We start from the raw sequence: 288,358 nt of genomic DNA on the forward strand, positions 1-288,358 counted from the left end.
TCCCCTCAGTGATGACCCCATCTGAAGATCGCTGGTTATGTGAAGGTGGCTACGTCTCAGTGTTGCCACCATTGACGTACACTGACAAGGTGAGGTAGAACTATGGACATTTGCTATGGTCAGCTTATGTGCTTTATGGTGCTTTGAAAGTTGATGCCCAATGAATTGTGTGCCGCTGGACTCAATTTACCACAGTGCAAGAGGTCATTGCTTTTTTTTATAAACTGGGCCCAGGTCTTACGCGGGACCATGGCTGGCAACCTCCGTAGCCACCTCCATCCACGTTCTCTTGGTGTCGTTGGGCAGAGTTCTTCCTGAGACAGGTGATTGCTGAGGAAATGACACTTAATATGACTGTGGATGACACCATCCATCAGTTTGTTGATGATCGAATGGAGACTGATGGAGCGGTACTTATCCAGATTTTATTTGTCCTGCTCTTTGTGGACAGGACATACTTGTGAACTTTAGAGAGAAGAAAAAAACGCCAATGTTGTAGCTGCAGTGGAACAACTTGCAAGGAGCGCAGCTAGTTCTGGAGCACGAGTCTTCATTACTACTGCCAGGATGTTATCAGGGCCCATAGCATTTTTTGTATCCAATACCTTCAGCTGTTTCTTGATAACAAGTGGAGTGAATCGAATTGGATGAAGACTATCACTTGTGATGCTGAGAACTTCAGGAAAAGGCCAAGATAGATCATCCACTCGACACATCTGGCTGATAGTGGTTGAAAACGCTTTAGCTTTCTCTTTTGCATTGATGTGCTGGATTCCTCATTTTTTGGATGGGGATTTGTGTGGTGCCTCCTCCTCTAGTTAGTTGTTTGTTCACTACTCAATGTAGCAGGACTACATAGATTTGATCTAATCGTATAGTTGTGGGCTCGTTTCGCTCTGTCTATTACATTCTGCTTCTGCTGTTCAGCATGCATGTGGTCCTGCGTTGTAGCTTCATCAGGTTGGCACCTCATTTTCAAGTATTCCCGGTGCTGTTGCTGACATGTTCCCTCACACCCCTCGGCTTTTATAGTAATTTTACACTGTCGGGTATGCTGCGCGATGAGGTTACAGTTTGTGATTGAATGCAAATCTGCTGCTGATGATGATACACAACACCTCATGGATATTCAGTTAGGAGCTCCTACATCCGTTCCAAATATGCCCATTTGGCACAGTGGTTGTACTAGGCAGCTTGATGGATGGTGTCCTCAGTAGGAAAATGGGACTTTGTCTCCACAAGGACCGTGTGGTGACCACTCCTGCTCATACCCTTATGGGCATCCGCAACAGATAGATTTGCCCTGATGTCTTGAGAGTTCAGAGGGTCCGGATTCAATGTTGAGGAATCCCAGGGCAACTCCCTCCCACCTGAAAACCACTGCGTCATCAATGCTGATGGGTCTGTCCGGGCAGTGGAACAGAACATACTTAGCGATGCTGCTGGAGGAGTCTGGGACATTGGCTGTATTGATTCAGTGTGTATAACTATACCAGGCTGTGGGTCTGTCGGATAGCACTTTCAATTTTGGCACAAGTCCCCAGATTTTAGTAATGAGTGTCGACTGGGTACAGTATGTTTTTGTCATTTTCTCTACCTAAGTTGATGTTAGGTGTCCACCCATTATTTATGTCTTTATTTATCTAGATGGGTTTATTATTTCTCACTCTTTTCACACCTTTTCTCTATCTGCCCCCACACCCTCTGCTTTCTTCTGTCTATATGGAGCTGAATGAACTCAGACAGTCTTAAAAGAGCATCTATTACATTTATCCAAATTGGAGACACACTGTTGACTCTTTCATTGCCACCTCAGACTGTCATGGAGAGATATAGCACTGAAGCAGGCCCTTTGGCCCACTGAGTCTGTGCTGACCAACAATCACCCATTTATACCAATCCTACATTAATCCCATACCACATCCCTACCATTCTCCTACCACCTACAGTAGGAGCAATTTACAATGGCCAATTTATCTATCAACCTACAAGTCTTTGGTTGTGAGAGGAAATCGGAGCATCCGGCGGAAACCCGCACTGTCACAGGGGGAACTTGCAAACTCCACACAGGCAGTACCCAGAACTAAACTCTGGTCGCTGGAGCTGTGAGGCTGCGATGCTAACCACTGCGCCACGCAGTGTATGAATTCATAGCATGTATGTGTTGTTTTATCATTCATAGCCACAGACAAGTTAATATTCCTGATGAAAAGGACTGCCAGTCTTGTTCGAAAGCAGTAATTGTATGGCCTGTCAGATTCAGCCTTGGAAAGTGAAACATTCCCAAACACTGATACATTAAAGACCCGACAGCTCTTTGTGTTTCCATCCTTTGATGAGAATTACTTCATGCCAAATGTTGTTTGGTGCTACCAAAACCATGCAGGTGCTAACCTCAGAATCCATAATAGTACATTGAGGAAAAAAATGGAAATTGTAAGACAGAGCTCAGGCTTAATTCAGGACTACACAATTTATATCCTAATACAGCATTCTGATCCTTGCACTGGCAATATTTGTAGAGGGTGTGCAATGCCGCAAATAAATAGAAGTAATAATAATTATTATTTTAACTATTGAAATGAGAAAGCAGCTAACCTGAACATCCATTATTATGCCAATTACATCTATAGTAGAATGCAAATAGATGATCTGGATACAAGTGGGTGTGTATGGTAGAAATGATTGTAATATGGTTGCAACATAGGGAAGATTTGGGAGCTAAATATTTCGGTGTTTTTGCAACATTTTAGCTTGAAGACACAGTTTATTAGTGAATTACATCACTCTTTTCACAAGAATTGCGCATCATTTTCAGAATTCAGAATGTTTATATAACACTTCTCTGTATATATACATTTCTATATTAATGTGATTTAATTGGTCAGTATGGAGTTCTCTTGTTTGCTGGGATATTGTGATCGTAAACAACACTTTAGAATCTGTACAAACATATTTGTTAAATAACCTTACCAATTTCAAGTATTCCTAATTATTAAAGATTCATTTCATGTTAAGTGAAATGACATGGACGAATTCATGGAGTCGCCATATATACATTATTTTTTTCCTATTTCCAGAATTGAGCAAATGTCAAGAAACAGGTGAAGAAACCATCCATATTGAGTTATTGCTCTTTGCAGAAGGCGAAGTGGGAGAATGTGTCTTTTTTTTTCTAATGCCAGACGTTGTAAGGTATTGCCAGTAACACATACTTTGAAAATATGGATCTCTGCAGGTCACGATTTAGCTATATTGTTTGTGACTGTGACTAGATAGTAAGCGGAATGGAATCATGCACCAAACAAACAATAACATAGCGTGGAGTTTTTAAAAAAGTAATCTTTGGCAGTAGTACAAAGCGAACAGTATCAAATCATCCACTCATACGTCCAGCGTGATGGTTAGCACCGCAGCCTCATAGCTCCAGCGACACGGGTTCAGTTCTGGGTACTGCTTGTGTGCAGTTTGCAATTTCTCCCTGTGAGCACGTGGGTTTTCGCCGGGTGCTCCGGTTTCCTCCCACAGCCGAAGACGCGCAGGTTGATAGGTTAAATTGGCCATTATAAATTGCCCCTAGCATAGCTAGGTGTGAGGGAAATATAGGGAAGGTGGGGATGTGGTAGGAATATGGAATTAGTGTAGGATTAGTGTAAATGGGTGGTTGATGGTCGGCACAGACTCAGTGGGCCGCAGGGCCTGTTTCAGTGCTGTATCTCTGAATAAAAAAAATGAAATAAATTCCATTGTCTGCAACAAAGGTTCCGCATCTGGCGACAAAACATGTGAATATGTGGGAGGAATGGGTGTCGTGGAGGGTGCTGGTGACAGAAAACTGGCATCTTTCACCATTAATACTGCTCTGAAGCTACATGCACCGTAAGGACTTTGCACAAGGGCAGCGTGATGTGAATATCCTGAAGATGTCATCGGTCATACACTTCTCTCTCCACCACCCCACACCAGAACTGACAATCAGATAAATCAGTACATGTGATGCAAAATGCCAATTATTCGCTGTCAAATTGCTGTTTGAAACCTCATACTATGTTGCACCGCATTCAGTTATGTGTACCTATGTTATTTTAACAACAATATGGGCAATAACTATTGCTGAACGACAGAGAAGTATCTAAACGGTTTGTTAAATCGCCACATTGTGATTAATTGCCAGATTTAAAGAAAACAAATCACAATTATCTTATTGGAAAATTTTCCGTGATATTCCAGTTTCTAGCTTCAACCCATATGTAGGTCGCGATCTTTATATTGCTCCATATATTTTTTGTTTTAAAAGAGATTTTATTTCAGTTCTTTTCCTTTCCTGCTTGACTGTCTGTGCGAATTACTTCATGCGGTTGGAGGGCTGGATAATATCACTGCAGCTCCATAGTTGAAAACCCCTTCATGAATGTTACAGTCCACTGCTCGGCAACAGGAAGTAAATTATCGCCACAGAGATTGCCAAATATATCAATGAGGCTTTCTTCTAGATCAGCAATGATCGTCCTTGCTTGTTACTGTCTACAAAATCTTGGCTATTCCTAAACGATTGGAAAAGGCAAAACAGGCTCAATTTGTAATCGAATTGCTAATTCATACTGATCTTGTGTAACCCAGAAATGACAATTCTGGTTAGTGCACGGTCTTCCGGATTGTGTTGAAATGGCTTAAATGGTACCTTGTTCCTGCAATGACCAACAGCTACGTTGCTGAAAACCATTAGTGAATTGACTGATGAAGAGGGTTTTAGGCATAAAGTAAAAACTGCTCTACGAATTTATCTGAAAGTTGAATATAGCAACACGTCTGGAAATACTCAGTACTGCAGTTTAATTTTTATAATTATAAACTCTCACGATGTGGACAGCCGAGCATTGCTACTTCATAGGAGGATTGGTAGACAAAAATGTTGATGTGAGGCTGGAGACATATATAGGCTGGGAATATCCGACTTTTTCCCGAAAGGGCACCACGTGAACCGTTTGGATTGAACAACAGACAACATGTTCTTTATCATTTATACTGATGCAATATTTTAATGCTTTTAAAAATCCATCTTTGTTGCCAGGCTGTTATGTGGGATTTAAACCCACGTTGTCCACATTATGTATTCCTGGCTCTTTATTTCTATTAAAATAGCATAATCACTGCTATGAGAATGGTAAAGGCAAATTATTTGCTCGTGGGTTGTGGGCCTCACTGGCTCGGCCAGCATTTTTTCCTCATCCTCATTTGCCTTTGAACTGAGTGGCTTATTCGACCATCCAATGGTCAACTAGACTGCTGTAGGGCTGGAGTTGCATGCAGATCAGAACAGGAAAGGACGGTTTATTAATATAAAAAACAAAATACTGAGGATGCTGAAAATCTGAAACACAAACACGAAATGCTGGAAATGCTCAGCAGGTCTAGCAGCATCTATGGAGAGAGAAGCAGAGTGAACGTTTCAGTTCAGTGACCCTTCATCAGAACTGGCAGATATTAGAAATATAAAAGGTTTTCTGCAAGTAAAACGAGGGTGGGGCAAGAAATAACAAAAGGGAAGGTGTTGATAGGACAAGATTACAGAGAATAACTGAGCTGAAGTTCATGGAGCAAAGGCAAACGGTGTGTTAATGGCGTGATGAAAGACAAAGCATTAGTGCAGGGATTGTGTAAATGGACAGAAAACTGAGCACCCTGGCCCCAAGCATGAGCATGTAATAAACAGTGGGTTGGTACAGTGGAAACAAACTAAAATAAAATAAACGCAAAAAAGGGGAAAAAAAGAATAAATAACTAAAATAAAAATAAATAAATAAATAAAAAGGAGGTCCTGTCATACTGTGAAATTATTGAACTCAATGTTCAGGCCGGCTGGCTGCAGCATGCCTAATCTGTAAATGAGGTGCTGTTCCTCGAGCTCGCGTTGAGGTTCACTGAAACACTACAGCAATCCCAGGACAGAAAATTGAGCATAAGAGCAGGAGGGAGTGTTGAAAGGCCAGCAAACGGAAGCTCAGGGTCATGCTTTCGGACTGAGAGCGGAAGTGGTCCGCAAAGTGCTCTACCAGACTTCGTTTGGTCTCCTCAATGTAGAGGAGACCACATTGTGAGCAGCGAATGCAGCGTACTAAATTGAAGGAAGTACAAGTAAATCGCTGCTTCACCTGAAAGGAATGTTTATGGTCTTGGATAGTGAGGATAGTGGAGGTAAATTGGAAAATATAACACCTCCTGCGATTGCAGGGGAAGGTGACGTGGGAAGCGAACACGATGGTGGGGCAATGGAGGAGTGGACGAGCGTGTCGCAGAGTGAACGATCTCGTCGGAATACTGACAGTGGTAGGAAGGGGAAGTAACGTTTGGTAATGGCATCATGCTGTAAGTGGCTAAAATGACAGAGGATGATCCTTTGGATGTGAAGGCTGATGGGGCAGCAGGTGAAGACAAGTGGAACCCTGTCGCTCTTGTGAGAAGGAGGGGAAGGGGTGAGGGTAGAGGTGCGGGAAATGGGCCGGACACAGTTGAGGGCCCTGTCAACCACAAAGGCGGCAATCCTCGGTTGAGGAAAAGGGAAGTCATATCATATGTGCTGTCATGGAAGGTAGCATCATCAGAGCAAATGTGTTGGAGATGGAGAAACTGGGAGAATGGAATGGAGGCATTACAGGAGGAAGGGTGTGAAGAAGTGTAGTCGAGATGTGGGAGTCGGTGGGCTCATAATGAATATTGATAGACAGCCTATGTCCAGAGATGGAGACAGAGGAGTCGAGGAAAGGCATGGAAGTGTCAGAGATGGACCATCTAATGGTTAGAGAAGGGTGTAAATTACAACCAAATTTGACAACGTTTTTTAGTTCCGGGTGGGAGCAGAAAATGGCACTGATACAGTCATCAATTTACCAGAAAAAGAGTTGGGTGAGGGAGACTGAGTAGGACTGGAGCAAGGAATGTTTGACATATCCCACAAAAGAGAGGCATAACTAGGACCCATGCGAGTACCCATAGCAACACCTTTTACTTCAAGAAAGTGAGTGGAGTTGAAGGAGAAATTGTTCAATGTGAGAACAAGTTCAGCCAGGTGGAGGAGGGTTGAGGTGGATGGGGACTGGTAGGGACGCTGTTGAAGAAAGAAGCGTAGAGCCCTCAAAGCGTCCTGGTGGGGGGTGGAGGTGTAGAGAGATTGGATGTCCATAGTGAAGTGGAGGTGGTTGGAGCCAGGAAACTGGAAATTGTCAAAAATGACGTAGGGCATCAGGAGAGTTCTGAAGAAGGGTCACTGACCCGAAACGTTAACTCTGCTTCTCTTTCCACAGATGCTGCCAGAACTGCTGAGTGAATCCGGCATTTCTTGTTTTTGTTTCAGATTTCCAGCATCCGCAGTATTTTGCTTTTATTATAGGAGAGTCATGGATGTGGTTGGAAGAGACTGGACCAGTGGACAAAGGAAGAGTCAAGATAGAAGAAATACGCTCAGTGGGGGGAGGACCAGGCTGAAACAATGGGTCTGCCAGGACCATCCTGTACAGCATATTTCCTAACCTAAATGACATTGGTGAACTAGATAGGTTTTTACAACAGTAAGACTACATTTTTAATTCTAGATATATAAATTGAACTCACATGTCACCATCAGCTGTGATAAAGATATGAACATGAACCTGAGCATTAGTTTTAGTTTACAGGATTATGAAGCTAGCAACAGTGCCTCGACGCCACCACCTCCACATATGCTGCAAAACGTTAAAAAAATCAATGTGGTCTTTCCATTCATCAGTAGTTCCTGGCATTTGACTCTTTTGCGTCAATGGTGCAGATTTGCAAGTTATCACCAGACTTCAAAATTGGCATTCCAGATCATCTGGAGCAAGGGTGATTCTTGATATATGATTCACAGAGACAGACGTGAGAAAATGGTATGCTAGATCTCGGTGAAATCCATGCTTTGCATTCTTTGCTACTCTTATTTCTTTTTCTTTTGAACACATTGCGTTTCTTGATTGCAGAGAACCAAATGTTGGAAAAACAGACAGGTATGCACATAACAAATATCTTTGCAATAGAACCTGGTCCTTCTAATGCGTTCTGCAATTATCCACTCAAGCATTTTGATCTGAAAGAAAATGTCATAAAGCTATTAATTAAACCCAAATCCCATTCTAATCCACATCTGTTGTTTGCATTGTTTATGTTACTCAGGTGAAGATAATGTTGATTAAATATGTTTAATTGTTTCCGTAAATTCTAACGATTGCATGCCTCTCTCATTTTGTGAACGAGATATTCAAAAAATCTCAATTCTTCCATCCCAGTTTAAGTAAAACGAGACAATTTGCAATATCACTTGAACGCAGCTTACTTGCAGTAAAAATTCTACAAAAAACATTCTTGACCAAATTAATAAGCAACTAGAGGACTTTCATTGAAATGTATCTAATCATCTTTCCGAGGGTTGACGTTTATGCACCGAACTAGAGCAGTAGAAGCTCTGGGAATTAATTGAGAGCAGCCATTAGGCTCTATTGAGCATTAGTCAAGAGTATATTAGATCACACAACAGTATCTAAATCTTCAGCAAATATGACTACTGGCCAGCAGTAGACCCCACCAGACGCATGATACAATTACTCCAGAAGATTTGAATCCTGAAACCTGTAAATATGATTGCTTTCCTTGTCTTGCTGAAGGCAGCGGAGCACCTGAAGCTAGAATGTTTCCGCTCGTCTCACGGTTCCCTGCCAGTGAATTTCTAATACTTATGGAAGCAGAGAATTCACGTTTTCTTAAATAGATCGTACAAAAGTAACAGTGACACACCTCATAATAGGATTCATGAAGAATGTCTCAGTTTGGGTTCGCATCTGGGAAGGGAATACACGAAATTGTATTGAAGAGAAATATGCTTTCAAATTTGGAGCTAATGGTTTACAAGACGTGTTAACATGTTCTTCATCCAGTAGACCAAAGAACAACTAGGCATAGGATATGAATGCTGATCCTACCAGCGCTGCGCAGATTCTCTGACATTTTAGAGGAAAACTGTATTTAAACTTAATTCTGTACCTCTTTGTTCTTAAACATCATGCCAGTGGGAAAAAAAGATAGGCAAATGCTTGGAGAGTGTGGGATGAAGTCACAAGTTTGTTTCCTAAACATTTTAATGTACTTTCATTGGCACGGATCTTGAGGTCAGCTGTCACACCAGACCTCAAAGAAAGCTGCCCACGGAGATCTCGCAACATTTTTGGCGTGGGTTTTCCCCTTTTCAGCGACAGTTCAAATCCAGTACAAAGTCATGAGGAAGTCTCAGCGTGCATCTGAAATTACATCAGCAAGCAAGGTACATTTAGAAAAAAATATTTAATAACGCTGATTTTGTTTTATTATGTGGAATCTGATGTCCCTCAAGTATAAAATTAACATTTTTCAGTGTCAGTGTGTACTTGGCCATTAGGGCTGCACAGCCTCACAGCTCCAGTGACCTGGCTTCGGTTCGGGGTACTGCCTGTGCGGAGCTTGGAAGTTCTTCTTGTGACCGTGTGGGTTTCCGCCGGGTGCTATGGTTTCCTCGCACAGGGGAAGTAAGCCTATATAATCGGGCAGTGGCTAAACCCGAAACACGAGACGTGTAGTGTCTCCCGCCCATCCTCCTCCTCCAACCAAAAATAAAAGGACTCCTGTGTGGAGGGTTTGGGAAGGTAAGGCTTTCCTTTTCCTTTTCCTTTTTTCTTTTTTTTTCCTTTTAAAAAAAATCTCTGTTGTCAATTTAGTGCGGAGGGGATGGAATCCAGGACAGTTGCATGCTCCTCTTGCGGGATGTGGGAGGTGAGGGTCACCACTTGTGTCCCTGCTGACTTAACCTGTGAGAAGTGCACCCAACTCCAGCTCCTCGCAGACCCCGTTAGGGAACTGGAGCTGGAGCTGGATGAACCTCGGATCATTCAGGATGCTGAGAGGGGAATAGCGAGCAGTTATAGGGAAGTAGTGACACCTACGTTACAGGATAAAGGTACCTGGGTGATCGTCAGAGGAGGGAAAGGGAATAGGCGCACAGTGCAGGGATCCCAAGTGGCCATTTCCCTCAATAATACGTATACCGTTTTGGATACGGTTGGGGGGGACGACCTACGAGAGGAAAGCGACAGTGGCCAGGTCTCTGGCACTGAGCCTGGCTCAGTGACTCAGAAGTGAAGGGGGGAGAATAGGAGAGCGATAGTGATAGGAGATTCAATGGTTAGAGGAACAGACAGGAGATTCTGTGGTCGCGTACGAGACTCCTGGATGGTATGTTGCCTCCCGGGTGCCAGGTTCAGGGATGTCTCGGATCGAGTCCACAGGATTCTTAAGGGGGAGGGGGAACAGCCTGAGCTCGTGGTACATATCGGTACCAATGACATAGCTAGCAAAAGGGATGAGGACCTGAAAAGCGAATATAGGGAGTTAGGTTGGAAGCTGAAAAGCAGGACGAGCAGAGTAGCAATCTCAGGATTGTTACCAGTGGAACGTGACAGTGAGGCTAGAAACAGGGAGCGAGTGCAGCTGAACACGTGGCCACAGAACTGGTGTGGGAGGGAGGGATTCAGATATGTGGATCATTGGGATACCTTCTGGGGAAGGTGGGACCTGTACAAGAAGGACGGGTTGCATCTGAACTGGAGGGGCACCAATATCGTGGGCGGGATGTTTGCTAGAGCTCTTCGGGAGGGTTTGAACTAGTTTGGCAGGGGGCTGGGAACCAGAGCCACGGATCAGTGGTTGGGGTAGCTGTTGAACAGGCAGATATCGAGTGCAGAGAGACTGTGAGGAAGGTTAGACAGTTGACAGGGCAAAGTTGCAGCCAGTATGATGGGTTGAGGTGTGTCTATCTTAACGCAAGAAGTGTCAGGAATAAGGGTGATGAACTTAGAGCGTGGATCAGTACTTGGAGCGACGATGTTATGGCCATTATGGAGACGTGGATATCACAGGGGCAGGGATGGATGTTGGGTGTTCCGGGGTTTAGATGTTTCAAAAGGATGAGGGAGGGAGGTAAAAGATGTGGGGGAGTGGCATTGTTAATCAGGGATAGTATCACAGCTGCAGAAAGGGACGTAGTCGAGGAGGGTTTGTCGACTGACTCATTATGGGTGGAAGTCAGAAACAGGAAAGGAGCAGTCACTTTGTGGGGAGTTTTCTATAGACCCCCCAATAGCAACAGAGACATGGAGGAACAGATTGGGAGGCAGAGTTTGGAAAGGTGCAGAAGTAACAGGGTTGTTGTCTGGGTGACTTCAACTTCCCTAATATTGATTGGAACCTCCTTAGTGCAAATAGTTTGGATGGAGCAGTTTTTGTCAGGTGTGTCCAGGAAGGTTTTTGACTCAATCTGTAGATAGGCCGACTAGAGGGGAGACTATGTTGGACTTGATGCTTGGCAACGAACCAGGCCAGGTGGCAGATCTCTCGGTGGGACAGTATTTCGGTGATAGTGATCACAACTCCCTGACCTTCACTATAGTCATGGAGAGGGACAGGAGCAGACGGGATGGGAAAATATTTAATTGGGGTAGGGGGAATTACAATGCTATTAGGCAGGAACTGGGGAGCAGAAATTGGGAACAGATGTTCTCAGGGAAATGCACGACAGAAATGTGGAGGTTGTTTAGGGAGCACTTGCTGCGACTGCTGGATAGGTTTGTCCCGATGAGGCAGGGAAGGGATGGTAGGGTGAAGGAAAATTGGATGACAAGAGATTGGAACAGCTCGTCAAGAGGAAGAAGGAGGCTTACTTAAGGTTGAGGAAGCAAGGATCAGACAGGGCTCTAGAGGGTTACAAGGTAGCCAGGAAGGAACTGAAGAATGGACTTAGGAGCGCTAGAAGGGGACATGAAAAAGTCTTGGCGGGTAGGATTAAGGAAAATTCCAAGGTGTTCTGCATTTATGTGAGGAACAAGAGGATGGCCAGAGTGAGGGTAGGGCGGATCAGGGATAGTGGAGGGAACATGTGACTGGAGTCGGAGGAGGTAGGGGAGGTCCTAAATGAATACTTTGCTGCAGTATTCATCAGTGAGAGGAACATAGTCGTTTGTGAGGACAGCGTGACACAGGCTGATATGCTCGAACAGGTTGAGGTTAAGACGGAGGATGTGCTGGACATTTTGAATGATATGAGAACAGATAAGTCCCCGGGGCCAGACGGGATATACCCAAGGATATTACGGGAAGCGAGGGAAGAGATTGCTGCGCCTTTGGCGATGATCTTTGCATCTTCACTGTCCACTGGAGTAGGACCAGATGATTGGAGGGTGGCAAATGTTGTTCCCTTGTTCAAGAAAGGGAATAGGGATAACCCTGGGAATTATAGACCAGTCAGTCTTACGGCGGTAGTGGGCAAATTATTGGAGAGGATTCTGGGAGACAGGATTTATGATTATTTGTAAAAGCATGGTTTGATTCGAGACAGTCAGCATGGCTTTGTGAGGGGCATGTCATGCCTCACAAGCCTTATTGAATTCTTTGAAGATGTGACAAAACACATTGATGAAGGAAGAGCAGTGGATGTGGTGTATATGGATTTTAGCAAGGCGTTTGATAAGGTTCCCCATGGTAGGCTCATTCAGAAGGTAAGGAGGTGTGGGATACAGGGAAGGTTGGCTGTCTGGATACAAAATTGGCTGGCCCATAGAAGTCAGAGGGTGATAGTGGATGGAAAGTATTCAGCATGGAGCTCGGTGACCAGGGGTGTTCCACAAGGATCTGTTCTGATGACACGTAGGTTGCTGGAGTTGTGGACAGTGTGGAAGGCTGTTGTAGGTTGCAACGGGACATTGACAGGATGCAGAGCTGGGCTGAGAAGTGGCTGATGGAGTTTAACAATGGAAAACTGTGAAGTGATTCATTTTAGAAGGTCGAATTTGAATGCGGAATACCGGTTTAAAGACAGAATTCTTGGTAGTGTGCAGGTACAGAGGGATCTTGGGTTCCATGTCCGTAGATCACTCAAAGTTGCCACCCAAGTTGATAGGGTTGTTAAGAAGGCGTATGGTGTGTTGGCTTTCATTAACAGGGGGATTGAGTTTAAGAGCCGCGAGGTTATGCTGCAGCTCTATAAGGCTCTGGTTCGACTACACTTGGAATATTGTGTCCAATTCTGGTCGCCTCATTATAGAAAGAATGTGGAAGCTTTAGAGAGGGTGCAGAGGAGATTTTCCAGGATGCTGCCTGGACTGGAGGGCATGTCCTACGAAGAAAGATTGAGGGAACTAGGGCTTTTCTCATTGAAGCGAAGAAGGATGAGAGGTGACTTGATAGAGGGGTACAAGATGATGAGAGGCATTGATCGAGTGGATAGTCAGAGACTTTTTCCCAGGGTGGAAAGGGCTATCACCAGGTTGCATAATGTTAAGGTGATTGGAGGAAGGTTTCGGGGAGATGTCAGAGGCAGCTTCTTTACACAGAGAGTGGTGGGTGCGTGGAATGCGCTGCCAGCGGTGGTAGTAGAAGCAGATACATTAGGGGCATTTAAGCGACTCTTGGATAGGTACATGGATGATAGTAGAATGAAGGGCAGGTAGTTAATTTGATCTTCGAGTAGGTTAAAGGTTCGGCACAACATCGTGGGCAAAGGGCCTGTCCTGTGCTGTGCTGTTCTATGTTCTATGTTCTCAGACTTGCAGGTTGATAAATAAATTGCCCCTTGTGTAGGTAGGTGGTAGGAGAAGCGTGGGGATGTGGTATGGGACATGGGATTAATGTAGGGTTAGTATGAATGCATGGTTGATGGTCAGCATAGACTCGGTGGGTTGAAGGATCTGTTTCAGTGATGTGTCTCTCAAAAAGAAATAGTATGGCATTACTTAGTCTGTTACATGCCATTCAAAAAATGTAACCTTTTCGATGATGTTTACAGGGAGACTCAAAGCATGATAGTGGGTGCTCTAAACAATTCTCTTAATTTCCATGATTATAGACTTTGGGTGGTTTGGCTTTTAGTGAAGGGGGCGCAACAGTGTTGCCTCCAGAAGAACGTTGGAAGACTGACAGCAAATTTTGGACTTCTGAATTATTCTGCATATGTGCAGACTCCAGATGTTGTGGTCATTTTCAAAGAAGTAATGAAGACTAATGCTGAGGGTATCGTCATCGTTCATACCGCACATTCTGAAGCAACATATTAATTAGAAATAGATTCTTGCTGATTTACGCTGCACTCTCAAAATTGGACTTTAAGATATCCCCTCGCTCTATAAACATAGAAACATAGAAAATAGGAGCAGGAGTAGGCCATTGGGCCCTTCGGGACTGCTCTGCCATTCAAAACAGATTATGGCTGATCGTCTCATTCAGTACCCCGTTCCGACTTTCTCCCAATATCCTTGGATTCCTTTGGCATTAAGAAATATATCTATCGACTTCTTGAATATATTTAATCACTTGTCCTCCACTGAATTCTGCGGTAGAGAATTCCACAGGATCCCCACCCTCTGAGTAAAGTGATGTCTCCTCATTTCGGCTCTAAATGGTATACGCCGTATCCTGACACTGTGACCGCTGGTTTTGGGCTCCCAGCCATCGGGAACAGTCTCCCTGCATCTAGCCTGTCAAGTCCTGCTATAATTTTGCAGGTTTCTATGAGATGCCCTGGCATTTTTCTAAGCTTTAGTGAATATAGGCCTAGTCGATCCAATCTCTCCTCATACGTCAATCCCGCCATCCAGGAATCAGGCTCGCAAATCATCTTTGCACTCCCACCATGGCAATGAAATCTTTCCTCAGATAAGGAGACAAAAACTTCACACAATACTCCAAATGTGGTCTCACCAAGGCCGTGTATAACTGCAGTCAGACATCCTTGCTCCTGCACTCAAGTCCTCTTGCAATGAAGGCCAACATATTATTCGCCTTCCTAAATGCGTGCTGCACCTGAATGCTAGTTTTCAGCGATTGGTGTGCAAGGACACCCAGCTCTCGTTGCATCTCCCTCTTTCCCAATCTATCACCATTCAGATAATAATCTGCCTTTCTGTTTTTATAACCAAAGTGGATAACCTCACATGTATCCGTGCGATACTGCATCAGCCATGAATTTTCCCACCCACCCAACTTGTCCAGATCACATTGGAGCCACTTTGCATTCTCCTCCCAGTTCACTTCCCTCCCCAGCGTTGTGTCGTTGCCAAACTTTGAAATGTTACATTTAGTTCCCTCACCCAAGTCATTAACATATATTGTAAGTAGCTGGGTCACAAGCACTGATCCCTGCGGTACCCCATTAGCCGCTGCCTGACAGCTGTTTATTTCTACTCTCTGTTTCCTGTCTGTCAACCAATTTTCAGTCCATGCTAGTCTATTACCCCCAATCCCATGTGCTCTAATTTTGCACACTAACCTCCTATGTGGGGCCTTATCAAAATCCTACAGAAAATCCAAGTGCATCACATCCACTGGTTCTCCCTTATCTATTCTATTAGTTATCTCCTCAAAAATGTCCAGTAGATTTGTTAAGCATGATTTCCCTTTTGTGAATCTATGCTGACTTTGCCCAATCCTGTTTAGGCTTTCCAGGTGTTGGGTAGCACATCCTTTATAATAGACTCTAGCATTTTCCCCACGACTGATGTAATGCCAGCTTGTCTGTACTTCCCTGCTTTTTCTCTTCCTCCTTTTTTTTTTAAATAGTGGGGTTACGTTTGCCACCATCCAATATTTAGGAACTGCTCCAGAGTCTATAGAATTTTAGGAAGATGACCACCAATGCACCGACTGATTCCAGGGAGACTTCCTTTAGTACTCTGGGATGTAGATTATCAGGCCCTGGGGATCTGTCAGCCTTTTAACCCATTAATTTCCCTGGAAATGTTTTTTTACTAAAACTGATTTCCTTCAGTTCCTCCCTCTCATTAGACCTGTGGTTCCCTAACATACCTGGGAGGTTTTTTGCGTCCTCGTTTGTGAAGACAGAACCATAGGATGTGTTTAGTTGTTCTGCCATTTCTTTGTTCCCCAGTATACTTTCCACCGTTTCTGACTGTAAGGGCCTATATTTGTCTTCACTAATCTTTGTTTCTCTTCATATATTAATAGAAGCTTTTACAGTCAGTTTTCATGTTCCCTGCAAGTTTCCTCTCATACTCTATTTCCCCCCGTTTAATCATCCCATTCGCTGAATTCTAAACTGCTTCCAATCCTTAGAAATGCTGCTTTTTCTGGAAATTTTATATTCTTCCTCTTTGGATCAATACCATCTTTAATTTCTTTTGTAAGCTACGGTCGAGCCACCTTTAGGTTTCACTTTTTTCGCCAGAGAGGAATGAATAATTGTTGTAATTCATGCACATGTTCTTTAAATATTATCCAATATTATCCATTGCCTATCCACCATTAACCTTTTTAGTAACGTTCGCCAATCTACCATAGCCAACTCGTGCATCATACCTTCATAGTTTCCTTCATTTAGATTCATTATCCTAGTTTCGGAAACACATCTCTCGCTCTTCATCTTCGTGAAAAATTCTATCATGTTATGGTCGCTTCTTCCCAAGGGACCCCACGCAACAAGATTGTTAATTAATCCTTTCTCATTGCACAATAGCGAGTCGAGGATAGCCTGTTCTCTAATTCATTCCTTTACGAATTGGTCTAAAAACCGTCGTGGACTATTTCCAGGAAAACCTCCTCCACAGTATTATTGCTAATTTGCTTTGACCAATCTATCTGCAGATGAAAGTGACTCATAATTACAGTCGTACCCTTATTGTTTGCGCCTCTAATTTCCTGTTTAATGCCATCTCTTACATTTCCACTACTGTTTGGGGGCCTATAGACAGCCCCCACGAACGTTTTCTGCCCCTTGGTTTTTCTTAGCACCACCCATACAGATTCCACATCATGATTTTCCGAGCCAATATTCTTCTGCACGATTGCATTGATTTCCTGCTTTACTAACAACGCTACCCCACCTTCTTTCCCTTTTTGCCTGTCCTTGCTAAATATTGATTACCCCTGGAGGTTCAGTTCCCACCCTTGGTCACCCTGCAGCCATGTCTCCGTAATCACATCTAAATCATAACCGTTTATATCTACTTGCACCGTTAATTCATCTACCTTATTGTGCATGCTCCGTGCATTAAGACAAAATGCCTTTAGACTTGTCTTTTTAACTTTGTCAATCATCTGAGCTTTAATTTTCACTATTGCCCCATTTGTTTCTCGCTCTTGTTTTATCTGCCTTCCACTTTTTGTTCTTACCTTTCTGTCTTTCATTTCTATCCTTGTTCCCCCCTCCTCCTCTCCCTGCTCAGATTCCCTTCCCCCCGCCATTCCACTTTAAACCCTCCCCGATAGTACCAGCAATGACAACCACCAGCGCCCCTCCCTTCACCAATGCAACTCCCCTCCCCCTGCCCACCCATAGGAAATTGGTCCTGGTCCTGCCCAGATGCAATCCATCCAGCTTGTACAGGTCCCACATTCCGCAGAACCGGTCCCAATGTCCCAGGATTCTGAATCTCACCCCCAGCCCCCTCCCGCCATTTCTCCAGCCACGTATTTATCCGATATATTCTGCTATTTCTGCTCTCACTAGCACGTTGCACTGAGATTACTACCTTTGAGGGCCTACTTTTCAATTTACATCCTAACTCCCTATATTCAGCTTATCAGACCTCATCTTTTTTTTACCCATGTCGTTGCTACCCCAACAACTGGCTCCTCGCCCTGCCCCTCACAATGCCATGCTGCCACTCACAGACCCTAGCACCTGATAGGCAACATACGATCCTGGAGTCACTTTTACGGCCACAGAAACGCCTGTCTGTTCCCTTTATGATTGAATCCCCTATTATTATAGCCATGCCACTCTTCTTCCTCCCGTCCTGTGCAGCAGAGCCTTCCATTGTGCCATGAACTTAGCTCTTGCTGCTTTCCCCTGAGCCATCTCCCCCAGTAATATCCAAAGCGGCATATCTGTTAGAGAGGTGTGTGTCCACAGGCGACTCCTGCACTCGCTGCCTTCTTCTACTCTGCCTTGTGATCACCTATTTCCTTTGCGGCTTTGCAGATTTGCCTGCGGTGTGACCACCTCGCTAAATGGGCTATTCACGACGATCTCCACATCGCGGATGCTCCACAGTGAATCCAGCCACAGTTGCAGCTCCATAATGCGGGTAGCCAGTAGCTGCAGATGGATACACATCCTGCATATATAGTCGTCAGGGACACTGGAAGCACACCAGGAGCATATCACGAGTGTGAACTCTCCTGCTATGAGTTATCTTTAGATTACTTAGTTACTCCCTTTAATTAATCTACCCACTACAACCCAAAGTCCTTACCTTTACTTTTGAAGCTAATGCTGTTGTATAGAAAAGATAAAGAAACTAACCTGAACCTACTTACAAATCACCCACTTCCCTGCAGCTGCATCACCTTTTGAATCCAGACAACACTTGGAATTCCAACCTCTGGGTACTCATCTCCCCCGCTGTTTTATGGCCACTGCCTCTGGTCTCTGGGTCTTCCTCTCTCCTGCTCTGACTATTGCCAGAGAAGAAATAATCCTGAACTGATTCGGGAACAATGTGTGAAAAACTTTTCAGACAGTAACATTTCCAAAGATCGTATTGTGAGCATGAATTTCGTTATTGTTATTTTTTTTTTCAACAGAACTGGAAAACATTATTAAAATGTCAGGTTCGTAGTAACGCTCAAAAACAGGCCAGAAATATATCTGGCAATTTGTCCAATGTTGTTCCTTTTTCACAAAAAAGAGTTTGAAATATTATAGGGAGAAATGCAGAATCTGAAAATGTTTCAGGTATGTCAGCATCTATGAAGGGGAAATACTTTTTGATGCTTATGATCCAGCGAAAAAGAAACTGAAGAATGAGCAAGCAATTCCTTTGCCTTATATGAACATGGCATCATTGGCAAATCTCTCGGCAAAGTGGCCACAGCAGTCATTTGATGGAATAACCACGAACCGGCTAGTAATGAATGGACCTTAAACAACGACTTATTTTCAAAATATAATTTGCAAACGGGTAATAATAAAATAAATCTTATAATATTGAATAATATAATGGCATTATACTTCGAAACCTGATCATGAAAGAAAATATGTTACATAATCATTCATACTCATGAATCTTCTTATTGTCTCTTGGTGAAAAAGGACATGATTAAAACACATAAATAAGTCTAACAATCAAATATTCCCTTCATTACATTGTGTCATATATCATGGTTAGCTGTGGCATTATTTTTGCAACTTACCATGGAGTCTTTATAAGATATTACAGTGGATGTTTTTGTCACCCAAATATACACAAATGAACTCCACAGAGTTCTGGGACCGGTGTGAACAAGGCAAACAACTGAGTATCTCCTGAATCAAATTGAGGAAGTTGTTGCTGAACGGCACAAATATCGAGTAGTGAATACAATGGCAAATCAGATACAGAAAGCAGAATAGCTGGAAGGGAAGAAAAATTGGATAAAGAGATTGTGAAAAGAGATGAAAATTATTAGTCAAGCTAGACATGTATTTTTATTCTCTAATAATTGCAATCTGAAGGAATGAGACTCCAAACTTAAGACGCTTAAGACTTTTCACACTGTTAAATGTATACCTAGAGTGACATGGACAGCCCTAGGTTTTGCTGCTGAGTTTAGTCCGTACACGTCAACGTAAGTACAACAACTTCTACCCGTTAAATTTGAATGCTAAATAAATCGGCGAGATATTGTTATCATGAAGCTTTTGCAGAAGCAGTGTATCTTGGGCAGCAGCTTTAGAATTTAAGCATTCAACTGCGCATTGGCGATCACTGGAAGCTGTTAGATTTCCAGGTAAATATCTTTGAGCGTTATTAGCGCCGCTGTTATTTCTACCCAAACCCCACCCTGTATGTCTTAGGTACCAGGGCAGAATGTCAGAACATTGCAGCATCACAGGTTTTCCCGTAACTGGTCAGCTTCCAGGCAGTGGGAAGTGCTACACACTAATAATATGGATGGAAGAATTCAGTACACCAAAAGACATTCGAAAAAAATGTACAATATTGCATGCACCACGATGAGTACAGCAGGTAACATATATTTCAGTCTATTTTTTTGTCAGATTGTTTAGGCAATACTGTTGGATGTTTATTAATGTTTATTTTTTTTGGTTCTCTGCAGACAAACAGAATGAATTAAAAGAAAAAGGTAATATGGCTTTTAATAAAACATGTTTTAAATGTTATTCTCTGTTCTGCAAATAATTTCAAAAACAAGCTAATTTGAACGGGTAATTTCCTGTTAGCATACGTGACACAATATTCACAACACATATTGTAAAATTAAGTAACAAGCCCCAGTGATGTGCCGAACTTTGATGTTACTGGCAGTAAGAATCGTTTGCAGAGTGAGCAGGAGGTCCTTATTTCCACGTATTTACAGAATAGAATCAATACATCCAGCCCAATGGTCCATGCCGGTGATTGTGCTCCACACAAGCCTCCTCTCACTAATTTTCATCTAACCCGATCAACACATCCTTCTATGCTTTTCTCCGTCATGTGATTGCCTTGTTTCTCCTTTAATTCATCTGTGATATTAAGCTCTGTTATTCATTGTGATGGTGAATTCCGCATTCCAATCACCCTCCCTGTTGAGAGATGACTCCTGATTTCTTCATTAGATTTATTGGTGACTATCTGATATTTATAGTTCCTCGTTCTTGTTTCGCTTTAAGTGCAAAAATCGTATCCACGCCCAGCTTGTCAATACCGTTCAAAATCATAAGGAACTATCTAAGATCACTTCAGTCTTTTTTTTTCTGGAGAGAAGTGCCCCAGCCTGCACTTGGTGTCTTAGAATGCGGGAGGCCCCGATGATATAATTTGGTTTTCTGCACTTTCTTTAAGGTGCTTCATTGAATTTGCGATCTGCATACCAAAGTGTGCATATTGCAGCAATTTGTAGTTGGTAACCATACATTTAATTGCAATTTTAGGCTAAATGGTCCATTACTATGTGCTGACGTAGCTGATAAATTGCCAGTTAGTAAAACTGCACTTGTCAGATTTTCTGCAGGCCATAACATTAAGTGAGGCTTCAGCTTGTATATGATGTGTTTATGTATTCACAGTGTGACAATTTACTATGCATCACCTCAGAATGTTTGCCGTCAGGAACTGACTGGTAGTTGCAGGAATTTATTCTATGGTGATAGTTATCTAGGTTGCATCAACACTCGGAACTCTGGGACAGTCATTGAAACTAGCCAATAGGATTCTTCTTGCCAGAACATTTTAGATGAATTACGCATTCGAAGGAACCTGCTTACCTTTCTATCCTCGCAACTTGGGAGAGAGGGAAAAAAGCATGAATGTTTGCAAAGAGCCTGCCGTTGAGTCTAAGTATCACAGAACTGCATCTGATTACATGATTCCTAGCCCTCATTGTGAAAATGTTCTGCAAATGGAATGGGAATGTTCTGTCAGAAGTTATGTTGACTATCGCCCTGGTTATATGTACGTCCCCACCCTTTCAATACTTGTTTCTACGACACCAACATTATGCCTTCACCAATTAAGCGAATCAATTGGAAAACTTTATGATGTAAAGGCTGTAATGTACTGGTGATAGCAACAATATCAACAGTAAAAGTTAATTTACAAGCATGGGTAGGCTGAGTGGAGATATCAAACTGTAAACATCCACAAAGACTACAGAAAACAATTAGACTTTGGGTACCAATTCCATTTCAATTAGCGGCTCACAGCTCTATCTTTACTTTTACCATGAGAAAGTACTTTCTGATGGTAACAATGCTGAAGCTTACAGTCCATAATCTCTTATTAATAACTATTTCATCTTTAACAAGCGATAATAACAAATTGCCAGACTGTTGCCGTACAGGTGAAACAATTTTACCACATGAATCGCATAACATTTTCAAAACGCGTTTTCAGAACTGGTAACCTTGCAATTCTGTTGGAAAGCAAAGATAGATATATATCAAAAATTCAGAAAACATTATTATTGTTGTTCTTCTTATTATTGTTATTACTATTATTATGGCATCATTGAGTATGCAAGATTTTGGATATCGCCAAATTCTTTGTGAACCTCCTTTATTTTCCTTGTAATTTGCAACATAGCAGTTATTTTAAGTTCCAAAATCGATGAAGGATTTACATTATCTTCATAGTTGACTGAGTAAAGCCCGGCAAAGGGAACCTCCAGCTGATTGGTCAAAATGGACCCCACTTTGAATTCAACTTTACTTTGGACTATCTGTAAAGGTTATCAAACTTAAGTAGAATCTAATCCCTCAACAGATCACAAATGTGCAGACTAGCTTGAAAATCATCAAGAGTGACTATGATTACTTTGCATATGTCATCACGACTTTAAGATTAGGAAGTCCACCAAGGAAGGTTTACTCTGTTATAAAATCCCACTGACAGACGGACAATTTGAATAAACTCGGAACATGTCCCAATTTTCTTTATTTTTCCTTTCAAGGAGGATAGAATTAGACGCAATTAAGCAGTTTGTTCCACAGATTTATTGTTGTTATCTGAAGTTGGGGATCTGAAATAGTGATTGGTCAAAATAACGGAAGTTCATGTGTTTCTAATAGCGTTCTGTCAGATACATCAAAAAATAATCTGCCACACAATTTGTAAATCTAATAAATATTCTCTTCTCTCGGATTTTTTCGATAGCTTCATGCGGTAGAAATGAAATTTGAACGTAGCACCAAACTGGCGCTATCATATCATCCGCATGATAAATTATCCATCCGCTGTTCATTTCCATTAGCATGAATTGATCTGTGGATCAGATCAACAAATAATAGGAGGTTGATACCATGCTACTCCTTTTCCCTAGCACCCGATATGAACTTCTATCCCATTGCGTCAGGGCAGAATCGTCTACCCATTATACTGCAACTTTAATAGTTAGCTCCACCTGTGTATATATTCCCAGCAGGTGTTACCTCTAAATCCGTAATTGCCCACCGCATTGCGGTATTACATATTTTATTAAATAGAAAATCGAGTTGGCTGAAGGCAAGTATGTCACTTAATATGTAATATCCGTTTTCAATTATCTCTGTTGTAAAATTATTCTCTTACATATAATTATCGTACTCAGATGTAGGAGCACAGTATCGAGCGGTATTCGCATTAAATGTGCAAGAACCTTGAGGCATGGAGCTTTCGATGAAGAGACTCTAAAAAAAAAACAAAGCAACTTGGTCAAGCTTTTCAGTTTCAGTGGTAGATAAATGATTCGTGTCAGTGGCACAAATGGATGTTATCAAAATCACTGGAACTGAATATCAGGCAGTGCGCATAATGGGTGACAATCCGATATCACTCGTTTTGCATTGTTGCCAGAGATGAATTTCTATGCCTCAGTATTCATGGGTTAGGTCTTGAATGTATGTCTTGAAACACATGGCGCCTTGTGTTTTCCTATTGGACTAGATGCCCAAAACTCGAATGTCGAATCTATAATTCACAGTTTTTTTTTACTGATGCTGTTAACTCAACATTTTTATTGTATGTATTTCAGAAAGAACAAATTTGACTAAAATGCTACAAATGTCAGGTATATGAAATAAAATGGAGTGAAATTTCGGTTCGACCAATAACAATTGACCGGCTGTATTCTATGTGCCGCCCCATATATGCCTCAGCCAACACTGAGGTTCATTGTCTTGAACTAAACAGTATCAGGCTAGATAAATTGAAGCAAGCCATGCGATTGTGCCTGTTTCGCCCGATGACACAAGTCTATTTACTGACAACTGCAGATTGGAAACAAAACAATACTGGCTGCATGCTAGTTAATGATATTTCGCTATTTATGTTATAATATTGCATTCTGACTCGATGCTATGACGAGTGTCCACACACTGAAAAATGACAATGTAACAGATGGAAGTACTGTGTAGATTCTTTATATGAAAGGCACTTAGCTGTAAACGCGATCATCTGAGGCCAGTGTAAACAACACGTTCAACATGTTTTGAGTTTCTTGAATGTGATTGTCAGTGTTTATTAACAGAAGGAAAACTTATCGAGATTGAGAAAGGTAACTACCTGTAAAATGAAAATTAACACTCTACATTTTATGATCTCTTTCAATTTTTTTTTGAATTTTCCAAATAAACTACAATTTAACTTTCTATATTGTTATTATTACTGCTAATGTTATTATTATTATCATCAACATTATCACTATTCATAGTTCAAGATATGAAAGTCGCAACAAGTGGTGAGTCATACAAATAGTAATAGTGAAATGCAGCCGAATCAATCAAATGATCATTAAACCTAATCCTCGGAAATTGAATGGTATATCGACCTGCAACTACAAACCCCTGCTCATTATTATCCGTCGTTCCCGTGTTCAAGTGCTGTTATTCATAAAAGTTGACCGTGAAATCTTTTCTTCCACCACTCCCACATCCCCCACCAACATTCTTTGCTGATTGCATGCACCGTCCTGGGGGTTGGCATTGGCAAAAAAACTGAATTGGAAAAGCCATACAAAAGCTGTGGCGACAACAGCAGATCAGAGCCTCAGAATTCTGCTGTGACGAGGTTGCTTATTGACTTCCCACGCCTCTCCACAATCCACAAGGCACAAGTCAGGAATTCAATGGAGTAGTCTTCACTTGCCTGGATGAATGCAGCGCTAAGAATATTCCAGGACAAAGCAAGTCGCTTGAGTTGCACACCACTAGATTAAATAACTGGAACTCCCTTCCTAACAGCGCTGTGGGTGCACCTGCACCAGATGGATATAGCGGTTCAAGAAGGCAGCTTACCTCTATCTTCTCAAGGGCAATTCGAGATGGGCAACTAATGTTTTCCTACCCAGCAACTCTCATACCCCATGAGAAAAGAATCTACCGTTTCTGTTAGAAATTGGTATCTATACTGTTTCACTCCATCGCATTTTGCCCAGCATGCAATCTCTTTTTATGCTTTGGAATGGCCACTATAAATTGATTTTGTTTTAATAGAAATTTCCATGACACTTCATTATTCAACATTATTGATATTTTGTTATTATTCCCCTATGTTTAAGAGACTGCATTTATATAGCACTTTATATGACCGCCAGATGACCCACAGTGCTGAACAACCAATTAAGTACTTCCAATCTCTAAATTATTCTAAGATCACAGAAATCAATAGTCGGCAGCTGTTTCAGTATATTCGTACAACCTAGATCACGAATTGTTTCTAGTAATTTGTGCTACATTGCCACTGAACGCAGCGGCAATTTGAGAATCTAATAGTTTTTCCAGGTCATAATGGAGTCTCAATCAGTTTCGATGACAATCTCTCTCCGAGGAACTTCGATGTTTGTTTGTTACCAGTCCATATATCTATAAAGTTATTTATATTAATGGATAGATGTTAATTTTGGTGGCAGTCCAAACGGACTCTCGAATCTGCCCACATGGAAGTGCATAAAAGACTGTCTATGGAATGGAAAATCAATCCTACACTGTTCGATTATCGTTACCGCCTAAAATAAATTTCTTTGATGTACACCACGTTTTGGGGATCATATATTTCTTTATAAATGCTCTTGAGGAGTTAACTGTCACGTTGGGGACGAACACCTTCGATTAGCTTACGGCCTGTTGATGAGTATTTGGAGCTTCAAATGATAAGGAAAACACAATACAACGATATTTAATAAAATTTGACTTATGGACAACAGTAATATGTGTCATTTAATATCTTATACTTCGACACAAAAATATGTATTCCATGGTAAACATTAATCTTCGAGCACGTTGGTCCTTAGTTCCGACATGATGATGAAAGTTGCAGCATCGTGTTCCTTCTTTGCTGCACAATGATGTTTCGACCAGGTCAAACATTACATTTGCGGGGTGATTCGTTTCATTATTCAGCCAAAGGCAGTAGAATTCCTTTGTCAGCTATTATGCCAGTAACATTTTAATTGAAGACAATCTAACAAGTGCAGCAATCTTTGTGCATTGCATTCTCATCGTCGTGTTACAATTCATGACATGAATTGCGGCATGATCTGCACCTTTTCAAAGATAATTACAGCACAGGAACAGGCCCTTCGGCCCTCCAAGCCTGCGCCGATCCAGATCCTCTCTCTAAACATGTCGCCTATTTTCTAAGCTTCTGTATCTCTTTTCTTCCTGCCCATTCATGTATCTGTCCAGATACATCTTAAAAGACTCCATCGTGCCCGCATCTACCACCTCCGCTGGCAATGCGTTCCAGGTGCCCACCACCCTCTGCGTAAAGAACTTTCCACGCATATCCCCCTAAACTTTTCCCCTTTCACTTTGAACTCGTGTCCTCTAGTAATTGAAACCCCCACTCTGGGAAAAAGCTTCTTGCTATCCACCCTGTCTATACCTCTCATGATTTTGTACACCTCAATCAGGTCCCCCCTCAACCTCCGTCTTTCTAATGAAAATAATCCTAATCTACTCAACCTCTCTTCATAGCTAGCGCCCTCCATACCAGGCAACATCCTGGTGAACCTCCTCTGCACCCTCTCCAAAGCATCCACATCCTTTTGATAATGTGGCGACCAGAACTGTACGCAGTATTCCAAATGTGGCCGAACCAAAGTCCTATACAACTGTAACATGACCTGCCAACTCTTGTACTCAATGCCCCGTCCGATGAAGGAAAGCATGCCGTATGCCTTCTTGACCACTCTATTTACCTGCGTTGCCACCTTCAGGGAACAGTGGACCTGAACACCCAAATCTCTCTGGACATCAATTTTCCCCAGGACTTTTCCATTTACTGTATAGTTCACTCTTGAATTGGATCTTCCAAAATGCATCACCTCGCATTTGCCCTGATTGAACTCCATCTGCCATTTCTCTGCCCAACTCTCCAATCTATCTATATTCAGCTGTATTCTCTGACAGTCCCCTTCACTATCTGCTACTCCACCAATCTTAGTGTCGTCTGCAAATTTGCTAATCAGTCCACCTATACTTTCCTCCAAATCATTAATGTATATCACAAACAACAGTGGTCCCAGCACGGATCCCTGTGGAACACCACTGGTCACACGTCTCCATTTTGAGAAACTCCCTTCTACTGCTACTCTCTGTCTCCTGTTGCCCAGCCAGTTCTTTATCCATCTAGCTAGTACACCTTGGACCCCAAGCGCCTTCACTTTCTCCATCAGCCTGCCATGGGGAACCTTATCAAACGCCTTACTGAAGTCCATGTATATGACATCGACAGCCCTTCCCTCATCAATCAACTTTGTCACTTCCTCAAAGAATTCTATTAAGTTGGTAAGACATGACCTTCCCTTTCAGAAGGACATTAGCTAATCCAGGGACAAATTCATTTCCTGGCATCAAGCGTAATGTTATATGGGCAGTGCAGGCTGTGCACGCAGCACATGATCTCTCTCCATGCAATTCTTACGCAAATGCCCTCCGGCTAGCACAAAGTGCACTATCAACTGTTCTGTGATAAAGTCAAATACCGATGCAAATCCCATTGGTGTCCTGACACATTTATCCACAACTCCATACTCCTCAGTAATTCTATGAATTAGCCGGATTATTAGCTGTTATATGATTGGAACTTTGTATAATTTATATAATAATGCAGCATGAGCGATGAAATTCTAGCAACATGTTTAATTTTTCAGATGAACGGTTAATCAAAATAAGGACAGGTAGCATGATTAAGCTTTGATTCCTATCTATCAAACTGCTTCCATATAAAGCATTTCAAAGTTGTGTAATATTTCGACCTCCGTTTTGCTGATGTCGAAGGAAAACTGTAATAATCATTTCATTTCTTTATCAGAACTGCATCAACTTCGTGAGACAACAAGTTAGTATTTAAGTCCTATTATGTCATTGAACTTGCCTATTACTGAAGACGTACCGACAGGACACTTGGAAAATCCCAATACCATCAGAGAGATTTAATGCAGTTATTTTATACATTCATGGAATGCGACTGCATTGGAAAGGCCAGGTTTTATTCCCTAAGTGCCTTTGGGAAGCTCGTGATAAACCAACTGCTTGGACCACTGCATCTCGTATGATGTGGATAGATGCAGAGTGCTGTTAGGTAGGGAATTTCGATATGTTGACCAAGCAATGAAAAAGGCACAGCGATATATTTCAAAGCCAAGATAGCACGTGACTTTGATAGGAATCAGAAGATGTTAGTGGTGTTCCCAGATGTCTGCTGCCCTTGATTTTTTCTAAATGGAAAAGTTCTTGAGTTTAGAAGATGATGCCTAAGAAGCCTTGGCAAACTGTTGCAGTGCATCTTAATGTAGATGATACACAGTGCATCCACATTGTGTCAGTGGTGGAGGGAATAACATTTTGAAAGGGAAATCATGCTTAGCAAGTTCATTCAAGTGTTTTATGAGGGCAACTAGCAGTGTAGGTAAGGAGAACACAATGAGTACTGTATACTTAGCTTGTTGCTCAGGATTGGGGCTTGTGAGATTGGAAGCATTGTCCCGGATATTACTGTGAGTGATGAAGGAATTACTTTCATCATTCAACTCGCAAACAGCTGCACATATAGGGCGGAAGTTAGTCTGACCAGCAGTAGCGGGAATGGAGGCTTGGGGCCCGGAGAACAGCAACGGACATAATTGCTCGGAAATCCAATGTCGTGACGTCTGTTCCTCATTTTCTCAATGGTGGAAAAGCTCCAAGGTTGTGTCACCACCCCAACATGACTGGACTTCAATTTATATTGTTGAATAGATCCTTATAATGAACTTGCATGCAAATTGTTACAGGTCAATGGACGGTATGGAATTATGTCAATGACTGGCAGGATCTGGTTCTTTCAGATCCTAAGCCACTGAAAGATGGTAGCACAGAGGGTGGACATCAGCGCCACGATGGGAAGGCAGTCATGGGAAGCAGTGAATAAGGGAAAGTGGCCAAAAAACGGAGGCCATTGTTGGCGTGCAGTTCTGGACTCTCTGCTCCAGTGGTCTCATTCTTGTGCGATAGCGTCGGGTGGGATTGACTTGGGTACCGGGGCTGGGTGGGCTTGTTCTTGGCTGACGGTGGCTGGTTGTCACAGTATTGCGTAACGTAGTTCAGAAGGCCGGAGCATTAGGTGACATGGTCCCGTGACCATAGCATTTGGTGCTAGCTCCAGTGAGCTAAATGTTGCATTGTGCGGCAGGATCTGGCGGGTCAGATCTTAGTATTGAGTGGTAGTGACTGATGGCCATAGTATTGTTTGGCAGGGAATGGTAGCCATCATATCAGGTGCACGGAGCTCTGCAAGTATGGGCGCTGCAGACCATTGGTGCATATCCTGTGGGAAGCAGCAAATGGACCGGAGCCAGGGCACGTTCGTCTCTGCAAGGACACGTGTCCGCAAGGCTACTGAATAGCCAGTATGCGTCTCATTCACAATGTATTTGTGGGCCCCTGAGGCACAATATCCGCAGCTCTGACGCAGGGAGGGCCTCGAGGCAGCTGCAACCGCCCGTGAAGCTGCAATAGATGAGCAACAGCAGTCAGACACGCAAAGAAAGGCCTACTTGTGCCAGAGAGTATACCGTCTCGCCTCAGACACCACCAAATGTATGAGCGGCAGTGGCAGCAAAGACTGTGGTATTCCATCAGCAGCAATTATCACTTACGATGCCATTAAAAATGCTCAGCTACTCCTGATAGAACACGCTGTCACTTTCTCACCTCTTTTTTACAGCTGGCATAATGCGAAATTATCCTAAGTTCAGACCATGACAATGATCTCTGTGCAGATTCCTTTGGCGAAGCCTACAACATTACAGCACGTGGAAGAATGGTCTGTCACTAACAGCACCTTCTGGAGTTCTATCTTGAACTGTCCTTGTATGGATATCAGGTGTTGCCATCGTGTTTATCGATGAAAATGACAAGCGGCAACAGTCTCGCCACTCGCACTGCAGCAAAAGCAATGACAAAATATTAACATGGATATGAGGATTCGTTTCTGTTTTGAAAAAAGAGAGTAAGAATGAAAGGAGCATTTTGGGATGGTAGTGTGTAGCTCATTGAGTACTACAAGGATCAATGCATGGAGCACGGCTTTTACAATCTATGTCAATGACTTACCTTAGTGGACCGAGTGTAAAATATACGAGTTGCCGATGACACATCTTTTCGGGAAAGCAAGCTGAGAGAAGCACGCTAAAAGTCTAAACTTGATGTAGACTGGTTAAGACAAAGAGTTATGGGCAGAAATGCTGGCCTTGCCAGCGATGTCCACATTCAAATGTTCGACTTTTTTTCATTCATTCATGGGATGTGGGTGTCGCTGGCAAGGCCAACATTTATTGCCCATCCCTAATTGCCGTTGAGAAGGTGGTGATGAGCTGCCTTCTTGAACCGCTACAGTCCATTTGGGGTAGGTATAACTACAGCGCTGTTAGAAAGGGAGTTCCAGTATATTGACCCAGCGACAGTGAAGGAACGGCGGTCAAGTTCCAAGTCAGGATGGTGTGTGACTTGGAGGCGAACTTGCACGTGGTGATGTTCCCATGTATTTGCTGCCCTTGTCCTTCGAGTTGGTAGAGGTCGCAGATTTGGAAGGTACTGTTTAAGGAGCCTTGGTGCATTGCTGCCGTTCATCTTGGAGATGGTACACACTGCTGCCACTGTGCGTCGGTGGTGGAGGGAGTGAATGTTTGTAGATGGGGTGCCAATCAAGTGGGCGGCTTTGTCCAGGATGGTGTCGAGCTTCATGAGTGTTGTTGGAGATGCACCATTCCAGGCAAGTGGAGAGTATTCCATCATATTCCTGACTTGTGCCTTGTAGATGGTGGACATGTTTGGGGAGTCAGGAGGTGAGTTACTCGCCTCAGGATTCCTAGCCTGTGACCTGCTCTTGTAGCCACGGTATTTTTCTGGCTGCTCCAGTTCTGTTTCTGGTCAATGGTATCCCATAGGATGTTGATAATGGGGGATTCAGCGATGGTAATGCCGTTGAATAACAAAGGGAGTGGTTAGATTCTCTCTTGTTGGAGATGGTCATTGCCCGGCACTTGTGTGGAGTGAATGGTATTGGCCACTTATCAGCCCAAGCCTGGATATTGTCCAGGTCTTGCTCCATTTCTACACGGACTGCTTCAGTATCTGAGGAGTCACGAATGGTGCTGAACATTGTGCCAATTTACCTATCAACCTGCAAGTCTTTGGCATATGGGAGGAAACCGGAGCACCCGGAGGAAACCCACGCAAACACATGGAGAACTTGCAAACTCCACACAGGCAGCACCCAGAATTGAACCCGGGTCACTGGAGCTGTGAGGCTGTGGTGTTAACCACTGCGCCACTGTGACAGCCAAATATTTACCGTATGCTATTCAATAATCTCTAAGATTGTGCCTAATGGCGGCAGTGATTAGCACCGCAGCCGCACAGCCCCGGGTTTGATTCTGGGTACTGCCTGTGCGGAGCTTGGAAGTTCTCCCTGTGTCTCGGTGCTTTTTCGCCGGGTGCTCCAGTTTCCTCCCACATCCAAAGACTTCCAAGTGATAGGTAAATTGGTCGTTGTAAATTGCCCGTAGTGTAGGTACGTGATAGGGAATATGGGATTACTGTCGGGTGAGTATAAATGGGTAGTTGTTGGTCAGCACAGACTCGGTGGGCCGAATGGCCTGTTTCATTGCTGTATCTCTAAATAAATAAATAAACTAAATGAATTGTAACGAGCTGTATGTTTGCTTTTCAGTGAAACAATTGATCGACAAGGACAAGGGTATATTACTGATCATTTCGAAAACTAGTTTTATGATAAGACGAGGTAGTTTTGAACTAAGTTCACGTTAAAATGAATGCTAAATATCACTGTTGTCATTTACTTTTTACATGCAGATTACTCTGTATATTATTGTTTCCTTTGGCCACTGTCGACTAAATTCAGTTTTGAATATAATTATGATCGTTCATATCACAGAATCACAGAATCACAGAATAACACAATGCAGAAGAGCCCCTTCGGCCCATTGAGTCTGCACCGATGCATTAAAGACATCTGACCTGTCTACCTAATCCCATTTTCCATCATTTGGCCCATAGACCTGAACGTTATGACGTGCTAAGTGCTCATCCAGTTACTTTTTAAAGGATGTGAGGCAACCCGCCTCTACCACCGTCCCAGGCAGGGCAATCCAGACCGTCACCACCCTCTGGGTAAACAAGTTCTTCCTCAAATCCCCCTGAAACCTCCCGCCCCTCAGCTTAAACTTGTGACCCATCGTAACTGACCCTTCAACTAAGGGGAAAAGCTTTTCCCTATCCACCCTGTCCATGTCCCTGATAATCATGCACACATCGACCAGGTCACCGCTCAGTCTCCTCTGCCCCATCGAAAACAACCCAAGATTATCCAACCTCTCTTCACAGCTTAAATGTTCCAACCCAGGCACCATCCTGGTGAATCGTCTCTGCACCCCATCCAATGTAATCACATCCTTCCTGTAATGTGGCGATCAGAATTGCACACAGTACTCCAGCTGTGGCCTTCACAAAGTTCTGTACAACTCCAACATGACCTCACTGCTTTTGGAATCTATGTCTCGATTGATAAAGGCAAGTGTCCCATATGCCTTTTTCACCACCCTATTAACCTGCCCTTCTGCTGTCAGAGACCTATGGACAAACACACGAAGGTCGCTTTGTTCCTTGGTACATCCCAGTGTCAGGCCATTCATTGAATACTTCGTGTCACATTACTCCTTCCAAAGTGTATCCCCTCACTTTTCAGCATTAAATTCCATCTGCCTCTTTTCTGCCCATTTGACCATTCCGTCTATATCTTCCTGTAACCTGAGACACTCCACCTCACTGTGAACAACTCGGCCAATCTTTGTGTCATCCGCGAACTTACTGATCTTAACCCCCACATAGTCATCTATGTCGTTTATATAAATTACAAACAATAGGGGACCCAGCACAGATCTCTGTTGTACGCCATTGGACACTGGCATCCAGTCACTGAACCAGCCATCTGTCATCACTCTCTGTCTCCTACAGCTAAGCCAATTTTGAATCGACCTTATCAAGTTACCTTGTATCCCATGTGCATTTGCGTTCTCGATATGTCTCCCATCTGGGACCTTGTCAAAGGCTTTGCTGAAATCCATGTAAACTACATTAACCGCACTACCCTCATCTACACACCTGGTCACATGCTCAAAACTTTCAATCACATTTGTTAGGCATGACCCCCCTCTGACAAAGCCGTGATGACTATTCCTAATCATATTTTGCCTCTCCAAGTGGAGATACATTCTCTTCTTCAGAATTTTCTCCAATAGTTTCCCTACCACTGACGTGAGACTCACTTATCTGTAGTTCCCTGGCTTATCTCGAAAACCTTTCATAATCCAATTGTTTGATAAAAAATAAATTCCTGAGCTGTGTTGCCTTTATTTTTGCTTATTATTTGTAAACATTTGTTCTCCAATTCTGTTCCAGTCAATTCCTAAATATTTAGTAGCACTTTCCTATATCGTGATATAGTTAAATTATTGTGTACCATTCTTTACTTTTCTCATTTTTATGTGCGTACGTGGGAGGTGACCGTCGCTGACTGGAGCAGCACTCGAAATGCCCTTGAGAAGGTGGCGGAGAGCTGTTTTCTTGAACCCCTGCAGTCTATGCGGTGCAGGTATACCAACAGTAATGTTTGTAAGGGAATTCCAGGATTTGGACCCAGCGACGGTGAAGCAATGTCGATATAGTTTCAGGTTAGTATAATGTGTGGCTTAGAGGGGATATTGCACGTCTGGTGCTCCCATGCATTTTCTTCCCTTTTCCTTCTAGGTGGTAGAGGTCATGGGTTTGGAAAGTGCTGTCGATGGAGCGTTCCTGAGTTGCTGCAATGCATCTTGTGGGCACTGCTGCCACTGCGAAGGAAATGACTGATGAAGCTAGTGGTTGGGGACAAATCCTGTGGGCTGCGTGGTCCTGGATGGTGTTGAACTTGTTGAGTGCTGCTGCAGCTGCACTCATCCAGGCAAGTGGAGTGTATTCCACCAAATTCTTTACTTGTGCCTGGTATATAGTATACAGGCATTGGGGGAACAGGAGGTGAGTTATGTCCTGCATACTTCCCAGCCTGTGACGTGCTCTTGTAACCACAGTACTGATATGGCTGGTCCAATTCAGTTTCTGGTCAATGGTAACTTCAGAATGTGATGGATTCAGCAATGGTTGGGCCTAGGACACTGTCCTAAGGAACTCGTGCAGTGATGTATTGGGATTGATATACTTGTCCTCCAATAATCACAACCATCTTCCTTCAAGCGGAGTATGACTCCAACCAGCGGAGCCACCCCCACTCCTACACCCAAAAGCCCCCTCCCCCGCCCCACCTGATTCCCATTGACTCATTTTTTCTAGGGCTCCTTGATGCCAATCAAACGCTGCCCTGGTGCCAATGGCGGTCACTCTCATCTCATGTCTGGAGTTCAGCTCTGTTGCCCATGTTTGGGCCAAGGCTGTAATGAGTTCAGGAGCTGAATGGCCCTGTCGAAACCTAAACTGTGCTTTATCGTGCAGGTTATCTATGAGCAGGTGCCTCTTGATAGTTGTGTCCAAGACCCCTTCCATCACTTTGCTGTAATTGGCCAGGTTCGATTTGTCCTGCTTTTTGTGCACAGGACATTCCTGGGCAATTTTATACACTGACAGATAGATCCCAATGCTGTAGCTGCACTGGAACAGCTTGACTAGGGTTGTGGCCAGTTTTGCAGTACAATCTTCACTACTATTGCCAGAATATTGTCAAGGCCCATAGCCTTTGAAGTGTCTTCATCCGTTTCTTGATATCACGTGGATTGAATTGGATTGGCTGAAGACTGGCATCTGTGATGATAGGCACATCAGGAAGAATTCGAACTGAATGATCCACACGTCCCTTCTCGTTGAAGATGGATGCAAATATTTCAGTCTTCTCTGTTGCACTACTGTGCTGGGCTCACCTATTGTTGAGGATGGGGATATTTGTGGAGCTTCCCCTCCTGGTAGTTGCATAATTTTCCACCACCATTCACGGCTGGATGTAGCCAGACTGCAGAGCTTCGGTCTGATATATTGATTGTGGGATCGTTTAGCTCTTTTGATCACGTTACTTCTGCTGTGTGGCATGGAAGTCGTCCTGTGCCGTAGCCTCACCAGGCTAATATATAAGTTTTACATTTGCCTGATGCTGCTCCTGGCCTGCCCTCCTGTAATTGCCATTGAAACAGAGTTGGCCCCCTGGATTGAAGGTTATGATAGAGTCAGGTATATGCCGGCCATGAGGTTACAGAATGTGGTTCTGCTACTGCTGATGTCCCACAGCGCCTCATCGATGGCCAGTTTGAGTTGCAACATCTGTTCAAAATCCATGCCATCTAGATCTGTGGTAATGCCACCCTCAACGCTGGAGGCTCTCCTCAGGTGAAGACGGGACTTTGTCTCCACAAGGACTGTGCACTGGTCAATTCCAACAATACTGTCGTGTACATATGTATCTGCGACAGGTAGATTGGTGAGGACAAGGTCAGGTAGATTTTCACTTTTGGCGGTTCCCTCACAACCTGCCACAGACTCAGTCGAGCAACTATGTCCTTTAGGACTTGGCGAACTTGGCCAGTTGTGGTGCCACCAAACTACTGTTGGTTATGGGGCTTGAAGTGCCACGTCCAGAGTACATTCTGTGCTTTTTCTTCCTGCAGTGCTTCTTCCAAGTGCTGTTCAACATGAAGAAGCATTGATTAATTAGCCGAGGGTAGGCAGTAGGTAATAATCAGCAGGAGGCTTCCTTGCCCATGTTTGATCTGCTGCCATGAGACTTCTTGTGGTCCGGATTCAATGTTGATCAATCGCAGGGTAACTCCCTCACGACGGTATACCACTGTTCCGCTACATCTGGTGAGTCTGTGTTGCCGGTGTGACATGACACAGCCATGGATTGTGATGGTGATGTCAGTTATTTTTGTCTGTAAGGTATGATTCCATGGGTATGACTCTGTCAGGCTGTTGCTTGACTAGTCTGTGGGACAGCTCTCCCAATTTTGGCGCAAGCCTCAAGATATTAATGAGGATGCTTTTGCAGGTCGACAGGGCTGGGTTTGCCATTATTGAATTAGGTCAATGCTGGGTGCCCCCCCACCCTGTTTTCACCCCTTTCCTTAGCCTTTGTAGCAGTTTGATACAATAGATTGGCTTGCTAGACCATTTCGGAGGTCATTTAAGAGCCAATCAGATAGCCTGGATCTGGAGGCACATGAAGGCCAGACTAGGTAAAGATGGAAGATTTCCTTCTCGAAAGGACTTTCGTGAACCAGATGGGTCTTTACACCGATCGACAATCGTTTCATGGTCACCATTAGACTAGAATGTAATTCCAGATGCTTGTTAATTGAATTGAAATTTCACTTTCTGCGTGATGGAATTCGACCCATGCCCCAAAACATTGGCATGGGCCTCCGGGTTACTAGCCCAGTGACATTATCACTTCTGTACCCCTTACCTCAATATGAATCTGAAAGATCATTTTAAATTACTGGCTATTATTGAAAGAAGGAGCATAAAGCTGATTATCTGTCCTCAGTAGACTTATCCAATGTTTTGTTTCACGTTAGAATTAAATTCTGCGCTCATAAAACAACAAGAAGCAGGTAAGAAAATACACCAAAGGTTGAATTACATTCTTCTAAAACCCGACGTTAGTCGATGAAAGGTTGACCTTTGGCACAGCCACATTTCACTGCTGATGAAGGCTTTAATTTAGCAATGCATGCATCAGTTCATGCACCAAAATGCATTCGTGTAAATTGCCTTTCACAGTAATTACGTTTTACTTGATGTTTGATGCAGACAACGTCCTATTTATTGTGAATTCTACACCAAAAGTGCTTAACGTTTTTAAAGAAAAGTTGTGCGTTGTTCAATGTAACATCGGCGTCCAATTCTTGACATTGAAGATTAAAAACAATTGATTATCAGATTAAAAATGGCATTGTGCACGTTGATACTTCTGACTTCTCCTGTTATTGTTATTCTGTTATTTTGTTTATTAGAAAACAAACTATCAAGTAAAATTGCAGGTACCGATAAACATATCTTAAATATTAAAAGGTTTATTCGTCAACAACTTTTGTAATTGAATTACAAATTGGGAGTGTAGTATCTTACTTCTCTGTGATGGTATTTCGAATCATTCCCAAAGATCTTAAATTCTGGTGGCTGAACCTCAACGCAAATACTTTCAAAATAAATGGCTTACTGGTTCCATTGGAAATCTATCTTTTTCAAATATATGTCCAATCAAATTGGCATCTAAACTTAAATATTATTTAGCAGAATAATGCATCAAATGTTATATTCTAATTGTTATGATTATTTTAATAGAGACATTAAGCAGGTTAAAATAAACTGACTAAGGAGTGTACCAGAATGAAACTCACAGTAATGTTGAAGGAAAATTTCAACGTGTTTCAATAATACCGATCTATAACCTTGCTGCTCAATAATCTCTTAATGTTGTGGTGAGTTGTCAGACAGCAGTCTCACAGGCTTCTAAATCTCACAACTAACAGAACAAAAGTTAATACAGTCAAAGAGAACTCATGTTGTTAGGATACCAGTAGATGGTTCAGCAGGCATATTTGTTAGCAAGGATAAATGTTCACCTTGAGTATCAGGAATTTACTGGCTTTAATGCCAGGCTGCATTAGCCAAGTTTGTCCTAATTATGTTACCGCTCATGTGTCAGTGAATCCAATAGCACTCTTTATGTTAATAGTTATCTTATGGATTAAAGTGGAACAATCTCGATCATGAATGTTTATGCACGAACAATAGCATCATCTGATAGACTGATTATGTTAACAGAAAGCTCCAAAAGTTAGAAGAAGACGCTAGCCAAGACAGTTGCTGATAATAGCAAAACTCAGTGCTGACATACTTGGATATTGTCGTTCCCATAATTTATTAGAAATTATTTTGTAGGTGTTCACACTAACGTTATATACACGTTAGCTGCAATATCTCTGCAATGCTGCTTTGCAGCTGCTACGATAATTGTGCTAACGGAATGCTTTATATAACGCGAAAGTAAGTCATGCCTACCTAATTCAACAATATAGGAAATGTTGTGCCTAGTGTGAGGTCACCTACATCTATTCAGGATGATTATTGACTGTCTCATTCAAGAGAGCGACCATACACATCTGTGAGATTATTTGCTAATGTCCCTTTCTCTTTCTTGTAAGTGCCAACTTATCTTCTGAAAGTAAATGATCCATATGCGGAAAAATAATGTTGTTCTCCGAGATTCATGTTAGCAAATCAGTGTGCTGAGTATCAGAGTGATTTTTGCTGATCTATTTAAATCACATCATCACTTACTTTACATGGAACTTAACAAGTATGCTATCTTTGAAGACATCATACTTTTAAAACAATCACAATAGCATCCAAAGAGCAATAGAAACTCATGTGAAAGTTATGTAGGGTTAAGTTTATTTTAAGGTGCCGAAAGTCATGCAAGTAGTCTCTGCTATGCTATTTTGCAGTGCCCTGTATTTGCTCTGCATTGAATTTTTCCATTTGGATTTTCATCCCACGCTTCAAGAGATGATGGAAGCAATCAAATTGAAATGTCCCTCTCGTTTCCTGCTATTCTATTTCAAGATTTGTGGATAATTGACGGGAGAGGATGCAGTTTCACTTCGCCCAGTACTCGGCTCGATTTATGTAAAGCGAGCATGGCACATGATCCAGTCATTTTTCTCAATGTTACAGCTGCCAGCTTGTTTTAGCTGCAAGCAAAATAACGACTTTTAATATACTTCAAATCCCAAGTTGCTGTTCGATATGGCTTCAGGTAATGGCGGAGAAGTGGGTTCCATGAACTTTTCCCGAATTCAGTTGGAAAAAATGTCAAATGAACGTCGAAAGCGTATTCATGCAGATTCGGTAGAGAAAACTTGTGGCAAATTGAATTTCTGGTAGAAGTGATAATAGCATATGCTTCAGACGTTAATTTCTGTTAATAACACCTGTTTTCACAATCGCCAAAATTTAACATTAACTCCATTGGTGAACCTTCAATTAGGCGAGGGCTTAAAAGGAGCGATAACAGATTTGAAAGTACTGGAAAGATAAAAAATCGAGTATACCATCGTTGACACCAGAATTATTACTGCTCTCCATTGTTCATTGTTCAACTTTTGTCAGTATCTAATTTTTTAATAAGTTCTTTAGCACAATTGTGCCACAGAATGTCAAATGATTGCCTCAGGCAAGGTTGAACGGGGAAAAAAAGTGTTTTTTGTGTTGATCAGAACTAGAAAAACTGAAAGACATTCTGCAAACTACAGGTCAGTAAGAGGACTGACAATGATGTGAATTTCTTTCTGTGTGTATTTCAAACGATTACTATGTTTGAGCACATTAATTAATTTCATAATGCTGCACAGATGGGCTAGACCTTAAGTTAGTGTGATGGCGTATGAGCCACCCGTTTTACATCTTTCCCAATTTTGATTTCGTTGGACGTCCATGGCTGTCAAGTTACAATTGCATCCCTTCAAAATAATACTGTTCTGCAGGTAATTGTTGATTTTCACGTTTCTAGCCAAGTGTACAAACATTACTTTTTACACCGGCATTCCCTTTTATGGACTCCACCAAATTTCAGCGGAAAAGAAAATACGCAGGTTCTATGATCAGCGGAGAAGCGTTAAATGTCAGTTTTATGTATGGGTTGTAATTTGAAAATCTAGCCAAGAACAGATTTCCATTCCGCCCTCAAAAACAATGTATTTCTGTCTGTACAGTTATTGCTTGTATTGCGTTCTTATCTACATTTTTCTCATACAGAAAACCAACTGAAAGAAAGAGTTAAAGGTAAAAATCTGGAATTTCGAAGGTTCCAATTTCTATTGGCAAGCTGTTATAGAATCCAGATTGCATTGACATTTAAATATCAACGGCTTTGGAACATTTAACAAGGACAGTAGGTCAAACGTAACTCGACTATAAGAATTGGGAATGTTGAATTCGATCTTTATCACCTGAGTATTAAACTAACCGACCAGGGTGGCTGAAAGCAAAACATAGACGGATGTCTTCATACATTTTACATTTTGATGGAAGACAGTCCAGCTGGGTCGCTTGTAAATGCAAAGATATGGTCAGATTGCATTTCCGTACTCGGTCTAGGAGAAGCTTTGCGGCCACGACTTCAAGGTGAAAGATAGCCAGCTAGTCCGAAAGGCAAAATTTCTATTGTGAAATTGACATTTAAAAGCTGTTTTCTTTTCTTTTACTCCTCAGAACTCGAAAACTGTCTGAAATTGCGGGAAAAAAATGGTAAGATAAACTTCCAAATATTATGGAATAAACATTTACACCGAAAACAATTTTTTTAAAGAACAACATGTTACACAGGGAATACAGTGATTTTATCCTGGTAAGCCCCCAACCACCCCACCCCCACCCCTTGAAGATCCTGCAATCATTGAAATCAGTGAGGACTTGGACTTGCCTGCTCTCATGTTTCTGCAAGAATTTTTTTTTTAAATGCACCTAAATCAAATATAACTGGGGTTTTCACAGTGATGTGATTGATAAAATTTGATGAACAGTGGAACTGATCGTGAAAAAATAATGTTATATTCGCAAAGGGTTTGCAAACTGTTAATTAATAGATCTTCTAAACTTAAAAATAAAATAAAAAATCATCAGAATATTTCAGCTTTTACTTCCCCCCGAGCCGATGCATGTGTCGCAGATATTAACTTGTTCTTTGTAAAATCATTTAAAAGTTTTGCTCAAAATAAAGACATGCTCTCGTAGCTTTCCATTCCTATTTTCAGCAACCCTCAAGGTCTGTTCGACCAGACGACTAGTGACACGATTTTTAAAAAATGTTTCAACTCCTTGTTAGTTATATGTGAAAATATTTTAATGTGTTTAGCTGCTTGGATAGCTTGTTGCCCTCACTCCAGCTCTGTGCGAGGAAGGCCCAGTAAATAATGCCACAATCAACTGCAGCACCAGAACATGGCGATAGAGATGTAACTCTTGACAGAGAGATCACTGTCTCTCGGTCAGCTGTGAGCACGCTTGCTCAATTGCTGACTGTAAACTCCAAGGAATGAGCTGTGAGGTTGGAAGCAGAAAACAGTGGGGCGGGGTTGTAATAGAAACTGAGGGATGTAGCCCAACTCAGCAGAGGCGGACTTACAGTGTTGGCAAGAAACCTTCAGGAATTGTATCGATATATAGAGCTCGGTGTTCCCCAGTTGACATCATTAACTATTTCAGCTGTTTACATAGGAAACTCTAGAAGCTACCAGGAAATCTCTCCCCTTGCGTTTGCCACCGACCCCATACTGAAGCAAACCGTCTGCGATTTTACAGTGATTAAGTCCATCCATCCATCGCAAAATTGCAGTCAATAAAACTTATGAGTCACGCTCTTCCATGAAATGTTTGCAGAATGCAAGTATGACGGCATGACGCGAGATTGCAATCACTGAGCTCACGGAACTTGGACCTGTCTGGATTTCTAAAGGTTTACCTTATCCCAACAGTCCACCTCTGGTGAAAACATCTCCGAGTTGGAGGCAAGACGAACAACCTCCTACGTGGATCCCAATAAAATTTGAAGATTCCAGTATCACCCTAAACTCTCGCCAACCTTGCATCAGATCGACAATTTCCTAGTCTAAGAATATAGAGTGAGCCAATTTTGATGAATTTTGAGAAACTTGTAGTGTGCGCTGAGAGTGCTGGCATGAACAAATCGCTGTCTCCAAATATTTGAAGGCATTGGGGATGCACTTGACATCTCAGACGCCACACACGAAATCAGGGTTGAGGGACAATTACTTTCCTCCAGTCGAATAAGGACTGCATGTACGATGAGCTTTGCTACTCTCCCATAAAATTCCTGTACCACGTCATGCTGGAAAGGAAGAGGGCACTAAGTACTCGCAAACATATTTGATACTGGAAATGGAATGGGAGCAAAACGTATTTTTTTTTGCCATATTGCCATACTAAACGTGTCAGAGGAGATTCCCTTGCTTGCAAAATAGTTAAACATTTCAAACCCATTTAGTCTCATTCTGTCTCTATTTTCTCTGTTATTTTCGTCTGAATCTCTTTATCCATCCTAAATCAAATGCAATTGAACAGTGGTGCAAACATATAGCTAATATAAATATTAGCATCATGATACAATTCAAATAATTCAAGTTACTGCTCGATATTGATAATTTATTTTTATTGTGACTATATACATTTGATGTTTGAATCAACTATAAGCTATAACTATTTTGCTTGTAGATGTGCAGGGGTGTTCCTCAGGTACGTTAAGCAGGGGAGAGAGAACTTTAGAATATTACATATAAGATTCATGTTGGGGAAAGCAGGATTACAGTTAATTAAATTAGAATTGCAACAGCTGTCTTCTCATCTTGCATGCAATTCCTAACCAATGATGTTATGATGCAAAATTGGAAAAAATCTCGACACCATGGAAATCAAAATAAGAAATACGGGAGGACATGGCTAACATTTTCCAATAGTATAGGCGTAGTTCCAGAGGACTGAAGTACACATAACTTTGTACCATGGATTAAAAGGAGGGAATGGGGTAGGCCGAGTAATTACAGGCCAGTCAGCCCAACATCGGTGGAAAGTTACGGGAAAAAATTGAGGAATAGGTTGGAACTTCATTTGCACATGCAATCGATGAATCAAATGCATGAGTATGGATTTGTGAAGGAATAGTCATGTCTGACTAACACGATTGAATTATTATGTGGAGGTAACAAGGAGGGTCGATGTGGTAGTGCGTTTATTGCAGTCTATACGGATGTTAGCAAGGCATTTGTTAGGGTCCAATATGGCAAACGGGTCACGAAAGTGCAGGCCAGTGGAAATTAAAGGCAAAGTACAAAGTTGGTTCCAAATGTGGCTCAGAGGCAGGAAGCAAAGGTTAATACAAAGAACAAAGAACAGTACGGCACAGGAACAGGCCATTCGGCCCTCCAAGCCTGCGCCGATCTTGATGCCTGCCTGAACTAACACCTTCTGCACTTCCGGGACCCATATCCCTCTATTCTCTTCCTATTCATGTATTTGTCCAGATGTCTCTTAAACATCGCTATCGTATCTGCTTCCTCCACCTCCCCTGGCAGCAAGTTCCAGGCACTCACCACCCTCTGGGTAAAAAACTTGCCTCGCACATCCCCTCTAAACTTTGCCCCTCGCACCTTAAACTTATGTCCCCTCGTAACTGACTCTTCCACCCTGGGAAAAAGCTTCTGACTATCCACTCTGTCCATGCCGCTCATAATTTTGTAAACCTCTATCATGTCGCCCCTCCACCTCCGTCGTTCCAGTGTAAACAATCCGAGTTTTTCCAACCTCTCCTCATAGCTAATGCCCTCCAGACCAGGCAACATCCTGGTAAACCTCGCCTGTACCCTCTCCAAAGCCTGCACGTCCTTCTGGTAGTGTGGCGACCAGAATTGCATGCAATATTCTAAGTGTGGCCTAACTAGAGTTCTGTACAGCTGCAGCATGACTTGCCAATGTTTATACTCTATGCCCCGACCGATGAAGGCAAGCATGCCATATGCCTTCTTAACTACCTTATCCACCTGCGTTGCCACTTTCAGTGACCTGTGGACCTGTACGCCCAGATCTCTCTGCCAGTCAATACTCCTAAGGGTTCTGCCATTTACTGTATACCTCCCACCTGCAATAGAGCTTCCAAAATGTATTACCTCACATTTATCCGGATTAAACTCCATCTGCCATTTCTCCACTCAAGTCTCCAACCGATCTATATCCTGCTGTATCCTCTGACAATCTTCATCATTATCCACTCCTCCACCAACCTTTGTGTCATCCGCAAACTTACTAATCAGACCAGCTATTTTTTCCTGACTGGAATGATGCTTCCGGTGAGGTTCTGCAGGGCTCAATACTCGGCCCCTTGCTTTTCGTGATATATATAAATTATTTTAACTTGAGTGTAGGGGCATGGTTAAAAAGATTGCAGATAATACAAAAATAGCCATGTGGTTTATAATGAAGAGCAACGCTCTAGCCTGCAGGAAGATATCAACAGATTGGTCAGGTGGACATAACAGTGGCAAATGGTGTTCTATCCAATGAAGTGTGAGGTTCATTTCTGGAACTATAAAGAGGTAAAGAACTGAGCAACAAATGTTAGGATATTATGAAGTGCCGAGAAACAGAGGAAGCATGGAGTGCATATCCAAATATCCGTGAAACCGGCTCATTGAGTCGATAAGTTAGTCAAAAAATCAAAAAAGTATGCTTGCCTTAATTAACAGATGGATAGAATATAAGAGATGGGAAGTTAACCTTGAACTGTACACCATAATAGTTAGGCCACAGCTGGAATACTGTGTGCAGTTGCGGATATTCCATTGACGGAAAGATGTGATTAAACTAATAAGGGCATATTGGAGACTTACGAGGATGTTGCCTGGACTGACAAAGATTTAACTCTAAGGAAATCTTGGATAGACCAGGGTTGTTTTCTTTGGAACAGGGGAGAGTGAGGGGAAGCCTAGTGAACTTTTTACAATTATGAGCGTTCTAGAGAGAGTAGATCGAAGGCCGTATTACTCTTGGTTGTGCAGTCCATAGCCAGGGGGCATCGATTTAGAGGGGACTCTCGGGGAAATTATTTTGACACAGAGATTGGTGAGGATTTGGAAATCATTGCCTGAAAGTGTGCTACAGGCAGAACCCCTCTTTTTTTCTAAGTACTTAGTTAGACACTTGATTTCCGCTGCATTACAAGGCTATGAAACAAGAGCTCGAAACCGGAATGAGGTTGCATGGCTACTTATCAGCTGAGGTGGATATGGTAAACGTTGGATATACAATCCTGGTGCAGTAATGAAAAGACTAAATTTTGTTATATGGCAGCACCCGAAGTGGTTTTATGTAAGAAAAAACACGTGATGACATCCACCGGTCAACTATCACCTGGAACTACAATCTCATGTTCTGCAATTTCTTCACCACAGCACTATACTTTTCCAAGTGCCAGCACAAAAACAGTGGAGGCAATTGTCCTGAGCCGGTGGAGTGAGTTGGGGGTGGGGGTGGTGATTGGGCACAAACATTGGGGCCGTATCCAGACATGTCCCCGACTCTTATTGTTTTTCCCAGGGTGGGTTGTGGTGAGGTCGGGTATCCCCGCAGCTGAGGCAGCAAGAAGATTAAAGTTAGTTCGAAGGCAATTATGCGCACTTTTGCGCATAGAGAACTTTTCCCAACAGGGAAGGAGTCTACGATGTGTCTGCAACCCGGTAGGCTGGCGAGGGTGAGCGCAGAGCGGGAGGGAATCCCTCACTGAAACTGATAAGTTGTAAATACTTTTATCAGTTATTAAGAGATCTGGACAGAACCAGATGAGGGACCATTGTGCAAAGCATTCCCTGTGAAAGAAAATGAGATCATTGATTGATAGATGATTATCAAATGCTTAGAAGGTGCTTGACTTGACAAGCATTTCACCCGTTTTCAGCTGCAGTTGCCTGCTAACAGCCTTCAGAACAGGATGGGACACCTTCTGCAGGTCCACGATCCACCTCTGCTGACGGTCAAGAACTGGGAGCTTAGCAGTGCTAAATGTTGTAGTAGAAACACCATCAGAAGCACCAGCCAAATTCACAGCAGAGGAGCTAGCGACCGTGAGCCAGCCAGAAGTAAGTGAAATCTCAACTCAAGCACAGGGCCAGTTCTGTCGACATGCGTGAGCACCAGTGCAAGTGGGGGCTCTGGTTATGATGGCAGGCTGCTGCTGATATCAGCAAGACCACTTTGCCAGTGGATCGGGTGGCGTTGCACTTCCATTGGCTGTCAAAGTGCTGGAAATACACAGCAGGTCCGGCAGCATCTGTGGAAGGAGAAGCAGAGTTAACGTCCCATGTCTATGATCTTTACAATGTGCCTGTCCCCTGGATGTCACTCCCATCCCACAAATCTGCCTCTCGCTTAGTTCTGTGTTACATTATGCTGTAAGAAGCGATACCTAGGTCGTGTGAGTGGTAAGAATGACTTTCGTGCTGTGAAGTGAAGGACATAATTTGTGGACCATTACTGTGAAGCATTACTGTAAGAAGGCAATAGGCTGAGGGCGCGTGTGTCTTACCAGTCTTATCAGATGGGGATGTGAGCTGCGGGTAGGGCGAATAATGGGTGGAGCTGCAAAGTAGGTTGAACTGTGGCTTTCTACAAAGGAGAATTATTTTCTCGCTGTAGCCCCTCACATCTCACAGCTGGACATCCATGTAAGAGTGGCATGATAGAGGTTTACAAAGTTATGAGTGGCATGGACAGAGTGGATAGTCAGAAGCTTTTTCCCAAGGTGGAAGTGTCAATTACTAGGGAACATAGTTTTATGGTGCGAGGGGTGAAGTTTAGAGGGGATGTGCGCTGCAAGCTTTTAACACAGAGGGTGGTGAGGGCCTGCAACTTGCTGCCAGGGGAGGTGGTGGAAGCATGATAGCGACGTTTAAGAGGCATCTTGACAAATCGATGAATATGATGGGAAGAGAGGGATACGGACTCCGGATGTGCAGAAGGTTTTAGTTTAGAGGGACATCAAGATCGGCGCAGGTTTGGAGGGCCGAACGGCCTGTTCCTGTGCTGCACTGTTCTTTGGGTTGGAAACCAGGTGGCCAGCCTTCCCCGGTCTTCCGTCTATTATGGCGGAACCTGCAACCTAAAATTGCAAATGGCGGTCAACATTCTTGACACATGCTATGGTCCATTACAATAGACATGCTTCCTCTACGGGGAGACTGTGTTATCCTTTCCACCCTCCCCACTTTATTGAAGAACACAGAGGCAAGCTCTTCATGGTTTGTTCTAGCGATTGAGATCGGGGCCAAAATAAATCTCATTGCCTTAACAAACACTTAGGCTCTAAGATTCTGTCCAGTGGATGAAGGTTTCACCGGCGACTGGAGGCAGGATCGGGGGCTAATGGCCTGGGAAAATGCGAGAGGAAGTCATCTGGCTGGTGTGCTGGCGTCTTCCTCCGTCCTCACAACTTATCCAGGGGCAGGTTAGAGATGAATTCTGAAGCGACCTGGCTACGGCCAGCAGCTAACTGAGGCCAGTAACACGTCAATCCAGATCACATTCAAGCTTGCATTGTCTTCTTCCCAGTGGCGCACATGTCACAAGCTGTGTTAGCAAATTAGCAGTTTAGAGAAGGCGAGTGCAGTGTGGAGAAATCATTGGTTGTTGAAACCGACAGAAAAGCATAAGTATGAAAAGGGAAGGAGGCAAGACTTAGGCCTGCAGCAGTCAAAGGCTTGTGCTGACAGCAGCAGCACCTTGAGACAGATATATTAAGTTAGTGCTGGTTTTTACCAGCCCTCTGCAGATGGGCTCGTAAAATGGCGGCCAACGGTGTGGAAATTGGACAACGTCTTCCCATTGTCATGGGATGTTATTAAAAATAGAAATATCAAGGACATAACTGGACACTGGCCGGAGACCGGCAGCCACTTAACCAAATTAAGTGTTCAATTAAGGACCACTTTCTGCCTCGCTGGCATTTTCCCAGCATTGAGAGAGTCCACCACTGTGTGGGAAGCCATTCACAGCCATTTGGATGCCGCAGAGGGGATAGCCAAAATGCAACACTTAATATGGCGTCAGATCCACATAGGATCTATTGGCCAAGGACTAGTTCCCTCGCCTTTTCGAGCAGCAGTGGATCCAAAGCCTGCGGCTCCCACAACAGGTCATTGCAGACCACTTGGCTGTCTTGAACGAAAACCTAAGCACAGTAGCAACAATTAGACACTCATTATCATTAGCAGTCATTGTGACCCGAGCTCTCAATTATTTTCCCGTCCGGTTCATTCCAGGTCTCAGCTCTTGAGATCTGCAGGGTCTCACAAACCACGGCTCCATTGGTTTGCTGTAAATGAGGTGCCAGTGCCTTGTCTAATCTAGGGCTAGCAAAATTCTGTTGGATAGTGGCCGTGCGTTGCGCTCTGCACTACCTGGCGCATCAAAGAGGAGTGAACCGGATGCCAAAGGAATTCTGGACGTGGCCAGCGAGGATGAGGCTGTAAAGGGCATGGCGCAGTGGAGAATGACCATCCTGAGGTGCCTTCACTGCTCACTGACATAGATTGGCTCTTGGTCAAGCAGCCCCACGATTTTAAAGTTATTATTTTTTTGATATCGCTCTATGTAAATCCTGGCTCCGACCAGGCTCGACCAGACAGTAGGTAACCTGAAACCGACCAGGGCCCGAGTCCATTCTTTTTATCTCATACCCGAGCAGTAAATATCAAACATATTACTGAAACATAAAAAGGTAGATTAAAAAGAAAACAATACAAAACAAATCAACACAGTCCAGCCCGACCCTCCCACGCCTGAATACTGGACAGTGCATGTAGATCCGATCCAACCCGAATCCGATACACGTAATCGGATTTGTTCTGGTTGGGTAGCCAGGCTTTAACTCCATGGTGGAGAGAGAAGTAAAGTTAACGTTTCAGGTCAGTGAACTTTCATCAAAGCTTCGAGCACTTTTTGGTTTTATTCCATATTTACAGCAGCTGCAGCATTTTGCTTTTATTTACCTCCATGATCTTGCCCCTCCCTATCTCAGTCATGTCGTCAAAACCCATAAGCTTCTGAGATATCTGTGTTCCTGTTCATTTGTTTCTTGAGAATTTCCAGTTTTAGTGACTCCACCATTGAGCCCTACTCTCTGGACTTCCCTCTCTAAAGGTTTCTGCCAACTTATTTTAATTTTCTATAAAATGCTCCATACAACCTATCTCTTCGGGGAATATGTGCTGATGTCTCCTTGTGTGGTTCAGCGTAATATTTTGTTTTTTAATGGCCCTGTAAAGTGCCTTGTTTCATTTTATCATGTTAAACATGCAATATGAAAACTGAAGTTGCGGCCAAAGGGAATTTGTTGGCTCAGAAGCAGACTAAATTTTAATTCAACTTCTTACAGGGCAAACGAACCCTTGGTCATATTCAGATTCAGAATTGGAATGAGGTAGTGATGTGGACATTGCTGAGCTTCCTCCCAGAAAGAAACCGCAAAGTGTGCCAGGTAGTGCTTTTGAATTCATACATTGTGGAATGACCTGAAATCCCCTGCCAACGATGGTGCTGGAAAGAAAATCATTGACTTCAAATGAAAACTGCATGGCCACTTGAAGGAGATAGACTTGCAGGCCTATGTGGATCGAGTGGAGCTGTGGGTCTGATTGAATCGATTATTGAAGAGTCGGGCGAGATTTGATGAGTCGAATGTCATCCCTCTGTGAGATAAATAACCTGGTATTTTTTGTACATAGTATTCAAGACGTCATGGTAAACATCAATGAATTAGATGGGAACAACATCGTGGACCACACAAATCAAAAGTCCCTAGGTCTGTAAATTCTAGATCACACGAGAGGCAGGGATGCTAGCAAGGGTGGAATTGAGCATAGTTCTTGCCATAGATTGCTACTATGTAATCCTTGCTCTAATATGCATCAGTTGGAAACAAGACAGATTAGAGATTGGCTGCGAAATCATCAGTAGTTAAAATCAGCCTGCCATAAATTCTGGACAGAGTAGAAAGTGGGAAATGATCCTTTTGCCAAAAGGATTGAGAACTGAAGGACACCAACTTTAGTGATTTGCAAAACAAGCAATGACGTCATGAGTAAAAACCTTTTCATGCAACCACTCATTAGGGTGTGGAATGCATTCTCTGAAAGTCTGTTGGAGGCATATTCAATTTAGGCCTCCAGACCAGAAAAGCAAAATTGCAGGGCTACAGGAAAACGCGGTGCAGTGGGACTCTGAGTTGTTCTTGCAAAGAGTGTGCATGGACAGGATGGCCTAATGGCATAATTTTGCGCTGCAACCATTCTATGCTGGGAATTTTACAATGGGCAGAGGGAAGTTGCCCACTGACCGAAAAGCCGATGATGATCCTGCCTCTGACAGGACTGGGGAATCCGACTGGACTTTATGGTCCCCAGACACTTTATTGATCTTAGACGGCACTTTCACCCTATTCAGGCAGAACGTCCCTAGTAATGGAACTGCCAGACAATCAGCAGGCGGCATCTTAGTCCCAGCAGCGCAACCAGGAACGTGGCCACTGCTGGGACTGCAACCCAACTGTCGAAGGAACATGTCGGGAGCAATGGAAAGCAGATAGGTTTTTGAGGCCTCCCCGGGGCGATTATTTGGGTCCCAGTGAGGCATAGGGTGTCGTTTGGGGAGGGGGAGGCGGGGAGCATATTGGGTTTTGGAGGTGACGGGGCATCGGGAATGGTGCTCCTTCAGACACAGCGTGCGAGATCAGGATGATGCCTACTTTTATCAGCCGGCTTTATGGAGGCGTTGGCCGGCCTAACAAACCCAAAATCCAACTGCCGCCCGGTGGAGGCCCTTAACTGGTCATTAATTGGCCAGTTAAGGGTCTTGATTGCCCTGCGGAGGTCGGGCCATTTCTCAAGACCACTGACCCGTGTAAATTGGCGGCCGAGGTGGTAGTGGATCAGGACGGCCCCCGAGCCTCCCACTCCATATTCTGCCACCCCTTTAGCCCAGCATTATCCCGCTCTTTCTGGGGGCATATAATTCCAGCCTATGATTATATGATTCTATGATGCTGATGCTGCCATATAACTGCATGCCAGAGAAGCTGGTGATTTCTGCATGCAGTCACTCTTTGTCTGGATACAATTTATATACCATTGCATTCGTGCCAACCATAGGCCTGTCACATACAGTGTAGCTGCACCTTTTAATCCTCTTCCAATCAACAAATCAACTTGTTACACTCATGACATCTTCTGCCTTTCAATATAATCCAATAATCTCATGACCCTCTCCTATTTCAGCTAGCCATGTTAAATGTAGAATGGAAAATAAAAGGCAACAATACACCTATCTAGGGACAATAGCATATGCTTATTTGTGATAAACTTTTACCACGTGACACAAACTTTGGAATATGCAACCAAGTTATTCGCTTTGCACAACTAAGACAGTTTCCGATTCTTTTTTCGATTATTTTAACCCGGTGCTCGTGCATTACTGCAGCAGAGATGGAGGCAACCTGCTGGTTTCGAAGTTCTGTACGTCCTCTTGTTCGGGGATCCCGTGAAGGAGCCGCTAAAGAGGACTCCGCTTGCGTTTGTGCATGACTATCCTCCGTCATGGGGGCAACTCACAGCAGTAGGGGCTCTGTCAGAGCGGCCGATAGTATGTACCGTGACCTGAGGATGGCATGATTAAAATGCCCAGTGACATTATCCTTGACTTGGTCTTCTTTCTTAGGGCCCTCTACACTTCCCTGATAACCAAGTTTGAAAGAGTACATAGCTGCATTTGACTGCATTATTGAGCCAGAAAGGAGCTTACCTGATCATTGTTTCTCAAGATTACCGCCAAGGTATGTTGTGTGCCTGCTTTATGTGCCTCGACTGAGATTGGCCACCCTTTCAACAGGGATGGCTATTCATTCAAATATCTGAAACATTATGAAACTCATAACAGAAATGGACTCCTCGAAATTCAGTCCAATGTGTACACATCCTCTGGAAATTCCAATAGATGGCCACCACATTTCAATTTACTGCTCCTGACGTACCCACGTAGTGTATGACCCCGAGGCTCAGCGTTTGTTTTGAGTTGAGCATAGTTGGAGGTGTCCTCAACCCTCCAATGGAAACTTTCATCTCTGCCTCCAGCACCTGCTCCTGCTCACATGAGAGTTCTCTCCATTCTTTCTATCTGTGAAACAACACGCAGGATCTGCTAGTTCAGGGTGTGTATGAATCATGTGATCGTGTGTCCTCAATGTGATGTCCCTCCTCTGAGGACTGCACTGCACCCTACCTCCTTTCGTGGCAGCCCCAGCAATTCTCCTGCTGAAGCTGATATACATTCATTGATGCTGCACTGAGGTGACCGACAGATCATTCCTTGCATTTTGCATTCTTTTATCTTTGGTATATTGGTGACAACGGCTCTATATGAGTGACAAGGCAGAGCCAAATGGTAGTGTTATATTTAGTGCTTTCACCCAGCCTCTGAGACACCCCAACTCTCAATTGGCAACAGCCTGAACTGCTGCCATCATGTTGATTTCCAGGGAATTTTCCTCCACTGCTATCAGGATGATCAAAGTTGCAATTCAACAACTGCATCTCCACCTCACCAGGAGTTATACAGCCTCTGCTTCTGTCGTGGGGCAAGACGGAGATTTAGAACTATTAGGAGTGCAATCTTTGCTCAGCAAATAGGAACCAAATTTGGAGGATGGGAATTCCTGATCAGCATACTAATCATGAGTATCAATTATATCTATAGTCATTGAGAGTAAAGTAGAACGCGGCAGGATATTTTTTTGTGTTGCAAAAATTGAGTCCCTAAAATGAACCCTGTGCTGGAGATTGCTAAGGAGCTGAGAGAGAGGTGGATGCCTGCTCAAAGTTGCAAGGGTCTCCCCTTGCTGAACCATAAGATTCATTGAAGCTTTTCTTGCACTGAATCACCACCTTCGTGCTCCGGCTGCTGGCCTACTCAGCAACATCCAGCCTAGCCTGTTTAGTGACGTTTTCTGGCCCCTACTGCCATTATCGAGAATGATCACTATCTACGGGACCTAATTGTTTCCAACATCACCTGCAAAATGCATCGCTGAAGTAGGACAGCCCTCCCTATCGCGTAAACATTCTCCTCCTCTTTCATGCCTCGAGAAGGGCAATCCACTCTGCATAGTAATCATAATGTGAGCACTAATATTGCCCGTTTAAATACTAATATGTCATCATGCTTGTGATGCTTCATCCCCCCATTCTTCGTAATTCAATGTCAGACCCGGAGGTGAGCTCGTAATTGGTTGCAATCCTATCCCCCTCGCCCTTAAAGTACAAGTGGAAAGTCCACGACTCAAAGGGTTGTGTTGCCAACTTAGAACTGGTCACACCATTAGGGCAGGGTCTAAGCCCATAAGATTTCACCTTTTGACTATGTGTGATGTCTAAAGGTTTGCGCGCATTCGTCCAGTTGGGTCCTCGTCGCTGTTTTCAAAAAACGTTTCAACATTTCTTCCTTGCTTTTGTATTCCATTGGCTGTGTTTTATCTACCCCATCAAGATGAAGTTGTGGGCAGTGTATGGCTGGGAAAATAGGGAGAGCAGCGTTGGGAGACCATCCCTATGCATTCCCACCTCCAGACACTTTCCCAGGAATAGACTTGCAACAGGGTCAGCTGCCTGCTCCGCAGAGCTGGACAGCTAATTAGGGCAATTAAGGTAACATTTCGGAGCCATACTGCAATGGCGTCAGTACTGTTCATCTAGCCAAGCAGCCCCACGCCAAATTTGATTTTAGCCGCCCTCCAGCGACATGCTGAGAGGCTGGAGTACCCAAACAATTAAGATGGTAGATGGTAGTCGAGTGCCTTCTCGCCACGTTGGTATTTCATCAAGTGCTCTGGAAGGTAGAGGACGGCCTTCCTGCTCAGTGGCCATTTGTGTTCCTAAGAGGCAATTTAGGGCCTTTTTCTGCCGCCTGTTGCATTTCGGCGATGGCAAGTGTGCCCTCCGGCATCTGGGGAGCCCACCAGTAAAACCTGGCTGCTTTGTTGCGGGCTTGGTGGGTCCCTAATAATCAGGCACTCAGGGGCCCATGCAGGGGTCTACTTCTGGCAGTGCATTCCCCTTTTCTCATAAAGCCCCATTCCCTTTCCCCTCACTGCGGCCTGCCTGACAGGCAAGGATACCCCAATCACATTGTTGTGATGGCAACGTCCATTGCTGTGTGGTCAGATCTCGTTGCAATCCAAGCAGTGACAACCGTATTCTGTGGCATTGATGAGACTGAAGTGCAGCCGGCCCTCCAATAGGGCAGCAGATCTTGCAGGCCATCTCTAATCCTGTAAAGGGACTGAGCCCTGATAAATACCAGTTAATTGCTGGTTGAGCCCAAAATCCGGCAGGGAGCCCTGAAAATGTCCAAGGCAGCATTGGATATGGATATCAGGACCATTGTCAGCAGCACCACCCACCATCCCCCCGCCCTACACCTCCCTCTAGCCTTCACAAAACTCAGATCACTGTGTGTGAAGCGCATCAGCTCAATCAAAGTAACCTCACGACAGCAGTGTTAGCGGTCAATATCCCCAAAGTATGAATGCCCCAGTGACGGGGCAGAGATGATGAAAGGCTGCAATCTCGGAAGTGTTTCTCCTCCATCAATATGGCACTACCGTTTTGGATGCCTTTATTTAATGCCTTCGCTACAGGAAATGGAACATCTGTCCAGTGCTGCGGCGCCATCGTGCACACCGACATGCCTCAACTATGCCCAACTCTCACAGTGGGACTGCCGGCCTGGCATTACTGCAAGGCCATTAAATGCCCCCCAGCTCCCGCTCGCGAATGCAGCCACCATGCTTAATAGGATGGCGAGTGATCAGGCAGGTCGTATTCAGGAAGGTGACAGTGGTGGGCCCACTGAACACTTACGTAGGCTCAGCACACGCATATGGGCAGATGTCAGATTAATCATGCCCGCAGCAAATCCAGTGTGGTGCCGCTAAGCCTCACACTTCAGTGCAGCAACTGCCCAGGGCTATAGTGTTCAAGCATCCATGAATACCTAAACGTTTCACAGATCTTGGCAGTGAGAAGTAAACTACTTATTGCCATTCTCCAGAAAGACAGTGATATTCCCACTTGATCAGTCCAGTGCGCTGGTCTTACACATAATAACAGCAGATTTACCATTCGATGCTTTTCTTAAGTCCATACTTCCTGCCACAACGTTTCACGCTTCAGCTTCAAAGCTTCCATACTAACAATGGTTGGAATTCTGTGCAGGTGGCAGAAGTGCTACAAAGAGGGCTGAAAGTGGGCGGTGGCCCTGCTTCAGTGCGTAGTTGGGTGAAGAGCCATATTTTGCCGGTGTCAGTTAAGAAAGTGGCTGCCGACGGGTCTGTCATCCTAGCAAGGAAGATGGCCCATCGCCAAGAGCTCTCGACTCAATCAGAGCACCGGCCACAGCAGCACCACTGTTATCAGCTCGGGCTGTACCTGTAAAAGGATAACGCATCGATAACCATGTGACTTTAAATTTAAGTAAATGGGGTCGGGGTGCGCTGCGACCAGTCAGGCAGGCTCCAGGTAGGGGGATGGGGGTAGGTGTCGCTGAGCACAGTCAGCGCTGTTGTCCATGGAGTAGACTGTGCACAAGGGACTACTCCATGGGCAAAATCGGGCCCAAAAATGGGTACCCTCTCCTGGAGTCCACTGGAAGTCCGGGAGTTATCTAGCAGGCTCCCCATGTGGCAGCACGTGCAGCATGGGTGGAATACGGCGGTAAATGGCCTTTTATTTCCATGCCATAAATGGAAACCGGGCCAGTGGGCCATCTGCCACCTTTCCCACCACTGGTAAAATGACAGGACGGGAAGATGTCATACACGCCGCCCGACACCTCCCATGCCATTTAGCCAGCTTCCAGCCTCCATTCATAAAGGGTTGCTAAAATTCACCCAACACGTGAAGCCACCAATGGGCAAGAGTTTCTGGCCTCTTGACAGATGGCATTGGAGGCGATATATTGCTTGAGATGATCTCTGAATATTATGCCAGGTGCTGATTATACATGTTGCAGACGGCATGTCAAGTCGAAAGGGCGTGCGAATCTGAAAATAAGACATGATTAAGGCAATTTAAGTGCCACTTGCCAGGGATTTTACGGGCCCTTCTAAATTGTGCATAATATGTACAGGACATCAGTGCCCAGGGAGGTATACCAGGGAGGCAGGTCAATTCAGTGCTAAAATAGGCAGCCATCCGGTGAGGCAGCATGACTTCACAGGAAGGCTAGAGCAGCGGCATCACGGCATATTGTTGTGAGGAGGGGAGGACAAGTGCCAAGGATTTGGAGTCATGCCTCCATAGTCCCAAAAGGCTGCTAACGATTGATTGTATTGAAGGGGATGTGATATGTGATGAGGTGATTGGAACATAATCTGGTAGAATGGACCTTGAGACCTGGGAGTGCCCAGGTGGGATCATCCATTTAGGAGGCAGGTCCTTCAATGATGAGGAACACCTGAAAGAAAGAAGTGCAGTCACAATGATCTAAACAGCAGCAACCTCATGCCCATTTGCAGAAGTAGTCGAAGGGTGGGGAAGCGAGAGACAGTGGCATACCGGAGCATGAACAGGATCCAGGGCAAAGAAGAATGTACCCTGTGGCGAGGGTATAGAGGCAACTGATGAGCAACCTCCAATTACCAAGTGTTAGCAAAGACTGTGCATCTTCTGAGAGGCCGTCACAAATCTTTGTGTCATGATGACGGACGAGCTGAGCCCCACTGGTCGTGGTGTTCGCCCAATGCTAGGGGCAGCAAATGTCACCATGTCTTTAACAGGTCTGCCTCTGGTTAACTCGCAGGAAGAAAGGGAGTACCTGTGGCTTCTCCCAAAAAGCAGGACATCATTGCATCAAGGTTGTGACTGGTGCCCTCTTCAGGAGGGCTACCCTATATATCCAATTTCACACTGATCTGGACAGTCAGTCTGAAAGAGCCATTGGCTTACGGTTCATTGCTGGATTCCCTCAGGTGCAAAGTGTGATAAAATGCTTGCATTTGGGTATCAAGGCTCCCACAAACCAGCCCAGAGGCGTTCATTAATTAAAAAAAGGGGCCCCAATCCATCAACGTTCAACTGGTCTGCGCCCAACAACAACTGATCCTGTAGGTGTCATTTATGTACTCTGGCATCAGCCACGACATCGACATACTCAGGAACGGCAACATGCCCAGGTTTCAATCCTTCCCATCTGCATGCTTTCAAAGTTTGATTCTGGGCAACAAAGACTACCAATTAAAGATATACTGAATGGCTCCAATACGGAACTCTGGGACGGAGGCACAGGGGAAATGTAGCATCTGCCATGTGACCACTCGAGCCACCATCAACAGGCTGTAGTTCTCCGAAAGATGAGATTCAGGCGCCTGAATTGGTCCAGTGCCGCCCGTCATTATGTGGCAGCAAGGGTCTCATGGATCGTGATGGTGTGCCACAGTGTGTATTACTTATTATTGGAACATGGGGAGACCTTGCTCAAAGACTATATAGTGGACTGCGAGGCATCATCGGCTGAGCACGATGATGAGGTTGCTGATATGAAGCTGCATCATACTTAAAAAACATGTGAGTCTGCAAGTAAAGTGCAATGACAAAGGTGCAACGGAAACACTCGGGAGATATATATATATATATATATATATATATATATATATATTTCACATTGCTCTTCCTCCCTCAGCCTTCGTATTAAATAAAGGTCCAGCTTCAACCTCCACTGTTAACGTTTACCTCAGTTAAAGGTCCAGGTTGTCGAGCCCAGTGACAACTTATGCTTCTTCACGGGCAATTCGTCAACCTCCAAAACAGCGAGCTCGGACATTCTTGCACAACCAGTAGAAATCTATTACAAATCTATTACAGAACAAATCTATTACAAACATAACAAGACAAAAGTAGACTTCAGCAATCCTTTCACCTGTGCAGCCCAAGTGCCTCTAGCGGGTTCTCTTAATTCTAGAGCAAGTGCGACTACGTGGTGCTGTCACTTCACTGTCAGCTGCGGTGGACGCAGGCTGCTGACCTTATGGCACCATGGCTTGAGATGGCTATTGTTATGAACTGCCAGCTAGCTGGAACCTTGGAGGGCGTCCCATTACCGAAGGGCTCCGGCACAGATGCTTTACACTTTTCTGTCGTCATGGCAAATTGAACCACCGGTGTTAATGGCAAGAGGCTGAGGAGCCAGTGTCAACGCCAGGAACGCCCTGAGAGGAGCCCCAGGTGCAGAAGGCAGCTGCTCCGCTTTCCACGCAAAGCACAGTTGTGCCTCCCTGCTAATCTGAACTAGACAAGGACCTGATGGATATACCAGTCGCCTCATCCACCCCTTGCCTTGTCACTGCTGCATTGAGCTCATGGAAGAAAAAACAATGGCACGCAAGTCTGCGGACACCTCAAGCATCCACTGACTGACATAATAGATGTTACTCTCCAGGAAACTTGCCAATGTCTCACTGGAGGAGACCACGATAGTGAGATGGCAGCACTCGTGTCCTGGATGGACTCCTCCATTGCCCAAGTCAGGCTGTGCATACAATCCGAATCTCTGCTAGATCTTTATGCACACCATGTTAGCCAGCATCTACCACCTTACTAACAACTCCAGAGCTTCATGACCAGCTTGTGGCTCTGCATTGGCCTGGACTATCACACTCCTCCGAGTTTCAGTAGCCTCTGCTGTCACAACCTCCATCGGGTGTTCAGGTGCACATGTGGTGCAATCATCAGGTTATGGCCACGAATCTAAGTGTGAACACATACCCAACGATGTAAGAATATCTATGTTAGTGGCGAGTGTGGGGGAATGTTTTGCCGCTGCACCCTCTGAGGTCCACTCCTCTTCCTCAGAGGTTAAGTACTGTCCTCTGCTGTTGGAAGCTTTCTATTCTTGTTCCTGTTCTGGGTGAGAAAACAGATACATCATCGGGTTTTGCCAAACGACAAGTCCATTATACACAGATATATATATATATATATATATATATATGCTCTGGATATCAGGCCCTGATCTTTTTAAATCTCTATTCTGGCTCTCAGATCCCGCTCTTCTTAAATAACCACTTTGGTTCAAAGATCCTGATCCTTTTAAATCACTGTTATGACAGTCATCCCTTATTAGAAAACTCCATTTTGAATCTCCACTCCCGTTGTAACTAAGTCGAAAGCTTTCCCTTCCTCCCAAATGCCATATTCAACAGATAATACTCCACCAATTCCCCAGCACTTCAGCATGATGTCACCACCAAACATATTTTCCTTCCCTCCCCTTTCAGCATTCCCAATGGGCCATTTCCTCCACGACACCTTCACCAACTCTTCAATCATCCCCAACACCATCCACGCCCCTTTTCGACAGCAACTTTCCATAGAAGTGTATCCGATGTGAAACCTGCCCTTTCACTTTTTCTCTCCTCACAGACCAGGGCCCCCAAAGCTCCTTCCAGCGTAAACAACGATTTACTTGTATTCCGTTCAACTTCGCATCACTGCTTACAAAGCGTCTGCCTACGATGGGGAGACCGATTGCAGATTGGATAAACACTTTGTGGAAAACCTCTGTTCAGACTGTAAGCATGACACCGGGCTTGCTTGGCTTGTATTTTTAATTGCTATCAAGCTGACCACTCTGTTCTCAGCGTCCTGCAGTTTTCTGCTGAAGCTCAACGAAAGCTGAAGGAACACCACATTGTCTTTCATCAGACTCTTTTCATCATTCCAGATTCAAAATTCGATCAGATAATCATAGAATGGTAACAGCACAGAAGGCACCCATTCAGCTCGTCGTGCTCCTGCCTGGTCAACTCACATAGTTCAGTTCCTTGACCTTCTTCCTGTAGCTCTGAAATTCTGTCCTCTAGATAATTATTCAATTATCTTTGGAAAACCATAATTGAAGAGACCACGTCTGCTGACAAGGTCAAAGGCTATGGTGAAATCAATGAAAGCAATGTAGAGGGGCATCTGTTGTTCACGGCATTTCTCCTGCATCTGACAAAGGGAGAACAGCATGTCCATGGTCGATCTCTTGTGCCTCAGGGTAGACACGTTCGGCCAGCTTCTGGAGCCTGTTTAAAGCGACCAGAGTAAAAACTTTCCCCACTATGCTGAGCAGGGAGATTCCACTGTAGTTGTTGCAGTCACTGTGGTCACCTATGTTTTTATAAAGGGTGATGATATTGGCATCGTGCATGTCCTGAGGTACTGCTCCCCCGTCCCAGCACAGGAAAAGCAGTTCATGTAGTGCTGAGAGTATAGCAGGCTTGGCACTCTTGATTATTTCAGGGGTACTGCTGTCCTTCCCAGGGGCTTTTCTGCTAGCCAGGGAATCAATGGCATCACTGAGTTCCGATTTTGTTGGCTGTACGTCCAGCTCATCCATGACTGGTAGAGGTTGGGCTGCATTGAGGGCAGTCTCAGTGACAACATTCTCCCTGGAGTACAGTTCTAGGTAGTGCTCAACCCGGCAGTCCATTTGCTTGCGTTGGTCAGTGATTTTGTCCCCTGATTTAGATTTGAGGGGGGCGATCTTCTTGATGGTTGGCCCAAAAGCTCTCTTAATGCCATCATACATTCCTCTGATGTTTCCAGTGTCTGCGGCCCGCTGCATATGACCGCATAGGTTTTGCCAGCAGTCATGTGCGCAGCGCCTGGCTGTTCTTTGTGCAGTGCGTCTGGCTGCTTTAAGTGCTATGGATGTTAACTCGCTGGGGGCTTTCTTGTAGTTCAACAGTGCAATGCGCTTAGCGGCTATGACAGGTTCCAGCTCTTCAATATGAGATTGAAACCAGTCTGCATTCCTCTTCACACGTTTGCCATTGGTGGTCATAGCTGACTCAGAGATGGCGTCTCTGATGTGGGGCCACTTGGTCTCAGCATCCCTTGTGGGAGTGTTTTGAAGGGCCTTTACAAGTGAATTTAGAAATTTTTGTAAAGCTGAGGATGGGAAATTCTGCTCGTGTATCAACACAAGAGAGACGCCCACAGCGCGGGTGGCCCTTCTGCTTGGAGTGATGCAACTTCTTTGGTCTGAATCTAACCTTGCTGCACACCAGGGAGTGGTCGGTGTCGCAGTCTGCACTGTGGAAGCTGCGTGTGATTTGAACACTTTTTAAGGACGCTAGCCTTGTGACGATGACGTCTAGCTGGTGTCAATGACGCGATCCTGGGTGCCTCCAGGAAACCTGGTGACAGGGTTTAGTGTGAAAGAACGAGTTGGTGATGCTGAGGTTATGATAGGTACACAACTCAAGCAGTCTCTGTCTATTCAAATTCATTCTTCCAACGCCATAGCGCCCAAGGCAGGAGGGCCATGAGTCATGGTCGGCCCCAACCCTGGCATTAATGTCCCCAAGCAGGAACAGGTGTTCGGTATTGGGGATGCTACTAATGATATTATGGAGTTCTTCGTAGAACTGGTCTTTAGCTTCAGGTGGGGCGCAGAGTGTTGGAGCATAGATGCGGAGTAGGTGTACTGGACCAGAGGCGGTGAGCAGTCGGATGAACAGTATGCATTCTGAGCCATTTGAGGAAGTCTCTATCATGCTGAGCAAGGGGTTTCTGATGGCGAAACCCACTCCATGCAGTCTTATTTCTTCAGGATCCCTACCCTGCCAGAAAAATGTGTAGTCTTGCTCTGTTTGAGATCCATTCGCGGGGAGGCGTGTCTCCTGAAGTGCTGCAATGTGTACATTGAGTCTACTGAGCTCGTTATTAATGATGGCGTTCTTCTGAGAATTGTTGATTTGTGTAAGGTCTTCCGACAGGCCTGCACACATAGTCTGACGTTCCAACTTGCTAAGCGAAGGGCTGACACTGTCTTTCCTTTTTTCATGTTGTTTGGCGCGGTGTTGAAGTCCACTTTTCGGGCAATGACCCTGAGCTCCAAGCACCCATTGAAGCAGGTGGACTGTGGCGGGACCTGCCCGGTTTGAGGCGGGCGGTAGCTGTCCAGTGAGGTGCGATGACCTCTCCCACCGACAAAGGCAAACCGTGGTGCCCAATCTCTACGCCAACTCAGCTGGGCTTATAACCCGTAACTGCTGCCTTCCATGTTGTTTCAGTCGCTGTGAGGTGACTATGGAGTGACCTCGCCATGGCGCATGCCTGGGCGAAAGTATGGAGGTTGAGAGTTGCCCAAGCATCAAAACCCCCCTCTCGGCCTTTCTGGTGGGGTCCAACGGAGTGCAGAGCACGACGTTTGGCACCGGTATGGCTGCAGGAACTGCCAGAAACATGCCAAAGGTGACACATGACTGCCTACGGGGTTCCGCTCCGGATTTTCTGTTAGGGTTTACTCCCTGAGCCTTGGTCTCTCCTGAGACGCCCACAAGGCAGTGGGGTTGTTAGGGACCCGACACAGGGGTAGGAGGATGCCGGTGGGAGGAGGATGTGCGAAGGGGAGGGGTGGAGGGAAGGGGTTGCGAGGGGGAGCTGGGAAGGGGCTGTAAGGTGGTCGGGGGTGGTGCAGGGGAAGGGGGCGCAGGGGGAATATGGCGAGGGGGGAGCTGGGAAGGGGTTGCGATGGGGAGGGGTTGGGGAGGGGGTGCGGGAGGTTGAGCTGTGAGAGTGGAGCTGGGAAGGGGAAGGGGAAGGGGGGAGGAGATGGGGAAGGGGAAGGGGGGAAAGGAGGGTGCAGGTAATAAGCCATTTCATCAGTTCTTCCACTATCGATGCCGGGAAAGCTCATCCGCATCCTCTGGGAGTTGTGCGACATCCTCGGGTGCCGGAACCAGCAGGGAAAAGCTTACATTGCGCTGCAGATGCTCTCCGAGCCAACTTCCACGGGTGCTTAGAGTTTGTGGCCGAGGAGCCATTCGTGGCTTTTTGCGTGTTTGGGGCACCTTTTCCCAAGGCTTCCCCTCTGTGATGGTCTTATTGCCCGAGGGTCCAGCTGCTCCTCCTTCTCGACAATGGACTTACCACACGCCGTGTCCGTGGACACACTGGACGGTGTAGACATTAAATATTACCAGCCTATCTAGTATTTCCTCTTCATCAAATGTTAGCCCATACTGTGTACCAACTACCTCGCCGTTCCCTCTGACCTGGGCAATATCTTCTTCCTTGGTAAAGACAGATCACAGAATCACAGAGTCACAGAATAATACAATGCAGAAGAGGACCTTTGTCACATCTAGACTGCACTGATGCATTAAAGATACCCGACCTGTCTACCTAATCACATTTGCCAGCATTTGGCCCATAGCCTTGAATGTCATGAAGTGCTCAGCCAGGTACTTTTGAAAGAGGCAAACCTCCTCTACCACCATCCCAGGCAGTGCATTCCAGACCGTCACCACCCTCTGGGTAAAAAAGTTCTTCCTCAAAACGGACTTAAACCTCCCGCCCCTCACCTTAAACTAGTGACCCCTCGTAACTGACCCTTCAATTAAGGGGAACAGCTGCTCCTTATCGACACTGTCCATGCCCCTCATAATCTTGTACACGTCGATGAGGTCAACCCTTAGTCTTCTCTTCAACCCTCAGCAAAAACAACCCAAGCCTATCCAACCTCTCTTCATAGCTTAAATATTCCATCCCAGGCAACATCCTGGTGAATCACCTCTGCACCCCCTCCAATGCAATCACATCCTTCCGATAATGTGGCGACCAGAATTGCACACAGTACTCCAGCTGTGGCCTTACTGAAGTTCTGTACAACTCCAACATAACCACCCTGCTTTTGGAATCTATGCCTCGATCGACAAAGGCAAGTGTCACATATGCGTCTTTCACCACCCTTTTAAACTGCCCTTCTACCTTCAGAGATCTTTGGAGAAACACGCCAAACAAGGAGCAAGGAACAGTACAGCACTGGAACAGAGCATTCGGCCCTCGAAGTCTGCTCCAATCTTGATGCCTGCATAAACTAAAACCTTCTGCACTTCTGGGGACCGTATCCCTCTATTCCCATCCTATTCATGCATTTGTGAAGATGCCTCTCAAAGGTTGCAATCGTCCCTGCTTCCACCACCTACCCCGGCAGCACGTTCCAGGCACTCACCACCCTCTGTGTAAAGAACATGTCTCGCACATCCCCTCTAAACATTTCCCCTCTCACCTTAAACCTATGTCCACTAGTAACTGACGATTCCACCCTGGGAAAAATCTTCTGACTATCCATTCTGTCCATGCCGCTCATAACTTTGTGAACCTCTATCATGTCGCCCCACCACCTCCGTCGTTCCAGTGAAAACAATACGACTTTATCCAACCTCTCCATTTAGCTAATGCCCTCCAGACCAGGCAATAACCTGGTAAACCGCTTCTGTACCCTTTCCAAAGCCTCCACGTCCTTATGGCAGTGCGGCAGCCAGAATTGCATGCAATATTCTAAGTGTGGTCAAACTAAAGTTCTGTACAGCTGCAGCATGACTTGCCAATTTTTATACCCTTTATATGAAGGTCCCTTTGTTCATCGGAACCTCCCACTGTCAGGCTATTCATTGAATACTTCCGTGTCACAATATTCCTCCCAAAGTGTATCACCTCACACTTTTCAGTGTTAAATTCCATCTGCCACTTTTCTGCCCATTTGACCATCCCGTCTATATCTTTCTGTAACCTAAGACAGTCCACCTCACTGTTAACCACTCGGCCAATCTTTGTGTCATCCGCGATCTAACTGATCCTACCCCCCACATAGTCATCTATGTCGTTTATATAAATGACAAACAATAGGGGACCCAGCACAGATCCCTGTGGTATGCCACTGGACACTGGCTTCCAGTCACTAAAACAGCCATCTGTCATCACTATCTGTCTCCGACAGCTAAGCCAATTTTGAATCCACCTTATCAAGTTACCTTGTATCCCAGGTGCATTTGCTTTCTTGATAGGTCTCCCATGTGGGATCTTGTCAAAGGCTTTACTGAAATCCATGTAAACTGCATCAACAGCACTACCCTCATCTATACACCTGGTCACATGCTCAAAAATTCAATCAAATTTGTTTGGCATGACCACCCTCTGACAAAGCCATGCTGACTATTCCATATCAAATGTTGCCTCTCCAAGTGGAGATAAATTATCTTCTTCAGAATTTTCTCCAATAGTTTTCCTACCACTGACGTGAGACTCACTGGTCTGTAGTTCCCTGGCTTATCTTTACACCTTTCTTAAATAGTGGGACCACATTAGCTGTTCTCCAGTCCTTTGGCACCATCCCCATGGCCAGAGAGGAATTAAAAATATGGTTCAGAGCCCCTGCAATTTCCACCCTCGCCTCCCACAGTATCCTGGGACACAAATCTTCTGGACCTGGAGATTTGTCCAATTTTAAGCCTTCCAAAACCTCCAATACCTTGTCACTCCCTATGACAATTTGCTCAAGAACCTCACAGTCTCTCTCTCTAAGTTCCATATCTACATCCTCATTCTCTTGGGTGACAGATGTGAAGTATTCGTTCAACACCCTACTAATGTCCTCTGGCTCCACCCACAGATTTCCCCCTGGGTCCCAAATGGGTCCTACTCTTTCCCTGGTTATCCTCTTCCCATTGATATACTTAGAGATTATCTTGTGATTTTCCCTACTTTTACCAGCCAGAGCTTTCTCATATCCACTCTTTGCTTTCCTAATTGCTTTCTTAAGCTCCATCTTACAATTTCTGTACTCCACTAATGCTTCCATTGATTTGCTCTCCTTGTATTTGCTAAAAGCCTCTCTTTTCCATCTTATCGTGCCCTGAATGTTTCAGGTCATGCATGGTTCTCTGGGCTTGATGCTCCTACCTATTACCCGAGAGGAAACATGTTTGACCTTTACCCTCCCCATTTCCTTTTTGAATGCCCCCCACTGCTCTTCTGTGGATTTCCCGACAAGTAACTCTTTCCAGTCTACCTTAGCCAGATCCTGCCTTATTTTACGAAAACACGCCCTCCCCCAATCCAAAACCTTCGTTTTTTTGCAACTTGTCTATTTCTTTCTCAATAAGAAGCTTCAATTGTACCCTGTTGTGGTCGCTATCACCAAAATGCACCCCAACCAACACATCAACAACCTGTCCGCTTCATTCCCCAGAATTCGGTCCAGCACTGCACCCTCCCTTGTTGGATCCTCTACATATTGAGCTAAAGGGTTCTCTTGCATATATTTTAAGAACTCCACTCCATATAAGCACTTAACACGATGACTATCCCAGTTAATGTTGGAAAGTTGAAATCACCTAATATTATTACATTCTTTTTACACACCTCTGCAAATTGCGCACATATTTGCTCCTCACTTTCCCGCTGACTATCTGGGGATCTATAATAAACACCTAGCAATGTGGCTGTCCCTTTTTTTATAACTAAACTCTACACATAAAGCTTCATTTGATGCCCCCTCCAAGATATCATCTCTCCTTACTGCACTAACTGACTCCGTAACTAATATTGCAAAGCCCCCTCCTCTTTTACCCCCTCCTGTGTCTCGCCTGAAGATTCTATATTCCGGGATATTGAGCTGAAAATTCTGCCCCTCCCTCATTCATGTCTCCGTGATGGCTAATATATCACAATTCCACGTGTCAATCCTTGCCCTTAACTCATCCGTTTAACCTCCAATACTCCTGGCATTAAAGTAGAAGCCTTCCATCCTGATCTTACTTCCTTGAAACTTACTTCCACTGCATTCCCTCTGACTTTCGCTTTCCTGTGTTTAGCTGTGTCCCTATTTTTCTAGGAGTCTGCATCCCCTCCCCCTGCCGAACTACTTTCAACTCTTCCCAACAGCACGAGCAAAACCGCCAGCAAGGATGTTAGTGCCCCTCTGGTTCAGATGTAGACCGTCCCGCTTGCACAGATCCCACCTTCCCAAGAAACGGTCCCAGTGGTCCAGGAATCAAAAACCCTCCCTGCTGCACCAACTCCTAAGCCACGCATTCATCTGTGCTATTCTCCTATTTCTTTACTCGCTAGCACGTGGCACTGGGAGTAATCCAGAGTAATTGGAGGGCGCTAGCTATGAAGAGAGGTTGAGTAGATTAGGATTATTTTCATTAGAAAGACGGAGGTTGAAGGGGGAACTGATTGAGGTGTACAAAATCATGAGAGGTATAGACAGGGTGGATAGCAAGAAGCTTTTTCCCAGAGTGGGGGATTCAATTACTAGGGGTCAGGAGTTCAAAGTGAAAGGGGAAATGTTTAGGGGGGATATGCTTGGCAAGTTCTTTATGCAGAGGGTGGTGGGTGCCTGGAACGCGTTACCAGCGGAGGTGGTACAGGCGGGCACGATAGCATCTTTTAAGATGTATCTAGACAGATACATGAATGGGCAGGAAGTAAAGAGATACAGACCCTTAGAAAATAGGCGTCATGTTTAGATAGAGGATCTGGATCAGCGCAAGCTTGGAGGGCCGAAGGGCCTGTTCCTGTGCTGTAATTTTCTTTGCTCTTTGTTCTTTGTACAACCCGAGAGGTGCTGCTTTTTAGTCTACTGCCTAACTCAGTGAATTCTTGATGCAAGACCTCATCCCTCTTTTTACCTATGTCATTGGTACCAACATGTACCATGACCTCTGCCTTATCACTCTCTCCCTTCAGGATGCCCTGCAGCCGTTCAGTGACATCCCAAACCCTGGCACCAGGCAGGCAACACACCATCCTGGAGTCATGTTGACGGCCACAGTGGCGCCTGACTGTAGAGTCCCCTACTACTATTGCTCTTCATCTCTTTCCCCTTCCTATGTGGACAGGCTGCTTGTGGTGACATAAACTTGGCTGTGTCTGCACTCCTGGGAGGAAGCAGCCTCATCAGTCCCCATCAGATGCAAAATGCTCATTCACGACGTCATCTATGTCCCCTGCCTACTCACATAAATCCACTGTTCGGTCCCTAATCGGCTCCACTCGTTCTATGACCACCCCTTTACTACTGATATGCCATTAGGGAAATAGTATATTTCCTGTTATGTTAGCTGCCAGTCTCTTCTCATAATCCCTTTCTCTTTCCTCTCTTATTTGTTGTTTCACTTCCCCTCGAAAACTCTATATCTACGCTACTCGGGCAGGAGACAGATAAAAAGTGAAGCAGTGGCAGACTTTTAAGGAAAAGTATATTCCTCGAAACAAAAATTCTAAGGGGAGGACCCATCATCCGTGGTTAACTGAGGAAATTAAGGGAAGCATCAAACTTGAGGAAAAATAATATAATTGCGCAAAGATGAATGGCACTTCATATGATTGGGCAGAATATAAAGAAGTGGAGAAAATGACTAAAAGGTTAATCAGGTAAAACGAATCAAAGTATGAGAGGAAGGTAGCTAGAAATTTTAACAGGATAACAAGAGCTTCTATAGATACCTAAAAAAGAAAAGTGTAGGTAAAGTGAGTGTTTGTCCTCCAGAGAATAAGAATGTGGAGTTGATAATAAGTAAATAAGGAAATGGCAGATGGAATGAACGAATATTTTGCTTCAGTCTTCACCATAGATGATAGAAAAAACATTGCAGTAATAGCGATCAATCAGGAGGTAGAAGGAAAAGGGAAACTTGGGGAAATTACAATCACCAGGAAAGCGGTAATGAGAAAACTAATGGAGCTGTATGCTGGTAAGCCCTCGGGTCCTGAAGAGCTTCATTCAAGGGTCTTAAAAGAGTTGGCTCTAATGAGGCAGTAGATGCGTTGGTGTTCATTGCTCAAAAATTGGTAGATTCTGGAAAGGATCCATCAGACTGGAAAGTACCCCTCAATAAAAAGAAGGGTGGGGTGTGGGAGGGGAGGCAGAAAACAGGTAACTATAGGCCAGTTCGCTTGACGTATGTCGTGGGAAATGTGCTAGAATCGATCAGTAAGAAGGCTACATGGAAAACACATTGTAATCGTGTGTATGTCAGTATGGTTTTGAGAAAGGGAAATAATGTTTAATCTATGTATTGAAGCTCTTTGTAGGAGTAACATGCGCTGTGGAGAAAGAGGAGCCCGTTGATGCACTGGACTTGGATTTTCAGAAGTCATTTGACACGGTGCCACATAAAAGGTGATAGGAGATCATGGGACAAACATATTAGTAAGGTGAGAAGATTGACTGACTGACAGAAAACAGAGAGTATGCATAAATGTGTCATTTTTCTGATTGGCAGGCTGTGGTGAGTGGAATCCAGCAGGGGCCTATGCTTGGGCCTCAACATTTTACAATTTATATCAATGACTTAGATGAGGCGAGCGATAGCATGGTAGCTAAATTTGTATATGCCACATCGATAGGTAGGAAAGTATGTTGTGAAGATGACATAGGGAAGTTGCAGACAGATATAGATAGGTTGTGTGAATGGGCAAAACTGTGGCAGGATGGAGTATCATGCGGCAAAATGTGAGCTTGTTCACTTCGGCAGGAAGAATAAACAGCAGAGTCTTACTTAAATGGAGAACGACTGCAGAATTCCGAGGTGCAAAGGGATTTATGTATTCTAGTGCATGAGCTGCAAAAACTTAGTATGCTTTTACAGTAAGTGATAAAGAAGACTAATGGAATGCTGTACTTTATTATGATTGGGAAATTTGCTGATGAGAAAAAAATTGGCCGTGCATTTGATAGTTAAAATGATAGCTGTAGGCTCCAGAGGGAGATGAATGGTTTGGTTGAGTGGGCGGAAAAGTGGCAAATGGAATTCAATCCAGACAAGTGTGAAGTAATGCTTTTGGGGAAGGAAAATAAAGTGAGGGAATACACATTAACTAGAGGATATCGAGTGGTGCAGAAGAAGCGAGAGACCTTGGAGTGTATGTACACAGGTCACTGAAGGAGTCAGGGTTGGTAGATAGAGCGGTGAAGAAGGCACATGGAATTTTTTTTTTATTTTTGTATTTAGAGATACAGCACTGAAACAGGCCCTTTGGCCCACCGAGTCTGTGCCGACCATCAACCACCCATTTTTATACTAACACTACACTAATCCCATATTCCTACCACATCCCCACTTGTCCCTATATTTCCCTACCACCTACCTATACTAGGGGCAATTTATAATGGCCAATCTACCTACCAACCTGCAAGTCTTTTGACTGTGGGAGGAAACCGGAGCACCCGGAGAAAACCCACGCCGACACAGGGAGAACTTGCAAACTCCAAGTTTTCGTTTATGGGTCGAGGTATAGAATTTACAAGCAGGGATGAAATGCTGGAACTGTATGAAACATTGGTTCGGCCACATTTGGAGTATTAAGTACTGTTCTGGTCACCACATTACAGAAAGGACATAATTGCTCTGGAGAGAGTACAGAGGAGATTTACAAGAATGTTGTCAAGGCTCGAAAGTTGCAGCTATGAGGAAAGATTGGATAACCTAGGGTTGTTTTCCTTAGAACAGAGAAGGCTGAGGGGTGACTTAATTGAGATGTGCACAATGATGAGGGGCCTAGATAACGGAAACAGGAAGGACCTGTTTCCCCGAGCGGAGAGGTCAATTACCAGAGGGACAGATTTAAAGTGTTTTGTTGAAAGGTTAGAGGGGACAGGAAGCAAAACGTGTTTTCACCCAGAGGGTGGTGGGTGTCTGGAATTCACTGTCAGGAACGTTGGTGGATGCAGAAAACCTCAATTCTTTCAAAAAGTAACTGGGCATACACCTGAGGTGTTGTAACCTGCGAGGCTATGCTTCAGGTGCTGGAAGGTGGGAATAGATTGGGCGACTATGTTTGTTTGGCTGGCACGGACATGAAGGATGGAATGGCCTGCTTCTGTGCAATAATTTTTCTGTGGTTCTGGGAAAGGTTGGACAGAGTGAGCTTGTTTACACTGGCGTTCAGAAGAGTGAGGGGAGATTTGATTGAATTTTATAAGATCCTGAATGGTCTTGGCAGGGTGGATGTGGAGAGGATGTTTTCTCCTGTGGGTGAGTCCAGACTAAGGGACACTGTTTTAAAATTAGAGGTCACACTTTTAGGATAGAAATGAAGAAATCTTATTCTCTCAGAGGGGTGTGCAACTTTGGAACTCTCTGCCTCAGAGGTGGTGGAGCGCGGTCATCGATTTTTTTTGAAGAAGAGTTAGATAGATTCTTATCAGGCAAGGGAATCAAAGGTTTTCGGGTGTAGATAGGAGTGGGGCCTACTTCTGCTCCACATTCATATTTTAGTATGTTTGTATGTATATCGTGCTGGTTCTCAATTGTGTTATGCAACAGAGGCCTGTTGTATGGCTCTTTTTTTCAGCTTCATCTTTCTCTCTATGTTTTCCATCATCCAGGGACTCAGCATTTGTTTGTCCTACTTTTCCTCATCGGGGGAATGTACCTTGACTGTTGCTGAAGTATCTCCTCTTGAAAGGAAAACAATTGATCTGTTACAGTTTTGCCTGCTAACCTTTGATTCCAATTTTTCAGGGCCAGAGTCGTTCTTTCCATTGAACTTCACTCTCCCCCAATTATTTAGTCTTACTCCGGATTGTTCCTTCTGTTTTTGCATAGCCAAACTAAACCTTATGAAACTCTGTTCAGCTCTCCTCCTGACACTTCATCCACTTGTCTCACATCATTTCACAGAACAAAGTAGAACCACGCCTCCTTCCTCGTGAATTAGAATCATACTGATGTAGAAAATTCTCTCGAACACACACTAGAAACCTGACCCCTCTCTGCCTTTACGCTATTATTACTCCGGTTCAACAAATACAACCAAAATCTGTGCCGCCATTTTGGTCCCTTTCCTTTTCACTTCGCTTGTACTTTTAATTTTTTTTCTATTCGGTTTTGCTTTCAGACAGTATGTGTTCATCATTCTGCTATTCACGCCTCCTCTGTGCGCACTCTTTCTTTGCTTACTCGTCCCATTGTTACTTTTTGTGGCCTTGCACCTCATACCTTTTATCCTTTATTCTCTCCTGTCTTCCACATTACCACAGGTCTTTCCTTATTTTCTTTTCCATCTTTCCTCCTTGCTTCACACTTATTCCATTTCTAACTTTTGCCAATGCTGCAGGAAGTCTATGAATCTGAAACGCTAACTTGTTCTTTCTCTACAGATGTTGCCAGACAAGCGGAGTATTTCCATAATTTATTTTCATTTTGTTTTATTTACAGTCGAGCCTAATCAGCTGCAAACCAGTGAAATTGACCCTCCCGCAATTAATTAAATTTATACTAGATTTTTCCTTGCCCATGTTTATCAGTAGTCTAAACATGATGATTTTCAGATCACTGATCCTAAATGTTACTTACTTGACCCACCTCCTTCCAGAGAACCAGATCCAGCAATGCCTCCTTTCTCATCTGGCCAGAAAAAAGAGGACTGAGCAAAATAACTCTCTTTAATGGAACTCTGACTATTCAATATATCTTGCACCTCCATGTAATCTTTCTGTACGTTTGCTTCTCTTGATCCATCCCACTAATTACTATCTTATAGAATACATCCTGTAGTGTAACCTCATTTTAATTGGTTCATAACTTCAACTAAATAGATTCAGTCCTTGAAAACTCATTCACGTGTTTGCTCTCCAGCATTCAATTATTCTCCTTAAAAGGTACTTCCTCCCCACCAGTCTCTCTTTCCTTCCTTCTCTGTCTTGAACACATTGTATCCATAAATATACAATACCCAATCCTGACCTGTTTAGAACCTGATTTCTGTTATCAACACTTCATCGTAACCCTATATATTTGAACTTCTTGTATTCTTTCTTCGGCTGGTCCCACCAAATATTATTCTATTTTTTGTTACTCTTGTGCCATCTGTCCCACACAATTCTTTTCTCCTTGTTTGTCATTCCTACAAATGCGTCCTGGTACCTGTCCTACTGCAAAAGCATCTTAAACCATCCCACACCACACTCATTAACTTCCCACAAGGACTAGCTATAAAGCTTCAAATCCCCCAAAACTTCTCCAAGTGCCCAAGGAATCTTCAGCCCTACATTCTCTTTTCTCTCTCCAGCCACTTATTTGTCTGCTGTACACTTCTGTTTGCGTACCTACCAGTGTAGGTTATCTGCATCAATCCAAAGATTCCTACTTTGGTATCCTACTTATTAATCCCTTTCCTAGTTCCTCACTCCTGTTTCTATCCATGCACTTTGCAGTAGTACTGATGGGAACTTTTGCCTGTTCACTGCCCTCTCTCAGAATATTCAGCAGCCGCTCAGAGGAATACTGGACTAATGCATCAGGGAGATAGTGTATCATCCTAGAATAACGTCTGCAGCTACAGACACGTCTGCCTTTCCACGAGAAATTGAATTTGCTATCAGTATTGAATTCCCAATCTTCCTTCCCACTAACAGCAACCCCACCGCCCTTGGTGCAATAGATGGGCTTTTCTTGTACTACATAGATGAACCATCACACCATCTAGGAATCGGAACTGAATACTGGTTAGAGAGCAAGATGCACTCAAGGCACTGATGAACAATCTGCCTGGACCTCAGTGTAATAAAATCAAAATATTGCAGATGCTGGAAATCTGAAATAAGAACAAAAAATGTTGGCAATATTCAGCAGGCCTGGCAGCATCTGTGGAGGGAGAAGTAGAGTTCATGTATCAGCTCAGTGACCCTTCATCAGAACTGGCAGAGCCAGAAATATAATAGGTTTTAAGCCAGATAGCGGAGATGGGACAAGAGATAACAAAGGAGAAGATGCTAATAGGACAAGGTCACAGAGAATAACCGACCTGAAGGTCCTGGAGCAAAGGCAAACGGTATGTTAATGGTGTGCTGAAAGGCAATGGTGTGCCTGGACCTCATCTTCTGTCTGCCTGTCACTCATGCCCTCTCCACCTGCATAAATCTGCTGTGGCATGGCAAACTATGTCAGCATTCTCTCCACATAGTTCTCAATCTCAGCATGCCGCACAATGATGCTTGCTGCTGCTAAGTCTCTGAAACCCCGAGTTTGAGCTCCTATAACTGATGCGACCTCCTGCGCATATGGTTTTCCAGGACAGGTAACACATACTTGATTGCCCACACAGGACAGCATGTGCATTTGACATAAAGGGGAGATTTCATAGGACGGTATCAGAGTCGTGGAATTTCATAGTGATATTTCAGCAGTTGGACTTGCTTTCACCTGAGCAGAGATGATTAAGGAGCAATTTTACAAAGGGGTTAAGAATCAACATGAATTTTGAGAGTGTGAATAATGGAAAACTGTTTCAATGACAAAGGGTCGATAACCATGTAACACAGATTTCAGGTCCCGCATGGGAAATTGGTTAAGAAGGTCCATGGGATCCAGGGCAATTTGGAAAATTGGATCCAAAATTGGCTTAGTGGCAGGAAACAGAGAGTAATGATCAAGGGTTGTTTTTGCGAGTGGAAGCCTGTGACCAGTGCTGTACCACAGGGATCGGTGCTGATACCCTTGTTGTTTGCAGTGTACATTAGTGACCTGGACATGAATATAGGAGGTATGATAAGTAAGTTCTCAGATGACACGACAACTGGTGGTGTCGTAAATAGTGAGGATGAAACCCTTAGATTACAGGACCAGATAGATGGGCTGGTAAGATGGGCGGAGCTGTGGCAAATGGAATTTAATCCTGAGAAGTGTCAGGTGATTAATTTTGGGAGGACCAATAATTAAGGGAATATGGATGGTAGGACAATAGGAAGTACGGAAGGTAAGAAAGACCTTGGTGTACTTGTCCATAGATCACGGAAGGCAGCAGCACAGGTAGATACGGTGGTTAGGAAGGCATATGGGGTACTTGCCTGCATTAGCTGTGGCATAGAATATTGAGCAGGGAGGTTATGATGGAGCTGTATAAAACGCTAGTTAGGCAACAGCTGGAGTACTGTCTACAGTTCTGGGCACCACACTATAGGAAGGATTTGATTGCACTGGAGCGGGTGCAGAGGAGATTCACCAGGATGTTGCCTGGGCTGAAGCATTTCAGCTATGAAGAGAGACTGAAAAGGCTCCGGTTGTTTTCCTTAGAACAGAGAAGGATGAAGGGGGACCTGATTGATGAGTATTAATAGCGTGTTATCAGTTGAGTTGATTGATGTCACGTGACCATTGGATAATTAGTCACATATGCCATTCCTTTAAGGTGAATGACAAAGCTTTTATTTTGTAGTCCTTTCATGGGATATGGCCGTCGCAGGCAAGCTCAGCAGTTGCTGCTCATCCCTAATTGTCGTTGCAAAGCTGTCGGTGAACTGAATTTTAAAACCACTGCAGTCCATCTGGTGCCACTACAACCAGAGTGTTGTTTGAGAGGGAGTTGCAGGATCTTGATCCAGCGAGAGTGACACAACAGTGATGTGTTACCAAGTTAGGATGTCGTGTGGCTTGGAGGGGAACATGCCGGTTCTTGTGTTCCTACTCGTCTGCTACCATTGAACATCAAGTCAGAAGAGGTTGAGGGTATGGAAGGTGCTGCAACAGGAGGTGTGTTGATTTGCTGCAGTACATCTTGTAGGTGGTACACACTGATGCCACTGTACATCAGAGTTGGAGGGAGTGAATGTTTAACATTGCGTGTGGACTGCAAATCAAGTGGGCGTCTTTTACCTGGATGGTGTTGAGCTACCCGAGTGTTATTGGAACAACATTCATCCACTAAGTGAGGAGGATGCCATCAGGTGCGTTGTAGATAGTGGACAGGATTTCGCGTATCAAAAGGTGAGTTACTCGCTGCAGAATTACCATCTTCGGGCCTGCTCTTGTAGTCACAGTATTTATATGGCTTGTCTAGTTAACTTTCTGATCAATGGTAATCCCAGGCGATTAATGGTGGGTAATTCAGCAATGGTAAGGTTATTGAATGTCAAGGGGAAATGCTTAGATTCCCTCTTGTTGGAGGTAGTCATTGCCTGGCACTTGTGTGACACATATCGTATTTTATATTCTTGAGCCTAAGCCTGAATGTTGTCCAGGTCTTCCTGCATGTGGGAACGGACTGTTTCAGTATTTGAAAAGATCAGTTGAAAGTCGAAGAATGGCTGTATTAGATGTCACACGTGACATGGTATTGGGATACTGGTGTGAGTGTGGAGATGTGATTTGTTCAACTTATATGCAGAAATACATGGTGAAACTGCACTAAAGAGCAGAATGTTCGGCTACGTGACAACAGCACAGCATGCAAAGGTAATGCGGCTTGTAAATTGAGATATTTAAAATCATCAAGTAATTGGCATGTGTTTAGTAGCCAAATCAACTTTGAAACCATCAGGATAAATTTAACCACACCGGTATCTGTCAAAACTAAAGAGGCATGGACTTCTGTGAGATAGATTCTTGGCACTGTAAAGCACAATAATCTTTTTTCAGCTAGGTATGTCAGCAAGCAATGGAAACCTTCCCCACTACTCCCATTGGTTTCAAATTGGCTGGGACTCCTTGATGCCACACTCGGTCAAATGCTTTCTTGATGTAAACTCACATATTTATGAGGGAAAGCATAATTTATCATTATCCTTCTCCCCTATTCTTCCAATTATGTGTTATTGAAGGTAATTCACTTGCTTTGATTTTCATCTAAATGTAGGAAACACCGACGGAATCAGCTTGCATGACTGGTTAAATGTAAACATAACTTGAACTTAAATTACTTGTATAAGCACATCTACATTAATTCCGGTTTGAACTGACAATTACAGTTTCATTTCGTTTTTATAGTTGTGTTACGTGAATCTCTGTTCTGTTGCAGGAAATGAGCCACTTATTTTACAACTAGGTAAAGTATCAGAACTATTGTCAGTTTACATGTTGTCAAGGTTCGTATAGCTTTTTTCACACGTTGCATTGTTGAGAATTGGGTGGAATTCTCAAACCCGTCAAATGTCTGGAATGTTAATTATTGGACATAAACTGCAATTTTGCTTTCCTCTTTGAAGTATTGGCTGACCAGTGCTACCTGCTAACCTACAGTGATGTTCATGCTGAACAATAAGATTCAGATCGCCCATGACAGGCAATCGTTTAGATGCCTAGCACTTCAGAATTTTCTTAACAGTTTTCCAGCAGGATGGAAAATATTGTGTTCACGAGTAGAATTTTCATTGATTACACCGAATGGAATAAATGAAGTAGTAATTTTACTATTATGAAGCTGAATGCGCACTGTGCACTTTTTAACCGCGCTTTTACAAGCACACAGGTTTTCAGAGACCACAATTAGAAAGGGTTGCACAATGCAAATAATGCAATCAACGTTCGTCAGCTGCAATCTTGCTGTAGAATTACTAGTTCTTCAAACAAAAAGTGATAGAAAGTTTCTCGTGGCCAATCAGCCATTCATTGGTGTATACAAGCATAAAGTTCATGGAAAAAGCAATGAGATGACGAAATGACTGGTTTAGAGAAAAGTTATTTATTTATTTATTTATGAAAGCCATGAAAGAATCCTAGTACCCTCCAAAGGATTGAAAACGAATCTCGAAAATAGATTGCAGCAATAATGAAACACCAACGGCTGTTGATCAATGCAGCCTCAATTTGAAGTTGAAAATGAAATCCAAATTATGCCATCGCAATTGCTGCCAATGATGCTTCAGACTAACGTGTAGTTTCGGCTTGCAATTTCTTTGCCCTTCCTTTAAGGAGATTGCTATCAATAATTTTCCATTGCCTAACTTATCGCACCATGGAGGCTCCGATATTAGTGATATTAACTCAATAGTTTGACTAATAACAGCACAAAAGTGAATTTTGCACATAGGTCAGTGATGCAGAATGATTTCCAACATCTGTGACAGGCAGGAGAAGTCGTAAGGGCAGTAAGATTTCAGCATAGTAGATGGGTGGGCATCCAAGAGAATAGGAGGGTAGGAAGTATAGCAGTCTTCAGGTTGTCTGTCATTCGTAAGCTGATACCCATCATTGGAGACTGCTGGGATTGATGACAACCTGAAGGAGTGTAGTCCAGACCATGGCCCCAATGGGCAAGCGTCTGCACAACAGGGAAAAGCAAAAGTAAAAACGCAGTCATTATAGGTGATTCCTTAATCAGGCGTTCAGTCAGGCATATCTGAAAATCTCATCATGAGTTCTGCACTGTGTGTTGCCTCTCTCGTGCCAGCGGAAAGGAAGTCATGAAGAGGGTGAATAATATTCTGCAGGGGAAAGGTAGTAGGCAGAACTTGTGGTAAACGTCAGTGCCAATGACATCGCAAGGGCAGGTATTGAAGTCCGATGATCAACAATTCATGAACGAGAGAGCAAGTTAAAAAGTAGGACCACGAGTATAGTAATCATCGGATTGCTACCAGTGTCACACGACAGTGAGAGTAGAAATAGGAAGTTAGGGGTGATCAATGCATTGCTTGAGGAATGGTGTATGAGACAAGGCTTATGAATCGTGTGGCATGGTGTCCAGTTCTGGGGCAGGAGGTACCTATTCAAAATGGATGGGTTGCATGTCAACAGGACTGGGACCAATATCCTCGTGGATAGATTCACTGGTGTGGTTGTGGAGAGCTTGAACTAAATTTGCAGTCCGTAGGCACCAGCACATAGCAGTAGAAAAAGGAGTGAGTTGCATTCAGTGAAGGTATTACATAATATGAGAAAAAAATAAGTACTATATTAGGTAGGATCAGACTGAGACAGACTTCGAGGAATATAATAAATTCCAATGTATCTATGTAAACGCACAATGTGTGGTGAATAAGGTTGGTGGGCTACAAGCACAAATAGCCATGTGGCAATTTGATAAAGTGGAAATAATCGAAATATGGCTAAAATGGTGAGGATTGGGTGGTTCATATTGCAGTATATAAAGTGTGCAGAAAGGATAGAGAATGGAAACAGTGGTGGGTGGCAGCAGGGATTATCGAAGACATTGAAGTGTTGGAAAGAGGAGATATCTTTGAGGGGGGCAGCAGGGATTATCGAAGACATTGAAGTGTTGGAAAGAGGCGATGTCTTTGAGGGGGCAACGGCAGAATCCATTTAGTTAGAGTCGAGAAATATGTAAAGAATGCCTGCATTCTGATTGCGAGACAGAAAACAAGAAACTACAGGCCAGTTAACTTAACTTCTGCCATTGGGAAATTGTTAGAAGCTATTACAAAAGATGTTACAGCAGAGCATTTAGAAAAAAAGTCAAGGTAATCAGGCAGAGTCAACATGGTTTTGTGAAAGGGGTGTTCACCCAATTTATTGGAATTATTTGTAAAGGTAACATGTGCAGTGGATGAAGAGGAACCGGTGAATGTACTGTATTTAGATTTCCAGAAGGCATTTGACAAGATACCGCATCAAAGTTTATTGCAGAAAATAAAAGCTCATAGTGTAGGGCTTAACATTTTTGGCATGGATTCAGTTTCGGCTAGCTAAAAGGAAACAGAGTGGGCATAAATGTGTCATTTTCTGGTTGGCAAGATGTAACGAGTGGTGTGCCACAGGGACCAGTGCTGGGGCCTCAACTTTTTACAATTTCTAAAAATGACGTGCAAAAAGAGAAGGAAGGTATGCTTGTTAAAGTTGTTGATGATGCAAAGATAGGTCGGAAAGTAAGTTATGAAGAGGACATAAGGAGGATGCAAAGGAATATCGAAAATGTAAGTGAATGGGCAAAATCTCGCAAATGGAGCACAATGTGGGAATATGTGAAATTCTTAATTTTGGCAAGTCGAATAAAAAGTAAGCATATTATTTAAATGGTGAGAAATTGCAGAGATCTGAGATACAAGGGGATCGGGGTGCCCTCGTGCATAAATCGGAAAAGGTTAGTATTGAGTTACAACAAATAATTAGGAAAGCTAATTTGATAATTTATTGAAAGGGGAATTGAATACGAAAGTGAGGAGGTTATGTTTCAGCTATACAGGGCATTGCTGAGACCACACCTGGAGTACTGTATACAGAATTGGTCACGTTATTTAAGGAAGGATGCAAGTGTGTTGGAAGTAGTTCAGAGAAGGTTTACTGAACTAATACCTGGGATGGTCTTATGAGGAAAGTTTGGACAGGTTAGTCTTGTATCCGCTAAAGGTTAGAAGGGTAAGAGGTGACTTGATTGAATCATGCAAAATCGTTGGCATGGTGGATGTGAAAAGGATGTTTCCTCTCGTGAGGGAATCTAGAACTAGGGGTAACTGTTTAAGGGATCTCCCATTTAAGACAGAGATAAGGAGATGTTTTCTCTTTCAGAGGGTCGTGAGTCTTAGTTTAGTTTAGAGCTTAGAGATACAGCACTGAAACAGGCCCTTCGGCCCACCGAGTCTGTGCTGACCATCAACCACCCATTTATACTAATCCTACACTAATTCTATATTCCTACCACATCCCCACCTGTCCTTATATTTCCCTACCACCTACCTATACTAGGGGCAATTTCTAATGGCCAATTTACCTATCAACCTGCAAGTCTTTGGCATGTGGGAGGAAACCAGAGGACCCGGAGAAAACCCACGCAGACACAGGGAGAACTTGCAAACTCCACACAGGCAGTACCTAGAATTGAACCCGGGTCGCTGAAACTGTGAGGCTGCGGTGCTAACCACTGCGCCATCTGTGCCGCCCTAGAGTTCTTTGGAACTCCTTTCCTCAAAAGGTGGTGGAAGCAGAGTGTTTGAACATTTTAAGGCAGAGGTAGATAGATTCTTGATAAGCAAGGAGTTGAAAGGTTATTGGGGCTAGTTAGGAATGTGATGAAGTGGCTATAATCCGATAAGAACATTCTTATTGAATGACGGAACAGGCTTGAAGAGCTGAGTGGCCTACTCCTGCTCCTAGTTCATATGTTTGCATGCTTGTATGTACTTGTGGTATTCTATAGACTTCTAAATAGTGTGAGAGGGATTGCGGAATAAATCTTCAAGGAAATCACAGTGATGTGCGTGAAACATATAGTCGTGATATTCGGTGACTTAAGTATCCCAATATTGATTTGGACAGTATTAAAGTAAAGGGTAAGGGTGGAGATACATTTCTGAAATGTGTTCAGGACAGCTTCCTTGACCAATGTTTCTGGATCTGGTGCTGGGGCATGAGGTGGGCAGAGTGATCCAAATGTCTGATCCCGAACGGTTGAGCAAGATTGTTCAACGTATCATAAGGTTTAGGCTGGTAATGGAGACGAACAAGGAGCTATCTAAAGTAGGACGTCTAAATTGGAAGAGTGCTACTTTCGAAAGGATGAAAGGGATTCTAGCCAGCATAAAATAGACTCACAGATCGACAGAAAAACTGCAATGGAATGATTAATGATCTTTAAGGAGGAGATGCTTCAGGTTCGGGCTTGGTACGTTGTAACAAGAGTGAAAGGTAAGCAAACCAAAACCAGGAATTCGTGGATAACGAGGGAGATAGAGAATATGAGGAAACACGAAAACACGGGAGTGTGATGCATGTCAGCTGAATTCTTCAAGCAAATATTGGGTCAAATGCAGTAAGATAACGGGGGAAATGAAGAGGAAAATAAAACTGTCAGGAAGAGAATATGAGAAAAGAATGAAAGCCAACAATAAAGAGAGTACAAAAATCTTCCACCATGAAACCAATAGTAAACGGGTGGTACGTGGTAGGCTGTTCTGTATTAAGGTGAAAGAGGGTGATGAATTGTAGAGGTGCAGGGCAACGCCAGAGTACAACAAAATAACTTTGTACGAGTGCTTACTGAGGAAGAGGGTACTGACAATATAACAGTAGAAGCATAGATGGTAGAGGTAATGGTTGAGGTCAAACTTGAGAGAAAATAGATATTGAAAAGGCTGACTCTGCTTCGAGTGGATAAAACTTCTGGCCCAGTTAGTTTCCATCACAGAATATTGCAGGGGATGGGTTTAAGAAAGCAGAATTGTTGGTCATAATCCTATAATATTCGTGAGATAGTGGGCAGGTGCCAGATGAATGGAGAGTGTATCCAAGAATGAGTGTATGGACTGTCCTAGGAAAATCAGTGCTGGATGAGGTTTGAGTAACAATGATCGGAGAAAGCAATCACCAGACACTTAGAGGTTTGAGTTAAATAGTGACAACCAGCATGCATAGGTATAAGAAAGATCGTGCTTGATTAATCTAATTAAATTTCTTGATGATGTAACAAAGAGGTTAATGAAGAAAATGCAATAGTGGCTGTGTAAATGTGAAAAAAAGAACATTTGGCAAAGTATCAGCTAAAACCCTCGTTAAAAATTTGAGGCTCATGCAATATTGTCAGTTTGAATTAGAAATTGGCATTAGGACAGAAATCAGTGAGTCGTGGTAATTGGCTTTTTTTTGAGACTGCAGGAATGACAAACAATGAGGATCGAATGCAACAGGAAAGAGATAGACTGGGAGAATGGTCAGGCAAGTTGCAAAAGGAGCATAATACACAGAAATGTAAGGTGATGCATTTAGGTAGAAGGGCTCGGTGGAGACAATGTTCAATTAATGGCACATTTGTAAGGAGTGTGATGGGACTGAGGGGTATGGGGTATTTGTATAAGTCTCTGAAGGTGGAAGGACACATGAAGAGAGTTTTTAGCAAAGTGTTTGGGATCTTGTGTTTCATAAATAGAGACATTGAGCAGTAAAACAGGGGAGCTGCACATTTATAGAGCTCTGATTAGGCCATATATAGGTAATTGCATCCTGTTCTGGTCACTACACTTTAGGAAGGACGTAAGTATTCTTGGGAAGGTGCAGAAGAAGTTGGCCAGAATAGTTCCAGGTTTGAGGGATTTTATATATAAGCTTAGCCTGAAGAAGCTGGTTTGAGGGGAGATTTGATGGAGGTATACAAGATTATATCAGGTTTATAGAAGGTAGTCAAGGAAGAACTGTTACCATAAACAGATGGTACAAGGACCAGGGGTCACAGATTTACGCTTTTGGGCAAGAAATGGAAGGGAGTATGAGGAAGAACGTTGTTGGATAGCAAGTGACAAAGACCTGGAACTCGCTTTCTGCGAGGGTTGTGGAAGCAGTGGGAAGCAATTATTTCAAAAGGATAGTGGATGGGCACTTTCAGGAAATACATTTGATGGGCTACGGAGCACAGCTAGGGAATGGGACGGATTGGCCTGTTCTAAAATCAAGCACGATATTTGCGTACTAACCTCTCACCCGTTGCTCTCGCCCCGCCCACTATTGCCTGGACTCTTTGAGTGGATCAACAATTGCCACATCTGCAAGTATTACCCACCGAGATCGACATTGACTCCAGAGAGATTGTTGTATTCATAAGCTTACTGTGAATGGATGCATTAAAATTCTGATTTTGGTCAACACGGCTAATAGATGGAGATACATTACGCCACTAAAGCTTCCACTCTTACCCATGCCTTCTGCCAGAATGCTATAGTGAAAGGCAGCCATTATCTCCAGGGAAAACTTTGGACTTGCATTTAAATTAAAAGATACCTTCTTCATCTTGAAGCAACTGTTGAACAACTCTATCTCGTCTTTATACATTGCCTAACCCACCGCTACGGTTACCAACTGATGTACACAGATTTCTTTTTCCTCCAACCTCTGCCCTGAGAAAGTCTTCATCCTTGGTGATTTCAGCATGAAAATGTTCTCTCCCTGCACTCTGTACTTCGAGTTCTCTACTCGTTCATCTTATGTAAGTAATGTAAAGATACACACCAATATGCAAGGTAACTCCATATAATCCACTTGCAACTTTGGGCCATCTGCCTCCAATTCCCATGCAATGGAAGGAATATCGCTGTGAAATTCCTACAGTCTCATAAATTATGTTGTCTGACCACTGATTTAATGCCCATCGCTGGACACTGCAATGGGATAATCCAGATTTTTTGTGACTTCCCTGTTCTTACTGATACTGAGCTTGTTTCCCCTAATAATTAGCAAAGGCTGCCGATTCGCAACACAAAAACATGCCCCAGCATCACCTCAGCTCACATACTCCTGAAGCCCTTCTGAAATTCCAAACATAGTGTCCCACCTAGATGAGTGCCACTTCTACCGTGCTCAATGGAATAGATTTCACACAGACCTAGCGACTCAAAACTGGCATCCATGAGGTACGGTGGGCCATCGGCAGCAGTAGAATTGTATTCAACCACAATCTGCAACCTCATGACTCAGCATCTCTCTCACTTTACCACGGTCATAGAGCCGAAGACCAACCCTAGTTCAATAAAGAGTGCAGGAGGGCATGCCAGGAGAAGCACCAGACAATTAAACAATTATCAGGAAGAGGAGACTCCACAAATATCCCGATCCTCAACGATGGGGGAGCACAGCACATCGATACAAACGACAAGTCTGAATCATTTGTATCCATCTTCAGCCTGAAGTCCCAAATGGATGATTCATCTCAACCTCCTCCTGAGGTCCCCAACATCACAGATGCAAGCCTTCAGCCATTCGGATTCCCTCCATTTGATACCAAGAACCGGCTGAAAGCACTTGGATACTGCAAAGGCTATGGGTCCCGACGGCATTCCAGCTATTGCACTGGGAACGTCTTCTCCAGAACTTGCCACGACCTTAGTCAAGCTCTTATAGTATGGATACAAGACTGGCATACACCTGAGAATGTGGAACATTGTCCAGTTATCTCCTATCCACATAAAGAGGACAAATCCAACCTACGCAATTACTGCCCTATTAGTTTACTCCCTATCATTAGCAAAGTGATGGAAGGGGTCGTTGACAGTGTTATCAGGAGCATTTGATCAACAATAATTTGCTCACTGGAGCTCAGTTTGAGTTCTGCCAGGGCCACTCAGACCCTGACCTCATTGCAGCCTGGGTCCAAACATGGACAAAAGAGATAAACTCCAGAGTTGAGGTGTGAGCGACTGATCATGATATCCAGACAACATTTGACCAAGTTTGGCTTAAAGGAGCCCAAACTAAGTTGGAGACAATTGGAGTCTGGGCAAAACTCTTCGCTGGTTATAGTACGATCTAGCACGAAGGAAGATGCTTGTGGTAGTTGGAGGTCAATAATTTCACTCACAGGACAACACTTCAGGAGTTCCTCAGGGTAGTGTCATATGCCGAACTATCTTCAGCTACTTCAGCAATGAACTTCCTCCTTCTTACTTTCAGAAGTGGGGATGTTTGCTAATGATTGCAAAATGTTCAGCACTAGTCGTTACTCCTCCGATAGTGAAGTAGCCCGTGCCCAGATTGAACAAAACTTGGAAAACGTTCAGGCTGGGGCTGATTTGTGGTAAATAAACTTCGTGCCACACAATTGCCAGGCAATGAAGCTCTCAAACAGGAGAGAACCTCACCATTTACCCTGATGTTTAATGGCATTAATATTGCTGAATCTCCCACTAGAACATTCTGGCTGTTACCTTTGACCAGAAACTGAAGAGGACCAGCCACATAAATGCTGTGGCTACAAAGGCAAGTCAGGGTCTGGGAATTCTGCGGCGACTGATTCATCTCCTGTCTCCCCAATGCCTGTCCACCAACTACAAGGCACGAGTCAGGAGTATGATATTATAGACTCCACTTGCCTGGATGAGTGCTGTTCCAACAACATTCAAGAAACTTCTATTCAAGAAAAAGCAGCAAGCTTGATTGGCAGCCCATCCACCACCTTGTGTAGGGGTTATGTTACTGGACTAATAATCCAGGGTAGAGTAGTGTAGGGGTTATGTTACTGGGCTAACGATTCAGGGTAGAATAGTGTAGAGATTATGTTACTGGACGAATAATCCAGGGTGGAGTAGTGTAGGGGTTATGTTGCTGGCCTAATAATCCAGGTTAAATTCAGTCCCTTCACCACCTTCGCACAGTAGCACCATTTTGTACCATCTGCAAGATGTGCTGCAATAACTCACTAAGGCGCCTTCGACAGCACCTTCCAAACTTGTGGCGTCTACCACCAAGAAGGACAAGGGAAGTAGATACATTGGAATGCCAGCATCTGCAAGTTTCCCTCCAAGTCCCACACCATCTTGATGGAACTATATCTCTGTTATTTCGCTGTCACTGAGTCGATATCTTGTAACTCCCTTCCAACTGCACCATGGATGTACCTACACCCGAAGGACTGCAGTGGTTTTAGAACGCAGATCAACACCACGTTCTGAAGGGCAATTAGGGATGGGCAATGTCTGTTGGCCGGGCCAGTGACGCTCACATGTCAGAATTGATTAAAAAGTTGTTTCTGACTCTCCCTCATTTCTTCAGTCTCAGTAAACTTCACCTTACCAAAACCCGATGCATTTCTTTTTGTAAAATCTGGCACTGAACTCCAATCCTCATTGCCCAATTCATTCTGATGTGCATTGACTGCTCCGTCCCTAGTGCTTCAAATCTAAAATTATTGTTCCCTTTGAAATCCTTCATCTTCTAATCCTTTGTTATCTGCAACCTTTCGAAGTGACACAACCTCTCACTGGAAATATTTGATTCTCCTGAAGCTGCAAACTGTCAGTTTAGCATTGGTGTCCGTCATTTTAGGATCCATTCTATGATATATTCCTAAACACCACCATTTTCTTCCTTCCTCTCCTACTTTAATATGTATCCTATTACCCATGACCTTGACAAAGCGTCAGATCTCCTTGTCCAGCCTTTAATTCGCCTTCTGTCGTCGTTTTTTCTCAAATCTTTTGTGATGAACTTTAGGAAATTATTTATATGTTAAAGCTAGCATATTAAAACAGGGCACACAAGGCTAAACTCTGTGAAAATGAGTGTGTTCCTGGTTTCAGTAGATTAAAAAAGTCACAAATATTCAATGTGACATTGATCATGACTTTCATTCTGTTGGAAGCACTCCGGTCAGGTAAACCATGTGTTATTGCTATAAATCAGATCATCTATGTGCAGGAATGCTGGAAATCCGTTGGTTAGAGCCTTCGCCCCTAAGCAAGCAAATAATTGATAGAAAGACTCATTGCTCCTTCCCGACGAATCCTCAATGAAAATGAACCATGCAACTGGTTCTAAAAAAGTATGTATTTAACAAACTAAACCAAAGGGCTCCCAATGTAACCAGCCAGCAAGTAAATGGAATTTCCTACTTCGATTGAATGACAGTCAAGGGTGCCAACACGCCTTCATCCGCGATGACAGTTGCAAACATAGTTTTCATTCATCCACCACTTCTAAAGTTGAAATAAACCTTTTAAGCCAGACTTTTCAGTTAACAGAAAGACAAGAGTACTCTCTCCTGGTCGTGAGGAAAGTCTCGCTGAGAGATCCAGCGACTTCTTGCCAGAGATTTGGTGCTCACCACATTCAATTTATTTTCGGCTAATTTTTAGTGGAGATTCCCAGGGACTCAGCTGCAGTGATTTCATCTAGCTCTCGAAATCGGCAACACATTGAAGAATTCTCACAAGCAACCAACTAGGAATTAAAAGAAGTTATAGTCAGCATACATATCGCTGAATGTAGAATCTGAAATATCAGGAACAACCTTTACAACTTTAGAAAATCCGTCATAATATATGCTGTGCTTAAACTCGAACTTGCACACAGATTTGGAAAGGTAACGAGATCGCCGTCATGAACCCAAGAGATTCCTGACCATTATGTATGTAATACATGTCATTGCTTCGGCACATGTCGAACGGGACTTCGACATAACCATATGTAATGTAAATAAAAGCAAAATACTGTGGATGCTGGAAATCTGAAAAAAAACAAAGAAATGCTGGAAATACTCAGCAGGTCTGGCAGCATCTGTGGAGAGAGAAGCAGAGTTAACGTTTCAGGTCAGTGAACCTTCTTCAGAACTGGCAAATATTAGAAATATAAAAGTTTATATGCAAGTAAAACAGGGGTGGGGTAAGAGATAACAAAGGAGAAGGCATAAATAGGACATGGTCACAGAATAGCTGACCAGAAGGTCGTGGAGCAAAGGCAAACAATATGTTAATGGTATGTTGAAAGACAAAGCATTATTACAGATAGGGTGTCAACGGACTGAATATTGAACAGCCACAAGTGCAAACATGAAAAAAGTGGGTAAGCAAAGTGAACAAACTAAGATGAAATAAAATAAAATAAACAAATTTATATTTATTTGTTTGAAAAAATAACTAAAAATGAAAGTAAAATGGGGGGTCCGTCATGCTCTGAAATTGTTGAACTCAATGTTCAGTCCGGCAGGCTGTAGCGTGGACTAATTGGTAAATGAGATGCAGTTCCTCGAGCTTGCCTTGATGCTCACTGGAACCCTGCAGCAATCCCGGGACAGAGATGTGAGCATGAGGGCAAGGGGGAGTGTTGAAATGGCAAGCAACCGGAAGCTCGGGGTCCTGCATCCGAACTGAGTGGAAGTGTTCCAGTGAACATCAATGCAAGCTCGAGGAACTGCTTCTCATTTACCGAATAGGCTTGCTTCAGCTTGCTGGACTGAACATTGAGTTCAATAATTTCAGAGAATGAAGCGCCCCCCATATTATTTTTATTTTTAGATGTTTTTCTTTTTCATTGTTATATGTATTTTTTGTGTTTATTTCATTTTATTTCATCTTAGTTTGTTCAGTTTGCTTACCCACTTTTTTCATGTTAGAACTTGTGGCTGTTCAATTTTCGGTCGTCAACACCCTGTCTGTACCAATGCTTTGTCTTTCAACACACCATTAACGTATTGTTTGCCTTTGCTCCACGACCTTCTGGTCAGCTATTCTGTGACCTTGTCCTATCTACACCTTCTCCTTTTTTATCTCTTGTCCCATCCCCTCTTTACTAGCTTATAACCTTTTACATTTCTAATATTTGCCAGTTCTGAAGAAGGGTCACTGACCTGAAACGTTAACTCTGCTTCTCTCTCCATAGATGCTGCCAGATCTGCTGAGTATTTCCAGCATTTTATTTTTGTTTTTATTCCATATTTAATGTACTAGTTCTCTTCAGGAACTCATAAAAAAAGCAGAAAAATGAAATGAACCAAAGCAACTTCACAGTCCAATCTATTTAGGAAGACTGCAGTGACTACCAAATCTTCCTGCACAATTCATCGATTACCTTATTCGACTTTTATTTTGTTTTGAAATTACGATTCACTATTTAATCGTTAATTGTTCAACTCGCAGTCCCATTATTTGCATATCACGGGCATTTGTACATTACACTTCGCTCGTCATGCAGGTTGCTAAAAGCATTTCCACTAGAAATACAATTACAAAAGACTTAATGTGATGAACATATTTTATTTCAGCCTAAGAGTATTAGCATAAGATGGAATGTTGTCCAGGATCAGATGTTAGTCTACACGGGCAGCTTTATTATGAGGTGAATATGTAATGGCCTAAATATTATTGAGTCATCAGAAAACTTACCCAGTATTTGCCATCATCTTGAGGAAGGTCACATGGACGAGACATAGGATTACACAGCATGGACAGCACAGAGTCAAGCCATACAGCTCAGCCAGTCAATGCCGGTGTTCATGCTCCACGCGATCCTCCTCGTTTTTCTTCTGCCTCACTCTCTACTCTATTCTTCCATGGGCATTTTGTCAGGGCAAAGTGGAAGAGATTATTCATGTTTCATATGTTAATTGGATAACACTGATGTGATGAACATTTTAAGTGCATCAGTCTAAGATCATTTGCATCCTCCTGTATTTATCTACACTATTCATCTCAACCACTCCCTCTGGTAGCCAGTTCCACATACTCACCATGTTCTGTGTAAAGAAGATACTGCTGTATTTCTTATTTGATTTCTTGATGACTACATCATATCTATCAGCTCTAATGTTGCTCATCCCCACAAGATAAAACATTCTCCTTGTACCAATAATATCAACATCTTCCATAGCATTAAAGACCTCTATCAGCGTCACCTCTCATCCTTCTCTTTCCAGTGGCTCTGTGTAAAAAAAACGTCGGGCCAGAATTGCATCCAGTAATCCAGGGGTTTATCTAACCATTGCTCAATTCAGTTTTTGAAGAATCGTTTTACTTTTCCATTCTATCCTTCGAGAAACAATCTTTAGTGCTTGGGTTGTTATGCTTCCTGAATGCATTATACCCTGCAATGTTTCATTCCCAGTTCTGATGTTTCTGCAGCGAGCTCTCAGTAATTCTCATTATGTCTGGTTCATCACCATTGCCTCCAGTTTCCTTGTTTTGTTATGGACATTTTGTGATTTGATGTGCAGAAAATTTAACTTATTTTTATTACAAAATAATTACTTTATTTCAACATATTTTTGACTCCATTTCCAAAAATCTACTTAGCCGCTAAACCATTGAAGTTCTCACGTGCATTATGCGTTTCTAAAAAGTTCTCCTCTCCAGTTTCATTTATATTTTGGCTGAGTTGACTTCGCTCCAGGCACTCGACCCCCTCCACCCCCGGTCGAACTATTTTAAAGCATTAGCAACCTCATATTTAGCATTTCTGCTAAGATACTGTGTGTGGAACCATTATTCAGTTAGCTCAAAATATATGAAAGCATACAATACAAACCTACTGTACGGACTAGTTAGCACTCACAAAAATTTGTTTGAAACATGAAGCAACGGAAATGCATTTTTCAACTTCGGTTGATTTCTACCCCTTTTCTGAGCTTGCAAGTCGGATTTCTTTTAGCAGTTGTGTTTATACATTATTTATATTGACAGATAAGTTTTCATACGGACTTTTGCTTCTAGTCTAATCAGTATTTCTTTTAAGTCCAAAATGTCCAATTACACACTGAGTGTTTTGTTTGTGAAAGCCTGCCTTGAGCAGGGACACAATGGATTCTCTTTGTCTTATTTGAAACAGGTGACGATGATTTTCAGGACGAATAAACCTGGCACATTGTTTTTGAGATTGGAGTTGATAAAATCAATTGATGTGAGTTGCCCTTTAAAACTTACGAAAAGAAAATTTACCTGAAGTTTAAGGGACTAGCTACATTCCACATAAAAAAAGGAAAGTAGTCTAGGCTGTTCCTGAAAATAAAAAAAAAAGATAAGTTATGTTTGAGGAGAAGTAAATTGAACATTGAGAAAACCTGACAGCCCAAAAGCGTTGTTTTTCGCCGGGTGCTCCGGTGTCCTCCCACCGCCAAAGACTTGCAGGTGATAGGTAAATTGGCCATTGTAAATTGCCCCCAGGTGGTAGGTCGTAGGAAATATGGAATATGGGATTACTGAAGGGTTAGTATAAATGGGTGGTTGTTGGTTGGCACAGACTCTGTGGGCCAAAGGGTCTGTTTCAGTGCTGTATCTCTAAATAAATAAAAAAATAAACAACCCTGTTATTTACATTTGGCATACTTTTGACATGATAGGGAGCCAGGCACAATATGACGGGTTATTTTTCAGAAATTCTTTTTCACCTAAATGAAAGAACAAACAAACAAAATGTATGAGTAAATGGGACAACGTGCATTTTTAATGAGAATATTGTACTGCACTGTAAAGCGCTTCCAGGGTTCATGAATAAGACAGAATGGCAACTAATTTGAATGGAAGGAAATGATTGAGGATATGAGCTAGAGACAGGAAACATTACATCAGCAAATGGAAATTGAAAAATAACCTGGGCCCAATCCAATCCAATAAAAAGTTTCATAGCAGACTGCACGAATGATGGTGGGGAAGTAGGTCATGGTACAGAACTATGTGAGGTTGGGTGTGTTTGAACACTTGTAATAAGAGAACGTACAATATTGAGGCTATGGGCATCCCCGTGGTTCAGCATCAATAACATTTTAATTGGATGAGTGATTGTTCAGATGCAGATGATGTTGTACCATTTTGTGAATCACGATGTGGTAACTGTAATAACAAATCTGGCCCATGCGAGAGTTAATAAAGGAATTTTGGGAATATGCTAGCACAACATTGGCGGCATCAGAATTCACCTAGTATATTAATATAGCAGAAATTTTCCAAGGACTCCAGAACATTCTAGCACAAATCTCGAAGGTGTAGATGAGAAGAAAATTATATATTACTTGGAGATGTTCTAATCCTTGCCTATGAAATTAAAGAGAACTGCATTTCGGTCAGTGGCCAAGACACTGAGACATGGAAGGCTTTTCAGACAGACAAATGCCTTGATGTTTGATAGGATCACCTGAAAGTCTAAGAATGACTTCTATTCCGTGGGACAAGGACAAGGGCAGCAGATGCATGGGAACATAACCACCGACAAGGTCCCCTCCAAGCCAGACACCATCCTGATTTGGAAATATAAAGCTGTCCCCTTCGACTGTAGCTTGGTCAAATTCATGGAACTCCCCTTCTAACAACATTGTGGGTGCACGTACCCCACATTAACAGAAGCAATTCAAGAAGGCGGCTCACCACAACCATCTCAAGGGCAATTATAAATGGCCAATAAAATCTGGCCTATCCAGTGACGCCCACATCCCTTGAAAGAATAAAAAAAAACATAATATTTCACTTTGACACGTTTGGTCTTCTCGTGTAATCCATTTATGTAACATCAGTCTAGAATTCAATTGGGCATTCGACATTTACCTTATTGTTTATATTAATCTAAATTAAAAACTTAATGCTGCATTAAACTACTGAAGTAACATTAATAAGAGAATCGTTGCATACAATTGGACAATTGGGCTTTGGTTGACTACAGCTTCTGAATGAAATAGACACATATTACCAACTTATTTACATTTCCCTTATTTTTATTTCACTAGTTTCGAAGATCAGAGAAACAAAAGGTAATTTTAATGTCATCATGCAAAAGATAATGCTCAAGCTATTTCTGTGGAAATGCAAAAATACTTGGAAATGATAAATGTAAAGCTTATTAATCCTGTTGAGCTGAACTGCACAGTATCCAGCTACACATAGAGATTAAATTAATGCAGTAAATCTGGAAGGTCCGGTGACTGCTATTAGCGTAAAGTAGTAGAAGAAGGCCGTTCATCCCACCTGGTCTGCATTGGCTCGACGAATTAAATATCAGTAATGCCAATCAGCGACTACTTGCCACATACTTGCAATTCAGTCTCCTTTTAAGTAATCAGCCGATTATCTTTGGAAAACAGCTATTTAATCTGTTTCTGTTACCCTATCAGGAAATGCATTCCAAATATTAATGGCTCGTTGTGTAAAAAAGTTATTCTAATTCTCTTGCTAATTATCCTAAATCTGTGCCCCCAGGATACTGACTGTCCACGGGTTGGAATATGTTTCTCTTCAGTTGCTCTATCAAAACCACTTATTGCTAAGCATATCGCTGTCAATTCTCCTCAGAATATTATGAACTAAGGAGAACAACCCTAGTTTCGCCAGACGATCCATGTATTTGTATTCTTTCGTGCCTGGAAACATTATAGTAATGGAGTATCTAAATTATTCAAAGCCTTCACAATCTTGTTAAAGTGGCGTACAAAATTGGACACTTTACTTCAGCTGGGGCCGAAATCATGTTTTCTGTAGATTTATCATGATCAGTGCACTTGTACTATATCCCTTTCCTTTATACAGGTCTCACAGTCCTTATTAAGTGACCTGTAAATCTTCATCGATTTGTGCACAGACACTCCCAAGTGCCTGTCCTCTTGGATACCCTTAACAAAATTATATAATTAACTTGTACTGTCTCTTCTGATTCATTGTAACAAGTGTATCACCTCAGCTTTTCTGCTTTGAATTTCATCTACAATGTGTTCGCCCAATCTACCAGCCTGACTACGTCCTCCTGAAAACGTTTTTGTTGGACTTCAAAGTTTCAATCCAGATGCAAATTCTCGAAAGTTTGACCTGCACCCCCAAGAGGAAGCCAATAATGGATATCAAGTCCAACAGTTTTTACTGGAATAAGGAGAGGAAATGTTGGGGAGAGAGAAAGAGAGCTAACGTGTCAGGTCAACAATGTTTCATCACAACCAGGAAAAGTTCGAAAAGTGACAGTTGTTGAACAAGTGGTGTTTGGGCAAAGGAAAAAAAAAGAGGAAATATATGATAATGTGTAAGACAGGACAGACTAAATGACAGAGGAGTTACTCGTGCAGGGCCAAAGGAGTAGCGATGGAAGTAACAAGGAAACAAAAGACATGGCTAGAAACGATGAGCTGCTGTCTTCAGGGAAAAACAAGACAAAAACAAAAACGAAAACTGCAAAGAAGAGGAAACAAGATAGTGGTAGAGATTGTTTTCTGAAATTGCTAAACTCAGTAATAAATCCAGAAATCTGTAGAGTGCCGAATTGCAAGATAACTTGCTGTTATTCGAGTTTACGTTGAACTCCATTGGAACACTGCAGTGGACCGAGGACTATGAGATCACCGTGAGAGCAAAGTGCAGAATTATAATTGACAGGTGATTGGCAGCTCGGGGTCATGCTTATGGACTGAATGGAGGTGTTCCACAAAGCGGACATGCAATTTGCGCTTTGTTCCCTGATATAGTGCAGAATACATTGTGTATTAAATTGAAAGAAATACCCTTAATTGCTGTTTTACTGGGGAGGAGTGTTTGGGGCTTTGGACAGTGAGGTAAGAGGAGGCAAAATGGCAGGTTTTGCATCTCACTCATGTTCATGGAAAAGAGCTATGGGAAGTGGAGGGGTTTAGGGGTGTGATTTCAGAGTACACCAGAATGTCGCAGAGGGATTGATCCAAAATCACCATTCTTCAGTCCTAAAAACAACTGTTCACTAGGCCTCTATTCGCAAAGCTTTATTCAATGTTGAATCCATGCCGCTACTGCCAGTTTCATCCCATGGACTTCAATTTTGCTAACAAGCTTGTTACGTGGTACATTATAAAACGTCTTTTTGAAAGCCTATGTACACAACATCCAAAGCATTGCCCTCTCTGTTACCACCACTAAATAAATAAATAATGTCAAATCCGATTTACCACGAAAAATTCCACGCTGGCTCTGATTTATTGGCCAGAAGTTGTCAAATCGCTGTTTTCTTCTATTTTATTGTTTCCACAAATTACCCAAGGAATGACGTTAAACTGAATCGCCTGCAATGGCCAGGATAACACCTCTTCCATCTTTTGAACAAGAATGTCACATTTACAATCTTTAAGTCGGTCAATACTATTCTGGTATCTAAAGACGGTTGGGCATTGTGAACAGCATCTGTAAAATTTGTAACCATACTCGCTCACCAGCCTAGAAGGCAGGACTTCTTGACAGAGTGGATTAATCATTTTAAGCACTGCTGTCTTTATAGCAGTGACCGTTGCACTATTTTTATGTTATCCGTTATCGCGACAATTGCCTTTTGGAGCAAAGTATGACATTTAGTATATGCCGTTTACCAGGCTGCCATTTTAAGCATAGTTTGCCTGGTTTGAGATAAATTGATGAATGTGTTGATAAGAATTCTGGACAGGGCACTTTGAAAGGAACAGAATACGCATTTGTGAAATAACATCGTGTCTAATATCTGGCCATATGTTGTTTTCTAGTAAGGCTGACAAAGCATTATTAGCAGTAGAATGTAAACATATTGTTATGAAAGTGCCTCTGTGTTTTGTTAAATATGTTTTTTGAGGATTCATTTTAGAAAGATTGAAGAAATATTAAACTTTGTGGATTTCAAAAGGGGGCAGCTAAAGGCAACCTGACGTTGAAAAGCAGGCCCTGGAAATGTTCTGGAAGAGGCACTGAGCGATCGTGTGAAGAAAACACGCCTTTCCAAAAGAAAACATCTGGCTTCCAGACACTGCAACAAGCCTTTCTAGCACACCACTTGACTTCGGGCCCAATCAACAACAGAGAACTTTGGACACTTTCAGAAATTGTTTACAAACATATGATAGGTTAGCGTTGATGGAGGTCAAACAGTTGACCTCCTACTGTCAGTTTCACTTTTGAATTGTTTTGAGTTAGGGTATAACTGTATCAAAAGAAAGAGAACATCCAAGGAAGAAAGAGAACTTAGAAGGAGAGAAAATAATTCCCAAGCAAGGAGAGAAGACACAACCAGCTCAGCTTTCCCGCAGCTTTCTAAAAGACCCTTTAGAAGTCCACTGTGTCAACTCATGTTGTCTCCTGCTTTTGAAAAAAAACCTGCTAAATTAGTACCGATGCTGCCAGAAAGAATGGTCTAAAGGTTCCCAGTGAGCCATCTACATCTAATCGCAGCCACGACTGTATGCAAGTTTTCGAACCCAACATATCCCATCTGTTGTTTCTTCAATCATGAGCAAGTATTCAGTCCAGGTGTTTTAATTTCTGTCTGTAATGGAGCTCTAAAAATAAATATGCCTCTAAGTTTACCGCGTAACCAGTGTAGGCGTGTATGTGTGTGTGTGAGGCGTTAAGGTAAAAGGGAACTTTAAAATTTCAATCTGTGTGTTTATGTTTCAATTCATTACTGGTTAAAACTTGTTTTATAATAAACTGATAAATAAGTTGTTTATTAAAGAAACCTGGTTGCTGCGTTTTATTCTGGGATATAAATATTGTCTATGATGCATCGTATTGGTAAGTGGGAAAAATATAGAAATATATGTAATGACCCATGAAGAAGTAGAGCTAGAATAAAAAGTGCACTCCTCCTGCCTCGTTCATAACATATCACTGGGGGCTCTTTGCAGGATAAACCAACTGCTGAAGTCTTACAATTGTAAGTGGAGTAACAATAATTGAAAACAGGAAAAATAAAAAGCTGGTTTCTTGTGTAATGGAGTAAAGTTTATACCACCGGAATGTCCAGCAGCCTTGGTGTCTTGCTGCAGTGCAACCTTATAAATGGTACACACTGCTGCCACAGTGTTTCGGTGTTGGAGGGAGTGAATATTTGTGGATGGAGAGTCACAAAAGGTGGTTGCTTTGTCCTGTTTGGTGTAAAGCTTCGTGAGTGTTGTTGGTGCATCACCCATCCAGACAGGTGGACTGTATTCCATATCACTCCTGACTTGTGCCTTGCAGATGTTGAACAGGCATTAGGGAGTCAGGAGGTGAGTTTCTCGCCACAGGACCTCTGAACTTATCTTTTAGCCATGGTATTTATATGGCTACTCCAATTCTGTTTCTGGTTAATGATCACAGCTGGATGTTGGTAGTGGGGGATTTAGCAATCTTAATGCCATTGAAAGTCAAAGCGAGATGGTTATATTCTTTCCTTTGGAGATAGTCATTGCCTGGCACTTGTGCAGTGCAAATGTTACTCGGTACTTACCAGCCCAATATAGATAAAACATGGGTCTTGCTGCATTTCTACACGGACTGCATCAGTATCTGAGGAGTCATGAATGGTCCTGAGCTTTGTGCAATCATCACCGAATATCCCGACTTCTGACCTTATGATTGAAGGAAGGACATTGATGAAGCAGCTGAAGATGGTTGGGTCTAGGACACTACCATGAAGAAGTCCTGCAGTGATGTCCTGGAGCTGAGATGATTGACCTCCAACAACCACAACCACTTTCTTTTACAATAGGTATGACTCTAAACAGCGGAGTATTTTACCCTTGATTCCAATTGTCTCCAGTTTTGCTAAGGATCCTTGATGCCAAACTCAGTCAAATGTTGCCTTGATGTCAAGAGAAGTCATTCTCCCCTCACCTCTTGCGTCCAGTTCTTTTGTTCATGTTTGGACCAAGGTGTAATGTGGTCAGGAGCTGAGTGGCGCTGGTGGAACTCAAACTGAGCGTCACTGAACAGGGTATTGTTAAGGAATTGCCGTTTTATAGCACTGTTGACAACCCCTTCCATCACTATATTGATGATTGGCAGTGAACTGCTGGAGCGGTAATGGCCAGGTTGGACTTGTCCTGCTTTTTGTGTACAGGAAAAACCTGGGCAGTTTTTGCCATTGCCTGGTAGATGCCAGTGTTGTAGCTGTACTTGAACAGCTTGGCGAGAGGTGTGGCATGTTCTGGAGCACAAGTCTTCAGTACTATTGGTGGAATGTTGTCAGGGGCCCAAAGCCTTTGCAGTATCCAGTGCCTTCAGTAATTTCTTGAGATTGCACGGAGTGCATTGAATTGACTGAAGACTGGCATCGGTGATGCTGGGGACTTCAGGAGGAGGCCGAGATGGATCATGCACTCGACACTTCTGACTGCAGATTGTTGCAAATGATTCAGCCTTATATTTTGCACTAATGTGCTCGGCTCCCCATCATTGAGGACGGGATATTTATAGAGCCACTTCCACCTGTTAGTTGTATGATTGTCCACCATCATTCAGGACAGGTTGTAGCATGACTGAAGAGCTTAGATCTGATCCGCTGGTTATGGGATTGCTTAGCTCTGCCTATCGCCAGTAGTTTGGCACGCAAGTCGTCCCAGATTGTAGCTTCAACGGGTTGACAGCTTATTTTGAGGTATATCTGGTGCTGCTCCTCCCATGCCACCCTGCACTCTTCATTGAACTTAGATCAAGGTTGAGTAAAATGATCCAGCAAAAAAGAAAGTCACACAAACAGCTCTAACTGATGCTGTGGCAACAGGAGCTGCAGAAGGCTATTACATTAAAAATGGGATACTGATGAGGAAGTGGAGACATCGCCACAGACCTGGGGATGAATAATGGATGGTGGTTTATCAGATTGTGGTACTGTCGAGGTATTGCTAGGAACTATTAAGGATAGCATCTGAAATTCCTGTAGTGGGACATGAGGGTTACAGAATACGAAATCACGTATAAGTCGACAATTTTCTGACTATGTCTTTCCAAAGACGTGGTGAATTTTTTTTTTAAACGTGCCTTATGTGCCTGAATGTGGGAAAACCACAAGCTGACATAAAACAGGCACCTCCAGTTCCCATGCCAGCTTTTGCGGAACCTTTTAGGAGTGTATTGGCAAACTGGGTTGGACCTTGACCGAAAACAAAAGCGGACACCAATCTATACTCACTGGCATGAATATGGTTCCCAGAGTCCGTTCCCTTGAGAATAATTCCTGCTGGAGTAGTGGTAGAGAATTTAACCTAGTTCATCACTGGATCTTATTTACCGACTGACATTTTATGTCAATGCATTTTCTGGAAATAATAGTTAATTTGGTTATAACACAGTTAAAGTCTTAAGCATACCATCCACAGACATAAGGAGCTTCAGGAAGATACCATCAGATAGTCAAAAAAAGAAATGATCAGGACATACTGTCAAAGGGCCAGAATTTATTGTGTTTGCCATTAGGGATTCGCCTAACGAATCTACTGACTTTAGTCCTTTTGAAATAGTTTATCGACATGAGTTAAGAACTCCTATAAAACTAGAGTAGAGGGATGAATCTTCAGTACTAGATTATGTATCCGTGTTGCGGGAATGGCTCATTAGAGCTTGCAAAGTGCTTCAGGAACACCTGAATGTTTCCTATATAAACATGAATAAATGGGCAGACAAGCATGCCAAGACGGGAACATTTCTACCAGGGGATTAAGTGTTAGTTTCCATACATTTTCAAGGTGAACCGCTGAAAGCACGGTTCCATGGACCATATATAAGTTTGTCAAGAGAATTGCTTGACAGCACAGAGTGCCAGAAAAAAATTGGTTGTGTCATATCAATATGTTGAAATAATATCGTTACCAGGAGGAGAACAGCAAGCACATGTATTTCTGGTAATAGGACTGTGAAGGCTGGAGAGGATAGTGAGGATGAGACAGAACGATGCTTAGACAATTCTTAAAGCGAACATCCTGCTATCCAGTTAGCTAATTCTGAATTGTTAGGGAGACTGGACACTATACTGTTATGTTAGATGAAGACCAACAAGACGACTTATTCACAGCATTCACAAAGGTCTGTATGGACAAGTCAGGATGTACAAACTTAGCCATACATGATGCGGATGTAGGGGAATGTTTTCCGATAAAACAGCATCCTTATCACTTAGGTCCAGAGAAACACGTCCCGGTAAAAGCAGAAATCCAATACATGCTGGAAAACAATCTAATAGAACTCAGTCAAAGTTAATGAAGTAACAAGAACATATTCCTACCCCACATCTTGCTTGGAAGAAGACATTGACAGAGTGGGCAGTGCCATCTTTCTTACAAAAAATAGATTTGTGAAAGGAATACTAGTAGGTTCGTTTAACACACCGAGCTGAAGAGAAAGCAGCCTTTAACACACCAGACGGTCTTTTCCAAAGCCGAATGATGCCATTCAGGGTAAAAAAAAAAGCATCAGCCCCCCTTTCAGAGTCTAACCAACCAATGGTAGCCAGTGTTCCTAACTGTGTGGTTTACCTTAATGATGTGCTGGTTTACAGTAACACTTGGAAGGACCACTTGGAACAACTGGGGGTTCTGTTTGGAAGTTTGCAGTTGTCTGATTTGGTGATAAAATTTGTGGAAAAATTTCAAAGACCAGAATGCCAGACTATTCCATTGGAGTTTACTATTACAGCCCTAGCACTTAAAGATTATCAACATTGTTGGACAAAATAATGTGAATGCAGACGTTTTATTTAGTAGCTAAATTTGCTTTGCGTTATGTCAGTGCAAAGATGGTACAAAGAATAAATGTTTTAGCTACAAGAAAAGTCTCAATACGTATGAGTGCAAAAGTGTGTATTAAAATTTTTCATCTTCTATTATTTACACACTCTGTAATGATGCACACTGGAAAATGGCATTTCATTCCTCCAGGAATGTGTGTTTTAAGAACATGCCTCTGTGTTTTGTTAAATACTCATTTGAGGATTCATTTTCAAGGATTGAAGAAATATTAAACTTTTTCAAAAGGGGTATTGTAAAGGCCACTTGACTATGAAAAACAGTCACTGGATTTCTTTTTTTTCAAGAGCACTGATACGTCTTGTGATGAAAACAAACCTTTCTGCGAAACCAGTTGGCTTCCAACAGCAACAACAAGCCATTCTGTAAATGCACCTGACTTCGACCTCAAATAGAAAACAGACAACACTGGACACTTGTAGAAATTGTCTACAGAAAGGTGACAGATCAAAATTGAAGGAAGTCAAAAAGTTGACATCTGGTTGGCCCTTTTGCTATTGAATTGGTCTGAGTTAGAGTTCAACTGTGTAAAAAGGGAAAGAACTTTCCAGGATAAAAGAGAACCTGCAAGAGAAAAGAGAATTCCCAAGGAAGGAGAGAAGACCACAACCCAGCTCAACTTTCCAGCACGTCTCTAAAAGACTCTAAAAGGTCCATTGTGACAACATCTCATCTCCTGTCTTTGAAGAAAACCCTGCTAAATTAATTCTCAACGCCACCTGAAAAGAACTGTTCTATAAATTCCCAGTGATCCATCTATGTGTACTCGCATGCCAGACTGTATGCCAGTTTTGGAACATAATATCTCTCGTCCGCATTGTCTTCAAGAATGAACAAGTATTCAGTCCAGTGTCTTTAACTGAGCTCTAACAACAAAAATCCTTCTATTTTTCCAGTTAACCAGTGTATATGTGTGTGTGAGAGCATGAGGGGCTAAGGTAAATAGGGAACTTCAATATTTCAATCTGTATGTTTATGCTTTATTTCATTACTGGTTAAGACCTGTTTTATAATAAACTGATACTTTTGTTGTTTATTAAAGAAATCTGATTGGTGTGTTTTATTCTGGATACAAATAGAGTCTGTGATGAACCGTATCGATAAGTGGGAAAATATTAAATGTATATTGTTACCCATTAAGAAGTGGAACTAGAGTAAACAGTGCATTCCTCCCTCTTAGCTCGTAACCATATACCTATAATTCAATTCATTGATGCATTTCAGGCAAATGTATCGCCCTGTTATATGCTGAGGTCAGTTTTGGAAAATCGTGTGGATTTTTTTTTCGATTTATTGCAATAGGAAAGATAGATTGTAGACGCAACTGTACAATCTTTTCACATAACGTTAAGGTTAACTGCTACACCATAAGCTGAATAGTCTAGACAGGAAGAGTTCTACATTTTCTTCTGAAAATGGAGTACTCATCTTTCTCCGCTAAGCACGTGCCCCACCTCTCTCAGTCAGGAAATGTTATTGTAGCATTCTGTAACTGACTTTGACAGCTTCATAAGCAGAGTTGTTGCTGGAAGCAAATACCTAATACTATGCAGCTGACCAGCACAAACTTTTCACGTTTTCCATTTCAATATTTTGTTCTGCTTCTGGGATATGAACGCCACTAACAAGCATTGACTCTTGTCAAATCCATAGCATGGGATCAGGGTTACATATGGACTGGATAAGATAGCAGTGACAAGGGACATCATTGAACTAGCTGTTGCTTTCACCGCAATGCGACAGATTTCAAGACTTACATTGTGTTTGTCCACAAGTTTCAATATTTACAGACTAAAAACACAGCACTCCCGACTGTGTGATTTGAACTCACGTCATTTACATTTAGAGTCCAAAGCTTTAGACGCTGAACTACTATAACTGATGCTAATATTACTGTTATTATATTCCAGCGTTATCTCGTACTCAGTCTGTAAATTCACTGATCACAGTTACAACACAAATCGCACAAGGAATTCAATGAAAAAATTACTGAACGAGCAAGTTAATTAGAAAAACGTTGAGGTAATCTAAGTTTGTATGATAGGAGAAAAGCTGAGAACAATAATTGGAGTAACTTGCTCCCTGCGGTACAACACTTCAGAAACCTGGAACATGACTTCAAAATATGTTGTTAATGTGCAAAAAGGTCAACAGATCATTTTCTTCACACAGAACTGCCTGGTGATAAAATCCCATTATGAGTGCAATGCCAAAACGATTTTTGAAAATAGATAACAGATCATCGATCTCATTATCGCGTGCTTTGCGGCCACATTATTGTTCTTTTTTTTCGACTGTTGATTATAATGAAACCACTGATGGACGCAGTGCACTGAACTGAAACCAGAGATGGATATCCTGCTGAAGAATGATTTCTGGAAGGTTTGCAAAAGAGAAGTCGACTCAGAACAATACCGATGTTTTTGTATTTTGATTCTATCTACTGCCTAGTTACTTTCTTTTTGAGGTAGTCATACCGTTTTCCCCAAGTTATCAAAATTTGTTCAGAATTTGTTTCTCCTTTTGGTGCCAATCTTGATATCTAACAACAGGGTGGTGGAGTAAAAACATAAGTTCTGGAGGTACTCAGCAGGTCTGGCAGAATCTGTGAAGAGATAAAAAAAGTTAACTTTTCAATTCTGTGACGTTTGATCAGAACCCGATTATAATACGGTGGTGGATTTTTCACTTTACTGCCTGAGCAAAGCACATGCAATACATCTGGCAGGTTGTGTAAGGCATTTGCCAGACCCGTCATGCTTCTGGCAGGTATTCCTTTATGAGATCCGTCTATGCGGTTTAAAATACTGTTTTGAATCATGAGATCAGTCGAAGCACCCCCTGATAAATACAAAGTGTATGTCACTCACTTTTGTGGAATTCAAATATTGTTTCAGAACAAAAGAAAAGCCTTGAGAATTTAGGTGGGGAATTTATTTTATGCTCCTTTGATAGCACTATACCATTGAAAGACTTGACATAGTTACTGAAAATATTTCAGAAACTATATTCCTCTCCATTGAACAGAAGTAAGAGTGTTACCATTGCAATATACCCAATGATTTCCTGAGCCTCATTGGTTATGAATTCCTCAGCTGTTATGTCTTGTCTGATCATTGTTGGGGTGGGCGTTGGTGGGGTGGGGAGGACAATGGAGATTATTGAACAATTCTGTAAGACCATTCTTTATCGTGATGTTTTGCTTTACCTACAATTTCCTTTGAACGAATTCCCATTGGTCTTAAAATATACAGCAAGTAATTTAAATGCGGGAAGTTACTGGAAATGGTTTTCTAAACTTAAACATTTGAATCAGAATTCCTATGGCGAAATGTCACTGCTGAGTGTTAACCGGTAAGCCTCTAATAGAAACAAAAACAAGAAATGCTGGATTCACTCAGCAGGTCTGGCAGCATCTGTGGAAAGAGAAGCAGAGTTAATGTTTCGGGTCAGTGACCCTTCTTCGGAAGGGTGCCAGATGCTGCCAGACCTGCTGAGTGAATCCAGCATTTCTTGTTTTTGTTTCAGATTTCCAGCATCCGCAGTATTTTGCTTTTATTTAAGCCTCTAATAGAAGTTTTGCAAAAACAGGTGTGTGTAATCTTTTATAAAGTAACAGCAGGCGACTGTTGTCTTGCCACGGTCGACATCAGAATGTCATAAAATAGACAAGGAATACCAACTTCAATGAAAGACCTAAAAAGCCACATGCAAATTACCATTGGCACAGGCAGATCAGGAGAATTAACACATGACTAAAGGAAACGTGTAGGAAAGAGCGATTACATGGGACACTCACAGCAGTACGGGGATAGGATGGTGCAGTAACAATGGGGGCGGAGGGGGAGTGGGCTCCACCTGAAACAGAATGGGACAAGTGTCCCCAAGAAATGGTAAGTAGGAAGGTGGAATGATTTAATTCATTAAGAAGTGATGGAATCTTGAATAAATGGGACACACTTAAATCTATATGATACTAAAAAGGAGAACATAGATAGGCTAAATTCAGGGAGGCCACTGATAGCCAGAGAACAAACAGGGTTATCGAGCATGAGTGTAGAAAGTTGGTTCAAAATAAAGTTTCATTTGAAAATAAACGGTCATGGGATGTGGGCATCGCTGGTTAGGCCTTCCGTGGCTAACTAAGGAAGTTAAAATTCGTATCAAAATGAAAGAAAAGGCCTGCAATGCTGTAAGGTTTAGTGGTAGGCCAGAAGAGTGGGAAAAAATAGAAACCAGCCAACAACGACTAAAAATAAAGAGAGAGAAATTAGCGTATGAGAGTAAACTAACAAGAAATATAAAGACAGAAAGCAAAAAGTCTACATATATATATACAAACGGAAGAGAACAACTGAGTCAAGTAAGTTAGAGGATGAGGCTGGGGAGATAATAATTGAAAACGATAAAATGTCAGAGCCTTTGAACAAGTGATTTGTATCTATCTTCACAGTACAAAAAACAAAAAAAACCCGAAAATAGTAGAAAATCAAGAGGCAAATGGGTGAGAGGAGCTTAAAACAATCAGTATCACTCGTGAAAAAGTACTCTGGGAAATAAAGAGTACTAAAGCCATTCAGATCCCCAGAACTGATTGCTTGCATCCTCGGGTCATAAAAGAAGTGGCTGCAGAGATAGAGGATGTAGTGTTTCTAATTCTACAAAATTCCAGAGATTTTGTAAAGGTCCCAGTGGATGGAAAACGGCAAATACTACACCTCTATTCAAAATAGGAGACGACAGAAAGCCGAAAACTATAGAACAGATACCCATAACATCTGTTATTGGGAAAATCCTGCAAATCCATTATGATGAAAGTAGTAGCAGGACATTTAGAAATCATAATGCAATGAGGCAGAGGCACCACATTTTTATGAAGAGGAAGTCGTATTTTACAAAGTTAGTAGGTTTCTTTGGGAATATAACAGCAGGGTGGATAAAGGGAAACTAGTAGATGCCGTGTTTCTGGATTTCCAAAAGTTATTCATTAAGGAGTCACATAAATTGTGTCGATACAGGATAAGAGCTCACTGTGTTGGGGTGATATATTAGCATGATTAGAGGATTGGCTAAATAACAAGAAACAGACAGTTGGAATAAATGTAACATCTTCAGGATGGCAAATTGCAATTGTTGGAATGGCACAGGGATCAGTGCTGCAGCCGCAAGTATTGGAAATCGATATTAGTGACGTTGATGAAGAGACAGAGTGTATTGTCACCATATTTGTGGGCCATATAAATATAGGTGGAAAAGCAAGTTGTGAGGGGTATTGCAAGAGATAGAGATAGGTTAGGTGAGTGGGTATTTGCAAGAGATATTGATAGGTTAGGTGAGTGGGTAAAGAAAAAATACATGTGGAGCTGAATGTGGAAAATGTGAGGTTGTCCACTTTGGCAGGAGGAATAGCGAAGCAGATTATTATTTATCTGGGAGCGATTGCATAATGCTGCGGTACAGAGGGATCTGCGTGTCCTTGTACATGAATCGCAATAAGTATGCATGCAGGTACAGCAAGTAATAAGAAAGGCAAATGGTATGTTGCCATTTATTGCATGGGGATAAGAGTACACAAGTAGTGAAGTCTTGCTGAAACTGTAGAGGCATTGGTAGGAACACACCAAGCACAGTTTTGGTCTCGGTACTTAAGTAGGGATATATGTGCATTTCAAGCAATTCAGAGAAGGTTCCCCAAGCTAATGCCTGGAATGAAGGGGTTGGCTTATGCGCAAAAGTTGAACAGTTTAGTCCAATACTCATTTGAGGTTACAAAAATGAGAGTTGTTCCACTGAAGCTGATAAGATTCTGGCTTGACAGCGTACATGTTGAGAGGATATTTCCCCGCATGGGAGAAGCTAAAACCCGGGGTTATGGTTTCAAAATAAGGGGCCTCCATTTTCAGACAGAGGCGAGGAGGTATATCTGCTCTCGGAGTGTCATTAACCTTTGGAATTCTATTTCCCAGAGATCAGTGGATGCTAGATCGTTGGATCTTTGAAGGCTAAGTTAGAGAGATTATTGTCCACAAACCGAGTGAAGGGCCATGGAGAACAGACAGGAAATTGGATTCTAAGTCACAATCAAATTAGTGTCACAGACTTGAATTATTATTGTTTTTTTCTCCCCGAATTGAAAACGTATGTGTGTTTGAAGACTGTTAAAAGTGGTGCACCTTTAAGGGAGGAGAATATTCTGCACAGACAGTGTACCACAGTTGCATGTTGGTTACCGAGCAACAACAGTAGAAAGACAGGTCACATAATATGGTGTGTCCATTTTGACTGTGTGTGGAGCTAGCCAAAAACGGTTTGCAGCAGTTCGTTATGTAAGCTTTTTTCCAGCGTGCGATCTGGAGAAAGGAGTTGTTCTGTTTTCTCTCTCTCTCTCTCAAGAAAAGGTCTACAAGGCTACAAACTAAATGAATTCGCTAAGTAAATACGAAAAGCCTTTCTTCCTTAACACTTATCTGTCTTCATTTGTATTGTGCTTACCGTGGAAGGAACAGTTAATGCTACTGCAGCTGAACTCTCTGCCTATCAAGAACCGAGTATTTTCATCAAATCCAAGTGAATACTTCAAGTGAACTTTAATTGTCTTCATACCAGAATATCTCAGTCACCAGGAAGATAAAATGCACAAATTTAGTTATGTATTTTATTCTCAAGGGACAGCTTTTTTAAAACTCTACCTTTAAAGCCGGACCACTGTTCTTTTTGAACGTATTTGCGTGAATGCAGGAGTTAGATTAATTTAAGCAGTCATAAGAACTTAAAACATACGTTTATCACTATAGTGTTTAGCATTTAGTTTGTTTTATATAAATAGTAAATGTGTTGTTGTCAAAAGATACCTGGTTTGGTCTACTTCATTTAGGGGATACTATAGTGCTTAATGTGTCTGTTTTTTTCCCGATTTTGGTAAAAAATAGAAAATATGCTGCGACCTGTGGAGTGATGGGACCAATTGACAGTGCGATGCTACTTCCGTGAGCGTAACATATTTAATTGGGGGCTCTCGTCCGGGATCAGGATCATATTTAATTAGGAAGCTCACGTCTGGGATCAGATTGAGACTAATTAGGGTGGGGGGGGTGGGGGGGGGGCTCACATTTGGAATCATATTAATTAATCATCTCTGGGTTAACACATAAATTGGGGTCTTGTGTCTGGCATCATATGAATTGCTGTCGCATCTGGGATCATATTAGCTGGAAGCTCGATTGTTGGGATCCAAATCTAACACCAAATAAAATGAACCATATTTCATGTATAATAAGGTACAGTCTATACCATTGTAATGACATTAGTAGTTGTAGCCGGGTTTCTCGGTAAGGAGAATATATTCATCAGTGACTTGATAACTTTAACTAAGAAAAAACTAAAAGAACTGATGGCAAAATTGGGGGTTGAATTTAAATCAGGTGCCAAGAAAGCAGTGATAATTGACCTAATATCTTGAATTAGAAGAAGAGACGAAGTACAAGAAGATAATAAGTCAAAGAATGATGCAGTAAGATTGGCTAGAATTCAGTTAGGCATGATATAAAACCTTGAAACTGAAAAAGAAACAGCAATAGCATTGGAAACAGCTAAACCTTCACTAGGAAAAAAAGAATAAAAAGCAATAGAATTGTAAAGACTGTGACTTGAATGTCATAGAGGAAGTGAAAAAGAAGCAAAGGAATTCGAATTTAAAAAAGAGAAAACTAAGACAAAGGGATGGTTTTGAATCCAGAGAAATTTCAGGCCAGGAAGAATCTGAGTTCAGCCCAGGATCCAGTGAAAGCATTTTAAATCTATATAAGCTCTTCCAAAGTTCAACGAAAGGGACGCAGAGGCATTTTTTTCATATCTTTCGGAAAAATAGTCAAACAGATGAAATGGCCGAAGGAAAGCTGGATACTAGTCATGCAATTCAGGTTGGTAGTCAGAACTCATGAAGTTGATGCCAAGCTTCCTGAAGAGGCTTCTGCAGATTATGAGATGGCAAAAAAGTCTATTCGCTCTGTGCCTGTATTAATCCCTGAAGGTTGCCCTCAGAAGTATTGGAATTTACGGAGATTGGCTGTGGAAACTATTGTAAAATTTGAGAGGATGATTTTTACCATTGGATAGCCACATTAAAGATGGACACCTTCGAGAGTTGATTCTCTTGGAAGAATTTTAAAAACTCCTTTCCATCAGTATTGAGAACTCATGCAAATAACCTGAAAGTTTTGAAAGCCAGGCAAGCAGAGGAAATTGCTGATGATTTTGAGCTTGCGAATGGGCAAAAATATTTTGTGCTTCACTCCAATAAACCCAAGAAGGATAGAAAGTGGGAAATTGAAAGGTAGGCAGATGGCCGGGGACAAGAAGGAACAGATGAGAATGTCTGGGACAAGTCCACAGGTTGGAAAGGAAGGTGTTGAGAATAGAACTGAAGTTCACAAGCCGAAGTGTTATCTTTGCCACAAGATGGGTCATCTTTGGTCAGGATTCTGGAAATTGCGAGGTAAACCCACAGGGCGTATTGGGCTACGCAAAGCTAATGCAGAGGAAAAGACTCGAACTGAGAGTATCGCTTACCAGGATGTAGCTTTAACGGCAGCTGTAAAATTAGATACAAAAAACAAAGAGAGTGCAGAGTAAAAGTTACAATGATTTTTTTGTCATGGGAAAAGTAACTTCATATCCTGTAAGTGAGGCAGGAAACCTATCATTTTATTCAGGGATGCAGGAGCAAACAAAACAAACTTGCTGGGGAAAGATGTAAAGTTTCCACCAGAGGATGCATGAATGCTACAATTTTAATCAATGGAACTGGTAAGGAGTATATACCCGTACCTTGAAATAAAGTACGTCTAAAGATTGACATAATATCTGGGACAGTAACTGTAGCAGTTGTCTAAAGAAGAGAAAATTGATGTACACCGAGGAAATGATTTGGCTGGATCAAAAGTATCAGTTTCTCCGATAATTGCAGAGGAACCACGTGAAATTAAGAAAAAAAAGGAGCAATTACTGGAACATATTCCCGGAATGTTTCCTGCATTTGTACTCACCTCAGCAATGGCTAAACAGGATCGATTGTCGGAGGTAAAAGTGGCGTCAAAAACAGATAGCCAAGTATCTGAAACCTTATTTGGGGATTTCAATAATCCAAATGGGATGTTTAACAGATTGTTTATCATTGCAGCACAGCAATCTGATCATAAATATACCGGATAGCACAGACTGCTTTGACAGAAGCTGAGGCAAAAGGAGTGATAGAAGGATATTATATGGTAAACGGATTTTGGAGGAGGAACTGGAGACTGCCTGATAGACATGCGGATGAAGACGGCACAGTTGTTGAACAGATAGTGGTACCACCTAAATTTCTCCATGAATTATTAAGGTTGGCACGTGGCATTCCTTTTACGGGACATAGGGGAATTCGGAAGACTAAATCACGTATAAGCCAACATTATTACTGGCCAGGTCTTACAAAGAATGTGATACAATTTTGTAGGACATGCCATATATGTCAAATGGTGGGACAACCACAACCTACCATAAAACCGGCACCATTAGTTCCCACACCGGTGATTGAGGAACCATTTAGCAGGGTATTATTAGCCTGTGTAGGACCGTTGCCAAAAACTAAAAGGGGCATCAATACAAACTTACCATCACGCATATGGCTACTCGATTTCCAGAGGCCATTTCTTTGAGGACAATTACTGCAAGAATAGTAGTAGAAACGTTAACTCAATTCTTTATGAGATGCGTGTTAGCACTTGAAGTTCAATCGGATCGAGGTTCCAATTTCGTGTCTAAGGTATCGCAACAATTCATGTGCAATTTGGGGATTACACAGTTGAAATCTTCAGCATTTCACCCAAACTCTCAAAATCATGATAAGAACATACTGTCAAGAATATACCCATGACTGGGATAAAGGACTAGGCTTTCTTCTATGTGCCACCAGAGAGTCACCAAATGAGTCTACAGGCTTCAGCTCTTTCGAATTGGTTTATGGACATGAAGTAGGAGGTCCTTGTAAACTCATAAAGACAGATTCTTGGAGCAAAATAATGAAGCTTCGCTACTGGCCTATGTATCTGTGTTCCGGGAAAAACTCATGAAAGCTTGTGGTGTGGCTCAGGAACACGTTGAAACATCCCAAGCTAATATGAAAAGATTGGCATTCAAGAATGAAAATCCCCGCAATTTTCAACCAGGGGAAGATGTGTTGGTGTTATTACCGGTACTGACCGAACCATTAAAAGCATGGTTGAAAGAATTAGTGAGTAAGGCCAATAAGACTGAGAGGAAGAGCAGGCAGAGAGATGTTGCTGAGCACAGCGGGACTGGTGGTCTGAAGTGCATTTGTTTCAATGCAAGAAGTCTAACAGTTAAGGCAGATGAACTTAGAGCTTGGATTAGTATTTGGAACTATGATGCTGTTGCTAGTACAGAGACTTGGTTGAGGGAAGGACAGGATTGGCAGCTAAAGGTTCCGGGATTTAGAAGCATCAGGTGGGATAGAGGGGGATGTAAAAGTAGGGGTGAATTGCATTAATGGTTAAGGAAAAAAGCTCAGCTGTACTGCGGAAGGGCACCTCGGATAGGTCATGAAGGGAGGCAATATGGGTAGAGCTCAGGAATAGGAAGGGTGCAGTCACAATGTTGGGGGATTCCAACCGGCATCCCAACAGCCAGCGGGAGATAGAGGAGCAGATATGTAGACAGATTTTGGAAAGATGTAAATGCGACAGGGTTGCTGTGGTGGGTGATTTTAACTTTCCCTATATTGTCTGGGACTCACTTAGTGCTAGGGGTTTGGATGGGGCAGAATTTGTAAGGAGCAGCCTGGAGCGCTTCTTGAAACAATATGTAGATAGTCCATTAAAATAAAAATACTGCGGATGCGGGAAATCTGAAATAAAAGCAAGAAATGCTGCAAATACTCAGCAGGTCCGGCAGCATCTGTGGAGAGAGAAACAGAGCTAACGTTTCAGGTCAGTGACCCTTCTTCAGAACTGCCGAATATGTAGATAGTTCAACGAGGGAAGGGGTCTTACTGGACCTGGTATTGGGGAATGAGTCCAGCCAGGTGGTCGAAGTTTCAGTAGGAGAGCATTCCGGGAACAGTGACCATAATTCCGTAAGTTTTAAGGTACTTGTGGATGAGGATAAGAGAAGTCCTCGAGTCAAGGTGCTAAATTGGGGGAAGGCGTATTATAACAATATGAGGCAGGAACTGAAGAATTTAGATTGGGGGCGGCTGTTTGAGGGTAACTCAACATCTGACATGTGGGAGTCTTTCAAACGTCAGTTGATTATAATCGAGGACTGGCAGATTCCTGTGAGGATGAAGAATACGTTTGGCAAGTTTCAGGAACCTTGGCTAACGAGGAATGTTGTGAGACTAGTCAAAAAGATAAAGGAAGCATTCATAAGGGCTAGCAGGCTGGAAACAGACGAAGCCCTTGAGGAATATGAAGAAAGTAGGAGGAACTTAAGCAAGGAGTCAGAAGGGCTAAAAGGGGTCATGAAATGTCATTGGCAAACAGGATTCAGGAGAATCCCAAGGGTTTCTATACGTATATATAGAGCAAGAGGGAAGCCAGGGAAAGGGTTGGCCCAATCAAGGACAGAGGAGGGAATCTATGCGTGGGGCGGAGGAAATGGGCGAGGTACTAAATGATTACATTGCATCAGTATTCACAAGGAGAAGGAGTTGGTGGATGATGAGTCCAGGGAGGGAGTGTAGATAGTCTGGGTCATGTTGATATCAAAAAGGAGGAATGTTGGGCGTCTTGAAAAACAGTATGGTAGATAAGTCCCCAGGGCCTGATGGAATGTACCCCAGAATTTTATTTATTTATTTAGAGATACAGCAATGAAACAGGCCCTTCAGCCCACCGAGTCTGTGCTGACCATCAACCACCCATTTATACTAACCCTGCGCTAATCCCATTACTCTCCAACATCCCCACCTTCCCTCAATTCCCCTACCACCTACCTATACTAGGGGCAAATTACAATGGCCAATTTACCGAACAACCTACAAGTCTTTGGCTGTGGGAGGAAACCAGAGCACCAGGTGAAAACCCACGCGGTCACAGGGAGAACTTGCAAACTCCGCACAGGCAGTACCCAGAGTCGAACCCGGGTCATTGGAGCTGTGAGGCTGCGATGCTAACCTAGGGATGCATGGGATGAAATTGCTGGGGCCTTGACCGAAATCTTTGTATCCTCATTGGCTACAGGTGAGGTCCCAGATTACTGGCGAATAGCCTATGTTTTTCCTTTGTTGAAGAAGGGTATCAAGGATAATCCAGGAAATTACAGGCCGGTGAGCCTTACGTCAGTGGTAGGGAGATTATTGGAGAGGATTCTTCAGGACAGGATTTACTCCCATTTGGAAACAAATGAACTTATTAGCGAGAGGCAGCATGGTTTTGTGAAGGGGAAGTCGTATCTCTCTAACTTGATCGAGTTTTTTGAGGAAGTGACGAAGATGATTGATGAAGGAAGGGCAGTGAATGTTGTCCATATGGATTTCAGCAAAGTTTTTTGCAAGGTCCCTCATGGCAGACTGGTGCAAAAGATGAAGTTACACCGGATCAGAGGTGAGCTGGCAAGATGGATACAGAACTGGCTCGGTCATAGAAGACAGAGGGTAGCAATGGAAGGGAATTTTCTGAATGAAGAGCTGTGACTAGTGGTGTTCGGCAGGGATCAGTGCTGGGACCTTTGCTGTTTGTAGTTTATATAAATAATTTGGAGGAAAATGTAGGTGGTCTGATTAGTAAGATTGTGGATGACACAAAGGTTGGTGGAGTTGCGGACAGTGATGAGGATTGTCAGAGGATACAGCAGGATATAGATCAGTTGGAGACTTGGGCGGAGAAATGGCAGATGGAGTTTGATCCAGACAAATATGAGGTAATGCATTTTGGAAGGTCTAATACAGGTGGGAAGTATACAGTAAATGGCAGAACCTTTAGGAATATTGACAGACAGAGAGATCTGGGCATACAGGTCCACAGATCACTGAAAGTGGCTACGCAGGTGGATAAGGTAGTCAAGAAGGCATACTTGTCTTCATCGGTCCGGGCATAGAGTATAAAAATTGGCAAAACTTGCTGCAGCTGTACAGAACCTTATTTTGGCCACACTTGGAATATTGCATACAATTCTGGTCGCCACACTACCAGAGGGATGTGGAGGTTTTTTAGAGGGTACAGAAGAGGTTTACCAGGATGTTGCCTAGTCTGGAGGGGATTAGCTATGACGAGAGGTTGGATAAACTCAGATTGTTTTCACTGGAACAACGGAGGTGGAGGGGCGACATGATAGAGGTTTACAATGTTATGAGCGGTCTGGACAGAGTGGATAGTCAGAAGATGTTTCCCAGGGTGCAAGAGTCAGTTACTAGGGCACATAGGTTTCAACTGCAAGTGGCAAAGTTAGAGGGGATGTGCGAGGCAAGTTTTTTTATGCACAGAGTGTGGTGAGTGCCTGCAACGTATTGACAATATGAAAGCCACAATTCCACATGGTGGCTCCACATCAGAGCCCTTTCCTATCCTGAGTGGCGTGAAACAGGGTTGTGTTCTCGCACCCACACTTTTTGGGATTTTCTTCTCCTTGCTCCTTTCATATGCGTTCAAGTCCTCTGAAGAAGCAATTATCCTCCACACAAGATCCAGTATCAAGTAATACCACACAGGTTAAGGGGCACTAGAGAAACTTCTCAAAGAATCGTGAACCCAATGATGGCAAATTTTCCTCGCTGTGCAGTTCACCTTGATGATGTGATGGATTATAGGGTCACTTGGAAAGAAAACACGAAACAACTGGGAAACTATGTTTGGAAGGTTGAAATGGGCTAATTGGGACAACCTTTGCAAAATTTAAAGCCAAAAATATCTTGATGGAAGTTATTGGTGCAGTCTTTTCAATTTGAAAATTTTATATATTTTGGGGAGAAATACTGTTATCACCGATGCTTTGTCGCCAATTTAACTATATTCAGACACATACATGACGATGATATAAAGAAAATGCCGTAAATCATTAACAGAGTGAATGGTACGAGAATGCGAAAACAAATTCACGTTTTCCCAATTTGTACTTATGTTTTACATTGCAATGATATGCATTTTCGCCAAGGGCGGAGGTGTCACGGTTTTGAATTATTTTTTTTTCTCCCCAGATTAAAAAAAATGTGTTCCTGAAAGACTTTTAAAAAGCGGTGCAAATTTAAAGGTGGCGAACATTCAGGAGCGATAGTGTACCACAGCTGCCTTTTGGTTACCGAGAAACAGCAGCAGAGAGAGAGGTCACATACTCTGTTCTGTCCATTTTGACTTTGTGTGGAGCTAGCAGAAACCGGTTTGAAACAGTTAGTTCTGTCAGCTTTCTCCAGTGAGGCGATCTGGATAAAGGAGTTGTCTGTTCTCTCTCTCTCGGAGAAAAGATCTACAAGGCTACAAACCAAATTAATTCCATAAGTAAATAAGAAAAGCTTTTCTTACTTAACAAAATGTTTGTATTGCTGTGCTAATCATAGAAAGATCTGTTAATGCTACTACAACCAGACTGCCTGTCTATCAGGATCTGAGTATTTTCATAAAATCCAAGCGAGGACTTCAAGTGAACTTTGAGTATCTTCATAGCAGAAGACCTCAGTCACCAGGAACGTTAAACATAAAAACTTACTTATTTATTTTATACTTAAGGGACAGCTTATTTTGTTAAACTTTACCTTCAAAACCGGACAACTGTTCTTTTTGAATGTTTGTGCATGAATGAAGGAGTTAGGTTAACTTACACAGTTATAAGATCTTAAGACATTGGTTTATCTTAATGGTGTTTAATTTTTGTTTATATCAATAGTTATTTGTATTTATTGTCTTAAGATCCCTTGTTTGGTCTGTTTCATTCGGGGGATGCTAGAGTATTTCATATTGCTGTTTTTCCGATTTTGTTAAGAAAAAATATGCTGTCGCCTGTGGAGTGTCAGGACTGAATTGACAGTGCGTTGCTCCCGCCGCTGTCGAAACATCATCCATGATCTTATGGAATGGTGGATCAAGTACGACCGGCCGAATGGCGGAGTCCTGCTCCTATTTTTTCATGTTATTCTGTATCACGGCATGTTATGAGTAACGTGTTTGTGATATGGTGCATGAAAAAATCTGTTGTACAAGAAAGTTGCTGGCGACCAGAAAGGCATGAAGATCCTTGACAGCATCGTTTGGACATCTATTTGACTATCCTCAGTTAATTCAAAATTCTGACATTCTTGGGTTTGATTTCGCTTGCACAGTCCATCATTATTTGTAACATGTTACATAGTGGCATGTCTCCATATGGCCTATTCTTGTGGTAGTTTATGGTTGCGTGGATAGTGGCACAAAGCAAGCATGGCTAGTTGCACGTGGCGAAATGGGTAAAGCAAGCTTTACTGTCAGACGAAAATGAAAAAAAATGACCCTCCATTTTATCCTCTGTTTGGTGTCATCCCAAATAATTGTGAACTCGTATCCTGCAGATATGGCATTGTTCCCGCTGGCAATAATGCAAATATCACAGGTCTGATAAATGGCATGACTTTACCCTGTTGTTTGATGCCACAGACTGTTCATGTAATGCGCTGTTGAGCCGAGAGGGAATATCTCCAAAAATTGCCATACCTGATTAACTGGTTAGGAATCTCATTGATATTTCTGGGGTACAGTGCCCAAAATAGGGATACTTTTGTCCTTGGAAATATCAGGGACAATAACTACTGCCCAATGCATGAATATTTCGTGCATCTAAAGCGTATCAAGAAGGGTCGGATAGAGATGATCTGTAGGAATATGAATGAACGTTATTTATTGTTCGCTATTGTCTAATGTATGTATAACTTTATGGATAAGGACAACTAATTGACAGCAATACAACATGGAACAAAATGAATCAGTGTAAACTGTAATTTGCCAAACCGTTTACTGTTATTTATTAAAGCAATGTTTAACTCATGCTGTCGCTCTGCATTTTTTTTTCTATATGTACAACTATTTTCACTTCTGTATTAATAAAGTACCTAATACTTTGACTTTCTATTTTGGTGTATACATTACTTCTTTCAGGAGTGCAACTCAGAGATAAAGTGGATGGTAAGAGAAACAGAAAGGTATTTAGAAAATCTCAACTCTTCTCAGTCGGTAACTTACAATCTATCATCTTCCATACGTTGAACACACAGCAATTTATGTTAACAGGATTCGTAATAAAATTCGCGCACTTTCACAGATATCTGGAATCAGCACAAACAGGCATGTATTTTCTTTCATTAGTAACTGAAAGGAATTTCAGTTTTTATGAGGTCAGTAGAGATGAGGCGGGATATTAACTATGAGCTGAGATACAAACAGGCGAGATCGCATTTGACGACCGTGAAATGCCAAACTTCAGATGCAGCATCATCGAGTCAATAGAACTAATAATAGAGCAGAGCATATGAGAGGTGATGGATATGCCGCTGCAAATTTTGTCCGATCTTCTAATGAGAGTAACTGATTTCCTACATTTGTCAACATGCTGATAAATCAATCACTCAAGATGATTATTTTCGTGCCAATATTTATTTTCAATAGAGGTGTTGGTGCGTGCACATAAATTCTTAGTATATTTCCTAATTAAGTGACATTCTTGTAGCATTCTAAAGGGTTCTTCAAAATGTGCTCATCAATACCAGGGTTTATCATATTTCTGTGGCAGAAACGTTGATTGCTAATTAGGACTTTGACTCTTTGCAGAAGTTTTAGATATGAAACACAACTCTATTTGCACCTCTGTGGTGCACCAACACCCCCTTCCGACATGCGCTTGCTTTATGATAATCTTTATGATAACTATATTTCCACTCAGCCCTTATGCCTCTGAAATCAATTACATTGCCTGAAGTTAATTTGATAAAACAAGGAAGGACGAAATCCAAAGGACCGTGCATCTGACGCGATGGACCATAAAACCTGATGGCCAGATCTTTCCTCCATTAGAACGGGTCTCATATTTGACAACCATGAATTGATGTTGTTGCACCTTTGAGCTAGAAATCTTCAGCTTCATTAGTAAGTCTACTAGGGCACATAAAAATATTCAATATGTAAGGATATGCCAGCTGACCACAGGAATATCAGGGCGATGAATCGATGTAGCAGGGTGGTGTATTATTTTAGCTTGTTGCAGTATTTCACAGGTATGTAACAAAATAGGACTCTGAACTTGAAATCACGATGTCAAAATTTGTGGATGACACCACATTGGAAGGTATAGTAAATACTGAGGAGGGCTACAGCGAAGGCAAATGAAAATCAATTAACTTGTAGAATGTCCATGTACGTGATCAATAATAATACATGTTGGATGTTCAGGGTGGTGCATTTTATTAGGATGAATGACTAAGCCAAATATTCCTTGGTAATTAAGTGTCTCAATAGGTAGGGAACTAAAGGAACCTAGGAATTCCACATTCATCATTCACTAAAATTAACAGCGCATCTCAGCAAAGCAATAAAAATAGAAACTCTGGGATTCACTTTGAGAGTGGTAGAATTCAAAATTAAAGATATTTTGGTTAAAAGTATGCAACCACAGTTAGAATACTGTGGAAATGCAGGTATCAATGTTGCAAAAAGGATACCAATGCACAGGAGAATGTGCAACATAATTTACATGTATGATACCAGAACTGAAGGTTTATGATTGTCAGAAAATGCTGAACAGGTTGTGTTCTATTTTTCTGAGGATTAGTCTAATAAAGATTTTTTATTATTATTCGGTCATGGGATGTGGCTGTCGCTGGCTAGGCCAGAATTCATTACCCATCCCTGATTGGCCTTGACAAGGTGGTGAGTAGCTTCCTTCTTTAACTTCTACTGTCCTTGACATGCATGTACAAGAACAGCATTGTTCATAAGGGTGTACCAGGATCTTGATGTAGCGAGAGGGGGAAAAAAACGCCACATAGTTCCAAGTCAGCGTTGTGTGTGGCTAGGACGGGAACTCGCAGGTGGTGATGTTCCCATGCATCTGCAGTCCTTGTACTTCTAGTTGGTAGAAGGTTTTGATTGGAAAGTTCTGTTAAAGGAGGCTTGGTGAGTTGCTGCAGTGCATCTTGTAGATGGTACACACTGCTGACACCGAGCGTCTGTGGAGAAGGGAGTGAATCTTGATTGCAGATGAAGTGGGTTGTTTTGTCCTGGATGGTGACGAGCTTCTTGATTGTTGTTGGAGCTGCACCTAGCAAGGGAAGTGAAGAGTATCCCATCATACTCCTGACTTATGCCTTGAAAATGGTGGAGAGACACTGGGAAGACATGAGCTGAGTTACTTGCCACAGAATTCTCAGCCTCAGACTTGAAGCTATAGCCTTTATATGGCTGGTCCAGTTCAGCTTGTCGTGAGCGATTCTTACTTGTGACTTTTTAAAACATGTTTCATGCATGTCAGTGTCACTGGTAAAGCCCATCCCTGATTGCCGTCGACAACCTAATGGCCTGTTATGCCATTTCGTTGGGAAATTAAGAGTCAACCACATTTCTGTGGCTCTGGACTCAGAAGTAGGGCAGAACAGGTAACGACGGCAGATTTCCTTTCCTAAGGGACATTCCTGAATCAAATGGCTCTTTACGACATTTGACGATTATTTCATGGCACCCTTACAGAAACAAGCTTTCAATGCCAGAATTTCACCAATAAATTGAATTTAAATTCCACCCGCAAACCATATCTCCAGGACAGTAGCCTACAAAATGACTGTCTCCCTCCTTATCAGCCCAAGTCTGAATTCTGTCCAGGTCGTCTGAATTCTGTCCAAGTCTTGCTGCATATGGGCACGGGTTGCGTCAGTATCTGTGGAGTCGTGAACATTGCTGATCAATGTGTGATCATCAGCGAACATCCCCTTTTCTGACCTTATGATGGAGGGAAGTTCATTGATGAAGCAGCTGGGGAACTCCTCCAGCGAAGTCCTGGGTCTGAGATGATTGACCTCCGATAATCCCAATCATCTTCCTTTGTGCTAGTTATTACTCCACCCAGTGGAGAGTTTTCTCATTGATTCCCATTGTCTCCTGTTTTGTTCACACTCCTTGATGTGCCAGCAGTTCAAATGCTGCCTTGATATCAAGGGCAGTCACTCTCGCTTCACCTCTTGAATTCAACTATTTTGGCAATGCTTGGACCAAGACTGTAACAAGGTGAGTGGCATTGGCAGAACCCAAACTGATCTTCAGTGAGAAGGTTCTTCCAGAGCATGTGCGCTTGATAGCACTGGTGATGACCCCATCCATGACTTTGCTGATGATTGGGAGTAGATTGAAAGGGTTGCAACAGACCGTGTTTTTCCTACTTTTTGTGGATAGGGCATACCTGGTCAATTTTACACATTGCAAGTTAGATGCCACTGTTATCGCTGTACTGAAACAGTTTGGCTAGGGCCACAGCTAGTTTGATTTTGATTTAGATTTGATTTAGAGATACAGCACTGAAACAGGCCCTTTGGCCCACCGAGCCTGTGCTGACCATTAACCACCCATTTATACTGATCCTACACTAATCCCATATTCCTACCACATCCTCACCTGTCCCTATATTCCCCTACCACCTACCTATACTAGGGGCAATTTATAATGGCCAATATATCAATCAACCTGCAAGTTGTTTGGCTGTGGGAGGAAACTGGAGCACCCGCTGGAAACCCACGCAGACACAGGGAAAACTTGCAAACTCCACACAGGCAGTACCCAGAATTGAACCCCGGTCGCTGGAGCTGTGAGTTCTGGAGTGCATATATACAATACTTTTGCCAGAATTTTGCCAGGGCCCATAGCCTTTGCACTATCCAGTGCCGTCAGCCGCTTTTTGATATCACGTGGAGTGAATTGCATTGACTGAAGAATGGTATCTGTGCTGCTGGAGAGATCAGGAGGAGGCCGAGATGTATCATCCACGCGGTATTTCTGGCTAAAAATGGATGAAAATGCTGAATTCATCCTTGTCGTTTGCAATGATGTGTTGGTCTCCCCTATCGTTGAGGATGGGAATATTTGTGGAGACACTTTCTCCTGTTAGTTATTTAATTGCCAACAATCGTTCACGACTGGATGAGGCAGGGCTGCAGAGCTTAGATCTGATCCATTGACTGTGGGATTGCTTAACTCTCTCTATCACTTGCGGATTCTGCTGTTTGGCATTTAAATAGTCTTGCGTTGTAGCTTCACCCACCTGACATATCATGTTTAGGTATGCCTGGCTCTGCTACTGGCACGTCCTCCTGCACTCTTTGTTGAGCCGTGGCTGGTCTTCCAACTTGCTGGTAATGAAGCGAGTGGGGTATATGCCGAGCCATGAGGTTGCAGATTGTGGCCGAAGACAATTCTCCTGCTGCTGATGGCCCACTGCACTTCTTGGATGCCCAGTTTTGTGATGCTTTATCTGCCCTGATTCAGTCCCATTCAGCACAGTGGCGGTGTTTGTTTCGTTAGACATAGAGAGGACGTTTCCATGTGTGCGGATCCCGACACTGGGGGGCAATAATTATGAGATAGTCACTAATTAGTCTGATACATGCTTCAGGTAAGCTACTTTACAGAGTAGTTACCACATGGAGCTTGCTGCCATGTAGCACTGTTGAGGCGAATCACCCCAATGTTTCCTGAGGGTACGCTGGATAACTGCATGCTTAGTAAGTGAATAGATGGCTATGCAGATAAAGTTCGCTGAGGTAGAGCTGGAGGTTTCCTGTGGAATATAAATACTGGCTCAGACTAATGGGACCAAAGCATCTGTTTTGTTGCTGTGAATTGCAAACAAATCGATTAAAGATACGTTCGAAGTACTTTCAAAAAATATTTTGTCAACATTTTATTTGCAACATTCCACTTAACTGACGTTTATAATTGATTAAACAAAAGCTACAAAGAAGAGAATGCTTTGCATGTTTGTAGGAGTGTTGATGCTGGAGTGCAGCCTCGTAGTTTTCAAACATTGAACGCCGATTGCTTTCATGAATATGAACAGACTCTAGACTGAGGCTAAGAGTAATCTCGTCAAATTCGTTGACCAAACTGAAATTAGGAGATCATCAAAGAAAGAAATGACAGAAAACATTTGGAGAAAATTGACAAGATTACAATGTCGATCAGAAGTATGTCATCCAGTTGTTCAAATTGAATTGGAGCATAACTTGACAATGGACCTGCAAGTAACAGTATCCGAATAGCATTGCATATAACGAAAGCGTTGCAAGGCAAATGGAAATTCTAAAAGAAGATTGGTGTATACACTCAGAGACTGGAACAGCTGTCGATAGAAGCTAAACAGAGCCTTCGCAATAAACGGTCAGATCTCACTAACGCAGAAATGTTTTTTTTTGTAAATGAGGTAAATATAGAAGACATTTATGGGCGGCACAATGGCGCTGTGGTTAGCTCCGCAGCCTCACAGTTCCAGGGACCCAGGTTCGATTCAGTCTGTGTGGAGTTTGCAAGTTTCCCTGTATCTGCGTGGGCTTTCGCCGGGTGCTCCGGTTTCCTCCCACATCCAAAGGTAAATTGGCCATTGTAAATAGCTCCGAGTGTAGGGAAGTGACAGGGAATATGGGATTACTGTAGGCTTAGTATAAATGGGTGGTTGTTGGTCGGCACAGACTTGGTGGGCCGTAGGACCTGTTTCAATGCTGTTTCTCTAAAATAAAAAAATAAAAAATTCGGAAGCAACGTCATCGCTACTTTTATTTTGCCTCACGCTGCAGATGTAATGGTGTGTCAATTGGTGTTAGCAGTAGCAAAAAATGGGCAGAACAGAGCTTTGTAGCGACATTCCTCCAAATGATTTTTACATTCCAACCTGTTTTATTTTCCACTGAAGAAAACGGAAGAGAAATTTGAATTCAATGTAAAGCGGCAATACGATTTATCATCTCTAAGACAAAATATGTTCTAGTTACGTATTATTCACGATTTCGCTTCCTAATGCGCATTTTTTATGTTTGCATTCGTGACTAATTGATGTCCCTGTGTACGCTGGCAAACATTTTTCACTTAATTCAGCTTTTTTTTTAGGAATTATGCTCACTCGAAAGTTTCTGTTTCGGTTTTCAGAATTGGAATTTACAAAGCGAAATCTTGACGAGAGTGGTGAGTCCCAAGTACGGCTATTCTTTTTACAGTTCTGATGTAAGGTGACTGACCTGTAAAGTTAACTCTACTTATCTCTCCACAGATGCTGCCAGACCTACTAAATATTTCCAGAACTTTTTGTTTTTATTCTTTTTACAGACTTTGATATTCTGGAATCGGTTCCTGGAAATTCTTCTTACAATTTTTCACCATTTGCCATTTCACTTCATCTGTCTCTCTCTCTGTCTCTGGATGTGTCTGTATATAGGACGGGGCTGGATTATTACACTTCTGAGTCAGTGCATGGATAACCCTGAGCTACATCGACGTGTAATATTGATGTATTTAAGCTATGGACTAAAACTTAACAACGGTAGCCCTAAATCTTATTTTTTTCAACAGACAAAATGCTGAAAGAGAAAGACAACGGTAATTTTTTGAAGATGCAGCGCTTGAGTTCTAGAATGAGTTCGACTGTGTTCTTCTTGCTTCCGTAAACTGATTATGTCTAATCAGCGATTTAGTCTTGGATATATTGTAGTGAATACATCAGACATGGAAGACATAAGCAACGTGCTTTTGGCCTACATTAGAATGCGTGCTTCTAATAAGTCACGCCCACCAAAAATTGAATGAAATTCTGAAAATGTACGAAGTGTTGGACAGAATCACCAGCAATACAATGAACGCTTCTCGATAACATTGCAAGTGGTTCACTGATGCCCGTCAAGGAAGGGAGAAAGGCATTTGAGTAATTCTGACGTAAACATGTTTAACTTAAGGCTCCTCAATGCCAATCCACAAGGTGGACGTTTCTAGTGTGATGCAACAATCACATGTTACTTCAATAAATATCAAGGCAAAACACTTATCATGTCCGATATCATTTAGGGGGGAATGTTTGCTAGCACAGTGCCCCTTAATATTCAGTCACTCCATCATCAGTGCTTGTGACAAATGTATTTACGAACGACAGAATGCAAACCTAACAATAGACTAGTAAAGTGCCCCTCCCAACCTGGATCACACACTAGGACAAGGGAACATTTTCATGCTTAATTAGAAAAGAGCCATAATGCCACAACAGTATCAGTAGTATGTTCCCTTTCATCTAAAATCGGTGAAGATCGAGGTAATGTTCAGTACGTTCTATGTTATTTTCAATATTCCTCCTTCTCCTCACACTTTCCGACGAAGATAGGTGCTAAACATTCGCTTGCAATTTGTGATGATAATAACAATGGGTGGTGTAGAGCTTACCATGATTATGGTGTATATTGTTCAGCAACGTATAGACTGCGTATAGTGCGGAGGAGAACCCTCAAATCAGCAGGTTGCTGTCTGGCATGCTGTGCAGTCTCAAAGGGCTTGCTGTGAGACTCGACATGGAAAACAAAAACATGCAGGGTATGAAGATGCTTTACTTATCCAGATAACACACTTTAAACTCACCAAAACTGTTATGACTTGTCCATTATTGTGTAAATTATTTTTTTAGTGGCGCGATAAAGCTTTTTTTCTACTTCAGCTTGCAACTCGTATTGGAGAATTATATAGATAAGTTTCAGTTAATGTATCTTTCTGTCGAATCTTTACTTTGTTTGTACCTAAATTTACATTGAACTATTCTAAACTCTACGTCCAGCTTTTGAGTTGGCATGCCTTAGTAACGATTCTTCAATATGATTGGTTGAAAGACATATATTGCTTAACGTATTCACAGAGGACACAGATCAACTGTAGACGCTGCAATGTCTCTCCAATGATTGTACTTTACCGTAGCAATGTTCACAGAAAGAATTTAGACAGTTTTAAACGTACCCAACCGACAGCACGGTTATTCTGACTGCAATATTCAGGCAATTATCGGAACAAGTATTGAAATTGAGTTATGTTCTTAACGCATTCGTTCCAACTTCCCTTATAGCAGGTTATAAATTCTCGACAATTTACTGGTTAACAATTTTCTTTTTAGCATTCCTTTTTCTTAACTGAGTTTTTTTTGCCTGCAGTTCTATTACTGTGCAAAATAGTCAGCTGTTATGCATGTCCCTTTGCTGATTTCTCCGATTGATTGTCTCTGTGGAACTAATTATCCCTTTTTTTCTATCTCTTTCCATGCCCTGATTATTTCCATTGCGCTCTGGTACAATCTGCTTTCCACTAGATTGGAAGAATCGGCACAGCATATGTAAGGAATATACGACATAGTTGGTAACAATAAGAAGGTGAAACGTTTCCTCGAATATGTGGTGCACAGTTGCTAAACCAGCATCCATGAAAAGACTGTGCGAAAATAGCGTGCAACATCAATAAACAAAAAGAACAGCGACAGATGTTGGCAGCCAGCGATTTTAATTCACGTAATTTCAATGGGTTGTGCAGGTTTCTGACAAGGGCGGTATGTGTTGCCCATCCCGAATTGTCCATGAAATTGTTGTGGTGAGCTGGCTCCTTTGAAGGCTGCAGTTCCTGAGTTAAAGGTATTCCCAGAGTGATACATGAAGGGAATTCAAGTATTTTGATGAAATGATTTTGAAGGGACTGTGAACAAGTTGATATCTTAATTGGAGGACAATTTGGAAGTCGTGACGTCCCCAGGCATCTTCTTCACTTTTCCTTCTAGATTTAAATGTTGTGGGTTGGACAGGCGCTGATAACCAATAGCTGCAGAGCATCTTGTAAATGGTGCACGCTGCAGCCACCCTGCACCAGTGCTGGAAGAAATGAATATTTAAGGTACTGGTCTGGTACAAAATAAAGTGGTTGTTTTGTCCTGGAGGGCGTCAAGCTTCTTAAATGCTGTTGCGGCTGTGCTCATCTGGTGAATCGGCGAGCTTTTTTTAATTTTCTAGCCTTTGACAAGAAAAAACATGTTTTGTGATGTGTTATATTATTATTTCCTTTACCTATTTATCAAATTTGATTACAACATTACCAAACGTTTCTTAGGTAATTCCCGATTTCCACTGCTGTCTTCACGTTGTCTTAATTCTGGTGAATTGTCATAAAGCACATTCACCATGTCAATTATACGACAGCCGTGCGCCATAGCCCAGTCGACTGAAGCAGAAACATATAAGGCTGCATTTCAAGGTTCACTGCCGAAGTAGGCAGCGGGCGTTTTAAAAGCACTCCGCCATCAAGCGCACCACATCATGGAGCAAACACTGGCGGCTCATGAGCATTGGGGGGCGCATCCCTAATTACTCTGAAGGGGCTGGCCGAACGACGTTGCGAAAGGCGTCAGGTGACGAATGGTCACGTGCTTGTATCAAATTTAAAGATAAGCCAGCCCTGCATCAGTATCAATGGTGCATTTTCAGACTTCTCTGTCAGGCGCTAAACTGCTGATTAATGACAGCCATGAACAGGAACATCCCTGATTCTGACAAAGATGTCAGATGCGTGATCCATGGTGGCCGGACAGTTCAGCGATGCCTCGCTTCTCACCAGCCTCCAGTCTCTGCGGGCAAGACGGGAGGTCCTTTTCCCCAGTGATGGCAAGAAGAGACTGTCCCGCCCGACCAAGCAAGGCTGGGTGGAGATTGAAGTGGAGGTGAGCTGCTGTGGGGTCACCCGCAATGACTGGAACAAGTGCAGCAAGCGAATGAGTGATCTCATTCGCTCGGCATAAGAGAGTGGCAATTTTCGGGGGCCCAATCTGACCCGTATTAGTCAACAGTGAGTGGCACATGAGTTCTGCATGTAGGAATGACTCAATCCTTCATGTGCGCTCCAAAGCATGGCATCTTCATGACAGGCTGAAACTGTCTGACACACAGACTGTCACCCATCATTTGTTGCGGACCCTTTGTTATGCAAGATGCCACGCAGTTGTGTGTTAATGTTTAATATCTGCATCCTTGCTCTTCCAGGCAAAGAGAGTGCATAATTCGAGGGATTCCTTCAGGACTGGAGGGGGTGGGGGCGGATCGTCATACACTGACCCAGGTGGAAGAGGTGGCCCTCGAAATACGTGGCAGACTTGTAGGATGACCAATTTCAGAAGAGGATCTTGGCTTCTGTGGTGAACATTCATTTCTTTGACAAATGCAATGATTATTCCAAACATTTCCTCTGCCGACACAATGCTGTCATCGGACTGATATTTACACCGGTGAATCTAAAATTGTGCTCTTCACATTGTATCTTGCAGGTCGACACTCAAAGTTGGCACTGGAGGCCACAGAGAGTGCCGGCACCGCTAAGGAGGGAATTACCTCAGTTGACACAGCATGGCATGACACTCTTGCACTTTCCACCAGTTGAGACAAACTCAGCATGGTGTAGATGTTGGGACCAAATGTAATATTTCCCAGTTCAGGAGTGACACAAAACTTGGTGGGAATGCATGTTGTGAGGAAGATGCAAAGCGGCTTCAAGTGGATTTGGACAGACTTAGTGAGTGGGCAAGAACGTGACAGATGGAATATAATGTGGAAAATGTGAGGTTATCCACCTTGGGAGTCGGAATAGATGTGCAGAGTATCTCTTCAATGGAAAGAGATTAGAACATGTAGATGTCTTTGCCAATAAGTCACTAAAAGATAACCTGCAAGTACAGCAAGCAATTAGGATGGCTTATGGTATGTTAGCCTTTATTAGAAGAGGGTTTGAATAAAGGAGAAGTGAAGTCTTGCTTCAATTTTACGGAACCTTGATTAGACTGCACCTGGAGTACTGTGTGCATTTTGGTCCCCTTACCTTACTAAGGATATTATTGCCATAGAGGGAGTGCAAGGAAGGTTCATCAGGCTTGTTCCCGGGAAGGCGGGACTCTCCTATGAAGAGATATTGGGGACATTGTGCCTGTATTCGCTCGTTTCAGAGAATGAGAGGTGTCGCATTGAAACCTATGAATGGATAGGGTAGATACAGCTATGATGCTTCCCCTGGTTAGGGAGTCTAGAACCAGGAGACACAATTTCAAATTAAGGGTGAAGGCACTAAGGACAGAGATGAGGAGAAATTTCCTAACTCATAGGGTTGTGAATCTTTAGAATTCTTTAACCCAGAAGGCTGTGGAATCTCAGTTATTGACTATGTTCAAAGCAGAGATTGACAGATATCTCAATACAAATGACATAAGGGGACTTGAGAATAGTGTGGGGAAAAGGTATTGAAGTGGAAGATCAGCCATGATAATATTGAATGGCGGGGCAGGCTCGTTGGGCTGACTGGCCTACTCCTATTCCTATGTTCCCATGTTCCTATGTTCTTATTAATGTGTTCGGCTTTGGAGTCTGGTTCACCAGCTGGAGAGCGCACCACACATGCAGCTGTCTGAAGCTGGGACAGGCAAGGCCTCTGACAGTCGGAGGACTGTCGGTGACCAGGGACATGCTGCGCTCAAGGTTGATGCTGACCCTCTGGCATCGACAGCACAGTGCTTGCTGGAGTTGCAGGGAGAGATAAGGCTACATCTGGTGAAGATGCCTCAGATCATGCGCAGTCATGAGCAGACGATGGAGGGCTCCATCCAGGTCTTGACAGCTTCCATGTCCTGAGCAAATGAGTGCATGACTTCCTCCATGGAGAGCCTGGTGACGCTCATGCAGAAGCTCATCCAAAATATGCAGGCTGACTTGCAAGCCAACATTTCGACCATTAGATGAATGCAGCAGTGACTCGACGAGTAATGGACAAGGGGCCTGAACACTGTCTCTGTGCCTGGTCCTTCTCAGGAGAGCAGCGAGGATCCCTCGAGCCTTGAGAGGGAGGAGGAGAGCCAGCCATACATATGTGGGAGTTCTTCTCAGCGTGCTTCCTATGTGGACACTGGTCTTCAGCCCCTCCACCAATGAGTGCAGCTCCTGCTGCCACAACATCTGAGGATAGCCAGGCGCTCATGCAGGAGGCCGTCAGGCAGCTGGGGACCTCCAGGCCTCGTGCACCTTGTGGACAACCGATGAAGCCATCAAAAGCCAAAGGGTGTCCTGATCAGCAGCCTGCCTCCAGTCAAGCTGCTAGCACAGATGTACCACAGAGAAAGACCGACTGCAAACGACTAAAGAAAACACAATGACACATATGGCTTATCACGGGTGCAACGTCTATTTTGTATTAACTTATCTTTAAATGTGTTTGTCTGACAGGTGCCTCCTTTCTACTATGTTAATGATACATGCTAGTATGTGCTGACTATGTCTCCTCCAATGATATCATTGCCCTGGAGTAATGCCAATGTACAGAAAGACATCAGCAATATGCCAGTATCATGATGAATGCTCTGCATGCGTGCAATCATATGAGCAATGGCTCAGTCGTCTGCTGCCAGTAATAGTGTTGACACAGATCTAACAAATGCCGAAGACTGCCTACCAGATGAAGCACGGTTATGCGTGAGATGGGGAGCATATTCTGTTCTTTGTGGATAGTGGAAGTTCTCAGCATTGAAGCCTTGCCGAGCATCCCTTGCTCCATTCACGCCCTGTCTGCCGTGCCTCCATTATTTCAGTCCTCCCATGAGCGTATGCGACTGCACCTCCATGTGTCCTCATCGTGCAAGCATGTCTCCTGATCATATCTCTCCCCTACCTGCAAGGCCTCCTCCCTCTGATACAAATTAGTGAGCAGCACGTAGACAGTGACGATGCTCACTACCCTTTCTGGTTAGTACTTTAGGGCCCCTCCTGACACGTGCAGGCAGCAGAAGAACATCCTGAGCATGCTGATGGCCTGCTTGATGGTAGCTCATCTCGAGCCCAGGTGACTGATTGTCCGACTAGAACCTTGATGGCCACAGGCATGCAGTTGGTGAACCCATGCACCCCGTAATGCCCCACAGCTTAGATGGCCCTTTGGGACTCAACATCAGAGAGTGTGACGAAGCATACATATCTGGTCGTTCTCCTCTTTATTACAGCTGTGCACATGTGACTGTGAAGCGCCGCAGAGTTAGCTGGTGGTTTCCTGGCATGATGCAGAGGCGCTGAAGATCAAAGCCATAGTGACTTTGACAGCCATATGCATAGTGTGCCCAGCAAACCCCATTGTCTTGAGTTCATAATTCAGCAGGGCACTGAGCTGTGTAAACTCTTTTCTGAACATACAAAGCCATCTCTAACGCTGGTGACATGTGCAGGTATGTCATGTGGGGCCTGTAGAGCTGTAGGCTTCTCTGACTTTGAAAGTACGTCAGTGGCTGCTGCTCACTTCCATGAGCTTCCACATGGGCTGTGCTTGCCGGTTGGCTCGGCCTCCGCCAGATATGGCTCCCCATGACATTTGCATCAAGAGATATAGGATGGACCAGTCCCATCAGGACAATGCAGGTGAAATCGACGCCTTCAGTGCATCAGTGACGCCTATCAGAACAGAGTTTGATGTACATTGTTGCTTCAGCTGCGTTCCAGCATCATCTATCTGGTATGCAATGACATCATCCATACTAGCTTGGCATGCCTGGGGGGCCAGCGTGAACGCTGTCATATTACTGAAGTTGTGAGCATATAATCATCGGCCACATGACCTTCGACCAAAGAAGATTGTTGGCCCATACCTCACACAGGAGGGGTTATGATGTGTTATTGCTCCCCACTTCACCAAACAGCATTGGCTGAGTGCAGGCTCAACTCCCTGTATCACCATGTCCAACCCTCTTGTGAACATACTCAACCCCTTTTACAGTAGAAGGGCACGTAGTTCTGATCTCATGCAGAGCTCTGTCCCATCCATCGGAGACCCCAACCTACCTCCTTGATCTCTTGCAGAATTAAGTCCCATTCATCGGTGACACCCAGCAACCTCCCTAAATTCATGCAGAGTTAGGTCACTGCAACGGAGACCTCCACCCACCTCCTTCATTTCGTGCTGAGTTAGACCCTATTCATCAGAGAACCGCCACCCACTTCCCTGATATCATGCAGAGTTAGGTCCCACTCATTGGAAACACACACCCACCTCCTTGAAGTCATGCAAAGTTAGGTCCAAATCTTCAGAGACCCCACCCCTCTGCCTGATCGCATGCAGAGGTAGATACTGGCTATTGGAGACCCCGATTCAACTCCCTGATTTCATTCAGACTTAGGTCTCATTCATTGCAAACCCTCACCCATCTCCATGATTACATGCAGAGTTATGTTCCATCCGTTGGAGAAGCCCACCACCGCCCTGCAGTCATGCAGAGTGAGGTCCCATTCATTGGAGACCCCTGCACATCTCTGGATCCCATGCAGAGTTCTGTCTCGGCCATTGGAAATCTGATCCAACTCTCTGATTTCATGCAGAGTTAGGTCTCAATTATCAGAAACCCCACCCACCTCCCTGCTGTCCTGCAGAGTTAGATCACATTCATGAGAAATTCCAACCCACTTCCCTGATGTCATGTCGAGTAAGGTCCCATTCATTGGAAACCTCCACCCATCACCCTGATGACATGCTGACTTAAGGCCAATTCATCGGAGACCACTACCCACCTCCCTGATTCCATGCAGAGCTTGGTTCATTTATTGAAGAGCTCCACACACCTCCCTGACGTCATGAAGAATTAGGTCCTATCCATTGGACAGCCCCCGGATCCTTCATGTCATACAGAGTTAAGTTTCATTCATCAGAAATGACTACATGCCTCGCTGATCTCATGCAGTGTTAGATTCCGGCCATTGCAGACTTCGCTCTAACTCGCTAATTTCATGCAGTGTTAGATCTAATTTATCAGAAATCCCCACCCACCTCGCTGCTGTCATGCAGAGTTAAAATCCATTTATCGGCAATTCCCACCCACCTCCCTGATGTCATGAAGCGTTAGGTTCCATTCATCAGAGGCACCGACCCACCTCCCTGATTTCATGCAGAGTTAAGTCTATTTATCGGAGACCCCAACCCATCTCCCTGAAGTCATGCAGAGTTAGGTCCCATTCATCGGAGACCCCCATGCACTTTCCTGATTTCATGCAGAGTTAGATCCCGGCCATTGGAGACCCTGACACAACTCCCTAATTTCATGCAAAGTTAGGCCCCATTTATCAGAGACACCTAACCACCTCCCTGATTTCATGCAGAGTATGATCTGATTCATTGGTGACCCCACCCACCTGATTGATTTCGTGTAGAGGTAGGCCCCATTCATCGGAGGCCCCACCCACATCCCTGTCATCATGCAGAGTTAGGTTCTGGCCATTGGAGACCACGATCCAACTCCTTGATTTCACGCAGAGTTAGGTCCCATTCATCAGAAACCTCTACCCATCTCCCTGATACTACGCAGAGTTAGGTCCCATTCATTGGAGGCCCCTACCCATCACCTGATCTCATGCAGAGTTAGGTCCTGGCCAATGGAGACTCCAATCCAACTCCCTGATTTCATGCAGTATTAGGTCTCATTTATCAGAATCCTCCACCCACCTCCCTGCTGTCATGTAAAGTTCAATCCCATTCTTCGGCAATTCCCACCCACTTTCCTGATGCCATGATGAATTAGGTCCCATGCATCAGAGACCCCCAACCACCTCCCTGATGGCATGCAGAATTTGGTCCCATTGATCGGAAACCCCCATCCATCTCCCTGATGTCATGCAGCGTTAGGTCTCATTCATCGGAAGCCACTACCCAGATCCCTGATGTCATACAAAGTTAGGCCCCATTCATTGGAGACCCCCAACCATATCCCTTATCTCATGCAGTTAGGTCCCGGCCATTGGAGCCTATCTAACTCCTTGATGTCATGCACAGTTAGGTCTCATTCATCAGAAGCCCCCACCCAACTACCTGATCTCATGTAGTTATGTCCCGGTAATTGGAGACGCCGATCCAACTCCTCGATTTCATGCAGAGTTAGATCTCATTATTCAGAAACCCACACTCACCTTGCTGATGTCATAATGAGTTAAGTATCTTTCATCGGACACCCCCACCCACCTCCCTTCATTGCTCTGAGGTCTGATGCTTCCTTGCCGCCAGCTGTTCACAGACGTGAACCGGACCGCACGTAATTGTCGCAGATCTGAATAAAGATTGGAACCTGTGGCCTGCATGATCAGTACCAATTGGCGTATTCTAATGTGGGTCCTGTCGCCAAACGGCGGGGCGGCCGTAACGAGGCCGAGCGGCTGCCAAGATCTGCATGTACCCTGCTGGTCTTGGGGTCGGCGGCGGGTCTCAGCCGTCCCGAACTTTATTGCACCTTATCACCATTCCCGACGGAGTAAGGGCTTCGAAATCCAGCCCATAGTGCTAATTGTTTGCACCAAAGACGACCAATAACATCTCAGTTACTTGCTTCAATTTTTGATATTGACTTATAAATGACAGGAAAGAAATTCAGTACTGATGTAGATTAAGAAAATAACTCCAGCAGTTGTGCAACCTTAGGTAACTTTGAAAACTTTCGCACCATACTGAATAATTAGGTAAGGGGAAAAGCAGTTTGCAATGTGCTCTTGTTGTCTGATTGGCTATTCACACTAAACAGTACCACGCAATATAACCTTTATACCCTTTAGAGGAAAACTAGCATTTCACGTTCCAAATGTGGTTGACATTGTTTTCTTAATCAAGCCGTTTATTAAGCTGAGATAAAAAGAAAACAACAAATGACTCGGAATTTGTGTCTTTCAGAGTTACGACATTTCCAGCGCAACCTAACAAAGACAGGTAAGCATGCTTTAAGCATTCCTGTAATTTTATCTTAACCAAAATGAATATAATTCAATCTGCTAAATATGACCTTTGTAATATCATATTTCGTTTCATCAAAATTTAATCTTATTATTATATTGCCTTATTGTTGTAGTCTAATACACATTTAGGAAAAACAGCATTTATACTGCATCTAAACATTACTTTTCCTTAACAGAACTCAGACTTAGTGAGAGGGAAGCTGGTAAATATGTGCAAACCGTATTGTTCCAAATTAAACTTGTTTAATCTTCTACTGTTTTAATTTTAATTCTGAACATTCGTCCTTTAATTTCAATTATTCCTTTTGGTTTTAATAGTTATAAGGCATCTTAGACATTAGGTGGCATTCTGAAACCAATTGACGTTTTTCTGTTTACATTGCAAAAATCTGCTTCAGACACGTTTTGAAATAACTTTACGTATAGTTTCATAGTTCCCTGAGTCTAGAAGAAAGTATATGCTGGAAACCCTAGGGTCTGTGCTGGGATACCTGCTTTCCTTGATATATATATTAATGAGATAGACTTGGGTTTTCAGCAGAATTTGCGGATGACATAAAAAAAACTTGGAAGTATTGTGAACTGCGAAGAGGATAGCGATAAACATCAAGAGGACATATACAGACTGGTGGAATGAGCGGACAAATAACTAATGAAATATAATGCAGAACGTGTGAAGTGATGCATTTTGGTAGGACGAATGAGGCAATATAATTAAAGCATACAATTCGAAAGGGGATACATGGTCTTCAAGCAATGTCTGCATAACCGGATTCACACAATGAAAATCCCTGCCCAAGCATCGAAAATTGTAGGCGGCGCCATAACGTTTGACCGTGGAATAAAATTCCATTCAGTCACGTTGCTATTATGCTTTATTCAATTAAAGTTCGACATTTCTCCTTGTCCAAATGAGGTTAATACTTGTCCTCAACTCTGAGTTGGAATTTTCCGCTCATCTAATGCCAGTTGTACATGCTGGAACCTTACATACCACCCACAAACCCTATTCCAGACCTTGGTGTTCAGACTGATCAAATATATGATGAAACGCTCACTTATTGTAGATGCAGTTTTTCAGAATAAGGGCGACTCTATTGCACTAGGACTGTGCAATAAAATCTTGGCCTCAGGAAAAACACACGGGTTTGCATTTTAAGAGTCCGCCACTGAAGTATCCCCTTTCGAATTGTATGCTTTAATTATATTGCCTCATTCGTCCTACCAAAATGCATCACTTCACACGTTCTGCATTATATTTCATTAGTTATTTGTCCGCTCATTCCACCAGTCTGTATATGTCCTCTTGATGTTTATCGCTATCCTCTTCGCAGTTCACAATACTTCCAAGTTTTTTTTATGTCATCCGCAAATTCTGCTGAAAACCCAAGTCTATCTCATTAATATATATCAAGGAAAGCAGGTATCCCAGCACAGACCCTAGGGTTTCCAGCATATACTTTCTTCCAGACTGAAAAACAGCCGTTCACCCTTATTCCTTCTTTCCTATCATTCAGTCAATTTCATGTCCATGATGCTACAAGCCTGTTATGTGACACTTTTTTCCTTTTGGAATTCCATGTGCACCACATCAACCACATTTCGGTCATCAACCCTCCCTGTTTCCTCATCAAAAATCTCAAGTATTTTAGATAAACACAATTTTCCCTTAACAAACGATTGTGGGCTTTCTTTATGCATCCACATTTGTCCAAGTGACTATTATTTTGTCCAGAATTATCGTTTCAAAAAGCTTTCTCACCACCGAGGTTAAACAGAATGACCTGTAGTTGAAAAGATCATATACATTACGGGTCCTCAACCGATGTACAATTTTTTGCTCCAAGACGTGAAAATCTATGGATGTGTTAATGATAATCTGGCTGATTCTACAACAGGTGTCGAATCAACAAATCAACAAAGAAACAGATTTACGCCCTCGGGACCATTGAAAATCTTCATCACTGCTTTCTATATGGGATGCCAAAGAATGGATATTATTCTTACATATCGGACATTAATTAGCGAATGGGAAACCATGGCCTTAGATTTGGGGTTTCCTGAAATATACTGCCACTTTAGAAACTATTATCCGTAATTGTGTGGAATTGATGCCCTGCCTCTTCCAAAAGCATTAATGTGTAGGTTACTTTAATACAGGTGTAAACTGTTTTAGTTCAAATGTAGCAGACAGGGGGAAATCATGCCACTTATTCAGATTTTTGAAATAACATTAAAATAAATATACGCTTCAATCACTTAATCAGATGCACCCAGAATTTCAAAACAAATGCAATCATTCCGATAAACATTTGAGAGGATTATTTGGCGTTCTTAATGGGTGAGTCTAAACAGTGCAACCGTTTTATTTCGTCAATAAGAATTAGCAAATGAAATCCTGCATGTAAAGCTCATCCAAGAGGTAAATACTATGAACAGATATGTCTGGACATAATTTCGAATAATGGTAATGGTGTCAAAGGTATAAGCATTCATCATCATTCGTGCTCTGAAACTGGCAGCGCTTCTGGAGTCCCACCACGCGCAGTTAAACACCATCATCTAGAAGTTGTTGTCAGTGATTCAGCGGGTGCACGTTTGAGGACTCGTCAGAATGAAATCAAGTAGAGTCAATGAATGTAGGACAACTTCACTTTTGCGTCCTTAGTCTTGCTGTTAGAAAGTACCTCGAAAACATCACACTGATGTGTAACATGATTTACTTGCTTCATAATTACTATTAAACAGCCCACTGTCCGTGAAAGTGTAATATATTTGGTGCAAGACATTTTTCCACCATAATTTTTAAAAATGTACATATTTCTAAAAAAAAAAATTTACAATTAGTTTATCACGATCTGCAATTTGTGGTCTGAATAGTGGCACATGCCGAGATGTTTGCCGCCACTGAGGGCTGCAACGAGCGGCGCATAAGTGCTGGGCCGCTTTGGATAGCGACAGCAACCTGTAATTCGTTAATTTACGAGGATTGCCCAGAAATTATGCTTATTTTAAGGTTTTTTTAGTGATGGTACAAGCAGCATATGGAGCCTGTTCAGGGATGCATCCACCATTAGAATGGTATTCACAGCACCATTCTGACGAGTTTGATGGCGAGAGGGATCGATTTAATTCTAAATGTTCACGACAATAATGAAATAAAATCTTGATATTTTGTGTAGCAAAACTGATGCAAACTGGATTACAGAATCGTGCTTCAATTTTTATTTTTTTTTAAATCCTAGAACTAAAATCAAAGGACAGCTTCAGTAGGAACCAATTTTTCCCAGGTGTACATGACAGAGAAATAGTATAGTTATCAGTTTTTGCACGAATGCAGAAAAAAAATCATCCAGAGAGCCTTTATGCACTGAAACAAATCATCCTGAGAGCCACACTGGTGCGAGCATTATTGTGAAAATTAAAATAAAGCATTCTTCTCAAATTATCAGTGCGATGAGCTGGGTCATCCCCTCGCAAGCATATCAGTATGAAAAGCACAGCCTGAAGTAGTGTAGGCGGTTTTCTCAGAGAGTGATGCAGGCAAGGGATTGCAGTTTACACGTTTTAAATTAGTGAATGCTAAATTATGCTTGCCATCTTAAAATGCTCTAACTAAAACGCTCAATGTGCATTGATATGAATGTCACGTGATAATCCAGCAGCGGGCATACCAATTAATTTCGGAGACATTTTGGGCTTAATTATATTGGAGCGCCGCATATCTCGCCGGCACGCTTTGAACTGGGTGGCCTTTTGACACCGAAGCGCCGCTGCTGAGCTCTAGCGATGTTTCAAGAGGGCGCTTACTTAAATTGAGGGGCGTAGTGGTCGCCCCCGATGACGTAAAGCGGCTGCCGCTGCATCCCCAGCAGCCACCCGAAACCATTATAAAGACTTTCAAATCCTCAGAAACAACTTAAGTGTTTGAAGGGGCAGGTTAGTTTAAGAGTTGAAGTAGAAATCTGTTCACATCTACAATATCCTCTCCCACACCCCCCAATTAATAAACAGAAGGGAATCTTCGAAATATATGGGCTAATGATGCGGCCATTTTGCGGAATATATGAGTAGGCGAAGGTCTTACGAGTGCTTACAGTGGAATACATCGCCAATAAACATCTGTTAACCATTAAATTATATGCAAGGTTGTCAATGCAAGTGATGAAAAGCGGAAACGACTGTTCATTTTGAAATTAATAAGAAATAGTAACGTGAATAAAACTGTTGTCATTTCTGCTGCCTTCTTCACTGAAAACACTTCGTGTTAGTGCAGTAAAAGGATTAATTATTTTTCATATAATGTCTGTACACATTTCGAGGAGTCATGGGTCAGGAGAGAATCTTCTTCCAAATCATGCCAGACAATTCCAGTGCAGTTTCAGAGCAGAGGAGAGAGAGAGCAGGAGGGGGATTCATATGCTACTCGTGTGAGATCGGGTCTGAATTTATTTTATAGAAACAACATTTACTCGTTTCTCTAATGTTTATGAGTTTTGATGCTCTAAAGTAAATTATGGATACACAGATCCAGTTTGACCAATATGTTCCCCACCGGTAGCCATTAGCCGTTTAAAGTTTGTTAAAGTTTTTTTTTTAATTTAAACGTTTCTATAAGTGTTTTAAAATGTTTAAACGATTCTAAACGTTTCTGAAAGTGTTCAAATGAATGCAAAACTTTATGTGTTTTTATGATTCCAAAAGCGTCTAAATGTGATACGTAGTTTGTTTGTTTAAAAAAAATGATCAACGTGGTTCAAAATATAAAACAGTAACCTGCTCTAAAATAGCAGACTGACTTCAAGTAGCTGATGACGTCATTACGGGGCGTGATATTTTTGGAAATACTCCTTGGGGCTAAGCTTGGCGGATGATTTCGACGTTGGATAATCCTGCAGCAAAAAACACGAGGTCTGATTGCAGCCTAGGAACACAATAACATTGTATTTTCTTGCGTAATTAGTGATGAACGCCGACGATTTTCCCCTGAAAACAAACTACAAGCCCATGTTGTAACGTTTACCTTAATCTTGGGTCTTCATCATTTATTTTGCTATTTGTAAATGAATTAGCTGATTTTACTACCTGCTTTGCTCTCTGAAACACACCTCTGAGCTACCAGATTCCGGTTCAAGTCCCGCTGAAGCAGCTGAGCACAATAATCGAGGCTAACATTCCAGTGCAGTACTGAGGCACTATTGGGCCTGCCGCCCTCAGTATGAACGTTAAATGGAGGCCCAATATATCATCCCAAGTGCATATAAAATATTTCTTAGCTCTAATTCAAAGAAGAACAGGCAGAATTATCCCTGATGTCCTGGCTGTTATGACCAGGTGAGAAAGGTGTGTAAGGGTCCCTGTCAGCCTCCAGCTGGTCTTTCTGTAAGATGGTTTAATTTTAAACACACCATATTGTGAGCTCCACTTGGTGAATCCTTGTTCATCGCTTTCCAATTATAAGGCAAATAAGTGAGCACAAACAGACTTTCTGAGGTTTAAAGAAGAAAAGTGAAATTTTAATGAGCTTAAACTTAAACTCTAATTTGGTTATCACCTACCGATGCACAATGCGCCAACACTAGCATACATATGCAATACACACGTACAGATAGGGACAGAACAGAGCAGAAGAAAATATAACGGAGAAAATTTTGAGGCAATCTCTGAGGAAAGTTTTTTGTTCCTGTGCTTTGTACTCGCTGTAGAGTCTTTTGTTGAAGGCATGGCCTTGCCTTTCGTTGGGGCCCAGTATTCTTCTTAAACCTTGTTCTCTGTAGGAGACTTTTCTCTGTTGGGGTTCGGGTGCCTTCAGTTATTTTTCGAGTTCCCTGCGAAAGAGATAGGAGGATACAGGAGAGGCTCCTTTCAATCCAGGAACCAAGAGGTTTCTGCAGCTCAAATACTTTCTCTACAATTTAAAACTCCCCAAATAGGCCAGCAGTGTGGTCACGTGACAGACTGGTTTGACCAGGTCATTTCTGCGTATTGTATGGGAGCAGGTTATAGCTAATTTGTTCCAACACTGTCTATTAATATGCAAAAATGTATTTCAGCCATGGGCCTGACAATTTCTTCTAACAAGCCTTCTCTTCTTCCCACAACAATTTGAATTTTAGTGTCCATGTGGCGAAGTTAATGTGCCTCATTCTTGGCAGGTGGGGCCTGCATGACATGACCAATATTTACCGCTGAATCAACATGCCAAATAAAACAAATTCTCTTGTCATGATCATATTGCTTCTCGGTGAATCTTGCTTTATTGTGTGCAAATTGGCCGCCAAGTTTTTTTTTAAATGCAGTCCATTGACTGAAGAGTTCTGAGACATCCTAGGACGTGAAAAGTGCTAGATAAATGCAAGTCTTTCGTTCTGTTTGTGAGAATATTGCGACTTGATTACCTGCTGACCTTCCTTAATGACATCAGCATTGCTGGACCCTGGAGTTCCCATTGTTTTGCTATTTCAAACTGACATTTGGAGAGGGCAAGTATGCAAAGGGAGATCATTGGATCCAGGTAGCAGCAAAATCCGCCTCAATATTATTCTAATGAGTGTGTGAAATTTGTTCTCTTTTGTGGTGCATATGAACTCCAGAATTTGCATTAAGGATCACTGGACCGGAGAGCAATGTCTGATAAATTAAACCAGAACTCACAAAATTGAAACTTGTTGGGGTGGGTGAACTTCCCTTATTTTACCAGAAACCAAGTTTATGCCCCTTAGGTAGAGGTGCGACTTAAACCCAGAAGAAATTTCCCAAAAGCTACTTTGTTTCCTTGTAAGCTGAGAGTGAGTGCAATTTTGGATCACTTTACAGTGGACATTTCATGATGAAATTGTTAACATGAAAATTTATTTTTCGCTTGGCTTGTATCGAACTATTGTTAACAGACATTCGTTGTGAGGAATGTGACAATCAATCCATGTGTACATTTCAATGAATTGCAAAAGGGGATGACATGCTCCACACTATCGTAAAGGAGAGAAATACGTTTTCCTGTAAAAATGTTAAATTTCATTAAAAATGTGCTTATTGTGCCATCTAATAAGTGTAAGGTACTCATTTCTGTTTTAGAGCTGGACAAATTAAAGCGACCCGGAACTGAAGGTGACAGATACATGGCTTGTACTTAAAAAATTGCGTCGTTACGGCTAACCTGTGGTGCTTCCACATTTTAGTTAGAATCTCTGAATCCGATAGCACAGAAGGAAACTTTTATTGTCATTGCACTTGCTTAGGCTTTTTTAAAGTGGACTCCACGTCAATGCATTCCCCTATGCTTTCTCTATAATCCTGATACTGTTTTGGGTATAAACCCCATGACAAGCGTTAATCACGTAATGAAATGCTAAGAAGTCTCCACATTACTGAAAAGGTGTTTCTATTAAATCATTAATCTGGATATCCTTATTCAGGTAGACGAAAAAAAAGGTTAGGATTCTGAATATGGTGCTTTTGAGAAAGTTTGGTTCTAAACCACAACTACTGCGGCTGATTTTTTTTTTTTGGCCATCGATACTAATAAATAGAAATCACAGGCTGCAGTTTTGAATGATCATCGTATAGAAACATTGAGTGCCTGCAATATAGATGAGAAATATCTATACTCACATGTATCTACTTGATTTAAAATACGAGGATCCTACTCAACACTAGTGGACATTAAACAAAAAACACAAAAACATTGAATTCGTCTGATGTGACTGGATTACCACGGTTCATTGGACAAAGTAAGGTCAAGCAAGGAGGAGACATGTACTATTAACGTAAATTCTCAGATATGCAGGCAAGTTCCGATTCGGACATGCGCTCCACTATAACTATTTATGCATTGTTTACGTCCAGCCAATCCAGTTGTCCAATGTAAAGGAAGCCTGCACGTTGGGGCATGTATCCTTTTTTTATATTGGTGCCAATTTCCTTTGCATTCACGGTGGTGTGTGCTTTTGTATAAAACCCCGTAAGCATACCGCAAAGGTGATGCATTGGGATGGAAAACATTAGGACATCTGCGCACAAGAAAAGCACGCTGTAATATGCTTTCTGTCTTTAGAATTCAGGGTGCGGAGGTTAATTTCGTCTTTGGCAATAACGAGTCACTGTCCCATTTTGCATCCTTCCAACATAGTTTTCATTTGACTTCAATGGAACGTTAATCCCGACACTTTCTGAAAAGGAACGGCACTTCGCTATGACGCATTGTGTGCTGGCACACAAGATCAAGCTAAAATCAATGAAAAAGTGGCATATCATGATTGTACTACCTGATACCGTTCATGTTATATCAGCAGAAACAGTTTAAATTCCCACCGTATCTGCGGGTGCAAGTGCTTTATTCTGTGCCTATTACGATATAGTGCAGTTTTTAATACAATTGATGCTTTGCCCCTATAAAAGCAAACATACGATACCCTATCGTGTGGTGCTTAGAAAATTGTGGTCACATTTTGATAGATCAAATCCAGGAAGTCTCAAGAATCAAGCTCCCCATTTACCCAAAATTTCAAAAGTTGCAGGCAATTACCTCCACACGAAAGAAAGGACAATTGATACATCTGAATAATATACACATAGAAACATATATATATAACTTTTCTGTGCGTATATACGACCGAGGTTGGAAGAATGCACTGTCCTTTGGTGGCACTACTCCACTGTTCACGTTTTATGCTACTCTCGTTATGGCTAATTATTTACATTATGTTTCATAGTTTCAGAACAAAAATTGGAGAACCAGGCTTCTTTGCTAAACAGAATTATTGATTTATTACAAAACAAGACTTACTCAATAAAGTTGCTAAGCTTATTAACACAGAGTGTGAAATATGAATGCATCAACATCTACCTTTCTAAAATAACATGTGCATGCACACACACATACTGGTTAGGGGAAAAAATAATCAAAATTAAAAAAAATGAAACTGTCTCTGCAGAAATCAACTTTAACCAAATACTTTGTCCAAGTTATTGTGAATTCTTGAAGAAAAATGGATAAGATATGGAAAGTTCAAGATGGCTTTTTGTCTGGCATCTAGATACACGGAGATGGCTGTCACTGGGATCTTTCCAGAATAGTTCTTTTCAGAGAGACTTCCAGTAGTAGCCTTGCAAGCTTTTCGGGTGAATTAGTACTTAAGTGGTTTCAGCTATCACACTGGAATCTCAGAAGATCTTTATTCAAAAACAGGTAGAAAAGGAATGAGTTGGGTGGTTTCCCTCTTAGCAGGGTACACACCAACTGATAATTCAAACAGTCCAAGCCCAAATCAGAAAGCCAAAACTCCTGACAACCATAAACCTAGACAGTAGATTTCTCTGTAAACAGATCCAATAGCCATTAATGCTCTTTATGTTTATTTAGTACTTAATTGTCTCTTCCAGGAAGTGTATATTTTGTTTTTTAAATAATCCAATGTGCCCTTCCAGTAACCACTAAAATTACAACAAATCCATGCATTTCCTCAGTCTCTCAAATGAACCATTTTCACAATCTTTTAAACAGGAGTCGTCAAACATATTAATAATTGAAATATTTCATGACCAATATAGATAAAAAATACATATATAAACAAGCTTCTAAACACAAGGGACCCAGGTCTTTGAATTACATACAGTCATTATTGTTCATCCACTGTAGCTCTGGCAGGGTATGAGCCAAAATGCCAAGGTAACAGCTTAAGTGTCAATTTACGTCACAATGCTTCTGATGGTGCTGCACAAGATCCGGTGAACCTCAGCGGGATTTACCTGTCTGCTTTTAGTCAAATAGAATAGAAAGATTCTATTGTTTTGTTTCAGAAGGCATCAGAGTAAAGAGACAAGCATCAGAGACTGGTGAGGGATATGTGCACTTCTTACATTAATTGAGTATCAATTTGACTAGGAAGATTGGTATGAGTCAGAAGGCAGTATATAGTAAATTGCAGAATGGCGTCTCTGCTTGTTTGGGCAATTGGCGAAAGCTGACAATATCAATGTTTTGCACTAGACAGGCAAGTCACTGGTCAGAACAATCCAAACATGAAGCCCTTACAGTGATGTGGATTAAAATGTGACAAACAATCCAAAACAGGACACGTGGAATATCATGCCCCTAAAACACAGGACGTACTGATGCACTGATGTCGAATTAGACCCCATCATTCAAGGTGACATTTTGAATAATAACGTGCTTGGGGAAAAAATGCACTGGCCCGGATTTTTCGCAAAGGGTAAGGTGAGTTCATCAGTTTTCAGCTATCAACCATAGAGGTTGTGAATTTTATTTCAGCATTCACCGTTATTAAGGATTGATTCGAAGTGGATCTTCCGCCGGCCAGACATACACAGTTAAAATCGGAAATCAGGAAATGGTTGTTCCAATTGTTTTGTTTCTCTGCAAACTACACTGCACCGGTATCTCACGGAGAGGTGCATAACGTCCTTTAGGGAAGGAAATCTGCTGTCCTTACTTGGTCTGGCCTACATGTGACTCCAGACACACAGCAATGTGGTTAACTCTTCCATGCCCTCTGAAATGGCTGAGCAAGTCGCTCAGTTGTACCTAACTGCTACGAAGTCAATAAAAAGGAATGATACCCGACGGACCACACGGCTTCAACATAGGCACTCGAAACGACAATGGCAAACCCAACCCTGTCGACCCTGCAAAATCAGGGGCCTTGTGCCAAATTGGGAGAGCTGTGCCACAGATTAGTCAAGCAACAGCCGGATATAATCACACTCACGGAATCATACCTTACAGACAATGCTGCAGACACTGCAATCCCGATCCCTGGGTATGTCCTGTCCCACCGGCAGGACAGACTCAGCAGATGTGGCGGGACAGTTGTCTATAGTAGGTACAAAGAACAAAGAACAGTACAGCACAGGAACAGGCCATCCGGCCCTCCAAGCCTGCGCCGATCTTGATGCCTGCCCAAAATAACACCTTCTGCACTTACGGGGCCCATATCCCTCTATTCCCTTCCTATTCATGTATTTGTCAATATGTCTCTTAAACGTCGCTATCGTATCTGCTTCCACCAACTCCCCCGGCAGCAAGTTCCAGACACTCACCACCCTCTGTGTAAAGAAATTGCCTCGCACATACCCTCTGAACTTTGCCCCTCGCACCTTAAACATATGTCCCCTAGTAACTGGCTCTTACACCCTGGGAAAAAGTTTCTGACTGTCCACTCTGCCCATGCCGCTCATAACTTTGTAAGCCTCTATCATGTCGCCCCTCCACCTCCGTCGTTCCAGGTAGGGAGGCATCAATATCGACTCCAGACCCCATGAAGTCTCATGGCATCAGGTAAAACATAAATATCACCTACCGCCCTCCCTCAGCTGATGAGACAGTACTCCTCCTTGTTGAACATCACTTGGATGAAGCACTGATGGTGACAAAGGCACAAAATGTACTTTGGGTGGGGGACTTCAATATCCATCACCAAGAGTGGCTCTGTAGCACCACTGCTGACCGAGCTGGCCGATTACCAAAGGACATTGCTGCTAGACTGGGTTTGCAGCAAGTAGTGGGGGAACTAACACGAGCGAAAAACATACTTGATCTGGTCCTCACCAATCTGCCTGTCGCAGATGCAGTTGTCCATGACTGTATTGGTAGGAGTGACCACTGCACAATTCTTGTGGAGACGAAGTCCCGCCTTCACATTGAGGATACCAACCACCGTGTTGTGTGGCACTATCACCGTGCTCAATGGGATAGATTTCGAACATATCTAGCAGTGCAAAACTGGGCATCCATGAGGTGCTGTGGGCCATCAGCAGCAGCATAATTGTACTCAACCACAATGTGTAACCTCATGGCTCCGATATACCCCACTCTACCACTACCATCGAGACAGGAGACCAACCCTGGTTCAATGAAAAGTTCAGGAGAGCACACCAGGAGCAGCACCAGGCATACCTCAAAATGATGTGTCAACCTGGTAAAGCTACAACCCAGGACTACTTGCATGCCAAACTTCATATGCAGGATGCAATAGACAGAACTAAGCAATCCGATAACCAACCGATCAGTTCTAAGCTCTGCAGTCCTGCCACATCCAGTCAGGAATGGTGGTGGACAATTAAACAACTAACTGGAGGAGGTGGCTCCACAAATATCCTGATCCTCAATGATGGGAGAGACCAGCACACCAGTGCGAAAGATAAGGCTGAAGCATTTGCAACAATCCTCACTGTTGATCATACATCTTGGCCTCCTCCTGGAGTCTACAGCATTACAGATGCCAGATGTCTGCCAATTCGTTTCACGAAACGAGAGAAGACACTGGATACTGCAAAGGCTATGGTTCCTGACAATATTCCGGCATTAGAACTGAAGACCTGTGCTCCATAACATACCGCACCCCGAGCCAAGCTGTTCCAGTACAGCTGCAACACTGGCATCTACCTGGCAATTTGAAAAATTGCACAGGTATGTCCTGTACACAAAAAGCAGGATAAGTCCAACCCAGTCAATTACAGCCCCATCAGCCTACTCTCAATCATCAGTAAAGTGATGGAAGGTGTCATCAACACCGCCCTCAAGCAGCACTTGCTTAGCAATAACCTACTCAGTGATGCTCAGTTTGGGTTCCGCCAGGCCCACTCAGTTCCTGTCCTCATTACAGCCTTGGTTCAAACATGGAGAAAAGAGCTGAACTCAAGAGGTGAGGTGCGAGTGACTGCCCTTGACATCAAGGCAGCATTTGACCGACGATGGTATCAAGGAGCCCTAGAAAAACTTGAGTCAATGGGCATCAGGGGGAAAACTCTCTGCTGGTAGGAGTCCTACCAAGCACAAAGAAAAATGTCTGTGGTTGTTGGAGGTCAATCATCTGAGCTCCAGGACATCACTGCAGGAGTTCCTCAGGGTAGTGTCCTCGGCCCAACCATCTTCAGCTTCTTCATTAATAACCTTTCAATCGTAAGGTCCGAAGTGGAGATGTTCGCTGATCATTGCACAATGTTTTGCACCATTCGCGACTCCTCAAATACTGAAGCAGTCAGTGAAGAAATGCAGCAAGACCTGGGCAATATCCAGGCTTGGGATTATAAGTGACAAGTAACATTTGCACCACACAAGTTTCCAGACAATGCCCACATCCAACAAAAGAAAATCTAACCATCTCCCCTTGACATTCAATGGCATTACCATCCCTGAATCCCCCACTATCAACATCCTAGGGGCTACCATTGACCAGAATCTGAACTGGGGTAGCCATTCAAATACCGTGGCAACAAGAGCAGGTCAGAGCCTAGGAATCCTGCAGCGAGTAACTCACCTGATGACTCCACAAAGCCTGTCCATCATCTACAAAGCACAAGTCAGGAGTGTGTTGGAATTTTCTCCACTTGCCTGGATGGGTGAAGCTCCAACAACACTCAAGAAGCACAACACCATCCTGAGCAAAGCCGCCCGCTTGATTGGCACCCCACCTGCACACATTCTTTCCCTCCACCACCAAAGCACTGTTGCAGCAGTGTGTACCATCTACAAGATGCACTGCAGCAACGCACAAAGGTTCTTCCTGGGACAACACCTTCCACACCCGTGACCTCTACCACCTCAAAGGACAAGAGCAGCTGATGCATGGGAACATCACCACCTGCACGTTCCCCTCCAAGTCACACATCATCCTGACTTGGAACTATATCGCCGTTCATTCACTGTTGCTGGGTCAAAATCCTGGAACTCCCTTCCTAACAGCACTGTGTATGTGCCTACCTCACATGGACTGCAATGGTTCAAGAAGGCAGCTCACCACGACCTTCTCAAGGGCAATTAGGGATGGGCAATAAATGCTGGCCAAATCAGTGATGCCCATATACCATGAATGAATAATAATAATAAAAAAGTTTGCATACTCAAGTACATACAATGGCATCAATTTGCCATACTTAGCCACTGGATATCCACTAAACACTCCAGGAGAAATTTCAAACTTTTGAATTCTACGTCCAGGTGAAGCTGAAGCCTATTAAGGATATTTCTTTGGTCTGTTATATTCCAGACACAGACCTGCTCAGAATACAACTCGGTAAAGTACCAGTTTACGCGTACATATTTTTAATAACTGATGACAGAGTCCTGCATTACTTCTCTCACGTGAAAATATAAGGATACAGTTTGTGGATTATCAGCAAAAGGATTCAATCACTTGTGTCACTGGCCAAGCATCTGGCCCACAAGGTTGTTTTCCAACAGTAGCTCCCTTCATATAAGGCCCTGCCATTGCACAGCATCTGCAAAATTGCTATTATTTCAGTTTGCATCAGTAGTAGTAGCATGAGTAGTTGCGGTTGTAGATGCAGTAGAAGAAAAGGGACATCTCGTAACTTGAATTATGAACACAAAAAAAATGAACGTGTGGAGGAGGCATACTTTGGAATTTGTTTTTAATTTGGTGTTCAATGGGCAGTTATTATATACATCACTGGACTTGACTTTGAATTGAACGCCTTGGAAGGGAAAACGGACGAGTTGTATATTTGGCGGCTAATTAGCTTTAATAGCACATAGATCCATCCTTTATCTTTATAATTTCGAGTTATCGTATTATAATCTCACTTATTTTCGGTTTCTTAGCTGAGAGGTTGAAGCAAGTTAAAGGTAACAAACATAAAATATGTTTAATTGGTGTAATTGTCTGGTTGTTATAATATTGTTCTGAATTTGAATGACTGAATTCTGAAATTTTCTGGGATTAATTAACTGACAGTTCCGTGTCAGAACTTGGATTAATTTGCACCGCTGTCAGAACGATGTCTATGCATACATTGCAATGTATATTTCCTGCAATTTTAGCTTAAATAAAAAAGATGCATATGCTAATTGAGAAAAATCTGATTGAAACAAAAACGATTCTGAGGGGCGTTACGTGGTAGATTCGGATATATTGTTTCCTCTGGGTCGAGAGTCCAGAACTAAGGGATAGTCTCAGGATCATGGTCATTCATCTAAAGTTAAGATAAGGAGGAGTTTCTTTACTCAGAACATGGTGAAGCATTGTCATTGTCAGTCTTTGAATATATTCTAAGCTGAGTTAGATAGATTTTGGACTCTGAGGAAAACAAGGAGCACGGGGATCATGAGGGAAGCTGAAAGCGAGGTCAAAGATTAAAGATAATCTTATTCAATGGCGATCAGGCTCGTGGGGTGGTATGACTTACAGTGCCTATATCTTACTTTCCCGTGTCCTTATGCAATATTGGTATTATTTACAATGAAGACTTTCAGGGATACTACAAACTGTATTTGTCACGTGATAGCGGCACATAAATCACTGGGCTGTAGTTTGGGTGCATTCAAGTTAAGAAAATAGTGTATCTGCACCTAATATGGCGGAATGGAGGCAACACCTCCACTGCAATTTTAAATTTTAAATATATACAAACACATTATGGAAATTGTCAATGATCATTATGTAACTCATCTGAAAGTGCAAGTGGCCGCAGTCATCTTCCAATGAGCATAATATTTTCTAAGAACATCCAGTTTTGCAGGAGGTTTTTAGACTGTTTTTGGTTGGATTCAGCCCCTGGGAAAAGCTTTATTAACGTTTGTTCCTTCTGTGTCAGAACGAATAATCTGATACCAAAATTTAGGGATTCAGAGATGTACAACGAATTTAAATCACGTAAACATGCCATAAGCTAGTTAGCAAAATTGAAGCTCATGAAATAGGAAGGTCCATGTGAGCTTGATTAAATCATTGGCTCAAGGACAGAATGAAAGAGTCGTGTTAAATTGTTCTATTTCAAACTGAAGGATGTTAGACAGTGGTATTCACCAAGGGCTATCGGTAGGAACACTTGTACATGTGTATAACTTAGATGTTAAAATATAAAGTAAATTTTCAAAATGTGCAGATGTTACCAACCTTGCAGGTGTAGCAGACAGAGATGATGATTGCAATCAATTGCAACAGGACACAGATTGGCTGACAGAACGATCATACAAGTGGCAGATGGAATTTCATGCAATGAAGTCAGAGGTGATGTATTTTGGTCGAAGGACTAGGGAGAGGCATAATAGAATAAATGAAACAGTTCTAAAGAATGTGATGAACACAGGGGTTTGATGTACATAGATCTTTGAAAGTGGTGCAATATATTGGGTCGTTAATTAACAAAGCATATGAGATCCTTGGCTTTAGAAACAGAGCTACGCAGCACAAAAGTGGGGAGACTATACTGAACCTGTAAAAACTATTTCTTAGGCCACAATTGGAGTATTGCATACAGTTCTGGTCACCGCACTTTAGCAAGTATTTGATCGCCCATGAAACATTGCAACGGAGATTGACAAGGATTGTTCCAAGCATAACGGATTTTTGCTACATGGTCACCTTGGAGGAGTTGGGTTGCTCTCCTTGGTGCAAAATCGATCGAGGGAAGAATAATCTGATACTCAAATTTATGGATTCAGAGACGTACAAGATTATGACAGATTTAAATAATCTAGACAAATAAAAGTGTCTCCTTTAAGATGATGGTACATGAGCAAGGGGACATTGATTTAAGGTTTTGGGCAAGAATGCGGAGGCACACGATGAAGAACGTTTTGTATCTAAAGCGTTCATTAACTGCAACTCGGTGCCTACAAGGATGGTGGAAGCAGAGATGATGAATGATTTTAAAAGGAGATTGAATGACCACTGAGGGCTATGTGGATATACTGGGGATTGGGATTGATTGGATTGCTCTACCAAGAACCGGCATGGACTAGATAGCCTCATGGCCTCCTTCTGTGCTGTACTGACTCTCTGACTCTTAGACACAGCATTGGACTGCTGGAAATAGGTTGACATGGCTGTGAGATCTTTAAAGGACAACACAGTAATGCTTATCAAAACTTTTTATCTTTAGAAACCCAGTTAAAATAATTTTTTAAAAGCACCATTTATGGTCATTTTGCATCTGCGCTTAAAGATAAAAGATTAATGTGTTTGATTTTCAATTTACCACCTGGAGCATGAAACTGAGCTTTTGAGTTTTGTGGCGCTTCTCAAAGAATGGAAATCGAAAGTCGTTGACTTCAATAGCAGCAATGCATGCGATATGCCAAGTTTATATCTTAATGTTCATCTGAAAATCTACGTCGGTGTCTGTAAATGCCTACAGAGCTAGGAGGACTGGGAACATTTGAGAAAGATTAGAGTGGAAAGCTATTTGGAATACGTGTGAGCGTGATGACATAGAAAACTTACAAAGCTGCTGAAAACAATCAATATCAAGTTGACAGCTGAGCTGAAAGATCGCGATGTTGAAACTCATCTGACAGTAAGGCAAAATGGGCGCTATTAAATGGCCCTTCTGCTACATGCACAGCCGCTGATTAAGATGTTGAAGTAAGTAAATATCGTGAGGCGAGGAGAGTTATAGCGATCTTTGAATGCAATGCCAAAATTTTGCGATACTACATAAGATACATTTCTGGACCACCGTGATAAAAGTTTCACTGGGGAGCAAAATAGACATGAACGATGGGCCGCCTTTATAAATCCCAACCTTATTTTCCTTTCTCTGGAATTTTATGGATTCAACAAAATGAGAAGAGTGTATAATGAATGGGTTCTATTGTGCCAATGCTGAAGTTTAATTCGATTTCCAGAAAATGCGAAGGTTGCCTTGAATTTCATTAGAATCCTCTGCTGCGTCCATAACAGATAGGTCGAGCTTGCAACGAGAAAAGTTGTAATCTAGGTCGATGCAATAAAGAAAACGTGTTTACTTCCCAAATTGGCAAATGAAGAATAGGAGATCTTTGCTAAAGAGAACGGTTATTGCTGTAACTGCGAGCCAGCCTACATGTGGTTCGTTGGTTCAACACAACCACCGCGGCCACTGTGAGTTGTACAACGTTTTAACAAAGCTTAAGGCAAGCATCAAAAGAAATGTTTCGTATACCTCCAAAGCACAATGAAAATCTAAGGTCTGACTTTTGAATTCAGTAACATTATGTTCTCTTCTGCTCATTTTCCAACCTGTTTCAGAATTACCCCTAAATCGCAAGAATTTCATGGTTTTCATGTCATCCATTTCCTCGGAAATCCTCTAAACTTCCATATTTCGAAGGTTAATTTGCATTATATTTTTGAACCTAGATCTGATTTTACCATTAGCTTTCTTGCTGCAGTCCTACAACATCTGCATTACATTGCATTTTACTCCTAAACCCAATTATTTTCATGCTCTTACTATCATAAATTAGCAGTTATGTAACTGTTGTTTGCACGGAGTCGATCATACAAAACGTTTCAAAGCAATTTTACACTTGTTACGTCTTCCAAAAAGTTTGGACATGATATTTCTTAAATAATAATTGTAAGATGTATTTAAATACCATGACCGAAGTTTTGATAGTAGTTTATTTAAAGATGATTTCTGTTTTTTTATTGTTAACGGGAATAATGGTTAACATTTTTCAGATTTACAGAAACGTCTCGCGGAAGCAAGTATGTAAAATTCTGTGTATCTATCGTATAATACTTTGATGCAAAATATTTACTTTTCATTCTTGTACACCATCGTATCCCATATATTGCACCACGCTACAACATACTTGACATACTTTGTGTGCACTTCCAGTAAAATAAAGCATTACTTGCTCCTACTGTTTAGTTTTCCTATTTTACTTTATTGTTTTTACACTAAAATGATTTCATATTCCTTCTTATTGAGCCTTCATATGAATGTTCGAGCCCACATTTTGCGTGATGCTGGCTTTATTTCCCTTATTATGATTCTATTTTAGATGTCCACTATTTCTCAGATAGCTCCCCGAAGGAAAGGCACTGGACGACCCTGTTTCTTCAGATATGCACCCTTTATTGAGCATTTAACAAATACAAGCGCTGTGATGTATTGGTTCTATTCGATAATACCCGTGAATTGTAATGCTACACCTGGAAATTATTTTTCTATTCTTCTATACTCTGCAGCGGTACCCTTTCTTCCAGGATAGCATTTCAACGATCTATCAATTCGATTAAATGATCACTTTGGCAGCACAGGAAAATAAATAAATAAATCATAGATGATTTATTAACATGTTTGACGTGATACTGATTGCAGATTAGTGGGATCTGTCACGTGCTTTTTGTCATGGGATCTGAGCATCGCTGGTGAGGCCAACATTCTTAGCCAATCCCTAATTGCACTTAGGAAGGTCATGATGAGTCGCCTTTTCAGAACTGCAGCTGTGCATGTGGTGTAATTTCAACAAATGTACTAGGAGGAAAAGAGTTTCAGGTTTCTGGCCCAGCGACAGCACTGCAGCCGAGATTGTGTCACGGTCCATAGCTTTTGTTCTTGTTTTCAGTGCCGTCGGCTGTTTCTTGATATCACCTCGGGTGAAATATGTGAAAACATTTGGAGAGAGTACTGAAAAGATTCACGAGAATGGTTCCAGAAATGAGGAACTTCATTTAAGTGAATAGAGTGGAGAATCTGGGACAGTTTTCCTTGGATAAGCGAAGGCTGAGAGATGTTTTTAATGACGTATTGAAAATCGTGATGGGTATAGACGGCGTAGATAGGGATAAGCTGTTAACACTTGTGAAAGCAGGGAGAACGAAGGGACACAGATTAAAGTACTTGGCAAATGAAGCAAAAGCGACATGAGGGAAATGTTTTTCAATCCGCGAGTGGTTAAGGTCCTGAATGCACTACCTGAGATATGGTGCAGGCAACTTCAATTAAGGGATTGAAAAGGGAATTAAACAATTATCTGAAAAGAAAGAATGCCCAGGATTACTGGGAGAAAAGGAGGGAATGGCAAAAGGTGAATTGCTCATTCGGAGAATCAGTGTCAACATGATAGGTCAAATAGCCTCCTCCTGTGCAGAACCAATTATGGGATTTTGTGATTTTTCTTTCGTCGTGTGATGCAGCTGGATGGCTTGCGAGGCCATTAAAGAGGGCAGTTAAGAGTCAACTGCATTGCTTGGGTTTGGTGAAACATGCAGACCAAATGGTCGGTTTCTCTATTCGTGAGCAAAACACAATTTTTACAACAATCTGGCAGTGTCAGTGGCTTCATCATTGAGAATAGCGTTTTATACCATATTTATGAATTGCGTTTATACTCCACCAGCTGCCGTGGTACAACTTGAACTAACATTTCTGTGCATCAACCCGGGCCTTTGGATCACTAGTCCAATAACGTTGCCAACATGCTGACGTTCCCTATATTTCACAAATGTTTGTGTAAATGCTACCACGATTTGTCCTTTACATCATGCTTTTTTATGAAGAAGGAGAAAAATTGGTCCAGCTCCATACCATCACCCATGTTCCAATTAGCGGTGTGACATGTCTAACTCCACATCCAAGATAGCCTGCTTTCTTTTGATATTTTCATTTCAAACAATATTTCCTGCATGAAGAAATATCACTTTCCATAGGCTGAAGGTGCAGAAAATCGTCGATGGGGATACAGCTAAAAAGTCGTTAATACATATAAAAAAGCTTTTGCATGAAACTATTCCCACATTAGTAGTACTATATGACCGGTGGCCACTCAACTCATGAAAGAATTGCTGCCGAAATGTCGTGTAATGTATTCATAAAAAAGATTATTATCAACGAAAAAGGGAATAGAAGTATGAAATGAGTATACTTAAGAGAAAAATGCGAGCGTTGATTGCACGGTGGTTAGTATGCACCCACTGGACGGTATCATCAGTGAATGCATCTACTCGAAAAGGAATTAAACAAAGAATGATGGAATGTTATTGTCAAACAGAATCACAATGATTTCCACCATGTGCTGGGGAGATTTATTTGGTCTAATAACTTGTTGAAACCGCTGAGTAGGCCGAACGTTTTTGTTTTCTCATCCCATGCCATTAACAGACGGAAAATCAAAGCAATGCATCCCCAGAATCTCAATAATTTTCTCCTGAATGCAAATTTCGCCCGTGGAACAGTGCTTTGGAAAAATCTTTTGAAATGCACAAGCGTTCAAACTTTGGTTTTCTGGGCACAAATTCCTCCAGAAAGTTAATGCCATCTTTATCATGTACTTTCTCCCTTTCACTTCAGCTGCAGAGTTGCAAAGTAAAGAAAATGGTAGGGAGAACTTGTTTCTGGAGGTCACATTATCTTTAATTCTGTCTCTACATCATACTTCCACTCTCCCCAGGCTTCCATTCCCGCTCCACCATTCCTTCTGTCATTCCCTTGTTTCTTTTCCCTATCATTAAAAACGTATTGAATTAGCTGTGAAATGATTCTGAACTGTGTAATATCTGTCTTCAATTGATTTACTTTCTCTGTGTCTCACTGATAAACTTTAATGTCTTGAAATGTATGTGAATTTGTCAAAGAGAATGTATCTTCATTTCTAGAACTGTGTGCTGGCTAATTAAGCATCAATTTAAGTAAAAAATCAGCACCTGAGGCTGCAGCAGAATTATAAATTTCTACGGCATATCTGGAGGGAAAGAAACTCATGCAATGTGGAATAAAATCAAGTTAGCAATAAAGCAAAGAGAACGTCTTCTCGAAGGAATTCGTTTTCTACAGTAAATCAAAAGATTTCTTCTGTAGTTTATTTCTATCAAAATCGTAAAAGGTGCTCCTTTAACTTGCATTAAACAATTCGCAGCAAAACCCAGGGAGGATGTCTTCAAGAGCACGTACACCGACGGATATGTTTTCCTGTCTCCCACAAGGAAGCAAACTGAAGCATTTTTTGTTATATGTGTATCACCCTTGTTACAGCCTCGGTGAGACCGTCAAAGTTAAGACACAAGATATGAACTCCCCAGACTAATTTAAAGAAATACACAGGAAAATGTGACTTTATAAGACTTCTCCTGTAACAACTGTACCAAAAATCAACATTAACTAAATAGCACTGTGTACGAAGCTAGTGCTTCCCTTTAACTTATTAAAATCTTGGAAATCCCACGGCACTTTTATGCGTTACATGGTGTCCTAACTGAAGTGATATCTTTGCAGTGAAACGTTGCAAACTTCTCCAGGTTGCAATTGGTTGTATCTACCAGTTCTTTGCAAAGACAATGTCCTCTTCTCTGTGTTGTTCCGAGCACTTTCGACCTAGACTTCTGTTAACAAGGTAATTTGTGGTGACCGCATTAGTCTTTTCTTCCTCTGCAAACCTTAGCTTTCGAATTGGGTTCAGATCTTAGCCGCCTTTTTTCTGTATTAATCTTCTGACAGCAGATTTTTTTTGTTCTCTTTTTCCCTCTGAGCCTGCTCTTCCAGTCTTACTTAAGGCCTCGAGACTTCTGAAAGTCTATTCAATTTCTGCAGAATCAAAAGTCAGCAGATATTTGCCATATTTTCACTTGTAGAGTCCACAAGTCTGGCCACAACTGAACCACCTGCCTTCATTTGTTTCTATGTGCTAAAAATGTCAATCCGAGTTTGGACCTTCAGAACCACTGGCTCCCGCTTTAGGATCTGAGAGTCTGGGAGAGCCAAAGTTCTTCAGGTTTACAACATTGCATTCTGCTTTCAAAAAATGTATTTGATCTGAGTTCCTTGTTTGCATTGTAACCAGGATCCCTATCGTCTCTCTAGGTTGAGTTGGTGTGAGGTCACATGTCTCCTCCTAATCTTTCTCACACGACAGTGGTTATCACCTCAGCTTGACAACTCCAACGACCCGGGTTTGGTTCTGGGTGCTGCCTGTGTGGAGTTTGCAAGTTCTCCCTGTGACCGTGTGGATTTCCACTATGTGCTTTGGTTTCCTCCCACAGGCAAAGACTTGCAGGTTGATAGGTAAATTGGCCATTGTAAACTGCCCTTACTGTAGGTAGGTGGTGTGGGGATGTGATAGGGAATATGGGATTTTAATGTAAGATTAGTATTACTGGCTGGTTGTTGGTCGGCACAGACTCAGTGGGCCGAACGGCCTGTTTCAGTGCTGTAATCTCTCTATGACTCTGCAATAAATTCACAGTTTAAAAAGAAAGTAATCGTACTACAAAGTCCAGCATCCGTAACACTCTTTGCTCCAGATTTTCCTTATGTGCTTTACCTAGATGGTTAACACAAAGATCTACCCCATTCATGTCAAATACAATTAGCAAAGTAATTTTTTCAGCAAACTTTTTTATTTTTCAGTACAAACAATGAAATCAGAACTTTCCTTCAATATTTTTTTCAATCAAATACACAACTGGGCCCTTGGCTAAGGAACATTGCCACTTTAATATTGCACCTAGAAAGATTGCATTAACGGTGAACATTCATCTTTTATACTTGCTGTTAAATCTGCAACAGACACAACTCAATTCCAACGGAGTTAATCAAGTCTATTTCATAGCCTCCCCCTGTTCCCATAATTTGAACGCTTATTCCATATTTCTCCATTACCTAAGTCTCTTTTAGAATGTGCATCGTAATTTTAAGGTCAATGAACCTCAACGGAATGGAGAATTGAGCCGAGACAGTAATGTGTGGTTGATCTTATATTACATGTTTGACATCGCCCACCACCGAACTTGTTTGTTTCAGTCCAGGCACTAGAAGCTGGATCGATTGCTCACCCTCTAAATGTTAAAAAGAAACCTTGCAATCAGGATTAAACTGACCCTTCCCGCTGTACAAAGTCAGGAATTTAATGAAGCTTACAGACGAAACGTCAATGTGTTCACTTGGTGCATTAGTTTATCTGCTGCTAATTTTAACTGTTTATGATAGTGTATAACGGGTCGCCGAACTGATATGACCTACTTATATAATATTGTCAAAAATAAAATTAATTCCTCCATTCATTATCAACCATTTACTAATTATTGTGTTAGGTTGCAATAATTCTTGGACAAAGTAGCAAAGTAATCCTTGTTTCAATCTGAAAAGATGGATCCGGAAGCTTAGAAACGAGCAGCATTTAAATACATGTTTTGTAGCAATTGTCTTATTAAATGTAACCGTTAATGGCAACGTCTTAGACTGATTTTCTGTTAAACACCCTTTTGGACCAGTTGCAGACCCACATTCTAACTGTTGCAATACTTAAATTCGCAAAGATATCACAGAGAATATACGATTCGAATTGTATTTTGCCACTGAAAGATGCAGTCGATAACAAATCGAAGTCCTCTTTTTTTCTATTTCAGAACTAAATGCATTGAGCAAGATTCTACAAAGAACAGGTGACTGTGCAATGCTAAATATTGCCAATTGGCAATAAAAGAATGCTACGAACTTAAATGCCAGGATTAATTATTCATATTGTTAGCGGAGAAAAAGCAGCAATATTTTATGCTGTGACAATCAGCATAAACATGGATACAACTATGTGAAGTGAGTAAGAATCAACTTCAGCAAAAGCACAACATGGGAGATATCAGAAAGACCACGACCACCTGTTATACTTTTGAGCCGATATTTGTTTTCCACTGAGGATTATGGAAATTTAAATAGAGCTCAGAGTACAGGAACATAGGAGCATAGGTCATTCAGCGCACCGAGCGTGCTCTGCCATTCCAGTAGGTCATGGCTGATCATCTATCTCAACTCCACTTTCCCACGCTATTCACATATCCATTGATGGCATGAGTATCCAGATCTCTATTTATTTCCATCTTGGACATGCTCAATGACTGAGCTTAGATAGCCGCTTGGAATAGAGAATTCCATAGATTCATCACCCTTTTAGTGAAGAAATTCGTCCACATCTTAGACTTAAATTGTTTACCCCATATTCTGATAATATGTCTGCTGGTTTGAGACTCAGCAGCCGGGGGAAATATCCAATCGAAATCCACCCTATCATGTCATGTAAGAATTTTGTAACTTTCAATGAGATCACCTCTCATTCTTCTAAATCTGGGCCTAGTTTCCGCAATCTCTGCTCATACGACAATCCCACCATGCCAAAGATTATTCTGGTGAACCTCCATTGCACTCCCACTATGTCAAGTACTTCCTCCCTTAGATGAGGAGAACTAACGTGTACACAATACTCCAGGTGCAGCCTCACGAAGCCTCGAGACAATTGCAGCAATACTTCTTTCTTCCTGTACTCAGAACTCAATGCAATCAAGGCCTATATATTATTTGCCTTCCTAGATGTTTGCTGCACCTGTATGCGAGGTTTTAGTGACTCATGAACAAGATTACCCAGGTCCCTTTGGACATCAACAATTCCCAACCTCTCACCATTTAAGAAATACTGTATTTATGAGGTTTCTTCCACCAAAGTGGACAAATTGACAATGGTTCACGTTATATTTCATGTACCATCTTCTTGCGCATTCAGTTAGACTGTCCAAGTCCCCTTGAATAAAAACAAGACATTCTGGAAATACTCAGCAGGTCGAGCAGCATCTGTGGAGAAAGAAGCACAGTTAACGTTTTAGGTTCGTGACGCTCCATCAGAACTGTCCCCTTGAAACCTCCTTGCACCCTCATCACAACTTACATTCCCACCTAGTTTTGTGTCATGAGCAAATTATACAATGTGCTATCGCCCATTTTGCATGCCAGGAGAAATTGATAATGAGCATAAATATATGATGTCTAACAATATTTGAAATCAAATATCAATTTTGCGGCTGTTTCTGCTGCATCAGTTGAAAGACATGACTGATTTTTCTGCTCACTTCAATGCATATGGGATGAATTTTTCACTGGCGCAGAATGTTTTATTTGAAATCTGGTTCATAAAAATATGAGGCATTGAGCAAATTCGGTTTTGGGTCTCATTTAAATAGCACCTGTGATCCTCCGGCGCAAAGTTAGTGCCTGCTGCAACTTACAAAACCGTCAGACAGCAATATTTACTTGCTGTCTTTAAGCTGCAGATTTGGAATTATTATCTTCCTTACATTTCAAAGCCCAATTGACTGTCAGCTTAATTGACGTCGAGAGGGAAACGTTGCAGATCGTGTCTTAAACAGTACTGATCGTGTTTTACAGAAGCAAGCTTGAATGCGAGAGAGAAAGGTAACTTCGTTGCATTTTATTTCCTGTTTCCAATTACCTGTTTCACCTGGATTGCCTATTAAGATGTTCCACTGTGCGTTCTGTGCAGCATTCCACGAACAGCATTTTAATGTATTTTTTTAATCATACTCTACTTTTAGAGTTGGATGACAAGTGTAAATCGAATGGTGCGTATCACAGAATAATTACAGGTATTTTCCTTATCACATATAAACATTGCCACAACTTTGCCATTGGCGGACAAGAAATCGTGCTCACTGTGCCTGATATCTGTCGTCAAAGTTTTAACCATCTTCAGAGTGCGGATGTGCTCTGTCGTGCCTAACACTCACTCTTCTCTTAAAGAATCCGCGGAATCCGATTGGTGAAAGGTATATCAATATTTTATTCACACACTAAATCATCAGTTACAAGCTCTCACTACCTGTACAGTATCAAAACTCATCAAAGTACAAGCTCTCACGACTTGTACAGTATACTACCCGTCAAGACACGAGGTGATCAGTCTCGGACTTGCAGCTGCGCTACTGTTCTCTGAGCACCCGGTTCAGGGTATCTTCCCGAGTGTTCTTCCCTGGGGTTCTGGTACCTTCCGCAATTTCAGTCATGGGTTAAATCGTGTTTCTAAGCCCCGCCCCTCTTAATTATAGTGGTCTGGTGTAATGACGTAATGATAATTCCTTATTTGGTTCAGTGAGAACCTGTGCAAAACTTCACAGTTTCCCATTGTCTATTATGAGTTTAATCATATCTGGTGTCCATGACAACTCCCTATATCTGTTACGTGCAAGGACTGTGTCTGGGATCCTCCTCAACATCTTTGCTATACTTTCTACAATTCCGCGGCCATCTGTGTGCTGTGGCCTCTTTTACCTATCCTCCCTATGCTTTAACACACTGTTCATTGTTGTGTGACTAGCCCCTTTGTTTTAACTAAGTTCTGATATGTTTTTACTATATGTGATTTTACTGGGTCTCCAGTCCCCCTTTTGATCCTGCAGGGCTATGCCCAAGGGATCACACTCTCATGTCTCTTAGGCAGTACACTTGTGCAATTACAATTTCATTTTCAAAGCAAAAGCATAAGCCGTGTAATGTTAAAGAAAGCAACATTTAAGCATCACTATTACATAATCAATTGTGCAAACATAAAACAATTTCATTGATTATTCATTAACTCATTTTAAGTATATATGAATAGGATATACAATTACCTTTGTGTGGCATTACTAATTGTCTATCCTTTTATAGAGCAAGTTTGAATACTGATTGCCTTTAAGGTAGCTGTCCAACCTGTGTTCACACATAATAATATATAATATATATATAATATAATATATATTATAATATCATAATAAAAACAAGAAAATCTAGAACGACTCAGCAGGTCTGGCAGCATCTGTGGAAAGAGAAGCAGAGTTAACATTTCGGGTCAGTGACCCTTCTTCGGAACTGTGTTCATACATCCTCTCACATCACCTAATTAATTTGTTAAGTTTCCAAATTAAGTATGTCACATATAACACCATGATACCCAAAACAACTATCAGGACATGGGAGATAATTCTAAACCAGGGGTGTATCTGCACGTTTGACCCCAGTTCCATAAGTCTTCCCACCAAGTAGAATCATTTATCTCGTCTATCTCATCTTGTAGCATCTTCGACTGTTGTTCCAGATTGTAGTACACGACAGCAATGGCTTCTAGCTGCTGGCTCTCATTACCCAAGCGTGTGGGCAATAACTGAATAGTATATTAATATTTCCGGAGGTAATTTGTCAACTCCTCCTTAATGCTTTCTGTCACAGTTATTGTGTCTGTCTTTCGTTTTTGTATGTCTACCAACTCCATCTTCTCTACTCTGGTTGGTATTTGTGGGTTGAAACAAAATGTACTGTTGCTCAATAGACAAGTCCAGTTATGTCCATACTGGTACTCCTTAGCCGGAGTGGTTAAACAATATCTCCCCTTTCCCATATACATGACGTTGGTTACCCAGTACAATGCTTTGCTAGTTTCCATGGTGCAATTCACGGTGGCATTAAATCCACATTTTGATTCTGCTGTTTTATATATAGGATGATGACCATTTGGTTTTCCAGACTACACTCAGACAATGTTGTTCTCTTTCCAATTTCCACAACATGGGGTAATATATCATAGTATTTTATGTTATCATTTCCCCTTATCACCCCTATATGTTCTACTTCATATAATTGCATCCTTAACTTATCTCTCGGAATTACAGGTATTCCCAATACTGCTCCAATACTCATAGATCTTGTACTTACACATTCATGACCTTTCCATACCTTCACAAGTTTTCTGAGTTGGCATCTGGTAATTTTATCCTTTATGTGACTAGCTAAATCCTCCAACTGGGTGTCATTTATCCAAACTGGCATCTGTTCTGCATCAATTTACCACAAATTTTCCCACGTTTGTTCTAACATCCATGAACCATATGAACTACAAACACTTTAATTATTTGAAATGTCGAGAACCTCCTTTACCTTTTCTGTTATATAATTAATAGTATGAGCATGACCTTCCACTACTCTCACCAGTCCTGTCACTGTTTTTATCAGGTCCGGTCCTACTTGAGCTACACCACTCTGTCCCTTTTGCTCCTCTTTCAAAATATCCTTTACTATCTCGCTGAGAATTCTAACCTTCTGGTCCACATTTTCCAAATCTATCGTGTTGACAATTGAAGTTCCTGTATCAAAGACCATAGCTGCGTTGTTCACTGAACTACATTTACACCGCTCTCCCTTTATTAGTCCCTCATCACCAATTTTTTGTCTCAGCAATTGTTGCAGTAGTACCTTGTACAACTCTCGGGTCTACTCAGGGCACCAGTCAGGTAGTTGGATATCTGAGATATTAAATATTACCTGTACCAACTCATGCTGTATATTATCATATACAATTTTATTAGTTTTATTATCGCAAGTCCATTTTCTGATCCTGCAGTTAAGGCAAGGCAAGGGAGATCAGTCACTTCTGGCTGCTGGGTCGTAACCTTACTCATTGGTAATTCGGATGTGGGGGTAACCGTGGCGGTTGGTGCTTCTTGTCAGTTTAATCTCACGACCTGGAATAGGAACTGTCCTTAATTATTTTCCCCAACACAATAGAGCCATTACGCCCTATCATTTTGTGGTTTCACACATATTGATCAGTGTCTACAGTCGTTGTCATCACACTGCCATACAGGGAAACCAGGGGGGCGGGGAGAGGGGGTGCTGGTGAGTCCCTTGTGGGCGTTCGACACATACCCACTGTCTGATAGTAATATTTACAAGAAAAACCCATTGAAATTTGTGCCTGAGTCTGGGATTTCCATCCTCCTGGACGTGTAATCCCCATGATGTCTGCCGAATCCTGTCCTCCACTGTCGAGGTAACGTCAACAAACATTTTTAGTGCTGGTTTGATTTCTGGCTCTTTCCCATGTATGCCCCCCAATGATTTTGACACAAACGGTCCCTGGAGGGCCTTTGCTGTCAAAACCTGACACACCTGGTAGATTAAATTGTCCACTAAAATAAAAGCAAAATACTGCTGGAAATCTGAAATAAAAACAGGAAATGCTGAAAATACTCAGCCGATTAAATTGTCCGCCAGGCACATAGTAGTTCTTTTTCAGGAGATTATATAAAGAGGCTTCCTTTAAGGCAAATCCATCCATATGGTTCCTGCGAAATCCAGCAAGGCCCAAAAATGATCTCAGAGCCTTAGTATCTTGATGTAGGGGGAGTCTGAGGATTGCCTGTACTCGCATCTGCTCTATCTCATTCTTTCCCTGTGTTATCATTGTTCCCAAATAGGAAACCTTTTCTTTCGTTATCTGTGCCTTTTTCGGCTTAACTTTCACTCCAACCTTCTGGAGGAAGGTGGAATATCGACAGACTATTATGAAATCCTTGGGGGAGACACGTCCAGATGTACTGTTTTCCCTGGAATGTAAGCGCTAATTTATATTGACAAGCCTGTGCCAGTGGTATGGACCAGAACCCATTGCTAATATCCTACACAGCAAACCATTTAGACTGTTTTGTTTTTATTTTCTAAGACTTCGATTGTCCTCTTAAATATCCGACAAATTTCCCTTTGAGTGCTTTAAATAACCACTCATATCAATTAAATTGTGTTTATCGATTCCAATTTCTTATGCCCAGATTGGTGGTATTGCGGTTTTTTTTTGCATTAAAGACAGAAGTGCTTGCAACTATCTATCCTTCTCAAGCATTTTGTCTCATTGATAAAAATGCTGTGACATTTGATGTCTGCAATTAAGTTCTTAAATTCTTAAAGCTGTTGGATCTCTTGCTGTGGCGTCAGTTCTCATGTGGCCTTGGAACCTGCAGTCGCCTGCTTAAATAAAATCAGAAAGAGTCCATTGTGGCTCTGCCCCTGAGCCCAATGGGTTAGTCTGTCCAATTATATCTGTTAATTTGGAAATTTAATAATGTCCAACATATATAAATTTTACTCCCAGCAATGCAAAAATTGTGAGGTGGATTAAATGGAAAAACAATAGCTGCAGCAGAGTTAATTTCTTGGTTTTTCTCCAAGGGGTGGAGCAAAACATTCTCAGCTGTGTCAATTTACGATCGAAAAGAACCACACACCATTTAAAAAAAAAATTCAATCCTTTTGGTATCCTTAGGGTTTGAAAACAACAACATTATAAGTAACATTATCAACTTCAAGGGAAAGCATCTCCATCAGGAAAGGCAGCATTTTGGATTAAACTGCAATTGTTTTCAAACTTTTACCATCTTTTGTAAGAGGTTTCTAATCCAATGATTTTTTACAACAAAGACGATTCCAAATTCCAATTCACTGCAATAAATATTTAAAAATCAAAACTGCCAATGTTATATGAGCGAGTCTTATGTCCAGAACTGAAGATTCCTCCAAAACTTGACGTAACAAACTTGAAAGTTCATTGTGGCCACAAATGAAATTTCCAGTTTTTCAACTTAACAGGTCAGTTAACCTTAATAGTATAAACTTAACTCAGACGTATTACCTTATAATACTTATTAATTACACACAGAACAGAATGGCTCATGCGTTTTTTCAAAAGATGGCAAATTACGTCATTGTTCTTATTCTTTCTTCAGGCGCCTTTTCAAATAACTGTAATAAAACCAAAAACTAAAGAAAAAGTTATTTAACATTCTTAAAACAAAAGATTTAGCACCAGCTTCTTAAACAAACCTTAAACAGAGAGAACCTTTCCTATATCTCCTTTGTTTATCCTTCTCTCCCTTAAACCAATATCCAATTCCTAACATTTGCTGCTTAAAACAGTCATTAAAACATGTCTTTAATTTAAACTGCAAAAAAAAAAATAAGAACAGATTTTAAACTGGAACCCCAATTAAAATAATGTGTTAAACTTCAAATTGGATTTTTGCCAGACAACTTCAGACATTCAAGGTTGAAGCTTATCTCTTAGAAAATTGTTCATTGCCTTTTCACAGTTGCAAAACCAAATTTTAAAGTAAAAATAAAACTTTAACTTAAAATATAATTCAATTTTATATCTCATTACTGGGTACACAATCTTAAATTGAAATGAATACACTCAACAATCACTTTTCACACTCATTCAATTCCAAACAACTGAGAAAACTGATTCCTGTAATGCGTTATGAATACAAAATACCAAAATCTCTGTCAAATTCCCTGTCCCGATGTTAAGAAACACAGAGCTTCAACAAGTTCACAATCAAAATATGTCTCAAGATTCCGACAAAATATAAATGTGTAAAAATAGAAAAAGAAACAGACTCATTCTTTAATCATTAAGGCCAGACAACAAAGAGTTAACGACTGTCGGTTCTACAGAACACAAGCTGCACATCCCACATTCGTGGAAGCTTCCAACATTCACACATTGGAATCTAAAGACACAGTAACTTGTTTTTACTCACCTGAAATTTCACTAAAACATAGTCTTTTTATGTCACTTTGCCATAAAATTTGTCAAGGAGACCTCGGGCCTTATCTGCCAAGTTGGGCCAATTAAAATCGTCATTGTGATCATCCTCCCTACCCACAAAAGTGCATATTATGCCCCTCCGTGCTGAGAGTTGAGACTGTAGTTTACTTGTCTCCTCCTGACATTTGGTATGATCCACTGACTGGTTCACCCACTCCTTCTGAAAGCGATGCAGAACCGTCAATGTGATCTGTAAGTCAGAGCATTTCTGTTCCGCTCTTGTGAGCTGTTCCTTTGCCTTGTTTGCTTCCCTCTCGGCCTTACTGCAACTGTAGTCAGCCTTTTCAGCTTGAGACTGGAATTGGATTAAATGCACTACCTGTGCTGAACGAACTGACTCTGCCTTCCAGGCCCTATCATGCCACTCAGCAGTGGCTTTCTCTGACTTAGGCGCCCATTTGGCTTGGTGGGTATATGCATCCACCCAATGCTGAACCCCAACGGACCCTGGTCCGTGTACTGTTTAACTCTATACTCTATCCACTCGGGCCACTTGCCCTTCAAATATTTCCAGAGTTCCAACTCCCACTCTGGCATGGCCAGGGCTATAATTATTCAAAGGTTCACCAATCCGATCCGTCAGACTCGTAACTCTGTTTCTAATTTATTTCTTTATTTACAGATACAGCACTGAAACAGTCCCTTCGGCCCACTGGGTCTGTGCCAACCAACAACCACCCATTTATACTAATCCTACATTAATCCCATATTTCTTACCGCATCCCTACCATTCTCCTACACTCGGGACAATTTACAATTTACAATTTAGCTCAAACTCAGCGAGGCTATTCGAAATGACTTGAAATAGCACTGCAACAGAGTCCCTGTTAGGGCACCAATTATGTTGTGCCTAACACGCACTCTACTCTTAAAGAATACGCAGAATCCGATTGGTGAAAGGTATATCAATATTTTATTCACACCCTAAATAATCAAAGTACAAGCTCTCAATACTTGTACAGTATACTACCCGTCAAGACACGAGGTGATCAGTCTCGGACTTGCGGCTGCTCTTCTGTTCTCTGAGCACCTGGCTCAGGGTATATTCTCAAGTGTTCTTGCCTGGGATTATGGGACCTTCCTCAGTTTCAGTCATGGGTTAAATCTTGTTTCTCAGACCCGCCCCTCTTACTTAATCACTCATAGGGGTCTGGTATAATGACATAATGGTAATTCGTTATTTGGCTCAGTCAGAACCTGTGCAAAACTTCACAGTTTTCCATTGTCTATTATGTGTTTAATTATATCTGGTGCAAAAACCGTGTTTGAGAACTTCCTCAATATCTTTACTGTACGATCTACAATTTCTCGGCCATCTATGTGCTGTGGCCTCTTTTAGCCATCCTCCCCATGCTTTCACACACTGTTCATTGTTGTGTGACTAGTCCCTTTATTTCAATTAAGTACTTATGTGTTTTTCTACATGTCTTTTTACTGGCTCGACAGCTCCAACCTGGCATAATTAGCGCCATATGCATGGGGCTGAATTTTTCCGGCCCCTAGTCCCCGGGTCATGGCGCGGGGCCCAGTAAAATGATGCGGGGAGAGGTCCGTCTCGATCCACGATGTCCAAAAGGGCCTACCACATATTATAAGCGACAGCAGGACCTCAGTGCGCTTCATCTCCATATTAAAATGAGGCCTAATGAAATGCAAGTTTACCCACCTGCAGGCGGCGGCCATCCCACTCCGATATTAAGACCACCGTTCGTGCTCAGCACACTTTAGGACCTCTGCACGGACTTCTGGTGAGAATCTGGTGGGAAAGGGGGAGGAATACAATTTTCGGAGTGTGAGGTGTAGAGCGGTGGGGAAAACATTTTTTACTGGCTGTGGGTATAGTGGGAAGCCATTGAAATGCAAAAAATAGAATGTTTTGGGTGCAAAGGTCGGGACTGCCAGAAAAGATTTCTCCGGGGACCATGAGGGAAACAAATTTATTTTGTGACCATTGTGGGGTGCAAGTAGCGCTTTCTTGTTGAATTAAATGTTGCATTAGTTTTTACAATGTTGGCCCCTTTGAAGTTGAGAATCATCCACCTTGGATGTGGTGTATATGGATTTCAGTAAGGCGTTTGATAAGGTTCCCCACGGTAGGCTATTGCAGAAAATATGGAAGTATGGGATTGGAGGTGATTTAGTGTTTTGGATCAGAAATTGGCTAGCTGAAAGAAGACAGAGGGTGGTATTTGATGGCAAATGTTCATCCTGGAGTTTAGTTACTAGTGTTGTACTGCAAGGATCTGTTTTGGGGCCACTGCTGTTTGTCATTTTTATAAATGACCTGGCTGAGGGTGTAGAAGGGTGGGTTAGTAGATTTGCGGATGACACGAAGGTCGGTGGAGTTGTGGATAGTGCCGAAGGATGTTGTAGGGTACAGAGGGACATAGATAGGCTGCAGAGCTGGGCTGAGAGATGGCAAATGGAGTTTAATGCGGAAAAGTGTGAGGTGATTCACTTTGGAAGGAGTAACAGGAATGCAGAGTACTGGGCTAATGGGAAGATTCTTGGTAGTGTAGATGAGCAGAGAGATCTTGGTGTCCAGGTACATAAATCCCTGAAAGTTGCTACCCAGGTTAATAGGGCTGTTAGGAAGGCATATGGTGTGTTAGCTTTTATTAGTAGGGGGATCGAGTTTCGGAGCCACGAGGTCATGCTGCAGCTGTACAAAACACTGGTGCGGCCGCACCTGGAGTATTGCGTGCAGTTCTGGTCACCGCATTATAGGAAGGATGTGGAAGCTTTGGAAAGGGTGCAGAGGAGATTTACTAGGATGTTGCCTGGTATGGAGGGAAGGTCTTACGAGGAAAGGCTGAGGGACTTGAGGTTGTTTTCGTTGGAGAGAAGGAGGAGGAGAGGTGACTTAATAGAGACATATAAGATAATCAGAGGGTTAGATAGGGTGGATAGTGAGAGTCTTTTTCCTCGGATGGTGATGGCAAACACGAGGGGACATAGCTTTAAGCTCAGGGGTGATAGACATAGCACAGATGTCAGAGGTAGTTTCTTTACTCAGAGAGTAGTAGGGGCGTGGAACGCCCTGCCTGCAACAGTAGTAGACTCACCAACTTTAAGGGCATTTAAGTGGTCATTGGATAGACATATGGATGAAAATGGAATAGTGTAGGTCAGATGGTTTCACAGGTCGGCGCAACATCGAGGGCCGAAGGGCCTGTACTGCGTTGTAATGTTCTAAAGTTCTAAAGCTGTCAGGGCTTAAAGCCCTTTAAAATGGCGCTGGCGCCTGCGCAGAGTCGCCAGACGACGTTGCCCTGAGGCAGCCCCCTTGCGTCATCAGGTAACATCGGAGGGACTCAGGGACGGCGCATCCAAATAAGATGCACGGGATGCGGCACACTCATAACATTCAGCCCATGGAATCTATAACGTCTCGAAGCACGTTTAAAAAAACAGCAGATCTTCTAACAATTAGCTCGAAGAATCCTCACTGAGATATGAAGAGTCCAAAACTTGGAACTAAAGTGGAAAAACTACATTAGATTGAAATGATGCGCACTAACCTAAAGAAATATTCGGAAATTGATGTGTCATTGTCTGATAGAGTTGAAAGAGACCACGAAAAAATGTAAAAAAAAACACTTTATTTAAACAAACATTATCTCCAACACTGACTTTAGGGGTCAGGGCGGCTGTTTCGCATTGGCTATACCTTACAGCATCATTACAAACTCACATATTGCTGGAAATCAAGTGAGAAAATACACATGTCCATGCCGTTTCAGGCATTTAAATGCTGAGTACATCGGGGAGGACTGCAACAGCACACTTTGTGGAGAAGTGATATTTTTTGACAGCAACTTCTGGATGTTCGTTTAATTGCTCATGTGCAGTCACCATGGGTTTCTGGCCGATTTATCCTGCAACAACAGTGGGCGTTGTTAGCCTCACAGTCATTATTAATCCAAATGGGGTCAACTTAGTTTAGTTGCCAGAAGTTATCAGAACTGACAAAACGAAACAGAAAATGTGGCAGATAATAGGCGGGTAGGAATGGAATTTGTGGCAAAATGGGAAGGTTACAGCCAACGTTACGCTCGTTCTTGCGTTCATTTTATTGATGAAAATCTCCACCCAACTTTGCTGCCATAGGTTTGCTGGAGCTCTCCGGGAGGGTTTAAACTAGTTTGGCAGGGGGATGGGAAGCGGAGCCACGGATCAGTGGATGGGGTAGCTGTTGAACAGGCAGATAAAGAGTGAAGAGCGTCTGTGAGCAAGGTTAGACAGTTGACAGGGCAAAGTTGCAGCCAGTATGATGGGTTGAAGTGTGTTTATTATAACGCAAGAAGTGTCAGGAATAAGGGTGATGAACGTCGAGCATGGATCAGTACTTGGAGCTACGATGTGGTGGCCATTACGGAGACTTTGACATCACAGGGGCAGGAATGGATGTTGGATGTTCTGGGGTTTAGATGTTTCAAAAGGAATAGGGAGGGAGGTAAAAGAGGTGGGGGAGTGGCATTGCTAATCAGGGATAGTATCACAGCTGCAGAAAGGGAGGTCGTCGAGGAGGGTTTGTCTACTGAGTCAGTATGGGTGGAAGTCAGAAACAGGAAAGGTGCAGTCACTTTGTTGGGAGTTTTCTATAGACCCCCCAATAGCAACAGAGACATGGAGGAACAGATTGGGAGGCAGATTTTGGAAAGGTGCAGAAGTAACAGGGTTGTTGTCATGGGTGACTTCAACGTCCCGAATATTAGTTCAGAAATACAGCACTGAAACAGGCCCTTCGGCCCACCGAGTCTGTGCTGACCATCAACCACCCATTTATACTAATCCTACACTAATTCCATATTCCTACCACATCCCCACCTGTCCCTATATTTCCCTACCACCTATCTATACTAGGGGCAATTGCTAATAGCGAATTTACCTATCAACCTGCAAGTCTTTGGCATGTGGGAGGAAACCGGAGCACCCGGAGGAAATCCACGCAGACACAAGGAGAACTTGCAAACTCCACACAGGCAGTACCCAGAATTGAACCCAGGTCGCTGGAGCTGTGAAGCTGCAGTGCTAACCACTGCGCCACTGTGCCACCCATTGATTGGAACCTCCTCAGTGCAGATAGTTTGGATGGCGAAGTTTTTGACAGGTGTGTCCAGGAAAGTTTCCTGACTCAATTTGTAGATAGGCCGACTAGAGGGGAGACGATGTTGGACGTGGTGCTTGGCAATGAACCAGGCCAGGTGGCTGATCTCTCGGTGGGAGAGCATTTCGGTGATAGTGATCACAACTCCCTGACATTTCATATAGTCATGGAGAGGGACAGGAGCAGACGGGATGGGAAAATATTTAATCGGGGGAGGGGGAATTAGGCAGTAACTGGGAAGCATAAATTGGGAACAGATATTCTCAGGGAAATGCACGACAGAAATGTGGAGGTCGTTTGGGGAGCACTTGCTGCGACTGCTGGATAGGTTTGTCCCGATGAGGCAGAAAGGGATGGTAGGGTGAAGGAACCTTGGATGACAAGAGATGTGGAACAGCTAGTCAAGAGGAAGAAGGAAGTTTACTTGAGGTTGAGGAAGCAAGGATCAGACAGGGCTCTAGAGGGTTGCAAGGTAGCCAGGAAGGAACGGAAGAATGGACTGAGGAGAGCTAGAAGGGGACAGGAAAATGTCTTGGCCGGTAGGATTAAGGAAAATCCCAAGGCGTTCTACACTTATGTGAGGAATAAGAGGATGGCCAGAGTGAGGGTAGACCCGATCAGGGATAGTGGAGGTAACTTGTGCCTGGAGTGGGAGGAGGTAGGGGAGGTCCTAAATGAATACTTTGCTTCAGTATTCACTGGTGAGAGGGACCTGGTCGTTTGTGAGGACAACGTGGAACAGGCTGATATGCTCGAACGGGTAAAGGTTAAGTGGGAGGATGTGCTGGAAATTTTGAATGATATGAGGACAGGTAAGTCCCAGGGGCCAGACGGGATATACCCAAGGATATTGCAGGAAGTGAGGGAAGAGATTACCGCTCCTTTGGCGATGATCTTTGCGTCTTCACTGTCCACTGGAGTAGTACTGGATGATTGGAGGGTGGCAAATGTTGTTCCCTTGTTCAAGAAAGGGAATAGGGATAACCCTGGGAATTATAGACCAGTCAGTCTTACGTTATTATTGGAGAAGATTCTGAGAGATGGGATTTATGATTATTTCGAAAAGCATGGTTTGATTGGAGACAGTCAGCATGGCTTTGTGAGGGGCAGATCATACCTCACAATACTTATTGAATTCTTTGAAGATGTGACAAAACACATTGATGAAGGAAGAGCAGTGGATGTGGTGTATATGTATTTTAGCAAGGCGTTTGATATGGTTCCCCATGGTAGGCTCATTCAGAATGTCAGGAGGCATGGGATTCAGGGAAAGTTGGCTGGCTGGATACAAAATTGGCTGACCCATAGAAGTCAGAGGGAGGTAGTTCTTTTTTTTTGGGGCCTCCTCATCGCGAGAGACCATGGATACGCGCCTGCAGGTGGTCAGTGGTTTGTGAAGCAGCGCCTGGATTGGCTATAAAGGCCAATTCGAGAATGACAGGCTCTTCCACAGGTGCTGCAGAGACATTTGTTTGTCAGGGCTGTTGCACAGTTGGCTCTCCCCTTGTGCTTCTGTCTTTTTTACTGCCAAATACTAAGTCTCTTCGACTCGCCACATTTTAGCCCTGTCTTTATGGCTGCCCGCCAGCTCTGGCGAATGCTGGCAACTGACTCCCATGACTTGTGATCATTGTCACCGGATTTCATGTCGCGTTTGCAGACGTCTTTAAAGTGGAGACATGGACGGCCAGTGGGTCTGATACCAGTGGCGAGCTCGCTGTACAATGTGTCTTTGGGGATCCTGCCATCTTCCATGCAGTTAACATGGCCAAGCCATCTCAAGCGCCGCTGACTCAGTGGTGTGTCCAAGCTGGGGATGTTGGCCGCCTTGAATACTTCTGTCTTGGAGATACGGTCCTGCCACCTGATGCCAAGTATTCTCCGGAGGCAGCGAAGATGGGATGAATTGAGATGTCGCTCTTGGCTGACATATGTTGTCCAGGCCTCGCTGCCATAGAGTAAGGTACTGAGGACACATGCCTGATACACTCGGACTTTTGTGTTCCGTGTCAGTGCGCCATTTTCCCACACTCTCTTGGCCCGTCTGGACATAGCAGTGGAAGCCTTACCCATGCGCTTGTTGATTTCTGCATCGAGAGACAGGTTACTGGTGATAGTTGAGCCTAGGTAGGTGAACTCTTGAACCACTTCCAGAGCGTGGTCGCCAATATTGATGGATGCAGCATTTATGACGTCCTGCCTCATGATGTTCTTTTTCTTGAGGCTGATGGTTAGGCCAAATTCATTGCAGGCAGCCGCAAACCTGTCGATGAGACTCTGCAGGCACTCTTCAGTGTGAGATGTTAAAGCAGCATCTCAGCAAAGAGGAGTTCCCTGATGAGGACTTTCCGTACTTTGGACTTCGCTCTTAGACGGGCAAGGTTGAACAACCTGCCCCCTGATCTTGTGTGGAGGAAAATTCCTTCTTCAGTGGATTTGAATGCATGTGAAAGCAGCAGGGAGAAGAAAATCCCAAAAAGTGGGGGTGCGAGAACACAGCCCTGTTTCACGCCACTCAGTATAGGAAAGGGCTCGGATGAGGAGCCACCATGTTGAATTGTGCGTTTCATATGGTCACAGAATGAGGTGATGAAACTTAGTAGCTTTGGTGAGCATCCGATCTTTTCTAGTAGTCTGAAGATGGAAAGTATTCAGCATGGAGCTCGGTGACAAGTGGTGTTCCACAAGGATCTGTTCTGGGACCTCTGCTCTTTGTGATTTATATAAATGACTTGGATGAGGAAGTGGAAGGCTGGGCTAGCAAGTTTGCCGATGACACGAAGGTTGCTGGAATTGTGGATCGTGTGGAAGACTGTTGTAGGTTGCAACGGGACATTGACAGGATGCAGAGCTGGGCTGAGAAGCGGCAGATGGAGTTCAACCTGGAAAAGTGAAGTGATTCATTTTGCAATGTCGAATTTGAATGCGGAATACAGGTTTAAAGACAGGATTCTTGGTAGTGTGGAGGAGCAGAAAGATCTTGGGGTCCATTTCCATCGATCGCTCAAAGTTGCCACCCAAGCTGATAGGGTTGCTAAGAAGATGTATGGTGTGTTGGCTTTCATTAACAGGGGGTTAAGAGCCGCCAGGTAATGCTGCAGCTCTATAAGGCCCTGGTTCGACCGCACTTGGAATATTGTGTTCAGTTCTGGTCGCCTCATTTTAGGAAGGATGTGGATGCTTTAGAGAGGGTGCAGAGGAGATTTACCAGGATGCTGCTTGGACTGGAGGGCATGCCTTACGAAGAAAGATTGAGGGAGCTAGGACTTTTCTCATTGGAGCGAAGAAGGATGAGAGATGACTTGAGAGAGGGGTACAAGATGATGAGAGGCATAGATAGAGTGGATAGTCAGAGTCTTTTTCCCAGGGTGGAAAGGGCTATCACCAGGGGGCATAATTTTAAGGTGATTGGAGGAATGTTTCGGGGAGAGTGGTGGATGCGTGGAATGCGCTGCCCGTGGTGGTAGTAGAAGCAGATACATAAGGGGCATTTAAGCGACTCCTGGATAGGTACATGGTTGATAGTAGAATGAAGAGTATGTAGTTAGTTTGATCTTAGAGTAGGTTAAAGGTTCGGCACAACATCGTGGACCAAAAGGCCTGTACTGTGCTGTACTGTTCTATGTTCTATGTTCCAACGTTCGGCGCTGCTCCGTGAAGGAATCGAGAAGCCCAATGTGACTCACAGCAAGGTCATGACAATTTGATTAAACAACTTCATTCAGCTAGTCCTGGCGGTGAACTGTGGGCACTAGTTGCTGCACCCACACCATGTAGAATATAAAAGACAGAATTCAAATTAACTTTAGTGATACACCGACCAATATGCTTAGTTGAGCCCAGTGGTACGAAACCATTGGAAGATTCGACTAGTTGGCAGCATTCGATACTTTTAACTTGCAGCCAGCAAAAAAAACTCTCCAAATTATTCGTTATGTTTCGCAAAGTTTAAATTCATCAGTTTTTATGTTGACCTTCAGAGGTCTTTCTTATATCTGCTCTTTAAATCGCATGCAGTCAAAGTAATCCTGAGTATAGGGACCCCGATACCTACTCGAAATCCGATCTAATATTGAGTTGAATTTTATCAGCGCGTGAAAGTTGCGGCCTTCCAATACGAACGTGCCTCCGCTGAGCCCCCACGTAATTGCGCGCACAGAGGTTCATTTAAATAGAGGGGAGGCGGAGCCCACCCCCCCCCCCCCACTCCCCCATGCCTTAGAGGGAGTCGCCACCTCGGCCCAGGAGACGTCGTCTGGCGCCGGAGTAATTGTAAAGGGCTTGAAACCTTTTTTTAATATTTAAAGGGCCTGATCTCTGGGAAATGATAATAAAGTTTTACTTCAACTTTAATTCCCGTCTCCCACCCCGCAATGAGTAACATTTATATAAATTGCCCTATCCCCTATCTCCCGATCTTCTGCCCCTGCATTGCTCACCGCCGCATCCCCCCCACCCCTGATTTGTCCCATTGACCTTCAATCCCTTCCACCATCCCTGCAACCAATAATAGGTGTTTTTTCCCCCCCGCTACTCCCACCCCCACCGGCTCTTACAATTTTATTCCTCCTTCCTCCCCACCAGTTTCTCACCTCATTGTGGGGTGGGAGATGCGAAGGCGCGCGAGTTGTGATCGGCGACCAGGGGGGGACGGGCACGGCCAGCAGGTAATGTCATTTACATCTTATTAATGTTCATTTAAATATTTTGATGAAGGTCCCGCCGCCAAGTGACGAGGGTGCATCGAGGTACACCCCCCTCCTCCCCCCACCCCGCCGCGGGTAATATGCCTTCTCGACGTCGGGATCATGGCGGGCCTCTCCAGGCACCATTTTACCGGCCCCTCCGCCGCGACCCACAGCGTCGAAGGGCTGGTACTTTCAGCACTTATTCCAGTACCGATATAGAAAATAGAAACAGTTTCACTTCCCAACCTGGGCGACTGATGGACATAAAATTTGGCGTGACCGGTTGGAGGAAAAGAGTCGTGGGTGGGGAGTTGCTCAAACCACCTAATTCAAATGAATGTGCTGTAAATCTGAAGACGCATGGGAGGGAAACTCGATCAAGTAGTTTCATCTCCCTTTCTGTAAAATATTTGCAACACATCGCTCCTATGAACTGAAATTCATACCTCACCTGAGATTCACTGTTCCGTTATTTTGCAGTGGAGCAAAGCAGATTGCTTCATCTTGAGGATATTATTACTTAGAAGCGGGTGAAATGTTTGTTGATTATGTATGCTTGTTTCTGGGAATTTAAAGGAATGGCCGCCCATATTATTACTGTCCTTTTCAGGGATATGAACGATTGGCATTTAGAATCAATTGTTTTACTTCTTTTGCAGATGTGAGGATAGCCGAATTGAGGGCAGGTAAAATGTATTCGGTTTCACATTTAACAGAAGCTGTTTACATGTTATGCCAGATTCCAGTTAACCCCTGCAGGTGATATAGATTAGAGTTATTTATTTGTTTCTGCAGAAATTCAAGAACTACGTGCTTCCACAAGTTAGTAATAAATATTTACGTTACTAAGTGGTGTTGATATCATTATTTTTGTGGTACACTTCAATTTTGTACGGAAATGTAAATACAACATCTTCGACCATCGAACAGCTAATCCTCACCACCAAATTATTAATATGGATCAAAGTACCTGTATAATGTTTAGTTTTAGTTTAGAGATACAGCACTGAAACAGGCCCTTCGGCCCACCGAGTCTGTGCCGACCATCAACCACCCATTTATACTAATCCTACACTAATCCCATATTCCTACCAAACATCCCCATCTGTCCCTATATTTCCCTGCCACCTACCTATACTAGTGGCAATTTATAATGGCCAATTTACCTACCAACCTGCAAGTCTTTTGGCTTGTGGGAGGAAACCGGAGTACCAGGGAGAACTTGCAAACTCCGCACAAGCAGTACCCAGAATTGAACCCGGGTCACTGGAGCTGTGAGGCTGCGGTGCTAACCACTGCGCCACTGTGCCGCATGAGACAAATAAGTGATTGGGAAAGATGGTAGTAGGTGGCGTACAATGTGAGAACTGTACAATTGTCCATGTTGATCGGAAAAATGGAAAAGCAGAACAGATTTCAAAATGGGTGAGATTACTAAATGTCAGTACGATGAGGGATTGGATGACCTTATACACTAAGTGCGTGCAGTTAAAATGAAGTTTCTACAACAACGTAATTATCTCCTTCATTGTAAGAGGGTTGGAGTATAAGAGAAAGTAAATCTTGATGCAATTATTAAAGACTTTGGTCAGAGGACTTCTGGAGTATGGAACAGAGTTATATTCACCCAAGGAAGAGTGCGTTTGACTTGGGAGCTTTGTAACACAGCCTGATTCCAGGAAAGAGCTCATCTTCAAACATAGATTGAATAGTATAGGCATATATTCCCGGACTTTTGGAAGAATGAGAGAGAATCTCATTGCAGTTTAAAAATAAATCTTAGCCGGTTTGATAGGGTAGCGGCTGAGAAGCTGCCTTCCCGAAATTCAGGATGTAAATTATAGGGTACCGGTCCATCAACAATGGGTCGTCCATTTAAGACCGGATTAAAAGGATTTTGTTTTTCACTCAGGGTTTGGAAATCTTTCGAATTCTCTTCCATGGAGGACTATGCGTCCTTCCTTGGTGAATCTATCTAATTCTGAGTATGCACGTTTATTGCACTCTAAAGGAGCTTGGCATATGGGAATATGATGGAAAGGAGTGGTTTATACAGATGTTAAACATGATCTTCTTAAATGGCAGAAATTGTTCGAGGGGCCTAATAGCCTACGATGTCCCTGACTGCTTTGGATCCTCCAACTGGTTCTCACTTCAGAATACTGAATGCGTCTGGAGAGTGCAGCCAGAGCCAAGGCCATAAACCCACGATTGGCTTAGCTGCATAAAGAATTCTGGAAGAGTGATAGTGTTCAGCGATTTGATAGTAGTTAGAGGAACAAACAACCGTTTATCCAGCCGCAGACGTGAATCCAGAATGGAGAATGTATTCTACAAATTCACCTTCTAGACCACCATTGCCAATTTGATTGTCCCAGTCTAAATAATGATTAAAATCACCCACAATTAATACATTACCTTTTTTACATGTTCCACTAATTTCCCATTTAATGTTCTGTCCAATAATATAACTACCGTCAAGGGGTCTGTAAACTACTCCCACCAATGTTTTCTGACTCCGGCTATTCCTAATTTCCACCCAAACTGATTCTACTTCATGATCTTCTGAGGCCAGATCCGTTCTTATTACTGTCTAAATAATATCCTTTATTTTCAGGACTAACCCTCCTCCTTTGACATTTTTTCTGCCTGTCCGAGATATTGTGTACCCTGGAATATTCATTTCCCTACCTTGATCTCCTTGTAAGCTGAACTCGGTGATGGCAAATAGATTTAAATAATTTACCTCTATTCATGCCACTATTTCATCTATGTTATTACAGATGCTTCCTGCAGTCAGATAAATGAACTTTAAATCTATCTTTCGACATTTATTCCCTGCAATGACATTATTGCCAGTGTACAATGTCTGTTAAACTCTGTCCTTCCTGTCCCATTCTGTTGTGGCTTACCCACATCACCATGCTGTACCAATGCCCTGATATCCCCCTTGGATAACTCAATTTCCATTACCCACCCCTACCGCCCCCCCCCTCCCCCGCACCTCCCACCCTCACACCCCCACCTGTTAGTTCAATGGCCAGCCAACAGCCCTCGTTATTCGATTGGCCAGGGCACTGTTTCCAGCCCAGTTCAAGTAAGCGCATCCCAACAGAATTGTTCCCTCTTCCCTGAGTACGACCTCATTCCTCAGACCCAGATCCATCCATGCACCCTGCCTAATTGGGACAGCAACATACCAATGTACGCAATATCCTGAAGACTCTTTAGGAACCCTTCAGCTTCTGTCTTTTACTCTATTACATTTCCAGCCTATATTAGGATATTGCATGTCACCCGTGATAACCCCTTAATAGGTTCTGTACCTTTGTAATTTCCAGGCCTTCTATACTTTTATAACTTTCCCACTAGTTGGTGGTGTATATAATACATGAAGTTGTGTTTCTTAGCTCTAACCAAATAGATTTTGTTCTTGACTTTCTGAAGGCATTCTCCATCTCCAGCACTGTAATACTTTCGGCAATCAAAAGTCAGACCTCTCCCTTTTCTTTACTGCCCTTTTGTGCCTGAACGTCTCGATCCAATGGATATTTAATAACCAACCCTGTCCCTTTTTTGGAGCCAGTGCCCAGTTATTGCCAGTGCATCATTTTCCCACTTGGTTATGTGCATCTGCAGCTCGACTAGTTATTCATAAGTCTCTGTACATTGGCATACATTGTTAAGAAAGTTATTCCATTTTTTTCCAAAAAAGGTATTCTTATTTTTTGAGAGTTCAAAGTCAAACTGAAGAAATGTTAGACCGGATTTTTTTTCAAGAGGATCATCAAGAAGACACTGAAAGGACGTGTTTGAAAACATCATTTACTAATTGTCACATGACTCAAGTTAAAAATAGACCATAAACCATGGTAACTGGGGAAGATATGTGCGGAGAAGTGACAGATCAGACAGTGAACTTTCTGTTTTTTGGCTTCACCTTTGAATTGTTTGAAGGTGGGAATGAATTGTTTAAAGGGATTGGAACTTTAAAATATAAAACTGAGGGAGAAAACCCCAGCTCACCCCAGCCCATTCCAACACTTTGGAAGAAGAAGAGAATTTCCCAGGAGGCAAGATAATTCCCAAGGAAAGAAATAAGTAGCCGACATAGCTCACCTTTCCAGCACCTCTCTAAAATATCCTCAGAAATCCAATGTGTCAACTCAGCTCGTCTCCTGTCTTTAAAGAAAAGCCTGCTGCATTAATTCTTGACGGCACCTGAAAATAACTGTTAGAATGGATCCCAATGGCCCATCTACGTGGACTCAGAAGACAGACTGTATCGCAGTTCTGGAAGACAAAATATCTCATCTGCTTTCTCTTCAAGAGTGAGCAAGTATTCAGTCATGAGGCTTAACGGCAGAGTATTTGGAACCTCTGGAGATTGTCTGGTCAGGCTTATATAGAATTTGCGATGGTAAAACACTTAAATTTGTCCATTCGGTATGGGCACTAAAGATGGAAGCCACGAATCAGAACCTTAGGGAACTAATTCTCTGGAAGAATTTAAAAAAAACTCTCCCTCCATTAATAAGAATAAATGCAGAGAACCAGAAAGTTTCAAAGGCTAGATAGGCAGCGGAATTTTTTAATGATTATGAGCTTGTGTATAAGGCCAAACCCTTTGTCTGTCACCCGCACAAACCTGAGAAGAATAAACCGTGGAAGGGTGAAAGGAAGGTAAATAGCCGGGGCAACGAGGGACAGCTGAGAATGCCCCGGGATCTCCTCGTCAGGACAGTAAGGAAGATGCTGAGGGTGGAACTGAGGTCGCAAGCTTATGTGTCACAGAATGCTGGAAGTTTCGGGGTAAACACATGGGGACTTACTGGGGCACCCAAAGTCAATGTCGAGAAAGGAGCCATGACTGAGAGCATGACAGATCAGTCTGTAGCTCTGACTTCAGCTGTAAAGCCAAATACAAAAAAACAGTGTGAGTGTAGACGTTGTGAATGAGATACCTGAGAGTTATAGGGAATTCCTGTCGAAAAGAAATGTAACTCCTTATCCCTCAAGTGAGGTAGGAACACCAATAGTTATACATAGTGATACAGAAGCCATCCAAACCCTTTTGCTGGAGACAGGCACATTTCCACTAGAGAGCTCACGGAATGCCAAGGTTTTATTGGATACCCGGACGTATATATCCGTATATATCAGATGCACCTCGAATGTAACTTAATGTCCAGAACGGTAAATATAGGAGTTGTCCATAATTTGCCAGTAGATAGAGTTAAACAAATCCTGGGGAATGATTTGGCCAGAGTGAAGGTAGTAGTTTATCTGGCAGTTATGGAAGAAACAAGTGAAATTAAAGGGACAGAACAGTTGCAGGATAAGTTTCTGGGAATATTTTCCTTCATGTCCAGTAACCCAAGTAATGTCGAAACAAGTTCCATTATCGAATGTAAAATTGGCACCTCAGATAGTCGAATATCTGAAACTTTCTTGGAGGAGTTGGATAATCCAAAGGAAATGTTTAATAAGTCTTCTTTGATCACGGCTCAGCAAGCTTTTCCAGAGTTAAATAAAGTGGTACAATCAGGTCTAACTGAAGCTGAACTAAAGGGAGTTCCAGAAGACTATTATATTAAAGATGGACTTCTGATGAGGAACTGGAGACCTCCACACAGACCTCCGGAGGGGGAATGGACAGTTGTTCACCAGAGAGTGGTGCCTCCAAAGTATCGTCAGGGACTATTAAGGAAAGGTCATGAAATTCCTATAGCGGGATGTGTGGGGCTCTGAAAGACCAAGTCACATATAAGTCGACAATTTTACTGGCCAGGTCTTTTCAAGGACATGGTGCAGTTTTGTAAAACGTGTCATATGTGGCAGGTTCTGGGAAAATTGCAACCTTCCATAAAACCAGAACCTCTAATTCTCATACAAGTTATCGGGGAACCATTTAGTAGGGTGTTGGTAGACTGTGTAGGACCTTTACCGAAAATAAAAGTGGGACACCAATATATACTCACAATCATGTCTTTGGTTATTCGGTTCAAAAAGGCAATCCCTTGAGTGCAATTGCAGCAAAGGTAGTGGTACAGAAGTTAACCCAGTTCTTCACTAGATATGGATTACCGATTGAGATTCAGTCGGATCAAGGTTCCAATGTTATGACTAACATTGTTCAGGAAGTAATGGGTTTGGCTATAACACACAGTTAAAACCTTCAGCCTGGGACCCACAGACACCAGGAGCTTTAGAAAGGACCCATCAGTGCCGCAAAACGATGATCATTGCATAATATCATGAATATCCCCATGATTGGGATAAAGGGCTTGCGTTGTGCTTCCCTAATGAATCTACTAGCTTTAGTGCATTTGAATTAGGTTACAGACATTAGACATGAGGTCGTCTGAAACTAATTAAGGAAAGATTTTTAGAACAGAGGGATGAATCTCCTGTGCTAGATTCTGTAGCTATGTTCCAGAAACAACTCGCGAGAGCTTGCAGAGTGGCTCAGGGAAACCTTCACGCTTCCCAATGAACTAAGAAGAAATGGACCGACAAACATGCCAAGAACCGAGCATTTGAACCAGGAGATGAGGTGATAGTATTACTCAATTTACAGGGTAGAAACTTTGGAAGCACAGTTCAGTGATCCATATAAAATGGTCAAGATAATTGGGAAGATAAATTATTTGATTGACACCCCAGATATCTGGAAAAAGAATCGCTGTTTTTTATCAATATGTTAAAACAATATTATCACCAAGAGGAAGATAGAAAGCAAAATATGTTATGTAGTTGGAACCATGAAGAATAAAAGGAATTGTGAGTATGAGGAAGAATGAGGCCCAGACAATTCTTAAATTGAATTTCTTACTACCTGGTTAGCTAATACTGACTTGCAAGGGAAATTGAAAATTATGCTTTTATATTTAGATAGGAGAAGACCTAACAAGGCTACTGACAGCATTTAAAATAGTATGTAGGCATAATCCAACATGATTTGAATGTCGGAGAATCCTTTTCAATAACACAGCATCTTCATAATTTAAGTCCAGAGAAACAGTCCCAGGTAAACTCAGAAATTCAATACATGCTGGAAAACTACCGAATAGAACCCAGTCAAAGCAGCTGGAGGTCGCCAGTGGTATTCGTCCCTATAACGTACAGTTCAACTAGACCTTACATGGATTTAAGAAAAGTTAATGCTCTACCAAAGGCAGACTCCGATCCAATACCTCGCTTAGAAAACTGCATTGTCAGAATGGGCAGTGCCACGTTTCTTGCATAAATAGATTTGTTCATGGATACTGGCAGGTTCCTTTAACACCCGAGGTAAAGCAATATTGTCCCTTGTCACACTGGGCGGTCTTTACCAGTGTCGAGTGATGCCATCATGGACAGGGGATGCCCCAGCCACTTTTCAGAGAGCACTGAACCAAGTGGTAGCCGGTGTTCCTGGCTATTTTCTTTACCTTAATGATGTGCTAGTCTACAGTGACACTTGGAAGGACCACTCAGAACAAATGGATGGGCGTGGGGGTGGGGTGGGGGCTCTGTTTGGAAGGTTGTAGTCGGTTGATTTGGTGACAAACTTTGTGGAAAAAAATCAGAATGTAGAATGCCAGACTATTCCAATGGAGTTTACTATTACAGACCTATCACTTAAAGATTACCTACATTGTGGGACAAAATAATGTGATTGCAGGTGCCTTATCTAGAAGCTTATTTTGCTTTGTTATCTAAGTGCAAAAATGGTACAAAGCAGAACTGTATTAGTTATAAGAAAAGTGTGAATGCGAAAGTATGAATGTTAAAGTGTGTTTAATATTTAACCTTCTATTTTTCCACACTTTGTGATGAAATGCATTGACAAATAGGGTTTCATTCCTCCAAGGATGGAGTGTTAAGAAACTGATTCTGTTTCTGTTTTACAAAATTAATATATTTTGAGGATTCATAGTCAAACTGACGAAATGCTTGACCAGTTTTTTTTCTTCAAGAAGGCCGTTGAGAGTTCACTGAACGGACCTGATTGACAACAACATTTATTGTTTGTCACATGATCCGAATTAAAAACTAGACCATAAAGACTGGGAACTGGGGAAGATGTGTGCAGAGAAGTGACAGATCAGAAGGTGGACTTTCTGTTTCCAGCTTCACTTTTGATTTGGTTGAGCTAGGAATGAACTGTTTAAAAGGTTTTCAGTTTTAAAAAATAAAGCTGAAAGACAGAACCCCAGCTCACTCCAGCGTGCTCAAACGCTTAAGAGGAAATCCTGCATAAGGAAAAGAGAACTTCCAAGGAGAGCGGAGAATTCCCAAGGAAGGAGAGAAGACCAAAACCCAGCTCAGCGTTCCAGCAACTCTCTAAAAGACCCAGAGAATTAATTGCATCAACGTATCTCGTCTCCTCTGTTTGAAGAAACAACTGCTAAACTAATTCTCGCAACTGTCTGAAAGGAACTGTTCTAAACGATCCTAGTGACCATTCTATGTGAACTCAGAGACCAGACTGTATGGCGGTTTTGGAACACAAGATAGCTCATCTGCTACTGTTTCAAGAATGAGCCAGTATTCAGTCCAAGTGCATCATTTTGTCTTTAACAGAGCTCTAAACAACATTTTTTTTTATTTTTCTGGTTAACGTGTGCATGTGTGTGTGTGTGTAAGTGAGAGGAGATAAGGTAAAACGAGAAATGTACTATTTCAATCTGTGTTTTTTCTTTCGCTTTACTTCATTATTGGTTAAAACATTTTATTTTTGCATAATAAACTGATAATGTTGCTATTTAGTAAAGAAACTGGTCTGGTGAGTTTTATTCTGGGATATACATAGAGTCTATTATTGATCATATCGGTAACTTGGAAAACTAAAATATATATTGTGAGCTGTGGAGGGGTGGTTCTAGAATAAACAGTGCACTCCTCCCGCCTCGGTCGTATCAATATGCGAAATAAACTTAATTTAGTACTTATTGCATTCCCTATTACTCTGAAACTTCTTAGAGCATTAATATTTCTTACCTTAATGCTATCTGTCTCTCCCAAGTCTTTGTGAACCATGCTTTCCCTCGTTAATCTAACATCTCGGTTCTTTCACGCTTTCTAATCACACCTCCACACGCACCTCTCCCCCACGGCCAAGGTGGACTAAAACTCTCCCCAACAGAACTAGCAACTTGTCCCACAAGGACATTTGTCCCTGGCTCCTTTCAGCTGCATCCGTCGGGCATGTACAGGTGTAATTTCCTCCGAAACAAATCTCAATGTCCCATGAATTGAATACCCTAATTCCAGGCATGCATTTATCTGTTCTATCTCATATTTCCATCATCAACAGCGAGTGGCACCGAAATAATTTGGAGATTCCTACCTTTAGGTCATGCTTGGGTTGTTTCATTCCTATCTTCCTAAAATCTACCTGCAGGACCTCATTCCTCTTTCTACCTATATCGACCGAAACAATATTGACAACGAGTTCTGACTCTTCACCCTCTCCACTCCACCCTGCAGCGTGTTCCACAGCTAGCTAGTGACATGTTTGATACTGGGACCAGGGAGGCAACGTACTATTCCGGATCCACATCTGTGGCTGCAAAAATGCACGTCTGTTCTCATTACTCTATAATCCCCTCTCACTACTGCTTTACCAATTTCCCTCCGGCCTCTGTGCATCTTAACCAACTTCAATGCCATAGAATTGGGTCTGGCTGTTGACTCATAAGAGCCATCACTCTCACAGGACGAGATAGCAGGTTGAGAGCAAGATGCACTCAGTTGACCACACGGCTACCAGTCTGGTCCTCTTTGCCTACCTGGCTGTCACCCATTCGCACTTTGCCTGCATAGCATAGAAAATAGGAGCAGGAGGAGCCCATTCGCCCTGCGAGCCTGCTCCGTCATTTAATATCATTATGGCTGATCATCCAACTCATTAAACAGTTCCTGCTTTCCTCCCATACTCTTTGATGCCTTTCGACCCAACAGCTATATCTAACTCCTTCTTGAAAATATGCAATGTTTGGGCCTGAACTGCTTTCTGTGGTAGCGAGCTCCAGAGGCTCACCACTCTCTGGGTGAAGAACTGTCTCCTCATCTCAGTCCTGAAAAGTTTACCCCGTACACTTCGACTGTGCCCCCTGGTTCTAGACTCCCGCTACATCGGGAACATCCTTCCTGCATCTACCCTATCAAGTCCTGTTGGAATGTTATAGGTTTCTATGAGATCTCCCCTCACTCTTCTGAACTCTAGCGAATATAATCCGAACCGACTCAATCCCTCCTCATATGTCAGACCCACCATCCCAGGAATCAGTCTGGTAAACCTTCACTGCACTCCCTCTATAGCAAGAACATCCCTCCTCAGATAAGGATACCACAACAGCACACAATATTCCAGGTGTGGCCTCACCAAGGCCCTGTATAATTGGAGCAAGACATGCCTGCTCCTGTACTCGAATCCTCTCGCTATGGAGGCCAACATACCATTTGTCATTTTTACTGCCTGTTGCACCTGCCTGCTTAACTTCAGTGACTGGTGCACGAGAACACCCAGGTCTCGCTGCATATTTCCTTCTCTCAGTTTATAGCCGTTCAGATAATAATCTGCCTTCCTGTTTTTGTTATCAAAGTGGATAACCTCACATTTATCCACATTATAGTGCATCTGCCGTGCACGAGCCCACTCACACAACGTATCTAAATCACCATGAAGCCTTTCTGCATCCTTCCCACAACTTACCCTCCGACCCAGTTTTGTGTCATCTGCAAATTTGGAGATATTACATTAAGTTCCCTCATCTAAATCAAGGTGCATATATTGTGAAGAGTTGGGGTCCTTGATCCGATCCCTGTGGTGCCCCACTAGCCACTGCCTGCCATTCAGAAAAAGACCCATTTATCCCTTCTCTTTGTTTCCTTTCTGCCAACCAATTTTCTATCCATTGCAATACATTACCCCAAACCCATGCCCATTAATTTTACATGATAATCACTTATATAGGACGTTGTCAAAAGCCTTCTGAATGTCCAAATACACCACATCCTCTGGCTCCCTCTCATCAACTCTACTCGTTACATCCTCGAAGAATTTTAGTAGATTTGTCAAGCATGATTTCCCTTTCGTAAATCCATGCTGACTCTGCCCAATTCTCCCACAGCTCTCTAAGTGCTGTGCTATAAAATCTTTGGTAATGGACTCCAGAATTTTCCCCATTACCGACGTCAGGCTGACTGGTTTATAATACCCTGCTTTCTCTTTACCTCCCTTTTTAAATAGTGGGGTTACATTAGCTAGACTCCAATCTTCAAGAACTATCCCAGAGTCTATAGAATATTGGAAGATGACCACCAGGGCATCCATTATTTCTAGGGCCACTTCCTTAAGCACCCATCAGGCCCTGGGGACTTATCGGCCTTCAATCCCATCAATTTCCCAACACCATTTCTCGACTAATAGTGATTTCCTTCAGTTCCTATCTCGCACTAAGCCCTGTGTTCCCCAACATTTCTGGTATGATATTGTCTCCTCCTTTGTGAAGACAGAACCAAAGTATGCATTTATTTGGTCAGCCATTTCTTTGCGCCCCATAATAAATTTCCCTGTTTCTGACTGTAAGGGACTACATTTGGCTTCACCAATCTTTCTCTTCGCATACCTATAGCAGCTTTTACAGTCAGTTTTTATGTTCCCCGCAAGCTGGCTCTCATTTTCCATCTTCACCTCCTTACTCAATCCCTTGGTCCTCCTTTGCTGAATTCTAAACTGCTCCCAATCCTCAAGTCTGTTGTTGTTTTTCCCAGGCAAATGTCTCTGCAATTTCCTTGGATATAATGCTATCTCTGATTTCCCTTGTAAGCCATGGTTTGGCTACCTTTCTCATTTTACTTTTGCGCCAGACAGGGTGAGACAATTCTGTCAATTCATCCATGCGCTCTTTAAATGTTTGCATTGCCTATCTACCGTCATGCCTTTAAGTAACGTTTCCCAATCCGCCATAGCCAACTTGCACCTCATACCTTCATAGTTTCCTTTACTACGATTCAGGACCCTAGTCTCAGAATCAAATTGGTCATACTCCATCTTCATAAAGATTTCTATCATATTGTGGTCGCTTGTCTCCAAGGAGTCTCGAGCCACTAGATTGTCAATTATTCCTCTCTCATTACACAGTACCCAGTCTAGGATGTCCTGTTCTCTATTTGGTTCCTCAACTTATTGATCCAGAAAACCGTCCCATATACACTCCAAGAATTCCTCCTCTATGATATTGTGACTAATTTGATTTGCCCAATGTATATGCAGATTAAAGTCACCTATAATTACAGATGTTACAACAGTACTTGTCCCCTTACCACAATTTTTCACTGTGGCCCTGTTTGATTCTGGCCCTTGATTTCTCTGCCAATCACTTTTCTTATTCCCCTTACTGTCTTTTGTTCTCGTCTTTGATCCGCCCTCCTCTGACTCCTTGCAAAGGTCCCATCCCCTGCCATTTTAGTTTAAACCCTCACCAACTACTCTAGCAAATACTCCCCCTAGGACATCAGTCGTGGTCCTGCCTAGGTGTAACCCATCCAGTTTGTACTGGTCCACCTCAGATAGAACTGGTCCCAATGTCCCAGGAGTCTAATACCCTCCCCCTCTCACCATCTCTTCAGCCACATATTCATCTGATATATCCTGCTATTTCTACTCTGACTAGCACGTGGCATTGGTAGTAATCCTGAGATCACTACCTTTGAGGTCCTCCTTTCCAACTTACTTCCTCGCTCCCTATATTCTGCATTTAGGACCTCATCCTTTTTTTTACCCTATGTCGTTTGTACCAATGTATACTAAGACCGCTGGCTGTTCACCCTCCCCCTTCAGAATGCCCTGTAAACGCTCTGTGACATCCTTGACCCTAGCACCAGGGAGGCAACATATCGTCCTGGAGTCTCGTTTGCGGCCACAGAAACGCCTATCTGTTCCCCTTACAATTGAATCCCCTATAACCAGTGTATTACGACGCTTTTTCTTCTCCCCTGTGCAGCAGAGCCAACCGCGGTGCAACAAATTGGCCATTTACTGCTATCCCCCAAGAGACCTTTCCTCCAAACCATATCCAAAGCAGTATATCTGTTTTGCAGAGGAATAGCCACAGGAGATTCCTGAACTGCCTGCCTAGTCCTCGTCCTCTGCTTGGTGGTCACCCATTCACTTCCTGCCTGTGGAGTCTGAGCCTGCTGGGTGACCACATCCCTATGCGTGCTTTCCACGACACTCTCCACCCCGTGGAATCTCTACAGTGTCCACAGATGCCGCTCCAGCTCCGAAACCCGGGCTTCCAGGAGCTGCAGCTGGAGACACTTCCTGTATACATGCTGGTCCCGAGCACTGGAGTTGTTCCTGGCCTATGACATGGAGCACAAGGAGCACACCACGGCTTTGAGCCCTCGTGCCATGACTTAACACTTTAAATTATCCTTTTGGAAGATCTTAATGTCAAATAATATCAGTAACTCTAGGGCCCTTCTTCCCTGCTCCTCGTTTGGACAGAACTCCCTAAATAAAACATTACTTACAATGTATAAAAATAAACTGTAAACCTTTCTTACCTTAGATAATTACCCAGCTATTTAGAGCTATTCCCTTACAGCAGTGACTCACCAACCAATCATCTTGCTGCTTTCCTGTGACGTCACTGTTGGCTTCTTTTTTTCAAAACGACGACTTCAGGCGATGACATCCAGAAACCTGTTGTTCACGATACGTTCAGCCTTGCAGATGCATGGCAGTGATGTCAGATGCTGCTCCGTCTCTGAAAGCTGGATCCCAATGAGCTCCAACACAGCACAATTCTTGCACATGTGGTAAACGAGGACACGAGAAGTGGCCTGGAACTCCCACATGGAAAGTGTGTTCAACAGGACTGAGGTGCCCTGCCATGATCCATTTATCAGACTATTAACAGCCAATACCATGTTGTTTCATACGGAGTTAGCTGATAGATTTTCCTTGACTCTTACTATAAATGATGTTCAGATTATAATTTACTGAATAATTCAGAACCGAACCCTTTTGTGCCTGTTAATTAATGTTAAATTCATCATGTAGTTTTAACAATTAATTGAGCATCGATTGAAATATTTGCCAAATTATCAAATTGATTTTAGTTTTATTTTAGTTAATTGATCTATTCTTGCTTGATTATTGATTAATTTAAAGTAAATTAAAGCCTTGCCAGTACACTCATCCTGCATGACTCTTTGACTGTGACGTCATCTCTCGACAAAATCAACCACTAGTTGTTGCTCCCACTCAGCTCACAGTCTCTCGCGTTCTGATCGCTCTGTTCCAGCGCTTCTCTCTCTATGACTGCTCCACTGCCGGGCCTTGACCTCTCTGACCACTCCGGTCTCTGCTGATTCATTCAGAATTCGCTTTAACTGGCGCCTATAAACTTCTATTTTGACAGTGTTGTTAAGATGAGGCAGTGTAATGACCACTTCCAAGTTTACTCATGCTCTATCATTCTTGTTAAACAGAAAAATTAGGCTAAACTTGAGTGGATTGGTACAACGGATGAATGTAGCTCCAAGGTGAGAATTGTGAGGTAGTATGTTTTATACTACAATGTCATTCATCACTTACACTTACAGTTACAGAGAGAGTTACTGCACAGGTGGATGCCATTTAACCCGTCAATTCTACACTGGTTCTCCACAGAGCACTTCCGTCTGTCTGATTAGTCTGCCCCCTCCCTCTAGCTCTTCAGTTTTCCTTCAAGTGGCCATTCAATTTTCTTTCAGAGTCAATAGTTGTAAATACTTCCACCAGCCCTGCATGTAACGAGATCCAGGACATTACCAATCGCTGGATTAAAACAAATCTTCTTCACATTCCCCCTGCATCTCTTGCCTAAAATCTTAAATTTACATCCCCTCGTCATTATACTATTAGTGGTAGGAAAGTTTTTCTCAGTCTACCCTATCAAATTTATCATAATTTGATACACGTCTTTCAAATCTCCCCACAATCTTCATAGTTGCAGCGAGAACAATCCAACTTTTCCCGTGTATCCTCACAGCTAAAATCCCTCATTCCATATAGTATTCTGGTAAATCTCATCTGCATCCTCCTAAGGACACTGACATCCTTTCTGAATTGTGCTAACCAGAATTAGAAACAATTCTCTAGTTTTGGCCTAACAACAGCTTCACAACTTTTCAGCATAACGACTCTGCTTTTATATTTAATACAGCTAGGTGTGAAGCAAATGATCATATGTGCTTTGTTCACCACTCACACTTTATGTCCTGCCATCTTCAAAGGTCTATGCACATTCACCCCGAGGTCCGTCTGACTCAGCGCACTCTTTACAACATTGCCATTAAGTCTATATGGCCTCTCCCCATCCGTTCTTTCAAAATGCATCATCTCACACTTCTCTGTACTCAATTCAATTTGCCACTTGTTTACCCATTCTGTTGGCCTATCTATGTCTGTTGCAGTCGATTGGTATAATTCTCATTGTTTGCCATGCCCCCTAGGTTGGCATCATTGGCAAATGTTGAAATGTAACTCTCCATTCCAATATCCAAGTCATTTGTTCATATCAAAAAGTGGTCCCAACACTAAGCCTTGGGGAACACCATCATCCGCCAATCTGGAAAAAAAACACTTTTACACAAGTCCTTGTTTTCTGTCCTTAACCTATTTTTTTTTCAATCCAAGTTGTCACTGACCGTTCTAATCTATGAGTCTCAATTTTGTCAACCAGCCTTTTGCATGATACTTTACCAAACGCATTCTTAAAATCTAAATGGACAACACCAACATTCTCATAATAAAATTCAATTAGATTATTCAAGCACGATATACATATCCGTCTGGCTATTCTTCACTAGCTGAAACATCTCCAACTGCCAGTTGATTTTTTTTTCTTTGATTATTGTTGCAAAAGCCTTAGCCAGAACAGATGTCAAACTGACTGCCTTGTAGTTACAAGGCGTCTACATACACCCTTCCATGGACAAGCGTGTAATTTCTGCCACCAATTACCTGGCTACCTTGTCCAGGGAAGATAGGAAGATTAGTTTAAGATCGTCTATCTCCTACCGTACTTGCTTTAGTATCCTTGGATGCAAACCATCTGAACCAGGTGACTTATCCACTCTAAACAAGAAGTTTTCCCAGCACCTCCGGCCTCCCAATTTTCATTCCAGCCATGACCTCTGCTTCGAACAATATTTTGCCTTAAATGAACACTGATGCAAACTACTCATTAGATATTTTCGCCTTGAACCTCTAAGCATATGTCCCCCTCTTTGTCCCTTTTATGTCCCAGCCTGTCTCTTGCTATCAACCTACGCTTTGCATGCCTGTAGAAGATTGTTCTGTTCCCTTTATGCTAACTGTCATTCTATTCTCAAATTCCCCTTTGCAGTCTTATTTTTGTCTTCACTTCCCTTGAGACTTATTGCATTTAACTTCGCTTTCAACTGAAGAACTCATCTGACATGCATCATGCACCCTATCTTGTTACTTCTTCATGTCCTTGATGCTCCCCACTTCCCCCCAACTTCATACAAGGAGCCCTGGATTTGGTTCCCCTCCATTTCGCCCCTATTGGAATGTACCTAGTCTGGCCCTGAAGCATCTCACATTTAAGGATCGCGCCTTGTTACTTCAGAGATTTTCCTGTCAGTCGTTGATTCCATTTTACCCTGGTTAGATCTCTTCTAATATCACTTAAAATATCCGTTTTCTAATTTTGACATTCTACTTTAGATTATTACTTGCATTCTTCATTACTTGTCTACACCTTATGATATGATGATCATTCTTACGTAAGTGTTCTGTCACTGACACATGGTCCAGATGGCCCACCTCATTTCCGGCATCAGATCTCGCAATGCTTTATTCTTGGTTAGACTGCGAGCCTATTGGTCAAATACATTCTCTTTGAAAATATTTCAGAAATTCTTTCCCCTCCTTAGCCTTTACTCTAATACTATCCTGATCGACATTTGGAGAAGCAAAATCCGTCAAATTCCCCACTCCACTGTTCTTGTACATCTCTTTGATACGCCTGCAGATGCGTCCTCTCCCAGTCAGTAATGCCACTGCACCTAACCTTTTTCCATTCTCTACCTTTCCTGAACTCTTTACGTTCTTGAATGTTGAATGCCCGGTCCTCAGCATTGCTAACCCACTTTTCCATGATTCTCCCTTCATCATATTCCCGGCAGCTATATCAGCTTGTATGTCTCGATCCTTTGGGACCACACTGGGTGCATTTGCATGCTTGTATTGTAAAACTGCCTTCGTATTCTTAGCATTCCTGTTTTGATCCTGTCTAATATGGTGCTACGCGTTTCTCCAGTGTAATCCAAGACTCTTGCTTGGTGCAAGTCATTCGTCATTTCTACTTTTATATACTGGCGCTCATAACCCTGCCAATTTATTTTATACACTCCCCGACTACATTAATGAAACTACCTGCCCGGCATTCATCCCAGTCATTTTTGGGTGCACCTCATCCCATATGCATAGGTGTCTCCTGCGCCAGAACTGATCCTAAAGCCCCAAGATTCGTCAGCCCTCGTTCCTGCACCAGGACTCAAGGTACATATGTATCCACACTATCGTTCTATTTGTGCTGTTGCTATCGCGTGGCACTGGGATTAATTGAGAGATTACTAACTTCCAGGTCCTACTTTTCTAACTTCCTATGGAGCTCCTGTTTGAACTTGAATGAACTTTGCACACACAGATGTTGCTGTGGTGTTTCACAACTTCATTACTGTTTCTGAGCCCAGGAGGACAGTTGTCAAAATTTTGATGCAGCAACGACCAAGAGATATATAACCGAGGGTTTCTTCCATCGATAAAGAGTACTAAGAGGACAAGCAATAATGGTCTTTATAATTATGAAGTGTCTCTTTAGGGTAGATATGGAAAACTGTTTCCACTCTGTGCAATCCAGAGCACGGAACATACATAGATGATAAAAATAACATTTAAAATGAGGAATAAAAGAAGGAATATCGATATGTGAGAATGGTGAGTGTTATGACTGACTGCTCCTGTTAAATCCCTCAATCAAAATATATGAATCTGATTGTGGTGGGAGAGATGCATTGATAAATCAATCCTGCCACTCCACAGATCGCCAAACATATCATTTAAAACTTTCCAAATTAAAGAAAGACCCAGCCAAATTATACCATCTATCAACCCCCGAATGAGACAAACCAAACCAGGTTCCTTTCAATCGACAAATTAACTGTTTAATTATAAACAAACTAAATTCTGAAGCACTATGAAGATATAAACAACATTTAAAACAGAAAAGATACATTGCAAATTTACAGTCCAATGTTGTTTGAAGTCCTCACAGAATGTTGCTGTCCTTCTCTAGCGAATTTCAACAATTAACGACTTGCAAACACTTCCAACAGAATCAATCTGACTTTAGATTTTTTGAGGGATAAAATATTGTCACAGTCTAACTACCCTTCCTTCAGTTTAAATAACCAGAGAACTCTGTTTTGGCTTGATCTTTTAAAATTTTGAGAGATAACAATTAAACAGACAATAATCCTATTCCTTCAGTTTAAATGGTAGCGAGCACTTTTTCCAGGTGCTAACACCAGCTGTCTGCCTTGACCTCAACTAAAAAGCCAGTTCAAATTTGAATTGTAACAAATGTATGGTATAATACTCACTGCCAATGGCTGTCTCTATGGTAACGAGAATGAACTGTTTGAATCGCTTTGTCCAAATGGTTGTTTCTAAGGCAACGAAAATGCACCTTCCTATAATTCCTCAGGCTTTCTGGTTCTGATAGCAATACTGAGCTTTGCAAGCCCTGAAGACAAACTGCATATTCCCGGAAAAAAATCTACAGGACCATGACATGAGAATAAAAGCAAAATACTGCGGATGCTGGAAATCTGAAATAAAAACAAGAAATGCTGGAATCACTCAGCAGGTCTGGCAGCATCTGTGGAAAGAGAAGCAGAGTTAACATTTCGAAACGTTAACTCTGCTTCTTTTTCCACAGATGCTGCCAGACCTGCTGAGTGATTCCACCATGACATGAGAATGTGGTTCTCGTTACCTCAGGCAGTGGGTGAAGCAGATAACTTTGGTATGATTAAGGGGTGACTTGATTCACAGAACAGGAAGAAGGGAGAGCAGAAATAGATTGCATGGTGGTGAGAGATAATTGACTTTTTGGGAGGCTCGTGCGATGTTCAAATATCAGCGCATGTTATTTTGTGACCATAAAGCTCAGTGGCTGTGCTGCAACAAAGTTTCAGTCCAGAGTCGTTATAAGCACACGTTTTATTATACGTCTATTGAGTAATAAAGTATTGGCATTACAACACGATTTTATAGTATTGTATTTAATGGCAAGCAATTCATGCAAACTGTTTATTTTAAACAGAATCTGGATAAGTTGATTGGAATTAAAATCTTTCATCGATGGGCTTCCGACAAGCCTTAAGAGAGGTCTGCCCTTTAAGAGAAACATGTTGATTTATTATATTATTTGGATACATTACGCTGCATTGAGCACCTGTTATGTATGGATGCACGCTTGCTAAGGCCAGTTATTGAGGCGTTTACCCCGCTTCTGAATTTTCCAATTTTTGTTCTGTTATGAAAGCTTTGTTTCTGGTATTTTGAATGCAGAGAGCAGGTGACCTTTCAGACGTTTTTCATATATGGTGTCTCAACAGTTGTCTCATTATCTCTGCATGGAACAGCATTTGAGTTTATAGAACCATAGAATAGAAACATAGAAACGTAGGTGCACGAGTAGGCCATTCAGTCATTTAAGCCTGCACCGCCATTCAATGCGATCATGGCTGATCATCCAAATTCAGTACCATGTTCCCGCTTTTTCCACGCATCCCTTGATCCTTTTAGCCCTAAGAACTATATCTAACTCTTTCTTGAATATATTTAATGCCTTGGCCTGAACTAATTTCTGTGGCAGAGAATTCCTCAGGTTCACCACTACTGGGTGAAGATATCCTTCCTCATCGCAGTCCTAAATGGCTTACCCCTTATCCTTAGACTGTGACCCTTGGTTCTGGACTCCCCGCCATCGGGAACATCCTTCCTGCATCTAGTCGGTCCAGTTCTGTTAGAATTGTGTAGGTTTCTATGAGATCCCCTCTCATTCTTCTAAACTCTAGTGAATACAAAACTAATCGACACAATATCTCTTCATACGTCAGTCTGGCCATCCCAGCAATCAATCTGCTGAACCTTCACTGTTCTTCCTCCATAGCAAGAACATCCTTCCTCTGATGGGGAGACCAAAACGGCACACAATACTCCAGATGTAGTCTCACCAAGGCCTTATATAATTGCAGCAAGACATCCTTGCTCCTGTACACGAATCCTCTCGCTTTGAAGGCCAGCATACCTTGCATACCATGCCTTCTTAACTGCCTGCTGCACCTGCATGATTACTTTCAGGGAATGGTGCACAAGGGCACCCAGGTCTCACTGCACCTCCCCATTTCCCAAAGTGGATAACCTCACATTTATCCACATTTTTCTGTACGTGCCATGCATTTGCCCACTCACTCAACTTGTCCAAATCACACTGGAGATTCTGTACATTCTCCTCACAGTTCACACTCCCATCCAGCTTTGTGGCGACTGCAAGCTTGGATATATTACACTTAATTCACTCATGTACATCATTAACACATATTCTGAATACTTGGGGTCCCAGCACTGATCTCTGTGGTACCCCACTAGTCACTGCCTGCCACTCGGAAAAAGACCCGTTTATTCCTACTCTTTGTTTCCTGTCTGCCAACCAGTTCTCTATCCATGTCAGTACCTTACCCCCAATCCCATGTGTTTTAATTTTGCATGCTAATCTCTTATGTGGGACCTTATCGAAAACCTTCAGAAAGTCCAGATACACCACTTCCACTGGTTCTTCCTTATCTGTTCTATTAGTTACATCCTCAAAAAATCCAGTAGTTTAGTCAAGCTTGATTTCCATTTCGCAAATCCATGTAAACTTTGTACAATCCTGTCATTTTTTTAAAAGTGCTATGCTATAGGACGGCACAGTGGCGCAGTGGTTATCACCCCAGCCTCACAGCTCCAGGGACCCGGGTTCGATTCCGGGTACTGCCTGTGTAGAGTTTGCAAGTTCTCCCTGTGTCTGCGTGGGTTTTCTTTGGGTGTTCCGGTTTCCTCCCACAAGCCAAAAGACTTGCAGGTTGATAGGTAAATTGGCCATTATAAATTGTCACTAGTATAGGTAGGTGGTAGGGAAATATAAGGACAGGTGGGGATGTTTGGTAGGAATATGGGATTAGTGTAGGATTAGTATAAATGGGTGGTTGATGGTCGGCACAGACTCGGTGGGCCGAAGGGCCTGTTTCAGTGCTGTATATCTAATCTAATAATATCTTTTCTAATGGACTGCAGCATTTTCTGCACTACTGATGTCAGGCTAACTGGTCTATAATTCCCTGTTTTCTCTCTACCTCCTTTTATAAAAAAAATAGTGGGGTTACATTGGCTAGCTTCCAATCCGTTGGAAATGTTCCAGAGTGCATAGAATTTTGAAAAATGACCAGCAATGCATCCATTATTTCTAGGGCCACTTCCTTAATTACTTGTTAAGTAATTGTTTACTATATTCTGTCATTTGATTTTCCAAATTTCCCTTCATTATACATTTTCATTTTCTTCCATAATCACTGTCTTGTTGAGGCATGTCATGCCGTAATATTTTAAACAGTATAAACTCTTTTAGGTGACTCGAGCAGGGTGCCATTTTAAATCTGAGCTTTAAAAAAACATTTTCAGCCAATTAGTAATTTTATTCCATTTTCTTTCTTGGATCATGTCTGGGTTCACAGGCGATTGACAGTGTGGAATAAGGATACAAAGGGTTAATACTGAATGCAGAGCGAGAGGCTCCTCCCACTGTACGAGTGATGATGTAACAGTCACATGAGATCGGCTTAAGAATAAGAAGGTTTTGCAGCCCGAAGGGTGCTCGCTTAGGTGGCTTGCTGTGGATGTATATTGTAACTGCAACAAAAAAAAGAGTTGTTAGTTAACTGTTATCAGAATCTAAGACTTTGTCTGGGACCCCCTGAAACGCGACTGACACAAAAAAGAACAACGCAACAGATGTTAACTGAGAAAAGCCCACACAATTAGTCTAAGTTGTATTTGATAAATATCGTGCATCATGATACAGAAGGTAAAGAGAGTTATTGTACACTGCACATAAAGCTGTACAGTTTAAAATATGGTAATGAATTTATGCTCACACTTTTCTCCACCTCTTCGTTTACCCATGTCTAAGTACTTGATAATTCTGCTTACGAATTATTTCTCCAGAGGTCTGAGCTCTCCTGTTTCATTGTCAACTCAAGGGAACACAATTCTGTAAAAATCCCCCGCCGCTCTTTATTTTAATTTCAATCTATCTAACAGGTACCAGCGTATATATTTCTAGTCTGTTTTTTCATTGGTTCATCAGTTCCTTGGTGAAGCATTGCGAGAACCCTGATTAAGAAAACAAAATCTCACTCTTCTGAGCCGCATGAATCATTTCATGTCCTGCGATTGTCAGGTAAATGAGCATGTTTGAGACCATTCTTCAATGTCTTGCCAACATCCAATTCCACATATCCATTGCCAAACATTTGCACACACAAGCACACACCCTACAAGCAGTCTCCCATAATCATGCCATGCACGACATCAGATATAAGTTATGCTATGGATTTAAAGACGTCTTATCAACATATTCGGGGCGGGGGTCACGTGTGAGGAACTGGAGATTTTTGCTCGTCTCCGACTGCATGGTCCTAACTCATAGCTCGGCTGTCTAATATGTTTTGAAACACTCCCGGAATAACTGGTCAGAATTGTGCCAATCTATTTCGAATAAATATTTAAAAACCTTTAACTTAGGCACACAAGGAAATGTGGATGGTCATGTTGCGCCCATCTTTTCATGCATCAATTTTCATTCGTTGACCTGAAAATATTGTATTAGTTATCACTCACACTTGAATGTGCATTGATTCCAGAGGCAGAACTGATTGCAAAAGCGAAAGGTATGCATATCATCAAAAAAGTAGGTCAATTCTGTGAAACATGATATGATATAATGACTAATAAGTTGCAGTGATCCGAAGACCGTTCTCAAATGTGAAACTCAAGGTGCTTCCATGAACAATTTACCCGTGTTGGCAACGCCAATGACATAATCAATGTTTGATTAACGATGGTTACAGGGATTGGCCGTTATTATTGTGAAATTGTACACTGATAGGAATTTTGGAATGGTCGTTAATTCTATCATTATCTATTAAAACAAAGCAATTCGAATACTGTGCAAATTTTACCGTTTGCAAAAGTTATGCCCACAAAGGTTACTTCCATGCGAATCGTTTGTACTTACTATTGACAACAGCGAATTCCTATGTCGATATTTTCCATTGAGTTTTGCTATATCAACTGTTAGTCTGAAGTTATGCTCTCTGGTATGAAGATGGTTCAGTGGAGTGAGTACCTTTGCTCTTGTGTTATTGCACATGTAAAGATCAATACCTATTTATCAATACGTATTCACCAAGGAAGCGGGAAAACCTATTAGACAACTACAAACAATATCTATCAATCACAACTTATACCTCAACTTCATAGTTTTTACACACGCTCACAAACTTAGCATTGCACTAAGCTTCTCACCCACATCTCACACTACTGTCACCATGGTCAGTGGCATCCCTGAAAACATCGAGAATGACAGTATGCCTATACCTTTTAAATCCAACTTTCTCCTCATGCTGCAGGCTATTCTGGTTTGCAAGCTGCAGTTGATGCACTGCATGTGTTATCCACTCCCAAAACCACAAACCTACTCTTGCGCGTTTCTCCTTTCAGATACACAATACCTAGTCAGACAGTAGTGGAAGAGCAGAAAGACAGTGATGAAGAAGAAACACCAACACCGTCTTTCATACTTGCAGCCAGCAGCTGTGATGTTGGCATGACGCATACATGGAAGGTGAATATAGACGTGGAGAGATACCAGCAACAAAATAGGGTTGCAAGAAGCGCAGGGAAAAACTAAGGGTGTGCGACAGCTCGCCAAAGAGGGAGGTTACACACGAATTCTGTTGCAGATTTCTGAAATGGGTAGCTCGATGGAATGGGCTGCAGAAAAAAAAATCATTGGTGTACACAAGGACCTGGGTGGTGCATTGGCATGTCTGCCAGAAATCTGTGGTCAGTGTCAATAACATGGAGGAGGCTGACACGGAAAGCTCAAGCTGACGTCGTTAAAGCTTAGCCTGCTGACATGCAAGCTCAGACTATTGCCATGCAAGCCCAACTTGCTGCTACGTTGGCTCAGACCACTGCCACCATTGCTGCGTATGCCAATTTTCTAAGTCAGTTGCAATTTGTCACAACAGTCCAGTAATCCTTCCTCCAATAGATTACGATGCTTTCTGAAGCACTGAACGGGGGAGTAGCAGTGGCGCCATGGAGCAAAACTATGCTTTCCTCCCTCAGGAGGTTAGCATACTTCCTCACAGCACTACCAATCCAACTTATCCTTGCTGTTGTATGGCAGCTTGCTGAATCAGACTGCTGTCACCTATGGCAAAATTTTGCTCACTGAACCTAGGCATTCTGTGGACGATATGGTCGATTTCATTGTGCAAGGCCATTTTCAGCCTCCCTGACGAAAAGTAAATAACTTTGCATTAGCCATTTTTCGGCCGCTGGGGTAACACTGAGTCGGAGCACTCGGACAGGCAGAGGCACATGGAGGACACGCAATATGGGGATGCATACTTTTCTTTTATTTTAGAAATGCAGCACTGAAACAGGCCTTTCGGCCCACCGAGTCTGTGCCGACCAACAACCATCCATTTATACTAACCCGACAGTAATCCCATATTCCCTATCACCTCCCTACACTAGGGGCAATTTACAACGGCCAATTTACCTATCACCTGCAAGTCTTTGGATGTGGGAGAAAACCGGAGCACCCAGCGAATAGCCACGCAGACACAGGGAGAGCTTGCAAACTCCGCACAGGCAGTACCCAGAATCGAACCCAGGTGCCTGGAGCTGTGAGGCTGCTCCACTGTGCCGCCCGAGTTTGATTAGTTAAGGGTTATATTTAACAATTTGGTTTGGAATATTTTTCTGTTGGAATTTATGTTTGGTTGTGCCCAACTCGCTTTGTGATGGTCAGCTCCAGAGGGATGGTTTGGTGTGTGACTTGGCGAAGTTGAAATTGGAGTTGTGTTTACTATAATAGCACTCAGATGAGTCATTCACGGACAGCAGGCAAGAAAGTAGCCGTGTTGGTTACCTCCTTCCTTCCTTTTCTCCTTCCTTTTGTCCTCTTCCTCCTGTTGCTTGTCCTCCCCTCCTCTTTCCGCCCATCTATTGGCAGCTGTAGAGCTGTTGATTAGTTCTGTGCCCTCAAGACAGCCAGGTTATCCAGCAGACAAATGCAAATCTTGGAACAAACCATGTCAAGTACTGCAGGGCTGCCTCACAGATGCCAATACAACAAATTATTTCAGTTTCCCAATTGTCTGGTCTGTCATAATTGTTGTGGCAGCAAGGTTTTCCTTGTACTCATGCAGCCCAGCCATGTTTGAGTTTGCGCACCAGAGTCAAGAGCCATGAGTTCAGTGGATAATCCTTGTTATACAGTACCCATCCTCTGGTTTGTTATGCAGGATCAAATGAAAATGGCACAGTGAGATGCCACAGAATGAAGGCATTATACTGACCTGCATGATTCACTGCGTATGGTGACACACCAGATAAGCATTCAGAAGCGGTCTATTTCAGGCAAAATGCACCTGTGACAACCACAGAGTCACGGAGAAACATGAAATCCTGTAAAGTCACCTGCTCTGACTGCCTGGATATTTTCAGCAACAGAGATTGAAACTGTATCCAGCTCCCTATCAAACTGGAGTCTCAGTGGCCTTACCTGTGAAACAACGGATATAAATTGAGAGATGCTGCACATATTGAGATGATTTTATAGGGACCCGGAGATGAGTTTAGAGATAGGTGGCCTATAGAATTGCAGAGGAAGGCAGGAAGCAGAGGGTTCCTCGCTTTCCCGCCGCATTGGAATTTAGTTGATGGTGGGATAAGCAGACGACAGCCTTCCTTCCAAAGGCCAGTTGAGCTCCTTAAGTGACCAGCCACTTAACCTGCAGTCTTATCCTGCCACCGCGGGGGTTTAGCCAGCGGCAGAGGAGGCACCACCACTCAGGGAGGTCGCCCAGTGAAGTCAGGCGACCTCCTCACCGGCACGTGGAATTTTCCTCCCTGGGCCCACAGAAGGTCCCACCGAGAAATATTCCACCTATTTGAACCCCTTCGTTTACATTAAGGGCTCACACTCCTCCCCATGTCAGACTTGGAGAGTGCTGGTGTGGCCCTGGTGACTCAACCTCACTTACTCCTGGCTCCAAGGCCTTTTTTAGTACTGGCAGGGGCCTCTGCTTCCCATGTCACAGATAATACACCTGAGCTGCCGGACCTCTGATTCTATGGCAGCTCATGGAGGTGGCATAGAACCATAGACAAATTATGGCATAGAAGGAGGGCATCAGCCTGTCATGTCTGTGACGGCCGGAAAATCTAGCCACCCAATCTAATCCCACCTTCTAGCATCTGGTCCGTTGCCTTGCCGATTGCAGCCCTTCAGGTGCATGTCCAGGTACCTTTTTAAATAATTGAGGGTATCTGTCTGCACCTCCTTTCAGGGCAATGATCTCCAGACAGACACCGCACTCTGGGTGAAAAAGTTTTCCTCAGGTCCCCCTTAATCCTTCTTCCAATCACCTTAAATCTATGCACCCAGTAATTGTCCTCACCGCTAGGGGAAACGGGTCCTTCTTGTCTACTCTATCTAGGCCCCTCATAATTTGTATGCCTCTATTAAGTTACCCCTCAGCCTCCTCTGTTCCAAGGAAAACAACCCTAGCCTATCCAATATTTCCTCAGAGCTGCATCTTTCGAGCCATGGCAACATTCTTGTAAATCTCCTCTGTACTCCCTCTAGAGCAATTTTGTCCTTTCTGTAACGTGGTGACCGGAACTGTATGCAAGACTGCAACTGTGGCCTAACCAGCGTTTTATACAGTTCCAGAATAGCATTACTGCTTTTCAATTCTATACCGTGGCCAATAAAGGAAAGCATTCCGCGTGCCTTCTTCACCACTCTAGCTACATGTCCTGCCACTTTCACGGACCTGTGGACATGCACTCCAAGTCTCTCACTTCTTCTACCCCCCCCCCTCAATATCCTCCAGTTTATTGTGCATTCTATCATTTTATTTACTCTCCCCAAGTGCATTACCTCACACTTACCTGGATTGAATTCCTTTTGCCAGTTTTCCGCCTACTCAGCAAAACCATTGATATCATTCTGGAGTCTATGGCTATCTCCTTCACTAGTAAATACATGGTCATTTTTGCTGTCATCATCAATTTTCCCAATCATGCCTCCCACATTTAATCCCAACAATTATTTCATTGTTTTAAACCACAAACAACAAGGGACCCAACGCTGAGCCCTGTCGAATGCCACTGAAATCACCTTCTATTCACAAAAATATCAGTCAAATGCTACCATTTGTTCCCTGCCCCTGTGCCAATTCTGGAGCCAACCTGCCATATTCCCTTGTATCCCATGGGTTTGCATTTTACTAATCAGTCTGCCATGTGGGACCTTGTCAAATGCCTTACTAAAATCCACTTAGACTACATCCACTGCATTACCCTTATTAATCCTTCTTGTTACTTCTGAAAAAATTCAAATATGTTCGTAAGACCTGACCATCCATGACTATCCCTGATTAATCCGTGCCTTTCTAAGTGGCAGTTTATCCTGTCCCTCAGAATAGATACAAACAAATTACCCACCAAGGAGGTCAGACTAACCAGACTATAATTATTTGACCTGTCCCTCGCACCCTTTATAAACAGCAATGCAAAGTTCGCAGACCTCCAATCGTCTGGTACCCCTCCTGTATCTAGTGGGGAATTGAAGATCCTCAGTGCAACCACTATTTCCTCCCTAGTTTCCTTTAACAACCTGGGATGCAATCCACACGACCTGGCGATTTATCCACTTTCAAGGATGTCAGACCATCGAGTACAACCTCTCTAATTATGCTTAACGTTTTTAATATTTCACACTCCTCTTGTTTTACTACAATGTCTACATCAACCCTTTCCTTTGTGAAGACAGAGACAAAACACTCATTAAGAAACCTGCCCACATATTGTGCATCCACGCATAAGTAACCTTGTACATCTCTGCTGACCGTACCCTTTCATTGGTTATCGTCTTGCTCTTAATGTATTGATAAAATATCTTTGGGTTTTCCTTGATTTTACCTGCCAGTAAGTTTTCACGTCCTCTCTTTGATTTTCTAATTTCCTTTTTTACATCGCCCCAGCACTTTCTATACATCTCCTGGCTTTCTAAAATATTATTTTTTTGGTGATCGTCATATGCTTTCTTTTTCTGCTTTAACTTACCCTGTAAGCTTCTAGAGAACCAGTGGGCTCTAGATTTGGCAGTACCACCCTTTTTCATTGTGGGGACATGCCTGCACACTGCTTGCAGTATCTCACTTTTGAATGCCTCCCACTGGCATGCCGCTGATTTTCCTTCAAGTAGCTGTATCCAGTCCACTTTCGCCAGATTTCCTCCCAATTTCTTAAAATTTGCCTTCCTCCAATTTAGAATTTTTACTCTTGTTTTATCTTTGTTCTTTTTCATGATTATGGTACAAAATACTGTATTATGGTCACTATCTCCATCTTTGAATGGATGGAGATCCCGGTGCCAATCAATTCACTGCCTGAGCACCATTAAATCACACTGGAGGGCTCAATAAAGGTGAGACGGTGTTTTCCCACCTCCTTGGCCCAGCACTAATAGCTGGCGTAGCAAAATCCAGCCCATTGCCTGCTCCAGAATGGAGCCAATCACATAAAAGCTTATGTCCATATTTACCTGAAATTCCTTCTTGTCCCGTTCTGAGCATGGATTGGTTGCTGCTTAAGGTGACAGATTTCAGTTAGTACATCCTTACTATAATGTTCAGCATATTGTTCCTATCTAAGGTTTAGGAAGGACACTTGCTTCCTGAACATTAAGGCACTGTGGCCTGATGAAAGCCATAACCCCTCTCCCTCGTTTGTCTTGTTGTGCCCTGTCCCTTCTCATTCTCCTGACAACACTTTTGTCCAAGGGGACTGCATGCTAGTGCACCCACATCTAGGAGAAAGTTGTTCGTACAACATTTCTGATGGCTGGACAAATTCAATAAGTACAACCATTCTTTACCGACCTCAGCAAATTTAAGTAACTTTTGAAACTAACTAATAGTTCTATATTCCAGTAGGTGCCAATAAAAATCAATCAGTTGCTAATTTGCAGGTTGTTGGTGATCTCTTAACATCGCATTGGTGGTGAGGAGAGGCATCATGCTGCTATTAAAGGCGAGTACAACAGTATGTGTTTCACAGAGGGCGTTAGAACGATCTTTGAGCTCCACAAGGGCAGCATCGGTGACAAATGCGCGTTACACACTGATGAAGGTCACAATCTGCCTATACTGCATAATTCTGCTGGACGTGCCATTTACATGAACACTGAAGCTCGGTGTACGTGCACGAATAGCGTTCCGAAGAAGGGTCACTGACCCGAAACGTTAACTCTGCTTCTCTTTACACAGATGCTGCCAGACCTGCTGAGTGGTTCCAGCATTTCTTGTTTTTATTACCGTCACTAAAATGGCGTCTATGCAGTTCGCACGCAAAGAATGTGCACACGCCCCTAATGTCAATTTGAATCCATAAAGGCACTCTTAGTGCCAAAGAAAAATGATGCGCTCAGGAGCCAGGTTTTGTTCACAAGTATTCTTCAGGCTGGTTACAAGGATGTTAATAAAGTCGAGGCCTGGATGATTAAATAATTGACATTTTACGAAAGAAATATATTGCTTCGATCATCTTGATGGTGTGAATTGTGATTTCCAGGCTACAAAGGATAAGCGAGGACCAGCGGTAGAATTATCATACCAATACTTCATACCAAGAAGCAAAAGCTCAGCACAATAGAAAGTTATTACAATTGACTTCAAGGATAAGTGCACCATTGAAATGGAATGCAGCATTTGGAGTCCAATGTGTATTGAAGTATGAACAAGAAAATGGATGAACAAATCTCAATAAAGAAGCAGCATGGTCATTTGCGATCATTTGGATTCTAATCCAAATGCATGCGTCCAGGCATTGTTTGGTTTCTTTAATGTGTCTGTCTCAAATTCCTGAGATTACCCATTAAAACAGATATTAATTGGGTTCAAATATTGAGCGAGAGCTGCGTAGAAGGCATGTGTAGAAGGCGATTGGCCAAATTTAATGTCGCCCACACCAAATTCCATTGCCAAAATTTCAAAGTTCTACTTAATGCATTCTGATGCATCGTATTTCCAGGGACAATGAAAGAAATTAGTAACAAATTAAAACATATCTACTTTCATTTCTCTGCCTGCTGAAGGATACTTCATAGTTTACCGCGTGTAAATGCATTTATTAGAACCATCGCATTCAAGAATATTGTTATTGAATCATAGCTACTACAAATGGGATGAGATTCTATTGAAAAGACCATTGATTTTTGCAATTGATCCGTTGTCATGGATTATTTAATGACTGTTGAATCATGGCAGATGTTTGATATAATGCACTCTTCCTTGGTCATTCTTTGTCATTTCCACAGGTGGGAGACGGGGTTTCAGATCTGTGGTACGCTGCAAAGAGTATTTGCAACTCGGGCAGTCCAGGTAGAGGGAAATAGACATCAGTGGTTAAACATTTGTCGACAGCCAGAGGACAAATTTCGATGTCGAGTCCTGATTCGCTTGGCAGTGGAACAGTAATCAAGTCAGGGAGTTAATATTGGCATAATGAGCCTTAGTTGAACAATGGAACAAGCCAAGAATTGAAAGATTCTCTAAGAATCCTGCTTCATTGTTCAGGTACCTGTACTAGATGGGCTGAATTTAATGGGTACCCTGGAGAATTGCGGCAGGAGGCAGGGATCAGAAGGCCCATCACCCCCACCTTTCAACATGATAATATCGGGGTGGGATAGGCCAAAGACACCCTCGAGCCTCGCGGTCAATCGAGGCCCTTACGTGGCCTATTAACAGTCATTTAAGGGCCACTTCCAACCGCTTCTTCGATTTAACTAGTAGCACACAGTCCTCCACCAATATGTGAGGTCATCCAGTGAAACAAAGCGGCCTCTCTGCGGATTTGGGGCAGCTCACAGAATCACAGAATAATACAGTGCAGAAGAGGCCCTTCGGTCCATCGAGTCTGCACCGATCCATTAAAGACACCTGACCTGTCTACCTAATCCCATTTGCCAGCATTCGGCCCACAGCCTTGAATGTTATGACGTGCCAAGTGCTCATCCAGGTTATTTTCAAAGGATGTGAGGCAACCCGCCTTTACCACCCTACCAGGCAGTGCATTCCAGACTGTCACCACCCTCTGGGTGAAGAGGTTCTGCCTGAAATCCCCCTTAAACCTCCTGCCCCTCACCTTAAACATGTGTCCCCTAGTAACTGACCCTTCAAATAAGGGGAACAGCTGCTCCCTATCCACCATGTCCATGCCCCTCATTATCTTGTACATCTCGATCAGGTCACCCCTCAGTCTTCTCTGCTCCAGGGAAAACAACCCAAGCCTATCCAACCTCTCTTCATAGCTTAAATGTTCCATCACAGGCACCATCCTGGTGAATCTCGTCTGCATCCCTTACAGTGCAATCACATCCTTCCTATAATGCGGCGACCAAAATTCCACACAGAACTGCAGCTGTGGCCTCACCAAAGATCTATACAACTCGAACATTACCTGCCTGCTTTTGTGATCTATGCCTCGATTGATAAAGGCAAGTGTCACATATGCCTTTTTCACCACCCTATGAACCTGCTCTTCTGCCTTCAGGGATCTATGGACAAACACCCCAAGGTCCCTTTGATCCTTGGAACTTCCCAGTGTCAAGCCATTCATTGAATACTTACATGTCACATTACTCCCTCGAAAGTGTATCACCACACACTTTTCAGCGTTAAAGTCCATCTGCCACTTTTCTGCCCATTTGACCATCCCGTCCATATCTTACTGCAACCCAAGACACTCAACCTCACTGTTAACCCCTCGGCCAAGCTTTGTGTCACCCGCGAAATTACTGATCCTACGCCGCACAGAGTCATCTATGTCGTTTATATAAATGACAAACAATAGGGGACCCAGCACAGATCCCTGTGGTACGCCACTGGACACTGGCTTCCAGTCACTAAAACTGCCGTCTGTCCTCACTCTCTGTCTCCTGCGGCTAAGCCAATTTTGAATCCACCTTAGCAAGTTACTTTCTATCCGATGTGCATTTGCTTTCTTGATAGGTCGTCCATGTGGGATCTTGTCAAATACTTCGCTGAAATCCATGTAAACTAAATCAACTGCACTACCCTCATCTACACACCTGGTCACATGCTCAAAAAATTCAATCAAATTTGTTAGGCATGACCTCCCTCTGACAAAGCCATGCTGACTATTGCTAATCAAATTTTGCCTCCCCAAGTGGAGATAGATTCTCTCCTTCAGCATTTTCTCCTATAGTTTGCCGACCTACGTGAGACTGAGTGGTCTATAGTTCCCTGGCTTATCTCTACAACCTTTCTTATATGGTGGGACCACATTAACTGTTCTCCAGTCCTCTGGCACCTACCCCGTGGCCAGAGAGGAATACAAAATTTGGGTCAGAGCCCCTGCAATCTCCACCCTCGCCTCGCACGGCATCCTGGGACACAAATCGTCCGGACCTGGAGATTTGTCCATTTTTCAGCCTTCCAAATCCTCCAATACCTTGTCACTCCTTATGACAATTTGCTCAGGCACCTCACAGTCTCTCTCTCTCTGTGAGTTTCATATCTACCTTCTTCATTCTCTTGGGTGAAGACAGATGTGAAGTGTTCATTCAACACCCTTCCAATGTCCTCTGGCTCCACCCACAGATTTCCCCCTTTGTCCCTAATGGGTCCTACTCTTTCCCTGGATATCCTCTTCCCATTGATATAATCAGAGAATATCTTGGAATTTTCCCTACTTTTACCAGCCAGAGCTTTCTTATATCCCCTCTTTGCTCTCCTAATTGATTTCTTAAGCTCCATCATACACTTTCTGTACACCACTAATGCTTCCATTGATTTGCTCTCTTTGTATTTGCTTAAAGTCTCTCTTTTCCAACTCATCTTACCCTGAATGTTTTTGGTCATCCATGGTTCTCTGGGCTTGTTGCTTCTACCTATTACCCGAGAAGGAACATGTTCGGCCTGTACCCGCCCCATTTCCTTTTTGAATGCCCTCCACTGTTCTTCTGTAGATTTCCCGAAAAGTAACTCTTTCCAGTCTGCCTTGGCCAGATCGTGCCTTATTTTCCTAAAATTCGCTTTCCCCCAATCCAAAACCTTTTTTTTTGCAACTTGTCTATTTATTTCTCCATAACAAACCTAAATTGTACCATGTTGTGGTCGCTATCACCAAAATGCACCCCCACTAATACATCAACCACCTGTCCGTCTTCATTCCCCTGAATTAGGTGCAGCACTGCACCCTCCCTTGTTGGATCCTCTACATATTGAGCTAAAAAAATTCTCCTGTATACATTTTAAGAACTCCACTCCCTTTAAGCCCTTAACACGATGACTATCCCAATTACTGTTGGGAAAGTTGCAATCACCGACTATAATTACCCTATTATTACACCTCTGCGAATTGCGTATATATTTGCTCCTCAACTTCCCGCTGACTATCTGGAGGTCTATAATAAACACCTAGCAATGTGGCTGTCCCTTTTTTATTCTTAAACTCTACCCATAAAGTTTCATTTGATTCCCCCTCCAAGATATCATCTCTCCTGACAGCAGTAACTGATTCCTTAACTAATATTGCAATGCCCCTCCTCTTTTACCCCCTCCTCTGTCTCGCCTGAAGATTCTATATCCCAGGATATTGAGCTACCAATCCTGCCCCTCCCGCAACCATGTCTCCGTGATGGCTACTGTATCACAATTCTACGTGACAATCCTTGATCTTAACTCATCCGTTATACCTATAATAGTACTGGCATTAAGGTAGAGGCCATCCATCCTGGTCTTACTTCCTTGAAACTCAATTCCACTGTTTTCCCTCTGATTTATTTGCTTTTCTGTGTTTAGCTCCACCCTGGGCAATCTATAATCCACGGAGGTCCCCCGCTGGCAAGCACCCAACCTCTGTCGAGCACTCTCCCCTGCATTTGACGCCCACCCTCCTCACCACCGCCCCCAAACTACCCCCTATCGACGGGCCCCTGGCAACATCGCCTCACTCACTTGTGATCCGTGGCTCCAGAACTAAGCCTGGTTTAATGGACTCCAGCAGTACTGATAGTGGCGACAGCTCCCAGTGGAACTTGATACCACAGAGCTGCCAGCACTCTGATTGGCCGGCAGCTCTTGGAGGCGGGATTCTCATCATCAGAGGGTGGGGATCCCAGCGCCAGGCTGTTAGGCTGTTATTTGCCTGTGTTCGGCTAGCACGGGATTCTCTGCACATTTCAGGCCCAGCGCTGCAAGCACTGCTGGCACAATTAAATTCTTAATGCAAAAGGCTTAAAGGGGGCAGAATTCCTGAAGTGCATACAGGAGAACTTTTTACGCCAGCACGGAAAAAGTCCTGCAAGAGAAGATGTGGTACCAGATCTAATCCTAGGAAATGAAACCGGACAAGTGGCAGAAGTGTCAGTGGGGGAGCATTTTGGGGATAGTGTCTCTTACTCTGTATGATTTGAAGTAGCTATGGAAAAGGACAAACAGGGACCAGAAATAACAGTACTGAATTGGGGGAAGGCCGATTTCAATACGATAAAACAGGATCTGGCCAAATTGGACTGTGAGCAGCTACTTGTAGGAACGTCTACATCAGATCAGTGGGAGTCATTCAAAAAGGAAATAGTGAGAGTTCAGGGCCAGCATGCTCCCGTAAAGGTGAAGGGTAGGACCAACAAGTCCAGGGAACCATGGCTGTCAAGAGATATAGAGGATTGGATGAGGAGGGAAAAAAGCTTATGGCAGATTCAAAGTGCCGAAAACAGCGAAGGCCTTGGAGGATTTTAGAAAGGGTAGGGCCGGAGGGGAGGTACTTAAAAAGTAATTAGGAGAGCGAAGAGGATACATGATAAAACACTGGTGGGCAAGATAAAGGAAAATCCAATGGCGTGTTATAAGTATATTAAGGGAAAGAGGATAATCAGGGTTAGAGTAGGGTCCAATAGGGACCAAAGTGGCAACATGTGTGTGGATATGGAGGACATAGGTGAGGTTTTAAATTATTACTTTTCATCTGTGTTCACTATGGAGAATGACGATGTAGGTGTAGAGATCAAGGAGGGGGATTGTGATATACATGAACAAATTAGCAGTGGAAGGGAGGAAGTATTAGCTGTTTCAGTGGGCTAAAAGTGGATAAATCTTCAGGCCCAGATGAAATGCATCTCAGGCTGTTATGTGAGGCAGGAGAGGAGATAACAAAGGCTCTCACAGACATTTTCAAATCCTCTCTGGCCATAGAAGAAGTACCAGAGGATTGGAGGACAACGAATATGGCACCATTATTTAAGAAGGGTAGCAGGGAAAAACCAGGTAATTACAGGCCGGTGAGTCTAACAGCAGTGCTCGGGAAACTATTGCAAACATTTCTGAGGGACAGGATTAGTGTCCACTTCGAGAGGCAGGGATTAATCAGGGATGGTCAGCATGGCTTTGTCAGGGGGAGATCGTGTCTAACAAACTTGATTGAATTTTCTGAGAAGGTGACTGGATGTGTAGTTGGGGGTAAGGCAGTTGATGTAGTCTGCATGGACTTCAGTAAGGCTTTTGATAAGGGCTCACGTGGGAGATTGGTTATGAAGGTAAGAACATATGGGATCCAGGGCAATTTGGCAAATTGGATCCAAATTGGCTTAGTGGCAGGGGGCAGCGAGTGATGGCCGAGGGTTTTTTTTTGCGTGGAAGCCTGTGACCAGTGGTACACCACAGAGATCGGTGCTGGGACCCCTGCTGTTTGTAGTGTACATTAATGATTTAAACTGAAATATTGGATGTATTATCAGTAAGTTCGCAGATGACACGAAAATTGTTGGTGTGATAAATAGTGAGGAGGAAAGCCTTAGGTTACAGGACGATGTAGTTGTGCTGGTGAACTAGTGGCAAATGGAATTTAATCCTGAGAGGTGTGAGGTGATGCATTTTGGGAGGATTAACAAGGCAAGGGACTATATAATGGACAATAGTACTTTAGGAAGTGCAGAGGGTCAGAAGGACCTTGTTGTACTTGCCCATAGATCACTGGCGGAAGCAGCACAGGTAGATAGGCTGATTAGCAAGGCATATGGAATACTTGCCTTTATTAGCCGAGGCATTGAATATAAGATCAGGAAGGTTATGATGTAGGTGCATAAAACGCCGGTTAGGCCACAGCTGGAGTCCTGTGTATGGTTCTGGTCACCGCACTATAGGAAGTAAGTTATTGCACTGGAGAAGGTGCTGAGGAGATTCACCAGAATGTTCCCTGGATGGAGCATTTCAGCTATGAAGAGAGACTGGATAGACTAGCGTTTTTTCCCTCAGAGCAGAGAAGGCTGAGGGGGCACCTGATTGAGGTATGCAAAATTATGACGGACATTGGTAGGATTAATTGGCACTGGTATACGAAACTTGAGTGAAAATTGAAGTGATACCAAGGTTTCGATTTGTCCAGTGAACTGTCCTGTCTTCAGGCAGTGTGGAGGACATGGAAAACGGCACAGAAGCGGATCAGCCAGAACACAGAGACAAAAGTACTCCATTATTTTCAACCACACAGTGAAGTCTGTGACCACACAACCTGATGCGCAGTGTTCTTTAGAGAGAGTGCTGTTTTGATGTACTGATGGTTCAAAATCGTCTGCATCGAGTTCTCCAACCCAGGGAAGACATCTGTATAACTTGAAGTTGTGTAATTAAAAAAAAAAAAGTCTCAGTGGTAGTGTTGAATGTTAATAAAGATTAGCTATTATTTAGAACTATAAAGGTAAGACGTCAGTTCCACCAATGCCAGCAATTAAAAGATGTCACAATATCCTTCGAGCAATATTAAAAGTGAACTCATTCAATGGAACTAATAGATGTATGACCCATTTGAAAATGAGAATTCAGAGGAGTCGATAAAGGACAGAAAAGTGTAGCATCGTGCATGAAGGCAGCTCACTATCTATGCTTCCGTGTCAGATTGTCAAGAGACATGGAAATAATTTGAAGCTGCATTTAATCGTTAATTGGCTACTGTTCTTGACAGTTTGATGAAGGTTGCATTCAACCGCAGGTGGAGTAATGTTCATATGCCGGACACTGGTCTGAAGCCCGTAGCGTTTTTCAGTATGGGTACAGCCTTGCCATTAGATGTTTTCATGTATCTATGTAATTGGATGCGTTCAGCAGCCTGGTGCAGTTAGTTACGTAATTGAAACATCAGTTTAGCACGGCATTAAAATGTTGATGTATGCCCTGCTTCATTACACTTCCTCCCAAAATAAATAAACATTTCAGCAGAGGTCTATTGATGATGCCAATGATTGCACCAACACTCAGTATGCAAATGTGCTTAATTTTAGCAACACGAAACGATTTCATTCACTAGATATGATGATTCTCTTGAAGTCAAAGCATTTTCTTTTCTGTGTGGCAATTCATTCTTCCCAGAAAGCAGGAAATCAAGTAAAGAAGGCTTATGAAACATCATCGTCTTTCAAATACAGACGATGAAGATTGTACGAAGAAACATGTAATTATCCTCCAATAAATGTTGATTAGCTTCGGTATAGGTGGTGGAAGAGGGATAAAATATAGCCCAGCAAGTGTGCCAGGTACTGTGGTGCTTCACGTCACTCTGTATCGTTCGGCAGATAGGAGGTGATTGGCACTTACATCCGCAGAAGGAAACCAGACAGTGTACGCTGTCCATGTCATGATTATGTAATATATGCTGAGGACAGATAGTTCATTGTAGTGGATAATTTATTCCCATCAGCACATTGCAGTGAAAACAATTCATCAGAAACTGTTTACAACATTTTTGTTTGCTTTCGCAGAAGGATACACCCCAATTTTCCAAGCATGTGGGGACAGTACGAAAGCAAGATCCCGATATTGAGACGTCCTGTATTTAAAACATCTTTACTATTAGGAAAGCAGAGTCAGATGCATCAGGGCCATCGGAGATGTTTGAAGCCTCAGACACTATGTTTCCCACGAATCCAAAAAAAATTATTTTCAAGTAGTTTACACATTTTCGAGTCTGCACTGGAAGGCCTGGAACTTACCATCCATTAAAGTAATGAGTGATAAGCTTGCATTAATTATGCGATGCTTCATATTGAAGCTAAACACTCCATTGCAACACAAGTATTATTGAATCTTCGACAGGAGGGCCACAGCAAAATCAAGCCTTTTTATAGTTACACATTTTAATGCATTCCATTCCTCAAAAGCCTGTGAAATAAAAAAAACAAAGAGAAATACAAGCGCGAGCGTAAAAAATGGAACTGAAACATATATGTTTTTTCTTTGCCTTCCAGAAATAGGTCATGGTTCAGACGAGTCTGGAGATAGCGGTGAGAACAAATATAATCCATTTACAAAGGAATTGTTTGACAGTTGTTAAATTGTTCAGTTTGTTGATCAAATTATTTTAGCTCTGGCTATAGTTGATATCTGCAGCAGACCTTAGAATTATGCTGCGACAATTAGTTTGTGGCTTGTTTATATTTGGTACATCGTATTGAATTCGATGACGGAAACTAATCACCAACCAGAATCAGATGAGGTGAAATTATTCAATGTAAACGTGCTACATTGAACAAGAATGTACAGACAAAGTACAAGGACTGATCGAGATGGTGATGTGTAAAGCTATTTGTTGTCAGAATAGATGTTGAATCTCACATACATGGTGTTTTCATATGATGCCGTGGAGGGGGAGGGCCTGCTTGGAAATGGAAATAGGAAGGCGGCAAAGATGGATCCTTGAGAAACTCCAAGATATCAAAACAGAGAAGAGAAGTTATTTCGTTGATTCTGTGGCTAGCACTGGGTAAGTAGTTATGGAACCAAGTTCGGTTATTGCTACCTAGCTAGACGACTGGGAGGACAATTGTGTGGCAACAGTGTCAAAGGCTGCAAGTAGATTTAGAGGATGAGCTGGGATGGCTTAAAACGGGCAGAGTCACACAGGACAATTCGTACGCAGCTTGTTTATATTTGGTACACCGTATTGAATTCGATGACGGAAACGTAATTGGTGATTTTGAAAATGCTGTCTCAGTTGTGTAGTACGGGTAGAAACTTGATTTGAGATACTCAAATGTGTTGTTGTGAAAGAGTTTGGCAAGGGAATCGCAGGTGATAAAAGAATTTGCAGAGGGCATGGTGGTTGGAAATTCCTTGTAGTTTGCGAGGTTGGAGGGCACATTCATAGGTTCTTTAAGGAGGGACAGCATATAAAGAGATGAAACAATTAAGCCAACGTGGGGGTAAGAAAGGAAGTTTGGTTGTCGACAATTTCAAAGGAATAGAGTCAGGAGAACAGGAGGTGCATCTCGTGGAGAGCATAAACTCAGAGACAGCTGGTTTGGCGATAGAACAGAAATTAGAGGAACATGCGAGACCAGGAAAGCAGCAGGGGCATGGGGCCATTAGGAGAAGTTTGGCTTGGAGGTTTGATAACAGACAGAAGTTACAGAGGCAGTTGGAAGAATGGTCTCAAGCACCGCCTCTCTTCTCTTCCCATCCTCGATTTGTCTGTCTCCATTTCTGACAATAGGCAGGCCATTAAAATGTATGATGAGCCCACCAGGACTCCATATCATTCCCCTATTCCCCGTCTCCGACACATCTGTTCTGATGTTGCAACCTTCCACAGCAGCTCTTCTGATATGTCTTCCTTTATCCTCAACCGAGGATTCCACCCCCAACCCCGTTGTGTTTGACAGGGCTCTCTGCCGTGTCTGGCCCGTTTACAACACTTCAGCCCTCACCCATTCCCCTCCCTCCCAAAAACGAGACAGGGTTCCCTTGTCCTAACTTTCCACCCACCAGCCTTCACATCCATATGATCATCGTCCGCCATTTTCGCCACATCCATCTTGACACCACTTCGAGGCATATCTTCCATTCTCCTCACCTGTCAGCATTCTGAAGCACTCTTTCCCTCCGTGACAGTCTGGTCCTTTCCTCAATTATTCCCAACACCTCACCCCCTTCCCAAGTGACCTTCCCATGCAATCGCAAGAGGTGTAGTACCTACCCATTTACCTCCTCTCTCCTCACCATTCAAGGCCGCAAACGCTCTTTCCAGGTGAAGCAGTGGTACACTTGTACTTAATTCAACTTAGTATACTGTATTTGCTGCTCACAATGCTGTCACATCTACACCGGGGAGACCAAACATAGATTGGATGACCACTTTGTGGAGCACCCCCACTCAGTCTTCAGGCATGATCTCAAGCTTCTGGTTTCTTGGAATTTCAACTCACCACCCTGCTCTCATGCCCACATTTGTGTCCTTGGCCTGCTGCAGTGCTCCAGTGTACAGCAAAGCAAGCTCGAGGAACAGCACCTCATCGTTTGATTAGGCACCCTACCCCTTCCAGACCCTACATTGAGTTCAACAATTTCAGAGCATGATTCGCCTTTTTGATTATTATTTTATTATTTAATTTCATTTGTAACCATGTGCCTGCCTTAAACTTGGTTTTTCATGTTCTGCATTTGGAAAGAGCAGTTCATTATTCTGCCATTAACAGTCTCTGGATGAATACTCTGTCTTTCACAACAACCAGTAGTAATCCCTTTGCCATTTTTCCCATGGCAGTTTGTAATTTAACGTTTCCGGTCCTCTGCCCTATCATACACTTTCCTTTTGTTCTCTTCCTCACCTCCCCCCACCTTCACTTGTTTAAAACCTCGCACTTTGCTAACTTTTGCCACTTCCGAAGAAAGCTCAAAGACCTAAAATGTTAACCCTGTGTCTCTCTGCACTGATGCTGCCTGACCAGTTGATTATTCCAAGCAATTTCTGTTTTTATTTCAGATTTCCAGCATCCACAATATTTTGCTTTCATTTTACTGAAACAAGGAATGTTCGCCATACCCCATAAAAGGGCACGCATCACTAGAACCAATGTGGATACACATAGCAACACATTTTATTTGGAGGAAGTGAAGGGAATTGAAGGGGAAGTTGTTATATGAGGAAAGTTTCAGCCAGGAGAAAGCTGGTGGTGAATGTGGACCGTTTGGGACACATTTCGATGAAGAGGTGGACAGCCCTTGTACTGTTCTGATGAGCAAATCTAGCTTTAGAGAGATTGGAAATCCATAGTGAAGAGGCGGTGTTGGAGCCAGGAAACTGGATTGTTTGAAAAGATTTATGGGGTCAGAAGAGTCACAGATGTACGTAGGTATAGAATGGACCAGGTGCGAATACAATGGAATCAGCATAGGACGAAATAAGTTCAGTGGGACAGGAAGGACGAAACGATGGGTCTGCAGGACCGTTCTTTTTGCAGATTTTGTGAAGCAGGTAGATGCGGGTTGTTCGTGCTTGCGGGACTATGAGGTGTGAAGCTGTAGAGGAAAGATCTCCAGAGGAGATGAAGTCAGTGTTAGCCCTGGTGAGAGTGGCTTAATGTTCCGTTGAGGGTTCATGGTCCAGGGGCAAGTACGAAGATGTGCCTGTAAGTTGGCGCTCAGCCTCTGCAAGATAGAAGAAGGTACGTCAGTCAATACACCATTCTTGTCAGCAGATTTGATCACAATATCGGGGTTAGACGTGACAGAACGGCGTGCAGAAAGGTCCGAGAGAGGCAGGTTAAAGTGACTGATGGGAGTGTCTTGCAATGGGAGTAATACAGAGCTTACCACCTTGGAGGTACTACACTTCAACCTACTGCCGAACCACTGTAAATTCTATCACAGGACCTGAATGCCTGCCCTTGTACTGTCGTTGGTACATTCGTGTACCACAAATTCTGGCTCACTACCTTCCCCCTACAGAAATCCTTTACCTTGGCACCAGGGAAGAAACACACTTTGCAGGACTCACAATGATGGCTACAGAAATGCCTGCCTGTCCCCTGACTATCACCGAGAACAGCTGCATTTCTACACGTTGCTATTCCCTCCTATACAGTCCCTTGTTCATTGTTGACATGGTCTGTCCTGCACTCCTTCAGGTTATCGTCACTCCCAGCAGTATCCAATGCTGAGTAACTGCTTGAGAGTGGCACATGCCTCAAATACTTTGAAACCATCTGCAACTTCCCATTTTCTGCATGGCCACTAATTTGGTATTCAGATCTCTTATTGCCTCATTTCTTTCTTATTCATCATCGATATAAGTATGCAACGAGCACCAGGTAGGGTCGGGGCCATTAGTTTTCGAGCCTTAATGCCACCCTTCTCCACTTGAAAGATCTTCCATTTCTTCTGTATGATCTCCACTTTGTTCACTTCAATGGATGGCAATCAAACTCGCCCGTAGTTTCTGCTTCTACAAGTCACTATGGTTTTCTTTCTTTGGCACGGTCCACTGCAACACATTCTGGTTCAACCAATTCTTTACACTTGTAACATCAGATGTGTGAAATAGCACCCTTCCCTTCTGCCAACCAACCAGCCATCCACCACATTAAATAGCTTCCTATTCAGAAGCACACATTTATGCTTTTCCCATTTGAACCCATGACGAGACAGAGCATCAGATGGACATACGTAAATCAGAAATATGTTCTGCAATATTTTTAACTGCTGAACATTATTAGCAACATAAATTAAATGCTTAGCAAGAGAGCCAATTACCGTGATTCAAATATATCAGGTTACTGTCTACACTGTCAGCATTAAAAGACAAATATCTCCCTCACCTCAATCTATATTCCAACAAAGCCAGGTCAGATCGTCCAGGAATATCAAAGCTCTAGAATTAGTATGACGTCTGTCGAAATAACATAATTTTAAGAGTGTAACAACTGCAACCCATATTGCAAATCTTGTCATAGAGACAACGCACAACGCTGCCAAAGTACAATACTTGCTATCGGCTACATATTCAGGGGAGTGAGGTGAGAATGACTGCCCTTGATATCAAGGGATCATTCGACCCTATATGGCATTATGGAAATCTAGAGAAATTGATATCAATAGGAACCAGGAAGAAAATTCTCCATTGGTTAGAATCACACTTAGCATAAATGAAGAGAGTTGCCATTGTTACATGCTAATCAATTCATCTCCAGGACATTGGTACAGGAGTTTTAGAGGGCAGTGTCCCAGGCCAACCATCTTCAGCTTCTTCATCAATGGCCTTCCATCGATTATAATATCAGAGGAGAGGATGTTCGCTGATGATTGCACAGTGTTCAGTAACATTTGCGACTTATCTGATATTGAAGCAAACTTTGCCCCATGCCACAAGACTTAGGCAACATTAATGTTTTGGCTGCTAAGGCTCAAGTATTATTTGCACCGCACAACTAACAGATAATGACTATCTCCAACAGGAGGAAATCGCAAAATCTCTCTTTAACGTTTAATGATACTTCCATTGGTGAGTCCACCACCAGCAACATCCTGGGGTTACCATTGACAAGATAATTGACAAGACCAGTCATATGAATATTGTGGCTGCAAGAGCACAGCATAGAATGGGAATTTTGCGGTGACAAACCCACCTCATGACTCTCCATAACATGTCCATAATCGACAAGGCACAATTCAGGTGTCTGCTTGGATAATCGAAGTTCCAACAACGCCCACAAAGCTCAACACAATCCAGGACAAAGCAGCCCGCTTGATTGTCACACCAATCACTAGCCATAAGCATTCACTCCCTACACCACTGGTGAACTGCGGCAGCAATGTGTACCATTTACAAGATGCACTGCAGCAACCCGCCAATCCGCCTTCAGCAGCACCTTCTAAACCTGCAACCTACACCATCTTGAAGACAAAGGAAGCAGACAAATGGAAACATTACCATATTCAAGGTCCCCTCAAAGTCACACACCATCCTGACTTGAACTTCAGCACTGTTCCTTCTCTGTCGGTAGGTCAAAATCCTGGAACTTGTTAACCAACTGTACCGTGGGTATACATACACCACATGTACTGCAGCAATTCCATAGGCGGGTCGTCATCACCTTCTCAAGGGCAATTAGGGTGGTCAATAAATTATAGTCTTACCAGCGACACTCACACGCCATGACTGAATAATAAATTACTGGAGGCAACAACGATCAGACATGAGTTAGGAGCACGTTTTTGGCTAAATGCCAACTGGTTGGCACTGAAATTAACCGTTGTAAAACCAATAATAATTGCACCTACTCGTTTTACTCGCTCCAATACGCCAAACATTGCTTTGTCTTCATAGCCCCAGCCTTCTGTCAGGGAAAGATATCAAGAAGGTCTCGTCCTTATATTGTTCTCGCTGTCTCCAAAAATAAGCCTGCATCCTACTTTCTGGGCACCTTGCATCTCATTATTATCATTTCCCATAAAACATTCCAAGTCATTGAGCAATCTGAGCAGATGTTGCAGAGGTTGCATCGTTCAATTGTCCTAACTGTATTTGCACATCTCAGGCATTGTGACACGCATTCTGTCCTGCACAAGATCAAGCTGGCCAGAAAACCTCTTGTTGCTTATCTCCACTCACTCAATATTACTTATTGCATACATTTAAAATCTCATGTTGCGGTCCTCATATTGCTGCACCGAATTTCGCCCACAGATCGGTCCTCCAGCTGTACTTCCTTGCCAAGAAGTCCAGTCTTTTTCCGTAGTAGATGTCCCCCTTCCTGGGAACAACTACCATCGTAAAATCTTCAACCAGTGTGCCCCCAGGTGCTTTGCACGCGACCTTTGGGAATTCAATTTTAACCTGTTTCCTTTACTGCATCCTTCCTCCTGAAATAAATGACTCTTGTAAGCGTGATGCCACCACAGTTGTCTTATCCATTTCACTTCACCTGCTTCCTAGAAATATCCAACGCTGACCTGATGGTGAATAATTTCACAATATTTTGCAACGTTAATGCAAGTTGTCCTGATTCCTCATGGTAAATGCAAGTTGTTCTGATGCTTCAGCGAAGAATCCTAAAAAGAGCAACTGCAATGTACCAATGGAGTCTTCTTGATTTTTATTCCTTGGAGTCACACTGGATTCAGAACAGAGTGGTTGTTTCTTTATTTTCAGCGCAAGCACTGAAAAAAGGTAAGGTGGATATATATTGTCTAAGTATGTCGATGCATTGTTCTTCCAGCCTTGAGATTTATGGTGTGTTACTTCTCGATAGAGCTGTTTCAGTAGCTTCTAGTTAAACAGAGTTTGCACATAACCTTGCCCCCACCCGACAAGTACATATAAACTTTAATTACTAGTAAAAATACTATTGTTATGATTGTAATTTGAATAATTTCACTTCAATACTGTTAATGTTTTGCCCTTTATACTTGCTTATTCAGAGAATGCACTTCTGCGCCTGCAACTTGGTAAAGTAATATTTTGAATAACACATTTGTGCTAAATGTGGGTCTTTGTTTTGATCTTTAGTTTCTTCATTATCGAAGAGTCAAGTGATCCCTCAAAATTTAGTGTGAAATAATATCATATCAATCCCAGAACATCACTGCGGGAGTTCATCAGGGTAATATACTAGGCCACCCATCCTCAGATGCTTCATCAATAACCTTGCCTCCATCATAAGATCACAAGTGTGCGTTTTCGTTGATGATGGCAGCGACACCATTCCTGACTCCTCGGATACTAAAACAGTTCATGTCCATGTGCAGTAAAACATGGACAACATTCAGGCTTGGCTGATAAGGGGCAAGTTACATTTTCGCCACACAACAGCAAGGAAATGACTATCTCCGACAAGACAGATTCCAACCATCTCCTCTTGGCATTCAATGGAATTACAATCGATGAGATCCCGCACCATCACGATCCTGGGAGTTACAATTGATCAGAACCTGAACAGGACCAGCCATATAAGCATTGTGGCTACAAGTGCAGGTCAGAAGCTGGGAATTCTGTGGTGATTAATTCACCTCCTGACTCCCTAAAGCCTGTCTAGCATCTACAAGGTACAAGTCAGGAGTGTGATGGAATACTTACCGCTTGCCTGGATGTGTGTATTTCCAATAACACTCAGAAGCTCGACATCGCCCAGAGCAAAACAGAACTTGAGTGGCACCCCATCCACAACCTTCAGCATTCTCTTGCTCCACCACTGGCGCACATTGGCAGCCGTGTGCACCATCTACAAGATGCACTGCAGCAGTTCCCAAGGATACTTTGAAAGCCAACTCTGCCACCTGGATGGACAAATGCATAGGAACACTACCACCTGAAAGTCCCCTCCAAACCACATACCATGCTGCATTGGAACTATTTCACCATGCCTTCAGTGCCGTGACAGCAAAATCCTGGAACTCCCTTCTTAACAAGACGATGGTTATACCTACAACACATGGACTGCTGCAGTTCAAGAAGGCGGCTCACCTTCAGTTTCACAAGGGCAATTAGGGATGGACAAAAAATGCTGGCCTCGCCAGCGACGCCCACATCCTGTCAAAGAATTAAAAAATATGTATATAAAAATTGCAAGAGTAATTTTCTGACAACCCGTAGCCTGAAAGGCTTTGCGGAATATCAGAGGTTCATTTTTGAAAGTTTCTGCTATTGATATTATTGGTCTCTGCCGATTGCCCAAAGACTCACCGTCGTGCACAATGTGCTGAAAAATTCTGACTAACATCAGGAACCTTTAGCATATGTCATCAAAATTACTTTCCCCGTAAGAAGAAAATTGTCAACGTAGCGGTGCTCTGTCTAACGTAACATGGAATGCAATTCGGGATCCATAACCCATGATTTATTGGGCATAGGTTCGCAGTCATTGCCAATGCCACCTCCTTCCATAGGGATGGATTATGCCTTCAAGTGAGTCTTTTGCAAATGTCAACAAGCTGGGTCTTCCTTAATTGCTGATTGTAACACTTAAACTGAAGTGCTTCTATTTTTATATAGTTGGTGTGCTTAATCAATCTTAGGTTTTATAGCAATCCACATTAGCATATAAACAATGGTGCCTGCAGTGGTCTCACATTTGCAGTAGCGCTGGATGTAAAATTTCATTTCAGGCATGCTGCTCATAAGAGTCCCAATATGAAATGATTATAATTGGTATGTGCTGTGGCAGTTTCATTTTTCATGCATGAAACTGGAGCAATGCATAGCAATTTAGCAGTGGGACGGGCCACAAGCAATCTACATTAACACTGGTCTTATACTAAATGCGTAGGCACAGTTTTTGGCTTATCAATGGACGATGACGACAGATGTTCAGTGCCTTAAATATGTAAATTATTATTTAGCATCTGTGAGACGACACCTGATACAAATAAGACGTCCATGCGTTGCCAGTTGTCAGGCCTACCATGCTCAGGATTCATCAGCAGTTCTAACAGAGGCAAAATAAATATAAATGCTAATTTAATTTATTAAATACAACACCATTTCGTGGAGCCAGAAAGAGCTTTAGTGCTTCCAGCGCCAAGTTTGTTAACAGTCGCATTGCTACCCCAAATCCCCTCCCATTGTACTCTCCTTCCACTTTTTAGTTTTTAACTGACGGACATTGCTAGCAGACATAAATTAATTTTACATAAATAAAAGTGGTGCTGGATGTGGGGTCAGTTTTGGCAGTTGGCTCTATTTACATATTAATGGAGCACTACGATAACTTCAGTATTATTGCCATCTTCAGCCATTATTGTGCAACTGTTGAACAGAGCAGCACAGCCGCTCTTATGTGTAACCACGTCAGCGTTTGCTTTTACAGGTATATTCTATGCTCATCCTCCCTTATTCAATTGCAGATGGGCAGTCAGTGGGCGAGAGGACTAGAAACTAGGCATAATGGGAAAATTTCCAAATGACTTTGGTTGGGTGGTGATCCTACGATAAACTTATCCATTCTATTGTTGCACTCAACTGTTACCATATCACCTGAGTAGTTATGATCCATAATCTGTTTTCTAATTATTCTCAAAAATGTCGCATATTAATGTCAAAATGCTTTTCAAAATGTGATGGAAAATGCAATGGTAACGAACATAACCCTGAGCAAAGATGATAGAATTGGTGATACAAAATAAGTTACATACCAAAATAATCAATCAATTCATGCTAACCTTAATAACTACAACATTATTTAGCACAATCGATTATTCCATATGATTGTATTCCGAGTTCCCAGTATGCCAACATGAAATCATACGGATGTAACTCACATAATTAGAAATAGTTAAAGTATGCCACAATATCTGCATTGCCACACTGGATAAAAGAATATTGCTCCTACGTCATGGACGTTGAATTCATCGAGACATAACATATCTGTTACTCTATTCCATCAGTTAAAAGGTTACAGGAAATCGCAGGTAATAAGCTATGCAAATTAATAGCTGGCACATCAGTTGTATTTTGTCTACCGTAATCTATTTGCTATCGTATCTCTTACGCATGTATCTAATTTCTTGCATATTATATTGTGGACCCGATAGCTGTTCACTGAATTTACGAGTGTTTATTTTTTTTTCTAACTTTAGAATTAACCTTAAGTTTTATAAAAGTTGAAATAAACATTGTCAAAGAGTTTACCTTAAACGTTTTAGTAACTGAAGGCATCCTTTACTGTTACCTCTTCATTACAAATACTGTGACGCAAAATAGGTGCATCACAACAATGGAACCAGAAGCAAATAGTAAATTATAATGCTTTCTTGAAATCTGAATTGTTAAATTCTGATAACATAAATTGTCAGCTGCTTAAAAGTGTCACACAGAATATCATGCCCGTTTTTGCTTTGAAAAAAAGAAACCTACTATCGTTGCACGGAAAAACACGGCATTATCTCTGAGTATTAGCGGTACTTATATATTTTTTGGCATATAATTTTTTGGATAATTTGTGGTGCATTAGGTGCCCAGCTCAAAGAAACACCAAGTTATCACAACTCAGGACATGGGTCAAGAAGTCTTAGTCACGTATACATCTGTATTTTTGTTCAGTACAATTACAGTAAGCAAATAGTCGTTCCTAAATCATACATTTACAAAACTTTATTGTAAAAGAAAAAGTACTTTGTTTACAGATTTAAAGGGAAATCCGAATTCGTCGTCGAGTAAGAATACATTATTTGTCACAACTGCGCTAATAGCTATTCAACACGCTGTTAAATGCAACCAGCAAAGATAGAAATTCGTGCGAGGCACAACCGATGAAGTGCCTGCTTAGGAATACATCCCACTAAGGAATGCATGTCTTAAGGTGGGGGGGGGGGGGGGGGAGGCGAAAATGCTCCCCAAAATTTAATGTCCTCTCTATTAATATTTCAGCAAGGAAAATCTGGTTCAATACAGTGAAAGTTACACTGAAAAAAATGTCAAACACCCAAATTAACATTCACGAACAGCAATCTAGATTTATTTGTGGAGGCAATATTAAATTATGGCCATGATTTGAATTGATAATGTCAGTTAGGTGGCCGACTTTAGATCTAAACACGTTTTTCTAGCAACTGATGTCATATACTGGGGGACTGATCCAATAACCAAATTTCTGAAGCACCATTAAAAGTTGACGTGAACCATAGAGCGCTATTCAGTGCAAAGAGGGTGGCGACTGAACAAGGTGCAAACAATGTGCAAGAGAACAAAAGCATGGAAGATAAAGTAAGATTATAGTAGGTTTTGTAAAGGCAGGAGATGAGAACAATCGCCGGATACTGTAAAATCGAATTCAAGCAGAAGTGGAATGAAATTCAATTTATTGACTTAATAAAATTCCCAATTTTATCACTGTCATTCAGGCTTCTCGAAATTGATGAACTCAATTAAAATAAATAGAAAAGATGCAAAATAGGCAGCCGATTTGTTATAATCCATTTTGCACGATCATGCAAAGACAATATTACTATCAATATGTCTTTCACTTCAACTTTTTTTTCGGTAATATCGAATGATCAGGGTTAACACTTCAAAAAGGTTGTTATTTGCAGTTGGAACCTTGATTTAAATGAGTGCCCCGATCTGTCTGAAAGGAAGGTAAACTTGCATTACCAAAAGTCACCTGCTGGCTAATGCCAGTGGAGAATTTTGCGGGTGTCTCCTCCAGCCCTAGGATTGCATGACGATTACTAATGGGGCTAGGAGTTGCAATGGGATATGCACATAAATGTGTACCCTCTTTGACCGTCCGAATATCTCACTTGGCAGGAGGCGAGATGTTTTCTGCTCGCACATCTGAAAGTATAACGGTCTCCAAGAATTTTGCGACTCCATTTTGGACATCATAGCTTAGTTCAGAATGATTAAGATTCCCTGTCCTTTCTGGCAATGACAAAAAATGTATATAGCCATCCAATTATTTGTACATGCGATTATTGGTTAAAGGTCGTGTAACACATTTTACCTTCCTGAATTCTGTCTGCTTTTAATTGATTTCAGCCACGCTTCTCGTTCGTTTACTCATTTGGCATACCTCCGTTTACTGTTGCTTATTTTACTGTTCATCATGAAGGATGACAAAACGTGAATCTCTTTGGAAGTCTTAATTAAGTTTGATGACTCGCTCGGATACAAGTACTAAACATTAATATATATATATATTCATTATTGAACTGAATTGCTAGAGGAAAAGTTCCTTTGTTATTGTGGTTGTGTCTACTGGTGCTGGTCACCAATGTAAATAGCAGAATATGCAACCGTCTGGTAACACCCACAATGTTTTTGGATGCAATGAAAAGAGCAACAAACGCTTTCCCTGCGTCCTAAAAATATAACAACAACATTAGGTCAACTGCAGATAAATGAATAATCCTAATTTAGGTTGGAATTGAGCAACTCACAAGTTTAACTTTGATCCTGCAGCATCGCCAGAATTACAAGCTCCCGGTAAGGAAGAAAAAAACAAGCAAATACCTTAAGATGCTGGTGAGACACTTTCTTTATGTGCCAATATTGCGAGTGAATTCCATTGCACTCACTATGCTGAGGTTTAGAACAAACAAAGACACTGCTACGGCCACGTGGTGCGATGTGGCTTCAACTCCCATCATCAAATCAGTTGTTTATTGATCAATGACCACCAAATGGTCTCAACTGCGACCACTCATGCATTTACTCTGGTGCGTGCGTGCGCGAACACACATGCGCACAAAACTCCACACCCCATCCCCTCCACACAGGTACGCATAAGAAAGGACAGACAGACTGTGAAAAAAATGAAGGAGCCATTTAATGGGGAAGGGCTGGGGGAGGTCACCATAAAGCTGTTGAATTCTCTTGGAAATCAAGTTCTCAATGTGTGCCGACCTGAGATGATTGTAGATTTATTTCTTGATTGAAGGCTCAGTTGAAGTAAAGAATGGATGGTCCATCTTGGCCTCCTCCTGAGGTCCCAGGCATCATATATCCCAGTCTGCAGCCGATCTAATTCACTCCATGTGATATCAAGAAAAAGCTGAAGGCACGGGATACTTCAAAGGCTATGAACCCTGACAACATTTCGGCAAAAGCATTGAAGAATTTTGGCCCAGAACTAGCATCCCGAGCCAAGATGTTCCAGTACAGCTATAACAGTGGCATCCACCCAGCAATGTGGAAAATTTCCCCAGTATATCCAGTATAAAAAGAGCAGGATAAATCCAGCCTGCACAATTACCGTCCTATCAACCTACTCTCGATCACCAGCAAAGTGATGGAAGAGGTAGTCAACAGTCATATTAAGCAGCATTAGTTCAGCAATAACATGCTCACTGATGCTCAATCTGAGTTCGCCAGGGAAACTCAGCTCATGCCCTCTTTACAGCCTTGGCCCAAACATGGACAAAACAGCTGAACTCCCGAGATTAGGTCAGAGTGCCTACCCTTGATATAAAGGCAGAATTTGACCATGTTTGGCATCAAGGACCCCTAGAAAACTGGGGTCTATAGGAATCCAGGGGGAAACTGCCTTCTAGTTGGAGTCATAACTAGCACAAAGGAAGATGGTTGTGGTTTCTGGTGGTCCAACATCTTAGGCCCAGAACATCACTGCAGGGGTTCCTCAGGGTAGTGTTCTTGGATCAACCATCTTCAGCTGCTTCATCAATGATCGAAGCTCCATCACAAGGTCAGAAGTGAGGATGCTCGCTGATGAGTGCTCCATGTTCACCGCAATTTGTGACTACTCAGGTACTGAAACAACCTATGACCATATGCAGCTAGACCTGGACAACAAGGCTGGTCTGATAAGTGACAAGTAACATCCGTGCCATACAATTGCCTGACAATGGCCATCTTAAATAAGACTGACTCTAACAACTCTCCGTGATGTTCAATGACATTATCATTGCTGAAAGACCGATTATTAACATCCGGGTGATTACCATTGACCGAACTGGACCAGGCAGACAAATACTGTGGCTGCAAGTGCAGATCAGAGGCTGGGAATTCTGTGGCAAGCAACTCACCTCCTGACTCCGCAATGCCTGTGCACCATCTACAAGGCAAAAGTCAGAGGTGTGATGGAATACTCTCCAGTTGCCTGAATGGGTGCAGCTCCAACAACAGTCAAGAAGTTCGACACAGTTCAGGCCCACTTGATTTGCACACCATCCACAACATTCGCCATTCACCCTCTTCACCGCCGACGCGCATTCGTCGCGCAAGATGCACTGCATTAACTCACCGAGACTCCTTTGCCATCACTTTCGAGTCCATGACCTCCACCACATAGACGTCCAAGGGCAGCAGATGCATGAGAACACCATTAGCTGCATGTTCCTCTCCAATCCACAATCTTAGTACATATTTATGACAGAATTAGGAGCAGATGTAGGCCATTCAGCCCCTCGAGCCAGCGCCACCATTTCAATAATATCATGGCTGACCTTTTGTGTCTTGAATACCACTCTTCCATCTCCCCTCGAGAACCTTTGTTTCCCTAACATAAGAAGAATCGACCTACCTCTGCCTTAAAAATATTTAATGACCCCGCCTCCACCACCATCTGACACAGAGTTTCAAAGTCGCACAACCCTCTGAGAGAAAAACAAATCTTCATTGCTTTCCTAAAAGGGTGAGCCCTAATTTTAAAACATTGCCCCGTAGTTCTGGACTATCCCAAAAGAGGAAACAGTCTTTCGCAATCAAATTTGGAAAGACTGTTCAGTCTCTTTTTAACTTCAGTCAGTTCTCCCCTCAGTCTTCTATTGTCCGGTGAAAACAAGACTATCCGTCCAAACTTTACTTATTGGACAAAGCTGAATGTGGGCAGGGTTGGAGTGAGAGGTGGGGAGGGTTGGGCTGGAGGGAGCGGTGAAGGGGAGGGTTGGAGTGAGGGGAGGAGCGCTGGTGAAGGTTGCGATGTGGGAGGGGTGGTGGGGAGGCTTGGACTGAGAGAAGGAGTGGTAGGGAGGGGTGGATTGTGGGAAGGGGCGGTGGGGACGATTGGAGTAAGGGGAGGTGCGGTACGGAGGGTTGAAGTGAGGGATGGAGCGATGCGGAGGGCTGAGACCAAACAAATGTCTTACACAAGTTCAATACAGAAAACCTTCTCTGAACAGCCTCTGCCGCATTTAGAACCTTCCTTACATGAGGAGACAAAAACTGCACACACTAGATCCTTTCACGAGTGGGAACAGTTTCTCTCCACCTACTCTGTCCAGATTCCTCAGAATTTTGAATATCTATATCAAATCACCTCTCAGCCTTCTGCTCTCCAAGCAAATGAGTCCAAACTTCATTAATCTATTTCCAGAACTGAAATTACTCATTCGAGGAACAATTTTCATGAATCTTTTCTGTACTCTCGCCAATGCCCTCACGTATTTCCGAGGGCGATGTTCCAGGGCGGTAAGTACAAAAAACTTACCTCGGGGATTCTCGGAGCAGATTCGGAGGGCGGAGTTCCACACCGGTAAGCATAAAAAAACTTACCTCGGGGATTCTTGGAGCAGACTCGGGGGGCGGAGTTCCAGACCGGTAAGTATAAAAAACTTTCCTCGGGGATTCTCGGAGCAGCCTAGGAGTGCGGAGTGCCAGAGCGGTAAGTTACCTCGGGTGGGGGGGAAAATAACTGAAAAGGTGACGTCACAGGAAAGCTGTGACCTGATTGGCTGGTAGGTAATCTGTACCGAATTTGAAAATAAAACTGATAAAAATTGATTAAAACACTAATTAACTAATTAATAAGTAGAGTAACTAAACCAGAGGGAGGAGATTACTGTATTTAATTAGCATTTAGTATTTATTGTAGAAATATAGCACCAGGGACCATATTGTTAAGTGTATCATAATTTAGTAAGGATTTAATAAGTATTTATTTATTTTGTATTAATTAATTAATTAGTGATGGAAATGACAGTTAGAGGGGTGAATTGCTTCACCTGTGAGATGTGGGAGGTCTGTGAGGCTTCCAGCGTTCCGGAGGACGACATCTGCAGGAAGTGTACCCAGTTTCAGATCCTCACAGGTCACATGGATCGGTTGGAGCGGCAACTGGATGCACTTAAGAGCATGCAGGTGGCAGAAAGTGTCATAGACAGGAGTTTTAGAGCAGTGGTTACACCCAAGGTGCAGGCAGATAGATGGGTGATCGCTAGAAGGGGCAGGCAGTCAGTGCAGGAATCGCCTGTGGCTACCCCCTCTCTAACAAGTGTACCGTTTTGGATACTGTTGGACGGGATGGCCCATCGGGGAAAACAGTAGCAGCCAGAGCAGTGGCACCACGGCTGGCACTGCTGTTCAGCAGGGAGGGACAGATTGCAGAAGAGCAATAGTGACGGGGGACTCGATAGTCAGGGACACAGGTAGGCGCTTCTGTGGACGTGAAAGAGACTCCAGGATGGTATGTTGCCTCCCTGGTGCCAGGGTCAAGGATGTCTCTGAACGGGCAGGGGGCATTCTGAAGGGGGAGGGTGAACAGCCAGAGGATGTGGTACACATCGGTACCAATGACAGAGGCAGGAAGAGTGATGTGGTCCTGCAGGGGAATTCAGGGAGTTAGGTAAAAAGTTAAAAAAACAGGACCTCTAGGGTTGTAATCTCTGGATTACTCCCCGTGCCACGTGCCAGTGAGGCTAGAAATAGGAAGATAGTGCAGCTAAACACGTGGCTGAGCAGCTGGTGTAGAAGGGAGGGTTTCAGATATCTGGACCATTGGGCTCTCTTCACAGACAGATGGGACCTGTACAAGAAGGACGGGTTGCATCTAAACTGGAAGGCCACTAATATCCTGGCTGCAAGGTTTGCTAGCGTCACTCTGGAGGATTTAAACTAGTGTGGCAGGGGGTGGGGGGTGTGGGAAAAAAGAGCAGGATGACAGCTGGAGAAATAAATGAGGAGGACATAGTAAGTAAGGCCAGTAGGACTAAGAGGAAGAGCAGGCAGGGAGATGTTGCTGAGCACAGCGGGACTGGTGGTCTGAAGTGCATTTGTTTCAATGCGAGAAGTATAAAAGGTAAGGCAGATGAACTTAGAGCTTGGATTAGTACTTGGAAATATGATGTTGTTGCTATTACAGAGACTTGGTTGAGGGAAGGGCAGGATTGGAAGCTAAATGTTCCAGGATTTAGAAGCTTCAGGCGGGATAGAGGGGGATGTAAAAGGGGTGGGGAGTTGCATTACTGGTTAAGGAGAATATCACAGCTGAACTGTGGGAGGACACCTCAGAGGGGTCATGCAGCGAGGCAATATGGGTGGAGCTCAGGAATAGGAAGGGTGCAGTCACAATGTTGGGGGTTTACTACAGGCCTCCCAACAGCCAGCGGAGGTAGAGGAGCAGATATGTAGACAGATTTTGGAAAGATGTAAAGGTAACAGTATTGTAGTGGTGGATGATTTTAACTTTCCCTATATTGACTGGGACTCAATTAATGCTAGGGGCTTGGATGGGGCAGACTTTGTGAAGGGCATCCAGGAGGGCTACTTGAAACAGTATGTAGATAGTCCATCAAGGGATGGGGCCATTCTGGACCTGGTATTGGGGAATGAGCCCGACCAGGTGGTCGAAGTTTCAGTGGGGGAGCATTTCGGGAGCAGTGACCATATTTCCATAAGTTTTAAGGTACTTGTGGATAAGGATAAGAGTAGTCCATGGGTGAAGGTGCTAAATTGGGGGAAGGCTAATTATAACAATATTCGGGAGGAACTGAAGAATTTAGATTGGCGGCGGCTGTTTGAGGGTACATCAACATCTGACATGTGGGAGTCTGTCAAACGTCATTTGATTAGAATCCAGGACCAGCATGTTCCTGTGGGTAAGAAAGACAAGTTTGGCAAGTTTCGGGAAGCTTGGATAACCCGGGATGTTGTCAGCCTAGTCAAAAAGAAAAAGGAAGCATTTGTAAGGGCTGGAAGGCTAGGAACAGATGAAGCATTTGAGGAATATAAAGACAGTAGGAAGGAACTTAAGCAAGGATTTAGGAGGGCTAAAAGGGGTCATGAAAAGTCATTGGCAAACAGGATTAAGGAAAATCCCAAGGCTTTTTATACGTATATAAAGAGCAAGAGGATAACCAGGGAAAGGGTTGGCCCACTCAAGGACAGAGATGGGAATCTATGTGTGGAGCCAGAGGAAATGGGCGAGGTGCTAAATGAGTACTTTGCATCAGTATTCACCAAAGAGAAGGACTTGGTGGATGATGAACCTAGGGAAAGGAATGCAGACAGTCTCACCCATCTCATTATCAAAAAGGAGGAGGTGTTGGGTGTCTTGCAGAGCATTAAGGTAGATAAGTCCCCAGGGCCCGATGGGATCTACCCGAGAATACTGAGGGAGGCAAGGGAAGAAATTGCTGGGGCCTTGACAGAAATCTTTGCATCCTCATTGGCTACAGGTGAGGTCCCAGAGGACTGGAGAATAGCCAATGTTGTTCCTTTCTTTAAGAAGAGTGGCAAGGATAATCCAGGAAATTATAGCCTGGTGAGCGTTACGTCAGTGGTAGGGAAATTATTAGAGAGGATTCTTCGGGACAGGATTTCCTCCCATTTGGAAACGAATGAACTTATTGGCGAGAGACAGCATGGTTTTGTGAAGGGGAGGTCGTGTCTTACTAATTTGATTCAGTCTTTTGAGGAAGTGACGAAGATGATTGATGAAGGAAGGGCAGTGGATGTTATCTATATGGACTTTAGTAAAGCCTTTGACAAGGTCCCGCATGGCAGACTGGCACAAAAGGTGAAGTCACACAGGATCAGAGGTGAGCTGGCAAGATGGATACAGAACTGGCTTGGTCACAGAAGACAGAGGGTATCAGTGGATGGGTGTTTTTCTGAATGGAGGGATGTGACTAGTGGTGTCCCGCAGGGATCAGTGCTGGGACCTTTGCTGTTTGTAGTATATATAAATGATTTGGAGGAACATGTAGCTGGTCTGATTAGTAGGTTTGCGGATGACAAAAAAGCTGGTGGAGTTGCGGATAATGATGAGGATTGTCAGAGGATACAGCAGGATATAGATCGGTTGGAGACTTGGGCGGAGAAATGGCAGATGGAGTTTAATCCGGACAAATGTGATGTAATGCATTTTGGAAGGTCTAATGCAGGTGGGAGGTATACAGTAAATGGCAGAACCCTTTGGAGTATTGACAGACAGAGGGATCTGGGCGTACAGGTCCACAGGTCAGTGAAACTGGCAATGCAGGTGGATAAGGTAGTCAAGAAGGCATACGGCATGCTTACCTTCATCGGTCGGGGCATAGAGTATAAAAATTGGTAAGTCATTTTGCAGCTGTACAGAACCTTAGTTAAGCCACACTTTGAATATTGCGTGCAATTCTGGTCGCCACACTACCAGAAGGACGTTGAGGCTTTGGAGAGGGTACAGAGGAGGTTTACCAGGATGTTGCCTCGTCTGGAGGGCATTAGCTATGAGGAGAGGTTGGATAAACTCGGATTGTTTTCACTGGAACGACGGAGGTGGAGGAGCGACATGGTAGAGGTTTATAAAGTTGTGAGCAGCATGGACAGAGTGGATAGTCAGAAACATTTTCCCAGGGTGGAAGAGTCAGTTACAAGGGGACATAGGTTTAAGGTGCAAGGGGCAAAGGTTAGAGGGGATGTGCGAGGCAAGCTTTTTACACAGAGGGCGGTGAGTGCCTGGAACATGCTGCCAGGGAAAGTGGTGGAGGCAGATACAATAGCGACGTTTAAGAGACATCTTGACAAATACATAAATCGGAAGCGAATAGAGGGATATGGGCCCTGGAAGTGCAGAAGGTTTTAGTTTCGGCAGGCATCAATATCGGCGCAGGCTTGGAGGGCCGAATGGCCTGTTCCTGTGCTGTACTGTTCTTTGTTCTTTGTTGTGTCGTGCCTAGAACTGCACGCAATACTCCAGCTGATGCCGAACAAGTGACTTGTACAAGTTCAACGTAACTTCCTTGCTCGTATATTCTATGCCCCTTGTCATAAATCCCAGGATACTGCACACTTTATTAACCGCTCTCTCAGCCTGGCCTGTCACCGTCAATGACTTATGCAAATATACAGCTTGGTCCCACTGCTCCTGCATCCTCTTTAAAATTATACCCTTTATTCTATATTGTCTCTCTGTGTTCTTCCTCCCAAAATGAATCACTTCACATTTCTCTGCATTGAACTGCATCTGCTACCTGTCTCCTGTTCCACCAACTTGTCTATGTCATTTTGAAGTTCTGCACTATCATCCTCACAGTTAACAATGCTTCCAAGTTTCGTATCATCTGCAAACTTTGAAACGGTGCCGTTCACACCAAGTTCCCGTCATTAATATATATCAGGAAAAGCAATGGTCTCAACACTGATCCCTGGGGAACTCCACTACAAACATTCTTCCAGTCCAAAAAAGGTCCATTAATCTCTACTCTTTGTTTCCAGTCACTCAGCCAATTTCCTATCTCTGTTGCTACCCTCCCCTTTCTTCCGTGATCTGCACGTTTGCTCACAGGTCTGTTGTGTGGCACCGTAGCAACTGCTTTTTTGAAAGTCCATGTACACCAGATCATCAATTTTAAACCCGTCTAGTGTCTGACTTACCTCCTCTTTCAACATGGCTTGCAGTGCAGCTCCTTCCTTGGTTACGACAAATGCAAAGTGTTCACCTAATGTGACAGATGCTCCCTCTGCATCCAGAGGTACGTCTCTTTCTCGTCCCTAATCGGCTACACTTCTCCTTTTACCACCCTTTTTCTACTTATATGCCTGGAGAAAACTTTGGGATTTCCTTTAATACTAGCTGCCAGTCTCTTTTCATGCTATATCTTTGCTTCTCTTGTTTGCTTTTTTCACTTCCCCTCTGGACCTTGTATATTTAGTCTGGTTGTCAATAGTATGTTCTACCTGGCATCTGTCATAAACACACGTTTTCTTCTTTATCTTAATCTCTACCTCTTCTGTCATCCTGGGAGCGCTGGATTTGTTTGCCCAACTCTTCCCCTTCCGGGGAACATGTCTTGACTGTGACCGAACTCTCTCTTCGTTGAAGGTAGGCCATTGTTCATCTACCAGTTTTCCTGCCAACTTTTGACTCCAGTTTACTCATCCCAGCTCCATTGATGTTGAACTTCCCCAATTTATTATTGTTACCCTGGATTGCTCTTTGTTCTTTTCCATAGTCAGTCTAAACCTTATGATACAATGGTTCACTGTTCCCTCAATGGGCTCCTCCTGATACTTGATCCACTTGGCCCACCTCATTCATAAGAACTAGGTCTACCAGTGCCTCCTTTCTTGTTGGACTAGCAACATACTTTTGTGGAAAATTTTCCTGAACACACCCTAGGAATTCTTGCCCCTCTCTGCCTTTTACCCTACTATTATCCCAGTCTATGGTTGTATTATTAAAGACACCCATTATAACGTCCTGTAATTTTTGCACCCCTCTGTAGTTTCCTTGCACATTTGTTCCTTCATGTATTTCTCACTAGCTGGTGTCCTATAGCCAACACCGAGCAATGTAACCACACCTTTTTTGTTCCTTACCTCTCGCCAAATTGATTATACCCTCGACCCCACTGTGGCATCCTTTTTCTGCAGCACTACAATGCTCTCCTTAATCAGTACTGCCACCCGTCCTCCTTTTTTTTATTTCCTATCTTTCCTGAACACCTTGCATCCAGGGATATTTAATACCCAGTCCTGCCCTTCCATGATTCCTATCTCTCTTATCGCCAAAATATCATATTTCTACATGGTAATCTTCGCCTGTGCCTCATCAGTCTAATTTACCAAACTCATGCATTCACATAATGCACATTAACCCTGATTCAGAAGTTATTACTTTATCACTTATTTTAACCCCACCTAATAACTTACTATTCCCTAGTCACTTCCTATCTATCTAGCCCAATATTCTATGCGCCTTAGTATCCCACTCTAATACTTGCTGCTGGTTTCCACACTCCTGATAAGTTACCAGTTTTGCTTCCCTCCATCTAAACTCGCTCTCAGGTCCTCATCCCCCTGATATTTTTGTTTAACCTTTCCCAACAGCTCTAGACAATGCCCCTGCTCAGATATTCGTCCCAGTCCTGCTAATATGCAACCCGTCTATCTTATACAGGTCCCATGTGCCCCATAACCGGTCCCAATGTTCAACAATCTGATGCCCTCCCTCATAGACCAATTCTCCAGCCACGTGTTCAATCGCTGAATTCTCTAATTTTGATGCTCAATTGCACGCGGGACTAGGAGTAATCCTGAAGTTACTGCTTTTGAGGTTATGCTTATTAATCTCCTTTCTCGCTCACTTTACTCTGCTTTCAGGACATCATCCCTTTTCTTACCTATGTCATTGGTACCAATGTGAACCACAACCTCTGGCTGTTCACTCTCCCACAGAAGAGTGTCCTGCAGCTGTTCCGTGACATCCCTGACCCTAGCACCAGGGAGGCAACACTTTATCCTAGCGTCAGGTTTACTGCAGCAGAAACGCCTGGTTTCTCCTTACTAACAAATCCCCTATCACTGCAGTTCTTCCACTCTTCTTCCTTGCATACTTTGCAACTGAGTCACCTGTGGTGCCACAAATTTGGCTCTGAATGCACTCCTCTGAGGCCGCATCACCCTTACCAATACCCAAAATAGCGAGTGAGATCATATCAGGGGACTCCTGCTCTACCTGGTAGTTCTCCTAGACTGCCTAGCGGTTACCCATTCCCTATCTGCCTGCATGCTGCGAACCTGTGGTGTGACCTCCTCCTTAAAAATGCCATCCATGTTGTCCTTCGCCTCATGGATGCACAACAGTGACTCCAACCACAATTTGAGCTCCAAAACCTGAGGTTTAATCTTCTGCAACCGGTGACACTTCCTGCAGATGTCTTCGACTGGGACATATGGTGCTTCCGTGACATTCCACTTGCCACATGCTGTACATTCCACTTGGCAGAGCTGCCCTGCCAGACCTAAATTTTACAGACGATTTATTATAAGTAGCATAACTTACCAGGTGCTCACGAAGCAACTCTTTCCTCTGCACGGAAGCAATAACCAAATACTGGAGGCTTAAAAAAGTCGATGAAAAGTAGAAAAATGGAGCACCTCCTCCCCCCTTCAACGGGGCAACTTGCCACTGACCAAACTCGAATCTCCATAGTCAGTTTGAAATCTGCACACCGTAAAAAGGATAGCACTCAATTAGCCTACTGTATTACTAGTGAGACCACCACACCAACTTTGTGTGACTCATGCACTAGAACACCTAGATCCCTCTGAACCTCTGAAATCTGCAGTCGTTCTTCGTTTACGTAATACTCTACTTTTTTATTCTTCCTGGCAAAATGAACAACTTCACATTTTCCCATATTATACTCCATCAGCCAGATGTTTGCTCACTCAATCAACCTATCTATATCGGCCTGCAACCGCCTTATGTTCTCTTCCCAACATACTTTTCGACCTACAGTTGTGTCAGCTGCACATTTAGGTGCCATGGCATCGCTCCCGTCATCTCAGTCATTGATGTAAATTGAAAAAGTTGAGGCCTCATCCCAGACCCTGGCCAGACTCAACTCGTCGCATCCTGCCAATCATAAAATGGTCCATTTATGCATACTCTCTGTTTTCTTCCAGCCAGCCAAACCTCTATCCATTCTATTCTGTTACCCCCTGCATCATGAGCTACTACTTTTCACAATGATATCTTATATGGCACCTTGTCAAATACCTCCTTCAAATCCAGATACAGGAGGTCAACGGGGTCCCATGTGGCCACAGAATATGTTACTCCTTCAAAGCCCTCCAATAAATTGATTAAACATGATTTCCCATTCACAAAACAATGCTGACTATTCCCAATTACTTTGTGTTTATCCAAGTGCTCAGCTATAGCCTCCTGATCGATTCTAACACCTTCCACATGGCAGACGTCAAGCTAACAGGCCTATATTTACTTGCTTTCTGCCTCCCCTCCCCCACCCCACCACCTTCTTGAATAGAGGGGTTATATTTGATACTTTTCATTCTGATGGAACATTTTAGACTCCAGTGGACTTTGATAACTTAACACCAACGCATTTATTACCACATTAGCCATTGTTTTAAGACACTAGGATACAGCCCATCAGGACTCGGGCAATTGCCAGTTTCCAGCTTCATCAGCTTGCATAATACAGCTTCTTTGGTGATTGTAATTTCAAGTTCCTCTCTTCCTTCCACCTCCTGATTTACAGATGTGACTGGAATTTTTTTTTGTATCCTCTGTAGTGAAGACAGAAGCAAAATATTCGTTTCTATCATCCGCTATTTCCTTATTATCTTCCATTAACTCCCCATTCTCAATCTCTCGAGGACAAACACTTACTTTACTTAAAGTTTTCCTTTTTAAACACCTGCAAAAAAACGTGTTACTGTGTTTACATTTCTAGTGAGCTTCATCTCTTACTCTAATTTCTTTTCTGCTGATTAAACTTTTGGTCATTTGCTGCCATGCTTTATATTCTTCCCAATCATCTGAGCTGCCACCCATATTGGCATAAGTGTATGCGTTTTCTTTAAGTTTGATGTTTTCATTGACTTCTTTAGTTAAATACAGATGGTGGATCCTCCCCTTAGATTTTTTTTTACAGTAGGAATGTACTTAGATTGATTTGGAACGAAATTGCCGTTCCTTCACTGTCACTGGGGGAAACTTTTGGAACTCTCTTCCTAACAGAACCAAGGACTGCAGCGGTTAAAGAAAACAACCCACCATCCCTTTTCAGGGGCGATTACGGATGGGCAATCAATGCTGGCCTAGCCAGCGACGCCCACATCCCACAAACGAATTAAAAAAGTCTGTGGGACACATCTAGTTCACCACTATCTAATGCAGATGTAGGATTCTAAAGCACGGTCCATGTCTTCTTGCTTGCTGGGATAAACCTGCTAGATTTTGGTTCTATATTTTTTTTCCTCTCTCTCATTTGTTCTCTCTTGCGCTGACATTTGGGGCCCATGGTTCCCTTTTGAAAATAAAGTTTCATTTTTGAAAAGACGAAGTCAGTTTTTCCATAACTTAGTTTTTGTATACTTTTCATCATCACACTTCTGGTCTGTGTGAAACTTCACCCAAAAAGGGGTAAAAGAGGTTCTTGGATTTAATTTTTACATTGTATTTTGACTTTTGAAAGAAGGAGATATACACTAAGAGGGTTTATGGTCACACTACTGTACACATGTATTTCCTTCACTCTGCAAATTTCCAGCCTAGTGTCTGATATCAAAATTGATTTACACAGTGTTACTTGTATCTGGACAGTACATCGGCTATGGCATTATCTTTTCCCACTATATGTTTTTTTTGTTAGGTTTAAGCTTTGGAGGAGTAAACTCCATTGAGAAATCCTGGCATTTTTTACTTTGATTTTTTTTTTCCAGGGAAGTTAGTGGATTGTGGTGCGTGAGAATTTGAATTTCATTGTGTCGTTAGTGGATAGATTTCTAAATGTTTAAAAGCTAAGATAATTGCTGATGCTTCTTTTTCTATAGTGGAGTATTTATTTTGGTGTCTGTTCAGTTTTTTCTTCTTTTTTTGAGGAATAGCCAATTGGGCTTTCCAAACCTAAATCATTATCTTGGAGTATAAGGGTGCCTACTCCAACATCACCAGCTTGAATGACCATTTTAATCGGTTTCTCGATTACGCTGCAAATATAGGGTCATTTCTTAGAATTGCCTTCAACTTTTCGAATGCAAGCTAGCACATCTCCCACAACACCGCTTTTGTACTTTTTCAGCAGGCTGTCAGGGGAGAAGCTAAGGTGTAGAAACTGCAAACACATCCAGGGTAGAACGCGGACATTCCTCGGAAGCACATAATTTTCTTCTTAGTTTCTGAAATTGGAAATCTACCGGGGTCAGCACTTTTGCTGCTCTTGGTAACAATCGACCTTGGCCCATGATGTGGCCTAAATAGATGAGTGTGGCTTTGGTGATTTCACTTTTTGCCAGGTTGGCCACTAGGTGAGTGTTCTCTTTTGAAGAGTGCCAGTAAATGATTTAAATGGTCTTTCTAGGTATCTCTGAAAACAATCAGGTCGTCGACGTGACCAACAGTTATTAGGACCAGCTATCACGTGATTCATTAGCCTTTGGAATGTGGCTGAGGCATTTTTCAAGCCGAAAGCCATTACTTTGCATTGAAATACGCCATTTGCGGTGAGAAAAGTGAAGATTTCCTTTGCCTGCTCGGTCATTGGTACTCGGTAATATCCTTTCAGACAGCAATTTTTGCCGGTGCAGGTGACATTTTCTACCTGGTCTATTCAGTCTTCAATGAAGGGGATCCACGATGGATCTGTTTGTGTAACTGCATTGACCTCGCAGCTATCCATACAGAGTCAGGTTGAACAATAAGGTTTGGAAAATAGTACAATAGGATATCTCCAGCTACTCTGACTGGGTTGAATTAAACCAATTTTCCAGAGTGTACTGGCTTTCCTGGAGGACCTTAGCTAGCTTATTGGGGTTTAATCTATAGGGATTCTTCTTCATTAGTGTGGTGTTTCCTAACGCCGCATTTTTTTTAATCATTCATGGGATGCAGGCATCGCTGGCTATGCCAGCATTTATTGCCAACTCCTAATTGCCCTTGAGAAAGCGGTGGTGAGCTGCCTTCTTGAACTGCTGCAGTCCATGTGGGGTAGGTACACCCACGGTGCTGTTAGGAAGGGAGTTCCAGGATTTTGACCCAGTGACAGCGAAGTAACAGCGATATCGTTCCAAGTCAGGATGGTGTGTGACTTGGAGGGGAACTTGCAGGTGGTGGTGTTCCCATGTCTTTGCTGCCCTTGTCCTTCTCGAGGTAGAGGTCGCGAGTTTGGAAGGTGCTGTCTAAGGAGCCTTGGTGCATTGCTGCAGTGCATCTTGTAGATGGTACACATTGCTGCCACTGTGCGTCAGTGGTGGAGGGGGTGAATGTTTGTAGATGGGCTGCCAATCAAGCGGGCTGCTTCTTGAGTGTTGTTGGAGCTGCACCCATCCTGGCAAGTGGAGAGTATTCCAACACACTCCTGGCTCGTGCCTTAGAGATGGTGGACAGGCTTTGGGGAGTCAAGAGGTGAGTTACTCGCCTCTGGATTCCCAGCCTCTGACCTCCCCTTGTAGCCACAATATTTATATGGCTACTCCAGTTCAATTTCTGGTCAATGGTAACCCCTAGGATGTTGATAGTGGGGGATTCAGCGATGGTAATGCCGTCGAATGTCAAGGGGAGATGGTTAGATTCTCTCTTGTTGGAGATAGACATTGCCTGGCACTTGTGTGGGGCGAATGTTACTTGCCACTTATCAGCCCAAGCCTGGATATTGTCCAGGTCCTGTTGCATTTCTACACGGACTGCTTCAGTATCTGAGGAGTCACTCATGGTGCTGAACATTGTGCAATCATCAGCGAACATCCCCACTTCTGACCTTATGACTGAAGGAAGGTCATTGATGAAGCCGCTGAAGATGGTTGGGCCGAGGACACTACCCAGAGGAACTGCTGCAGTGATGTCCTGGAGCTCAGATGATTGACCTCCAACAACCAAAACCATCTTCCATTGCGCTAGGTATGACGCCAGCCAGCGGAGGGTATTCTCCCTGATTCCCATTGACCTCAATCTTGCTAGGGCTCCTTGATGCCATACTCGGTCAAATGCCGCCTTGATGTCAAGGGCAGTCACTCTCACCTCACCTCTTGAGTTCGGCTCTTTTGTCCATGTTTGAACGAAGGCTGTACTGAGGTCAGGAGCTGAGTGGCCCTGGTGGAACCCAAAGTGAGCGTCACTGAACAGCTTATTGCTAAGCATGTGCCACTTGATGGCACTGTTGATGGCACATTCCATAACTTTACTGATGATGGAGATTGGGCCGATGGCGTGGTAATTGGCCGGGTTGGGCTTGTCCTGCTTTTTGTATATAGGACATACCTGGGCGATTTTCCACATTGCAGTGTTGTAGCTGTACAGGAACAGCTTGGCTAGGGGCGTGGCAAGTTCTGGAGCACAGGTCTTCAGTACTATTGCCGGAATATTGTCAGGGCCCATAGGTTTTGCAGTATCCAGTGCCTTCAGTCGTTTCTTGATATCACACGGAGTGAATCGAATTGGCTGAAGTCTGGCATCTGTGCTGTTGGGGAATTCAGGAGCAGGCCGAAATGGATCATCAACTCGGCACTTCTGGCTGAAGATCGTTGCAAATGCTTCAGCCTTATCTTTCGCACTGATGTGCTGGGCTCCCCCATCATTGAGGATGGGGATATTTGTGGAGCCACCTCCTCCAGTTAGTTGTTTAATTGTCCACCACCATTCATGGCTGGATGTGGCAGGACTGCAGAGCTTAGATCTGATCCGTTCGCTATGGGATTGCTTAGCTCTGTCTATCGCATGCTACTTATGCAGTTTGGCATGCTAGTAGTCCTGGCTTGAAGCTTCACCAGGTTGACACCTCATTTTGAGGTAGGCCTGGCGCTGCTCCTGGCATGCCCTCCTGCACTCTTCATTGAACCAGGATTGGTCTCCTGGCTGGATGGTAATGGTAGAGAGGTGGATATGCCGGGCGATGAGGTTACAGACAGTGCTTGAGTACATTTCTGCTGCTGCTGATGGCCCACAGCGCCACATGGATGCCCATATAACACGGTGATAGTGCCACACAACACGATGGATGGTATCCTCAATGTGAAGGCGGGACTTCGTCTCCACAAGTATTGTGCTGTGGTGACTCCTACCATGGTGTACTTCTAAAGGTCTGCATCCCGTTTGATCCCTGCAGACTTCCTTGAACTCTTTTAAAGATGTGACTGGTTCCTGTTGTTCAAATGGATAGTCCAGATCGTGTCTCATCTATTTGAAATGTTGGTGTTTAACAATTTGTTGGAAGGGGGCACAGTTGTCAACTTTTTTCTGGTTTTCCTCCTCGTCCAGTACTTCCTTACTACTGCTTTTTTCTTCTCTCATTTTTACTGCCTGCAGATACTAACTGATCTGTCCAGTTCCCGACTGTAGTATCTATTCAGCATGATAATATGGCATAATCTTTTTGTTTCTCCTTCTGTCAAGGGTGTTAATTAGATAGTTTACCTCATTTGATTTTTCCCTACGCAATATGTGTCACTGGCCTTTAAAGATCTGTCCTACAGTGGTAGCAGCACCAGAGCTTGGTCTCCTGGTTTTAATTCAAAGACTGAAGATTTTTTATCTGCCTGGCATTTCATTTCATCTTGAGAGTTTTTGAGGGCTGCAAAAGTCTTTCCCAGAAGATTATCACATAACTTAGTATCGAGGTTTCCTCTCTTGGATCGAAAAACTATTCCTTGATTTATTTAAGTGGGCCACTCACAGCCTGTCCAAAAATCACTTCGAAGAAAGTAAAACTGTGGATTCATTTGGGGAATCTCGGGTGGCAAACTGCAGGAAAATGACTCTTTTTTCCCAGTCATAGGGAATATTCTCGGAGCATAGTTTTTAGTGTCGAATGGCATGTTCCGGGACTTCTTGTAATTGTGGATGATACGCTGAGAATTTCAGCTGGTCAATACCGTGGATTTGTATGAACTCCTGGAACATTCACCACATGAAAGTGGTTCCTGTTCAGACTGTATTTCTCTAAGGCGTCTGGATCTGGTGAAGAAAGGGGTTATCCGCTCGACTATGGATTTGGTAGTAATTTTTTCTTAATGTTATGGCTTTTGGGAATCTGGAGGCTATGACCATGATAGTTAACAGAAACTGATGACCTTTCTTCGCTTTGGGTGTCCCCCGCAATCGATTGGAACTTTAATAGAATTCTACTGAAATGTTCTTTGAAAGCAGGATCTGTGGCACAGGTTTAATGGTGGGTAGAGGTATGGAAAGCCTGGCAGAATTTACTCACATCCTGTAGAGTTGTGGCCAGGAAAATTGTTAGCTAATTCGGACATGGGCCTTTCGGGGCCTCAAATGCCCAGCCACAGCGATTTTATTGGCAATTCGCCGAATTTCTCTACGTTATTTAGGGGGCCAGAATTTGGAGAACTACTATCCACTCCTCCTCCGTGAAACGCTGTGGGGTCTCCATTTCCCACTAAAATTTAATTTTAAAACATTAACACTCAGGCAGCTTCTCTGCAGCTGCCTCGGAATAAGATTACTGTGGTTCTGCTTTTCTGGGCTTCTGTTATGGAGGGTCTGACTAAGCTTCCCCTAAATCTCCGAAAACAACTTTCAGCCAGCCAGACCTCGAAGACATCAGGCGAATTTTCTGGTTCTGCGCTTTCTGGCGAAGCTTGCTTGGCCATGGTCCTTGATACTGAACAGGCAGAAAAGGTTCCAGGGGCTTCATCATGCTCTGTCTCCTTGGACTTATTTGGCTGATCTAATACCAGTGAAACCTGTGGCCACTTTACCACCAGCCAAATCATTGCTGAGCAGCAAGCCTATGCCGACCACAGGTAGGCCAGGAGCAATTCCTATAGTAACTGCCCAGAAACAAAGCACATGGCAAGTGGACCCTATATAGGGGTACACGTTTCTAACCCCCATCAATCCCTTTCACCAGAACCTTCACTTTTCGTGAGTGCTTAAGTGAGAAGGGCATTTCTTTGTCCTGAAATAAGGGATTGAATGGCCCCAGTGTCTCGAAGCAGTACAATAGGTTTGCATGTCTCACTAGAGGCTATGGAGACATTGTTCCTTTCAGTAAACAAATCTTCATAGCCTTCAGCATATTTCTCTACATGTCCCACAGCAATTCTGTATTCTTTCTGGAGTTCTCTACCCCAGTTCGGGCCACTGTCAGGTCTGCCTGAGTACCCTTTGTTAACCTTGTGTACACCTAAAAGATTCATTCGCTTTCCATCTAACTTCCTGCAGTCAGCTTTCACGTGCCCAGTTTTGCTGCAGTGTGAACACACAAGTCTATGGCATACATTTTTCCCTTCTGCATTTTATTTCCTTACTGGTGGAGGGCTTCTTATGTGCTCACCATTTGTTTCCCTGTCGCTAACGCTCTTGTATCACTGTCCCACTTTCCGTCTGTTCTGAATCTCTAAGAATTATCGTGGAAGGCTTTTCCCTGAGTAAGGGATTTATGTGTGAGTTTAAACTCATCTGCCATGGTGTGGGCTTCTCTCACACTATGTATTATTTGTTCTTCTACGTGAGTTCTTATGTTGGATGGTATTTGGAATTCGCCCAACCACATTACTTCTCTCCAAGTTTCATATGCATTCTCTGGCTTGAGAGATAGTATGAAATGATCAAAAGCCGTATGTTTTTTTTAAAATTCAATGTAAGTCGGTGTGGGTCTTTTCCAGGTGTGTCAGAGCTTCTGTCGATACGCTTCCACTACGAGCTCATTGTCATTGATATTTGCAGTTTTCATAATTGGAGGAATTTTCTGAGAACAGGAACATTTTGTCACGAGCCGTACCCACAAACTTGGCTTCTAAGAGAAGAGTCCAAAATCCTTTGATCCTTTTCGCCTGTTAGCTATTTCCCCAAATGAGATAAAATATGACTCACCTCCTGCTCATTACATTTTGTCTCAACACATCAATTTTTGTTCTGAATTGGTGATAAGGTTTGAGTGACGAGCAGCATGGTCATTTCGAGTTTGCAGGCTCTATGATTCAATTTTTCCGACTGTTTCCTCTCTTTACATCTGTATTTCCTCATTTTCCTTCTAAAACTATCTCTCTCTCTCTCTCTCTCTCTCTCTCTTCCCTTCTGAAACTGCATCTCCTACCTTTTCAGCCATAACTTATTTCTTCCCTTTTCATCTGCAACTCGTTATAACTAGAACTATTGTTTCAGTCGTTGGCTGTATGATGTAACCTTATAGTTCAGGAGTAAGTTTAAAATGGTTGGCTCGACTTTTCTCCGGTTCTGGTTTCTGTGCCTTTTGTCCAGAAATGAATCCAACCTCTTTAGCTAAGCTGTTTCAAACGTCAGTGCTTAATTTGTTTAACTTATCATGGGATGTCTATATCTGTTCTACAAACTGTCTTGCTTTCAATGTGAGCATATATTTTTATTCTAGCATATTAGAGAGCAATAAAAGGAAGAATGCAAGACAACCTGCTTGTTTATTTTCCCAGGATATTCGAGATCCAATTCCCTCCCGTTTTCCAAATCTTTCGTTTATCTAACGCTTCAGAACTTGGCTTCGAGCCGCCTATTTGTTACGGCCAAGTGCTGCGATCTGGGTGGTTCCCCTGTTCAACTCTCCATCTGACTGTAGTAAGTATTTTGCTATTTGGGGTTAACCCCTTTAGTGTTTTTATCTTCAAACAATCAGACAACGAAAGGTTTTCTTGTAGGTTGAAAAAAAACCCAGAAAATCAATTGCATACTGATCACAACATCTTATTCCTGAATTGTCACAACCACATCCACTCATGCATTCGCTTGACACACAAAAAGAGACAGATCAAGAGGGAAACAGGGAAGGTGATTTTTATTGTTTGCGGGATGGTCATGATAAACCTGTTAAATTCTGTTGGAAGTGAAGCTTTCCATGGCTTCAAGCCTGAGATGACTGTAGATTCTTCTTGATTGAAGGTTGATTTGCAAACGGTGGGACACTTCTATTTTCGCGCTGTCTATTGTACACATATGAAAATGCGAACATATGAATTAGGAGCCGGAGTAGGCCACTTGACCCCTCAAGCCTGCTCTGTCATTCAATAAGTTCATGGATGAACTAATTACTCCACGTTTCCATCCACGCCCGATATGCTTGCACCCTATTTCCAATCAAAAATCTATCTACCTCTGGCTTAAAAATATTCAAAGAGTTGGATTCTACAGCAGGGTCACTGCCTTCTGGCTTGCTGGCACACACACTGCTGGATTTTGGTTCTCTCTCTGTATTTCCTTCCCTCCCTCTCTCTCTCTCTGCCTTTTGGTTGTCCTATTTAAGGGAAAGCTGTGTCACTTCTCACCTCCTGTTAGGAGACATTCTCATCCCTTCCTCAAGGTGATCGCACAATGGACCTGGACGTGGCTAATTCACACCTTCTTTGTTTCACAAGAAGATATTCAATTCTGGGATATTTTAGGTTGGGGTGCAATTGACAAATTTTAGCTTTGAAGACTTGCCCTTTGTCGTTGTCCCACGTTTTTTGAATACACAGTAATTTTTCTTTTGGCAGCCATTTTTGATCAGTGTTCACATTTACAATTAAAGGTTAGTTTTTTTTTAAAGACACAATCCGTTTTTCAAAACTCTTCAGTGTTAGTGCATATTTTGTTCATGGCAGTATTCACATCAGTCATTTACTGTGCATTATTTTTAATGGAATTATAATTATGGACTGGGGCATACAATCTATCTCCAGATCCAAAAGTACAACATGGGACATATCCATAAACATGTAATTGTTTTAGTGCATCTTTATGACAAGGAGTGTGGTAGCAGATCAACCGTTGTTTATACCATCCACCAACTGAAGGAGGATGCATAATGATATTCCTATCTTCTATCACCTTTGTGCACGCCCGTGAAAGTTAAAATATATTCCCTTATAAAAACTTCCTCCTATATTCAAATGTTGAGCATATTTTGAAAACACTAGGGAAATGATTTCAACTGTCGTCCTTATTATAACATCAGAGATATTTGATCAGTGGTCAATCAATGTTGCTTGGTTTTCCTTTCATAGAGATCAAAGATAAATATATATTGGCGGACTGTGGACTAGGCAAATTGTTCAATATCGTTTGCGTTACACTATCTAAAAGATCAAATCAAACCCAATGCGGCGCACAATTCAGCTTATGTCTGCTTAAGAGAAATTCTACAGAACTTCAAGCCTGTTTTGCTTTCCAACTGTTTTCTGATCGAAGGAGCTCAATGATTCATAAAATCAGGGTGGGCATAAAAGTAGTCCCTCACCTTAAACTAGCAGTATTATAGCATATTCAAACTCGAATTTATCTCTGTTTCTATAAACATGGAAACACAGAAAATAGGAGCAGAAGTAGGCCATTCGACCCTTATAGCCTGTTCCACCATTCATTATGATCATGGCTGATCATCCAACCCAGCAGCCTGTTCCCGCTTTCGCCCCATATCCTTTGATCCCTTTAGATCCAAGAGCTATATCTAACTCCTTCTTGAAAACATACCATGTTTTGGCCTCAACCATTGTCTGTGGTAGCGCATTCCATAGGCTCACCACTCTCTGCATGAAGAAATTTCTCCTAATCTCAGTCCTGAAAGGTTTAATCCGTATCCTTACACAATGACCCCTGGTTCTGGACTCCCTCACCATCGGGAACATCCTTCCTGCATCTACCCTGTCTAGTCATGTTCGAATTTTATAGGTTTCTATGAGATTGCTCCTCACTCTTCTGAACTCCAGTGAATATAATCCTAACCGAATCAATCTCTCATCATACGTCAGTCCCACCATCCCATGAATCCGTCTGGTAAACTTTTGCTGCACTCCCTCTATAGCAAGAACATCCTTCCTCAGATAAGGAGACCAAAACTGCACACAATATTCCAGGTGTGGCCTCACCAAGGTCCTGTATAATTGCAGCAAGACATCCCTGCTCCTGTACTCGAATCCTCTCGCTATGAAGGCCAACATACCTTTTGCCTTTTTTACCGCCTGTTGCACCTGCATGCTTACCTTCAGCGACTGGTGTACAAGAACACCCAGGTCTCGCTGCATATTCCCCTCTCTCAGTTTATAGCCGTTCAGATAATCATCTGCCTTCCTGTTTTTCCTACCAAAGTGGATAACCTCACAGTTATCCACATTATGTTCCATCTGCCATGCATTTTCCCACTCACTCAACTTGCCCAAATCGCCCTGAAGCCTCTCTGCATCCTCCTCACAACTCACCCTCTCACCCAGTTTTGTGTCATCTTCAAGTTTGTTCCCTCATCTAAATCGTGAATGTTTATTGTGAATAGCTGGGGTCCTAGCACCGATCCTTGCAGTACCCTACTAGTCACCGCCAGTCATTTGGAAAAAGACCCATTTATCCAACACTTGGTTTCTTGTCCACCAACCAATTTTCTATCCAACGCAATACACTACCCCCAATCCCATGCTCTTTAACTTTACAGGCTAATCTCTTATGTGGGACTTTGTCGGAAGCCTCCTGAACGTCCAAATAAACCACATGCACTGGCTCCCCCTCATTAACTGTACTTGTTACATGCTCGAAGAGTAATAGCAGATTTGTCAGGCATGAGTTCCCTTTCGTAAATCCATGCTGACTCTGCCCAATTCTGCCACTGTTTTCTAAGTGTTCTGACCATTTATTTCCATAATCATCATTAGATTCATTTTCAATACATGTCTCATGAGGGTTCTTGTTCTGTGCTCTGAATTCTGTTGGGCTTTTGGTTTCTTTTGAAGCTCAATGAATACTGACTCCATAAGATCCTGCTCGGTATGGTTGGTTGCAGAACATTGTCAGTATCTCATATGTTAACATCATTCAGGTCTTTCAGTCATTCTGTTGGTGACTAATCGATTACAGGTGATTTCTTTCCTTCTTTCTTTTCTTTATTGCGGCACTGAATTTTTCCTCTACTATCTATGGTCCTTCTCTTCCCTCTGACTGCCAAACCACTTCTGTCCTCATCATCTCTCTAACTACTCCACCCATTGCTTTCCTACACTTTCTTTTTCGAAGATAACTTTACCTTCCTGGCTCCTTATGCAGCCAGTATTTAAGTTAAACTTTTTCGTTTTACCTTTCAGCGTTTTATCTTTCTCATATTATGTCTTTTCTCCATGTCTTCTATTTCCTTGCAATGGTATTCATATTACTTTTACTTGGCAACTCTGCATGCTTTTATGAAATGCTTTTCTACTTCTTCGTATTCTGCTTCATTGTGTTTATTCTGTCTCATTTTGACCATCATATCTAGTATTGCATCAGTCATCCACTCTTCATGTTGCCTACTTTCTTGCTTCAGCACCCGTCTCAGTTATTGTGTTTATCATGCACTGTTTTAACCTATATTTCTTCCTCACTAAGATCTTGATCTGTCATTCCCTGAAGAAGAGTTTCATACTTGTTGGCAACCTTCACAGCATACTTCTTCATCCCATCTTCCTCTCTCTGTCTGTATAGGTTGGCATGTTCTTTCATGGGATTTCTTTTCAGTATTTTCAAGTTGATGTTTATCTTCATTACAAGCAGGCTGTATTGCTGTCTGCACCTCGGTATGTGAAGACATTTTTGATGCTGCTCTTCTACCTCTAATTGATCTATTTGATTGATGTTAACATCTCCAGGACTGTTCTAACACTAGTCTTCTTGGATGTTGTTTTAAGCGTATGTTCAAGATGACCAAGATCATTTCCTCACAGAACTGTATCAGGCGTTTACCTCTGCTGTTCTTTCTTCTTACACCATAAGCTTGAATCACATTTCCACACTGCTCTCCTCCACATTTTGTGTTCAAATTACACATAACTAGCAAGACACTTCACATTACCAGTCTATGGAAGCAGATATGTATAGTAGTCAGTCGGGATTTAGATCAAAAAAATTAACAAATGGCAGTTTGTTACTCCCTTAACATGGGAGTTGTCAATGAAAGGTATCTGAAAGTGGAAAAAATAGCCTATTTGGGATAAGAAAATAATGGTATGCTCAAACAGGCGAGAAATGATAAACGTATAATTCAGAATCGATATTGGAATCAATCAGTTTAGTTTAGAGATACAGCACTGAAACAGGCCCTTCGGCCCACCGAGTCTGTGCCGACCATCAACCACCCATTTGTACTAATCCTATATTCCTACCACATCCCCACCTGTCCCGATATTTCCCGACCACCTACCTATACTGGGGGCAATTTATAATGGCCAATTTACCTACCAAACTGCAAGTCTTCTGGCTTGTGGGAGGAAACCGGAGCACCCAGAGGCAACCCACGCAGACACAGGGAAAACTTCCAAACTCCACACAGGCTGGGCGCAGAATTGAACCCGGGTCGCTGGAGCTGTGAAGCTGCAGTGCTAACCACTGCACCACTGTCCTGCCGTTTCACCAACACTGATGAAACTTGGCAGCAGCTTGTCCGAGAGTTTTACCATCAAATGAGGAGTGTGCCAGGGATGTGTTATGTGTTCACCCCGTCTACAAAAGCTTTCTTTAGCGACATACAATATCTATTATGTTGCAACATTGGCGGTTTGAACGTCAAAACTTGACGTGCTCAGATGACAATGCACTGATTGCAAAATCAGAAGGGACACGGCAAGAAATTGTCAATAAAGTGAAAGCAAGGACTGTGCAACATGGATAAAGAAAGAACGTGAAGAAGACTAATACAATGGTGATAGGCAGAGACCTAACTCCGGAAGTGAAAATATCAGTAAATGGACATACCTTGGGCAGATTATCACAGACAATAGAGATGTGATTGTGAGATCCAAAGGAGAATTTCAGTAAACAAGACCAGCTTTGTTAGAATGAAGGATGTGTTAATATCAATAAAATTGAAGCTGAATATTAGATAAAGAATGCTTAAGTGCCACATTTTATCAAATATGTTATATGCCTCGGAGACATGGTACACTAACAAAAAGACTATTGATAAGCTAAAGGCTTTAGTGATGTGTACATACAGGAGGATGTTCTTTATATCCTACACAGACATGAATACGAAAGAGGAAGTGCTGCAAATGGAGGGAGCAAAGTGGAAATTACTGTATAAAATAAGAGGAAGATAAAATATCTCGGCCACAGAGACAGAGACAATTACTGGTAGGACAGATCGATGTAAAACATAAGAGAGGGAAGTAGAGTAGGAAATCCGTGATGGATATAATGGACTGGATGCCGTTGATTTATATGCAATGTGTAAGGGCAGCACAGGAGAGATGGAGGTGGTCATGGCAGTCCATCTTCTAGGAAGACGAGTACAAAAACAATGGAATACAACCTGAATTTTAACTCTTAAATTTTAAAAATATGTCAAACGGGAACAAAAAAGTGGGTCATTCAATAAGCCACAAGTGTTTTTTTTATTTTCATTGCTGTGGAAGATGGTGGAGAATTGTGTTTGGTATACTGTCAGTTGTTGTGAGAGATACATTGGCATTTCAGGCGGAGATTGTTCCACAGATCAGAGTGCTGATGGAAATCTGAATGCGGGCATTGATCTTTCTCTATGTTCTCTGCAGTGACAGAGCCACTGGGGTAGGAATCGATTTGGTCCATAGTACACAGCAGGGGCAAGAATATCAGCTATCCTGTGTCCTTCTCTCTTCCTCCCGTTGGTGGAAAGAAATCTAGGAAACAATCCATCTAAAGGGGAGCGCCCAGTATTGTCAACGTGCATCGCAATATTGTTTGATGTTGTGCAATAGCCTGATGTTGTGTTTGCATATAATCAATCTGAAGATCAGGTTTGGATGAGATGTCCGTCCATAACATATGTCCTAGTCAGCTGTATCTGTTTTAGGAATCTTCAGGACTACAAAGGAAACAGCTATAAATAATGACAATATGCAAACACTTTTCCTTTTAACACTCGGAGGAAATAATAGGTCGTTTGTACAATGTACAAATGATTTGATTTTCTTTTGTAAAACCGTGCACACAGGTGAAGGTTTTTATCTGTTGGGAAAAGAAAATACTAACACCATGAACTTCCAGTAATGGTCTAAAACGTGTAAACATCCCTGGCTCTTCGTTTGCACTCAATAAGGAAGGCAGATACTTTCCTTTTCAACTCAATTTTTTTCTTTAAAATATTCACTTATTCAATTTTTAATCCTTCGATTTTGTTCTGTTTCAGAGGCTGGAAGCCTTCAGTCGAAATTCGGTAAAGTATTATACTGATAGCGCTTTATCCAGAATTTAAACAGTGCACATTATTTGTTTCAGTTATTTTTTTATAATCAGTCCAGGTGTCATTTAGCATATTGAAGCAGTCCAGATAGTGCATAAGTGGACCTGTTGCTGATCATAGAATTTTTATATCAGTGCAAGAGCTATGTCCATCCTGTCTTTGGGAAAACTCTTCAATTAGTTCCATTCTCCTGCTGCTTTTCCATAGCCTGACAAATTATGTCCCTTCAAGTATTAAACAAACGCCCTTCTGAAGATGATTATTAAAACTGCAACCACCACTCTTTCATTCAGCAGCTTCAAAATCTTAATGTGCCCATTATTTGTTTAATTTGGTACAGATAATGACAAGGAAGCCGCCTGAACGAAAGTAGTGATGGAATGAATTGTCCTATGGACACCACGGGAATAAAACTACAGATTCTGTGAAACTTAAGCAAAATCTATAATATTCCAAATGTAGAGCTGGACAGTTACCAGGATTAGTAAAGAATAAAACCCCGGTCTGAAAAATAACAATAACAATACTTATGTATATAGCGCCTTTAACGTAATAAAGCGTCGAAAGGTGCTTCACAGGGCCATCACGATGCGAAAGTGGACCCTGAGCTACAAATGGCGATATAGGGGCTGATGGCCAAAGTTTGTCCAAAGAGGCAGTTATAATGAGCTTCTTAATGGAAGGTAGAGTGGTACGTGTCGTGTTTTGAAAATTGCTGTGTGCATTTTGTTCACTTGAGACCACTATACAGACACACAGGCCAGTAGAGTGGCTGGAAAGTGAAAGTAAAAGAATGAAGAAGGAGCCATTGATTTCAGCAGCATGCAGTCACATATCTTTCAATAAACGCGGCCAAACCTTACTTCAATTCCGAGAACACCACAATGACGACGAAGGATACTGAAAGTAGATGGTGAAAAATAGGAAGCAATGCTTCCAGCTATGAAACTTTCTGAAAGGTTTTTGCCTGCTTTCTGAAGACAGCATTTTATGTTGAAGACTGTGTTAGTCACACATAGGATCCTAGTACAGACCCTTGCACGCCGCTCTCTACAAAATCATCAATAAATCAATCAAAAAATCTCGAATTATTTAAGAGTTTTTTTTCTGGAAAGGAGTACGATATTGGATCCTTCATCACACATTATACCTATTGTTGATCACTATACCGTTGACTACGCCTGGTCTACCACATTTTCATGTGCATTCAGAGCCCTCATCTGTATTCCCACGTTAGCAAAAGTAGCTACTATGGTTCAAAGCTGCGAAGGAAGATTTTGCAAACATAGATGACAAAAGGAAGAAGATGCCTTCCTTCTCCACTATGGAGTTGAAGAATTAGAAGATTTCTTTGCGACACATACCCCTATGCAAAATGACTATGTCTATGAACAGAAAAGTGGCAGTCACACTGCTGGAATTGTACTATAGACCCCCAAACAGTCAGAGGGAAACAGAAGCGCAGATATGTCGGGAAATAGCTGAGAAGTGCATCAACAATAATGCAGTAATAGTAGGGGATTTTAGTTACCCCAATATTGACTGAGATAGTTTTAGTGTGAAATGAATTGAGAGAGCACAAGTCTTGAGGCGCCTTTAGGAAAACATTTTTGGCCAGCATGTAACAAATCCACCTTGATAGGGCTGTGTTTTAGAGTTAGTTTTAGGAAATGAAGCTGGGCAGGTTAAAGTGATAGCAGTGGAGAGCATTGGGGTGGTAGTGATCATAATTCAGCCAGTTTTGACATAATTATGGAAAAGGACAGAGGTAGAACAGGAGTTAGAGTTCTCAATTGGTGCAAGGCCAATTTTACGAAACTGGGGAGTGATTTAGCGAAAGTGGACTGGAAACAGCTACTTGAAGGTTACTGTCAGAACAGTGGGAGGCATTCAAAGGGGAGATTTAAGTGGTTCAGAGTAAACATGGTGCCACAAAGAAAATGGGCGAGATGGCAATATCGAGACCCCCATGGATGTCAAGGAGCTTACAGGGTAAGATAAGATAGAAAAGGAAAGCTTAAGTCCGACACCGAGAGCTCAATACTAAGAACGAGCCGAGAAATATAGAAAGTGGAGGGGTGAAATCAAAAAGGATATTAGGAAAGCAAAGAGAGGGCATGGAAGAATATTGTCAAACAAAATCAAGGTGAACCCAAGGATGTTTTATCAATACACATAGAGTAAGAGGATAACTAAGGACAGAAGTAGGGCCCATAAAATACCAAAAAGATAACCTATGTGTAGGGGCAGATGACGTTAGTATGGTTCTTAATGAATAATTTGAGTCTGTCTTCACAAAATAGGGGCACGATGCCGATATTGTTGTTAAGGAGGAAGAATGTGAAGTATTGGGTGTGATAAACATAGGGAGAGAGGAAGTGTCAAAGGGATTAGCGTGCTTGAAGGTAGATAAATCACCACAGGCGGATGAAATGGACCATAAGCTTCCAGACGAACCAAGAGAGGAAATAGCAGAGGGTCTGACCATCATTTGCCAGTCCTTACTGGATACACGTGTGGTGCCAGATGATTGGAGAACTGTTAACGTTTTAACTCTGTTTAAAAAGGGAGCGAGAGATAGATCAAATATTTACAGGCCAGTCAGTCTAACCTCAGTATTGGGCAAATAATTGGAATCTATTCTGAGAGACAGGATAAACAGTCAGTCAGAAAAGCATTGGTTAATCAAAGATAGTAAGCATGGATCTGTGAAGGGAAGATCTTGTTTGACCAATTGATCGAATATTTTGAAGAATTAACAATGGAAATAGATGAGGGTAGTGCAGTGGATGTGGTCCATATGGATTTTACATTGATTTTTGACAAGGTATTTGACATGGCAGTCCAGCTAAAAAAAAAAAAATCCCATGGGATCCAGGGAAATGCAGCAAGGTGGATACAAAATTAGCTCAGTGGCAGGAAAGGAGGGGTAATTGTTGGTGAGTGTTTTTTTTTTGTGACTGGGGAGTTGTTTCCAATGACGTTCTGCAGGTATCAGTACTGGGTCCTCGACTTCTTGTGGAATACATTAACGATTTAGATGTAAATGTAGGGGGCATGATCAAGAAATTTGCAGAGGACTCAAACTTTACCTCTGTGGTTGATAGCGAGGAAGATAGCTGTTGGCTGCAGGAAGATATTGATGGTGTGATCAGATGAGCAGAGAAGAGGCAAATGGAATTCAACCTGGATAAGTATGCATTAATGCATTTGGGGAGTTCAAACAAGATTAAGGGATATAAGATTAATGGAAAAAATATTGAGAAGTGTAGAGGGTCTTTGCAGTCAATGTGCACAGATATCTGAAGGTAGCAGGACAGATGGCTAAGGAAGCATTCTTTCCATTATTAGCCGAGGTATAGAATATGTGAGCAGGGAGGTTATGCTGGAACTGTATAACTCATTGGTTAGGCAACAACTTGAGTACTGTGTACAGTTCTAGTCACCTTATTACAGAAAGGATGTAATTGCACGAGAGAAGTTACAGAGGAGATTTACGAGGATGTTGCCAGGACTGGAAAATGCAGCTACAAGGATGGATTGGATGGGCTGGGATTGTTCTCCTTGGAAAAGAGAAGGCTGCGATATAATTAAAATATACTACATTTTGAGGGGCCTGGATAGAGTGGAGGTGAAGGGCTATTCACCTTAGCGGAGAGGTTAGTGACTATGGGGCACAGATTTAAAGTGATTGGTAGAAAAACTGAAGGAGAGTGAGGAAAGATGTTTTCACCCAGAGGGTGGTTGGGGTCTGGAACTCACTGCCTGAAAAGGTAGTTGAGGCAGAAACCCTCAACTCATTCAAAAGGAGTCTGGATAGGTACCTGAAGTGTTGTAATCTGCAGGGCTATGGACCAAATGCTGGAAGGTGGGATAGGAATTGCTGGATCGTTTTTCGCCTGGTACAGACAAGATGGGCCAAGTGGGCTCTTTCTGTGCCTTAAACTTTCTATGATTCAACAGAAATACACTGACAGCCTACTTTGCAACATAAGAATCTATTGTCTTCCAATGCACGCAGCAAGACACAACTGAGACAATTGGCCACTATTACACACGATTCAGGCAGCTAGAAACAAAATACTACATTGGTGAAACACAAATAATCGAAGGCTGTCTCTCTAGTCAACGACACTGGCAAGCACTCGAGAAATACAGGAAGGTCTCAGAGCTGCTGGAGTTAGCAAGATCAGTCTCACTTTCAGAATGCAGAACTAATGAAGTGGAGACTGCCAAAAGTAAGTGCCATACTCCAAGTTCAACTCCTGTGAACATTGTTCATTGTTCATGTGCCAGGAAACTGCCTGCAAAGTATCAAAGGCTGTCTCACATAGAGTTGTGACTGTTCCAAAGAATATTTCCCTATGACAGTGCTTATCCTCACTGGAAGGAGTATTCTGCAATTGCTAAGCCGTGTAAAGCTTGTGGGAAATGCAAGCACTTTGCTCGTGTTTGTCCCTCATCAGCAACATCGACTATTAAGTCCAAAACCAATGGAAGGTTGCCATGCATTTGTAGCATGGCAAAAAAGCGAGATAATTAGCCAACGTAGAGGCGGATGGCCCTGAACATACTTTTGTCCATTCTCTCTCAGAGACAGCAAACATGTACGTGCGGTCATGACCGTTGGCTGCTCGGACGTACATGCTGTCATACATACAGGAGCTTCTGTCAATGTCATCGGAGACAAAACATTTAACAAACCTTAGGCTTTCCCCTTTCTCTGCAAACCAAGGAAGATGGAATGTCTCCCTTACAACAGTGAAAAACCGCTGAAAATTCTCAGGACTTTTAAAACGTCAGTCTCATTCAAAGACATCAGAACGAATGTTCTATTCTATATCATATCTGGAGGATGTGACGCACTTATCAGTTCCCACTCAGCAACAGATCGGCAAATGATTGCAGTCGCATACATGAATCCTATGCATAACAAAAACATTCACCAACTGTATGCTAACTGCTTCACTGGTATCAGCAAACTGAAAGGTGTTACATGGCACCTGCATGCTACATGTGCCCCGAGAGGCGCATAGGAAGATAGGAACAGGAGTAGGCCATTCTGCCCATCTATCCTGCTCTGCATCAATGCAACAGAGAAGCAATTTAGCAATTTCAAAGTGTAATTGACCTTGACACTATTGAAAATGTTAGGGATGAGCCTGCCCCTTGGGTCTGAATGATGCAAGTCATCAAGAAATTCAAGAGCAAGAATCATTAGAATCTGTATTAATATTCAATAACCAAACCAAACCAAGCCAAACAACGAGGAAGACACTTGACACCGACAATTGAAAATATCACAGAGCAAGTGAATGATACTATACACTTTGCTAAACCTAACCTCAATACAGCCTACCAAAACGAGTTTGCAGAAGAATTGAAACGCCTTACTGTATTCTCTACTCACATCAAACGTTTTTGATGCAAGAGGCTCAACTTTGGAGACAGCTCTACAGCTGATGTATTACAACTCTTTGTTCATTCTACACTTCGAAGACATGAAGGAACGTGGAACATCGCTGATGACATTCTTATCTACAGTCTGTTACGACCGAGGCAGGAGGAGTGTACTGCTTTTTCTACTTTCACTTCTCCACAGGTACTAACAAAACAAAATGTTTACCAGTTACCAATGTGGTCTATCATATACCACATTATTTTGCCTGGAATAAAATACACCAACCAGGTTTATTTCAAAACAACAACGTTATCCGTTTATTATAAACCAAGACATAACTAGCATCGAGGTAAAGCATTAACACATATATTGAAATGTTAAAGTTGCCTTTTTATATCTCTCACCCACGAACTCACATACACTGAAAAAATAAAACAACTCTCTTGCAGAGGTCCGTTACAACAGCAAGAAAAAACAGGCATTAACGACTACTTTGGCCAAATACTTGTTAATTCTTGAAGAAAAAAGAGACATGGAAAGATGCCAGTTGCCCCTTTTTCGTTTGGCGCCCCAAATCCAAATAGATGGTTATCATTGGGATCTTTCTAGAGCAGGTCCTTTCAGGCGATGCTGAGGATAGGGTGGCAGGCTTTCCATGAGAAATGTGGCATCAGGAGTTTCTGGCAGGCGTTTCAGGAGAAATGCAGCACCGGTTTCACTATTTCTTACCCAAGATCCACAAGAGAAGGAAGAAGGTGAACTGATGGCGAGCACTCTATTGTCTGGTTTTCTCCAGCTGTCTTAGCAACAGGTCGCACCTCAAAATACTGTCCAAAGCGAGAAAAAGAATCTCTCAAGAGTCAAGCCTACGGACCCCTATAAAATTTGACCTGTCACCTGTCATTAATCTGTAAAACATCTTCACCAGGTCACCGAGGTTTCTGTTGTTTACTGCTTAAAGCACATGACTTCCAGCAAGATTGTTTTGAAACAACATCTCAGTGCCCTTTCAATGAACTGACAATAACAAAGCAAAGATCAACTTCTATGAAGTCTTCCGCCTTCCAATGAATTCTTCTCCACATTTCATACGTTAAATAAACGTCCTCAAAAATATACTTAGCAAAAATATAGAAGCACTTTTGAAATAGGTTGCCTCAGATTAAACTCGAGGCACGCCAACTGCATGCACACAACCTCTCAGTGAAAGTAACCTCAACTTGAAAAAAGATAAATGCTTGGTCAATGGAAGAAAAATTCAATTCTTCGATCACGTGTTCAGTGGTGTAGGTGTATTGCCTGATCCAGGGTCGTTGCTGCTATTGCAAATGCTATAGTCCTAAAATGTGCAAAAGTCCAGAGTGTGCTCGGATTTATCACGTACTTAGCTGTTTCATTCCTGACTTTGCTGGACTATGTGCTCCTACCCCCACTCCAAGAAAATCTTCCCAAAGACAGAATCATGTAGAAATGGACCAGATCACGCATACACACACACACACACAGGTGGTAAAACAGATCAATGGTGATGCCTATTTCGACCTGAGTAAACAGCCCAGCTAGTCGTGGATGCAAGCCCGGCTGGCTTAGGTGCAGTTTTTGTACAGAAAGACAAGACAGGTAACCCATCAATCGATATGATGGCAAACAGATCAGTAACACCTGTACAACAACGCTGTTCTGAAATCGAGAGAGAAGCATTCTCAATCACATGAGGTATTTTACACTTTCATCCCCACCTACATGGAAGCGAATTTAAAGTAATAATCAATCATAAAGCACTGGTGAGCTTGGTCAACAGTCCACATAGCAAACCACCCACATGAATGGAGCGTTGGATACTCAAAAGCAAGAACACGAGTTCCATGTTGAGTATCAGTCAGACAAGCTCAGCCTACTGAATTACCTTTCACGACATACGTTGTGAACGGTCAGTTCTACTAGCCATGAGGAAAACATTCCTGAACAACTTATTAACTATGTAAGTATAAACAGGAGTGCAGAGCAGATGAATGTGGGGCTGAGGAGATGGTGCAGGAGGGAGGACTTCAGTTTCCTGGATCAAAGCCAAAGTCGCTGAAACTAGCTAACGTAAAAGCAAAAGCAAAACAGGATGAGGTTTAGCAATTATATATGAAGATATGGAGTCACAAAACATGGAAGACATGATGTAGAGAGTGTCCGGAAATTAAATTGGTCACACACTGAAAGGTCTTCAACATTTTCGAAATGTGATCATCGTTTCAACCACATCTGATGTATGATTATGCAACACTTTTATTGTCATTCCATACTCATTGAGGGGATGTGTTGTCTCTATAGCACGTGAAGCACACCAGGGAATTGACAAAACCAAACGACTCTTTAGGGAAAAGTATGGTTTCCCGGAATTGACCGCATAATACAACACAAATCAATAAGTGTTTGCCATATCAAGTAACCAGAATGTGAAAAATTCAGGATCCTCTCAAGATTCCCAAATTACCTCCAAGATCATGGATTGAAGATTTCACAGATACGCCCCCTGGTGAACACTTGCTTGTTGTCACTGATGACTACAGAAGATACTCCATTGTGGAGTTCATTATGTCAACATCAACGAAAACATTCATCCCAAAGCTCGACCAGATATTTGACTTGTTTGCAATCCCTCAAACAGTAAGATGTGACAATGGATCCCCATTCAACAGTAATCAGTTCAGAAAATTCACCAACTACCTCGAGGTCACTCATCAAAAAATAACACACCATTGGCCGACAGCTAATGGAGAAGTCTCGAGACCTTCCGGGAGAGCAGTGGAGAAGAGCAGACTGGTGGGGAAAACACCGAGCGAGAGAAGAGGATAAATTGAGCCCGAGGATCACGGCCCAGTCATTTACCCTCAGGGAGAGTAGCAGAGAGGAGCGGACCTGTGGGGAAAACACCGAGCGAGAGAAGAGGATAAATTGATCCCATCATGACCCAGTCACTTACATTCTGGGAGAGCAATGGAGAGAAGCAGACCTGCACGGAAAACACCGAGTGAAAGAAGAAGATAAATTGAGCCCGAGGATCGCAGCCCAATAACGTACCTTCCGGGAGAGCAGTGAAAAGCAGTCCAGGCGCGCCGGAGTTTGAAAACTAAGTGAAAACTGACATCACAGGAAAGCTACAAGGGGATTGGCTGGTGAGTACTGCTGTCAGGGAATATCTAAATGGCTGGTTGAGTAACTAAAAGTAAAGAGAAAGGGAGACCGTTTTTTATATAGTAGGCAATGTTTATTTTTTCCTAGGGAATCAAGGTCCCTAGAGTAAATAATCGAATTTTTGTGTAATTTAAGGGGATAAATTAAGGGTAAGTCATGGCAGGGCAGCTCAGCAATGTGGAGTGCTCCTCCCGTGCCATGTGGGAAGTCAGGGACACTTCCACTGTCCAGGGTGAACATGTAAGCAGGAGGTGTCTCCAACTGCAGCTACTCGAAATCCATGTTTCGGATGTGGAGTGGTGGCTGGTGACACTGGTGCATCTGCAAGGCTGAGATCATTGTGGATAGTGCATACAGGCAGGTGGTCACACCGCAGGTAAAGACTGCTCAGGCAGAAAGGGAACGGGTGACTGTCAGTAGAAGAACTAGGCAGGTAGTGCAGGAGTTCCCTGGATCCAACTCACGATCTCACAGATTTTGCACTTTGGATACTGTTGGGGAATGAAGCAAGAGCCAAGTCTGTGACACCATGCTGCACAGGACGGGAGGGAATGGAGTGGAAGAGCTGTGGTGATGGGGGATTCTATCGTAAGGGGTACTGATAGGCGTTTCTGTGGCTGAAAATGTGACTCCAGGATGGTATGTTGCCTCCCTGGTGTTAGGATCAAGGATGTCACGGACAGGTGGCAGGATATTCTGAACGGGAGGGTGAACAGTCAGAGGTCATGGTGCACATTGGTAGCAACTACATAGGTAGACAGAGGGATGAGTTCCTGCAACAAGAATTTAGGGAGGTAGTTAGTAGATGAAAAAGCAGGGCCACAAAGGTTGTATTCTCTGGATCAGTCCCAGTGCCACGTGCTAGTGAGTATAAAAATAGAAAGGTAGAGCAGATGAATGCGTGGCTGAGGAGATGGTGCAGGAAGGGAGGGCTTTAGTTTTCTGCTTCACTGGGTCTGTTTCTCGCAAAAGAGGGGACCTGTACAAGTTGGACATGTTGCACCTGAACCGGAATGGGACCAACATCTTGCTGGGTGGTTTGCCAGTGCTGTTGGGGGGTGGGGGGTTAAAGTAATTTAGCAGGGGAATTGGATACAGAGTGGAGGTGCAGTAGGGAGTCATGCGCAGTCAAATATAGAAGAGAAACAGAGTCAATCAGGAAGGCAGAGCAAATATAGACTTGTTAAGGCACAGGTGAAAAATGCAAGGCTGGATTGCATCTATTTTAATGCAAGGAGTCTTACTCGTAAAACAGATGAAATGAGGGCGTTGATTAGCACATGGGAATATGATATTATTGCTATCAGAGACTTGGTTGAGGGAGGGTCAGGACTCGCAGCTCAATATTCCAGGGTATAGAATCTTCAGGCATGACAGGGCAGGGGGTAAAAGAGGAGGTAGCATTGCACTGTTGATCAAGGAGACAATTACTGCAGTAAAGAGGGATGATATCTTAGAAGGTTCCTCAAATGAGGCCATATGGGTCGAACGTAAAAATAAAATGGAGGCAATCACTTGGCTGGGAGTATACTACAGGCCTCCAAACAGGCAGGGACAGATAGAGGAGCAGATATATAGGCAAATCTCAGAGAGGTGTAAAAATAATAGGCTGATAATAGTAAATGATTGCAACGTCCCCAATATCAATTGGGATAATCTGAGGGTAAAAGGCTTAAAAGGGGCGGCATTCTTAAAAAAAACACACAGGAAAGTATTTTGAGCCAGTTCATAGAAGGTCCTACAAGACAAGGGGCAGTGCTGGACCTAACCCTAGGGAATGAAGCCAGACAAGTGGTAGACGTGTCAGTGGGGGAGCATTTCGGGGATAGTGACCATAACTCTGTAAGATTTAATGTAGTTATGGAAAAGGACAAAGATGGACTGGAAATAAACAAAGAACAAAAAGAACAAAGATAATTACAGCACAGGAACAGGCCCTTCGGCCCTCCAAGCCTGCGCCGATCCAGATCCTCTATCTAAACATGTCGCCTATTTTCTAAGGTTCTGTATCTCTTTTCTTCCTGCCCATTCATGTATCTGTCCAGATACATCTTAAAAGACTCCATCGTGCCCGCATCTACCACCTCCGCTGGCAATGCGTTCCAGGTGCCCACCACCCTCTGCGTAAAGAACTTTCCACGCATATCCCCCCTAAACTTTTCCCCTTTCACTTTGAACTCGTGTCCTCTAGTAATTGTAACCCCCACTCTGGGAAAAAGCCTCTTGCTATCCACCCTGTCTATACCTCTCATGATTTTGTACACCTCAATCAGGTCCCCCCTCAACCTCCGTCTTTCTAATGAAAGTAATCCTAATCTGCTCAACCTCTCTTCATAGCTAGCGCCCTCCATACCAGGCAACATCCTGCTGAACCTCCTCTGCACCCTCTCCAAAGCATCCACATCCTTTTGATAATGTGGCGACCAGAACTGTACGCAGTATTCCAAATGTGGCCGAACCAAAGTCCTATACAACTGTAACATGACCTGCCAACTCTTGTACTCAATGCCCCGTCCGATGAAGGAAAGCATGCCGTATGCCTTCTTGACCACTCTATTTACCTGCGTTGCCACCTTCAGGGAACAGTGGACCTGAACACCCAAATCTTTCTGGACATCAATTTTCCCCAGGACTTTTCCATTTACTGTATAGTTCACTCTTGAATTGGATCTTCCAAAATGCATCACCTCGCATTTGCCCTGTTTGAACTCCATCTGCCATTTCTCTGCCCAACTCTCCAATCTATATATATTCTGCTGTATTATCTGACAGTCCCCTTCACTATCTGCTACTCCACCAATCTTAGTGTCGTCTGCAAACTTGCTAATCAGTCCACCTATACTTTCCTCCAAATCATTAATGTATATCACAAACAACAGTGGTCCCAGCACGGATCCCTGTGGAACACCACTGGTCACACGTCTCCATTTTGAGAAACTCCCTTCTACTGCTACTCTCTGTCTCCTGTTGCCCAGCCAGTTCTTTATCCATCTAGCTAGTACACCTTGGACCCCAAGCGCCTTCACTTTCTCCATCAGCCTGCCATGGGGAACCTTATCAAACGCCTTACTGAAGTCCATGTATATAACATCGACAGCCCTTCCCTCATCAATCAACTTTGTCACTTCCTCAAAGAATTCTATTAAGTTGGTAAGACATGACCTTCCCTGCACAAAACCATGTTGCCTATCACTGATGAGCCCATTTTCTTCCAAATGGGAATAGATCCTATCCCTCAGTATCTTCTCCAGCAGCTTCCCTACCACTGACGTCAGGCTCACCGGTCTATAATTACCTGGATTATCCCTGCTACCCTTCTTAAACAAGGGGACAACATTAGCAATTCTCCAGTCCTCCGGGACCTCACCCGTGTTTAAGGATGCTGCAAAGATATCTGTTAAGGCCCCAGCTATTTCCTCTCTCGCTTCCCTCAGTAACCTGGGATAGATCCTATCCGGACCTGGGGACTTGTCCACCTTAATGCCCTTTGGAATACCCAACACTTCCTCCCTCCTTATGCCGACTTGACCTAGAGTAATCAAACATCTGTTCCGAACCTCAACATCTGTCATGTCCCTCTCCTCGGTGAATACCGATGCAAAGTACTCGTTTAGAATCTCACCCATTTTCTCTGAGTCCAAGCATAATATTCCTCCTTTGTCCTTTAGTGGGCCAATCCTTTCTCTAGTTACCCTCTTTCTCCTTATATATGAATAAAAGGCTTTGGGATTTTCCTTAACCCTGTTTGCTGAAGATATTTCATGACCCCTTTTAGCCCTCTTAATTCCTCGTTTCAGATTGGTCCTACATTCCCGATATTCTTTCAAAGCTTCGTCTTTCATCAGCCGCCTAGACCTTATGTATGCTTCCTTTTTCCTCTTAGCTAGTCTCACAATTTCACCTGTCATCCATGGTTCCCTAATCTTGCCATTTCTATCCCTCATTTTCACAGGAACATGTCTCTCCTGCACGCTAATCAACCTCTCTTTAAAAGCCTCCCACATATCACATGTGGATTTACCTTCAAACAGCTGCTCCTAATCTACATTTCCCAGCTCCTGCCGAATTTTGGTATAGTTGGCCTTCCCCCAATTTAGCACTCTTCCTTCAGGACCACTCTCGTCTTTGTCCATGAGTATTTTAAAGCTTACGGAATTGTGATCACTGTTCCCAAAGTAGTCCCCGACTGAAACTTTAACAACCTGGCCGGGCTCATTCCCCAACACCAGGTCCAGTATGGCCCCTTCCCGAGTTGGACTATTTACATACTGCTCTAGAAAACCCTCCTGGATGCTCCTTACAAATTCTGCTCCATCTGGACCTCTAACACTAAGCGAATCCCAGTCAATGTTGGGAAAATTAAAATCTCCTATCACCACCACCCTGTTGCTCCTACATCTTTCCATAATCTGTTTACATATTTGTACCTCTATCTCACGCTCGCTGTTGGGAGGCCTGTAGTACAGCCCCAACATTGTTACCGCACCCTTCCTATTTCTGAGTTCTGTCCATATTGCCTCACTGCTCGAGTCCTCCATAGTGCCCTCCTTCAGCACAGCTGTGATATCCTCTTTGACCAGTAATGCAACTCCTCCACCCCTTTTACCTCCCTCTCTATCCCGCCTGAAGCATCGATATCCTGGGATATTTAGTTGCCAATCATGCCCTTCCCTCAACCAAGTCTCAGTAATAGCTATAACATCATACTCCCAGGTACTAATCCAAGCCCTAAGTTCATCTGCCTTACCTACTACACTTCTTGCATTAAAACAAATGCACCTCAGACCACCAGTCCCTTTATATTCATCATCTGCTCCCTGCCTGCTCTTCCCCTTAGTCACACTGACTTCATTATCTAGTTCCTTACAGGCTTTTGTTACTACCTCCTTACTGTCAACTGACCTCAATTGGTTCCCATCCCCCTGCCACATTAGTTTAAGCCCTCCCCAACAGCGTTAGCAAAAGCACCTCCAAGGACATTGGTTCCAGTCCGGCCCAGGTGTAGACCGTCCAATTTGTAATAGTCCCACCTCCCCCAGATCCGGTCACAATGTCCCAAAAATCTGAACCCCTCCTTCCTGCACCATCTCTCAAGCCACGCATTCATCCTGACTATTCTTTCATTTTTACTCTGACTATCACGTGGCACTGGTAGTAATCCTGAGATTACTACCTCTGAGGTCCTACTTTTTAACTTGGCTCCTAACTCCCTAAACTCAGCTTGTAGGACCTCATCCCGTTTTTTACCTATATCATTAGTGCCTATGTGCACAATGACAACTGGCTGTTCACCCTCCCCCTTTAGAATGTTCTGCAGCCGATCTGAGACGTCCCTGACCCGTGCACCTGGGAGGCAACATACCATTCGGGAGCCTCGTTTTCGACCACAGACAAGCCTATCTACTCCCCTTACAATCGAATCCCCTACGACGATAGCCCTTCCACTCTTTTTCCCGCCCTTCTGAACAGCAGAGCCAGCCACGGTGCCATGGACCTGGCTACTGCTGCCTTCCCCTGGTGAGCCATCTCCCTCAACAGTATCCAAAACGGTATACTTGTTACGGTAGGACCCTAGGAAGTACAGAGGGTCAGAGGGACCTTGGTGTACTTGTCCGTAGATCACTGAAGGATGCAGCATAGGTAGACAAGGTGGTTTGGAAGGCATCTGGGATACTTGCTTTTATTAGCCGAGACATGGAATATACGAGCAGGGAGGTCATAATGGAGCTGTATAAAATGCTAGTTAGTTCACAGTGGTGGAAGCAGGAACCCTCACAACATTTAAGAAGTACTTAGATGAGTACTTGAAACGCCGTAGCATAGAAGGCTACGGGCCAGGTGCTGGAAAATGGGATTTCAATAGTTAGGTGCTTGTTGGCCAGCACAGACACAATGGACTGAAGGGCCTGTTCCTGCGCTGTATAACTCTATGACTCTATGTGTATGAACCTTGAAAAAAGTGATACGTACAGCTACAGCTGAGAGCAAGGCACAGAGGAAAGAGCTATTTCGCTTTCTTCATAATTACAGACCGACTTCACACTTGACTACTGGAAAACATCCATCTACACTCATCTTTGCACATCCTTTGTGCACACGTTTTCCTGAACTACCCGCAGAGCTAATGATGAGTATGTCTGTGAAGGTGACTGAGAACAAAGGATTGAATGAAGGTAAATTCAGATCAAAACATGACATTTCGAGCAACAGCACTAAAGCGTGAAGTACTTGTGAGACATAATGGCCATGTTGGAAAACATACAAACCCTTATGGCATCCAACCATTTGTGGTGACCAACACAAAAGAATCAATGATCACTAGTAAGCATGGTTCATAAAATATCACAAATATCATACAGATGCATCATTCCACAAAGCATGGAAAACAGCACTGTTAAGGATTGAAGCTGATACGAAATTGACATCTCAGATGAAGGACATAAATCAAATGAGACGACAGCTGATGTCGGATGAAATCATGTTCATGATAGATAACGTACATCATACTTAAGTGACCATGCTATGAATTGAACTATTTAATGTTTAAGTACAGTTTCTAAACTTATGGATACAAACCACTGAAGCAACTCCCATTTGCTAAGAAGGGGAGCTATGTAGTGTCTTAAATATTGTGTCATACATTTTGTTCACTTCAAGTTACCATGCACACACACACACACACACACACACACAGACACCTGCTGAAGGTGTGCAGAAGTAAAACAATAAAGAAGAGTTCATTGTATTCAAAAGCACGCAATCACATATCCTTTACTGAACTAAGAGGATAACCAGGGAAAGAGTAAGTCCCATTAGGGACCAAGAGGGAAATTTGTGGGTGGAGCCAGAGGGCATTGGTAGAGTGTTGAAAGAATACTTCACATCTGTCTTCAGCCAAGAGAATGAGGATGTAGATATGAAACTTAGAGAGAGAGACTGTTAGGTTCTTGAGCAAATTGTCAAACGGAGTGACAAGGTATTGGAGGTTTTGGAAGGCTTGAAAGTGGATAAATCTCCAGGTCCAGACGATTTGTGTCCCAGGATGCTGTGGGAGGCGAGGGTGGAGATTGCAGGGGCTCTGACCCAAATTTTTAATTCCTCTCTGGCAATGGGGGAGGTGCCAGATGACTGGAGAACAGCTAATGTGGTCCCACTATTTAAGAAAGGTTGTCGAGATAAGCCAGGGAACTACAGACCAGTGAGTCTCACATAAGTGGTAGGGAAACTATTGGAGAAAATTCTGAAGGAGAGAATCTATTTCCACTTGGAGAGGCAAAATTTGATGAGGTGTAGTCAGCATGGCTTTGTCAGAGAGAGGTCATGCCTAACAAATTTGATTTAACTTTTGAGCATGTGACCAGGTGTGTAAATGAGGGTAGTGCTGTTGATGTAGTTTACATGGATTTCAGCAAAGCCTTTGACAAGGTCCCACATGGGAGATCTATCAAGAAAGCAAATGCACATGGGATACAAGGAAACTTGATAAGGTGGATTCAAAATTGGCTTAGCTGTAGGAGACAGAGAGTGATGACAGATGGCTTTTTAGTGTCTGGAAGCCAGTGTCCAGTGGCGTACCACAGGGATCTTTGCTGGGTCCCCTATTGTTTGTCATTTATATAAACGACATGGATGACTATGTCGGGGGTAGGATCAGTAGGTTTGCGGATGACACAAAGATTGGCCGAGTGGTTAGCAGTGATGTGGAATGTCTTAGGTTACAGGAAGATATAGACGGGATGGTCAAATGGGCAGAAAGGTGGAAGATGGAACTTAACGCTGCAAAGTGTGAGGTGATACACTTTGGAAAGAGTAATGTGACATGGAAGTATTCGAAGAATGGCCTGACACTGGGAAGTTCCGAGGAACAAAGGGACCTTGGCATGTTTGACCATAGATCTCTGAAGGCAGAAGGGCAGGTTCATAGGGTGGTGAAAAAGGCATATAGGACACTTACCTTTATCAATCGAGGCATAGATTCCAAAAGCAGGGAGGTCATGTTGGAGTTGTATAGAACTTTAGTAAGGCCACAGCTGGAGTACTGTGTGCAATTCTGGTCACCACATTATAGGAAGGATGTGATTGCATTGTGGCATTGTGGGTGCAGAGGCGATTCACCAGGATGGTGCCTGGGATGGAACATTTAAGCTATGAAGAGAGGTTGGATAGGCTTGGGTTGTTTTCGCTGGAGCAGAAAAGACTGAGGGGTGACCTGATCGAGGTGTACAAGATTATGAGGGGCATGGACAGGGTGGATAGGGAGCAGCTGTTCCCTTTAGTTGAAGGGTCAGTTACGAGGGGTCAAATGTTTAAGGTGAAGGCTGGGAGGTTTAAGGGGGATTTGAGGAAGAACCTTTTTACCCAGAGGGTTGTGACAGTCTGTAATGCCCTGCCTGGGAGGGTGGTAGAGGCGGATTGCCTCACATCCTTTAGAAAGTACCTAGATGAGCACTTGGCACGTCATAACATTCAAGGCTATGGGCCAAGTGCTGGCAAATGGGATTAGGTCGACAGGTCAGGTATCTTTAATGCATTGGTGCAGACTCGATGGGCAGAAGGGCCTCTTATGCACTGTATTATTCTGTGATTCTATGAACTAGCGTATTAAAGGTGAAAGTGAGGGTACAGTTGAGCAAATCAGCATGTAGATAAAGAAGGAACAGGCAAGAATCACTTCTTGGGGCAGAATAGAGATTAGAGTGCGAGAGCGGGAAAATAAACCATTGCAAGTAACACTCTGGTTACAATTAAGAATTGAAATAGGCAGTCCTACACAGCTGGACAGTAACGGAGAAGTGTTGGAGGAGGATAGCATGGCCAGCTGTATCAAAAGCTGCCAGCAGATCGTGAAGAACGAGAGGGATCGTTTCCTTTTGTAAGAGTCACATAGGGTGTAATTTGTCATTTGCCAAAAGTTATTTCGATACCACAGCATGTGTGGCTACGTGAGCATTCATATTCAATGATGGAGGTTTTGGTACAATGGGAGCGTACTTGGAAGGGGACAGCACGTTGAAGATCTTTGGAGACGAAAGCGTGTTGGAAATGGGTTGATAGATATGCGAGGACAGTAGGATTGAGTGTTGATATGTTTAGAGTCGATCAGTTATGACGACAGATTTAATGGAAAGAGGAACAACACTTGAACAAGAAGAACCATTAACAATATCAGCTATCATGGGACACGGAAGGGAAAGTTGAGCAGTCAACAGTTCACCGGAAGTATGGTCAAGGGAGCAGGAGTTGGTTCTCATGACTAGATGATCTCAGAGAGGGAATGAGGGGAGATAGGAGAAGAATTAGGAGGGAAAAAAAGATGCAAGATCAGGGCCAGAACAGGGGGATACTTTCGAGGAAGCTTGTCCTAGTGGGCTAGTGGAAGAGAGAGAAGCAGATAGCCTTGATAACAGGAACAACGAAGTCCATGTGTTTTTCGCACCTATTGTTAGATGCAAGGGTTTAGGAGACTGGGCTGAGTAGATTTCGAAATCAGTTTGCAGTAGGTAAAGACGGTGATAATTATCTTTGCTTTCCAGGTTGATCCTGGAATAATGAACTATTCGAATATTGGAGTGGGACCCGACAGTGCTTTACATTGTCCAGCCAGACCTGGCAGTGTGTGACTAAACCATCTCTCTACCATATCCCTTCAGGTGTGCGTCGCTTGGACTAAGAGGAACAGAGATGAGAGTCGTATCAGGGGGAACAGCCGGCGTGAGGGAGAACAATGGTTTTATTAGGAATGGGAATATTAAAGGGGAAGGTGAGGGTGCAGTAGTTGAGCAAGTCAGTAGCATATATGTTCTAGTCCACGGAGGACCAAAACCTGGAGAGACAGATTGGATTTTGAAAGTACTGTAAGAAAATTAAGAGATCTTTTTTCTTAGTATGGATGGATCTTGAAATAGAGTTGGGGAGTGGAAGCTGAAGGTGGGTGAATAAAGATAGGAGGAAGTGATCGGAGATGATTATCAATGATCCATTCTATGGGAATACCAAACACATGAGAAGGCAAGTCAAAGTGTGTATCAAGGTTTATGGGTTCAGGAGATTGCATGGAGAGAAAATTTAGCGAGGATAAGAGAGCAGTGAATGCAGAGGAGATACAGCATGATGAGTTTAGATGGTGGTTGAAATCATCAAGGATTGGAAGCTATTCGATGGAGAGGCTGAGACACGAACGAAAACATGATATCTCAGCGAGGGATTATTTTATTGTATTTGGTGGGGGAGGTAGAGAATGAGGATATTGAATGAGAGGTTAGGGAGTGGAACAAGGTGAGATGCTGAAAGGGGGAGAAGGTGGTATAGAAGCAGGAGTTCAGGTCATGGTGTAATTTGTTGCTAAGCGCAACACGACCAGCACGACAGTATTGGTGGAACATCGGAAGATAGGAACAGGAGTAGGCCATTCATCCCCTCGAGCCTGTCCCACCATTCAATGAGATCGTGGCTGATCCATGATCTAACTCCATATATCTGCCTTTGGCCCATATCCCTTGATATATTTGCTTAACAATTTTTAAAAATCTATCTCTGATTTAAAACTGGTAAGATATAGCTGAAGGGTGAGACTTTCTTTAAGGTGACTATGACATGACACCTCAGCCAAGTTCCCTTAAGACCATGATGTCGATGCAATCAATCACAATATGTTCATGGATGTCAAGGCTTTTGGACTTTGCTCACAAGTAAACAGGCAGTCCAGAGGAAGATGCTTAGAGATTCTGTCAGATATGATCTGCAGGTAGAGTGCAAAGGATCAGCAGTGAGATTCGTGAATTGCACGGATGTTGCTTTGCAAGATTAGCCCAAGAAGACATACTGGGTGGAATGTTTACGACAGAGTAGGATGGGGAAATTGGGTTTGCTGCAATGAGCTCTTCGCAGGATGCCAAGAAACTCAGACCTGTTGCTGTGGCTATATCAGCTGTCTATGGAAATGAAAATTGGGTAGGGTGCAGAAAGGCGGTCTATGGATTATTGTCCATTTTATACTCTGACAAGTTTCGAGATTTATGCCCATAGAGTATGCTTCATTGACCAGAAGTTTTAGAAATAGTGTCAAAAATGTCTCCATATAAAAGTCTACTTCGGTGGAGGCATGAAACTGACGTGGGGGTGCGCGGGGTTGGGGTGTCAGCTGTGCATTATCCAACAGTCCAATTTTCCCTCTCACTGGATCTTAACATATGTCTAGATAAGTTCGTATTTTTTCTTACCTTGTAATTGCGAAAACAGTAGGGATCAACCAGAAAATTCTTCATCAGACCACGGCTCAGCTTCATTATTTTTCTTTGTGTTTCAGTTCAGCAAAATATAAAATAACTGTTTGACTTTATTTATCACTGTACTTGCATTTCTTTTTTCAGTGGAAACACTTAATGAAATCAAAGGTGAGCAATCTTCTAAACAGAACGATGTGCCTGTGCTCTAAATCTGTTACTAATTAAGAGTAATAACATTGTAACATGCTTGTTTATATTCTCATGAACTACAGAGTGGAAGACGAATATTACTGTGAAATGGATATCTTAGAGTGTCGTATAATGGCACACAGAGCGATATCACCAATCGTTAACACCAAAACTAAAATTGCACAAGCGTGTTTAAAATCAGTGATAGTCTCGAAACTTCAGTTTCATTTTATTGGATTTGGCATTGTTTTAAAAACCTACATAGTAATGAGCATTTAATTATTCTGTTTTTGATTACAGTATCACCTACATTTTTTCGATAATAACTTAATTGCATCTGTAATAACAGCCACAAAGGGCTGGATTTAATGGGCCCTGAGAGACGTGCTAGGAGGCAGGGGGTATAGAATTGTCGCAAAAGGCAAGGGATGGAGGGCGCTCCTTCTCATCGCACTGCATTTAGGATGGGATTGGGAAAAGCAGCCTTCTCACCCAAAGATCAGTTCAGGCCCTTAAGTCGCCTATTTTCAGCCAATTAAGGACCTCTTCCCGCCCCTGCTGGCATTAGGAGATTAACGGGGGGCGGGGGGATGGGGCGGCGGTGGGATGCTTCGCCACTCGGGGACATCATCCAGAAAAACAAGGCGACCTCCCTGTGTGCTTGGGGCGCTCCTCCTTTGTCAATCTGTGGCCCACAGAGAGTTCCTGGTGGAAATCAACCCACCTCACCGAACACCCCTCCCACTGCACTCAACGCCCAGCCTCTCTCCCCACATCACCGGGCCCTGCCGGATGAGCTCCAGCAATCCCACCTACTTACTTTGGATCCAGTGCTTCAATTCCAAGCCTGGTTCCAAGGCCTCCTGCAGTACTGGCAGTGGGCACTGCTCCTGTGCTGGCCCTCTGCTGTGGCGGCAGCTCTTGGAGGCTGGATCCCACTCGCTCAAGGGATGCGAATCCCGACGCATGGATGTTAAGTGCCAGCAGACACTGGTAAATAGAGGCAGAGGGTTGACAATGGCAGAGGCAGTGTTCCAATCACTTACTTGGCCTGGAGCCGGGAACCCCATTTATTCCACTAAATTCAGCCACAAGAACACAAGAAAATAAGAAATAGAAGCAGAGGTGGGCTACATGGCCTCTTCAGGGCCTTTAAATTAGATAAAGGCTGATCTGATTCTGGCCTCCACTGTACTTTACAGTAAGTCCCGTGTGATTATTAGTTGTGCTGGTGAACATGCAACAGCATTTTGCATTGACATAATTCATTTACCTTACAAAAAAAATCAAGGCGTTTCAGAGAGGAAGAATCAGAAAATTTGTACTCTCAGCCAAAGAAAGATATGTTATTAGATGCCACAAGAAATTTGGGCTTACTGATGGGTTTTAAAGAAAGTTTTAAAGATGGATGCTGAAATATTGAGGCTGCAGGCTTTGGGAAGATAATTTTAAACTCCAGGCCTAAATACCTGATGCCAAGGCATCCAAAGGTGGTTTCACAGTGAGCCGGATGCACAACCAGACAGGCAGAAGAACCAGGAGTTTAGGAGTTTGATATTTGTTTCACTGGACACCGTTACACAAAATGAGAGAGCAGAAGGTATGAAAGAATTAAAACATGTGGCTGTTTAATGCAGGTATTGCGTGACCAAGATTCAATGTAGGTCAATGGCACAGAAATTATACTTGCATGTGACTAGGTATGGGATGGATTTAGACATATTTAGATGACCGGCGGTCCACAAATTGAGGAAGACAGGCTGGATGGAATGTCATTGGTATGTCGAGTGTGCCATTATCGAAGACAGGGTAAGGCATAATCTGAGGCAGTGATGAATGCGAATGACATTCCAGTGATGCAAGTTGGTGGTCTCTTTGACGGATAGAATATGGGAATCGAAAGCCAGATCATGTTCGAATTGGACATTTAAGTTGCAAGCGGTCTGTTTATGCTGGAGAAAAAGCACGGGGAGGTGGAATTGGAATTTATGTAAAGGGAAGCCCTTATTTTTGAAGATATTTAACTGGAGGAAATTGTGCTTCAACCGAGCTAGATGTTAGACAATCTGGCTGCACATATTGAGTGGAAACATACACGATGTTAGAGCTAGTTTTCACCAGTGTACATATAGAAGTTCACATTGTGTGTCTTCAGACTACATAGAATAACAATGAGTTTTACAGCACTAAAATAAGACATTCGTGCCAACATGTTCAAGACGTTTTTTTTTATGCTCACACGAATCACATCCCACATAAATTCATCTCAACATATAAACATATCATTCCATTCCTGCTTCCCTCAAGTTCTTTTCTAGGTTCACCTGAAATGCATCTATGCATATTGCCTCAATCATCCCACTTCGTGAAGAGCTCCATATTCTCACAATGAAAAGTCGCCTAAGGGGAACATACACAGGATGAAGATATGGGGACAAGCATAGATTCTTATGGGGCTCGCAAGAAAGCTGCAATGCTGCAAGGCTTTGGTAAAACACAACCTTGAGATCATATTAATTATGGGAATAATATACATTTTTCTTGCCTCATTGTACAATTCAAATTACGACAGTTGGGCAGTTATAGGCTATGGCATTTCTTTTTCAGAACTGCAAAGAATTTGTCGAAGATTTGGTAAAAGAAAACAACTTTGAATCTGCTCTTGCAGTCTTTGGGATCTATCACAATGTTTTCAACGTAATCTGCTAAATAATTTAAGTAGGTTCTATCTCCACTCAGTTAGCAAACTGCTGCGAACGAAGGATAGAATTTCAAATATATAAAGGGCCACATGCATCTAACTTTTAATGGTCAGGAGCGTTCTAAAGCTAATGTGAGCAGAAGTTCTTTAATAGTGATATTTAAATATCAAGAATCTAGATATATCCATGAGAGCATTATGAAATTCGTGTGCAATAAATACATATAAAACATATTGGCAAACTTGGCACATTAATGTATGTTTATTAATTAAGTCTACTTTCGAACTGAGTGTTTCAGTTCATTTGAGCACCCACCTCACCTCCCCCACCCCCTCACACACACATACACACGATCCGTGCAAAGTTACAGAACCATTTTCCCAAAGCCTTTAATTGCTTTCTACTTCATGCATAATACGTCATATGTCATCGATTTATATATATATATATGTGTGTGTATTTCTAGAGGACCTTATTGCACTAAAGCAGAGGGGTAAGGACGTTATTTGCTGTTGTCTGAAATCATTGTCTTCTGACTCGTTGGCGAACATTTAAAATTAATGTGATATTAAAATGTGCGGTGAACAGCGACCAAAGTTTAATGTTTTGACTTTTGTCAGGATGAAATTCAGCTTGAGTCATTGAGCAAACATGGACGATTATGCATCATCACGCCGTTTCATAGTCTGCCGGTCGATATTCTTTTCCATTGAAGTCAGTAGAAAGGAAATCCATACTTATACTATTTTATTGTCCTACTGCTTAAATTGAATTTATACTATAATGTCTCCGAGAAATGATAGAAATCCGCATATATTCTTCATGGAACTGCTGTACATAGAGGAAGATAAGGCAGACAAACAGTAGAATCCTATCAAGAAATTCACCCACAAAAGGTCAAACGAGGTCATTTTAATTAGACCTATTGTGCAATATTGGCGGTATTGCTTTAGTTGAGTGCATCAAATGAAAATCGGAAAAGACGTATAATGGTTGGCAAATCAGATGTCGCCCATGTTGCACTCTTCAAAGTGAGAAACACTCTTAATTGTGGCCAGAACCTTTTGCTGTCTGACAGAAATGTTGGCTAGTAATTCGGCTTGGACAGGTGCAAATCAGATCGTATCAGATCAGCAGTCCATTATTCACAGCGCATGATGCTTATTTCCATAAACAACAATGGGCCAAATATTAGGCCGCCAATATGGTATCGCCCATTCTCTGTCACTGTCCATCATGAATTTCTACCCCAATGAATCTATTTCAAATCAAATAAAAGCATCGAAGAAGGCAATTTAAGATTTTCTTCTGGCGTATGCTAATTGTGGCTTCACACCAGCGTTAGCTCCCACTGTCAAATTATCCCAATTTTTCAAGGTACTAAATCCTGTTTTTAGCGGAACCTCATATCCAAAAATGTCATCGAATTCACCTTAATAGCTATTTAGAAGGAGATCCTCAATATTTGCTTGAAAACATTTTTGTCTTATTAATTTTATTACATGGGATGTGGGCGTCACTAGCAAGGCCCGCATTTATTGTCCATCCATCATTGCGACTGTGAAGGCGGCAGGGAACTGCCTTCTTGAACCGCTGCAGTCCATGTGCGGTATGTACACCGACTGTGCCATGAGGAAGGGAATTCCAGGATTTTGACCCAGCGACAGTGAAGAAACAGCGATATAGTTCCAAGTCAGGATGCTGTGTGGCTTGGTAGGGTGATGGTGATGGTGCTCCCATGCATTTGTAGTCCTTGTCCTCCTAGTTGGTGGAGGTCACGGGTTTGGAAGGTACTGTCCAATGACCCTTGGTGCATTGCTGCAGTGCATCTTGTAGATGGTGCACATTGCTACCACTGTGCGCTGGTGGCGGAGGCAGTGATTTTGTGGATGGAGTGCCAATCAAGTGGGCTGCTTGTCCTTGATGGTGTCGAGTTTCTTGAGTGTTGTTGGAGCTCCACCTATCCAGACAAGTGGAGAATATTCCATCACACTCCTGAATTGCTCCTTGTAGATGGTGGACAGGCATTGGGGAGGTAGGAGATGATTTACTCAGCACAGGATTCCTAGCTCTGACCTGCTATTGTGGCCACGGTAGTTTCATGGCTACGCCAGTTCAGTTTCTGGTCAATGGTAACTGCTAGCAATCGTAATGCAATTTAATGTCAATGGTGATGGTTAGATTCTTTCTTCTTGGATTTGGGCATTGCCTGGCATTGTGTGGCACGTATGTTGCTTACCACTTATCAGCCCAATCCTGGATATTGCCCAGGTCTTGCTGCATTTCTACATTGACTGCTTCAGTATCTTACGAGTCACGAATGGTACTGAACATTGTGCAATCATCAGCGAACATCCCACTTCTGACCATATGACTGAAGGAAGGTCTTTGAGAAAGCAGCTGAAGATGGTTGCGCCTAGGACACTACCCTAATGAACTCCTGCAGTGATGTCCTCGAACTGAGATGATTGACCTCCGACCACCACAGCCATCGTCCTGTGCACTAACTATGACTCCAACCAGCGGAGAGTGTTACCCTTTCCTTGCACTTTTTATTCTAATCCTTTTCAGTTGTTGCATCTTCAGTGCAGCTTTTGCATTTAGTTATACTATGTTCTTCAATATGAAGAACGTGTTGCATGATAGTTAAAAAAATACAATCATTAAGGAAACGTGAAGAACCTCTACTCTGTTCACTGCCCGATAGCAACATTGTAAAAATTGCAGATCTGCAGATCTGATTGGGTGACCGCTTTGCAGAACACCTTTGCTCGGTCCAAAAGCATGACCACGCGCTTCCAGTTGCTTTCCATTTCAACACACACCCCTGCCATCATGCGCACATCTCTATGCTTGGACTGCTGTAGTGTTCCAGTGAGCATCAATGCAAGCTCGAGCAGCAGCATCTGATCTTTCCATTAGATACACTACAGCCTTGTGGACTAAACCCTGAGTTCAACAATTTCAGCGCATGACTGGCCGTTTTTGCATGTTTCTACTTGTTATTATTTTATTTCATTTCATCTTTTAACCTTGTACCTGTTCCTTTTTCAAGTGGACTGAGTTGCTCATTATTCTGCCATCAACACTGTCTCTGGACTAATGCGTTGTCTTTCACTACAAACATTCATACGTTCTTTGCCTTTGTCCTATGATAGCTCTGTTATTTAAACTCTCCTGACCTCTGCCCTATAACGCACCTCACTTTTTGTTCTCTTCACCACAAAACCTGACCCCTTGACCCCACCCACATCACCCATTCACTTGTTTAAAAACGACTCCCTTTCTAAACTTCACCAGTTCTGATGAAAAACCAGACATGAAACGTGAACTCTGCTTCTCTCTCCACAGATGCTGACCTGCTGAGTATTTCCAGAATTTTCTGTTTTTATTGAAGAGCAGCTACCGACATTCTCTGATTTTGGTGGTGCATTAATTTTTCCTAAATCAACCATTATAATTATGTAAGCATTTCAGGAGGATGAGCTAAAACAAAACATATTAAGTGTTAGTTCAAGGTGAACAGTAGCGAATACTCAGCCCGTCCAGAAATCCGTTTCAATTGAAGCCAATGGAATTGATCCGGCAGTGTGCAAAGTTGGGAATTGATTGCACAGCTTCTGATTTGCTCCATTGACTGACCTGAACTTTTACTCCAATAGATTTCCTCTACATTTACACTATTTGATAACACATTGAAAAAGAAGGCAATCTCACCCATCATCTCTATTCATGTAGAGATTATGCTGGTATGGTTTCCACTCAGGCTGCAGCATTCTCTGCATTTCTGAGATTCCACTACATGCATTTTTATGTTTCCTTGCAAGGATTGCATATTTAGCAACTGTTCCCATCTCCCATCGCTATTTCCCTGCCTCGCTTAATTATCTAAAGGTAATGAAACATACTAATGTTAAATAGAGTGTTAAATTGGATAAGCCACAAAACATAACCCTGGCCCACAACCAATCTATCTCTATTCTTTGTGCTGAAGGCAGCAGGCTGAATTTGTGCTGCCTATTCTTGAAATTATTACTAACAACAGCCCGCACTGCTGCACTGTTAATTGACTGCCAGCGTTAGCAAGGACAACATGAGTGGTAAGAGCTACGTTGAGGTAACTTGCACGTCTTAAAGCAGAGCTGCAAAGGGGCTGGAAGAAAGAAAGAAAGAAAGGCGTTTTTTAAAGGAAAGTGAATCTGTGGTGTGATGCATCCAGAATTGGCTGAAAATGAGAGAGTGTGCACCTTGGTTTAATGACAATGACCTCGAAGTCTTGATGTAACACTTCAAAAGATATAAAGACGTCCTGTACCCACAGGAAGAGGGTGATCTCAAGAGGCCCTCCAGACGAATGTTCAGGAGATGGTTGGAAGAAATCTTGGCTGAGAAGAATGCCAGGTTTGCAGCTCCAAGAACATGGATGCAATGCAGCAAGAAGTTTAATGATCTGATACGAGTTACCAAGGTCAGTGAAAAAATCTTCAATGACATATGCAACCAACTTTTTAATCAATTTGTGGGAAGTGGGCGTCGCTGGCTGAGCTAGCATTAATTGACCATCCCTAATTGCCATTGAGAAGGTGGTTGTGAGCTGCCTTCTTGAACCACCGCAGTCCGTGATTGGTACACTACAGTGCTGTTAGGAAGATAGTTTCAGGATTTTGACCCAATGACAGTAAAGGAATGGAGATATAGTTCCATGTCAGGATGCTGTGTGGATTAGTGGGGGTGGGGGGAGGAGTTGCATGTGGTGGTATTCTCTTGCGTCTGCTGCCCTTATCCTTCCAGGTGGTAGAGGTCGGTGGATTTGGAAGGTGCTGGTGAAGGAGCCTTGGTCAGTTGCTGCAGTGCAACTTGTAGACGGAACACACTGCTGTCACTGTGCATCGGTAATGGAAGGATTGAATAATGAGGTTGTTGGATAGGGTGCCAATCAAGCGGAATGTTTTTTCCTGGATTGTGCCGAGCTTTCTGAGTGTTCTTTGAGCTGCATCCATCCAGTAAACTGGAGAGTATTCTATCAAACTCCTGACTTGGACCTTGTAGACTGTGGACAGATACTGGGGAGCCAGGAGGTGAGTTACACGCCGCATAATTCCTAGCCTCTGACCTTTTTGTGTAGCCGCAGCATTTGCGTGGCTACTCCAATTCGGTCTCTGATCAATGGTGACCATCAGGAGCTTAATAGTTGGGGATTGAGCGATGGTTGTGGCAATGAACGTCAAGGGGAGATGATTAGATACTCTTATGCTTGAGATGGCCATTGCCTGGAACTTTTTGGCGCAAATGTTATCATCCCAAGCCGGAAGGTTGTCCACGTGCTCCTGCATATGGACCCGTGCTGCTTCTGTATCTGAGGAGTCGAGAAATCGTACTTAACATTGTGTAATCATCAGCGAACATCCCGACTTCTGAACTTTAAATGTAAGGAAGGTCATTGATGAAGCAGCTGAAAATGATTGGGACTAGGGCACTATCCTGATTGACCTCCAACAACCACAACCATCTTCCCTTTGTGCTGGTTATGACTCCAACCACCGGTGTTTTAACCCTGATTTCCACTGATTCCAGTTTCACTGGGGCTCCTTGATGCCACACGCTATCAAATGCTGTGTTAATCTCAAAGGCAGTCACACTCAGCTCACCACTGGAGTTCAGCTCTTTTGTCCATGTTTCGACAAAGGCTGTAATGAGATCAGGAACTGAATGGCTCTTGTGAGACAGAAACTGAGCGTCTGTGCAAGTTATTGCTGAGCAAGTGCCGCTCGATAGCACTGTTGATGACCCCCTCCATCACTTTGCTAATGATCGAGGGTCGACTGATAGGGCGGTAATTGGATGGGTTGGATTTCTCCTGCTTTATGTGGACAGGACATACCTGGGCTATTTTCTACATTGCCAGATGGATGTCAGTGTTATAACTGTGCTGGAGCAGCTTGGATAAGAGTGTGGTTAGCTCTGGAGAACTGGTATTCAGTACTATTGCCGGAATGTTGACAGAGCACATAGACTTTTCAGTATCCAGTGCCTTCAGTCGTTTCTTGATATCATGTGGAGTGATGCAGGTTAGCTGAATACTGGCATCTGTGATGCTGGGGAGCTCAGGAGAGGGCCGAGATGGATCATCCACTCGGCAATTCTGTTTAAAGAAGGATGCAAATGCTTCAGCCTTGTCTTTTGCACTGACATGCTGGTCTCCTCGATCGTTGAGAATGGGGCAATTTGTGGAGCCTGTTCCTCATGACAGTTGTTTAACTGTCCACTACCATTCTCTACTGGATGTGGCTGGACTGCAGTGGGTTCTCTTAGCTCTGTCCATTGCATGCTATTTCCATTGATTGGCATGGAGGTAGTCCTGTGCTGTTGCTTCGCTAGACTGAACCCTCATTCTTAGATATGTCTGGTGTTGCTCCTTCTCTGCCCTCTTGCACTCTTCATTGAACCACTGTTAGCCCCCCGGCTTGATGGTAGTGGCAGAGTGGGAGGGGGGGTGGGAGGGGTACGCAGAGCCATGAGGTTACAGATTGTTCTTGAATAAAATTCTGCTGCTGATATGCTCACAGTGCCTCATGGATGCCCAGTTTTATGTTGCTAGATCTATTCAAAATCTATCCCATTTAGCACGGAGGTGGTGCCACACAACATAACTACCATCATCAACTGCTTCATTCACTATACCCATCATCCTTCTATCAAGCAGTGCAATTAATGAGTACTTTCATTTCTAATTTATATACTTCCTCTCACTCTCACACGCTCAGCACTATTGCAAGCCGAACACACAACAAATATCTTGTACAATCTGGTGCTCCTTGAACTATGGCAGCCACATTACTAAAAATATTATAGGAGACTTATTGAACCACTGTCCTCCTGTGCAGGTTTTTGTGTTGCAAACTGGAGGCAAAGGGAAAGAACAAGAGGCCAAGTGCACCCTCATAATATAAACATCATGGAGGGGACAGTGCAGGTTGACATGTGAATTGAAGTCACTGAGTTTGTCGTCCGAGGAACTGAAGCGATTGGTCATGAGGTTATCTGCTTGACTAATTCTGCATGATTTCCAACTTGCTCCTCTTCCCATAATTGTGCTTCATTCACAATCAGTGCATGATGTAAGCATGTGATTCTTGCTTTCTCCTCTACTCTCACTACATCACAACCCTGGACCCTTTTTTCAATTCAGAAATCCAAGAAGTGGAACCTCCCTTGTCAGAGAGTAAAGAGAAAGGTGGAATGGCACCATCACTCGATGTTACACGTGCAAAGAACATCTCGGAGTCTGATCTTGTGCATTTTTATATGGTAGGGTAGAGAAGGGATCTGCATGTGGTGAGGTCGCACACTATTTCTGCGGCAGGTAAATCAAATGAGGTCTTCAATGTACAGAACAAGACTGATGGATGTATTGGCCTAATTGCTTAATGAATGGAAAGTTTGCAAGCAATCCAGTGCACAATGCAAATGAACATCGAAGAGTCTAGAAACAGATTGGAAAAGGGCTTTGAGCAGTACCTTGCCCCCTTTTATGTTAATAGGGAACATGGTTGTCACCTACGTGAGTACACCTGTGGAAGCTACCTTGTTTCAGCGTCTGATTATCAACGTCACAGCTTGTACTGCAGCAGAAGCTGATTCCATTCGTCTGACTGTTGCTCGCTTCATGGGTCTGGATGTCACTTTTCGTAGGGGCTTTTAGGATTCAATTAGTCTGGTCCACAAAAGAACAGTAGGATTGTGGCTGCGTCACTCAGAGTGACAGAAAAAATGGATTCCTCTCAATATGAAAAAACTCCGATTCCCACCCTGCCATCTGCTAATGTTCCTTTTTTTTCCTGCCTGTTGCCTATCATCAAAAGATTGCTGCAGCCTTCCCGATATGGTGCAGTCTGAGGCCAGAGACATTAATCCCAGATTTGCTTGAGGTCGCCCACCAAAACAATCTGCAGTGACTTCAATTGAATAACAGCAGCGTTCCACTACTGATGCTGCTGCCACTGGAGAGGAAGTGCGTAGGAGCATTAGAATAAGCAAAGACAAATGTAAGGAAGGAACTAAGGGAATGCAAAAGGTTGATTAGTTTGTTTTTGCATGCATTATGGCATGAGCTAATACATAAAATTGGCTTGGAAATTACCGGGTTTTCTTTTAGTTTCTATTGTTATAAACAGCATGCTGTGATAACTACTGAGCAGTAAGGCCCAGTGTAAAATAGTTGATGAATGGTGAAGTGCGCTCGAGGTTACTGTTACTGCTAATGAATATTGTAATGTCATATTCTCAAAACAGAAAGGGGCTGTCTACGTTTTATATCGACTTCCTCTCCCTATTCTTCCACTTTATCCACCTCTACCATTTCTTCCTTCTTTTCTTCATGGTCCTCATCTTCTTTCCTAATAGGCGCTGCCCATAGCTGCTTCCACTTAGAACCATAGAATAATAGAGTGGTTACAATACAGAAGGACACCATTCGATCCATCATGAATGTGTTAGTTTCCTGGAAGAACAACACACCTAGCTCCACTCCCCCACCTTTACTCATAGCCTAATTGTTCTTGTTTTAGATAACGATACAATTCTCTTTTGAGGGCCATGAATGATTCTGCCTCATCTGCAATCTCAGCCAATGCATTCAAATCCTAGCCATATGCTGCAATTTTCTTCATCTCGCCATTGTTTCCTCTCCCAAGCTCCTTAAATCGGTGTACTCTGATTCTCCACGTTTCCAACAACGGGAACAGTTTCTCACTGTCTACCCTGTCCAGACCCCTCATGATTTGGAACACGTCTGTAAAATGTCCACTTCATCGTTACTTCTCCAAGGGGAACTGCCCCAGCTTCTCCAATCTATCCACGTAACAACAGTCCTTCATCACTGGAAAATTCTCATAAATATTTGTGGCAGGATCTTTAAGGCCTTCAAACCCTTCCAAAAGCTTTGTGCCCAAAATTGAGCACAATTTCCCACTATATATATATCCATGTCACTCTCCTCCTGCACCTGCTTAAGAATTGCAACCTTTAGTTTATATTGTCTAACCGTGTTCATCCTACCAATCACAGTTCACACTTCTCTGCACTAAATTTCATCTTGTCTGCCAATTCCACCAGACTTTTCTCAGTCTTCTCGAAGTGTATCACTATCCTTCTCATAGTGCACAATACTTAGAAGTTTTGTGTCATTTGCAAATTTTGAAATTGTTGCCTTGTTGTGTGGGCGATGCCTGCTGCTTCTCTGAACAATCGATCCCGCACACTCACTTCACTTCGAGCAGCACCGCAGAGTAATTTTTATGCCTAGGCTGTTTCAGCCAATTGTGAATGGCATCAGGCAGTAGTGCTGCCATTGCTTGATCCACCTCCATACCGTCCATCTTAAGGCTGTCTGTTCTGGGAAATCGTTGACATATCAGACCACTCTTCTTTATCTCCCGGGTTCTGATGGTGGGTTTTCAACAGAGACAAAGTATTCAAACTTCGATTCAGTAGAGGAAAGCCCCCAAAACGCGTGCAATTGCACAGTCAGAAAAAAAAATCCGGCAACTAACCTGTAAGCTGTTTGTGATCTCTTTAATTTACGCTGTTTCGGGTCCTTCATTCAGTTTAACGTCGTTTTAGCGTGCGATTCAAACGCACGAAATGGCTGAAGTATTGATTCAAATCACTGATTTGCGTCATTATGTCATTGTTCTACGTACTGCCAGTCATTGTTAAATGCGCATGCAACCGACCACGGTACTCAGTTGCCGCAGAGCAAGTGTGCATAAGTATCTCGGACTCCATTTTCGATCCTATGCGGCTGCATAGTCCATACAAGATGGGCACGCCAGGATCCACTTTAGCACCTGCCAGTCTTCGACGCATTTCAAGTTTTCCGCCAGTTTATTACCTGCAAGCAATTCCTCAAGTTGCAAGTTCATCTTATTGTTTCAGTGTCAACAATATTAATGTCAATGAAATCTATATCTCCTGCTGAACAAAATACCGTTTGGACTATACAGTATGATAGTCATCTGTCAGAATTCGCTTAGCAGACTTACCAATCTATGAATTCCGAATAATGATGCTGGGAGGTTCACGGACACCTGCCGCTGGACGAAAGAAAACTGTCTGTTCCAGCCGATATTACCTTTCAGTCGGCAGTATTTTATCAAGTCCTTAGGACATAATTAATATTTTCGGAGAGAATCGGTCTGATTTCTCAGTTGACCAAGTTCAAGAGAACAGAACCACCTGCCAAAGTAAGTTTCAGTTTATTTTTTTTCTGGTTTACAGAGTAAAGTAGAAACACGGCAGCCACTGCCCACGTGGACGCCCCGCGTGCAGCTGCCAACAGTGTCGCAGGTGGCCATCATTATTAGTGACTAAAGCCACTGAATTGCCTGTGAAGACATATATTTGGTATCTATCTTGTATGCATAGGCTTGAATAAGCCACAGGCTTCACAATAGTGATGCCATTCCGTGCATTGAGCAGGCAGCCAGCTAGCAATCTCCATGGATTTCCCTCTCAAAAGAGAAAATGCAACTTACAGAGGTAGCAGTAGTGTACAACGGACCTCATCTGATTACCAAGTGTCCCATATTTCAGCTCCATTACCCTCTTCCCGACAATGTATCTGTATTGCTGCTTCCATGTTACCATGGATACTTATCGATTTTCAGACATTCATACCGTTGTCTTCTCAATCACACCGATAGCGTCCAGCAGAAAAAAACATTGAAACGTATTAGTTGCCATCGGGATATTGCATCTGATTTGCTCCTCCTTAGCATTTTTATCTCAATGGGTTGTCCTGAAATACTATGAAAGTGAGAGACAAGCGATTATCAAATATTAGAAAAACAACACTGAGTACATAATGACTATTTGCCAGCACGAACAGCCTTGAGTGCTGTTGGTTGCCTCCAGAATCAAGTGGCTGGCATGTGTGATGCAGGATGACCCCATTCAACTAAACAGTAGCTGATAGTCGAAAAGGACCGTTGCAAAAATTGTCCTGAGCACTGACTGTAAATGTCAACAAAGAAATAAAATGCATTCGATCAATTAAGTAATGTTCACTGCTTTTTTTCTTGTAACTCTAAGGGTCTCAACAGTCAAAAGTATTCATGCATTATGTTTGAATGATGAATGGAAAGCTATGTGAAATGTTGGTGGGGAATACTGTTTTAGAGGTGTTTGCGTAATGTATCTGAGAAAATTCAGTAAATGTGTTACTGTTGCTACGTTTCACGATGCACAATCAACTTAGGTTAACCATGTATGTATTTATGAAACATGCAACAGCGGCAAAATGTTCACATACTTAGCAACCTATGTGGTTCTGATGTCTTCTGATTGGATAGTTATTACCGCAACATGGATAAATCCGGCACTGTGGTTTAGGTTGATGATAGCTATTGGTGACCATTAGTAATATGTGTACAATATGCGCACACAGGAGAGATCCTGGTGCTCAGATAAGTTGTGTGGCGTTGAAAATGTATATTTCCGACGGTTATCCGCTCCTCGTTCACATCCGTTCTACTCACCTCTGGAAAGAAAATTGCTGGAGAGACAGTAGAAGGTAACCGCACCCCATAACACCTGAATAGAGATCATTTTTGACAAAAGTAAAACTTGCCAATTTTCAAATTGTTTTACAGAAATTGATTCGCTAAATAAAGCTCTACAGCATATGGGTGAGGAACGCATATATGGATCATATTTATGTGAATATTTTGGAACAAAAATGCATTGCTATCACTTTGCCTAATCTAGTTTGTACATCGTATTTAATTTCAGTACAGGGGAAAAAAATTCGAAATTCTCCACTGCAATGTGTTTGCAACAATATACTACGAAGACTTAGCAATACTTATGAATAAATATTAACTCATTTATCAAGAGTGAACATGTGCGCATGGCAATGAATATGCCAAAGGATCCATATTTCCGTATGTCCCTATCAGATATTTATTTCATGAAAGACCAGTAAAGTCTGCTTATCCACGTGCACAATACGTTAATTATTATCTTTATAAATTATACTTTAGCGGAAAAACTAAGAGATTAGAGAAGTATAGATAGTGAAGTGTGGGGGCGGGCACTTAAAGAAGGTAATTAGGAGAGTGTATAATGGACATGAAAAAAACATTGGCGGTCAATATAAAGGAACACCCTAAGGTGTTTTATAAGTATATCAAGGGCAAGAGGATAACCAGGGAAAGAGTAGAGACCATTAGGGACAAAAGTGGCAATCTGAGTGTGGAGTCAGAGGACGTAGGTGAGGTTTTAAATGATTACTTTTCATCTGTTTTCACTGTGGAGAACGACGATGTTGGTGTAGAAATCAGGGAGGGGGTTTGCGATATACTTGAACATATTAACATTGAAAGGGAGGATGTGTTCGATGCTTTAGCGCCTTAAAAGTGGATAAATCCCCAGATGAGATGTATCCCAGGCTGTTGTGTTAGGCAAGGGAGGTGATAACAGGGGCACTGACGCAAATTTACAGATCCTGTCTGGCCACGGGAGAGGTGCCAGTGGACTGGAGGACAACGAATATGGTACCATTATTCAAGAAGGGTAGCAGGGATAGACCAGATAATTATAGGTTGGTAAGTCTAACATCAGTGGTCGGGAAACTATTTGAAAAAATTCTGAGGGACAGGATAAATCTTCACTTGGAGAGGCAGGGATTAATCAGGGATAGTCAGCACGGATTTGCCAGGGAGATCGTGTCTAACTAACTTGATTGAATTTTTAGAGGAGTTGACTAGATGTGTAGATGAGGATAAAGCAGTTGATGTAGTCTACATGGACTTCAGTAAGGCTTTTGATAAGGTCCTTCATGGGAGATTGGTTAAGAAGATAAAAGCCCATGGGATCCAGGGCAATTTGGCAAATTGGATCCAAAATTGGCTTACTGGCAGGAGGCAGAGTGTAATGGTCGATGGCTGTTTTTGTGAGTTGGAGCCTGTGACCAGTGGTGTACCAGACGGATCGGTGCTGGGACCCTTGCTGTTTGTAGTGTACATTAATGATTTAGACGTAAATATAGGAGGTCTGTGATAAATAAGTTCGCAGATGACACAAAAATTGGTGGTGTCGTAAATAGTGAGGAAAAAATCCTTAGATTTCTGGACGATATAGATGGGCTGGTAAGATGGGCAGAGCAGTGGCAAATAGAATTTAATCCTGAGAAGTGTGAGGTGATGCATTTTGTGAGAACTAACAAGGCAAGGGAATATACAATGGAGGATAGGATTCTAGGAAGTACAGAGGGTCAGAGGGACCTTGGTGTACTTGTCCATAGATGACTGAAGGCAGCAGCACCGGTAGATAAGGTGGCTAGGAAGGCATATGTGATCTTTGCCTTTATTAGCCGAGGCATAGAATATAACAGCAGGGAGGTAATGATGCAGCTGTATAAAACGCTAGTTAGACCACAAATGGCGTACTGTGTACATTTCTGGGCACCACACTATAGGAAGGATGTGATTGCACTGGAAAGGGTGCAGTGGTGACTCACCAGGGTGTTGCCTGGGCTGGAGCTTTTCAGCTATGAAAAGAGACTGAAAAGGCTCGGGTTCTTTTCCTTAGAACAGAGAAGGATGAGGGGGGACATGATTGAAGTATACAAAATTATGAAGGACATTGATAGGTTAGATAGGAAGAGACTTTTTCCCTTAGTGGAGGGGATAATAACCAGAGGGCATAGATTTAAGG

Source organism: Heterodontus francisci, chromosome 29 (assembly GCF_036365525.1).
Source record: "Heterodontus francisci isolate sHetFra1 chromosome 29, sHetFra1.hap1, whole genome shotgun sequence".
Classification (NCBI taxonomy): domain Eukaryota; kingdom Metazoa; phylum Chordata; class Chondrichthyes; order Heterodontiformes; family Heterodontidae; genus Heterodontus; species Heterodontus francisci.